This window comes from Molothrus aeneus, chromosome 1 (genome assembly GCF_037042795.1).
Source record: "Molothrus aeneus isolate 106 chromosome 1, BPBGC_Maene_1.0, whole genome shotgun sequence".
NCBI classification, from domain to species: Eukaryota; Metazoa; Chordata; class Aves; order Passeriformes; family Icteridae; genus Molothrus; species Molothrus aeneus.
The window spans coordinates 4,690,039-4,951,990 of record NC_089646.1 but is presented as its reverse complement, the minus strand read 5'-3'; the positions used below and the strand labels follow the sequence as shown (position 1 = coordinate 4,951,990).

General features: G+C 46.2%; 6 protein-coding genes across 8 annotated transcripts; 3 read left to right on the top strand and 3 right to left on the bottom strand.

Moving 5' to 3' along the window:
• Positions 1-9,088: 9,088 nt before the first annotated feature.
• Positions 9,089-21,896, bottom strand: MYD88 (MYD88 innate immune signal transduction adaptor). Its single transcript, XM_066556434.1, has 5 exons — positions 21,536-21,896; positions 17,100-17,231; positions 15,301-15,481; positions 14,666-14,757; positions 9,089-12,474 (listed from the first exon to the last, which is right to left on the bottom strand). Exons 1-5 carry the CDS (start codon positions 21,894-21,896, stop codon positions 12,320-12,322), a joined length of 921 nt encoding a protein of 306 aa, XP_066412531.1. The 3' UTR covers positions 9,089-12,319.
• A 1,706-nt stretch (positions 21,897-23,602) lies between these two features.
• On the bottom strand, positions 23,603-44,656 carry LOC136556315 (cryptochrome DASH-like). The gene is made up of 13 exons (XM_066549446.1): positions 44,591-44,656; positions 44,343-44,477; positions 42,686-42,816; positions 41,540-41,688; positions 40,542-40,630; positions 38,099-38,172; positions 36,400-36,489; positions 33,518-33,597; positions 31,764-31,823; positions 30,569-30,726; positions 27,611-27,730; positions 25,418-25,594; positions 23,603-23,923 (listed from the first exon to the last, which is right to left on the bottom strand). Exons 1-13 carry the CDS (start codon positions 44,654-44,656, stop codon positions 23,828-23,830), a joined length of 1,425 nt encoding a protein of 474 aa, XP_066405543.1. The 3' UTR covers positions 23,603-23,827.
• A 14,776-nt stretch (positions 44,657-59,432) lies between these two features.
• LOC136560353 (mitogen-activated protein kinase kinase kinase 3-like) lies at positions 59,433-142,005 on the top strand. 3 transcript variants are annotated; one of them, XM_066556235.1, is made up of 17 exons: positions 59,433-59,532; positions 83,512-83,591; positions 97,326-97,435; positions 107,003-107,043; positions 108,021-108,120; positions 113,127-113,240; positions 115,066-115,177; positions 122,858-122,991; positions 126,169-126,242; positions 128,420-128,487; positions 130,307-130,399; positions 131,341-131,535; positions 132,363-132,511; positions 133,109-133,240; positions 136,142-136,271; positions 136,844-137,021; positions 139,037-142,005. In XM_066556235.1, exons 2-17 carry the CDS (start codon positions 83,588-83,590, stop codon positions 139,263-139,265), a joined length of 1,863 nt encoding a protein of 620 aa, XP_066412332.1. In that variant the 5' UTR covers positions 59,433-59,532; positions 83,512-83,587; the 3' UTR covers positions 139,266-142,005. The 3 variants fall into 3 exon arrangements, with proteins under 3 accessions (XP_066412332.1, XP_066412406.1, XP_066412261.1); XM_066556309.1 differs by having other exon boundaries at positions 107,000-107,043; positions 113,127-113,216; XM_066556164.1 differs by having other exon boundaries at positions 107,000-107,043.
• A 993-nt stretch (positions 142,006-142,998) lies between these two features.
• ACAA1 (acetyl-CoA acyltransferase 1) lies at positions 142,999-153,635 on the top strand. The gene is made up of 12 exons (XM_066550724.1): positions 142,999-143,169; positions 143,982-144,075; positions 144,330-144,387; positions 145,213-145,292; positions 145,721-145,763; positions 147,225-147,323; positions 147,815-147,895; positions 149,956-150,146; positions 150,235-150,414; positions 151,191-151,246; positions 151,738-151,883; positions 152,523-153,635. Exons 1-12 carry the CDS (start codon positions 142,999-143,001, stop codon positions 152,596-152,598), a joined length of 1,275 nt encoding a protein of 424 aa, XP_066406821.1. The 3' UTR covers positions 152,599-153,635.
• Positions 153,636-153,785: 150 nt separating this feature from the next.
• DLEC1 (DLEC1 cilia and flagella associated protein) lies at positions 153,786-186,735 on the bottom strand. Its single transcript, XM_066550715.1, has 38 exons — positions 186,586-186,735; positions 185,446-185,586; positions 184,740-184,896; positions 184,002-184,112; positions 182,940-183,091; positions 182,466-182,683; positions 182,148-182,229; positions 181,671-181,758; positions 180,708-180,881; positions 179,794-179,930; positions 178,777-178,869; positions 178,449-178,539; positions 177,420-177,582; positions 175,515-175,707; positions 174,134-174,192; positions 173,464-173,638; positions 172,122-172,215; positions 171,768-171,898; positions 171,301-171,459; positions 170,383-170,522; positions 169,986-170,139; positions 168,770-168,880; positions 167,592-167,722; positions 167,058-167,243; positions 166,905-166,963; positions 165,634-165,785; positions 165,022-165,125; positions 164,264-164,334; positions 163,401-163,618; positions 162,302-162,436; positions 160,958-161,080; positions 159,887-159,981; positions 159,716-159,800; positions 158,978-159,187; positions 157,920-158,081; positions 156,920-157,073; positions 156,221-156,341; positions 153,786-154,604 (listed from the first exon to the last, which is right to left on the bottom strand). The coding sequence occupies exons 1-38, from the start codon at positions 186,733-186,735 to the stop codon at positions 154,496-154,498; spliced, it is 5,088 nt and encodes a 1,695-aa protein (XP_066406812.1). The 3' UTR covers positions 153,786-154,495.
• A 25,366-nt stretch (positions 186,736-212,101) lies between these two features.
• Positions 212,102-259,986, top strand: PLCD1 (phospholipase C delta 1). The gene is made up of 15 exons (XM_066550708.1): positions 212,102-212,283; positions 216,416-216,580; positions 229,667-229,895; positions 234,664-234,793; positions 238,509-238,737; positions 239,879-240,080; positions 241,923-242,067; positions 243,075-243,224; positions 251,702-251,863; positions 253,181-253,337; positions 253,636-253,752; positions 255,448-255,626; positions 256,516-256,648; positions 258,359-258,508; positions 258,823-259,986. The coding sequence occupies exons 1-15, from the start codon at positions 212,184-212,186 to the stop codon at positions 258,912-258,914; spliced, it is 2,340 nt and encodes a 779-aa protein (XP_066406805.1). The 5' UTR covers positions 212,102-212,183; the 3' UTR covers positions 258,915-259,986.
• Positions 259,987-261,952: the final 1,966 nt, after the last annotated feature.

Genomic DNA, 261,952 nt, shown 5'->3' with positions numbered 1-261,952 from the left:
GGGATCAGGGGCCTTGGTATGCTCGCAGCCCCCGAGGATGGGCAATTCTCCGCTCCACGCTGCAGTTCCAGCGTTCGTGCATATGTCCAACATCCTCATGGAGGTGTCCTGCACGCTCATCCTGCGGTTTAAGGTCCACACCCGGAGCTTTTTTTATCTGGATGCACTCAGGAGTACATCTGGTGGTCATTGAGGAAAAGAAATTGAAATTTAAAAGAGTGAGGAATACAAGGCATCATGCACTCACAAAGGCTGATGTCGCTCTCTAATATATATACATTTAAATTGTTTATAGTTTGCGAATTATTTTTATTTTCTCGCATGAAAAGAGATGAAACAGCATCTCACTATTGCAATGCAGGACTGTAACCATCAGGAGAACCGACTTGGAATCCGAGTATCAGGTTTCATCCTTTGCTGGTCACTGTTCTTGTGGCTGGATGTCAGGCCCTTCTGTGGGTCAAAGAACATCAGTTACATGTATTTTTAGTTTATTAGGGCAAATTCCTGAGATGCCTCTGGTGAACCAGGCTTTGTGGAGGGCCACTGCCAAAGGCATGGTCTGACCACAGTGCTTTCACTCGTGCTCTAATGCAGGACACCAGCTCATTCCTTTACTCTTTTTTTGTGTTCTACAAAAGCCCCACAGCCCCATCTCGCTCACTGCTGCACAGCACTCCACAGCTCTGTCATAAGGCAGAACCTCCAACTGAAAAGCTGTTTGTTTTCCTGCTTGTCTGTGTTAAACATTCCCCTGCTGAGCCATTTTTAATATTTGCTAAATATGCCTTAATTACTGCTCGGAACCGTCTCTGTGATCTTTTAACCGTGTTATAAAAGGAGTTTATATAGCAATTAAAAACAGGTTTTACCCCAGAGCAGGCACCCGGGTAGCCAGTGTCGTATTTCTGATAGCTAACAGCATGTTAAAAATGGATCTGAGCCAGGCACCAACTACAAAAAGAGGCTTATACACTTAATTTTACCACATGCTTTTAAATTCAGAACCATCTTTTGGATTCTCTTATTCTGGGCTGAAAATCCTCTCCCTGAAGGCAATGCTAAAACTCTTACTGCTTTAGACCACTGGGGTAGGATTAGGTCCACAATGTGCCTTGTTCTTTAAGAATAACCACAGGCTTTGATCAAAATTAAAATTTAAAATGTTCACTGGCAAGACCACTAGTGGCCACGTGAGCATAGAGAGATGAGTGCTACATTTTAGTTTTCCAGCTCTGCCATGAAAAATGCATTTCCATATTTTTAAACCCAGATCTCTCATTCAGTCATAGACTCCAGGTCTCATAAATTTTGCAATTTTTTTTTTTTAATGAACTCAGCATTTTGAGTCTCTCAAAAGTCAGGGGTTGCTGTTGCGCTCATTCATTTAGTGGGTTGTTCCAAACTGAGTCTGCTGAGGGATGAAAACATGGAGCTGCATTCTACAAAGCTTTTATTCCTTAGCCAGCTTCAGACTTCCAAGCAGCACCTTCTCCTCTTTCATCCATTCTGCTCATCCTCTTTTTCCTGATTTTCTGAATTTTGCCTGTCTCGTGTAGGCTGTGAGCTCCTCAGGGCAGAGGCAATGCCTCTATTTATAAAAGAGCTGTGAAGTGGTGCTGCTGAATCAAGTGCTCTTTTGTAATAACAAGAAATTTTAGTGGAAATATGAAGTGGAAAAGCAGCTTCCTGGTGTATCCACCTCCGCTCTGGACTGGGCTTTAGGGGAGACTGAGAAGTGGAAAAACTTCAGATGTCTTTCAGGTGGGAAGGCTGCAGCCTGAGGAAAAAAAAAAAATCCCTGAGAAAAAAAAAAATTCCAGAGCTGGGTTTCCTGCATTTTTTGACTTCCAGTAAAACACCACAGATCAGGGCAGGCAGGGCGCTCCTCCTCCATCGATTCTGCAGCAGAATGGAGGCTTTCTCCTGGCTCCTGCATTTCACTGATATCCTGGGGCTGGTGTTGCACTGCCAAAGCCTTGGCACACCAGGCACACAATGCATGCTCACACAAAATGCTCCCCTTCTCGTCAGGCACATGGTTTCCTGCCTTTCTGGGCCAATTACTGATTGTTTCAGTGAAACTTACTGGCACTGTCCAGCTCCTAGCTTGGTTTTTCCATCCATGTAATATTGCAAAAATGATGTTTAATGCCCAGGTTGGTTTTTGATGCTCAGCACACAGACATTGCTACCTTCAGTACCTGGAAGGGTCCTTGATGGGTTTTCTCAGCAGGGCAAGGGAGGTGATTCTGCCCCTCTACTCCAGTCTGGTGAGACCCCACCTGCAGAGCTGCATCCAGCTCCAGGGTCCCAGCACAGGGAAGATGTGGAGCTGTTGGAGCAAATCCAGGGGAGACCACAAAGGTGCTGGAGCACTTCTGCTGTAAGAAAAAAGGGAACAAACTTTTTAGCAGGGCCTGTTGCAGTAGGACAAGGGGCAATGACTTTAAACTGAAGGACTGTCAGTTTAGATGAGATATCAGAAGAGTTTTTTATCATAAGGATGGTGAGGCACTAGCACAGGTTGCCCAGAGAGGTGGTGATGCCCCATTCTTGCAAATATTAAAGGTCAGGTTGGATGGGTCTCTGAGCAACCTGGTCTGGTTGAAGTTGTCCCTGGTCATTGCAGAGGGGTTGGGCTGGATGGCCTTTAAAGGTCCCTTCCAACCCAAACTATTTTATAATTCTGTGATCATCATCACAACTGTGAACATAAACTAACTTCATTTACAGTTGGGTCACAGAAAACTAATTTAAACTCCAGTTTGTGTATTGATGCCCTGCAGATTTCATCTGTCTGGTCATGTAGCCTCTCAGATATATAATTTTCTCCTTTGTTAGAGTTGAAGCCAGAGTTGATCTTTCACCACAGCCATGCAGAGACATTTGCTGCCACAGTTTAGCTGTGTTCAGGGCCGTGGCATTTGTTGCCATGTTTATGGTTTAAGGCTCTTTAAGGCACCATAAACCTCTGTGTGTAAGTGCAGTGGCTCCCAGGGCTGGTGCAAACAATGGCACTAAATGTGCCTGTGGAGCTGCCTGTACCATGGGCTGAGGGAAGCCCATCAATGCCTGTTTTATTGCCTTCAGAGCTGGGCAAGCCCATGTCCTCGAGCAGAATTCCTGACCTTGTTCCACTGCAGAATTTGCCTGCTGTTCTCTCTTCATGGAAACACTTCCAAGTTTATTGAAGGGACCTCACTCTATCAAACTGCAGCTGATTACTTAACTAAATACAAGGCAGTTTCCTCTCCAACAAACAAAGGTAGGCACTGCACTTGATCTCCAGGGCTTTCTCCTGGCAGCTTTGCTTTGGAGAAATGATGTGAAGACCCTGCAGTGGAGGAAGGAGCAATGATTTCAAACCCTCCAACTGGAGCAAGCTTTTAATAATAGTTGTTTTCAAACCACAAGCTAAATTCCAGTCTAAACCACACCAGCAGGTTTTCCTAAGTGATCCCGTGTGCTACCCTGTATCTCCACCCCGTCACTGAGCCATTTGAAATTCAGCTCTGAGGTCACTTTGAAGTCAAGTAGCTGAAGGCCCAGTTTTAACAGGTGAATTCTGGTTCTCACAGGGTGTTTACTGAAACCAGCTTTCACTCTGCAAACACACTTCTCATCCCAGCAGCCTGCCTCTCAACAGAAACTCTGTGCTGCTCTCTAACTTCCTTCACTGAAAATAACCCCCAGATTTTAAGCTTCAGGAAACAAGAAGAGTTTATCTCCAAAAATCTCCAAGATTTTTCTTCTTACACGTTTCTTCTAAGTTTATGATTTTTTTAGTATATAAATTGAAAGCCATTTAACCCTCTCTGTAACAAATAAAAGCTTTGCTGCCTCCTTCCAATCTAATATAAAAATCAATGCTGGGCTTGAGAAATAATTATAACAAGATCTTGATTAGCACATACCTGAACCACCATTTAATAATCAGCCCTTGCTCTGCTCTGGTTTACAATAATGCTGTCTTAATACCTCTTTGTCTTTACAGGAGCCAATGAAAGACACTTCACATGCCTGTACCTCTTTTCACCCTGGGAAAGTCACAGCTTCTGAGGACAGAAAGGTTTTCCCACCAGCCTCTTCTGTGGAGGGTAAATCTCCATCATAAAGCATTTTCTAAGCAGCTGACCAGGACAGGGATGAGAATGTGTTTCAGAGCTTTTCCCCTGGTTCTTGAAAGTGCAAAATGAGCCTGGTGGAAGCAGCCAGACCCTGATGGACAAGTGGATACATCTGGCCTGACTCTTCTGCAGCTAGCTGATGAAGGGTGGCCAAGGACTTCAATACACTGTGTGTATTTAAGACCATTTTGACATTTTATTGTTCAACAAAACTCTTCTAGAACAAACTCAGTCTGCTCATAACCCCTGACAGACCCTCAGAAGGAGATTGAAGTACCCAGGGACACATGGGACTTGTCTGCTGCAACAGCAAGTGGCAGGGAGGGCTGGCCATGGCAGGACTGAGCACAGAAAGCAATTTTTGGAGGTGCTTCCAGGTGGTACAGCATGAATATTCTCTCAGCTGGGAGTGTTTGGACTCAATTTACAGCTGGCAAACTTTGAAGAAATCAAATAAAACTTCTTTTGTAATGTTACAGTGAAGTAAGAGGAGTTCTCTTAAAAGGCAATGAGAAGAGAAACACTAGGAAGAGAAAGATAGGATTGAGTAAGATTTCATTCATTTCTTGCCATCTGGGAATAAAATTTGTGAGGGAATACTGTTCTTGTCCTTATAAATGGCCAATATCTTCTGGAACCCAGCAAAGCAGAGGGCAGGCAAGGTTTATGATTCACATTAGCAGATTCTAGTGACACAAGTTTACAATAATGGTCTAATAGTTCAGTGTAACAGTGACTCATGGCTTATTACTGTGGTGATAGGAATGTAAAGAGATCTCATTTGAAAAAAAATATATTTGGATAGTTCACATCCTTTCCTCCCTACTCATGAATTCCTGTGCCATTGACTGCTAGCTGCTAAAAATAGGATCCTTTTTGTGTATCTAAAGGAAAACCTAGAATCAGAGAGACAGTGGGAGGGCACCAAGGTCCTTCCACACAGGGCCTTCAGGAAATATTTGTAATGAAAATCCTCTGAGAGTGCAGGAATGTTTTTAAAAGATGGGAACAATCTAAGAAGGCATCTTAGAAAGAAGAAGGAGAGGAATTAATGAATCACAGCAGTTCCCAGCTTTGGTATTCTGCACCACAGCAGTGGGAGGTACAGGACCAAGCTGCAGCTTTGTCTTGGAGAAGCTGTTCCACTTCAGCAGCAGGAAACTCCAGGGAACAGCCCAGGAACAGCCCTGTATGCTGAGGAGGAGCCACAAGAGGAGACTCACTGGGAGTCATTTGAAGTTGTACAAGTCCCTTAAGGACAGCAGCAGGAAATAGGATCTAGGAAGACATGAAGAAGGTATCTGCAAACAAAATGGATTATCACCACCACCCCTTCAAAAAAGAAAAAAACCCACGTGGCACCTCAGAAACAAACTGCTGAAGTGTGAAATCATGCAGCAGGGAAAGCTGTCACAGAGAATCAGAAATTTATTTAATAGACACAAATTGACTGCTGCATGATTTGTGCAGATTGCTGCTTGCTGAGAGGGAGAGAGATCCACAGCTCTGGAGGAGCTCTCAGCAAAAGGTGTGGAAAGCAAAAATGTTGTCCTTGGTAATTGTACGTGTACTGAATGCTTCCTCTTCAGTAGGGAACAATTCAAATCGATGGCAGGATGCAAGGTAACAAAAGGAAATGACTGATCAATATGCATGTCTTGGAGCTGAAGACAAGCCCGTCTGCCAAGAGCAGCATGCTGATGAGGCGAGATTCTGAGAGGGAAGCTGAAAAGCTTCCACTCCTGATGCTCAAAAAACACAACACAGCTGAGCAGATGCCAGGTGCAGTGCTAGCAGAGGTGAAGGCACCAAGGAGTCTAGAGAATAACTGTTAGGAAAAGCAGGGAATAATAATTTTAAGACTAAATAGATTTAAAGTAAAAAATGAGATGCTTCTCTTATTTGCCTTTCTAAAGATCTCAAAAGGCCTTTAATGATATTGAAAAATTATGGTCTTTACATACCTGTGCAAGGTCTTAGAGATACTGAGACTGATATTTTAAGGCCAATGTCCAATTTATTCCTTGGCTCAAAGCACTTGAAATCTCTTTCCCTGTATATTTTACTGGGTGGGTCTCTGTTAAGTGCTACCAAAAATCAAACACTAAATCTTCCATGATTCAGTAGTTTTAAATCTGTCACCCAGATTTCTAAATACTTTTGAAAATGTTGCTGTAAAGCTGACTGCAGGGTCTGCCATGGCCCCAGTAGGACAGGGAAAAGCATGTGGAACTCTAGGTTTGCTTTCCCAGTTTTTCCCCTCTGAGTGGTATTTGTTTCTCAGGCAACAGCCTCAGAAATGGCACATGAACAGTTAAACACCTCAGGTCTTGCAGCTCATACATCTCATTCTGCTGACACAGCTGAAGATCAGAGCCAGAAAAATGCTGCAAAAACTTTGTCAAAGTTCACTTCATGGTAACCCCACATTTGCCTGAACACATTCCCCATGAATTCCTGACTAGCACCCTAAACAGTGGATAAAAACCTATTTTATCACCTCATGACTTTGATTTCATTAAGAAACCACAGAAGATTGGTAACATGGAGCCTCCATGTTCTTACTGGGCTTGAAGCAAGGGTTCTCCTCGTGGTCCTGCATCATGTCCCTTACTGCCTCCTCTGCAGAGTCCTGCTGCTTTCTGGGCACAGGTGGATAAGCAGCCACTCCCCTGAGGAGCCAGCAGGACCCAGAGCATCTTTCCCTGGAGGCTGGCAGCCAGCCAGACACTGCTGCACTCTTTCCTTGTGGGAATGCATAGAAGGACTGAGAGCTGTGCAAAATCTGGCTGCTCAGGGATGGTTTGGATGTTAAGGAAATGCTGGCATGTTCCTCCCAGTGCCTCTGTGCTCCCAGCCATCTGCCACCTGCCTCCTCACTGGGGGTTCTCCCTGTTTCCTGGGAAGGGGAGGCTTGGAATCACAGGATGGAACAGCTGTGCTGTCCTTGGGCTCAGCTGGACACACTGCACGTTGTCCTGCTCTCCAAGGCGCTGGGAAAGTGTGTGGAAACAGGAGGAGGAAAAAGTTCCAAGCAACCTTTTGTAGGGAGCCACAGTGAAGTGTTTCATGGACAGTACAGTTCATTCTGTCCGTCCAGTCCAGCCCCACCAAACCCACCCTCAGCAAGACAAGGAATTGGGGAAATGGGAATCAAAACCCCTCCACTGGCTGTGAGAAACTCCATGAGCAGCTGATACAGCCTTCATGCTCTGAACTGCAGGGATGCATCCCCTGCCTTTGTGGAAACCATCTACCCAGCTGAGATAGAAGGATCAGAATGGGCAAGGACAGCCCCAGCCTCTGCCATGGCATGAGCAGCTGTATCAGTGGGAACAGGGTGAGGAAAAGGCACTGCTCAGCTGGGTTCTGCTGCAGAACAGAAAATGCATTGTTAGTAAATCAGACTTTGGAACTGCTTAAGATTTAAACACAGCTTCAATTAATTAACCTTTCACAGCATAGCACAGCCCCAGAGTGAATACAACACTATTCAGTCCCCTGACTGCAGATTTTGTTGCAAAATAAACAAGTTTTTCCAGGGCTGGGCTTGATAGTGCTGATCAAGAGGTTGGGTTGGGTTCAAAGTCATCTCAAAGTCCTAGTGGGGATACGAAAATGGTTGTAACACCTAGAGAAAATTACCTTGAACGAAATATTTGTACACAGCACATGTTGTAAAGCCCCAAATGGTGTGAGAGAGGTGCTCTTTTTAATACATTCTATGAGAATGTTTCCCAGCAGTGTGAACCTTGTGGGGTTTGTTTTTTATTGCCTTATTAAAATCTGTTTCCAGGATGCTCAAGCAACATTTTCCCAGCTATTTTTTATGCATAATTACTCTTTCTTCCCTATGCTAATTTTATTCCTGTAAATGTGCCCTCTGGGCCAAGCAGTGCCTCCCCCACAGTAACAAAACTGCTGTCACATTGGTGAAAATGAAGGATGCAATTTGATCCATCGAGGTCAATATTTGACCTCTCAGCCTTTCTTCCTGAAGCTGAGAACATTCTGCAGCAGTTTCACCAGATAAATTCTGTCCTCCAGTAAATGAGGAAATGGCACCAACATTCTTCCACCAAAGTAAAACAGAGGACTGGGAATATTTCTTCAGCACAAGGGGAATGACAGCTGGGAAAGAGCCACTGCTGGACCCTTCAAGGCTCAAATACAGGCAGGAACCATTAACTGCTCCAAAGGCCAGAACAGGGCAGTGTGTGAAGCTGCACTGGGAGGGATGGGATACCAGCACTTCCAGGGAATGGGACCCTCCTGGCAGGCTGCTCTTGCCAGCAGCTTCCATCTAGAATAATCCATCCAGGGATGGTTTCCATACTGCTGTCCATGTGTTCATAGCAGCCATAGCAGAGACACAGCTTCATATGCTCTGTAGGGAACATGGCCCTGCAAGTGGCTTAGGGTGTGGCCCCTCCCACGGGGAAAAGCAGCTCGGCCTCGACCTCCAGGAATTCCTTCCAACCAACACTTCCATGATGCAGTGATCCTTCTTTTCCTGTGGCAGGGCCTTGGCCTGACAGCTGCTGGGGGTCTGAGTTACTTCCCTGCCTTGGACTGACTGCAAGCCAAAGGAAATAAAACTGGCAGAATCCCTTGGGTGTGGAGCAGGAGCAGCATCCCAACAGAGCCCTGGCTCCATCCCCTCCAGCCTGAGGGGCACCAGGGATGAAAAAAAATCCAGGATGGCAACACAGCTCACAAAACAAAAAATGAGACCTGGAGAGGAACCACATGTCTGAAGTACAATTCCTTGATACATTTTCCTCCTGGCATGACATAACTCTATTTGTCTCTCTCCCACGTACAGCCAATCACCCCCTCTGATGAAGTTACTTAGCCAAAACATGAAAAGAAAATCAAGAACTCATATATTCCTCACTTAAACTTCATTTTCAGACACAGTTTTGTTCTTTGATGCCCACAAAGCAGATTCAGCCTGCTGGGTTTTCATTCTTTATTTTAAAATGTTTTCACAAGTAGCAAAAGTTTGGATTTTTGAGGAGAAAAACAGAAATATTGTCTATTTTCAGAATGCCTATAGAGACAGATGCTTTCCCCCTTTGTATCAGGACACAAAATGATTATAAATATATATATACATATATGTCTGTATATAAAAATAAATGATTTGGCTCTAAAAGATTCAACTAAAAACAATTTCAGTGAGGGACAAAGACAAAATAAAATAAACCCTGTAACATCACAATCCCTTTTTTAAAGGTGTTCAAAAATTTTGACCTTCCACTGAACATGAAAGAGGGGAGGAACACCCCAAATGCCACTGAAATGGGCAAAAGGTTCACAACAACTACATTTTGTATCATTCACAATGTCACACTTGAAGTTATTGTGACAATGCAGATATGAAAGTGTCAGAAGTGCATAAACTCTGGGGTTTACATAGAAGAGGATACATATTTAAAGCATATTTTATGTTTTAGGGCTGTTACCTCACTTTCCCCAAAATAATTATTTTAGCCTGTAACATAAATAGTAACTTGTAATAAAGCAACAGCCCCATAACAGTAAGACCTTCCCAGCATCCAAGCCAAGCAGAGAGAAAAGCCAGGGCACCACAAGCAGGGTGCTGACAAGATCCCAACATCTTTCACCACTAACTGGAATATGGCATTTATCTATTTGAACTCAAAAAATTTAGAAATTCAGCTCCTCTGTTTGCTTTCCCTTCCAGAACCAGCACTTTCCTTGCTGGGTGATCACCAAACCATTTATTACAAACATCATCACTTTTCCTGCTGTTATTTTCCCCTCACATGCAACACACCAAGTCCCAAACCATCAGGACTCTGAAGACACTGCATGAGGTTCAAGCTGCCAAAATTCTCACTGTTTTTGGTATACCTTGCTCAGAAGGGGGAGCAAGGGGAAGAGGAGGAGAACTCACTTGTGGTTTTTCCATATCAGTGTCCTGCTGGCCCATCCCAGCCATGTCACCATCATATTTTCTGAAAAATCCTCTTTGCCCAGGATTTTTCTCTTGAGAAGCTGAGAAGCCTCAAAAAAGAATGAAAACAATAATTACCTGATTGCTTTGGAATATGGTCTGGAAATCGTTTACCAACAGGTGCATCTTTGATTGGTTCCATGTGAATTGTTTTAACTTAGTGACCAATCACCATCAGCTGTTTTGGACTCTCTGAGTCAGTCACAGGTTTTTATTATTGTTCTTGTGAAGCCTTCTGATGTATCCTTTCTCTGTTTCTTTAGTATAGTTTTAGTATAGCATTCTTTAATATAATATAATATCATAAAATAATCAATCAGCCTTCTGAGAACATGGGGGCAGATTCCTCATCTCTCCCCTGGCCCTGGGCACCTCACAAACACCACACCCCCGCATTCCCTCGCAGGGAGCAGCGTGGGCCATGGCCTCCCTCTAGCGTCCAGCACGGGCTCCTGTGCCTCGGCTCCCCCTGAACGAGCCACCCGAGCCCTTCCAGCTCTCCAGGCAGGAGGAATCTGGTTCGGTCCTGCGAGTAATGACCCATAATTGATGTTTATAGGCTCTCCAGAGTATGAGAATTCACTGAGCCCCCGGGGATCAAGCAGCCTCCTGAACCTCTTCTGTAATTAACATTTAACGATTATGCAGAAAGCCAGAGGCAAGCAGCTGTTTCCATTTCTGCAGGAGAGGCTCCAGGGCAACAGGATTCACTCAGAAACCCCTCATCAGCTTAACTTTCCTCCTTCCGTGCCCACAGACTTCTCACCTGTTCGAGCAAGACAGGAAGGTGCAAATGTCACCTTGGCACGATGGCAGCAGTTACTTTTGTAGAAGAAACACCCAGCTCCTGGGTCTATCCAAAAATGGTTCCTGCTGCCAACATGATGTGCATAAATGAGCTTCACCATGCTCAAGGGCTGCTGCTGTCAGCTGGGAGGAACCAGCAGCAGCACCTGGACAGGATTTGGCAGCATCCCTGCTAAGGGATCATTCACTGACAGGGAGTGTGAGGGAGGGGGCAGGAGCCCATTTCTGTCTCAGCCCTGGTAATGCTTTAAAACAGAGTTAAAATTGAAAAAATAAAATCACATCCAAATGCAACCTTAAAAATGTAAACTAGTAAAACATTAAGCTGTAAAATCAACATTAGTCAGTGGCTGAGGTAAAGAACAAAGGGGCAGAGTTCAAGCAACTGCAGACACATAAGGAAGATTCCCCTCTTCCCCAATTTAAAAAGTCAATATTTACTGTAAATCTGTTTAATACACCAATGGATTGCTTTAAACACTCCTTTGGGCAGAACTCCTGACCTCCACCCTGGAGCACTGATGAGATCCACTAGCCACAGGCAGGATTCAAGGCCAAGTCTAACAAGCAGAGCAGTCTTGACATTGCTCTGAGCCTTAGTCACAGAAATACAGTAATTATTGTGGCAGTTAATCAAATTAGGCTCTTTCCTAGTAATGTAACATTCACTTCCATATTTTAAACAGCCCAAATGTCAATTTAATACACTCCTTATTCAGTGTTCAGCCCCATGCCTTTGAGGCATCCCAAAGCTGCTGTGTTTTTGAAGGCCTTTAAAGGTGAAAGAATTTGAGATCTGGACCTACTGAGGTGCAGACCTTGGTCAAGTCAATGAGCAACAGCAGCCCCTGCTTTGTGTAGTAAGACTGTCACTGAAAAGATGTATTTTAAGACTGAATTTCTCCTGAAGGAGAAAATAAAAATTTAGTAATATCTGGAAATATGAAATGCTGGTATAAGGTCACAGAATCAAATGTGACCTGAATAGAGACAGCCCTGTCCAACATGGTAGAATTCCTATAAGCCTCGATGTTACTGTAGTTTTAAAACATTGACAAAACCTGCAGTTTGAGGCTCTGAGGTCTTGCTATTCTTACAACAGAGTCTTCCTGTATCAGACACTCTTTAGATGTGTATTTTCAGTATTTTTAGTGAAAGTGCTTACTCCACAAATGCTGGATGCTGCTGCTCACTGACTTAGCCTGGAACAGGCACACAGTTGTTTTATTTCCCTTCAGAGTTGTGAAGAAGCGCTGGAGAGAGTTCTTTGTTCCCAGTCACAGGCTCCAAGCAAGGATCCAGGTTCTGAAGTGGTGGAAGACCCCGTGTCAAGCACACCTCTGGTCCAAATGCATAACCAGGACAGGTTACAAGAGCACCCAGCTCTCAGGACTTTGCATCAGGGCAGCATGAGGGATTTTGCCAGTCTGGTCCAGAACCATTTTTTGGTGCAAGGATTGGTGTAGTCACAAATGGTAATGAACCGTAAGATACTCGGAAACTCGTTCTTCATGGATTTGTACTTGACTGGAATCAGCCGTTTGTGACGAGCACCTGAAAGGGAGGTGGCACAGAGAGGGTCACACAGAGAGAGCCACAGGCAGAGCCCACATCCATTCCCTCCCCACCACAGCACACACATCACAAAATCCAGCTTTGCTCCTGAATGCAGTGTCCCATGAACTCTCTCCCCTTGGTCAATCCCCCAGTCCCTGGCCCTGGAAACATCAGTAACTGTTTACCATAGAGTTAGCCCTCCTGGGGGGAAGAACAGACTCCCCCATGGACTTCTATGTCACAACTTCCCCTGGCTTCTCCCTCCCCTGTCCCCTCCCTGGCTTAGCAGCCCTGGTGGCCACCTCCCTTCCCCTGGAGGCCAGTCCCCTCTGCCCAGCCCTTAGCTCTGCCTCCCACCCCTTCCCCTTCTTAAGCTGCCTGCTCCACCTGGTTCTTCCTCTTTCTTGCTGGGTTCCCCTTCAGCTGCATGAGACTCTACTGAAATAAAACCTTGCAAAAGAGCCTTTCTTGCCTCTATTCCTGAGCCACTTGTGGTGAGTGTTGAGTGGGGGTTTGACTGATGTTAACTCAGCTTGCTTTTCACCAGAAGAGGTTTGTTGGGGACAAGAAATAGGCAGCAGCACCCACCATTCTAACACCCACATTTTTACCTGACTGGGCATCATGTGATTATACTGCAACCAGCTCTCACTCTGGAGAGCAAGACTCTGAGACCTGATTTACTCAGGCTGCAGATGTTTTCCAAGGAATCCCCCTGCTAACATGGACTGCTGGTTTTGATACACCACTAGGTGAGAGCACCCTCCCTGTGACTGCTGCTGCTTGAAGGAGCAGCTCTTCTACAGAGGAGTTTCTCCCCTTGTAGCTCTCCACAGGGACACGTGCCACCACCTGCACTGTGCCCACCACAAGTGATGACACTGAGACAGGGATGAGGCAAATAACCAAGATTTTATAACTGCAGCAGATGCTGGAGTAATTCAAGGAGCTCCCAGTGCCTGCCACCAAACCCTTCTGTGCATCACTAACACCCCACACAAGCAGGTAATGCTGTGACTTCTCTAAGGCTGTACTTCCACCCGTGTTCCCACTGGCAGAGCTCAGGTCATTCCATACAGATGGAACTTCTTTTCCTGCTCTAATGGAAGGTGTGAGGCCCACAAAAAACTGGTGAAGAACTAAAAGGACTTTTCTGCATATCTTGATGACTGGGGGCTGATGCAAAGTCCTGGGAGTGTTCAATGGATTAACTAATATCATGTGAAATCAGTGTGTCAAGGAAGATGAAGTGAATTCCTGCCTCTGCCACCAGCTTCCAGTCTAACCTCTGGCATGTCCTTTATACTATCATGTCAGATGCCTCATCTAGAAAAGAGACTTTATATCCAGATACTCTTCCACATATCCTCCATACTGTTAGGATATTTTCTACATATCCTCCATACTATTAGGATATTTTTTACATATCCTTCACACTATTAAGATATTTTCTACATATCCTCCATACTATTAGGCTGGGCTGCACTTACTGCCCAGCAACACAGACAACTGGAGAACGACTACTGGCTAGAAAAGAGCAATCACAACAGACTTGGCAGAAGTAAATTGGTGGCTTTTCAATTCAGAACAAAATATGTAAAAGATTTCCCAACCTAAGTTGAACATTCATTCCATATTTTGTTTACCTATCCACAATACTCAAGGACCCCTGCAAGAATCATAAAATGGAATGAGTTGGGTTAGAAGAGACCCTGAAGATCATCCAGTTCTAACCCCCCTGCTATGAGCAGGGACACCTTCTAGACCAGGTTACTCAGAGCCCCACCCAGGGCTTGAAATCTGCGTGTTCATTACCTATCACCTAATTCCCAGCTTTACTCACTTCCTGGATTTATTATACTACTTGTCTCCTGAGCAGCAAATTTTCCTGTGGATCTGGAAGCCCTTCACAAGCCTGACATGCAGCTCTGACATTTCTGGAGCAAGCAGCATTATCCCACTGACAGCTGGAGCAGTGCAGCACAGGCAGCTTTTCGCCTGCAGCCACGTGAGGAAGGTCAAGAGCAGGGCAAGGGACCCAGCCCAAGCCCCTCCCTGCACAACCAAATCATGAAGCCCCTGTTAGTTCCAGTGGAACAGTGCCCACCGACCTCAGCTGAAGGTTTAGATGTCACTGTAATAAAAAGGATAACATGCAATTGTAAATCAGATATTTCTGTGATCTTACCTGGGGAAAGACTAAGAGCAAATTTGGTCTGGAAATCACATTCGTCGCTTTCCAGGTAATCATCTGAAACGACAACCACCATCCTCCGACACCTGGAGATTAAGCAGGGGAGAAAACAAATAAAATGTCAAATGAGATGGTTTTCATTCCCACCAACAGAGCAGAAACCACTGCTCTGAATTGCTCCAGTAGAGAAGGACCTGGCTGTGTTCCGGCAGGAATTAACTGCAGAGCAGGAACCACTGACACACATAGGGTGTCACACACACAGTGATGTTACACAGAAAAACCTGATTACAGATACACACTCACGTACCAAAAAATGAGGAAACAGTGAAGTCCAGACTGTCTGTGCAACCTTTATGTGATCCTGTGTCTATATATGACACACAAGGCAAAGAAAAGCAATTGAACAAAAGTAGCATCACCACAGTGGCATCTCCCTCATGAATGAAGGGACACACTGGGGAAAGCCTGAGTCCTCCTTCCTGAGCCAAGAGCATAAAGCAAAGCCCATTAAGATGTTCTTGTGGATTTTTGCTGTTTCACTGGCACCACGCTGCAGACATCACTGTAAAATGAATGTGATGTTCCACTACACTCACAGCTGGCCCCAACAGCCATGGTTCACTTACCTCCTCTCTATAAGTTCTCCACTGATGGAATACACACAGGCTCCTGGCAAGACATCCCGATCAAATACACAGAGCTTCAGTTTGAACTCTGTTTGCTCCAGCTCCCTGATCATCTCCTGGACAAACTGGAGGTCTTTCTGACAGTAGCAGATGAAGGCATCAAATATCTCTGTTCCACTCCCTGAAACCATTAAAAAATGTAGCTGTCATCTTCTACTATAAATGAAGTTCACTCCTGTAGTGAACTTTGAAGAGCTCCCACAGACTTTAACTCAGAGAATCAAGAGTCTGACAGAAAAGCTCTGGCCAAACTTGCAAAGGTAATTTAGCCTTTTATTAGATGAGCTGCCCTTCAGCCCAGACTCCTTCCCTTACCAGGGCTGGCAGGAGGTAACACTCATCAGTGCCCTGGCTGCTTTCACTGGCCAGGCTGTTCACACACACCCAGATTGCCTGGCAAGGGTCAGGGAAAGGAGCTGAGGTGCAGACAGGCAAAATCTGAGGAGGCAGTAACATCCAGCTACAGGGAGTCTGGGTGGAGCTGGAGGGAGCAGAGTACCCCAGGGGATGCAACTCAGAGCCCTGACACTCTGGGATTTCACTCTGACACTCTGGGATTTCACTGAGAGGTTCACATCTGTAATATCCTTGTGGCTCTGGGTCCTTTTTTCTTAGTTCAGGTCACAAAGATTCAAACTTCCCAACCAAAACAGCATTCAGCAATGTCCTGCCATCTGCTGTCAATGGAGCTGCAGGGTGAGCCTTGAAATTTGGAACCTGTCATTTTTATGGCTAAGATGTCAAACCTGGGTACCTGCAGTCATATCCTAATGGGCCTGTTTTCCAATTACATTAATGGCTGGCAGCTCTTGTTTATTTAGCAGTAATCCAAATATTAAAGTGCTGCATTTTAAGGGCAATGTTTCTCATAATTAAGTGCCTTAATACTGCTGGATAGTTTCCAACTGTGTTATTTTTTTCCATATCAATGTCACTACAGATATATTCAATTTTTTTATGCCAGTTAAAGCCTACCACAGTGAAAAAATAGGTCAGGCTCTAAAAGCTGCTGGGGAAAGTATCAACCCAGCAGGCAGATTCAGCCCAAGAAGCAACCAGTGAAGCAGAAGGGGAATGTCTGCCAGGTCAGTCAAACTGAGGGACTGCTGCAGGGGCACAGAACTAACTTGGGGGTCACATCAGGCAAAGCTGCCATGTACAAACACCAGAATATTGGTCTGTGCCCATGTACCTCCACCAGAATATCAGTCTGGGGATGGTTAGTGATGTCCACACATGCAGCAAAGGTGGCCAGCATACACATGTGCACACACCTGGCTGCACATGCAGGGCTGCACACACAACAATGCACACACAAAGAACCCATTTCCTCTCTCCACCCACTGCACACCTACTTCAAACCCACTTCCTTTTCATTCAAGGTGGTTCCACCTGCCAAAGACAGGGCAGGGAAATCACCTCTGACACCCTTCCCCTGGGGCTCCAACCCATTGATCTTTCAGCAGCTGCTGCTCTGGGCCAGGCTGGGCTAAGGGACATATTTCTGTGAAATCCCCTCCCATGTGTGTCCAGTGGCTCTGTGCCAGCCTGCTCCTGTGTGAAGTGTTTCTGAAGCTTCCCCTCTCTGCTCTAAGAAACAGGAAAAGTGAAGAAAGCATTCTGGTCAGGGGTATGAAAACTTGTGGGAACTATGAAAGCAAGCAAGTTTTCTGCACTTCCCATGGGGAAGGTGATTGCAACAGGAGGTGTGAGGCAGCAGTGGAAGCAGGGGCTCTTACCATATGGATCATCCCTGGTGGTGATGCCCATCAGCTCTGATGTCTTTGGCACACTGCTGTCCACTGCTGGCACTTGGAGGGGCTGGTTGGCCTCTTCCTGCTTCCTCTGCAAGTACTTCTTACAGTCCTCCTCTGCAAAAACACACAGCCAGGGCAAGAGGCTCCTGTGACATGGGTTTACACTGCTGGAGTTCATTAAAACAGGAATAGCTATTTCATGGATCAGGGATGCTAGAGGGAAATCCCCTGTCTGGTTTTTTCAGTATGCAGGATTTCTCTCACCTCTTTCTCAATGTCTTGATGCTGCCTCCACCACCTCCTCTAGCAATTAATTCCTGAAAATCACTCCTGATATTTTAAGAAGTACTTTCTTTTAGTTGTTTTATTCTTCCTCCTCCCCTTAGCTCTACTATGTCCCAGTACACCTTTAATATCAGGACTAAGGTGCAGAGCAGGTCCCAACTCTGCTATCTGCTCTCACTGTTCTTTATTTTGGACTATTTGAAATCACAAAATAGCTGGGGATGTTTTCATGGTGTCAGTCTTTCTGCCCACGTAAAAAGCCATAAGCCAAGACAAAATGGCCTCAAGTTGCACCAGGGGAGGTTTAGATTGGATATTAGGGAACAATTCTTCACTGGAAGGTGGTCAGGCACTGGAACAGGCTGCCCAGGGCAATGGTGGAGCCAGCATCCCTGGAGGGCTCTAGAAGATGTGTAGATGTGGCCCTTGGGGACAGGGCTTAGAGGTGGCCTTGGCAGTGCTGGGTTAATGATCCTGTAGGTCTTTTCTGACCTTAGCAACTCTCTGCAGACACACAAGAGCAGATTCACACCCCAGCCTTTGCCAGCCAGGACAACTGCAGGTGACAATGACTATCCACACTCACCACATACAGCAGGACCAGGTAAAACTTTAAGGAGCCCCTGAAGCAGCTTTTATGTTGTGCAACAGCAACAGGGATGCTCTTATTCCAAGCAGAGTAGACATGAAACCCACCCTGAAGAGCAAAGACCTGTCACAGTCACTGCTGTGAACTTCCCAGTCAGGACAGTGGTGGGCACAGATCTATTATAAACAGACTTGGTTTAAAAATAAATCATAAATCTAAATGTGAAGCCTTTGGAGAACCAACAAGAAACTCTGCAGCTCCTGCTACTCTGTAAAATTACAGAACTGAAAGTAAAAGGAGATTTGAAAACAGGTATTATGAAAAAGATGAAACTCCCTAGAGACTTTGCCTTTACTTAAGATTTTTAAAAAACCCCAACAAGTGATAATCAGTACTGATCAGCTGGCACAGGTGACTGGTGCAGGAGCAGAGTAAAGGATCCCTTGGAAGTGCAGGATGCTGGTGGGAGCCCAGGGAGTCCTCCTGGCACAAGCAGGTCTGCAGGAGCCCCAGCCTGAGCCCCCACCCCCTGCTTCTATCTCAGCTTTGCATCTTGCTACTGGATTATCTCCAATCTAATAAGGCTCACATCTGATCAAAGCTTTTCCTGAGGCTGAGGCATTCCCAATCTGCCTTTCTCCTCCCCTCAGCCTCCCCAGTCCTGCAGAGGGGAGAATCAGCCACACCCTTTACCAGCCACAAGGTTCAGATTTCACATCTTTCCTCACTAAAGCTATAACTCAGATCCCACCTCTCTGCCAGCTGCCTGTTGGTGAGGTGTGTCAGCTAAATCAGTATCTTTGAAATCATGATTAAAGTCACTTGGAAGTTGCCAACAGGTTCAGCAGTCTCAGAAGAAGGACTGGCACACAGCCACCACCTTAAGTGTGCCTTGATTCCCTTGGGAGCCAGTTTCACAATCCAAAATACTGCTGAATAGGCAAGAAGAGACAATTATTTAACAGCATTGCATAGTGCTCAATACAGAAATGTTCATTTTCAGTGGATTTGCTCCAAGTCTTCTCTCCTTGCCTCTGATTTGGCATGGATCAGTCCCCAGCTGGAAAAGGCAGCTGATTGTACAGGTTAATGAGAGTGAACAAGGATCAGGGATGACTTTGGGACCATAGTGAAACTCCACCAAGCACCTAATTGGGCTTTACATTCCTCTGGCAGTCAAACAAATTCCTGAGGAATTGGGGAAAAAAAAACAAACAAACAAACAAAACAGAATAGAAACATGAAATCTAAAGCACAAAATCAGTAGCATGATGAGAACACAGAGAAAATAGACCCAGTAACTGCCAGGCAGGAAAGTAGCACTTTTGTAACAGGTTAGGGAAGAAACAAAAATCATTGAGTTTCGGCAGGAAAGAACAAAAATGTATCAAAGTAAAAAGCTTCACCTCCCCGAAGATGATTCTACAGAGAAATAAATTGCTGAGGAAGATCAGAGTTAGGGCAGAGCTGCTGGGACATCAACAGTGGTATTTTCTGATTCTGAGCTGGATCCCACTGAAGAAGTTCCAGTGGTACACAAAGATCTCCCTGTCATCAGGAAATACTGTGCACAAGAGTACATGAAACCTTTTCCTTTTTCTCTTTCCCTTTTCCTTTCCTTTCCTTTCCTTTCCTTTCCTTTCCTTTCCTTTCCTTTCCTTTCCTTTCCTTTCCTTTCCTTTCCTTTCCTTTCCTTCTCCACCTTCTGCAAGAGCTCTCATCACCAGCAACAGGTCACAGGCTCTCAGTGCAGTTCTCAGCCAAAAATCATAAAAGAGGAACAGTCACACTGCTCAGGCTGATGGTTCACCAGCCCCAAGCCTCATCCTGTCTCAAGCACTGCACTAAACCAGGTGTCCAGGGGGGAACATAAGAATAAAATAAGCTTACAGAGATATTTCCCTAATATATATATGTATGTATTTCCCTAAAATCTATCTTTTAGGTATAATCTACAAATCTATTTTTATAGTCTCTCTTTTGGACTATTCACAGTTAAGGAATTTCCTGAGCCACAGAGAGTATTTTTGTTGAACAGCCCTTAGTGGGCCCCTCTTCCAAGAATTTATCTGTCTCTTATCAGCCAGAACCAGCCTGGGTGATCCCAAGGTTTTTGTGAAGCCCCAGATCTTCTGCACAGCTGGAAGCTCCCCCAGATTTCTCAGGAATTCTCTGATAAGCAGATCACAAACTACACTGATGCTTTTGTCTTTCCCAAAACCTGACCTTCAGACTGTGATCTAAAGTAGGAAGAACAACTGGACCAAAGGAAAGCCCTCCATCACTTCTTGGTCAGGCTCTCTACAGAGATGGATTTCTACATCTTCCTTTACCTCCATGAGTAACAGGAAGTGAGATTTATTACTTCCTCCTTGCTAACTCAGTAAGCTCTATTATACAACACAGGCCCTTCAGGGAATTCTCTGGCTTTGGAAATCCTGTGGCAAAAAATTTCCCCTTCTGGTGACAGCTGGGTTCCCTCTGAATTTCTCTGACCACAAAGAATACAAAGAGCCCAAAAAGAAGAAGTTATCAAAACAGCACAAGGGCCTTCATTCTTCTCATTGACCTGCCTCAATTTTTTCAGTTTGCAATGAATTTTTTTCCCTGACATTGTCCAGTTCCACACATCCCTCACCTCCCTCAAGAAACACCTTCCTATCACACTATATCCACACATCCTAATTTTCACACTGTCTCCTGGCTAACCTGGCTAAGAGCAGCTTTTGACACACAGAAACTTTTGAATTGAAGGTTTGGGATAAGCCAGGGCTCCAGGTTACTTTGTAGGGCTCATGGTTAGCAGAAACACAACACACATCTCTCCTGGAAGACAGGGGAGACTTCTGTGAATCACAGAATGGTTTGGGTTGCACAGGACCTCACAGGTCATCTCATCCCAACCTCTGCCATGGGCAGGGACACCTCCCACTGTCCCAGGCTGCTCCAAGCCCTGTCCAACCTGGCCTTGAGCACTTCCAGGGACCCAGGGGCAGCCACAGCTGCTCTGGGCACCCTGTGCCAGGGCCTCCCCACCGTCACAGGAAAGAAATTCTTTCAATAGCTAATCTAATACCTAATCTAAATCTCTCTTCTTTTAGTTTAAAACCATTCTCCCTTATCCTATCGCCATCCATGCAACAAGTCCCTCCCCTTTTATAAGCCCCCTTTAGGTGCTGGAAGGGGCGCTCAGGTCTCCCCGGGGCCTCCTCTGGCTCAGGCTGAACACCCCCGGCTCTCTCAGCCTGTCTCCATGGCACAGGTGCTCCGGCCTCCGGAGCATGCGACAACAAACAGGATGTCACTCCATAATCTGGTAAGGGCTTTTCTTCTCTTTTGCTTTTCTTAACCTCACCTCCGCGGCCAGAGCAGCAAAGAGCGACACAAACAGGAAAGACCAACGCAAAGGGCAAGGACCAATACGAACAGAAAGACCAACACGAACAGCATCCCCTCCCTCCCGAGGCGTCAAGGAGGGCGGGCTCCGGGATTCCCCGGGCTCTCCGGGATTCCCCGGGCTATCCCCCCGTTCCCAGCTCCTCACCCACGCTGCCGGCCAGGTCCGTCAGGACATCGTCGCGACCCAAGCGGCGCAGCACATCGAGGAGCTGCCCCACGGTGGCCCCGCCGGGGCAGCGTCCCGGCCATTCCTCCAGCAGCGTGGCCGTGGGGTCGGGCAGCCCCTCGAGCCGCCGGATCTCCAGGAAGCTGCAGCCCAGCGCCTCCGCCAGCGCCGTCCAGTCCGCGGCCGCAGCCGCCCGCGGGTTGAGGTAGAGGCTGAGGCGGCGGCGCACGCCGTAGTTCAGCGCTACCATGGGCACGGCGTGCGAGTCCAGCGGCGGGACGGGACTGGCAACGGGGCTGGGGCTGGCAGCGGGGTCCGACGGGGACGGGGACGTGGCCATGGCCGTGCCGCGCTCCCAACTTCCCCTTCCCGGCACTTTCGCTTCCCGGCTCGCCCCGCCTCTCCACCGCCCCCGCGGGCTCTCTCTCTCTCTGCCCGCCCTCCCTCCCTCACGGTGCGGGGCCCTCTCTCCCTCTGCCCGCCCTCCCGGTCTCCCTCCCGGTGCGGGGCTCTCTCTGCCCGCCCTCCATCCCTCCCTCCCTCCCGGTGCGGGGCTCTCTCTGCCCGCCCCTCCCTCACGGTGCGGGGCTCTCTCTGCCCGGCCGCCCTCACGGTGCCGGGCCGGACGGGTCGGCCTCGGGACGGTGTGGGAGCAGGAGCAGGGCAGTGATGGTTCCCCTGTGCTCCGCACCTCGAGTGCTGTGCCTGGCTCTGAGCTCAAGTCAGGAAGGGCATTCAGGGAGTGGAGCGGGTCCAGAGAAGGGAATGGACCTGGGGAATGGTCTGAAGCACACACATATCCTATACAGACTGGCCGAAGGAGCTGGGGGTGTTTAATCTGGAGAAAAGGAAGCCAGGGGATACAGGGGATACATTATCACCCTCTAAAACTTCCTCCTGACAGGAGGTTGTAGGCAGGTGTGGACCAGCCTCTTCTGCCAGGCAATAAATGATAGGCCAGGATGACAGAGTCTTAAACTGTGCTGGGTAAGTTTAGGTTGGACATGAGGAAGAATTTTTTCACAGAAAGGATGATTACATTGGAATGGGCTTCCCCAGAGATGTGGTGGAATCACCAGCCCCGGAGCTGTTAAAGGAAAGACTGGATGTGGCAGTCAGTTGAGATGGTGGTGTTGGGTCACAAGTTGAGCTTGATGATCTCAGAGGACTTTTCCAGAAAACTGATCGTGGTTCTCCTGCTGGGCTTTGTCCAAACATAGTGCCCTGCCCTCTGGAGTGGCCTGGACAGGGATCTGTGCTGTGTGTCAGGAGACACTTATGCCAGAGAGAACAATGCTGTCACTAAAGCTGTTTCACACTATTCCACCCCAAACCACCCTGGCTACATTCCTGCCCAGGCCCCCAGTACAACAAATGGTAGAATTGTTAATGTGGGCCTGACAGGGCTTATGTTCAAAATCACTTGGTTTTTCTGCTTTTGGCACAACTTGCTCATGTATAAAATGCCTGTTTATTTCTCACTCAGACCTGAATCCATCAACCCAGAACATTCAGAGATTTTACAGTATTGCAGTTATTCTTTACAGAACAGGCCCAGTGGATCTCTAGTAGCAATAAATCCAGAACCACGTCCCATCTTTGGTCATCAAAGTGTTCAGATCTGGGCTCCCCTCAGATGACAATGCTCCATGACAGCACAAATATGGCCATCTCCAAATTCCCAAACTCCTCCAGCAAGTACAACATTCTGCATAAAAACAGAATCCTAAAACTGGTTAGGGGTCCATTTCAAACTGGTTTTGATGCCGAGTACAAAACACAACTCTTGGCTATGAACTGAACATTTTTCAGCTTCCAGGATGGTACCAAACCAACAGGTAAGGAAATTTTCAGGAGGAACACAGTGCTTCTCCAAAATACTGCAGGAGACACAGTAAAAGAACATCCTCTGCAGTCTCTATCTGTGGAGCTCTGTGGAAATGAGGAAGATAAAATATTCCAGTAGCAAAACTTTTAATTGCACAATGATTGCTGAGTTTAAAACTTTAAGAAATGAAGAATAAGCATAAGAAGTTTCAGTTCTGACTGAAAACACCTGCCACATAAACCACTGGCTCCAGATAGTAAGGAGAGGTGCTAATACACAACCTCCAAACACCCACATCCAGTGAGTGTCCCTGGGAACACCAGACAGGCAGATCCCATGTTATTTTACCATGCCAAACCTGTATCTTTGGCTTGTTCAAGATGATTAACCATTATCCAGGCACCCTCAGCAGCAAAACCTCCTGCTGAGCACTCCTTCAGCCTTCAGCAAGCATCCTTCTTGCAAGAGAAGTAAAAATCTATCCCTCTGTCCTTGTGCTGTGCTGGTCCCCTCTTGCCCCTGGGATGGGGACTTCCTCCCTGTGGCAAATGACAAGGAACAGCGAGAGATTTACTGATGCTGCAGAGTGGATTTGGTCACAAAGCAGTGCTGACATCCAGGAGAACGTGCACATGGAACTTCTGCCTCCCAAGTTCACTCAAAAAGGCAGGAAGGCCTGACAGGTATTGCTCTAGGCTGGGATTTATGAAACCACGGTTTCTGGTAAGGTGAGCTGGGAAAGTTCATCAAAATTGAACTTTTGCCTGATGGAGAAGCTCTTTGGCTTCAAGTTTCATCACTGCCTCAAACTGGTGTCTCACCAAGTGCTCCTGCAGAGTCCTTTCTCTCATCCCAGGAGGTTACTAATCCAGACCCTTCAACAGCATGGGTGAAGCAGAAGGCCTTGCTTCCACAAAACTTTCCACTCATGGCAAAGGAATCTGGCCTAAAAATTTGGTACTGCACCTTGGGATTAAAACCTGAAATGGGGGCATGCTTCATTCTTCACTGCCTTGGTGCAGTACCTAACTCTGAGCCTCCACAAAGTATCCTCACTCAGGAGGAGGCAGGGTAGATGCATGGGGGAAAGGCAAAATGCTGAACACTCTTATGATACACAACCATTGGTTACATCCATTTCCTTCCATGCCCACCTCCTCCAAGAACAGCATCCCAGCCAGCAGATAAAAGCCTTGACATGCTGCAGGATCAAAACTCATTCTGCCCCCATTTTAAAGGGAAGATACACTCAAAAATCAAAGTGCAAGGAGCAGTCCCTATATTTACAGGTCTTGCTGACTCCAGTTTGGATGCACTCAAGCAGGAAGTTGGTTCGTTGTACTTCCACCTCCTGAGCAGAAAGGACAGAGAACAGAAAGAACAGAACAACCCAGAGAAACTGCGTTGTTTCTCTTCTGTCCACCTGTATTGGGGGGTGGTCACACCAGTGGAGGTCCTGGAGAAACCCCATCCCTCTGGAGGGGCTGCCAGGGCATGGAAGGATGCTCAGAAGGACATGCTGTGGCTAAGCCCTGCTGACTATACAAGGGACAGAAAAGCAGCAAAAATTTACATCACAGAATCACAGAATAATGAGGTTGGAAGAGACATCTAAGATCATCGAGTCCAACCTATGCCCTAACACCTCAGCTAGACTATAGCACCAAGTGCCATGTGCAGTCTTTTTTTAAACACATCCAGAGATGGTGACTCTACCACCTCCCTGGGAAGAGCATTCCAGTACTTTATTATTCTTTTGGTGAAAAATTTCTTCCAATATCCAACCTATACCTTCCCTGACGTAGCTTGAGACTGGGAAGGTACATGTTGGATATTAGGAAAAACTTCACCACAGTGGGTAGGACAGAGAGCTAAATAATCCTGGCTGCATGGTCCCTGCTGTGATGTAATGTGACCTGGCATTAAAAGAACTTTTTTCCCTTTACACCTGAGAAAGAAGAGCAGAACCCACAGAGACTGATGCAGAGCAGCCCCTGGGCCTCCCACCCCATCCCAGCCCTCCCAGTACTCACAGGCCTCTGGTGGATGTGTCGGCTCCACTCTGGGGCTGTCACCACTGGCTGTGGGTAGGTCTCACCCAGAGTTACTCCTGCCTGGGAGAGAGCAGCACTGCTCAGTGCCCAGGGGGTGTGGATGTCTGCTCCCTTTATGCCCTGCAGTTCTGGCACCCACAGCCTGACATAATCCCCCTGCAAACAGAACCAACAGGACAGGATCCATTCAGTGACAATCTCTAAGTGCTTCCCAGCAAGGCTCTTTCTCAATGGGAAAGAGAGGAGCCAGATTTCCAGGGTTAGCCCCATTTACTAAATCCTCCACCCAGAATTAGTGCCTAAAGAGAGACCTGGATGCTGGAGCTCTTCTCCCATGCTCACACTGCAGGCACAGGAGGGAGGCAGAGGTGCATTTTCAGCACTGTTCATCTGTCCTGTTTAGGACATCCTGAAATGAAGTCACCCCCAAGAAGTTTCCTGTTACTGAAGGAAAATAGGATGGCTAGCTCAGCTGCACACTCTTGTGCTCTTGAATCCCTCCTATTAACTCTACTAGGACCAATTTCTGATTTCTTATTAAATCCTGCCAGCTACAGTGCCAAAAGACAACAGCATAGCCTGAGGTGAAGCTAAGGAACAGTGTGGAAACAGGGAATGCAGTTTGTGAATACTGGCTAAGCACATGGAAAGTATCAGTGCTACAATGCCCGATGGGCAGGAAGAATGAGATGTAGAACTTCATGACATTAGAAGGTGTTCCAGGTTGCAAGGCAAGATGTATTCTATCACCATCTGTATGGCAGCTGTCTTTTGTCAAGTGGGCAGTTTTCCTTATCTCTCTCTGAGTGATCACAATCACTCCTCCCTCAGGAGGGGACATCTGCTGATAACAGCTAGGGAATGTCACTGCATGGCTGATAAGAACTACAGCATCCCGCTGGGAGATGTGAGCCCAGAGGGAGGAGCCAAGCATTCCTACCTGGATATAATCTGGAGATTCTGGAACACCAGCACAGCTTCTCCACTGGATTTCCCAGAGGAACAGCAGCTGCCTCTTCTTCCACTGGATCTTCAGAGGAAGAGACTGCACCTTTCTCCAGGATCCCTGCTCCAGCAGAGCCACCCCTGACACTGCAGGAGGGCTGAGCCACAATTCCAATGGGACTGCTGCCAGCACCCTGACCCACAGGGTGTCAGGTTGGGTTCTGACTCTGTCAGTGTTGTTTTAGTTTACTGCATTGTTTATTTTATCCTCTTATTTTTCTTCCCTATTAAAGGACTGTTATTTCCTGCTCCCATATTTTTGCCTGAGAGCTCCTTAATTTAAAATTCATAGCAATTCAGAGGGGTGGGGAGGGTTTACATTCCCCATTTCAGAGGAGGCTCCTGCCTTCCTTAGCAGACTCCTGTCTTTCCAAACCAAGACAAAAGGCTAATTAATTACTTTATTATACTAAAACTATATTACACTGTATCCCACTAACAAGAACTATCACTAACTAAATGGAAAACCTGTAACTCTCTGCCTAAGAGTCCCGACACACACAGGTGGATTCAATTGGTCAATGAATCCAAACAACCATCACCAGAATCCAATCAAGCAATCACCTCAGGTAAACAATCTCCATTCTTGTTAAATCCTGCCAGTTTGTGCCCACTCCATGGGCACAAACACAGGAGTAGCAAATGAGATAAGAATTATTTTTAACATTCTTTTCTCTGCTTCTCTCAAGAAAATCTTGAGAAAGCTAAATCTCTCTCTGTTCAGAGGACATGTGAATACCATAGAAAAGGGCAATTTATCTGCAATTTCAGAGAGGATAGTCAGAGGAGTCACAGGTTTAATCTACTCTTCAGCACCTCTCAAGGAACGGTTCTGTCTCTCAGGTAACTCCTAAGTTCTCCAAGAAGCTGCTCCCTGCTCAGGGAAGCATCTATGTGATGTTCTGATAGGATAAGGCTATGACTCAGAAGAAATAGTGATGAAACACTTAACACACCGACCAGGGAGGGTGTGGGGGCATCCCTGGGGACAGCAGCAGGTTGTTAAATTACATCGCCCTGAACACACCGAGGAATCTGCCCGACTGCTGGCCAGGAGACACAAGAACTGGTTTTGTATCCACACAGCACATTGATCTCCTCTGCTCCCTAAAACACCACAAGTCCTTGCCTGCACTCACCCCTGTAAAGCAGCCACACAAGACTTACATTCCCATCGTAATCCAGGCCTTGTTTGATCATGTTAAACTTCCTGTTCTCCCGTGGGTCGTTGCCAATGCCAGCGCTGTATAACCAGTTGCCATAATTGCTGCAAACATCATAATCCACCTTGAGAACAGAGGGAGAGAACTGTCAGAAGAGCTGGGCTAGCCCTTGGTCAATCTTCCCATCCATTCTTTAGCTCAGGGGGAAATTTCTTTGAATGGGATTCACTCCAGCCACACTGGGTTGGTCAGAGCTCTCCCATGCTGGTACAGGCATCTGGCTCAGGAAAGGACCTACACAGCTGCTTTTTAGCCTGGGATCAGCTTCCCAGACTACTTCAGATCATGATCCTTAGGTCAGAAAACAGATAAAAGTCCAATCAAAATCTTTCCCAGTGTACTTCCTTTTAAAGGAAAATCCTTCTCTTTCTGCCACAATTTGGCAGACTTCAAAGCAGCCATAGCATTTGACTGCTCATATTCCAAAATAAAGTATTCAAATATGAGAAAAAATTCTTTCTGACCAGTTACCCAGACACCACACATTGCCAAATCATCTCTGCTGATCCTACTAGGCAGTTTGGAGAGAAGTCTAACTCAGACTGTGCAGACAAACTACACAGTTTATATGAAGATGCAAACAATACAAACGCTGCAGTTTTCTCCCACTGTCAAGTTATACCTTCTCTAAACAAATAAAAACTCTCAAGGATGCTTATATAAATGGAGCAGGGCTTTTGAAGCAAGCACAATTGAGAGCAGAAGATGATCCCATCTGAGTGCTCTTCAGCTGGGCAGGGTGGCTTAAATCCAACACCAGAAGTTTTCCAGTTGTAGGACAATTCAAACCCTGCTCAGGAGGGGAGTGGAAGTGATAGCAAGGAGAGTTTGGGATCTCTGAGCATTCCCAGGGGTGTCTGTGCTGCAAAAGCAGCAGCTGTGACACAAAGAGCTGGGTTCAGTGCTGTTCTCTTGTCCCTTTACTGCAGCCACAGCAGTAACCAGGCCACAGAGAGATGTTTCCAAGATCTCAACCACTCCTTGGAGAGAGGAGCTCAATGCTCCGGGATGACAAAAGACTCAGGGAATGGGCTCTGTCAAGCTGCCCTTTCTCTGCAGAACCAGTGAGTGCTGGGGTCAGGGTGAGCAGCAGCCAGCTCTGCTCCCTATATACCAGGCTTCCCCTTCCCATCTCACTTCCTCCAGCTGGTGAGATAAGGAGGGAAGAAAGATGCCATTGGAGGCCTGATTGTGTGATTAACATGCAGGAAAGCATGTGTGGGAGGTGAGGGCAAATCCAAGGGGGCCTGGAGGAGGTAGGCTCATTTCCCCCTCAGCCTTGCCCCTTCCTGGCATTCTCTTCTGTTTGTTTCTCTGCCTTTCCTTGGGGCCTGACCCTGGGAATGAAATCACTGAAGTCAGAGCTGAGATATTCTCAGTTCAGGACACCAGTGGTCTCTGGCCTTTCCCCTGGCTCCAGCAGGTTGCAGAGACCTTGTGCCTAAGTTTCCCTGCCTGTCTGGTGTGGATGGCACACACAAACACTTGGTGGGCCTTCACTGGCAGTATTGGAGATAAAACAGGCATTGCTTTCCTTTTTTTAGAGGCCAAGTGAGACCAGTTTTAGTTCTGTACTGGCCTCTACCCTTCTACAGCCATGTGTTCCCCAGCAAGCTGATGTCTCCTGTGTGCTGCTCTGGGGATGCCACCAGAGTTGTGTGACACAAGATGGGACCAAAGGGCACAAGGATCAGCATGTGCCACACCAACCTACAGTGGCCACCAGCACCTGGGGTTTCCCTTGGTGAAAGGGTCAGTGCAGTGGGATAAATTCTGCTTCAGCAAGGCTGGAATTCATGTCCTTAGGAATAAATGTAATAATAAGGCAGCATCTTTCTAGTGTGAGACCTTCCAGGTCTTCCTCACCTCTGCAATAGGACATACTTGTGGGAGGCTCTTGCTTTTATCTGGAAAAGCATCCCAGCTTTGGAAAAGCATGGAGCTCCCAAACCCCTTTCTGGAGGATCCTGAAGTCCTGCACCGTGTTGTCGTTCAAGCCCACTGCTGCTCACAGCATTGGCATGGGAGAGCACCCAGATTTTCCTCCTGCAGCCAAAGCCATGACAGAGCCCAGCTCCAAGGAAGTTTAAAAAAAATTACATTCACAAAAAAAATCTCTTAACTGCAGATGTTGGCAAGGTAACTGGGCTTTCTCTGCCCATCCAGCACTCTGAGTGAGTGGAAAGTTTTCTGATTGCCAGTTGCCTCCTGTATCCCACAGATAAGACCTTTAATGTGAGGCTGATGTGAATATTTGGCCTTTTTCAGTCAGCACCATGAGAATCCAGGGGGACTGAGGTCAGAGAAGTGACCCAGCTATTTAATTGAGCTCACACAGCTGCTGATTGATATATGAGAGGAGCTGGTGCTCCAGTTGGCAGGGAGACCTGTAACAGCCCAGAATGAAGAAGGATGCCTCCAGCCAGGGTGGAGCTCTGTGGAAGCTGATCCAGCCATTGTCCCTACTTGCCTGTGCTTGTCTAACTGGCTTCCAGTCCACAGCCACCAATGCATAGACACTGTGCCAGCACACACTTTTTATGTTCTATTTCTGGGCTGCCCTCCTCTTCATCAGCCTCTGGGGTGAGCAAATCAGAGCATTGTTAGCATAATTCATGTTTGAAAGTTTTCTCAAGTGCAACAGATCTCTGGCTAAAACCCTGCACAGAGGATCAAAGCTTACTGCAAACTTCCTAGCTGCATCTTTTTTGGTGGCAGCTCCACTGTGGCAAAATTCCTTTTACTTATGTGAGCTTTGGGAAGCTCACACCCTGCAAAAAGTATCTACACAGTCTTGTATCAGCCTGAAAATTACTGATCATCACCTGTACCCTTTCTTGTGAGTCAGGGTTGTCCTCCTGCCTGTCATTGAACTCCAGGCACACCAAGGGCTCAGTCTTACCAGCAGGTATTCAAACCATTCTGCCCCCATCCTCCAGTCCAGCCCCAGGTCCTTGGTGAGGAAGCTGGCGACGTTCTGCCGCCCTCTGTTCGACATGAAGCCCGTGGCACTCAGTTCCCTCATGTTGGCATCCACAAAAGGAACCCCAGTTTTGCCCTCTGCAGAGACAAAACACAGCACTGGGGTATCATGATGCTTTTGGGCACTCATAAACCAGCCTGTGCTCATGTATTCACAGCCATTTCCAAGACAGTGCCAGCGCACAGCAGCAGGGAGAGATTTCAGTGTGGTTTAACTGGAGTGCAGCCACTAAGATCCATTGGAAATTAAATTGGATCTCATACTGAAAATGAAGCTGGGGAGAAGTTTTGGCAAGAAGAAAAAAAGAAAGTACAGAAAAATCTCAGGCTGGAAAAACAATCAGGTGAGTTGCAGGAAATTTTGCAGAGTAAAATAAATATGCAGACAATAGTGAGATGAGCCAAGAACAGAAAGATTCTTGACAGGTGACTAACAGAGGGATGTACTGGACAAATCCCCCAGGCTTAGTACCTGAAAAGCAGAGTTTGTCTGTTGTTAAGGAAAAGATTTCCTGTGCCTGGATGATTTATTTGATCCTGTGTGCAAATGGGTACACATGGCATTAACACAAGAAAAGACACAGAGGTGTGTCCTGCACTGATTCTAATACTTTCATCTGTTTGCCCCTCCAAGTTTTGAGATATTATGCTTGCTATTCATGTTACAACAACAAAGTTGTAACAGCTCAAGAAAAGGCTGTGGGATTTAAAAAAGATGATTTAGATTTAAGTCTAAATCTGTTTTAACCTTGTAACCAAAAGCAAACAGAACCAAACATAGAAGGCATGGCAATCTAATATTGATAAGAAGGGTTGGTCAGCCTCTGTGTGACTAAACACAAGGGACCAGAGCAGGTCACAAACACTCCCTCCTGGGCAGGAAAATCTACCTGCAGTGCACCTCACAAAGCAGGGTAACCCTGTGGGCTGCTCAGTGCTCAGTCTGGGAAGGGAGGCCACACACATTCATACCCTGGTGATGCCAGGTTAAATGCCAGCCCTGACCATGCTGGCAGCTCCCCTGCAGAGACCTGAGTCACGGTTAGGGCACTGTGAGCCCCAACAGACAGCTGGAGAACAAAACACAGCCAGCCAAACCTGTGGCTCCTACTGACCCTTCCAACAGCTGAAGAGCTGAAGGTCCTTTTTCCAGGGGATCTCTTTACTTTGAAGCCCTGTGGAGGAAAATAATGACCTGCTGATGAAGAAATACTGACACAGGCAGTTACTCAGACCACAACACAGCCAGGGGAGCTTGGCTGACACAAGGAGTGAGGGTGAAGCACAGCCTGTCTGTGCCATCACAAACAAACCTGCACAGGTTTAGAGATGATCCATTCCTCCCCTTAAGTGTTGCAAATGGGTGTCTTTTGCACACAGAGGGTGCTCAAGCCCTAATGGACATTGTTTATTTGTTTTGCTGATGTTTGCTTTTTTTTTTCCCTTTTTAATTAAAAATGACTCAGACCTCACAAGTGGAGATGTGCTCTGGCCCATGCTGGTATTTTCTTTTTCAGCTTTACTCCAGGACAAAGTTTATGTGAAATCTGTTTCTGCAGTAGGTATTAAACCTAGAATTACCTGGCAGAAGCCTCAGGTAACACTTTGCCCCTGCAAATGGGATAGGAACAGATGAGGGGGGGGGATTTCATGTTTGCAGGATGCAGTGGCAATTACAGCCTTCTGTGCAATGGAGCAGAGGCAGCAGGGACAACACAGCTCTAGCCACAGACATTCCAGATCAGGCCCACCACTGGCACCCAATGCCATCAGAACAGCGACACAGGCCTGGCAGATGTGACACAGACCCTGAGGGAGACTTGTCCCTCTGCAGCCACAGCTGGATGCCAGGCAGACTGCCCTGGAGCACCTAAGCCAGTGCTGCCTCCCCTGCAGAGCAGCTCACCCAGCACAGGCATCACCTGCAGGGTCTCCTGACACATGGACTGGGTATTGTTGTTGCACTGAGTGCTCAGATCCCATTTCACATTGCACACTCCTGTCACTGGGGCTGGAGCCAGATCTTATTCTGATTCCTATGTGGTGCAGTATCTGGTTTCTTGGGATTCACTCTCCTGGGTCAGTTCCTGCTCTGTCCCAGGTCCTCTGGAGAACTCAGGCAAGCCTGAAGCCTGGATTCTGCTGAAAGGTGGAATGTCTCTGGAAACAGCATCTTCACTCTCCTTGTGCTGCTGTTTCCCACAGAAAATAATACTGTCAATAATACTCCCTGTACCTCATCAGATTTGGGGATCGGTGTCCAGCACCGTGGTGCTGAGGCATTTCTGTGCTAACAGAGAGCTCCCAGCAGCATCCCAGGGTGGCGACACAAGCACCATGAGAAGAACATTTGTACAACTTAATGCCAACAGTTACTGTATTTGTTGGGAATGCCCCAACGAAGGCAGGAATGATGAATCTGACTCCATGTTCTCAGAAGGCTAATTTATTATTCTATAATACTATATTATATTAAAGAATACTATACTAAACTATACTAAAGGATACAGAAAGGATACTTACAGAAGGCTAAAAAGATAATAATGAAAACTCCTGACTCTTTCCAGAGTCTCGACACAGTTTGGCCCCAGTTGGCCAGAAAGTCAAAACAACTCCCAGCAGAATCCAATGAAACAATCACCTGTGGGTAAACAATCTCCAAACACATTCCACACGAGCAAAACCCAGGAGAAGCAAATGAGATCAGAATTGTTTTCCTTTTCTCTGAGGCTTCTCAGCTTCCCAGGAGAAAAATCCTGGGCAAAGGGATTTTTTCAGAGAATGTGAATGCTACAAACAGCCTCTTCTCTTACTTTCCCTGTGGTTAAGAGAGTACCTTTCCCCCCTAAATGTGGTGATGCATACACACCTCTTAATGAGAAAATCCTTCTGCCATACTTCAGGGCCACAAACCGAAAGTAATCCCTCCACAGCAGTTCAAACAGGACCCTGAAACACAAAGCCATCTCAGTATTTCACTGTGGCTCAGATATGATAACTGAACAAGGATTTTGCTTCCATACAACCCACCATTAACACTGTGAGGTTTATTCACAACGAGGGTATTGTAACAGGACGACCCCTGTGGTAGGGAGAAATGATGAGGAGGATGCCATCTTATCAGAAGGCTAATTAATACTTTATTATACTATATTATTCTATATTCTATTACACTATATTACATCTAAACTGAACCTGCCAAGCACTCAACTCTGCACACACTGCACAGAATCTCGTGACTGTCACTGACAGTCCTGACTCACACACACACACCTGGCCCTGACAGGCCAAGGAACAAAACACCATCACTGTGGGTAAACAATCTCCATATTGCATTCTGCTTTGGCACAACACAGGCACAGCAAATGAGATAAGAATTGTGATTTTCCTTTCTCTGAGGTTCAGAGAATGTGAAACCCAGAAATATTCTTGGGAAGAACTGTGCCTTGCTTTTCTCTGTGAAGAGAAATGTGGCAACACGAGGGATTTCAGGGATCTTCCTGGCGACACCAGTTCTTTCCCCAAGCCTGCTTGCCTGGCTTACAGGGAAAGCAAACTCTGCATGAATCACTTGGGAAGCTTTCCTTAGCTCAGGTGCAGGAGCAGAGTTTCAGGAAACATGTTCCTCCTCCATCCCTGCTGGGGTGTAGTTCTCCCTAGAGCAGGGCGAGAGCCTGATTGAGCTTCACACTTCCACAGGAACGAGCACACCAGCACATTCCTGAGAGCTTTGTGTTGATCTATTTGTGTTGATTTAAGCAATTACCTTGGCAAGGAACTCTAAGACACCTTTCAAAACTGGTTTACAGTGCTCGAGCCCATTAGATCAGGTGCTAGGCCCATCGAAAAAAAGGACAGTTTTATATAACATCTTTTATATAAAAAGAGCTTCTTATAAAATGATGGCACATCAGCCTCAGAAGCCTGCTTCAGCTCTATGCCATATGGGAAGCTCTCTGCTCAGCTGATTTTTAGGCTGACAAGATCCTTCTGGATAATCTGGTTACAGAACAGAATCACAGAATTAGGGAATCAGGGTGGAAAAGACCTCTGAGACCATCCAGGCCCATCCCTGACCAAACACAACAGTGTCAACCAGACCATGGCACCAAGTCCAGTCTTTCCTTAAATACCTTCAAGGACAGTGACTCCACCACCTCCCTGGGAAATCCACTCCCAAATCTAATCATCCTTTCAGACATGAAATTCCTCCTAATGTCCAATCTGAACAGGACACTGTCCAAATCCTAAAAAACAGTGTCATAACACTGAGGTTCAATGTGCAGCCACCATGACCTGTACTTCATTATACAAATGACTTCCTGGGAGCTTGACAGCTTCATTTTTGTAATTACTGAACACTTTAAAATGCTAAAATCACCATGGCATGCCAGCTGCAAGCAGGCTGGCTGACTGTAAGATGGAAAACAGGAGTATGTTCATTTATTGAAATCTTTCCTCTCTGAACTGTCTTTGAAGTAAAAAAAAAAAAAACAAAAAACAAATATACACTTCATGGGTGTTGATATTTTATCTGTCAATTTGAATTTTAATGAAACTGAGGATTGTGGCCAGAAAGGTTGACAGTGTTCTGCCTGTTCTTCGCCAACCACTGTGCTGTTTGACACGTTGCAAATGTAACAAACCAAAATGAATATTTAGTTCTAGAGTTCGCACAGATATTATGGTTTGGGATTTTTCCCATCCAGGTCTAGTTTTAGGCCAGGCTTTACCATGACCCTGTTTCTCTATCAGAGCTCCAGGTTCTGATTCACAGTGTCTGGGCAGAGCTGAACAAGTTCAAGGCCAGCACAGGGATGGATAATCTGAGAGGTGAGAAAGAGCATGGGTGACAGGATGGTGTTGTTGTTCTATTTCTCTAGAGTCCTATAATAATATTCTCAGACTTCTAAAGTCCATACCTCTTTGGTGTATTCTCATGGCTGCAGATCTTCACTGACTCCTTCTTCTGCATGTTGTCCTCTCTCAGGTCAGAACTCCTCCAAGGCTCTCCCTGACTGGCCAACCCACCCCCCTTTTATCCCAGTTATCTTCATTGGTCACAGCTGCAGCCCAATTAAGGACATGGCAGCTGCAGCCCAATTAAGGACATGGCAGCTGCAGCCCATCAAGGGCAACCAGGACCTCTGGGGCAAAGCCTCTATACAGATATTTAAATACATTTCCTCTACTATAGGATGGGATGCATTAAACCCAGTTCCCAGTGCCCTCTTCTCCTCTGCTCTGATTTGGTGGTCATGGCCAGGTAGCTGAGCAAACACAGGGCCACTTGCTGGACCTGTGGCCATGGGACCTTCAAACACCATGAGATTTGAACAAGTCACACAGTAACTGAGACCTTTGGGCTCATATCCTCAGTCTGAGAAATCCTTTGGCTTTTATTTGTAAACTATTCCTCCTTCTCATTTAGCCCATAAGAACACAGAGATGGATGGTGCTGATTTTCTGAGATTGTTTTCAAAAATAATGAGCCAAGATTTCCCAGCAATAATAATGACAACTGGCATTCATAATCTTTACTTACAAAGTGCCTAAAGCCCCTGGGTGTTGAAGATAGACTAATAAATCTGTACTGAAAGAGAACTGCAGTGCAACCCAGAGGAACCAGCCAGCAGGCAGAGGAAAAACAAACATTCGTTACAAAGAGAGTTAACAAATCACTCTCCTGTGCATGAAATACCAGATTCCTTTTCAGAGAAAATGAGCCATGCTGATGGTGCAAAGACATACCAGTATGTGCTCTGATTTGCTGTTCTCTCTCTCTCATACTTCTGGATCTGCTCATAGATGTATCGAGGTGAGATGCAGCCCAGTGCCAGCCTGAAAGCAGAGGAATGATGTCTGAATGCCACACAGGACTGACAGCTTGATGTCAGCTCAGAGGGAGGAGAGGGGCAGTTTTGTGTCTAAAGTTGTTGAACTTTAGAAAAAGCTGTTTTCTTCAGCTTGCAGTGCTGCCCCTGACTTCCTAAATGGCTTTAGTCAAGTTGTAACTTCCTGCAACTCTTCAAGAGAGAGAATTCCCTTCCAAGAATCAAGATCCTCTCCTTCCTGGAGTATGACTGTTACAGGAGTCTCCAAGCTATGGAGATAAATCATTTCAAGCTATGGAGATAAATCATTTTACTCAAGTTTGACAAGTTTTGTCTGAATGATTTAACAAACCCAATGACACACCCAGAAAAGAATCTCAAATGTCAACCTCTGCATCACATGTTCTACCTGCCCTTTTACCACAAACCTCCTTATCCTATGCCCAGGGCTCCTTTTCCTGCAGAACCTCAGTGGCTCATTTGAGCAACCACAGAAGGTTAAGTGACTTCTGCAAACCTGAGCCCTGGCAGGAAAACATCAAACCCTCCTCTGGCATTTCAACCCACTGGGCTTCTTCCATTTGTTCCAAATCAGAGCTGTTGCAAGGCAGGAAAGAACTTGCAAACTCCAACCCCATCATACAGGGTGATCAAGAACAGCTTTTACCTTGCTTTTCCTAGAAATGCATTTTACTGCCATCTCCACTACAGCTTGTGGAAACACTGGATGTTCTAATCAATTGTGGAAAACAGAAAGAAAGACTTTGAAGAGTTTTCCCTTAATTGCTGACCAGCTCTAAAGGCCAGCATGAGATGGGAATGACTGGCTGCAACCTGAACTGTTCTGATTTTGATTATGTGACAGAGGAACATTTTGGGGCAGGCAGATCAGAAACTGTTTGCTCTGAGCAAATGGCCAGCTTGGAAAAACTCAAGTGGAGGCCACCAATAACAAAATTCCACAGAGCCAGCAGTCCTGGGATCCCAAAGTGCCACCAGATGGAGCCATCCACTGCAACCATCACAGCACAAAGCTCGCTGGAAACAAAATCCCAACCTGTAACAGCCTCTGAAATTTGGTTCTCATTGCAATTCTGTTGGGAGAATCCAGATGCTCTCAGTTTAGGCTGAACTGGGCTCTGCTGCTGCTTCAATTCCAGTCTGGAATTAACTCTGCCTCTTCCAGCACCAGGGACCAAAGCCCCTAATTAAAAATCAAAATATTTACCCACACAAAAGATCCTTTCCTACAGGAATAATCAGAAGTGTCTCTTCACCCTGCAGAATGGCAGAGAGGTGGGGTGACCTGCCCCAAACTATTCAGGAAACCAGAATTAGGCTGAAGCTGGGCTGCCTCCCTGCCTTTCCTTTCCCACACAAAGCAGCACAAAGCCAAAGGCAAATGGTGAGTGCCTCCTGCTCCCTGTCCACGCTGTGCTCCCAGCACAGTTCTGCCTCCAGGGAACTGCAGCCTCAGAGCTGCTCTACCACCATAAAAAGGGCCAAAGGAACCACACCTAGACCCCTACCCGTGCCCAGCAGCACTCAGCAGACAGGTAACATCTGTTTGGGATGGAAACAGAAAAGGCTTTCCCAGTCCCAACAAAAATCTTTACCATGGTGCGAATTTCGTGGAGTAATCCATTCCCACCAGGCCATTCCGAGTCTCCTTGTAAGAAGCAACCAGATTCTGTGAGAGCAAAAGAACAAAAGATTTCAATACTTTACAAGCAACCTGCTTGTAAATGTTCTTTCCTTCTGCAGCCAGAGCAATCTGGCAGGGCTGGGCTCCCTCTCATGGCTGCCTGCAAGGATTGCACAGCTGCCAATTCCTGCCCCCAGCACACAGGCAGGAATCAGGCCAGCAATCTTCATTACAGCTCTGGGGGTGTGCCACAAGGCATGCTCCCTGCTTCAGCCTACAGCACCTTTCTATCCACCAGCACTGTGCACCTGGCTGTGCTGCTCCCTGCCCATCCCCATCTGATTCTGGATCAGAAACCCACTGAAAAGCACCAGTAGAACTGGGAGCCTTGTGGCTGCTTGTTTGGGGGTTATGGAACCAGTGTGGCTGTTAGTGTTAAAATAAAGTTTTTATTTTTTGTGTTTTCTACCTTATATACTCTTAATAAAGTGTAATTTTAGGTCATTAACTACATTACAATAATTTATTATATTTACTGGTGCAAAACAATTAGTGTTAATATAATTAGTAAAAGTTTTACAAAAATTTAATAAAGCACAGATACGCATCTACTTATACACGTACTCTAGCTTACAAAAATTTTTATGTATCTTTTCTAATCTAGTCTCATGCTAACAACCTTGTCTTCTTAATTGCTATAGATACACTCAAAAATCATCAATTGTTATTTCTTCTATTAACTCAACTTTACTTACAAACCAACTATGAAACCCCTCCACATGTGACAGCCCCCAGCACTCAGCTGCAGGAACCCTGACCACTGTTGTTTCTGTGCCCCACACATTTACAGCAGGAGGCAGATCATCCACGTTCTAAGCATTCCATGGACAATGCAGAGGACACAGGGAAGACCAACTTCTCCTTGATCACCTTCACTGCACAGGTTATAATTGCTAAAGGGCTGTTGTAGCTCAATATTTGCATTACAAAAAAAGAAGGAACAGGTTTTCCAGCTCTGATTACATTAATGCTTGACCAAGAGTAAAAGCTACCCACACTTGTACTCATTTTGGTTGGGATGGAGTTAATTTTCTCCATTGCAGCTAATCTGGGGTTGTTTTGGATTTGTGCTGAAAACAGTGCAGAGAGCACACCAATGTTTTCCTTTCTGCTGAGCAGAGCTCCCACAGCCTCAAGGCCTTTTCTGCTTCTCTCACCACCCCACCCTGAGTAGGCTGGGGGTGCACAAGGATTTGGAAGAGGACACAGCTGGGACAGCCAACCCCATCTGACCCAAGGGGTATTCTAGACCATATGATGTCATGCTCAGCATATAAAGCTGGAAGTTAGGATGTTTGGAGTGATGCCATTTGTCTTCCCAAGTAACTGTGATGGAGCCCTGCTTTCCTGGGGATGGCTGAACACCTGCCCAGTGGTGGGAAGAATGAAATGAACCCTTACCTTGTTTTGCCTGTGCACACAGCTTTTGCTTTCCCTACTAAATGGTCTTTAACTCAACACATGACTTTTCTCACTTTAATCCTTCTGAATCTCTCCTCCATCTCACTGGCAGGAACTGAGGGAGCAGCTGCTGTGGGGCTGAGATGCTTTATGGGGTCAAACCAGGACAATGCTCCCCAAAAGCAAAGGAATGCAGGAATTTGGGAAACACAGCTGAAAGGATGCCCTGGGGGCTGTCCCACACCACACTTTTAACCCATCTCAGCTAGAGAGGTTCTCCCTCCTTTATCCAGAAAACTGCTTGGGTCCGATGCTGTTGGAAATCATCACGTCTACCTTTGAATTCAGACATGGCAAATTCAAGACAGTTCCTCAAACTAGACCAGAAAGAAGTTCAAAAACTGTCTGACAAAATGCAGTCAGCAGGAGCTTCACTCCACCAAAGCAAGGAAACAAATAGTAGCTGTCATGATTGGCTGCAAGATTTCAAACCAGACTACAGAAACCTCCTACTATTTATAACTGCACGCAGAACTTGGGTCAGCTGTTCCTCACCCCAGCTGCAATTCCAGCCCTTCAGGCCACTTTTCACTCCTCCAAAACAGAGGAACTACATTGCTGATGATGTGGGACATGAGCATAGAAGGAGCAAATCAAGGTAAAGCAGCTAAAAAATTTTGTCCCAAGTCCCAGAAGTTAATGGAAAAAAATCCTTCAGAGAGATGGCCAGTTAACTAGGTTCCTAAGTTTTTGGTTACATTCCCCAGTCTCAGATGACTTCTTTTTGGTCTAGTTTGTCTGTCTGAAAAACTGAAATAATGCTAATTCCCTCCTTTGTCAAGTTTTATATGGGAGCTAAGGAAATATTATTAGGAAGTGAAATTGCAGCCTCACCCACTTGCACAGCCATGTGTACAAGGGGGAGGATGTAGGCAAGGAAATGTAAGAGTTACCGTGTCCCAAAAATAATATTGCAGCCTCATTAAAGCCTGGGTCTCTCCTCCACTGCAGGGGAAGGCTGTTCTGGGATCAGTCACAGGATCTGCCACAGAAAACACCAACACCTTGTTACCCTCTGGGAAAGCATCCCAAAGGCAGGGAGCTTAAAATCTAGGGATGCTCAGCAGTGGGGATGTCTGCTTTGAGGGCATAAAAGATTGTGTGGTTTTCCTTTAAAATAAGGGTCATATCAAACATATTAAAAATCACTAAGGATTTTTTTTTTCTACCCATGTGCAGGGTAGGAAATTCCCACACAGGGATTTCACCTGTGTTTGCAGAGTGGGTGAACTGAGACAGTTTGAAGGGCAACCATTGCCTCTGTGTTTTGGTTCTCAGCAAGAGACATATCACAGAATCACAGAATGGTTTGGGTTGGAAGGGTCATTAAAGATCAGATCCAACCTCCTGCCATGGACAGGGACACCTTCCACTATCCCAGGTTGCTCCAAGCTCTGTTCAGCCTGGCCTTGAACCCTTCCAGGGATGGCACTTCCACAGATTCTCTGGGAACCTGTGCCAGGGCCTCACCACCCTCAGAAGGAAGAATTTGTTCCTCACATCTAATCTAAACCTACTCTCTTTTAATTTGAAGACAAATATCTGCCTATTCCTGCAACTAAAGACAGATGCTTCTACAGCACCTCCCAGGCTGAAAGGGCCATGATAATCCAATCATCCTTAGGGACTACATTTCATGTATCTCTCAGGCACTAGTTGCCTCTGCATTTTTACAAAAAGATATTTTTTCTGTGACAGAGTATAATATGCACTGCAAGATGTTTGGTTTAGGTACCTGATTCAGCCTGGCTGAACATCTGGGAATCTGCAGCAGCAGGAGATTATTCACTTTATAAACCACATTTTTCAAAACAGACCGAAGCAGGATATTTTAAAGAACAGAATCTAATCAGGATTTCATTAGAACAACTTCCAAATTAAGTTTCCTCACCCTTCTGCCCGAAATCCTCCATTGTAGGGATGCTCCCTTCTTGCAGCCCTGGAGCCAGGGGCTTTAGCTGATCCGGCATCCGCAGGGTTGGCCGGACCCTGGCCCCGGATTCCAGCGCTTTTCTGAAGTGGGTGTAGACATCAGGCAACCTGCAGAGATGGGAGCAGCCAGGTCACTGCCCCGGCCCCTCCCCACACCACACACCCCCTCCTCGGGAGCAGGATCAGCATTCCAGGCTCTCCTCTCACCTTTGTGATGCCCCCCTTGAACACTGCCAGGCACAACAGGGGCAGAGGCCCCCGGGGATAGCAGTCACCAATTTCATTCTGCTTCTGATGCAAATTGTGCCTTTTCAATTTAAGGTGTGCCCTGGGGGGGAAATCCTGAGAGCCAGATATATCTCACCTAACTTCTGATTAACACAGCTGATGTCAGTGTAAAAATCTACATCCTCCTGGTGCCTCAAAGGAGAAAAACAGGCATTTTCATGGCCTGACTTGCCTGCCCTTATTACATGTATTTTCTACAGAATACCATGAATCACTCAACTCCATCAACCACACTTCAGGTGACTACTGAGGGAGCAGTGAAGAGTACACACACATCAAGGAGGGGTTGGAAGTCAATCATCTCTTAGGTTCCTTCCAACCCAAACCATTTATTGGTTCTATAAAGTTGCTTCAGGTGAAGTTTAGATTAGATATTAGGAAAAGTTTCTTCACAGAAACTTTTCCTAAAGTTTTCCTGACCACAGAAAGGGTGGTGAGGCTGGAACAAGCTGTCCAGGGAAGTGGTGAAGTCACTGTCCCTGGAGGATTTAAAAGATGTGCAAATGTGGCATTGAAGGATATGGTTTACTGGTGGGGTTGGCTTAGTTAATGGTTTGATCTGATGATCTTAGAGGTCTTTTCCAGCCCCTTAATGAATGGTCACACACCTTTCATGCATACAGAAGCATAAATCCTACAGGTGCAGAGGGCTGAATGTGCTGCTTCCCCTTTGTGTGCCTGAGCACAACAGCACTGCTCCATAAAAACAGAAATAGATGGACTAATAGGTCCTTTCCCTGGGGGACCAGAGGACTGGGAGCCCTCCAGAGTGAGAAACACAAGGGACAGTGAGGGGTGATAGCACAGAGCAGCCCACCTGTCAATAGGCCTGAAGGGAAGGTCATCCCGATGATACAGCGTGGAGCCCCAAAACGTCTGAACCTTCACCCCGTGCTGCCCACACACCTGGCACAGCCCCTTCTCCACATCCAGCTCCTCCTGAGTGGCCTAGGGAGAACAAAAGAGTGAGGCCAGGGCTGCACAAATGCAGCTCCCACGTGCACAAAGACCCTGGTCCCTGGTCTCGCCCTCCTCATGCTTCTCCACGTTACCTTCCTCCCTCTGCCCCATCGAGGACTCCCACTCAGGGAATCCCCATCCCAGGAACTACCCAAGGTTAACAACACCACAGCCAAGAAACACACAGGATCTGCATCACCACTTGGTCGTGGAAGAGACCTTCAGAGCATGATTTTATCTTTTAACTGTGTCACTGGAGTATTTCCCTTACCTCTTCATGGAAAACCACAGCAGTGACAGAGCCCAGCTGAGTAATCAGATCACAGACCACATCTTCCGGCTTCCCCTTCCTCACAACCAGGGTACTAAAATACAAAATACTGGCCTGAAGTAGGTTTGATGTTATTGTTATTTATGTGCACAAGAGGCCATCATCCCAGCCCAGGCAGGCACTCGTGTCCCAGTTTTCTATGGAGCACAAACAGTGTGTGGGGGCAGACAGACAGGATTTGACCAGCCTGCATTTTTTAGGAGCCCCTGAACAGAGTTTGTAAGCCTCTGGGGCTTTGTTTATGTCAAACACATTTCTGCCACTCTGGATGCCTCAGAAAGGATGACTGGACACAAAGCCAGGCTGTTACCTAAAAGTGAATCTTTTTATCCTCACACACTAAAGAGATTCAAGGGCTGGCTGATCCACCTTGTCCAAGTTTCTCAGAGAAGTTGTCCCATCCTTGGAAATATTCAAGGTAAGACTGAACAGGGCTCTGAACCTGATCTGGTTGAAGATGTCCCCTGCTCAGTGCAGGAGGATTGGACTGGATAGCCCTTAAAGTTCCCTTCCAACACAAACTATTCTATGACTCCATGATATTTTGCTCTGCAAAGCCAGATATTATCTGGTAGTGGATTCTTCAGGCCCTGGTCTACCCCAACTATGGTTCTAAAGGCATAGACATCTCATAAACAAGGATATCTGAGTCTAGAGCCCGGGTTTAGCAGGACAAGGCATAAGAAAATGTAACTCCCCAGTCTCAGAAGCCAGGCTCCATGCTGGTCTGTCTCAAGCCAACTCCCAGGGAAAGCCCTCCAGGGACAAGGAAAGGCTCCTGGCCACAGTGGCTACTGTAACTGCCCACATCTCAAAATTCTGCTGTTTGCTTTTCCCACTCTCAGCACTCTGGGCAAAGCACTCAGGGCTGACACTCATCACCTCAGGGGTACCTGAGAAAGCAAAGCCCACGTGGCACAGAGCCCGGATGGCTCTTTGTCCCCCTGCAGGTGACCACAGCAAGGGCTACTACACACGGGACCCTGCTGTACCTAACAGAAGGGCTGTGGCTCTCTGAAATAGCTCTGAAATCAGCCACCACCCGAGCCCAGAGCTCATGATCCGAGTCACAGCTCAGGTATGTGTTGAAATAGAATAGGAGAAGAGAAATGTACGTGGTATTTGCACGGTGCTTTCTCAACTACCTTCCTTTTTTCTTGAGAGTTTCCCTCAGATCCTTCACACTTTCCAGCAAAAACCTGAGCCTGTGGGGCCCCGTCTTGGGCCAGCTGTAGCAGTGGGTGCCCAGGTAGTGCCGCGGGTCGAAGCAGTAGAGCGGAACCACAAAATCTGCGTTCTGCTGAGCCCAGTGCAGCACCTGCAAACACAGAGCGGGCCGTGAGAGCTGCCGGGGCGGGATGCGGGACAATCCCTGCCCATCCTGCCCGAAACACCGGGACTGGCCCTACAGAAACCCCCGGCGCTCCCTACCTGGTTGTCGTGGGCGCGCAGGTCGCAGCGCAGCAGGCAGATGGCCGTGCCCGCTGTGCCCGACATGGTCCCTCCGTGTGGCCTCTCCCTCCTCACCCGGGCCGGCTCCGTGCCCCTCCGCCCGGCCCCTCATCCCGCCCCGCCGGGGAGGAGCCGTCCTGCTCCGCATCCCCGTGTCCGCCCCCAGCGCATCCCGAGGGACGGGCACGTCCCGTCCCGCATCCCTGCAGGGCAGCGAGCTCGCTTCCCTCGGTCCCTGTGCTCTCAGCACATGTATTTTCACATATATATGAAAATATATATGAATATATATATGAATATATATGTATATATAATAATATATATGATATATATCATATTATATATATATGATGTATATAATATATATTATATTATATATATCATATAGCTATGAGATATATATATAAATCATAGCTATATGATATATATAATATATATAATATGTATAATATATTTATATTTTTATATATATAGCTATGATTTTTATATTTATATATATTTTTATATATATATGCCTGCCCCAGCTGGTCGCTCTTATTGCTGGCTGGGGGTTTTTTTTAACCTCTTTTTTCTTTTTAAATCTCTTTATCTGTGAAAAAGCCATCTTATGATTGGCTTTTCACAAATATTAAAACAAATATTATATGTGTTGAGCTAGAAAGTAATAATGTATTAATTGTCTTAAGTAGTGTGTTAATATTTAACACACTACTTAAGAGAATTGATACATTATTACTTATTACAAAAAATATAACTTATTTTTTAGGTTATAAAAAAAATGTTAAAATAGAAACAATGCTATGTAGGATACTTTTTTTAAAGAAAGACTCGCAGTGAGATAGCAGCCACAGGACACCTGAATCTTTCAGAGAAAAAGCATTTATTGCCCTCTTATCAGAAGAAATTAACTTCCTGCCTCGAAGGTGCTGTTAGGATTCAGAGGAAGAAGTTGAAAATGACCAGACAGAATCCTGTGTTTCAATGGAATTTATGCATCATGTATGAGGTGTATGAATATGCAACCCATAAAAACCCTCTCTTAACCTGGGACCTTTTTCAGACCCTTATGCTGCCCAGAAAAAGGCACCCAGACTGTCTGTAACTCTTTGTTTCTGTTGTCTCATATTGTCCAAATTCAAATTGTCCAAATTATTATTACTCTAATTGTATTACTATTTTTATAACCATTTTATTACTATTAAACTTTTATAATTTTAAAAACAAGTGATTGACTTTTCTCACATTATCTTTCACACAACAGCATCAGGGAACCGCTCGACCCCGCCGTGCTGAGGCTCAGCCACGGTGACAGTGACCCTGTGCCAAGGTCGGTGACACCGAGCCTCGGCCTGCTCTGACAGTGTTGATCCTTTAAATGCCACCTCTGTGATGTGATGGCCACAGGAATGAGCTTGCCACCGGACAAAAGGCGAGCTGTAGGTTAGCAATATTTATTGTACTTGGTTCTCAGCACTGACAAAAGTGGCTGAAGTGAAAAGGTTTTGCCTCATCCTATGGCTTCCCTCAGCTGACATTGGGCACCAGTGGTCACACATCCCTTACTCACTGAATTGTCCCTCAGGATCCTTTTTTATTTTTTCATTCAGCTACTCTCATAAGAGGAAACCAAGCACAGGAACTGCCTGCCCAAGGAAGCAGTGGAGTCACCGTCCTTAGGGACACAGCTTTGTGGCAGTGCTGGTTAATGGTTGGACTCGAGGTCTTTTCCAACTTCAATGATTCTATGATTCTATGAAATGCTTGGTTTATGAGGTTTCCAATCACCTGTTTCCCTTGTGTAGCTCCCCTGATAGTCCTGGGATGGGAGAGAAATGGAGAAGGGGTTAACAGCAAGGAGCTGGTGATGATTCAGGATCCAGGTTTACAGCAATGAGTTGCTGCAGCTCATTTAAGTACCTGAATTGCTGAAGTGGAGTTTTTGGTGAAGCCACACAGACTCTGACCAGCTGACCAGAGATTAAATGTGGTACCCAAACCCCAGTGGGTCCTGGGGAGTCCTGGCTTCATGTCCATCTCCTCCAGGCCTGGTGGTGCTCTGCATGCAGCCTGGCTGTGGGAAGTGATGTGGTTCCCTCTGTAACCCACATGACACATCATCTCCTGATCCCTGCTCTTGCACCGAGGGCTCCTTTTCCTGGCTCAGCAGCTGCAGCCCATTGAGAACCAGTGACTCATCCCAGAGGGCTCATGGCTGGTAAAAGAAAAGAGGAGCCAAAACTTTGGCTCATGCCCAAGGAAAACACTGCTGTCGGGCTGCAATGCTTAGAAGACAACATGTCTCTTTATCATATTAGAAATAATGAAAAAAACACAGTTTATAAATCTTCCCTGTTTGCCTTTGCCTTCATTTGGACAAGGACAAACAGTGCAGTTGGCTTTGCTTTTGTTTGCAGTCAGGCTTCCCCCACAGTGTCTTGGTTGACATTAAGCTGGGCCAAGTCTGGCAGTGCTGACATCCTCTTGCAGCTTACTCAGAGCTGTGAGACAGCCACCCACGTGCTCTGCAAGGCCAGGAGCCTCTTCAAAAGGGTGTGCAAAAAAAGGGATGCCCTGCTGCCTGCAAAGGGGGTATTTCCCATTGGCAAGGAAGGCAGGTTTCCACTAAACACACACCTCTGCAACATAACACTGAGAGAAGATTTGAAACTCTTGATGTGACAGTGAACAAAGAAAAGTGGGTTTAACTCTCTGCCAGCTTTCTATTTGTGTTGATAGAAAAGGTGTGAGGTGTCCAACACTGGCAGCAAGAGCAGCACAACAGAGTCTGCACCCACACAGCTGTTGGATGGGGTGATCCAGGCTGCAAGAGTGGGCAGGAAAAGCAGATGTCCATAAGGGATGGGCAGTTTGCTCAGGCCCAGAACCCAGATTTATGCTCAACACCATACCCTTTCTGTCACAAGGGTGGAGATTTGTTTTCTTTCTTTTCTTTCTTTTCTTTCTTTTCTTTCTTTTCTTTCTTTTCTTTCTTTTCTTTCTTTTCTTTCTTTTCTTTCTTTTCTTTCTTTTTCTTTTCTTTCTTTTCTTTTGTTTTATTTCTTTTGCAGTCTTGTAGAAGAGTACAAATCTTGCTGCACACTCAAGCCAGTGCTTCCTTAAACAGTGCTGATCACATCCACTCTGGATTCTACCCTGAGAAAAAGGATAGGTTTTTTTTTTTACTTACACACTTTCTTCTCTTCAGATTCTGCAAGTACATCTGCCTAGTCCCTGCTTCTGTGAGACCTTATGAAATCATCCTCTGAAAATAAGTGTAACAGGGGTGTTTGGGAAAGGCAGTGTGGGCAGGAGTACTTTGTTCTAAAATTAGAAACCAGGAGACCTGGCATTGTGAACTGCAGGCCTGCCAGTCTCCTTGCCTGGATTTTCCATTCAGATGAACACAGTCAATGAGAACAAAGGCTTTTTTTTTTCCCCCACTGACACCTGTCTCTTTACTCCAGGATGGTGTTCCAGCTTTCCATTCTCCCTCTGGGAAGCAGGGAAGCATTGCTTGCTTGCAATACCAGCAATCTCTATGCCAATATGGAGGGAACAAGCTGTCCACTGCCATTTTTGTTCTTCTGAGCATCCTCCAAGAACCAGCTCCTTTCCTGGAGTCCTGAGGTTAGGCAATTCATAGGACTTGGGAGAAAGTCCCTGAGCTTTAACAAAGTTACACAGGGGACCTGTAATAGAAGAATTGGATATCAATGTGAACAGCAGCATGTGAGCTCTTTGTTTCTCAGAGAAAACCCCCTGGGATAACAGGTCATGGACAGACCCCAACTTCCAAGTTAATAATCATCCAGCAATCCTTTTCCTCTGGCTTCTTTGGGTGTCCTTTATCACTCATTAAAGCCATTTATGGTCTCTTGTTTATTCCTGGTGTTGAGTGTGACAGTCAGAACCTCCTGTCATACCCATCCTGGATAACACAGTCAGAGCATTGTACCTCATCACCCCTGCAGTAAGGTCACCTTTTATGGCTTTTGCTGAACAAATACAGAAATATCTCAGAAATATAACCAGGTTTGTGACATTCCTCTTTTCCTTTCCTCTCCTTCCCTCCCCTCCCATGTTCACAAGCACCTGTGCCAATTTCATTCACAATGTGCATCCACCATCTTAATTCAGATGGTGTTTCACCTGTCAAAAGCACAAATTGGCCTGAAAATTTTTCTTTTTCATTTTGGAAGCAAATCCCAACTGTTGATCCTTTCAAGTCTCTGTGAGAACGACGCTTTTGCATTTAGCTGGTCACGCATGAAAAGTCTGACATCGTTATTTGATGTTTTACTGATTCTCCCTCTGAGCCCTTCACAGAATCTTGAATCATGTCATCATTAGCTGTTTCCATAAAAGCATAAAAACTCTAGGATCAACACAGAGTGCAGCTCTGCTCAGGGACAGACCAGAGATTCTGTTACCAGCCCTGTTGCATCCAAGCGTGTGCTCTAATGGCTCTTTGACTTTGACAAGCACACTTTGAGTAGCATGATAAATCCTATCCACCAAACACTTCTCTCTTTTCATGCATGTCTGATACTGCACCTAGATCTATCTTTCAGCTTTTTGAACCATTAGTAACAGTGACAACCTGCTTTCAATGCCAATTTCCTTCCAGAGACAATGCTTTGATGTTTTGATTGCAAAAGGCTTGGCACTCTCTTCCCTGGTGGAAGCAGAAGGACATTGCCCTGCTCCAAGGGTTCAGTTCTCTGCCTGCAGAAATGCAGCCACTCTTTCTACAGGTCAGAGGCTTTTCCCTGATGCCATTTGTCATTCTGGTTTGGAGGGGTCTTGCCATCAGAGACATTGCAGGGACTGTCTGGCCTTGGTTCTGCTGTGAACGTCCTTGTAGGAAAACATAGACGCTGACTTCTCTTTGTAGTTCAGCTTGTGACCACTACTCATTAAATCTGTCATTTCCTCTTCTGCCTTTCAGCAGTGTTTCCTCCATCAGGAACCCAATGACCCTCTGCAAGCTCTCATCCACCTACAATTACTGGACCTGTGGAAGCTTTGCCAAGTGGCTTCAACACTGTTTAGTCTCTGGTGTCAGCTGCTGCTTATGGCTGGCACACGGGTTTGCAACACACTCTCACCTGGCTTTTACTATATCCTCAAAATACTAGAAAAAAAAATCCACCCAGGCAAAGGATCAGACATGCACCACTGCAGCTGAAGTAGCTTAGTATCAGTGGATTGTACTCACATCCTTGGCTGATGGAATTCAACAGAGCTAACCAAGGATTTACTTCAACCCTCAGCTGACAAAAAAAAAAAAAAATCTCTGTTCAAGAGGCTTTTAAAGTGGAAAAAAAAAAAAAAAAGCAGCTGTGGTTTTGTGGTCACAACTAGACCTAGGAACATGATGTCTGTGTTGTGTTCTGCTCCGTGCTTCTCCCTGTGTTCTTGGAAGGGATCATTTCAACCCTCTGCCTACAACAGAATTTCTTCTGCTGTAAAATGGACATAACATCACTTCCCCATTGCATGGGGCAGTTTGAGTGGTGACTGCCTTCAGATCAGACACCCAGCCCTAATGGTGCTATTAAAAGCACAGAAAATTCTAAGAAATAATATATACAGAGAGAGGGTTACAGTCAAATCATCTTAGATATTTAAAAACATCCAAAACTTCCTGTCCACTGGGCTAAAAATCAAGAGTCACCAGGCAATTTCAGGCACACAGGCTGTGACACAAGGACAAGGACTGCAGCTGTGTCTGCCCAGCTCAGTGGGATGTCTACAGCAGACATGGGCACTGCCAGGGACCGAGGGAGAGGTTACAGTCCTGCCATGGGTGCTGAGGATCAGCTGTCCTACACACCCTTTCCTTCTTCACACCCCCCTGGACAGAGGGTCCATGTTGAGTTTTGTTTAAAGGAGGCAGTAGCTCAGCAGACAATAATTCTGGGAATCACATAAACACTTTTGCAGCGTAATCTTTATTAGAAGGAAATGCCATTTTAAGGTGCCACATCTATTGCAATTTTCTCTTGGAGACAAACCCCAAGGGGATCAGGGGATGCAGCCATATTCTCCTTGCCCTGCAGAACATGAAGCTCTTTGCTGGAGATGGGAAGAACCAACATCACCAGGGATGTGAAGCACTGGCCTGCAGGTTCAGCATGGAGAGCTTAGCTCCTGCAGGTGACACTGGCATTATGGTTTGGCCAAGGAGAATGGCAAAGGAATGGAAACAAATAAAAATGACTTGAAAAAAAAGCCTTCACTTTCTCCACTCCTCTCCAGTTCATATTTACTGTAGTCCCCACCAAACTACACCTAAAATAGCTTTTGTCTGTTGCTATTTAGCCATTTAGGTTGGATCTACCAGCTGCATGAACTTGCCTATTGTACTACTGCAGCTGGACTGTTGCCATCCTCCCCCCATGGGTTTTCTACAGATCTATATTTCAAAGTTATGGCTCTTGCAAAGCTCTGCTCTGTGAGTTCAGACGAGCTAAAAAAAAAATTAGTCATGTTTCCTCTAGTCCTGCTGCTTTACTAGGCTTCCTATTTGCAATCAAATTATTTTTAATTTTGACCACGTTCCTATTGTTTGCCAGGAAGATAATCATCTTATCTCGCCACCGGGATATTTCTCTCCTTTCTCATGTAGTTTCAGATGGATTAAATAAATACCCCTTACACAAAGCACACCAAGCTGGGCAAAAGGGCATTGCTGGCTGATCTGAAATTTATGAAATGTTTCTTTTTTTGAGGGGAAAAAAAAAAGTTTGGAAGGACCCAGACATGCCATAACAGCAGCTGTGCTAATTCTACACTCTCAGTTAATTTTTATCCATCTCAGAGTGGCTTTATGGAAATTTGTGGGTGAAGTTAAAAGTAAGTGAGGGACACTGGCTTGTTTTACCAGTGCTAACAAGGGCCACGGGTACATCACAGTCATCTTGAGTTTTTGGTCAGGGAGAAGCCAAAAAAATCTGAGTGGTCCTCTGGGAACTTTCTGCTCCTTCTTCCCAGATGAAACGGTATTTGGTCCATGCAAGGAACAGGGCATCCCCCATCTAAGAAAGATTTTTCCAGGGCCATCAGTGAGTGCTTTTCTTCCCCTCTACCTGTCTGGAGGTCCCACCAAAGGGACTGAAATGGAACCAGGTCATTTCATTGCCTTTTGAGCTCTGACCTGGAGTCCTTTACAAGGGAAGGATTTCTGGCCAGCAAAGGCCAGCAAGCAGTCTGCCAGCTCAGAGCAAACCGAGTGGGGAGGACCAGTGACCCTCAGAGCCCCCCAGAATTGCTGGCTGGGGGCTGTGTACAAATTATCAACAAGACAGGATTGCAAGGAACGTGCTTTGAGCTTTTGAGTTTTATTTTTTAGCATCAGTTTCATTACATGGTTATGATGATGGGAAGATGCTATTTGTTCACATTCTAGGTAGTAGATGAAGAACTTAATGTAACAACTTATTTTAAAACTTTTTTGACTAATCACACAAAGAAAAAGCATATTGACAGTAGTTCTATTTAATCACTATAAGCACATGTACTTTTGGTTAAAACAATGTTTGCTTATTTTGAATACAATACTTGTTTGTAAGCCTTAAAACACAATGCACAAAGCTCTATTATTAAGCTTAAAACTTCTTGATATTGCATTAGATATACTTTTTTGCAGCTTAGAGAGTTATTTTAGACAAGCATTAATACACAGACCATCGTTCTATTTGTCTTTACTTTTTTATTTTTTACATCATTTTTTTGCTGACTTATTTTATGGCAACTGCATAGCTCTAATTACAGTTCTGCTGGTTTTGAGGTTTGCCTTTTGCAGCTTTCTCAAAGCTCTTTGATTTAATGGATTCCCACATCCCAGTGCTCCCGGTGTCCCCTCCGTGTAGGAACTGGTTTGTAAACACGCGAGCGACGGGCGCGCAATGGAAAGTTGTGCAGATGAGTGGCACAACTTGAACCCAAACTGCTCTGCTTTGTGTTTTGCAACCTTCACCCACATCCACTTTATTCCTGCTGGATGCTGAGTGCTTTACCTCCCGCTTCCTAATTATCAGAGCGCCACCGCTTGTGTTTCACCGCCGATGAGGAAATGAGGACATATGGCTTTTGTGATAAGAGATTTATGGGAGCTGTCTGTGCAGAAGCCCTGCAACTTTCTATACAAGTCCATTTGTAAAACAAAACATGTGTAAACAGCCAGGTTTTGATTGTTTCAGTGATTTCTTCCCCCTCGTGACAGATGTAAAGGAAAAACTGGAGGTTTCCACTTGGTGCGTGCAGATAACTGCGTGGCAAATGGGAGAGATCCCACTTGCAGTAAATCACTCAATCCTTCCTTTGATTTCTGGCACCTAAAATCCAGCTCCATGTGGGTAAATGGGAAGAAATACAGAGAGACTGGGGCCTGATGGCTGCTCATACATGATCCCCCTTTCAGCTGCAGGAGCACAAATATTCCTGAAAAGCTCCTGGCAAGAGTACAGTAAATAGTGCAAAATACCAATCAAAAAGGCAGACAAAACCCAGTGATTATAGTGGGCTACACCCCTGTAGATTGGTTATCTTTCAAATCAAGAGACAGATTAGAGAAATAGAGTCATATTCTCAAGGAACAAAATCCTATTATCAGTGGGGACAAAGAGCAGGACACTCTGGAGACACATACCTATATCCATGTCTGGGCCATGCTCCCTCATTCCTGCTTTTGTCCCTTACTCTCTACTCAAGAAAAACCACTTGCAGGGTGGACAATCTTGGTTCTTTCCAGGGAAAGTCTCAAGGTTTTTTCTGAAGTTTCTGGGGAGGTGAGATGGAAACACAGGATGTCCATTGCGATTTTTTGCTTTCCTGCAGTCTCAGCTGCAAATGCCACAAGGATATTATTTCTTGTGCCATTTTCCACAATATTCAGGTGCCAGATGAACCCACAAATATTCTGGAATAGTTCTGACCTCACCTGAGAAAGTTTAAACTGAGCCTGCCTGCAGATAAGCAGGGCGATTCTCCAGGGCTTCCAGCTTCACACTTTTCAGCAGTGTGACAGAGTCACCTTGCAAACACAGCTCAGTTTGGTTGGGTTGACATAAGTTCCAAGCACGACCCAAATGTGAAAAAGCTTCACAGAAAAATGCCCTCCAATGACATTTCCTGAACAACCTACCCAGAAATCAGACCCTCTTCACTTTCACTCTGTCAGTTTTGGAGATGTTTTTCCCTCTGTTTGGGCAGAGAAGGTGAGTCATGGAACAGAGGCAGTGTGGAAATTTACATTCAGCTATGAAAGTGCATGTTATGACTACCATGAAAAAAAAATCATCCACACAACTCAATCTCAGTGTAAGTCACACCCAGCTTTGAAGAAATATGAGTTTAAACCTGTTCTTTTTGCTTGATTGACACTGCTGGCTGCTTCAAGCTGCTTCCTCTGTGTGTCACACGCAGCCTTCAGCCTTTGCTTTGGAAGATCTGAAATCCCTCTCCAGGCAGCTGTGTCCAAGCAGGTGGATGGACACAAATGCTGCTCAGAGAGGACTGGGGGGCATCTATTTGCTCTGACCCCTCCATGGAGCAACTTCCCAACCCCTCAAGAAGGGGTGTTGCAGAATTTCCAAGTGTTTGAGGGGTGGCAGTGCATGGAGAGTGGCTCCCTGCTCTTGGGTTTTCATGCCCTGAACCCTCTCCTCCAGGATGGGCATTGAGTATTTTGTCTTCAAGTGCAGGACTCACCCTTTCCTTTTAAAATACAGTGCCTGCTGCTGCCACCTACCTTTGTGCTGGAGTGGATCCTAGAAATATTCCATATATTGAGTCTGGGATTTGAGGATTTCCTCCTCATCCCAAAAGTTAAACCCAAGCTCCCAACCACGAGGTTAATTTTTTGTGCGGACAGGAGGCTTTATGTGAAAAACATTTCATGCCATGGAAGAGGAAAGGTTTCAAAACCCATCAAGAGATCACTTCTTGTTCTTACCTGGCTGTGAGGGTGTTCATAGAGCAGATTTTGGCATCTGCCCTGCAGAGCAGGTGATCATATCATCCAGGGAGCATTTCATGCAACAGGAGATGCAGAGGAAGGTGTCTGGGAAGTGTGTGGCCCCACAGCAACTGAGATCTGAACCCAACTCTCACCCTTCTCAACCCCTCCACAACATTGTGACAGTAAAACAGAAGCAGAGGTAGAGATGAAAAGCCATCCCCAAATGTTTGTACCCAGAAAACCTCTGCATACCTGTGGGCATTTCTGAGGAGGAGCACAAACCCCTTAGGAATGCTGACATGTGTGGTTTGTGCCAGGTTTGTCTATCAGGCAGTCCCCAGTTACCTCAGAACATGTGGGAAATATTTAAGCAAAATAAATGTGGCTTTTCCATGGGTCCTAACAGCAAGAGGGACATAGGAGAGCTCTAAGCCTCCTTTCCCACCTGCTTCTCTGCAGCAAAGAGCAGACTTGCAATTCATTTTTGGTGAGGAGGAACTGCAGCTGATGCAGATCTGCCAAGCCCAGGTGCTGCCATGCACAGGTTTTGGCATCACAGGCTTGGATTTATTGCTGACATCTCTTCAGGCCCATCCCCAGCTCCAGCCTTCAGCTGAGGAGCAGCTCACAATCTCTGAGTAAGTAATTGGTTCCTTTTCTTTACCCTGAGATGGCATCACTCCTGGACAGTTTGGGAACTAAGTATAGGAATGATTTCACCCACCATTCTCAGCCAGGTTGGCCTGGCAGACAAGAGCTTTATGCTGCTGTTCAGGGCAGGAAGCAAGAAAGGATATTATATCAAACAGAAGGCATTGGAGAATTTCAGGTTAGATGGAGCATACTTAGTCACAGAAGAATTGGGTCAGTGCTCTGGGACCTGTGTTCACTTCCTGCAGGAACCCTAACACAGCCCAAAATAGCAGCAGTTAGGTAAAAGCCAAATATCTTCCCATTTTTCTCCTCACAGCAAATACTAATGCTTACGTCATTAAAGGAGAAGCATAAATAGAACAAGCCTGGGGCTGTGATTTGCAAAGTTCTTGATCTGTGGATGAAGCATCAGCTTTTCTTATAGCTCACTATTACCCACTTGTGCCATCAAACTTTTCACTGAAGATGCTATCAGGATGAAATAGGCCTTCATATCCACCTAACATTTACTCTTTTCATTGGAGTGAACACTCTTACACTCTTTTCATTGAAAAGAGTGAAACCTATTCAACCAGTCAGCTAAGAATCAGAGCACCCATCTATAGGTTTTATGTGTGGTGTGGTTTTCATCTCATTCACTGGGACAGCATGGACCAAGGTGTCACCATGATATTTTCTGAAAAATCACTTTGCCAGGATTTTTCAGAAAATATCATGGTGACACCAAGGAAAGTGTCCTGGTGGCAGTTTGGACAGTGTTTTGGAAAGGAAGGGAGAGTTTGGCTCTGTGGGCACAAGGTGTGCCACACCTCACAGACACAGAACAGCCCATGCCTGTTTAATGTCACCAGGGAGAGCCATGACAGCTCTCCATGGTGACATTATGTGACACTGGGGCTGGCCACTGCTCTCCACTGTGCCCTCCCCACCAGGCCTTCACTCCTCTCCAGAAACTGGCAGCCAGCATCTGCAGAACATCTGGAACTCTGCACAGAGCTACACACCTCTGCCCATCCTGCAACACCTGGAACACCTGGAACTCTGCACAGAGCCACACACCTCTGCCCATCCTGGAACACCTGGAACTCTGCACAGAGCTACACACCTCTGCCCATCCTGGAATCCTGCAACTCTGCACAGAGCTACACACCTCTGCCCATCCTGGAACACCTGGAACTCTGCACACAGCCACACACCTCTGCCCATCCTGGAACTCTGCACACAGCCACACACCTCTGCCCATCCTGGAATCCTGCAACTCTGCACACAGCCACACACCTCTGCCCATCCTGGAACACCTGGAACTCTGCACACAGCCACACACCTCTGCCCATCCTGGAACACCTGGAACTCTGCACACAGCCACACACCTCTGCCCATCCTGGAACACCTGGAACTCTGCACACAGTCACACACCTCTGCCCATCCTGCAACTCTGCACAGAGCCACACACCTCTGCCCATCCTGCAACACCTAGAACTCTGCACACAGCCACACACCTCTTGCCCATCCTTCCTCCAGGCTTTGGAAATGTTTCCAAGACTCAAGCTGGCAGAATTCAGGGGCAGGTTCTCAGCACACCCATCAGCAGAGAGCTGTTGACATCATTGGAAACAGCCTTGACATGCAGCAGGATCCTTATATTGTTCAGGGACACCCTAGAATGGAAACCCCCCTAGCAGGATTCCTGGCCCACCAAACACATTCAGGGGAGAGGAGATGCTTGGAAGAATTACAGCTTTCAGCAGTAATTGGTGTGTGCAGAATAAATTCCCATTAAAACCAGGTGCTTTTAAAGGAGCTGCTTGTCACTTTAGTGCCTTGTAATACTTGAACCTCAAGTCCTGGGGTCCTGTGCCTGGTTCCCAAGGTAAACACATGTGATTTATTCCAGAAAGGCATCTGCAGCACAAGAATTCATGACATACATCCCTGATGGGCAGCAGCCAACTTTTCAAATGTGCCAAGTTGCCAGAATTTTATTAAAAGCTGTTAAGAGTCAGAGAGAAGGTGCAGAGAACAGCACCCTCCTTCCCAAAGCCAGGTGGCTTAGGCTCCACTCACGCTGCTTCCCGAATGGATGAGGCAAGCTGGAGTCAGAAGTTCCTTCCAGCAACAGCTCAGTCCCCCTGGACATGGCTCTGTAAGCTGCACAAATATTCTGGGGAGGGGGAGGGAGAGAGAAGAGAGTGAAACCTATTCAATTACATCAAGATCACAACTGGCCCTAGTAAAATCATTTATGGAGTGAGGGAAGCTGGAGTGGTTTGGGCTGGAGCCATGTGCAGTTATTTGGGATATACAGAACCGGTTTCTATGGATTTTATTCATAGGTCACGCGATTGTATACGAGGATGTGAGATCTGAATCTCTCAGGAGGGGTCCCTGGTTGGGGTTTCTATTGCCTTTATAGGCAATGGCTCAAACTTTCTTGCAGCAGTAACTCCTTAAAAACTTGAGGGGAATGGGGCTGGGTTTAGCATCCAGCCCATTTTTTTTTTCTCCTCCACCAAAATCTTGCATTTACTTTGTTCCTCTTCCTCTCCATAACACATTTACTAAATGGGGAAACAAGGAAATAATCAGAGAAATATTCTTACTTACTTTTTCCATTGTCTGCATGAATTTTCTCTCTTTCCCACCAGTCTGAGGGATATCTGGTACATAACTCAGCTCCCACTTCCATCTGTTTTTCAGCCTCTCCGTGGCCCTTTTTAGGGGTAATTTTGTTTCTATGCCATTGTTGGCTCCTTCCACACAGACAGTCGAGCCCAAAGGAACTTGGACACACAAAAGAGATTTGGGACAGTGGGTGTAGATCAGAACAACCCAGAGCCTTCTCTACCTTCCCAGGAAACTGCCCAGGGAGCCCTGAGCTTTTCTGGAAAGCAAGCTGTGACTCAGGAACAGTCTAAAGCTCTTTGGACTTAACTATGGCTCAGTTTGACTTTATTGCCCCAAAGAGGCAAACCCAAATCAAGTTATCAGAGCAATTCCTGCACATCCCAGCTCTGTGGAGAAAGCTGGGCCCTGCAGAAGGCTACCCTGCTGCAGCAAGATACCACCATCTTCACCAGCAGTCCAGCTGATGAAACCTCATCCCAGAATCAAAGCATTTCACCTCTGTTTCTCATCATCTCCTGGTTTTTTGGGGTTTTTTTTGTGTCAGCCCTAGGTAGGACAGCTCGCACCCAGCCCCGTTTTTCCAGAAGGCAGGAGAACCTCAGCTGGAGCGCAGAGGTCACATTCCATCCTTCTGGAAAGCACAGCCGGGGATCCCACCAGGTGTCTCACCAGGGCTGGTATGACCTGCGGGAGCACGGGAAACTGCACCTGGACCGAGCGGGGCTGAGGGATGGGGCATCATCCGGGCTGAGAGTCAGCCCGAGGGTCGGAACTGCCTCGGGATCGGAACTGGACCTGGTGTCCAGAGGCTGGAGCGGCCCCGAGGTTCGGAACTGCTCCGGGATCAGAACTGCCCCCGCATTCGGAACGGCCCCGGGTGTCCGAGCCGACCGGGGATCGGAACGGCCCCAGGGGCTGGCGCAGCCCCGAGGGTCGGAACTGCCCCGTGTCTCAGAGCTCACCTCGACTCTCACCGGGGCCAATCCCACCTGCAGGGCCAGGGAAGCACCACCGGCACCGAGCGGGGCTGCGGGACGGGGCATCGGGGCTGCGAACCCGCCCGGGGAACGCAACTGCACCGCGGATCGGAACCAACGAGAGGCCCGGAGCTCCGCAGGGCTCGGAACCGGCCCTGGGCTCGGAACCACGCCGGGTTTCGGAGCCGCCGCGGGGGTCGGAGCTGCCCCAGCGTTTCGGAGCTGCCCCAGGGGTCGGAGTTGCCGCAGGGCTCGGAGTTGCCCCCGGGTTTCGGAGCTGCCCCAGGAGTCGGAGTTGCCGCAGGGTTTCGGAGTTCCGCAGGGTTTCGGAGTTGCCGCAGGGTTTGAGAGCTGCCCCGGGTTTCGGAGCCGCCGCGGGGTCGGAGTTGCCCCCGGGTTTCGGAGCTGCCCCGGGGCGCGGAGCCCCGAGTGTCGCCCCCCAGCGGCGGGGCAGGGCCCGGCCCCGCTCGCTCGGTCGGTGGCTGGCGGGGCCGGTCCGCCCCCGTCCCCGTGCCCGTCCCATTGGCCGCGGCGGCTCCGCGCGTCACCGCTTCCTCCCGCTTTTGTGCGCCGCCCCAGCCGAGCTCCAGCCGAGCGGTGCCGAGCCGAGCTGAGCTGTTCGGAGCCGCGCCAGCCGCTGGGACCCGACGTGGTGACACCAGCCCCGGGTGGCCGCGCATGTCCCTCCGCGGGTGACCCCGGTAAGTCCGTCCGTCCTCAGCCCCCCTTTCCGCGGGCGCTGGCTCCGAGCCTCCGTGAATAGTTTCGTTCTTTTAATTATTTTACTGTCTGCAGTGGCGACCGAGAGTTTTGCAGCCGGGTCTGGCTTCCGTGGGTTTTTCTTCCTTCCTTTCTAGTCTAGCCAAGTGGGAGCTCGTCCCTGCGGCTGAGTTTGGGGAGCCGTGGGGGGGTCCCCAAGGGTGCTCCCCAGCACGGGTTGCCGTGTCCGTGGGTGCGGAGCGGATTGAAGGACTGCACTTCCCCGGGGCTCCCCGCACACCCCCGCCTTGTGCTGCTGCTCTCGGGTCGCTGTTTTCCCCAGGTTGTCGCCTGGGTGCCTGTCCCAGCTGCAGCTGCTGACAGCGAGCGGCCGGGATTAGACTCCAGTACCCGTTTTGGGATGCACTGGCGTCTGGAGCCAGCGGTTTCGGGATGTGGTCACTTGGGTGCTCCCTGGAAAGCATCCAGGGAGGTGCGGGGGTTCTTGGCCACCCCTCACTCCCCTGCAGAGCTCTCCCTGCACCGTCCGTCCGGAGCGGTGAGGATGGGATGAGCGCGGGGAGGAAGGCTCCCCGAAGCCCGTCCCCGCGTGGTGCGAGTGGCCGGCGGAGCTGGGAGAGCTGGATTTCTGGGAAAGCTGGATTTCCACCTGGACGGAGCGAGCCGCTGCCGTGGGGCTGTGCCACGAGCCGGGATGATGCTCAGGAAGGATTTGTGCTGCCGGCACCAAACCCCTGCCCTGCGCGGCTGTGCGGGAGGAGCGGAGCAAAGGTGGGAGCCGGGGACCAGCTGGGCAGGTCCTGCACGGTGGCCAAGTACGGCTCTTGCTGGCCCTGACACAGCCCGGAGAGAGGCTTCTCCCTCGGCTGCTGCCTTTATCCTCCTCTTCAATTCCTGTCTTGTAATCCAGTAGTTTTTGGGAATGGACCTGCTCCTGGTTTGGGGAAGGGTCTTGCATGTGTTGCTGGTGCATGAGCCAAAACCACCTGGCTCACTTGGGATTTGGAGGCTTGGGAATTCTGCAGGGCTTAAGTGATCCCAGGGTCAAGCTATTTCACTTCTTTGGTGAGAGTGAATGGTTGGGGGGAATTTCTTTCTGTGACACCTTCTGGATTTATTTGCAGTCTGGTATGTGCAGTTTGACGTAGCTCCGTGCAGGATTTGTGCATGGAGTGCAGCTCTTGGAAGCAGCTCCTCAGGTGTGCATGAGATCAGTTGCATTTGGGGCTTTGTTCTGCCTATGTCAGATGGTCCAATTTCCAGAACCCCTAATTTGACATTAATTATAAACAGGGATTCAAGGTTTCCCAGGGCTCCTGCTGATCAGAGCAGACCTCCACAGCTGGGCACAGCCTTTGCCCTGGGAAGGTTTTGCAGCTTGTAAAAGCTCCTCTGTTGAGGCAGGACGTGAGGCTGGATGGGCTGCCAGCCTGGTGGGATGTGGATGTAAAGGACCTTTTATACCTTCCTTGTGTGAACGCGTTTTGGTGCCGCAGTTTTTTCCACGGCTCCTTAATCTCCACCAGAAACCCGCAGCTCTGCCATGTCAACGTGTGCTGATGGGCAATGCATTTATGTTTTTGGAGGCTGTCAGAGCCTGTGAGGGAAGTGTTCTCGCACAGAGAGATGTGGTCTGGATTTTCACCCAGACGAAGCGACTCCGTCGCGAAAAGCCAGCGCCTGCGGCAGCCAGAGGAGCGGCTCCGTCCCGTCCGGAACGTTCCTGCTGCTCCCCGATGCTTCGTGATTTTCTCCTGCAGCTTGGACTCGATGCTCTGTGAATTTTCCCCGTTGGGAAGACGCCTGGTGAGGCTGCCATGGTGTGTCTGGCTCCCTGGCAGAGCCGTGGGATGGAGTGTGCTGCTGCAGCGTGGAAAGTGATGTGCTTCCAGGCCTGCTCTCCCAGATGGACGTGGGAACGAGAGCGAGGGCTGGCAGGATCCTCTCTGCTGTTGGAGACCTGCTGGTCGAGGCTGGAGGGAAGTGAGTCAGGCTTTGCTGTAAGAAGGGATATCTTTTATTAGACTGCTCGGGGAAGGCAGGCTGGCTTTGGAGTGCACGTAGAAGAAAAGAGGCAGTGATTGCTTGGAGTCTGCCTTGGCTCTCCAGACTGAAGGAACCATCTGAAAGAAAATGAAGAAAAAAAAAAATCTTAACTCCAGTTTAACCTGTGCAGTTCATCTGGCCTAAGGAAGCACATTTCATCCCTCTGCAAATCTCTGGGCTCCTTAGATCCTGAGATGCAGCACAGCACAGGGACGTGCTTGCCACCTGCCAGCCCTTCACAGGAGGTGGCCGAACATTTTCCAGGCTGGCTCCTACAGCAAGGAGCTGTGGGAGACAGGGATGGTGCTCACTGATGCCTGACGATGGCAGGAGCCTGCTGGGCTCAGTCCCTTCCACTCCTCTCTTTGCACAGAGCACAGGCCAAGCACAGAAATGTGCAGAATGTCAGCTGTGCACTGGGGAGATGGAAAATGCAGTGTGGAGCCATAAGAAGTGGAATATGGATTTAAATATTTTTATTATTTCCCCAGACAGGGGGGAAAAGCTATAGATGGCCCACTGATACTGAACCTGGCAGGTTCACCTTCAGTCCCCAGGCTTTATTTATTTAGATATTTAACCTCCACAAGGGGAAATGGGTGACCAGATGTTTTTGGTGAGTCCCTCCAAGGAGCAGGTCCCCTTTCCCACAGGCCAGGGCAGTTCAGCATTTCTTTCTGGCACCTTTTCTGCCTTTCCTGAGTGCAGTGTAAGATGCAGAGGTGGTGAATGTCATCTCAGTTGTGCCTGAACCATGCTGTCTCTGCAGGCTAGCCCCTATCCCATGTGGCATGAGCCTTCATCTGATGTGGTCAGTGCTGTGGTGAGCATCAGACAGGCAAGATAAGGGCTTTTCTGTCTGTGAAGGTGCAGGTGAGCATGCAGGAGTGTGGATATGGGGGCATTTCTGTTTGTTTTCTGTCTGTCCCTGCAGTTCTGATCTGCTCTAGCCAAGTAATTTTCCTGTTAGTCACTAAAATGCTGCTGGTGCCCAAAGCAAAAGGGTGGTCAGGCATTGGCACAGGCTGCCCAGGGAAGTGGTGGAATCACCATCCCTGGAAGTGTTCAAAAACAGTGTGGATGCACTTGGGGACATGGCTTAGAGGTGGACTTGGCAGTGCTGACTTAATGATTGGACTCAATGATATCAGAGGTCTTTTCCTGCCTTAACGATTCTATGATCCAACCAGTCTGTCTCAGTTCATCTTTAATGACACAAATTAAAAGCTAAGATCTCCTTTAAAAACCAATGCCTTGCTCTTCAAAGGCCCTGGGGAACTGTTCCCTGCAGCTGTTCCCCGTTGCATGGGCATGAGGAGCACGGGAAGAACACTCTAGAGGGGCTGCAGGCAGGGGGTACCTGGCTCCCTGCTTTGTTTTGGCAGTGAGGATTTGTTCCAGGATCTTCCCCTGGAGCCACAGGGCTTGGCTGAGAGCAGGATGGGGGAAGAAGCAGCATCAGCCTGGCCCACAATGGGGACTCCTGCAGCTCTACACCCCTGTCTCTGTGACCAGGGATGGGGACACAGCATTGCATGTCATCGCTGTGTCTGGTCTCAGGTGCCAGCTTCTGTTCCCAGGGCACTTGGAATGTCTGTGAAAGGAGCCCAGAGGGTTTGACCTGGGCTTTCTGAGTCATTTAGAGGTCAAAAGTGAAAGATATACCTGTACCCTCTAGAAGAGGGGGTTCAGCTCCCAAATGCCTTCCCCAAACACCTTTTTTCTATGCTGAAAGACCCTACTATAAATGTTAGTGGAGATGAAGTGGCTCAGACTTTAATGAGCATCTCTGGCTGGTTCTGCTCTCCTGAGTTAAACCCCAGGCTGGGCACCATTTTATGCAGAGCTGATTGTCACTTCTGCAAGAGCCTGTCTGCTTTTATCCTCTGCACTCTGGGACATGCAGCCCAGGGAGAGAAGGAGCTGTAAGAGCAAGCAGTGAGCCGGGGTGGAGCTGAGCCAGGCTTGGCTCAGAAGCTGCCTGGGCCAAAGTCCGGCTGGCAGAGCGCGCCGTGCCCGGCGGCTCCAGCAGATCCTGGAAGGAGCTGGCCCAGCTCCTGCGTGGGCTGCTGTGCAAACAGCCTGTGCCCAGGCCAGCTCCTGCGGGGTGGGAGGATGGCTCAAGCCTTCAGGTGGTGATTAAACAGCAAATTGCTTGAAAAAAAACCAGCCCTGGGTGGGTGGATTAGAGGCGCTCTGCAATACTCGCCAGTGGCCAAGTGACAAAAAGTCATCTGATTGATAGCTGGGTGATTCAGATGGAGAGAAAGACTTTGTACCGTTGCTTTGGGAATGTAACTTGTGAGATAAGAAGTCTTTGTGATGGAGGTAGGAACGCCTTGAATCCATCCATCAGTGCTCTGTGGCCTGTGCTTTGAGTGCTCCTCTTTTGGCATTGTTATGTTTGTCTTGTCCACCTGCAAGTGTGTCCTGCATGGTGGCTTTCAGGTGCTCCCAAATCCCCAAGGAAACATTGAAAACTTTGCAGATGACTGTCCTTAGCACAGATATTGTGTGTAAGAGTGAGCCCTGTGTTGAACTGGTGCAGAGGGTCAGAGGCAGGTGCTGCTGCTTTGGCACATCTGATGAGGTCTGTCCTTGTTGAGGTTGTCCTTGTCCTGCAGTCCTGAAGTGGTCAGGACTGGGTGATCACTGTAGATCCCTTTCAATTGAACTGTTCCATTCCATGGATGTGCATGGAAGTCCCTTGTGATGAGCATGGTGGATTACCCAGGTTGCTCAGTACTTTTGTGCTGCAAACTCTTGTTCTGGGGGCTTTTGTACTGAGCAGAAGTCAAATCATCTCAGTCTAGTTGTGAACAGGAAATAATGCAATGCCATCCATGGTAAATAAGAGCCCAGAAGAATTTAGCAGATCCTAAATTCTTCACAGTCAGCTGTCAGCACCTTTAACTGTGTGAGGTGGCCACAGGGGGCTCTATCCCAAGCCATGAGGATTCTGCAGAAGGGTGGTGGGCACAAGGGTGATGGGCACATCTGGCTCTCACCAGCTCTTAATAACAGTGATATCTTGCCCAGACATAAATTCAAGGGTTGGGGCATCCCCTGCATAGGGCAGTGATTTGATAAGGAAGGGTTGATTGAGGAGAAGGTGTGAGGGTGAGATTTGTTATCACAGGGCAGACAGGTGAAAGTGTATGCAGAGAAACTCTCTCTCAAATACTCTCTTCCTTTCAGCCTCTCTCCTCTTCCTCTCACTCAATGCCTGGGGAGTGCCCTGGGGAGAACTGTCCCTCTTTGGCAGGGTCAGTGCAGTGCCATTGCAGAGGGCAGCTGATATCTACACTGTTATCTACACTGTTATCTACACTGTTATCTACAGCTGGCTGATGCAGATGGGGGCTGATGATAGTGTTAGCCACAGAGGGATGATAACCCTGGAATCACCATGCTGTGGGAGTATGTGGCTGGAGGGAGGTGTGGCAGCTGGATCTGTGGGACAGAGAGGTTTGGGAGTGTGCAAGTGATGAATAACCATTACCTCAAATCAGAGATTTGGGCTTCCTTTTGTTGAGACTGACCTGTGCACTGGTGCAGTGTAGCATCCTTCAATTAACAGAGCAGGCTGGGCCAAGCTCCTGGAGAGTTTTCCTTGCTGCTGGAAAGTGTTCATACTGCAGGCTCAAAGCCTTCTGCTTCCCTTTCAGCACACAACTGCAGCTTTGGTTTATTCTACTGGAATCCTTCTGCTGATTTCCTCTTGGAGAGTGGCTTTTGGGAAACCTCAGCACCTCATGGTCAATAAACCACTGCTTTGCTGCTCCTTGGTCTTAGTCCCTCAGTGCTGGTGCTAACAGAATAGCAAGAGTCATTAGAGAAATATGCAAGATATTCCAGTTATTTCTCTTTGGATGGTGCTGGTAGCAAGTAAAAGAGATAAACAGAGCTGTGCTTAGCTTATTACATCATTGGTTTTACTGAAAGGGTCAAGGTCCAGCTCTGGATGTTGTTGCAGGATGCATTTGAGCTGCTCCTGAGCTGAGCTGTGCCAGAGGGAAAAGGTTTGGGAAAAGCATCATTTTAGTGCTGTCCCTGTGTTCCTTCTGAATGGTGCCTTGGTAGAGATCACGGTGGGACAAATCCTGCCAGGGTAATTTCTTGACTTTGCACTGGAAAGCTCTGCCCTTGGCTCCTGTTAAGGCCCAGGAGCTGTTCCTCCTCTGGCAGAGGCAGCCAAGGGAAGCCCTGCTGACATCTGCTGGGTGTTGGGGCTGGCAGGCGCCATCAGGGCCCCTGGGTGGGGAATCACATGCACAGAGTGGGCTCTGTCCTGCTCCTGTCCTCATCTTGCTGCTGGGATGGCTCCTGGTGGCTTTGCTGGCTGGATCTGCTGCTCTGGTGGCTTAGGCTGAGGTCTGCTTGCTCCTCTTGTGACATGGCTGAAATGAAGGATTTGAGGAGCCATGCCAGTTCTTGCCTATTTCTGTTTGGTTTGGGGGTGCTTACTGAGACTCTCCACAGTGCCCTTCCTGAGCAGCTGAAATGTCAAAGACATGCACATCACGCCTGGCTGATGACACACAAAAAAAGGGAGAAAATGTTTGTTTAATCGTTCCAATATTTCAGCAACTTCACCTCCAGCATTACAGGTGTGAATAAAATCTGGTGTGAGCCTGTAAGGGCTGAGGATGTGTTTTCACAATTGGCTTTTGGACTCAGCACAAAAGGTGCTGAAGACTGTGACTGTCTTCATCTCTGGATGAGAATGAGCTAGTTGTGGTCTTAGTCTGTGGCCAGGAAATCCTGTGCTGGAGAGCTTCCCTTTCAGGAGCCAGTGGGGCTGTCCCAGGGAGGTGGTGTGGTGCCCTGAGGTTTGGTGAGATGGAGCAAGGCTTCCTGTACCTGCTTCATCATCACCTGGGAAGTTGATTTGTCTTTCACACCAGGTGTTGCCACAGAGGTGCAGTTTGGTGGCTCACCCCTGTGGGAGCTTCCCAGGCTGTGGTTGCTGTGGGAGTCACCAGGAGCTGATGAAAGGGGGGAATGCTTGTGGGAGAACATGGGGTGTGTTGAACAGGATCTCCCCTTGGTGCATGGGGATCTGACCACCTCCCTGGCCCGTCTTGGGCTGGATTTCCAAAACCTTGGACAGGTGTGGCTGAAGGTCTCTGGGCTGCCCCACAGGACATCACCACCTTCATGGCCACGTTCAGGAGTGTGTCCCTGCAGGAGTGTCTCCAGCCCAAAGAGGATTCTTGCTAATCCCTGCTTCCCTCTCTTTCCTGCTTCCTCTCTGCCCGCTCCAAGTGTGAAGCACTGACAACACCCCAGGGCAGGACCATGGGGGATCCTGGCTGCTGAAGGCTGTGCTAAATGCTTTCATGGGACACAATTTATGTCCCATAAAAGCTCCTGCAAGGTGCCTTGCTGCAGATCTCTGTTTTGGGGCTGTCTCTGATGTAATCTGTCAAGACAGGGGCTGCTCTTTGACTTACTGCTGCAGGTCTGCTTGGGGATGGATGACCAGTTGCTTACCTAGCATTACCAAAGCAACGAGTTGTTGCTTTCCATGACTCATGAAAATGCACTGTAGGCTCTCTTAAGAATGGCTGAGATCATTTTTTGGCTGGCTCTGGGCATCTGGTTTCCTTAGCAAATAGCAGTGGGGGTGGAGGGAGGGGGATTTCCAAACTCGTTTCTTTGTATGTGTGATCTGGTTTTTAGAGCTTGGCTCAGAAAGTGCTTCATTTTAAAAAGGGAATAAAATATAAAAAAAAAGGACCTGTAACTTCCATGTCTGTTTGGTTTTTGTAGCATGTTCCCTTTAGTCGTGGTTTGGTGTAAAAAGGGGAAAGGTGCTAATAATATTTCAGAGCTGTAGGCTGTGGTTCTCTTCTTAAATAAGCAAGGATAGAAACATGATAAGTGGTATTTTCCTTTTGGAGCAAATCTTTCTGGGGAAGGAGAAGGAGGTACAGAGGAAATTCTACAAACAAAACTGTAATTTCATTAATTTAATTTTTTTTTTTTTTTTTTTTGGCCGTGTTTGCTCAAATTGGGGACTTTGATGATGCAGCAGAGCAGAGTCTTAGCAAGAGGTGTTTTAGTGTTTGGATAATCTGATTATTATTTAAAAAAATATTTATTTATTTATGTGTAGACCCTGGATTCACTTTCTGTGTTTTTCCTGTGTGGTTCAAAGGCAGCAGCACAGACATCCTTGAGAACCAAGTGCAGCAAGATAAACATTAACCAGAAGAGAATCAGAGCCCTGTGACAGCTTCAGAGGGCAGGAGGTCCCCAGGTGCTCTGGCACCTCTGCAGCAAGGTTGCAGCAGCCTCTGTGTAATCCTTCCCCAGCCCAGCCACTGTTTGCAGGCACCTGAGAGCAGACAGAGAGAGAAGGGAGGGGAAATCCTGGGCAGGCAGAATTGTTTGGGGAGGGAGATTTGTGGTGCTGTGGGTTTGGTGTGCCCATCCTTTGCAGGGCTGGCAGGAATAAAACAACAGCCTGTTGCATATTCACACATCTCATACATGATGCATAAATTCCATTCAAACACAGGATTCTGTCTGGTCAGTGTCAGCTTCTTCCTCTTAATCCTAACGGTGTCATGCTGTCTGAGTGAGGCAGGAAGAAGTTAATTTCTCCTGATAATGGGGCAATAAATTCTCTTTCTCTGAAAGATTCAGGTGTCCTGTGGCTGCTATCTCAGTGTGAGTCCTTTCTTTAGAAAAAAAGCATCCTATATAGCATAGTTTCTATTTTAACATTTTGTTATAACCTATATTTAATTTAACTATATTTTATAACTACATTTAACACACTTACATAAGAGAATCAATACAGCATTATATTCTAACACAACACATATAATATTCATTTTAACATTTGCCAAAAGCCAATCATAAAATATGCATTTTTCACACTTCCCAAGCCCAGCCACTGTCTGCAGACACCTGAGATCAGACAGAGAGAAGGGAGGGGAAATCCTGGGCAGGCAGAATTGTTTGGGTAGGGAGATTTGTGGTGCTGTGGGTTTGGTGTGCCCATCCTTTGCAGGGCTGGCAGGAGCCAGGGTTTGGTGTGTTCCACGGTGGCCAGTTCAGGAATTGGATAGCTGTGAACCAGCCTCCAGTGCTGGGCACGGTCAGTGCTGGATCTTGGCTGGGGTTGGTTCTGCAGCCAGGGCAGGCAGAAGGGTGTCCTGGTCTGCTGAGGGCTGGAGCTGCAGATCTGTGCTGGGAACAGCAGCAGCTCCATGGCCCGGCCCTGGGCCAGGGCTGAGCAGGAACAATGTGACTGAACAGGTTTGGGCTCCTTCCCCGGGAGCTGGGCTGAGACAAGGCAGGAACCCAGAGCTGTGCCAGGAGCTCCCCGTGCTCGGAGCTCCCCTTGCTGTGAAAAACGCCAATCACTTGCTTTTAAAATTTTAGAATTTTAATAGTAATAAAATGGCTATAAAAATAGTAATATAATTAGAGTAATAATAATTTGGGCAATTTGGATTAGGACAATATGAGACAACAGAAACAAAGAGTTACTGATGTCTGGGTACCTTTTCTGGGCTGCATAAGCCTGAAAAAGGACCCAGGTTAACAGAGGATTAACCCTTAAAAGCAACAGCCTGTGGTATATTCATACATCTCATATATGATGCATAAATTCCATTCAAACACAGGATTCTGTCTGGTCAGTGTCAGCTTCTTCCTCATAATCCTGATGGTGTCATCCTGCCCGAGTGAGGTGGGAAGAAGTTGGTTTCTCCTGATAATGGGGCAATAAATTCTTTCTCTGAAAGATTCAGGTGTCCTGTGGCTGCTGCCTCAGTGTGAGTCGTTTCTTTAAAAAAACTTATCCTACATAGCATAGTTTCTATTTTAACTTTATGTTATAGCCTAAAACTCTATTTAACACACTATTTAATAGAATTAATACAGCATTACTTTCTAACACAACAGATAGAATATTCATTTTAATATTTGCAAAAAGCCAATCATAAAATGCACATTTTTCACACTTGCTCTGAGCTTCCCTTGCTCTGAGCTTCCCTTGCTCTGTGCCCAGCGAGCAGGAGGAGCTGCCCTGCTGCTGTCTCTGTGAAAAGCTGACAGAAAGCAAAGCCCTGAAGCTCGAGGGATGGGAAGCTGAGCTCCAGGGAGGTGATGGAGCCACCCCAGGGCTTGGCTCAGGGCTGCTGCCTGCCCAAGCCCCCTGTGCCAGGAGCTGCTGGGAGCTCCACAACTGCTCAGGCCCCTCGTGTTCTCCTCCACCTATGGATTTCTCTGCATCTTTGCTAGTTAGTTTGGAGAGAATGGATAAAACCCACTGATTTAACCAGAAGTGTAGTCTTGACCCTCTTTTTTCCATGGATATTTAATGTATTTATTTATTTATATGCATGTATTTAATGCATGGCCTAGCACGCCACCGATCTTCTAGGTCTTAATTGTTTTTTTCCATGCAAAAATAGGAAATAAACGTGACCTGAGGTCTTCTGCTCTCTGTGGTGCTCCTGAGTATTTATTTGAACACGTGGCCAAAGTTTATGTACCTGAGCTGGTGGGCAGCTGCAGCCCAGGTGCCTGTAGTGCCATGGTGATGCTGGCCCAGGCTCAGCAAGACCATGGGATGAGCTCTGTGAGACCCAGCACAGGCTTTTTCAGAAGGTCAGGTCCTTATTGATAGACTTTATTTATAGGTAAATTTCTGCTGTGCAAGATCCACCAGCAGCTGTGACCCTGGTGGTTTTGGTGAGCAGGGAATGCCAGCAGGTGAGCTGGCATAGCTGAATTTCCCCTGCTTGATGCTGGATAAAACAAGTGGGAACAAAATTTGGAAAGACAATTCTGCTGTATTATTATTTTATTGTTTTTTTTAAACTGCTGTGTCTTGGCATTGTCCCCTGGTGCATAATGTTCTTTTGACTAGGAAAGCCAGTATCAGGGTACCCCAAAGGGGCTGCCTAATTTCTAGGCAGGTGTTGCTATGAAAGCTGTATTTTTTTGATCTCTAACTTACAGATGGGAATGTTGAAGGAACCCACCTCTCCCCAAAATTAAGTCATTCCCTGTCCAGTCTAACATTTCCAGTGTATAGTGTTGGTGAAAAGGAATTTTGGATCACATTCTTTCCTCCAAAAAAATACAGATTTATTTCTTTTAAAGCAGATTTTTCTATTCCTTCATGTTTGAGCATTTCAGACATGACTTACACTTCTTCAGCTTTTGACATCTGCAAATACTTCTTTTTAACAAAAAAAAAAAAGGGGAAGTGTGGATTCTGATGTAATCATGTGACTCCAGGAACAAGGTTCTTATGAAAAACACAGAATCCTGTGAGAATTTGCAATGCTCAGGGTTATCCCATTGTTCAGCAGAAAATGAAGCAAAACCTTCTACTCCCAGCTGCCCCATCCCTTGGTGTCCATCTTGTTGCAAGAGATATTTAGGCTGTGTGGGTTTTGGTGGGTTTTTTGGCTTTTGTTTTGTTTTGGTTTTGGGTTTTTTGGGTTTTTTGTTGTTGTTTTTTGTGGTTTTTGTTGTGGTTTTTTTTTAATGGTGTGGGGTTTTTTAAATTTTTTTTTTAATGGTCTTTTTAATGGTTTATGTAGTGAAATGTTTTTCTCCTTGCGTGGTGAAATTCACAGATCTGTGGCCTTGAGGCTCTCAGGTGCTCTCTGGGTTGTGTCTCTTGTGGAAGCCTTGCACTCTTCAGGCATTTTAAAACCAAGACAGAGCCTTGCTGCTGTTGTGGCATGAATCAATGCCAATGCAAATTGCCATGCAAACCTAAAGACCTAAGCTGCATTGGAGACTCTTCTCCCCAAACCCTTTGGTTCCTTGCATTTCCCTTTCTGGGGTGGTTGGGGCTTTTTGAGCTTTTTTCTGTCAAAGAGGCTTGACCTGGATGTTTGCTGTCTGTGCTCTTGCCAACCTGCCTTTTGCAAAAGTAAAGGAGGTGCCTTTCCATCTTGGACAGGAGCAGGCTTGGGAGCTCAGAGCAGTGTTCTGATAGCACAGAAATGAGGTTCCTGTGCTGCTCCTGGCTGTGGGACAGGAATTGGGTGCCTCAGAGCTTGCTGAAGGTGAAAACCAGGCTCATGCAAGTCCTCTCTTGTGTAAGTTCCCTTGGGTAAGCCCTGTTAGCTGTCTCTGGAAGTATTCAAAACCTGCCTGGACGTGCAACCTGCTCCAGGTGAGCCTCCCTCAGCACTGGGAGATCTCCAGAGCTCCCTTCCCACCAGAGCCATTCTGGGATTCTGTGAACATCTGGAAAACAAAACATCTTCAGAGGGCAACTCTCCCACCACAGGCAGGCAGAGCCAGCCTGTTCCTCTACAGCTTGGGAGATATTTGTCCTGTGACTAAGCAGAAAAGAGATGGGAAAGGTCCTGTTAGATCATCCCATCCACCTCCCTGCTGGCGAGCAGCTTTTCTCCCTGGTGTGGATTTATTAACAGGGGAGACAGGAGGGGTTTGCTCAGGCACTGAGGAGGAGCAGCAGGTGAGAGAGAAACTCTGCACACAGGTGACTCAACCTGCACAGTTGCAATTGTTGCTTGCAGCCATAGGATTTTGTAGTAAAAGGGCCAAAACCTCTCAACTTGACATTCTTGGCATGGTTGGAGCCTTCTCCTTAACTTGCTGTCAGTTTGTGCAGGCATGAGCTTGTCTTTTTATAGCATTCTAGGAATAAGCTAATTTTACTTGATATTTATGATGGAGTAGGTGGCTTGAAAACTAATAATAATAAAGGGGGGAAAAAATAGAAGCCTTTTGGAAAGGAGAGGTCAGCCAGCTGGACCTCTGCACAGCTGGCCTGGGCTCTGCTGGCCATGATCTACAGGAAAGGCTCCCAGAGGAGATGTCAGGGAGGTGCAGGTGGAAATGCTATTGCCATGACAAACAGAGCAGTGCTGGAGTGTCAGGCCAGAGCTTGGGGACCATCAGCATTGCTTGGTTTGTTACTGCTTAGTAACCACAGCACGGTGAACATGGGCTGGATTTCATTTCTCAGTCCCCAAATGCAGCTCAGAGCACTGGGGTTGGAATTGCTGAGTGTGGAGAGCAAAGGGACAAATTCTGATCAGGGAAGAACTGGAGCATGTGCTCCTGTAGGGAATGGGAGCAGGAATTTCCTATCCAGGCATGTGCTGAGCTGCCTTCTCCTACTGAGGCTGTGTTGGTTTTTGCACTAAGGATCACTTTGCTGGCTCCAGAGGTCAACACCAGTGTGGGATCAATATTTAGGGTTAAGGATGAGCACTGTTCTGTGCTGCAGGTGAGCAGCCAACCTCCCTCTGCACCTGTGACATCTTTTTGCTGGTGATGGCACTTGGTTGGGCACCGGGGGCTGTTCTGCAGATCCATTTCCTGACATCACGGTACATTTTGTGTGGGTTTTGGGAGTGTTATGGGACATCTCTTGGCTGAGCAGTTGCTCTGTTGCAGGGGGAGAAGCTCTCCCAGATCCATGGAGGGTGTTTCATGGTACAGGCAGTGTCCCTGGCACCACTGGTCTTTCTCTTGGCTTGTCCTATGGAAGTGACAGTATCACAGATGACGTTTTCCAGGAAAACTTCCAGCACTTGTAAAGAGCTCTGACATGGGCTTTGCCTCCCTTCCCTCCTCCACCAGACATCTCCCAGGGAGGAGGGAGCTGGAGCAGGGCACAGTGCACACAGGGAACAAATCTGCCTTATCATTATTTAATTTAGAGAGAACTTGGCCTAAAGATGTAAAAAGGAATTGCAAGCACTGTCTGGACACCACCTCTCCTCATCAATTAGCAGCATTAAACTCTCAGCAGGGAGGATTAATTAGAAAACTGAAATCTTTCTATCATGACAGCCTTCTGGTTTGCATTGAAATGCAGCCAGAGGACTGGAAAGGCTTCTGTATTTTGTTTTGATACACAGGCATATGTTTCTTTCCATCCTGGAAATTAATTCTGTCTGTCTGTAACGGAGCCGTGGGAATCAATATTGAGCTGAGCTGTGTTTCTCCAGAGCTTTCTTCTAAAAGGAGTTGACTGCTTCCCCACTGTGCCTAATAAGTGACCTGATTTTGGAGCAGCTGCTCTGCCAGTTCAGAGGTGTTGTACAGCTGCCTTGATGGCTCATGGTCTCTCAAGGGTGATGGGCTTCTCTTCTCTGAAAGTCTCCAGGTCAGACTTTCTCTGAGCTGGACAAAATGCCCACATTTGTGACTTTCCATTGCTCCACACCAGGCTGGACGTGGTAGGAGAGGAAATTACTCATCCCACTGCCTCCCCTGCAGACTGCTCTTGGCCTTGGTGAGCTGTCATGCTCTGTCTCGAGTTCTGCAATGCCCTGAGCTGGGTTTAGAGGCAAACCCGCCTTTTCCTCAGTGTCATCATCTTTCCTTCCCTCCACCAGGCTTGGGGAATGAAGTAGGGGGAAGCAGGAAGCTGCTGCCTTGCACTGGGGGAGCAGCTCACTCCTGGGTGATGGCACAGCTTGGGCAACCCTTCTGGAGAAGAGGCTGCCTTGTGTGCACTGCAGCAAGCAAGGGCTGTGCTCAGGCTCTGCACAACCACAGCTTTGGGAAAACTGGGTGGGGAAGGGCTGGCAGGAGAGGCAGGGCAGACCTGGGAGGCCCTGAGGGCTCTGGGCTTTGGGCAGTGTGTGTGCTCTGCAGGCTGTAAGGTTCTGTGAGCCCATGGCTGGCTGCTCACACTCTGGTTCCTCCTCTGTTGGTGGCTCATTTTTTACTGTGAAGGCAAGGGCACTTGAGTTCATGTGATACTGCAAGTCCAGAGGACAAGGAGAACAAAGCCTCTGTGGAAGCTGCCCCACGTGCTTGTTTCATAACCCCATCACCACCCCACTGATGGCAGGCACGAGCCAGCAGCTCGTGGGGGCAGCTGAGACCTGGGGCTGGGCAGAAACCTGCTCCTTCTGCCCAAAACCACAGCTGGTAGCTCATGGAGGCAGCTCAGTCTTGGGGCTGGGCAGAATCCTGCTCCTTCTGCCCAAAACCACAGCTGGCTCTTAATCTTTGCTTCCACTGAGCCCTCACTGAGCTCTGCCTTCTCCCACTGGAGAGATCTCAATCCAGAGCTGCATGGCAGAACCACCTCCCCTCCCCTCCAGCAACTGGTGGAGATGAACCAATTCGCAGACACCCTGATTACACCCCAAAGCCCACCTCAGCCCCTCTGTGCCCAAATCCAAGTTTTCAAATTGGGCACTGAAGTGACCAAGTCCAAAGGATCTTCACCTCTCCAGATGAGGCTGGGCCAGGATTATTCACACACACAGCCCTGCCTGTGAGGATGAAGATCTGCACCTAGGGGAGGGAGAGCACTGTCCTGCATCATTTTCCCTTCCACAGGGCAAAACCCTGTGCTCAGACAATTCTCTGTGTATTTATGAATCAGAGGGAAACCCTGATGCCAGCTGCACCTACAGAAACCCTCTGATGCCAATGAACATTCCCCTCTAAGGGAACACTTAGAACATGTGAAGAGTTGCACGAGCAAGGAGAGAACCTGCCAAAATGTGTGGTGGCTGTTGGGGTCCTGATCTCCCCATGTGGTGTCGTGGTTGTGCTTCTTGCCCACAGAGAAGGAGCAAATCAACCAGGTGGCTGCTGAGAGAGCAGAGAGTGGTCAATTATTCCTGAGCCCTGGGCTTTGCAGTCGATCAGAAAGTCTGGTTGGGATCAATAAAAGCCAGGCAGGCTGCAGGGGAGAGGCTGTGCTCGTTAAAGAGAAGCTGTGCAGGGGGATGGCTGCCAGGGACTATTGATCCCTGCAGGCTGGGGGGAAATGCTGCATTTCTAAAAGGCTCCTGGCATGGCCAGGTGTGTTCTCCATCCTCTGTGCAAGGCAGGGAAAGTGGGTCAGACATGAGCTGGGGTGAGGGTGGGAGTTGGCAAAGAAGCCTCAAAGCCCTGGTCCTGCCATGATGCCATGCCAAGGCCATGGGATGGATCTCCTGTCACATTCACATTCTCTGATAAAATCCTTTCACCCAGGATTTTTCTCCTGGGAAGCTGAGAAGCCTCAGAGAAAAGGAAAACAATTCTTATCTCATTTGCTTCTCCTCTGTGTTGCTCATGTGGAATGTGTTTGGAGATTGTTTACCCACAGGTGATTGTTTCATTGGATTCTGCTGTGAGTTGTTTTGACTCTTTGGCCAATCAGGGCCAAGCTGTGTCAGGACTCTGGAAAGAGTCAGGAGTTTTCATTGTTATCTTTTTAGCCTTCTGTAAGTATCCTTTCTGTAAGTATCCTTTATCCTATCCTTCCTATCTATCTTCTTTTTAGCTTTCTGTAAGTATCCTGAAAGGATACTTACAGAAGGCTAAAAAGATAATAATGAAATATATATATATATAGTATATATTATAGTATGACTATATGTAGGGGGATATAGTATGTGTAAATGAAGGTGGTATAGAATGTAATCTTATACCCTAAAGAGCTGCAGCTGAGCCAATTACTAAAGATTAGGAGCAGCCCTGATGTTAACAGGCCACAGCTGTAGCCAATAATTAGAGTGTTACAAAAGAGTGGATGGGTGGGAGCTGGAGTCAATTGGCTGCTGTGGAGACAAGGAGGAGTCAGTGCCTGGAGGAGCTGCCTACGAGAAACATTGAGGAGGTACAAAACTCTGGCAATGTGGGACCTTTACAATGTAATGATAATAGAACTCTTGCAAGATATATGACAACAACTATATATTTGTAATACATATATATATATATAGTATAGTACAGTTTAGTATAGCATTCTTTAATATAATATAGTATCATAAAATAATAAATTAGCCTTCTGAGAACATGGAGTCAGATTCATCCTTCCTTCCTGCCATGGGGCACCCCACAAATACAATAATCACCCTCCTTCCTAGTCCAGAGCTTGGTCACTTAGTGTTAAAATCCCTGTTGGAGCAAATGGATCAGCCATGAGATTGGTTATGCTTTTGATACCTGTTGGAACTTAGGGCATAGGGAATATTTCTCAGTTTGTTTTGATAAGTCTTGATTTTTAAGAAAACATTGCTTTTAGCTTTGTTTATGGAGAGGGCTTGTAAGGCTTTGAGATGAATTGGAATTTATAATAGTATAGTTTATTACAGGGTGAACAATTTAGAGTTTTGGGTTTTTAGTATGGAAGTAGATAGAAGACAAAATGGAAGATTTTGGGCGTTTTAGTTTTTTTTTTTTTTTTTCTTTTTTATCTGCTCTATTCTCTGTTGTGTTGGTGGTATAGAATGATTAGTTGAGGAGAGCTGCAATGTAGATGTTGCATGATAAAGAAATAACTAGCTGTTGGTAGAAAAGTACAAGTGAAGTATGTTTTAAAAGTTAATTGGACAAAACAACTGTAAAAGACCTTGGAATCCCAGTCCCTGGTGCAGATTCCAGCTCTCAGGCCAGGCTCCCCCTGGCACAACCTTGGCTTTGCAGCTCTCTGGGGTAAAGCTCCATTCACGGGCTCTTTGTTTCTGATACCACATGATTTTCTCCCAATTGCTTTTCCCAAGGAAAGATTTTTTTTTTTTTCTGAGACAAACACTTTTCTGATGGCTTATTTCACTTGAAGGTTTTACTATCTATTCTTCCTTTTTGGTTTCTGCTCCTTCTCCTTCCTCTATTTCCCAGTAACATGGAAGAAAGAGGCCTGAAGCTTCACTTTTCCAGAGACACACAGTTTTGCTTTAATTTCCCTCTGACAAAATCTTTGGTCATTTGAGGAGAAATACAAAAATAAGGCAATGAAAACCTGCAGGAGGAAGAAATGACAACATTCTTCTGCATTGGTTTTTATATTATATGTAGAAATACCTTCCCTTTGCTGTGCTCACTTAGGGGGGAATGTTCATTGGCATCAGAGGGTTTCTGTAGCTGTAATCAGGGTTTCCCTCTGATTCATAAATACACAGAGAGCTGTCTGAGCACAGGGTTTTGCCCTGTGGAAGGGAAAATGATGCAGGACAGTGCTCTCCCTCCCCTAGGTGCAGATCTTCATCCTCACAGGCAGGGCTGTGTGTGTGAATAATCCTGGCCCAGCCTCATCTGCGGATCCTTTGGACTTGGTCACTTCAGTGCCCAATTTGAAAACTTGGATTTGGGCACAGAGGGGCTGAGGTGGGCTTTGGGGTGTAATCAGGGTGTCTGCAAATTGGTTCATCTCCACCAGTTTCTCTGTAAAAAATGGGAGTTCAGTAGACACAATTCTGTGCAAACCCTGATAAAAATAAAAACCCAAACAGGTGGGGAACCTGTGTGTTCTCTGGACACTTGCTTTGCTTGAGCTGTTACATGTAAAATAGATTAACTCTGACCTGATGGGGCTGTGGTGTCTGACCTTTGCTGGTAGAAGAGTCCTTTCTAATCCTTTTGATTTGCTGCTTTGTTTTATTGTTCCAGAGGTTTGAGATCTGTATGGAAAAATCAAAGCTCTTAATTTTGCCAGCATATATTACTGATAACTGCACTGGCTTTAGTAAAAGGAATATTACTGCAAAGCAGGAAAAGGGACTGGGAAAAATACCAGTACCTAAAGGGGCTACAAGAGAGCTGAAGAGGGACTTCTTACATGGACATGGAGTAATAGGACAAGGGGGAATGGTCTTAAACTGAAGGAGGAGAGATTTAGATTTGGTATTAGGAAGAAATTCTCTCCTGTGAGGGTGGGGAGGCCCTGGCCCAGGTTGCCCAGAGAAGCTGTGGCTGCCCCATCCCTGAAAGTGTCCAGGGCCAGGTTGGACAGGGCTTGGAGCAACTTGGAATAGTGGAAAGTGTCCCTGCCCATGGCAGGGGGTGGAACCAGAAGATCTTTAGGATCCTTTCCTACCCAAACCTCTCTATGATAACGTACCGGAGTGTGCTGCCTGGAACATCTTGTTTATAAAAAGTATTTTCTGAGAAGAGTATTTGTTTTAAGATCTCAGTGGCTTCTTCCAAGGGCTGTCATGGATGTTAACAGCAGGACTCAGGCAGGCTCTAAACCACTCGTTCTCAGTACAGGTCGTGCTGGAAAGAACAGGATGGCTCAGGAGATTTTTCTGTCAAGTGCAGCTGCCCTGGCTGGGTCACTGGCTGAAGGAATCCTCCACTGAGCATGATGGCTTCTGAACACAGATCTCTTCTCCCAGCAGCAGGTGCTGTGAGAAAGATTCTTGAGCAGTTTTGGGGTGTCATGGCCCAAACTGGGGAGAAGAAGCTTTGGTTTTATGAAAAATCCTTTCCTTAGGATTTTTCCTCCTGAGAAGCTGAGAGGCCTCAGGAACAAAATGTAACCAATGGTTATCTGCTGCTGTGGAATGCAACAGGTGCATCTGGGATTGGCCCATGTTGGTTGTTCCTAATTAATGGCCAATCACAGCCCAGCTGGCTTGGACTCTCTGTCTGAGACACAAGACTTTGTTATTCATTCTTTATTTTCTACTCTTAGCCAGCCTTCTGATGAAATCCTTTCTTCTATTCTTTTAGTATAGTTTTAATATAATATATATCATAAAATAATAAATCAGCCTTCTGAAACATGGAGCCAGATCCTCATCTCTTCCCTCATCCTGGGACCCCTGTGAACACGCTCACAAAGCCTCAGCTGATGGTGCTGATACAGAATTGCTCCTTGGGTTTCACGGGCTGTGGTTCCCAGAGCATGGGCTGGCTCCTTCCATGAGCTCTGCTGCTCTGTGCAGGTCACCTCCAGCTCAGCAGCCTGAATAAAACCTCAGGGGAGGTTTATTCTCCTCATCTTGGCACATGAACTTTGTCCCTTGAGCTCTCTGGGCAGATACACCTGCAAACCTGGCCAGGCTGCACACGTGTCTGCAGAAAGCCCATCCCAGCTGCATGCTCATAAACATGGAATCAGAGAATCATTTAGGCTGGAAAAGAACTTTTAACATCACAGAGTCCAGCCATTAACCCAGAACTGCCAAATCCATGACTAAACCTTGTCCCTAAGTTCTACATCTACAGAGATGCACAGTCTTAAATTGCTATTTTTTTTTACTTCCCTTGTGTGGTGTATCCTTTGGATAACCTGGATGGAAAATGCCTTCAGGGCAGGGTCTTCTGTGTCTGAAGTGGCACCAAAATTTAGGTCTTGTTTTGTGCATCCCAGAATATGGATCCAAGTTCCAGGTTGAATGTTCTGTAGTTTAGAGAAAACTGTAAGGATGAGGTTGGGATGATCAGAGAAAACCTGGAATATTCCAACTAACCTGTAATATTCCAACTCTCCTTTGCCTTTGAATCCCTCTTTGCCAAGCCTGCAGGCTGCCTGAGCTATCAGCACACATCCATTTGTGTTCTCACCATTAAAACAATCTCATTTGCTTCGCTGTTGTTTTTTACACTACCCCAGCTCTGGCCTCTGAAGCTTTTTGAAAATAACATTTACAATAATATTTTTAACAGTTCCGTAGTATACAAAACTCCAGTGCTCTGGCAGGACTCCCGGAAACTTGCTGAAAGTTAATGTGGTCAACTCTTAAAAAGGAGAGAGATTTTTTCCGCTTGACTCTTGCTTGTTAAACTCTCTGAGCCCAACATGTTCCCTGCTGCTTGAAAAAACAAGGAAAGTCCCAATTTTAGCAATGCTACTTTGAGTAGCTTTCCAGCCGAGCCCTATTTCAGGGGCAACTGTGGATTTTTATTTTTTATTTTTTGCAGTGGTGTGTCCCTACACCTCCAAACCCAAGTGCTAAGTGGTGCTCAGGCAGGAATAAAGAGGTGCTGCTTTCCCTGGAAGCCTGGGGGTGATAAACTGCACAGGGAGATGCTGTTTGCCTGTGCTGCAGTAGTGGTGAGATTTGCTGCCATGAAATCTGTGTTTTATGGGGGATGCTGAGCCTCTGCAGGGTAAGAACAACCCTTTTTGGGGCAGGTGATACTGGAAATCCCAAATATCAATTGCAGACTGCAGGTCACTCCAGCTCTCAGTGCTGAACTGCATCTTCCTGCTTTCCTAACCTTCATCCTATGTAATTCCCTGGTCCCTTTGTTTTATCTTCCTTTACATCCCGGAGAAAATCACGCTTCTCCATCCCCTTCTCCCCTGCTTTGGTTTCTGTGATTTAGATCCACAAATCTAACTCAGGCAGGATGCAGATATGTTGTAGCTGAGCTGTTGTCTCCCTTGAGCTCAGTCTTCCTTAATCCCTTCCCAGCCAGGAGTATGGGAAGAAGAAAAAAAGAAAAGCAGGGATTAATTTTCCAAGTGGATTAATAACCTTGCATACATCTCTCGTGTAGATACTCATACCCTGCACTTATGGAGCTATAAAGAAGTTGAGCCACTCTGTCTGCTAAGTTTAGCTCAGGCAAATCAAAACTGATAAACAATCGATTATTATAGTAATATTATGATGATAATAACTAAATTATAATTATATTATTACTGTGTTTATTATTATAACAGTAATATTATTATTAATAATATTATTATTGTTATATTTTCCCCTGGATCAGAGCATCTGTGCTGGGCTTTCCTGCAGGTGAAGTAACTTCCAGCATTTCCCTGAGCAGACTGGGGCAGGCAGAGTCTCTTGCATGCACATCACAAACCTGGAATACATTGCCCCAGCACCCCTGGGAGCCAACACCTTGCTGAGCTCTCTCACTGCTTGCCAGGGAGATTTCCAGTAGATTTACAGAGTTCTGTGGGTGCAGTGGCCAGTGGGAGCCCAGTTTCAGATGCTCCCAGGTTCTGTGTCCCAAAATGCCAGTGCTGCTCAGGGAGCGGAGTGGGAGGAGAAGCTGCTTGGAACAGCATCTGTAGGAAAAAGATTTTCCCTTTTTTTTTTTTTCCCCTCTTATTTTTTCCCCCCCTCCCTCCCTGTTTTTTAAGGGACATAATAATAGGACAGAATTTGTACTAGAAACAGGAATTTGTCCTTCTGGAACAGGAAGCTGCTGGTATGTATTTTTGGGAAGCCACGGAAATCACCAGTGTTTGCAGTCCAGTTTGAAGGCTGCCTGTCCTCAGCATTGAGAATATTTAGCATTTTCTGCTAAACCAGAAAACCTTCCTTTCTCCTGTGTATCTGTGGAGATTTCCTGCCCTGTGTGCAGGGGCTGGTTTGCTCACCAGGGCTGGGCAGGGGGGTCTCAGGGCTTTGCTGGGGCAGAGGTGATGGAGAGCAGCACAGGGGAGGGCTCTGCTGATGGAAAGGTCACCTGTTTTTTTCCAGGGCTCGTTTGCACAGTTCCTGTAGATGCTTGTTTTTCTGACTAGATATGGTTTGGAAAGGTCTGGAAGGTCTCCAGGAAGACTTTAGAAAAATCTATTACTCTGATAGGAGAGTTAGCCTGGGCTGTCCCAGGAATTTACAGTTGATCCAGGCTATCTGCCTGTGGCCCTCAGTGCAAATTATGCACACAGCTTAATTCCTGGAAGTGTCACAGCAGCTTTGAAAGCAAAAGTGAAGGTTTGGGCTGTTTCCTGCTCTTGTTATAATCAGATGGAATTTTCACTCTGCTTTCTTGCTGGTTTTCTGCTCCCTCTTGGTTCAGAGTTGCACAGACTGAGCAGTTCTTTCTCTAAGTAGGATTTTTAACCATTCAAGCTGTTTAATTACTTCCTTTTCTCCTCCTTGGAGCTGGAATGGACAGAGCAGAGTTCCTGGTGGCCCTGGGCTCTCGGGCTGATGGTGCTGTCCTGGGAGGAAGCTGCAGGAGAAGGAACAACACGCTCAGGGCACTTGGATGTCTCTGCCTCTGCTGCTCTCTTTTCACCTTCCCTTCCTGCTTGTCTCTCTCACAATAGGTTGGATAAATAACCCTGTGCTTGGCAGCACCGAGGCACCAGAGCTGCAGAAAATCATTTTAATCCATGCTTGGGACCATTCCTGGTCCTCTTCAGATTTGTTGCTGTGTTTGAATTGATTTGACCAAGCCAGGAGGTTTTCAAAGTGTCTTTTCCTGCCATTTGTGGCCAGTGCCTCATATTTAACACTCCAATATCCAAGTCAGTGTCCTGGAGCCCTCACTGACTTCAGGGCAGCCTGCAGTGACTGCAGGGCAGGAATGTCTCACTCCCTGTGCAAGTCTGATCAAGCTCTTGAGGTGTTTCTCCCTTTCCTTGTGCTATCATGCAGGTTTATGACTAAGAAATCTGAGGGCTTAACAGGCAGCTAAAGTGGAATTTGATGTTGTCTTCTATTACAGTGTCCTTTAAAAGGTGCCCATCTTTAGGTGGATTTTGCCTTTGTTCAGTCTAAAATGAGGTTTTTCATTAGTGAGCAGGACAGGCTCCAGCAGGCTCAAGTGTGCTTTAGTTTCTTGGTGGCCAAAACAACCCAAAAAACCTTTCTGGGTGCAGGAGTTTGGCTGAATGCAGGGTGGCAGGTCCCTGAGCCCATTTCTGTGCTGGTGTTGGGGGCAGATTGAAGGCAGAAACTCTGGGAGGGCTCCTGGGGACACAGCTCCCATGAGGGGTGTGTGGGGCAGTCACTGCTGCTGGGAGCTGCCTGTGCTCAGCTGTTTGCCCAAGCAATCAGGGGAAAGCTGGACCAGCCTTGGGGAACCTTGGTTGCCATTTGGAAGGCCTAAATTTAGGTTTCTGCTTTGATTCAGGACTGCTTTTGCACGTCCTGCTGTCAGTCTGTTGCCCAAGTGAGTGTTATCCCACAGGGATGCTGTGGAATCCAAAGTGTTAAAGATGGTGTTGCTTTAGGGTTACATTAATCATGTAAAAACACATTAACATATCATGTAATTAAAGTGTTCTGCTCTTAAGGAAGCCCAGGTTGTTCACCCCAAGATTTAAAAACCATTGAGGTCCCAGGTTTGTGGTGTGTTACCTTTGGTGCGTGCAGAGGAGGGCAGACTCCTGCTCTCCATTCCTAAATCAGGTTTTCCTCTTTGCCAGGTGATGGTGGGGACAGGCTTTGTGAAAAGTGCTCCATGACCCTGTTGTCATGTCAAAATTCATCTGTAATCTCTGTGTATGTTCATTACAGGGTGGATGCTTGAGAGAGGAGGATAAGGCACAAGAGTCTGGGACCGGTGGAATGGAGGCCTGATGTAGATGGAAAGATGGGTAAGAACTGGATTCCCCTGGAGAATTCATTTTCTGCAGCCTGATAATTTTGGTTGGGACTACCAAGTGTGGCAACAGACTGGAAGAAGTTGCTGAGATGCTCTGACTATTACATTGCGTTCTGATTTATGTTTATCATTTTAGTGGTGCCAAAATTGGACAAATTTTCTTCTTATTCTGAGCGTGATCTTCTGGTCATGTTCTAGGTGGAGTCTCTCCTTGTATTTCTCTGCAGAGCATCTCCATGCCCTGTAGATCTTCTCCCAAGGAATCTTCTGTTTCAAACAAAGCTTGAATATATTGCTTTTCTAAGTGGTGACCTGGATTACTTCCACCTTCTCCCTCTTCTGCTGGCATAGTTGTGTGTCAGATGCTCTGAGGTGCTGAGGGAAACTTCATTAGGTGGGAATTATTTATAGTTCTGGAGGTACATCAGGATTTCCAGCTTATCTCCATAGATAAGAACTTTCTCCTAAAGAAAATTCATTATGTCAGGAATTGGGACCACTTGGAAGTGCCTGAGTGGCTTCCTGACCTGGTGACCCAAGAAAGGAGAAGAGATCTTGGAGGGGTCCTGCTTGAAGCTGAGCACTTCACTTGCACATTTGCAGCAGTTACACAAGTTCACCCAGAACTTCTCAGAGCTGGCTGAAATGATGCTTTAAAGAAGAATTAAAAAGGAGATATGTCTTAAATTTAGGGTTTGTTCTTGCAGATGTGTAGAATCACAGAATGGTTTGGGCTGGAAGGGACCTTACAGGACATCTCATTGCAACCCCTGCCATGGGCAGGGACACCTCCTGCTGTCCCAGGCTGATCCAAGCCCTGTCCAGCCTGGCCTTGGGCACTGCCAGGGATCCAGGGGCATCCACAGCTGCTCTGGGCACCCTGTGCCAGGGCCTCCCCACCCTCACAGGGAAGAATTTCTTCCTAATACCCAGTGTAAATCTTCTCTCTGTCAGTTTGAAGCCATCCCCCACTGTCCTGTCACTAACTACCCTCATAAAAAGCCTTGTGCAAATGTGATTCAGAGTTTGGTAGTGGTCTGAATTTGGAAAATGAAAAGTGTGGAGCCACTCCCACACCTTAAGTGTTTATTCTCTCTTATGAAGAAAGGAGAAGAGTGGTATTTACCCATCCTGGCTTCATGTGTTGTTTTTGCTCTTTCTCTGTTACCTAGAAGAGGGATTTTGTGGGAAGAGAACTAATTTAAAGCTAGGTTAGAAAAAAAGGGAAGGGGAGAGAAGAGAAAGTCCAGATCTGCTTCTTCGATATAAAGAATGACAAATTTCAGTTTAAAATCCCTGGTGACTAACCCCAAAATTTTTTAGAAACATTTTCACTTGGAAGGTAAAAGCCACTGCTTTGTCAAGGCAATGTGGGTTATTTTAACAAGGAAAGCTCAGAGTTGCCCTGAGCACCAGCAGGGAAGGAGTTGCTGGCTCCAGCCCAGTTCTCAGGAGATTTGTCAATTTGGTGATTCCTTGTACAGAGAGTACAATGATAGAACCTGCTCAAGGTGCCTTCAGCCTGCCAGCTGCAAATGTAACATGGGTGCAGCAGGGCAGCATTAATTGTGGGAATCCTGTCGTGAAGAGAGGCACTGTGGCTGGTTTTGGGAATTTCTGCAGTCTTGTGCAGGTTTGGGGTCCTGCTTGCACTTGTGTGTGGGTGGAAGGGGCTGTGCATGTCCCTCACCAAGGTGTCATTGCTGTGGCTCATCACCAGCAGCATCCCCACCAGGATGTGTCCAGATGGGATCAATTTGAGATGCTGGGTGTGCTCTGTGGGGATCAGATGGGCGAGGTGCTGTGTGTCCCCATCAGTGTCACTGGGAGGTGTTTGTCTGTTCAAGAATCACTGCAGGAGCTCTGCTGGTACACAGGAATTGGGGCTAAATTTTGAGAGTTTCACTTCTCTCCCTCTTCCCTGTGTATGTGTTTGTTTGCTCCATGCTTTGGGATGAGGGAGTATTTCCAAGGGAAGTGCAGGGAATTTGTAGTCACATCATTGATTTTCTTGTGGAAATTTCCTTCCTCCTTCCCTTCAGAGGAGATGTGTTGGGATGAGGTGATCTCAGATCAGACAACCTGTTCCAGGTCCACCTTTTTTTTTTTTTTTTCCCTTTTTCCAGGATCCTGTTTATAGCCTGCTCAGTGTCTCAGGGTTCAGCACAGGACTGTTCACTCCCAGACATGTTCTAGGCAAGCTGCATGACCTTGCATGGAGCCCACAAGAGGGGAAGTGGGGACTTCTGGTGTCTCTGTGTCGTGCAGTGCTTGGGCCAGCCCTGTGCAGCCCTGGTACCCCTGGGCTGCTGCAGCATCTCTGCATGGACCAGCCCAAGTCCTTGGCATTGAGTCTTTTTATTCATCTTCTAGTTCATTTCCATCTGCACCCTCTCCTCAAGACTCTTTGTCATTTGGTCACATGAGTGTTTATGACACTTCTAAAGGTGTCTGCATCTTCAGTGCAACACAGTGGAAAAACCCTGCCCAATAAGTATTAAAAATTGCTGTGTTTAAACATGACATCCCAGCAAAAGTAATACTAAAAAACCTGCAGAACTTGGTACAAAAAGCACCAGCTTGTTTGTTGCTCAGGTTTTATTCTTTTTGCTTTAAAAATGATTTAAGTGTTCTCAACTGTGGTTGTGAAGTGTTGTGTGTGTGATTGGGATGATAAAAACTGCAGGAAGGCTGATCTGTTCTGCTCAGTGGCCATCCATACAACTCAAAGGTTTAGCTCTTTAGTGCTTTGCTGGGCAGAGTGTGACTTCTGCTTCAGCAGAGAGGTCACCTGAGGTGTGGGAGCTGGGAGAGTGATGCTGTTTATAGCATTGACCTGACAGAGTGTGTGTGATTGCAGGCTGGGCTGGCAGGAGGCACAGCAGCTTGCTGAGAGCTTGTTTGAGCAGCCATGGCCCTCCAGCCCAGTTCCTTGGGGTTTTGGGGGCTGCTGAAGCAGAGAGAGCTTCCAGAGCTGCTGGGGGCAGAGCAGAGCCTGTCCCATGGGTGTCTCAGCCCTCCCTTGCTGTGTTTTCCTCATTCCCCAGCAGGCAGTGCTTTCACTCTTCCCTTCCTTACTGCTCTCAGCTTTCTCTCTGTATGCTGAGAGCCATCCAGGAAGAATGAATTCATGTTGGATTGCAGCACTTTATGATATAATAAGATACATCAGGCTTTCTGGCTCGGGTTTTGTTCTTTTTGAGAGGTTCAAAGGTGCCCATGGTCTCCTTCTCCCTTTCCTGGCACTGCACCCATTGTGCCCAGGGCTCAGATTTAGGGTGCTCTGGGCAGTGTGGGATTGGACCTGCATCACATCTGGGATGTTGCAGCAGAATAGGAATTCATGGGCTCTGGGCTGAGCCTTTGAGCCCTGGAAGTTGCTGGGCTGGGAGGGAGAATGAGTTCTTTATGATCCCTCAAATAACCTTCAGAAGTATCAGAGTCAGTCAGGGGAAATAACTTGCCAGTTACATTTCTTTGCTGGATAAACATTTTTCTCCTTTCAAGTGTGCTCAAGAGAGAGGCACAGGTTGTGGGGAGAGGTAATATCTTTTATTAGACCAAATGATAGAGGTGGAAAAATCCAGGCTGCCTTTTAGGCATGTAAGTCCTTCTTCAGAAGGAGCAAATTTTAAGCTTAGCAGGGAAGCTGCTGGAATAATTGGCCCAAGTTTAATTCAATTAAATGTTAATCCATTAGAGGAAAATTAGTGTTTGTGGAGCAAAGGGCAGAGTTAGCAAATAAAGTGGTGAAAGTTTCTTGTGGGATGAGAAACCTGGCACCTTTGAAGTGGTGAGGAGTAGCAGAGCTACAGGCATGAAAAAATCTTCTTAAATGTGGTTAGTTTTGCTTTTTAAGATTCTAGCCCCTGCTTGCAGCTCTCCTAGACTAACTTGAATTCACAAAAGCAAACGAGAAACAAGGGGGTTTGTCATGAGCAGTGTTGGGTTTGTGGCTGGGCTCAAAGATCCTGGCTCCTGTTCAGCATCCCCCTATCCCTGCCTGGGTGACAGGGGCAGCAGCTGCTTCCCAAACTCTTCAGCAAATCTTCCCCCACCAAAAGCCACCCAGTTCCAACCCAGACATTTTCCCCATTAGCCAGGAAGGGGTGAAGGCTCTCAGGTGGCTGCACCTCCATGGGTTCTGCTGTGGTGAGGAGCAGAGAGAAGGAAGGAGAACGAGTGCCAGGATGTTTTCCTGGGGGAAAATTGGTGTCTTAGCTGGACTTGGCCACCTTCCAGGCATGTGGGGATGCAGAGGCTGTGAAAAATGCTAATCAATTGTTTTTAAATTTTAGAAGTTTAATAGTAATAAAATGGTTACAAAAATAGTGATACAATTAGGGTAGTAATAATTTGGACAGTTTGGATTAGGACAATATGAGACAATAGAAACAAAGAGTTACAGATGTCCAGGTACCTTTTCTGGGCAGCATAAGCCTGAAAATGGACACACATTAACAGAGGATTAACCCTTAAAAACAATAACCTGTTGCATATTCATACATCTCATCCATGATGCATAAATTCCATTCAAACACAGGATTCTGTCTGGTCAGTGTCAGCTTCTTCCTCTGAATCCTAAACAGTGTCTTCAGGACTGAGCAAGGCAGGAAGAAGTTGGTTTCTTCTGATAATGGGGCAATAAATTCTCTAATTCTCTTTCTCTGAAAGATTCAGGTGTCCTGTAGCTGCTTTCTCAATGTGAGTCCTTTCTTTAAAAAAAGTCTCTTACATAGCATAGTTTCTATTTTAACCTTATGTTATAGCCTAAAACTATATTTAACACACTACTTAATAGAATCAATACAGCATCACTTTCTAACACAACACATATCGTATTCATTGTAACATTTGCCAAAAGCCAATCATAAAATGCACATTTTTCACAGGGGCACTCGTGGTGATGAGTGTGCCCAGGGATGGGCTGTGGAGGGGAGCAGAAGCTCTGCCAGTGGCTCCTCTCCCCTGGAATTTTACTGTGCAGGGGTGGCTATTTTGGGAGTGGAGGCTTGTGGTGAACCACAGAGGTAACCTTGCTTTCCCTCCCTGCTGAGCTAAACCAAACACCTTCTGCATCCCAAGTCCTTTTCCATTGCACAAGTCCCTGGTGAGCCTCTGGGGTGAGGGAACGTGGGCATTGTGCCACAGCACAGCTTGTAGGAGAAATTTCTTGTATGATTTGTGGCCTGACCACTGAAACTTCCACTTGTGATCAAACTTGCCATCCCAAATGCTTCGGGTTTGGGGTTTGTGAGGTACTGATCACTTGGGGTTTCAAGGGCACTGAGGTGCAGTCCCAGCAGCTATGCCTTTGCTTTTGGTTTTTCCTGGGGAAATTCAGAGGGCATTGAAGTTCTTCATGATCTCACTCTGGCTCTGAAATGGGTTCTGCCATAATACAGGAATTTTTGTGCCAGTTTGGGCTCTTTTGCTGTTTTCTCAATGTTCTCATTAATTGACTGGAGCCTTAGCATGTCTGTATTACATTGGGGGTGTTTGCTTGTTTGTGTGCAAGAGTATTTTAGAGACTGGTTGGGTTCTGTTATTGGGGATTTGATTTAGTTATAGATGTGATACATATATAACTACATCAAATAGCACTGTTTTTTAGTACTATTTGTACTAAATAATTTTAGTACTATATTAGGGTTTATTATTATTATCAAATATTATTTTGGTATTGCATTATTTTATATTAGTATTATTATTTAATATTATATTAGTATTATTATTTAATATTATATTAGTATTATTTGATATTATATTAGTATTATTATTTGATATTATTTTAGTACATTTAGTAATATTTTTAGTATATTTTTATCAAAGATAACTATTTTTTCATTTTAAAAATAACTGGTTTAGCTTTTTTAAAACAGATTTTTGCCTTCCTCTCCAAGCCCATTTCTGAGCTCTGATTTCTTTACTGTTTTGTAGGGGGGTGTAAAAGGAAGGGTTGTTTTTGTTCTAAACTCAGTCTGCAGTTCAGCTATGCTGTTTTTCCATAGGAGGCAGGAACTCAGTTTTACCCCCAAGAAAAGGGTGTGTGGGATAATTTAACTGTGCCCTAAACCCTCAAATGTTCTGTTGGGCACTTGGTGTGATGGACGTCTGTAGCTGTCCAAAGCCTCTGATGGGTTTGGTTTTGTTTCTTTTCACCAAGCAGTTACTGATGATGCTATAGAAGTGAAATTAAAAATCCAAACCAATGTAATTTCTGGAGAGCAAGAGTTGAGCATCAGTTTGTCAGGTTGAGAATCAGTAATCTCCTCTACCTCTGCTCCCTTTAGCAACATAATTCCTGAGAAGAAGAAATGTGCTTGCAAGAACCCCCAGCACATCACAGCACTGCTTTCCTATGTGAGTTTGTTTGTCCTGAGCTCCAAGCATCAGTGAGCAAACTCCTGCCAAGAAATCCAGCGTATTAGGATGGTCTTTCCTCACTTCCTCCTGCATAATTGCTCTGCTCAACCTGCTGGGCTGTGCCCTGCCCTTGAGCCCTGCCCAGGGCTGACCTTGGCATCCCTTGGGTGGGGTTGCAGGAGGGAGAGCAGCAGGCTCCAGCTGCTGCTGGGGAGCCTTTGCTGACCTGCAAAGGGAACGTGCTCCACTGCTGTGTCTGCTCTCTGCTCTGGAGGAGGGTAATTGGATAATTTTTCTCTTTATCAGGCTCTGGACAGGGCTCCAGACAAGTGGCAAAGTGCTTTGTGTGTGTGGGTTGGATTTATGGGGAGGTTTGTCTGGATCTCACTAGGTGGGTGCAGGCAGCACTCTGCTTGCCACAGATCATTCACAGGCAGCCCTTCCAAGGGGGGTGAATTGCACAACAGCACTTGGAGCTGCCTCTCAGAGTGTCTGGGTCCTTTCTTTGCTTGCTTGGAGGCTTTTGTTACAGTCCAAGTCAGGCTGCTGAGCCTCTGGCTCACTGAGCTCCTTCCTATTGACTGGGACAGTCAGTGGTGGTATTTACTTACTGATTGAGCCCTTCTGTTAAGAACCAGAATAATTTCATTTAGAAAAGACCCTTATAATAATCAAGTCTTTGTGGGCTTGGTACCTTGGCCCCTGGTGTCCTGTGCATGGCCTGGATGCTGCCTGTTGATGGTGTTTGCAGGTACTGCAGGAACCCCAGGGCTGGGATTTTCTTTGTCTCCAGACTTTTTCTTTGTCTCCAAGCTTTTTCTTTGTCTCCAGACTTTTCCCCCCTCTGGCTTTTGGAGAAAAGGCAGCGTTTATGTTCACCAGCAAGCTCTTTGTGTTCTCTCCCATGGGTGAGGAAAGGCCTGGCTGGTCTGACACTGACATTGTGGGAGGGCAGGGGGCAACCCAGGAGGCTGCTGGTCTGACAGATGTGGGATACCCTGGAACACCTGGGCCAGGTTTGCTGTTAGCCCCTGCTCTCATGGCAAACAGACATGAAAAGGTGCTTTGGCCACTGAACATTATGTGCTTCTTTGCTATTTCCTCCTGATAAACAAACAACAACAATAACAAAAAAACAAAAAAGGCCAAAACAAACAACTAAAAAAACCCTGGAAAGAGCTGCAGAAATGAATGAAGTATCACTCTAGTGGCAGGAGCTGTGTATTTCCATTTACTTAAATGAAGAAGGGTTAAAAGGAGGTGAAATCACAGTCTGTGGGTACCTGGAGAAGATGTGGAGTGTCTGTTAATAGAGGGCTCTCTAAGATACAGGGTTATCAAGATCTAATGAGCAGAATACAAAGCAAGCTGTGTTCTCAGACTGGGATGGAGATGTTTTTACAAAGAGGGGTTACTGGAGTAAGTGCATGAGCTCTCCAGCTGAGGCTTTTGAAGAGGCTGTTCTGTGTGATTCCAGGTCAGGGCTGGGATGTGGAGGCTGCTAAATGAGTTGCTGTGCCCTTTGTATGCAGCCAGGAAGGCCAGATCAAGTGAAGCCCTCTCTGAATTTAGGCTTCTTTAATATGTTTAGCTCTGGCTGCAGACTCGTGTGGTCTTGAGCAAGGCTTTTGTCAGTCTCTGATTTCTGTCCATCAAATGAGACACAAAACCCAGCCCATCTCCCTTTGTGACAGTGCAGCTGGAATTCCAGCAGGACAGGGGCTGAGTGATGCCAGAGAAGTGAGTCTTGTCTTTCAGTTCAGGGTCCCTTTGCTAAGTGATAAATGTTCTAGAGAGTTGATCCAAAAATTGTGTGTTTTCAAAAAAAAAAACAGCAAAAATGAAAGGCCAGTGTCTGTTCTTCAGCATTGTCAGAGTCATCATCATGTGGCTTCATATTTATTTTCACTGTGTTTTATTACTTTTCAGTATTTTTGTCACTATACATTCAAAGTCTAGCCCATGAATGGGCTTTTACTGAAGGTGACAGTGTTTATTTGTGGCTCCCCATCCTCTCTTCACCCCCCTCTCAGTTTTCACAGAGCTCTCCCTTCTGCCTGGGGACATCCCCAGTGGCTGCATCACCTTCTGGAGAGGTGGATGCTGCTGCTGGAGTTTACCCAGGCAAATGCACCATCAGCACCAGGGCTGTGAAAAGCACACTGGGATCTTCACAGTGCTCCCAGCTGGGGTTTTCTCTGGGTCCAAGTGCCTGCAGGGCCCTGGGGCAGGATGCTCCAGCCTTGCTCAGGGATGACTCACGATATTCTTCCCTCCTGAAACGCCCAGGGCTTTCCCCCACTCTTCCCAGCCCTGGTTCTTCCTGGTGTGTGTGTGTGAGAGAGGCCCAAATCAGAGCTCACCATGTTGTACAGGATCTGCTCTGCTTCTGTGGGCTTCATCCAGCTGCTGCCTTTTTTTTTTATTATTTTTTTTTATTTCAGTGTTGAAGGAAGCAGCTTCATGGAACTACCATAAAGTGCCTCTTAGCAATGACCTATTAGTGCAGCCAACAATAACAGCAGTGTCTAGACCATCTGAACACAGCTAAATTATTCCTTTGTCCCTTCTTCATTTGCTTTCTCTCCTGACTTTTGAATTGTTTTGGGTGGTCCGTGTTGACCTTCAGGCTTTCTATTTCTCCCTTTTCAAAAGTTTTTTTTTTTCATCTCCTTGAGCAGTGAACTTGCTGTACTAAGACTGAAAGTCCAGGTTCCTCTCTGCCCCACACAGGCTGGAGCCAAGGCCACGTAGCAGCCCTGGCAATGTGTCTCTGAAGGGCAGAGAGATGTGTCATCTGCTGCCTTTTTGGTGTCACTCCCTGGGTGATTTTGCCAAGTAGCCAAATGCCCCAGATTCACAGAATTCATAGAATGTCTGGGTTGGAAGAGACCTTCAAGGTCATTGAGTCCAACCCAGCCCCAACAGCTCAACTAAACCCTGGCCCCCAGTGCCACATCCAGGCTTTGTTAAACACACCCAGGCATGGGGACTCCACCACCTCCCTGGGCAGCCATTCCAGAACTTTCTCACTCTTTCTGTGAAAAACTTTTTCCTGCTATCCAACCTGTATTTCCCCTGGTGCAGCTTGAGGCTGTGTGCTCTGGTTGTGTCAGTACCAGGTTCACACTGGTGGTGCCTGGGACTTGCAAGTCCTAACATCTTGCAGAGCTGAAAACCTGATGAGAGAAGGAGGCATTCTGGTTTTGATAAAGGATCCTGCCAAAATGGATGAGTGTATTTTAATAAAAATATAAACCCTGTCTACTGGAGCTTCCCTGGTCATTGCTTCTTGGGAGTGCTCTTGGCTTTCTGCTCCTGTGTGTTCCTCTCTTCTGTGTGGCTGTGGATATTTCCCCCCACCCCCAAACCCCTGGGAAATTAGTATCTTTTGAAACATCTATTATTTTTGGTTGGAAGTGATCCTTGGTTGGATGGGCTGGCAGTGTGATCAAACAAGCTTTGTCACAGGAAGCTGATTTAAAAAGCACAAAATTAAGTGTGTTGGTGGAAAGTAGAGAAGAAAGAAATGAGTTTCCTACTAAGAGAAACAGCTGAAACCTGAGGATGGAAAAAGAGACATTGGGGACAGAGGGACAATGCTAAACACAATTTATTTTTATGTTTCATTTTTGCTGTCTCTATAATCAGCTTTTCTCTGTCCTGATCTTCCATGGTAGAAATAATCCTGTTTTCATGTTGTGTTGGAGATCAAGTGGGATTTGTTGTACAATTCATCCTGTCAGCCCACGGCACCTTAAGTGAATTTGTGCAGAACGATACCAGAGTGGAGCTGGGCCAGGAGCTTGTTCAGGAGCAGGAACCTGAAAGATTTCCAGGAGGCTCCCAGGCCCCCAGAGCTCCAAGGATACTTCATCAGTGTTGTGCAACTCACAGCTGTTCTGTTCTGGAGCCATGGCAGAGCCTGGGGAGGTGTTGGCTGTGCAGCCTCAGTGCTGCCTTCTCACAAGGCTGAAGAACATTTGGGTCCTGCCAGGGCTGGAGCAGGAGAACAGGATTTCTCCCTGTCCCTTGGGCAGGGGATTCCTGACAATTGGCATTGTGTCCCTGGGAGAGCCATCCATCCTTGACCCTCTCCTGCCTCAAAGCCAGCCAAGGAGAGAAGGAGCAGCCTGTGACACCCCTCTTGCTGGAAAGGCTTGGGAGTGGCATTTGGATTTAATTATCCAGTTCACTTCAGTCCTTGTTTGAATTTTGACTGCACTGGCTGAGCTGGCTGCATCTTTCCATGGAACAAAGTCCTCCACCCTTCTTGGGAGTCAGCTGGGGGACCCCAGGAGCAGTCATTAGGATGGGCAAGAGGTTCAGTCTGGAAAGGATCAGTCCCTGAGCAGAGCTGCCCTGGAGAGGACTGGGAAGTGTTGGTTTTGCAAGAGATGATGCAAATTGTGCTGCTGCTCAGAAGTTGCTTCAGAGCCTGGTGTAGTGGGGGGTTTTGTTTTGAACAGTTGAGGCTTTTGGTCATTGCCTCCCAGAAATCACAGCTCTCTTGGAGTAAAAACACACTGTTAAAAGCAGCTGGGAAATACTTAAGCACGTAGAAATACATTAGTTGAAGGAAATATTGTATTTCTGCTTGTGCTTAAGTCGTTTTTCACCCTCCAGCAGCAGAAAACAGCCTGTCCTGCTTGGATAGGAAGAAGTTTTCTTATCTTATTTTGCAGCAGTGATGTCATGGAAGTGGATTTTAGTTTTTTGACAATCAACACTCGTATTTTGTAATTAAAAACCCTCAAATGCTTTTCAGAATGCTCTTTTGCATCAGTTTCTTAGTAGATAAAGGAAGGAAAATGCTGATTTGACAGTCAAATACAAGAAATAGCTTCTCTTTCATTTTTTTTCTTTAGTACCTGATTCAGGACAGCTGGAGCTCAGTTTTACACCACTTATTCTAAGGCCTGTTCATTGGTGCTTGGGTATTTCTGGACAGCAGCTGAATTTAAGCTGTTACTGAAAGTGAGTGGATTCTCCTTGCTTTGCTGTGTTTGGAGAGATGCAACAAGTCACTTCTGGCAAAGAATTTTAGCCTTTCTAAGAAATATGACTTATCATGGACTGGGTTTGCAGCACCAGGAATTTTTAAACCTGTGTTTGGTGGACTCAGGAGTTTGTTACAAAAAAAGCTTTGGCAAGGTTGATGTGCAGATAGAGGAGGAAGACAACGTGATAGAAACCAGGGCCCTGGTGGGTTAAGCAGAGATTCCTCTCCTGGAAGATGCTGCCAGGGGGGTTTGGAGGTGGGGAATAAATTGGGTGGTTTGACTCTGTCTCTGCCTGTTGGCCCAGGACATTACAGATTGTGTTTTGTGTCAGCCAACGCAGGAAACTTTTGTTGTCACTTGCTGGGAAAAAAAAAAAAAAAAAAAGAGGGTGAGGGGCACTGTAGAGATTAAAGCTTTGGTGGAAAATTCCTGGAGGGTGGTGTAAGGGTGTTTTGTTTTTGTGGGTTTGTTTTAGCTCATCCCTCCCCCTGTTCCCTCCCCCCCCAACAAAGAGGAAGAAAAAAAAAAAAAGCTTTTTTTTTTCCTTTTTTTTTTTTTTTTTTTTTTTTTTTTTTTTTTTTTTTTTTTTTGGTGTTGGGTATTTTCCTACTACAAAATTTGTGTGGAAAACTATGCTTGTCCCAGAGGTCCTTTTAAAAAAAACCAAAACAAACCAACAACAACAAAAGAAAAACACCCCAAACCCAGACTTCGGGGACATTCTTGATGTGTTTATTTGTTGTTGTTGGTTTGGTTTTTTTTTTTTCCCTGAACTTGAACTGAAAATTATCTTTTTTTGAGTTTTTTCCTGTAGCACTTCAGGTTGTGCTCCCTGCCAGCCCTCTGGAAAAACATAGCTGTGTTTTTACTAAATAGAGAAATATAGAAGGCAAAAGGGATTACATTTTCATGTACTTATGTATGAATTTTATTATTTTATCAGTTCTATTTTTAATATTGATGTACAGCTATATGTTTATATTAATTAAATATGTATACACTTATTGCCTACAGGAAAATATTGGCTTTTCTCTAAGAGTTTGATGTAGGCATTGGAGCTCATTTCTGAGCTCTGAAATGTGAGACTGGATTTTAAACATTTTCCCCCAGTTTTTCCCCTTATTTCTTTAATATACTCTGGGAGCAGAGCATGCACAAGAAGTCTTTTTCTCACATATCTGGGTTTTTTGTAGCTTCATTGCTCACAGAACCCAGCAGGAGGAGCCGAACAGGAGGAGATGGTGTTATATCTAACAGGAGGATCCAGGACATACACCGCCCTGGGGAAAGATCCTCAATATTTGGGTCCGGTCCTGTCTGATTTCATATGGTTTTTGTCATTTTTCACATATTTGTGGACTTTGAGTTAAATCTGCAGGCTGGCCTGGCTTAGGGGTGGTTCTGTCCCTGGAGACACTCATTTCTAGACAAGATTTGTAGCTGCATTTGTATTTTTTGCAGTAATTTCTGCATGTGCCTGACATTTGCCTAGAGTGTGGCACAAGCATGGGGTTTGCAGTGGGGTCTCACACCCTCCTGCCAGGGTGCCCTGCCCTAGGTCCTGACAGGTTCTTGCTTCTTGTGGTTGGTATTCTGCCTTTAACACTTCACAGCTGCTTCCAGAGGCCATAACCACAGATGCTGAAGTGCTGAAAAAGAGGAAATTGGTTTCAGAGGCAGTGCTCCCTCAGAGTTCTCCTGTTACTGCAGAAATCAGAAATCCCACGAGGGCTCTCAGTGTCTTCTCCCCAGCACTGCTGAGTTTCTCTCTTGTCTCATGGATTCCTCTCTCTCTCCCCTGGTTTCTCACTGCTTCTGGTTTGGAAGGTCAGTTGTGGCTTTTGAGCACCTCTAATGAAGAGGGGGGAAGGACAAGGACACCTTTCCCTAGCCCAGGTTCCTCCAAGCCCCATCCAACCTGGCCTTGCACGTATCCAGGGATGGGGCAGCCACAGCTTCTCTGGGCAACTGTGCCAAGGCCTCACCACCCTCACAGAGGGAAATTTCTTTCTAATATCTAATCCAAACCCACCCTTTTTCATTTTAATGGCATTTTCTTGTGTCCATGTCCTTATTGAGAGTCCTTCTGCAGCTTTCTTGCAGGCCCTTTCAGGTTGGGACAATGAGATCTCGTTCTCTGTCTCACCTGTGATGAAGGAACCTGTGTTTTCAAGACAGACTGGACTGGGAGAGACTGTGGTGTGGTCTTGGAATGCCTTTCTCAACAGGAAAGCTTGGCATTGTATCTTTTGATCCATTTGTGTTGGAAGTTTGCATTTGCAGTGCTGTATTTTCACTCTGCACATTTGAGGGCAGGGTTGCTTTCCACACTTCAGTTGTCTCTTCTTTTCTTGCAGATGAAGAAGAAGCTCTGAACTCTATTATGAAGGATTTGGCAGCGTTGGGCAAGTGTGGGGGGCTGCTGGACAACAACAGGAATAAAAACAGTGTCCACTCCAACAAACAGGTATGGCTTTGCTTCTTCAAACTCCAGCAGACCTCAGAGGAGGGCATGGTGCTTGCCATGCTGGCTCAGCAGAGTTTAAATGTTAGAACTGAACTTAACAAGTGCTCAGCACATCAGAAATACCATCATTTTACCAATCTACAAAGTTTATGACCTCTTTTTGAAGAGCTGAAAGGGTGATGCAGGCATCCTGCAGGCATCCCTATATCACAGAGGAGCAGAGAAGGATAATGCCCCAAATTATTCACAAATATACCAACAAGGTCTGAAACTGGGTTTAAATCTCAAGTCTCACCTCAAGCCACTTCCAGCTGTTGTTTAGCTCTGAAAGTAGCAGAACTTGTTTCAGGCTGTGCAGCTTTAGGACTTGGATAAGTCATTTGTTTTCTATTGACAGTGTTAATGAAATACAATATTTATTATGTGCACATTTTGCTTCAGATATTTGAAAGACAGACTGCCAATTCTGAGCTGTAGACACCCAGGCTCTTTGGGGAGGAATAATGTCATTCTTATATAAAGTGTTTAATTATGAATTACTGCTGTTTATCTTTATGCTCCTAAACATTTTGGCGATGTTGCACATTCAGAGTTGTTTTGGTGAGCAAAAAACATTGTCCCTTGAGCGATGTCAGAAATTATTTGCTGACATCGATGCAATAGCTGAAGTGGATTTAATAGCATGTTTGTCTATGGAGCAGATAATATGGGAACAGGAAAGTTGTGAAGAAAGAATTGAGTTGTCAAAATAGCAAAGAAAAAAGGGAGAAAAAGATTGGGACAACTGGGAAGCTGCTGGAGAAGCATGGCAGCAAATCCACGTGGAATTGCACCTCTGGCGCCATGGTTCAGAATGAGCTTGCAGTCGACACTGCAACTACCGGGTGCCTAGCAAGGGAGAAAACAAATTGTCATTTGCTGTCGTCAAGCACTTTTTCATGTCGCTTGTGCTACAAACAAAGCAGTCTGGGTGCAGGGAGGAAAAATCCCTTCCAGAATCCCTGTGGACTCCCCAGCCACATGCAGACGAAAACACGTGCGCACGTCTGGTTTCAAAGCATGGCCTGGCAGGAGCAGCTGGCCAAGTTGAATCACTGCGTTTGTGTTCAGCTCATGCTGAAAAAAGTCCAAGATGTTTACAGAACTGACCAGAGAAACTCAGGGCTGGCTCCCTGCAGCTGCAGGAGAAGCAGAAAGCCCAGAGCAGCTTTGGATGGCTGCAAGGGCAGCATCTTGTGTGCAGTGATGGGTGGGGACAGTGTGGAGCCAGCTCCAGTTGCTTTCAGGGTAGCAAAGCTTTTCAGGCTCCTCTTAAAACATTTGTTTTGCACGATGGGGGAAAATCCCTGCTGTTGTTTTTGAGACCTGGGCTGTTAATGTAGCACATACACGGATAATTAGTCAAAAATAAGGAAAATTATTGTAGTTTTCATTGATTGAATTCTTATCTGCATGAAGTTGGCATCTTGCAATCAAATCCACACCCACAGCCCATCCACTCTGCATCTTCATTTATAAATCACTCATGGAGGTATGCCATGCTCTAATATCAGCTGCCAGCTGTGTTTAATTTTATTACAGGAATTCTATTATATTTTACTATATAAGAATCAAACTTTCCTACTCATTAGAGCACTGATGCTTGGAAAAACACTTCCTCCTTCAGGATTTTTCTTTTTATTCACAAGTGAAGCTGCGTGCTCAGGGTCGCTCAGAGCTCCCTGATGTAGATGTGGATGGTGAGGATCCTGCTCTCCTCACACATCCAGAGCTGAGGGGTCAGACCAGCAGGTCCCAGGAGATGGAGGGCGTTGGAGGATGTTGAATTGTTGCCTCACTAAATTGGACTGGCTGGAACACGTCTGGCTCACAGCATGGCAGGAGGTGGGGAGCGGCCAAAGGAGGTGCAATTAGTGGGATCTTGGTTCATGTTTCTAGCTCAGTTTCATCAGCTTGTTTGGGTCACTTTTAGGGTTTTTTTTCCTTGTTTTTTAGGACAGAAATTGATGTGGGGGAGAGATTGCTTTGGAGGTGCTGTTGTCATGCTTGCTGTTCCTTTGGTACTTGGTTTTCCCTTATTACTGCTTGCCTAATCCTGTGATTTTTATGGTTTACCTAATCCTGTGATTAGGCTGGGCAGCTGGGCTGAAGGATGCCCTGCATAGTTCCCTTCTTGAGAGGAGAATGAGGCACCAGGGCCATTTTGGTGATAAAATGTCTTCTTGGTCATGTAATTGTCGGTGCCTCTCATGAGGCCTTGCAGCAATGTGCTCACATTGAACTACTTGGGTTTGGGAGTTCAGTTAGTAGATTAATAAAATAATATTTCTTTTTCTGTGGAAAAATGTTTTTTCTGAGGCATGGGAATCCTTTGGTCAGTGTTCCAAATTTCCACTGGAAGACAGAGTTCACAACAAGAATGTCTTGGCTAACTAGCCAGTTCTCTGTGGCTTGCAGCAGATTTTGGTACACAGAGAAGCACAACTGAAGTGCTATCTCATTCCTGTCTCCTGGAGGGCTTCCTCAGTGCTCTCTTGACACTAGTTGATAATTGAATCCTGCCAGATTGTATTCCTCATAGGCCTGGGCCACACAAGAAAACAGCCTGTGGTTGTGTGTGCTCCAAAATGCTTCTTTCCCAAAATATCAATAGTTTTGCTTCAGTTCATCTTAAGAAATGAACATCCTTTGGCAAATTTCGTAAAAATCTTTCTTTTCTTATTTTCTTCCCTCAGAAATGAGTTTAGAGCGAAGGCTGTTTCTGGATGTGCAGTGCCTCGTGGCAGAGCAGGCTGGCAATCAGAACAGGACACTGTGGCTGATCTTCCTCCCTTGAATTCCCAGGCAGCTGACAGCAGATGTGATGGCTGAGCTGGAATCTCCTGAGTCCTGGTCAGGTGTGGCAGCCACTGCCTTGTCCTGCCTCTCTGCCTTATGGGAATTATAGGGACAGCCATGGACACCCTTTTCCTTCCTCGTGTGAGGAAAAGCAGAGCTGTTCTTTGGGAGCAGAGGGTTCCTTCTGACATTATTCCTGGTACAGCTTCTGCACTGGTATTCCTCTGTGACTCCTTTAATCACTCTGCTATTCCTTGTGCATCCTCTGGCATGGCTGGAAGGAGCCCTTCCAGGCTATCTCTCAGACTCAACAAGGGAGTTTGTTCATAGAAATGGCTCTGAAGAGGGGAAAAAGGAAAGAGGAGAATGAAGATCTGCACTGTGTTCATTAAGGAAAAAGACGAGTGGAATAAGAAGGGAAACCCCGAATAATTAGGAAATCCTGAACAACAGGATGGAGGGAGAAAAGAGCAATTAAATTAGCATTTATTTTGGATCTATTTATGTGCACATCCATTCATTTCTATAAATAGCCCTTGGCAACTGGCACTATGAAGCTGCTTGTCAGTGGGCCTCTGTCACAGCCAGGGACATCCAGCAGCTCCTCTGCCACCTTAATCACTATGGCAAGTTCTCCCACGGCAATTAAATGTTTGTAGGAAATGTTTCTCCATGTACATCAAATGTCAGACTGTCCTAAAAGTGGTTCTTTTAGTAAATTACCTCTGGACTGTTCTCTTTGGCAAGCTGGATGCCAAAGACAAGGCTTGCTTGTAACTCCAGTAAAATACAGCTCATTTTGTAGGGCTCTCTGTGGGTCTTTGAGCAGCCTAAAAAGGAGTTTGGCTTTATCACCTGGAGGATATGGTGTGGATGGGGGAAGATGGGAGTTTCTATGAGGGGATCTGCAGGGATTTCCTCACCTGGGGAGCAGAAACAAGGGTGCAAATCACTGATTGGGAAAGCCTTGGCTGGAGATGGCAAAGGCAGTGGAGTCCCAAGGATTTAAGAGGCTTTCCCATGTCTGCGTTTGGAGCTGACTTGGGTGTGAAGGTGATACCAGTGAGAAATCCAGCTGGAAAAAAACTCTTTCCTGCCAGGTGGGTGGTTTTAGATAAACATTTTGAAGCCTGTGATTTCTGCTGCTATCTGAAACAGAAATGTCTGCAACAGGCAGCAGTGAACCTTCTAGACATCATCACTGTCCTCTGAGCTGCTCAGGTGCTTTCAGAGGAAAAACTGCAAGGATCCGGGGGGACTGGGATATATTGTGCCTTCTGCCCCTGCAGTGATGAAGGGGCAGTGCCAGACAAACTGCTTTCTGTCTGCTTGCTGAATAAGCCAGTGTGTGTGGGGGTTCTGTGCAGATAATTCCCAGCGCTGTGCGTTACTCATCTCCTCTGCGGTCGGGGCCGCGCTCCAGCCGTCTGGCGTGTGAGGAACTGAGGGCAGGGGCGAGCACAGGGCTGATGCAAACGAGCTGCACCTTGGGGAAGTGTAGGAGTCCCCTCAGCCTGGCCCTGTGGTGCTGATTCCTGCCAGCCAGAGCCAGGAGTTGAGGAGGAATCCCACTGCTTTGTGGCTTTGTACGAAGGGAGTGACTCGAGCGCGGCTCCGCGGGGTTTTCTCGTTGTTTCCTAATCCAGAGAGTAGAAAATGAGAGACGTGAGAACAAACCCTCTGATTACCCTGTGGCATGCAAAAGTTGGTGTATTTCATTGCCCCCATGTTACCCAGGGGGGAAACTGAGGCAAAATAAGTGCCCAAAATCTTGTGGGTGGATATGAGCAAGGCTGGAATGAGCAGCACCAAAGGGAATAGGAGGCCCCTTGTGATGATTTTTCCTGCCTTTCTTGACCACAGAAGGGTTAATGCTGAAGTCAGAGGCTTTGTCCCAGTTGGTTTGGGAGGCAGCTGTGGATTTGGGTGGAAGAAGTGCTCTAAAGGCCCCATCCTTGTGATGTCTCAGCATGGGCAAAGCTGTCCTCTGGTTAGGTTTGACAGGAGCAGGTCTAAAACAAGCCACAAAAGTGGGATTTGGACAGAGCACTGTTTCTGATGACAGCAGAGTTTAGGAGGAGGAGAGGACATGACAAGAGGAATCTTTGAATTTGTGCTAGTTTGGGATTTTCCAGAATGGCAATTTTAGTTGTTTCAGTGACACAGACAGGCATGGAGGTGCAGGGCTGCCTCCCTGCCTGCCTCTGCCATTAGACAGCCTTCTCCACAGGCTCAGCTTGGATCTGTACCCCAATTTGAGGAACCCCCTGGCTGTTCAGCAGAGAGGGTGCTCAGCATCATCTGCTCCTCCAGAGCCGCTTCCATTTTAGGACTGGCTGCTTGTTTTCCTGCTCTCCGTGTGTGCTTCTATTACAAACAGCAGTCAGCTCTTCAGGGATCTCTGTATAAGATCATGATTCACCTCCTTTGGAAACACTTTTTCCGTTTTTTTCCAACATTTTCCTTAATCTAAACCAGCACACAGGGCTGTTGCTCCAGCTCTGAGGGTCAAGCTTGGCCCAGCCTGCTGGGGTACATGGACCCTAGCCAAAAGGCAAAAGCAGTTGCTCCTTTTCTCCCCAAATTCCCATCTGAATTCCCTCTCTGAAGCTTGGCAGTTGTGGTCTTTTCTCTGTGAAATCTGAAGTTTTGAGGAAAGAGCCAAAAATACCTCAAGGAAAGCCTGGAAGGATGGTGATGGCTTTGTGGCCACGGCAGCGACTTTGCTTTTTCCTTTCGGAGGAATATGGCAAGAAGGAGTAAAATACCATTTGTTTGCAGGGCTGGAGGAAATGCCAGTACAAGTATTTTGGAGAAGAAATTATTGTAGAAACGAAGGGAATGGCTGTGGTATTTCCTGTCAGGGCTGTCGCTGGTTTTGTTTGTGTCGCAGCGGGGTCTGCAGGCGCCAGCGGGGCCGTGGGCTCCTCTGTGAAACACACACAGAGAGAGGGAAAACTGCTCAGTGCACACAGCCCAGGGGGCCAAACACCTTCATTCTGTGCTTCCCTCTACCCCTGTGCTGTTCCAAGAGTGAACCACAGGATGGTTTGAGCTGGGAAGGGTTTTAAAGGCCAGGCTGTCTGCTGTGGGCAGGGACGTGTCACTGGATCACATTGCTCAGTCCAGCCTGGCCTTGAACACGTCCAGGGATGGAGCATCCACAGCTTTTCTGGCAACCTGGGCCAGTGTCTCAGCAACCCAGTGGTAGAAAATGTCTTCCTTATATCCAGCCTCAGTCTAGCCTCTTGCTGTTGAAAACTGTTGCCCTCATCCAGTTCACTCCAGGACCTGGTAAAAAGTCTCTCTCCATCTTGTAAAGCCTCTTTTAGATATTGAAATGGTGCAAGAAGGTCTCCTTGGAGCCTTCTCCTCCCAGGCTGGGCTTTCTCTTCACACCCTTAACCAAAACCTTTCCTGTCTTTGTGCCTCAGTTTCCCTTGTTTGCTCCATTAGCTGCCTGAGCTCTCACAGTGCTGTTGAAAATATGGTTTAAATGCTCTGCCAGAGCTCAGGGTTTAAGGCTGGTGCCTATGGCTGTCCTTACCCCTCTCCTGCACTGTATTTAACACAAGCCTTTGGATGGCTCAGCTTGTTCTCCTACACCCACTAAGGACCTCTTGATTGAAGGAGAGCAGGGCTGCCCTTGACCTCATGTGACACCTGACGGCAGGGACAATGAATAATTCAACCTGGGTTGTGCAACAGGAGTCACATTCCTCACAAAATTGCAAAAGTGAGTTGGACCCAGCAGCTTCCACCACCCACACCTCTTCCACCTCAACATTTGCACGCTGTGTTGAGTCCCTGATGTGGAAGGTGCTGGTCCTGCATTCCCCCTGATTGTTCATTTGAGGTGTTGGGTGCAGACTCACACGAGGTTCTGCTCCAGCACTTGGCAGTGCCCCAGACTCCCTGTATAATCTTAAACCAGTTGCTGCAAACCAGACTTCCATGGGTGTAAAAAATCACAGCCTGCTCCAGCATTTAGGAAGTGCTTTGCATCCCCTGAGATTTCCTAGTACTTTGGGCACTGCCCACTCTTTTTTTTTTTTTTCTTTAAAAAAGGAAAAAAGTATTTGTTGCTGATAGCAGTGATGAATTCAGCTTGAGCTGTAGGTCAAAAACATGAGCAAGCCAAGGGAAGCCTGAAAAATTAAACTGTAATCAACTTCTCAGACTGATAAATATGAATTTATCCCTCTTCCAAATGCTTGCGAGCTAAAGGTCTTGGTTTCTTGGAGGGAGGCAAGAGGTTAGTGTGTTTCATATTAAAGAAAAATGTTATCTAATTAAGAAATGAAGTGGGTTTTCATTTCCCTGTTGCAGCCAGTGTGTTTGTAGCTCTGCTCAGAAGCAGAGCAGTGTGGGGCAGCTGGCGTCCTTCTGCTGGCGTCGGGCCACGGCACATCAGCCTTGTTGTTGATGTAGAAGAAAAGGATGCAGCAGGGTCGTGGCTCATTTTTTTTTCATTTTCTTCTCTCTCTGGAGCTTTGGACAAGTGTTCTGACATTTTCCAGCCACAAGCTGTTTTTCAAAATTTGTTTGTCTGTGAAATCTGTGCTACTCAGCACAACCAGGCAGCGTGTGCTGCATCCCAGCTCCGTGCAGTGTTTGGGGCTGTGCTGAAAGTGAAACCTGTGTTTTGAAAGGTTTCCTGCAGTGAGGCCAGAGCTGTGTGAGCTCTTCCCCTTCCACGTCCTGCTCTTTGTAAGGAGAAACCTCGAAAGTTCCTTGCCCTGATTTTTTTTTTTTAATCTCTCTCTTTCTTTAGAGAAAGGTTTTGTGGTGTTATAGTCAGTGAACCCATACTGGCCAATTTATTGCCAGCATTCAGGAGGAATAAACCAGCCAGGCCTGCTCAGAGAGGCATGTGCAAACAAAATTTGGCATGAAAGAGCCTGTATCTTTTCTTTTCCAGCCCAAATAATCCAAGGTCCCCATCCCACCTGTATTTGCCTGTCTCTCCAGAATTATTTGAACCTTCAGCACTAGGTTGGTTATGATCATCTCTGCTCCTTTGGAATTTGGGACTGGTTTAGAATTAATCTGGTATTTTTACAAGTTGGGCCTGGTTCTGGAAATGAACCTGGAGACTCTCCAAACTTTGTAGGTCTGGAGAACTGGCTCTAGCCAGCGAGGTGATGTAAGTGCCTGTTTAGCAGAGACCTGTATCACTGCTGGAGTGCCCCACTTGGTGACTGTCCCAGCACTGGCTCTTCCCAGCCCTTCCGGAAGCACAGAAAATGCCACGAGCAGAGATAACAAGGATGCATTTTGGGTGATCCAGCGTGTTTACCCTGAATCTGTTTAAGCTTTTACACAGAATTGCCTCCAGCCTCGACTTCCTGAATTTCAGTGGGTGTTTGCAGAACTCGAGGAGCTGTTGGTTGAAAAACAAACCCGAGGGCACCGCTCCAGCTCCTTTTCCTCGTTAGGAACAAAGCTGTTCCACTGCAGCTCTGCTTTCCCTCTGAGAGGGTGGAAAGTGTGCCTTCACACACTGGCAGCCCAGGCCCAGAGATAAGTGCTGTGCTCAGGAAGGGCTGTCACCCACCCAGCTGGGAGTTATCCCTGCGAGACGGGACCGAGCCCTCCCCGGGGTTACACCTCGGAGGGAGGTGGCCAGCACTTCTCTCTGCATGGGAGGAGAGCTGTTTGAGGAGGCTGGTGGGCACTGTGGGAAGGAAAATGTTGGTTAAGTGGGGTGACTAGACCTGGTCTGGGGAGTAAAGAGGGGTTTGATCTGCGTTGGGGACCGTCGGAAAGTCCTGGAATGATCTAAGGGATGCTAGAGGGATGCTTGGCTCAGACTTGGCCTGAGAAGCTGAAGGAATGAAAAAGCTCCTTGTGGTCTTGATTGCTGCTAAATATGCACAAATAGAGGATGGGAGAAGTGGTTTTTACTGGTTCCTGCACAGCTGTGTGCCCAGTGTGCCTGTGATTCCACTGGCTCTTCCTTGGGCAAATTTTGTGGTTTCTCTTGAGGTGAGCAGTGGGTCAGTTCAGGGGGGGCATTGGCTGTGCATTGTGTATTTGGCCTGATACACTTTGCATTTTGTAGGTCCCAACAAAATAGCAACCAGCCCTTCAACCAAAGCAATGGGTCAGTTCAAGGGGGGCGTTTGCTGTGCATTGTGTATTGGGCCTGATACACTTTGCATTTTGTAGGTCCCAACAAAATAGCAACCAGCCCTTCAACCATCTTGGCACTGTTGGCTTTAAAATTTCAGATTGTCTCCACTTCCATTAGAGAATGCTTGCTTTTACTAATTCTTTACCTCAAATATTCCTGTGTACTAGTAAACATCCTCTGAGCTTTGGTTTTTGGGTTTCCAGCAGAAAAGTATTGGAGTGCAACCATGGGAAGCACTGAAGGTGGACAGGCATCAGACACTTGCCATATTGGCCTCTTTGATAATAGTGCCTCGCTCCCAAGAGTTCAGAACAATTTTCAGCTTTATTAATTAGTGTCATTAAAACTAACAGTTATAGAGGTGAGTGTCTTCTTGCTTACAGAACAACTTATTTTTTGACAAGAACATTCCTCAGCAATGTGGAGTGTCCCCAAAGGCTGTGAGTCCACCAGGCAGCTTGGCCTAAATAAACCAGATGCCTTACAGAGTTAGGAGAGTCTCCCTGAGAACTCCTGTCAGCTTTGGGTCTATGGGTCAATCCAGGATGCACTTTGGGACCATTCTCACCATTCTCTGCTTTTTCTTTCAGCAGCGAAGTGTCAGGATCAAGTTTGAATATGAAGGAGAGAAAAGGTAGGTACCTATTCCAGTCCCCTGTGAACACAGGGGAAATTTACCTTTTCCACCCACCACTGTCCTGCTGACTTCAGCCACCTGCAGCCGAGCTCACAGCAGGATTCATTCCCCTAAAATCAGCTGCACTTTTATATGCAAGAGCCCTGTCTCATCATCCTGTTTGCCACAAGAAGCTCCTGGGATTTGCAGCAGGCAAAATGGTTCCAAGCTGGAAGTCATTAAATGCCTCTTTTACCAGGGACATTGGGTGCACACTTGGATCCTTTTCTCTTGTTAATTCTTGAGCTCTGCTGAAGCACAGTGGAGCTGGAACTCTACAGAAATGTGTCCTTTGATTAGCAGTCCATGACACTTACTTAAGATAACCAGATTTTGGGCATGGGTCCCATAAAAATAGGGCTGGGAGTTAAAGCTTGTCCGCCCTTCCCTGCTTGACATTTTCATGGAATCACCTCGGCTTGGTGACTGGGACAGGGCAGGACACAGGCTGATGGTCCAAGGTGCATGTTAAAGCCAAAGAAAATTGAAGTAGTGTTATTTTAGGGTTAGACTGTACCTGCTGTAAGTACCTACAGAGGTGCTGTGTGTGATGGTACGGGATGAGTCCCCACTTCAACCCTCCTCCCTATTCAGAGCCTCTTGCTGAAAACAGAGATGATAAATCACTGACCATTGCCTGAGCTGGGTTTTCTCCAGTGGAGGGCTGCTGGACTTCCTTTTTTTCCACCTGTACTCACATTGGAGGGAGGAGCAGAGGGAGGTGCACAAAGATTTTTGGTAGATATTTTTGCAGGGTAGTCAAGTCCCCTCTTGGGCAGAGCAGAGGAGCAGCATTTCTGTGAGTGTAAAGGCAAGGAGCAGTCTCTATGCTTCATGATGGAACACAAGTCCTTTCTTCTGTACTGTCAGTCAAACCCCAGATCCCAGTGTGCTTCTGCTAAACTGAGTGTTGTTGTATTTGTTTGTGTATACAGGATTATCCAGTTTCCAAGACCAGTCAGATTCAAGGAGGTGGTGCAGAAGGTCACGGACGCTTTTGGGCAGACAATGGACTTGGTCTGTGTGAACAATGAGGTACTCTCCTCCTTACTGCTGAGGGGCAGCTTTGGGGTGCCTGCTGCCAGCTTCAGAATTGAGCAGTGGTTTGTTCTGAAGGCCCTGATTTTGTGTTTTACTTGGATCTGAAGAAAAATAACCTTATTTCATGGTTCCCAGCTAGTGAGTGCACAGGAGCTGTTGTCTGAACACAGCTCAGGTAGATTCTCAGCCTTCAAGCCAGGACTTTCCTTTGTCAAAATGATTCCAAGTAAGGCCTGTTACACAGGATCATTGTCTTTCTGCCCTCACTCCATCAGAGATGTGAAGCCTTCCCACCTGGGGGCAGTTGCAGGAGCATGGAGTGCAGAGCAGGAGGACAGTGATGCTCACAGTGTTCTTTTCTCCAGCCCTGACTTTGTCTCACCCAAACCCCCAGCACGACGTGCACGTTCTTGTGGCTGGGTCTGCACTGAAATGTGCATCACTGAAAGTTCTTCCAGCAGCCCCTGTGGCCACATGAAAGCAGCCAAGAAACCCTCCCTGTGCAAGCCTTGCATTTTAAGGCTAGGAGGACTTTCTCCTCCATCATTCATCACATGGACCTCTGTGTTTTTCCCACTTTTGAGCCCAGCACTGTGTGTGGAAGGAGGGTCCTGCTGAGGGCTGTTAGCAGAAGGGGGAAATCCTTGGCATCTCTTTTGGTGTGCTCAGTGTTTTCTGCAGCCACTGGATTCTCAGGGTGGGTTTGGCTTTGGGAAGGAGGAGAGGGCCAAATGGCAAAGAGGTGGGTTTTAAACCCAGATCCTTTTGGATCTGCCCTGGCAGCTGGCTTGTTCAAGTATTAATTGCAGATGAGCCTTTGATTAAAGTGTGAATGGAGAGAGAGGTCCTGAAGAGACCTTTCTTCTTTCCCCCCCATTTATTATTTTCTCCCTTCTGTTTCAATAGAGATTTGCTCCACAAAGAAAGTTCCTATTCTTTTACAGTAAGTACCTCATGATACCAAAGTGTCCACTGGGTTTTGCCTTTGAATGCAGTCAGGTTTCTAATCTTGGGCATTCTTTGACATCCTCCTGGGAAAAGCCTGCCATTGAATTCTCCAGGAATGACTCATTTCATTCCAGGTTTCTTCCCACTGGAAGAGGATTTCTTTCCAACAACAGCAAACAGAAGCTAAAATAATGCATTTTATCCCATGTTAGAGACCTTCTTTCTGGGCATTGCACAGCACGTAGCAGGGCCATGAGCAGGCCTTTGGGTACTCCTGATTTCTTAGGGCAGTGCTTAGTTTTCCTACACTTAAAAGTTCCACCTCATGAGAACCCACAGCTTTGGGAAGATGTCTGAGAAGCAGTAACTCAGGGTTGTTGTTCTGGAAACACAATAAACCAGGGAACATGCACAAACAAAAGTCTTTTTTCCTTTGAGGGCAGAGCCTACATGCACACATGGTGACATCCCAGCATCTGCTTCTGGGTCAGGGTTTTGGGTGTCATGACTGCGACTTTCAGAGGGAACATCACCACAGGCTCATTGCACTTAAATATTTCACCCTGTCTTTATGCTCCAGAGGAGCTGGGCAGTAACTCTTTGCTGCCATCAGACACCTCTCTTGCAGTGGCACCTTGCAGAGCATATTTAGACTGAGGTCCCTGCAGAATCTCACTGAGTGGCAATCCCTGTCCTGGTGGAGGAGGTGTCCCGAGGCCAGGCTCAGTGGGATGAGCATGGCAGCTGGGTGGAGCAGGGGCACACATGAATCACATCCTGGTGGGACCATGGAATCAGCAGGCTGGGGCTGCTGCAGATAACAGCAGGGCCTGGCCATGGGTGTCCCCCATGGGGCATGGCTGTGTGAGCTCTAGGCTGGGCTCATCTTGCTGAGGAGTGGGACAGCAAAGCCTGGCCTGGTCTGGCCAGGGGCAGCAAAGACACAATTTGTGATGTGGATTGTGCAGAAATTCACTGAACCTCCCTGTGCCACCACTTCTCTTCTGACCTCCTGCTGTCTCCTCCCCCTCAGCATCATTCTGTGAGCTTAAGGGGAGTTAAAGCCTGGGGAAATGGCAGAGGCACCATTATGGGGGGGAGGGAGCAGATAAAAGCACATTTAACAAACATTTGTCAAGCATTGTTGATGCCAGTTGGTCCTGCATTGGGCAGGAAGATGAACTAATTGACCTCTCAGATTTTTCCCCAACCCTGTTTCCTACAATTCTTTGGTTTTCTGTGGTGTCTCATGGAGTGAGGTCTGACAGTGCTGCTGTAGCTGGTGAAACCTCAGCCTTTGCCCTCACTTTTTCAACCTGCAGTGGAGACACCATCAAGTCCCCCACTAAAACATCAGGCTCCAGGGGAGGATATTATTTAAAAGCAAGAAAAAAAATCCAATAAGCTCTGTTTGTGCAACTTTTATGTAGGTAAACTTTGCTGTTAATCACAGCTACTCAGTCTTTAGATCAAATAAACCCAGTTTCTGGAAATCCACCCTGGCAGTTACTTCCATGATTCTGCATGAGTCTGTTTTGAGTTTCATGCCTAGCAGATACCTGTTCCTGATATGCATATGTGCCACAGTCTGGAAGCCAAATGGAGCAGAATTTTCTTGCCAGATGTGGGTAATAGGTAAAGCCAAGCTAAATACTGGCTCCAGTCCCTTTTACAAGAGGGCAATTTCTCCCTGATGTTTTTGGCTCCTCTGAAGGAGGCATGCAAACATGTTCATGTTGTGATGTTGGAGAGAGATGCAGTGACCTACAGAACATTCTGTTCAGAGCAGCAGCTGGGGGATTGCTCTGAACACTTGTGAGGAGCTCAGGGAAGGGATGGGTGAGCAGTGGGGCTGAGCTGAGAGCTCAGAGTCAAATTCTGCTTGGTGGTGAAACAAGGGAGAGCAGCTCTCCACCATTCTCAGTTCTGTCTGCGGGTGTGTAGAGGAGGAGCCTGGTCTGCTTGAGGCAAAGCCCTTATGAACCTCAGGAGGGTTGAGCAGTGCCCCAAGGGAATCTCTCCACCTCTGCTGCCCAAGGGAGCAGGCTGAGCACTGCATTTAGGAGGCATACTCCTAAACCATCTTTGTCTGATATCTGTGGGGAATACAGGTTGTTCTTTCAAATATGAATGAAGGATAAGAGGAGATCACAGGATCACAGAATGGGTCAGGTTGGAAGGCACCACAGAGGGTTGTCTGGTCCAACCTCCCTTCTTAAGCAGGGTCAGGAAGAGAGAGAAACACAGGATTGTGTCCAGATGGTTCAGAAATATCCCCAGGGAGGGAGACTCCACAGCCTCTCTGGACAATCTGTTCAGGCTTTGGTCACTGCACAAGAAGAAGTTCTGCCTCATATCCAGGGGGAATTCCTGGGCATCATTTCCAGCCTGTTCCCCCTTCCTGTTGCTGGCCCACAGGGAGCAGGGCCTGGTCCCTGCTCTGAGCCCTCCCTGCAGACAGGCACAGACAGGGATGAGGTCCCCTCTGAGCATCTCCTCTTGAGCCTGAACAGCTCCAGCTCCTTCAGCCTTTCCTCATAAGACACATACTCCAATCCCTTCATCGTTCTTGCAGCCTCAGCTGGCCCAGCTGCAGGAGATCCCTGTCTCTCTGGAGTCCAGAGCTGGGCACTGCACTCCACATGTGCCTCACAGGGCTGGGCAGAGGGGCAGGATCCCTTCCCTGACCTGCTGCAAGGGCTCTTCCCAGTGCACCCCAGGATATCTCTGGGGTTCTTGGCCACAAGGCCAGGAGCACACAGTCTGAGCTGTATTTGCCTCCAGGCCACCAGCCAAACCCTTGGCAACACCCTGGCATCAAGCAGGTTGTCCCAGTTGGCTTGTGAGTGTCACCTTGTGTGGCAGCTGCTCTGAGGTGGGTTTGCTGTGGCTGGTGGCAGGAGCTCTGACTGCCCAGAGGGCTGAGCCACCTTTCAGGAGTTCTGGGAAGCTGTGGCTCCCAGTGAGAGCAGTGAGAGGCTGCTGGGAGCTGTGGCTGCTCGGTGCCTTTGGTCAGTGCAGTTACAGTGTACTTTGGCACAGGCATGAGAATAACATGTGCTGTGCTGGATCCAGTGCCCCAGGCAGGCTGCAGAGGCTGAGGCCTGTTTGCTGTGAGATTAGGCAGAAAATCCTGGAATGAGGGGCAAGAAGTTGTGCTTTTAATCTTAGCCCAGGGCAGCAGAAGGCCACAGAGCTCCTCTGAAGTGCAGCTGTGTTGGGTGTTGGAGGCTTTGCAGGCTGTCTGCAGGACATGGTACACCACACAGCAAGGTTGGGAGGGTCACATTCCCCATGGAGGTATGAGGGCCATACTCTGCCATTTCCCAGGAAAACATCAGCACTTTTTGCTGCCTGACAGACACGGCACTGTGTAGTTCTCTGTTCTTACAAAGAGCAGAAGCTGAATTTGTTCTGCTGGGAGTGAAAGAAGTGGTTCTTGGAAGGAGAGCAATGCACACCTTTCACATCAAAAGGGAAAATACTTTTATTTGTGGAATGTTCCCTGGTTTCACCTGATGGCCAGACACCAGGGAGCTGTGTCAGTGTGCAGGAACACAGGCTGCAGCACTGGGGAAGGGCACAAAGCATCTGCCAGAGTAAATCCTTGGGTGCAACTCACTGGTGTCTTGGAGCACCACTGCATGGCCATCAGCCCAGCAGGAATGTGTGGGGTTGTTTTGGGGCTGGGTAGCAGCAGGTCCTGCCTGCAGAATCAGAGCAGCCCCAGAGCAGCAGGCAGCAAGCCCAAGGTTTCATCCCAGCCCTCTCCTTTTCCCACACTGGATTGCTGGTGTGACCTTTAAGCTTTCTCCTTGCAGATGTTGTTTGTTGTGACTTTTTTTTGCATCTGTTCCTTGGTAAATGAGGTCTTGGAAGAAAATATTAGAGCTCAGCAAGCTGGAGGGCACGGGGCCCCCGTTTTCCATCACCTCCTTGGGTTCCTCCCTCATCCCCTGATTCCCAAGCTGCTCCCTGTAGGTATCTGCCTCCTTCTGTTTACCCAAAAGTGTGACATTGCCATCCTCTGGTGTTTGTTTAATCCCTTCCAGCTCCTGATGCCACTGAAATCCCAGGAAGATTTGGACAAAGCCATGGAACAGCTGGAGCTGAGCCCTTCCCTGAAGAGCCTGCGGATCCTTGTGAGCGCTCCAAAGAAAGCGAACGTGAGCCCTTCACCTTCTCTGCTCCTTTGTGTGCAGCCTGAGGTGCCTTGTTATTGTGCTGGGGAGTGGAAAGGAGTCTCCTGATGGTGCAGAGCAGAGGGCAGGCTGGTCATGAGGGGGTTCAGCCCTGCTCTGGCTCAGCTGCTCAGAAATCTTCCTGTGATAGCAGCCCAGAGGCTGAGCTCAGCTCCCTCTGGCTCCTGCATCCTGTGAAGGAAGGGTTAAACACCAGGCTGACCCTCAAAGCTGAGAGGACTCCTGCTTTCTTTCTTTCTTTCTAGAGATGCTACCATCATTCCTTTTCACCTCTCCTCTGTGTTCAGGGTGATGCCCTGGCCCTTGCCATGCTGGGTGGCAGCATGGGGACTGTTCCCTCCGTGCTGAAAGCTGGGAAGAGCAAACTGGAGGATCCTTCAGTCTCAGGCAGAACTGTCTGGGTTTTTTCCATCTTTATTTACTTATTAGTTTTTTCCTGAGCTCAGTGGTTTTGCAGTTAAGCCTGTTAGCCTGACCTCTCTTGCACAGAGTGTCTTGCCAAAGCACATGTCGTGCTGCCCCAAGCACAAGCTGTAGAGCAAGGGATTTGTAGATGTTGCAACTCTGTTTCTTCTTTTTATTTCCTAGAAGTACTGGAGAGATTGGGAGTCTTGAAACTCACTTATCCCCATTCTTCTGCGGGTGCTCACAGCCCTTGGAGCTTCTCCTCTTCTTTTGAGAGGCTTGGGAAGTGCAGGGAGCAGAGTCCCAGGGGAAACTGAGGCATCACTTGGGGTTTCCTAAACCCTGGGTGGAAATGGGGCAGTTTGTGGGAGCACAGCAGTACTGCAAGTCAGAAACCCTGGGTGGAAATGGGGCAGTTTGTGGGGGCACAGCAGTACTGCAAGTCAGAAACCCTGGGTGGAAATGGGGCAGTTTGTGGGGGCACAGCAGTACTGCAAGTCAGAAACCCTGGGTGGAAATGGGGCAATTTGTGGGAGCACAGCAGTACTGCAAGTCAGAAACCCTGGGTGGAAATGGGGCAGTTTGTGGGGGCACAGCAGTACTGCAAGTCAGAAACCCTGGGTGGAAATGGGGCAGTTTGTGGGGGCACAGCAGTACTGCAAGTCAGAAACCCTGGGTGGAAATGGGGCAGTTTGTGGGGGCACAGCAGTACTGCAAGTCAGAGAGCAGAGGAGCCAGGTGGATCGTGCCTGCCCTTGGGAGCAGGTCCATCTCTTCCTGCAGCACGTGGCCATGCTCCTGTGTGTGAGAGCACATGGTTCTGAGGTCATAGATCAAATTACCATAAAATCACAGCTCACTGTAGCATGTAGTCTTAGAATCTTAGTAAAACCTGACCACTACCAGGTTACCAGCTGGATATGCTTTTCTTTGCTCTTGCTTACCTGTTTTTCCTGACCTTCCCCTCTCTGTTCCTCTGCCCTGTTGCAGAGGAACCTCTGCAGTGCCTCAGCTGCCACTGGAGTCTAGGGAGCAGGGAGAAGAGGTGCTGATTTTGGGATTGCAAATGTTTTCAGTCCAGTGATCAGTCTCTGTACCTATCTGGAGATAATGGAGTGCAGCAACAGTTTTTTATGTCAAATATCTGTATTTGCCATTATCTGTGAGAGCTTAATCTTGTTAGACTGTTTTATTAGCAGATGTGAAATGTTTGTGAATGGTTTTTGGATCGCTCTAGATTACGTGCATGTCTTCTTTCTTTCTTTTTTTTTTTTTTTTAATAGTTCTTGGGTAATAGGGTCCCAGGGAGCCAAATACAGGGTTTCACATGGTGTGTCCACAGGGCTCTGGCCAATTCTGATCATTCCCTTTGTCTGATCACCAGCTCCTGCAGCCCAACAACAGCAAGCAGCATGAGATGAGGATCTCCAGATCCATGGGAGACATCATGGGATCCCTGTACAAAGACTCGGAGAGGACACGCAAATATTCCACAGGTCAGTGAGACACAGCACTCCCTGGGCAGCTCTGTGCTGCTTCAGCCTGGCCACCACCCTCTCCCTCTTTTTTTGTCACAACCCCAGTCTGGATGGCCACCCTGATGTCCCCCAGAGTGACCCAGTGCTTGTCCTCAGCCTGAGGGAGAGAGGCTCTGCAGGCTGGGGGAGGCTGTGCTGAGCAGAGCCACTCTGAGCACACAAGTGAAGAGAGTGGGGGACCTGGGCTGTCATTTGGGGGTGGGAAATGCAGTGATAAAAATGTCCAGTCAATTTGATTCCACTGAGCTTTATCAGAGTGATAATCTGTAGGAAGCCAAGGCTGTTTGGGACCTTTGGTTATTCCTTTAACCCAGTGCTGTTGTTCTCTGAGTTTCTGTCCCCCTTTCTCAGGTGGCAGGATAAAGTAGCAGAGTGGGCTCAGGCTCCTTAGCTCCTGGACTGGCACCAGCTTCACCACATAAAGACCAAATAAGTGTCTGTGTGCCACCATTCTGTTCTTGTGGGTGAAATGCCATCTGTGGAAGCTGTTTCTGGGGTTTCTCAGGGGCATGTGTGCAGTGGTGGCATTCCAGAGGAAGGGGAGCATCCCTTTCCTTCAGAGGTGCTGGAATGGAAGCAGGTACCTGCAACCCCTGAAGCCAGGCTGGCAAGCACCTGATCTGCTCTTGCATCCCTGCAGGGACTGGAGCTTGTTTTTAGCCTTTTGTGGTTTTCTCTTTGGTTTTCTGGGCTTGAGTTTATGCTTTCCTTGCTTTCTAAAACACTCTGAGCTTTTTGAAATCCTGATGGTCAGCTCTCTGTAGGAGCTTTTGTGTGAAGAACTTTGTAGGATTTTGTAGAGAGCAGGGCACCCTGTGCAGAGCTGGTAAAGCAGTATGTAGGACTGTGTAGCAGGAGCAGAATTATTCATATTCCAGCCTGCAGGCAGGATGAATGACTTTTTCACACAGTGAATGTTCTCTGCTCTGTCTCTGGGTGCAGGTTGTAGGGGAATTTCTACAGATCTTTAGCATTTTCCTGCAGCTGTAGAAGTGACAGCCTTGAATAAAGTGGGGCCCTCCTTCAGAAATACACATGGAGAAATTACTTCATCTTCTAAAGATCCTCTGTACTTATATGGCTGTAAACACTTCCACACTCTTCTCTGTGCAACAAATGAGAGTTTTTCTCCAAGGACTCCCCCTTCCTCTGTTTCATAGCCTGTGCTGATAACAAATCCTGTGGTTTGCAGCACTTCAGACAAGATGTATAGAAAATGTTCCTCTAGGGTAGGTCCAGCACAGCTGTTGTGCAGCCATGCCCAGCTCTCACTGATGCCAGGGCTGGGTGGCCCATGTGCAAGGGCTCTCCTTGAGCCTGGTGTTTGGATGTACCAGGCTTGTCTTTCTCTATTGTTTTTTTCCTAGCTCCCATGGTTTTTTGAGAGTTTGGCAGAGTCACTAGATGACCCTGGATGAAATGCACACATAAAGCACAGAGTGTCAGTAGAAAATGTACTTGAGCAAAACTTCTCTGCTGCCTTTTTTTTTATTTTTTTGGTACATGTTAGGCTGTTAATGAGCAAAGAGCTGTGGCACTGGGAGCTGTCACTGACCTGTGAGCCTGAGCATGATGGGCAGGGTTGATTCCATGTGTAGCTGTGCTAGTGGGAAGATGGATTCTTGCAAAGTTAAGCCTTTCCTACCAGCTTTTATTGCCATGCTTTGGCCTGTCCTTCCTGTTTTGGAGCTGCTGGTTCCTGACCAGCTCTGCATCACTGACTGTGAGGTGTCACTGCCTCAAGAATGCCCTGAGCCAAGGCAAGGCAGACAAAGGGTGAGATATCAGCTCTGCAAGGGTGAGAGCCTGAGGTACAAATGGATTTTGAAGGAATGCTTGAAGAGCAGAGTGGAGGGATGGACACAATGTGTTGCTTTGGTCAAGGTAGCACAGGAGGAGCACTGGGCAGCACCAGCTGTGGAATGCAGAGTGTGCTAATGTTGGGATTTTCAGGAGCTGATGTGCCAAACTCTGAGTCCTTGGCACTTTTACAGGTGGCAAAAGTAACCAGCCCAAGCATCAGTCATTCCTGTTTCTTTTTCCATGTAAGCCATCAGTCTTGCCAGGAGGTTTCAGCCAGCCCTCAGCATGACAACAGAAGGTTGTTGTCTCTCTTTATCTCTCTAACTCCTCTCTTTGGGTTATCTGGGGTCTGTAGGAAGCTGCTGCAGCTCTGCTTGGAGGGTGCTCACAGTCCAGCAGATGCATTTTTGACCTCCTGAGTCAGAACTGGGCGATCCAGCTGCTGGGCAGAGACTCCAGCAAGCTGAAAGGGAGAGCAGCATCTCAAATGGAGCATAAAACCTAGCATCAGGGAACAGACAGACAGACATGATGCTGTGTTTTGTTTTCCTGCAGTGGGGATTTCTCTGAACTTGGTGCATAGTCAAAAGGCATCTTAAGAGGCTGCAGGAGAAACTCTTCTTCCCTTGCAGTCACAAGGCATTTCACAGTGTTTTCCTCCTGCTGTCATCAAAGTGGTTGCTATCAAAAGAGGATCTTAATTCAGTTCAGCTTTTCTCTTGAAACCACATTTAAAAGGAGATTTAAAGTGTCTTTATACTAAAAGGTAGTTAAGGGTCATGTTCTCTGTGTTTCTGAGATGTCTCATGTTTTTCTGCTGACTCTGCCATGTAAACAGCAGTGGAAAATAATAAAACTGTATGTAATTGGCACAAGCACATTGGAAGGGAGGTAAATGTTCTTGGGAAGATTTAGCTATTTTTGCTTCTGCTGGGCAGAAAATGTCTTCATGCCATGTCCCTGAAAAACCTTATGCAAAGTCAATATTTTCTTTTTCTTTCTTTTTTTTTTTCCCCATAAACTTTTTCAGTGGAAATCCCCTTCCAGTTTTTTGGTGGCCAGCAAAAGCCCAAGGGAACTTGGACTGAAAAAAGAAAACTTTTGTGGTTCTGGATTTTCAGATAACTGAGAATTGTTTTTATTTTCTTTGAAGAAATACATGTTTCAGAACATTATCAAAAAATTATTTAACAGCCCCATTCCAGCATCACCATTTCAATAGAAACATTTATTAGAAGCTTCATTTTACTGGGTTTTTTTCAGGCTGCTGAGCCATGGTTTCATGTGCCTGCCAGCTCTCTCCAGACCAGGAGTATTGCAGGAGTTAGGATGGATGAAACCTGCTCTGTTTTGGGAAGAGGAAGAATATTTATCTATGTGCATCATGCCAGCTGCTTTAGAACTAGAAAATAGTTTCTGTCTTGCTTATTTGTTAAAAAGTACCCTAAATTTGCCTCAAATCAAATGTAGAAATCCATGCTCAGAAGGATCAGCAAGGAGAGGAGGGAGGCTTGAAGGGAGCCCACTGGAAATGAAGAAATCAAGCAAGATTTGATCCATCTGCTCACAGCTCCTCTTTACAGGACCAGAGAGAGAAATTTCCAGCAGGTTTCTCTGTTTCTCCTGTGCAGCCCTGTCCTGAGCCTGGTGTTTCTGCCAGGGCTTAGAGGAGCAGCACATCCTGACGTGGTGTCCCTTGTTTGGGAACATCATCCCAGGGCTGGGCTCCCTGTGGCCGCAGCTGTGAGTGGTGGCAGCTGCCAGCAAACCCTCCCCAGCTCTGCCTCTTCAAGGGCTTCTCTTCCCTGCTTGATGCTGGTCAGTAGTGGGTGAAGTTTTGGGAAGAGCAGGGGAAGATGAAGCCAGGGAATGCGGGGGCGGAGGGAAGCCAAGCCTGGCACTGGGGAGCTGGCTGTACGTGCAGCACCACGAGCTCTGCACAGACTGCAGGAAAGGCACTTCTTAAAGGAAAATAGCAGAGGGGAACATGAAAGGCCCCAGTGGGTGCCAGCAGTGACTGTGAGTCTCCGTGCTGTCCTGGTTCTGTGTCCTCAGGACACTCTGTGCTCTCAAATCTGTGGCTTTACATTCGTGTGTGTAAGCGGAGCAGGAATCCCTCCCCAGAGCACCTTGCTGCTGAGAGTATCTGAGGTCAGATGCTCAACCAGGGCCAACTCTGAGTTCAGGAATCCCAAACAGAGCTGCTGAGATCTGACCAGCACTCTGCCTGTATAGAAGTGCCTCACAGCCTGCCCCATCCCTATTGTATTTGTGTGCCCTCCAGATGAAGGAAGGAATGATGAATCTGACTCCATGTTCTCAGAATGCTACTTTATTACTTTATATTACTATATTATATTAAAGAATGCTATACTAAACTATACTAAAGAATACAGAAAGGATACTTACAGAATGCTAAAAAGATAATAATGAAAACTTGTGACTCTTTCCAGAGTCTCAACACAGCTTGGCCCTGATTGGCCAAAGAGTGAAAACAACTCCCAGCAGAATCCAATGAAACAATTACCTGTGGGTAAACAATCTCCAAACACATTCCACATGAGCACAACACAGGAGAAGCAAATGAGATAAGAATTGTTTTCCTTTTCTCTGAGGCTTCTCAGCTTCCCAGGAGAAAAATCCTGGGTGAAGGGATTTTTTCAGAGAATGTGAATGCCACACATCCCCACAGGAGGTGACTTGATGTCCCATAGACCCCAGGACAGTCCCTTGGGGGCCTCCTCTCCCTGCCTGGTGCTGCTGCTGTTTCTTGAGTATTAGGTCAAGTGTGAAGAGCATCTGTGATGTGTCAAACAGGCACATCTGGACTTCTCTGTCTGTTTCTTCCTCTGCTCAGGGTGGATTAATCAGCATTATCCAATATATCCAGTGTGTTTTCCCCACTATGAATTAAGCCTGCCATGAAGTACCACTGTTGCTCTGACTCCTGTTTTCCATCCCTGCCCTCCTCCAGCAGCGCAGGGACTGCCTGAGGTTTTGTTACCAGAGCAGGATAGGGCTGGAGTGGGGAATCAACCCTGAGCTCCAGAGCTCTGCTCCCAGCACCTCTCCATGTTTCTCCCAGGTGGAAGAACATGCATGGATGCAAAGCAGCAGCAACCAATGCTCCTGGAGGTGTGAAGCTGCAAAAATGACTTTGGGCAGCACTTCTACCCAGACAGCCTGGCTGAAAAGGGATCTGCTTCACTCCAGCAGTTTCCAAGCAGGCAAAAGCCTAAGCACTTTGTTTAATTTCCTTACCTGCTGGGAAATAGCTGGTGTCTTATTCCCTTTTAAAGTTTTTGGCAGGAAATGTGACTCTGGAAGGTCAAACACAGCTGATCTATGGCTGGGAGTAGTTGTTACAGGCAAAGGCTTAATGGGAGATCATGGGAAGTCTTTGTGCTTGTGATAAGTCTGGTTTAACTCCTGTGTTCAAAGTCAAACAGGGCATGTACAGATCTTTGTAAAATCATAATCAAAGGGTTTCTGGATAACAAGTGGGTCCTTGGAGCGAGAAATCCCAATAGTGCATGAGCAGATCCACAGCTCATTGCAGCAGTAACAGAAATGCTCAGCAGGGCTAAGATACAGCAGTTACACCTCACTAAATCCTCAGCAGCTTTCTGGGGCAAGAGCCACCCAGATGCCCTTGTGCTGCATTCCAGGCTGGCATCTGCTAAGCAAACGAGGGGCTGCTGATGCAGTGATTTATTCAGGGTGCCTGAACTGCTCAACAGTTAAAAGTTTATTTATTTATCTTCAAAGAGAGGATGCTGTACTTCCCAACTGGTTTTGTTTTAGGGCTGGTGGAAAGCCAGTTCGTTATGAGTGCTGCAGCTCTCGAGAGTTTCTCTTCTCTTGATCTTGGCATTACTTCAGTTGGAGTTTTTTCACTGTGTTCTTATCCTGCAGGAAATCTGTGAAGGAGAAAATAGGAAGAAGGAAAAAAAAAAGTAACTCAAAGCCATATGACTTTTATTTTTACAATCTAAGCAAGGAGTCTGAAGGAAGATGTAGCGACAAATCTGTGTGTTTGGTGTAGATCCAGCAAAAAGGCCTGATTTAATGATCTTTAATGCTGCTGTGACACTGTTAACATTCACAGCTCCTGATGTGTATCTGCTTAAGTGAAAGGTGGGAACTCGGGTAGGTCATGTTGATCACGCAGATGGATTTATTCCAGAGATCCATCTGGCACAGTAACTGTGATGCAGAAGAGGCAGAAGTGTTGTTTGGTAGATCAGTGTTGACTCTCCACGATGGGGTAGGTCCCTTCCCAGTACCTTTCTCTTGTGCTCAGCCCTGGTCATGTTGTTAGTAAATGGTGGTAATGAACCCAAGACCTGGCAGGAGTGCCACAAAATGGATACAAAACGTGAGGAAACACATCTCCATGTGCTTTCCAGAAGTCTGCATGAAAACAGGTTGTTGTGTTGTGTGAAAGCTCATGTTGCACACTGCCAGCTGAAGCTCCAGCACGGACCCACATGGATCTCCATCAGCAATTCCCTGCCTTGGAGTGATGACAGCAGAGGGATGGAGGGGAGGGACTGCAGGGAGCCAAGCAGAGCCAAGACTCTGCAGCAGGGCCAAGCAAGGGCAGTAATCCCTAAAGCTGGAAAAGGCGCAAGGATAGAGTGGATTTGGGGGAATAAACAGGAGGAATGGAACATCTTCATAAAGAAGCTGTGGGGTTCTCTCCCAGGTGCAAAATGGAAATCACCTTCTGCTAAGAGCCCTGCGAGGGAGCCAGTGGAAGCTTTGCTGTCTGTGCATAGGCTCTGGGGTTACAGAGAGGGGAGACAATTCCCTTGGCCAAAAATGGGAGAAACTAATCCCATAGATCACTCCTGCCCTGGGGTTTTTGGGTTTCAGGGCTGGTTTTCCTTTGTCTTTACTTTTGTAGGGAAAGAGGGGAGAAGAAGGTATTTGAGTGCAAATTGTTTTCCATATAACAAGTGTTTCAGTGATGTACTGAGCACAGCCAGGCTCTTTCCTACATGCCTGGATAAGGCAGTCACCTGCTCCAGGGAGGGAATGCCCAGAGGTCAAAGGGGAGGTGGGTTTGTGGTTTGTGGTTTGCTTTGAGGCTGACTGATTGTATCACAGCAGAACTCCCAGAGTCTGCTTTCCTTTCTAGCATCACACCTGGATACAGTGACAGCTCTTAGGATCCAGGGTGTGTAGAAGGTCAAGTCTGGTACACATTGTGTGGTCTCACAGTAACAAACCCTCCCTGTTGCTAAAGCTTTGGAAGATGCCCATAAACAGCATCACACCTCTAGCTCCATTCCCATCCTCATGAGTTCAAACCCAGCTGTGGCAGCAGCTCTCTGGTCACAGGGAGCAACAGACAACTTTCCCAGGCATCATTCTGTGAGAGGCTCTGAGAAGCTCAGAGAGAATTATTATAAACAATACTTTTCTTCACTTGCTGCACCTGGTGTTGTGAACGTGTGGAATGTGTTGTGGAGATATGTTTACCAAAGGGTGGTTTCCTAATTAGCCAGTGGTGATGGTGTTTTAATTAAAGGACCAATCAAGTCCACCTGTAGGGATGGACTTGGTTGGTCCTTTAATTAAAACACTGTCAGGTGTTTTAATTAAAAGACCAATTTTAGGGATAGGGATTTTATACTAGGGTATAAAAAGCAATGGGTTTGTTAATAAAGTGAATTAGCCTTCTGTAAATGCCTCAAGAGCCTGTGTCACTTATTACACCGCCCTGGACTCCTGTGCTGGCACCCAGGAGCTGTGTGCTCACTGGGACAGCGTTTCAGGAAGGGTTTGGCTTGGTGGGTGCCCTCCTTGACTGTGTGTGTCCCTGCCCAGGCTCCCTGCACACCGGGCGCAGCTCCCCGCCGCCGGGCAGCGTTCCCGAGGAGCAGCAGCAGATCGCCCGCCAGGGCTCCTACACCAGCATCAACAGCGAGGGAGAGTTCATCCCTGAGACCATGGACCAGAACGTGAGTGGGGCTGGGGTGTGGCTGCAGTGGGACAGCTCTGCTGGCTTCTCAGCATCTCTGACTGCTCACAGTGACCCTGAGATGTGTTGGAAAGTCTCTTTTCCCAGCCTGGCGGTTGAAGGAGTCAGAGCTCTTCAGTTCTTGGTCTCAAGGTTGTTTATTGTTTCTTATCTATAAAATTTTTTCACCTGTCCAGCCAAGGTCCACTCAGCAGGACAGACAGAGGCACTCTGCCTGCCCCCGGGGCTGTGTTATCTTTTTATACTAAAAACTACGTGTACAATGTTTACAATCACTTCCCAATACCTATCACCTGTGTTAGACAGTGAGCTTCTACTCTAAACCAGTCTAAAAGTGCCAACACCACAGCAGAAGATGGAGGCCAAGAAGAAGAAGGAGAAAGGCTGGGCATGCCCAGATTCCTCCATCTTGCTCCCTGAATCCCCATTCTAAAAAACCCAAAAATCTATTTTTCACCCCGTGATAAATTCACTGTCATTCTACTTTTGTGGCTTGCAGATCTTCACCCAAGGTTACTAATTTGCTCCATGGGTCATAATCAAAACCACAGGCACCTTGGGCTCTGTGCCAGGTCTCTGAGCCCCCTGGCAGGGGTCCTGGCAGTCCAGGACAGCCAGAGGGATGTCCTGAATTCTGACACTGGCTGTGCTGGGAGAGCTGCTCCCACCTTTACATTCTGGCAGTGCCTGTGCTTGGGGCTCAGGCCAGCTTTTTTCAGGAATGGCTGCCCCTGGGCTTGAATTGCCCATGGGAATGTCTGATTTCCAGGAACCCTGAGAGCCAGTGGGGATGGCAAGTGTGCCCAGGCATCTTAGGTAGCTCTGGAGCAGCTAAGATCTGGGGCACATGTTTGTACCAGCTGCCAGGCCCTCATGGCCACAGCATTCCCAGATCCCAGGACCATGAGGGAATGTGCCAAGCAACCGATTGCCTGTGATTGCAACAGCCTGGGGATATCAGCAGCTCTGGCTCCTTCCCATGTGGTGTTTCTGCACGAGCTCCAGTTACAGTTCTTGGCTCTGCCCACAGCCTTTGTGGCTTTGTGTCTCTGTTCCTCCCCCATTTATATTTTTTTAAACTCTCTTAATAAGGAAATTGTATATTCCAGCCCCTCAGTAATAAGAGAGCAGCAAGTTCCTCGGTGCTGAGCAGTACTTCATCTTCCAGTCAATTTGGTACCCACGGTGAGGGAAACTCTGCAGTGTCAAGGGACCACAGTGGGAGCACCTTACACCTCCCTCTCAATTTGCATTTCTGCTCAATCTGTAGCTCTAAAGAGCTTAGTATAGATCCTGTGAAGTCAGCTGGGCTGTCTGAGCACATGTTATTCTTACAAAGCTCTTGGAAACACAAGAGCAAGAATCCCTAGTTTGCAGAAGGGACATCTGGAAGGTACTAAACTAAATCCATCAGGCTGCTATGCTGGCCCCCAAGGATGTTCCTGGGGAGATGTGTATTTCCTACACTCAAAAGCACCCACTAGCTCCACATTTGCATGCAGTCTGTGCCAGTGTTTCCATGGCAAAGTTGTGTTTTCAACAGTTTATTATACAGCCATTAATAAAATAAGAAGTCACTCCGGGTGAGTCTTGGCAGCGTCAGAGTGCAGATGTATCGTGTGCTCCTTGCAGCCAAAAGTTGGCTCCCCATTGTTTTCACATGCCTCCAAAACATGTTGGGAAGGATTAAAACAAAGTGTGTGTGTGTGTGCAGGGGGAGGGTCCCCTGACCCCCTTGGGTGTAAATCAGCCCAGCTCCACTGGCTGTTTGTGGAGCTCCATTAATTCAGAGCCCTGAGCCTGCTCTGGATGAAGGTTCCCAGATGCTCTCCTTGCTTTTCCCCAGCATCACTCTGTGGGTGGCCCACAGCCCTTTGCTGGTGAATTAAAAGCAGGGAAAAGGGGTTTGGGGAATGGTTTGGGGTTTATTGTCTTTCCTCATTGAGCAGTTCTGCTTTTCCCTATGTGGGCTTTGCCTCCAGAATGTTCTTGTACTGCTGCTTCCATATGTGCCTCATGGAAAACCACTCAGAAGCTGGAGCTTGCTGCCTTTTGGGGAATGCCCCTGTGCAAGCCTGTGATGTAACTGTGGTCTTGGGACCAGCCTGGCAGATGAACAGAGGCTGAGTATGGAGCATGCTCCAGTTCCCAATTTTATGCTTTTGAGAAATGAGTCTGTTTCAGCTTTAACTGCCGGAAGAGACCTGGCATGGCTGGCAGAGGTGGGGAGTGGCTTCTGCTTGCTCCTCTTTGGCCTAGTGCATTTTGAAGGAGGTTTTAGGGTAAAAACTAGGAAGCAGAGAAGAATTGCACTTTGCAGTTGGAACTGCCTGGCCAAAACAGCACGAGTTGTTCTGACAGCTGGCTGAGGAGGGCTGATGGGAACAGCCTGGGGAAAGGGAGGCTGTTGGGGAAGGAGGAGCAATGTGGGAAGCAGCAAAGTGTGCCTCCGCATGGTGTTTAACCCTTGTTGCTCAGCTTTCCCAGGAATGAGCTGTGGAGCAGGGGTTAGTGAATGTCCCCAGCCAGGAGGGAGCATGGCAGCACAGTGTGGCCCAGAGCAGGCTCTGCTCCATGTGGAACTGCACACAGCTCCAGGGTTTACCACTCCTTACAAGCTCTCTATTGTTAATAACCAGCTATAAATAACCCTGGCCAGTACAATGTCTCATCCAGGAAGCAACACAAATGCAGCTTTTGACTTCACTGAGCTGGTGAGTGCCAAGCCGGTTCTTCCAGCCAAAGCCCTGATGATGCTGCTCTTATCAGCAGAGAGGAAGGCTGGGCTCGTGTGCCAGGGCAGCTCGGGAAGTCAGGAGCCCAGGGCTGCAGTCCTGCCTCTGGTACACAATATCCACTTGGCCTTGGGCACATCATTTGTGTCCTGATACATATTTTCCTTTAGTAGTAAGGAAAAAGTAGTAAATATTATTATTTCTCACAAATGCTTTGAAATCTCATTGACTCCTCCGCACACTTTGAACATCAGGGTGCTGATGATCTTTGCTTCAGTTTTCCTACCAGCAAATAGCAGCTGGGAAGAACAATAATGCAGAGAAGGCATCATAAATGGATGACCCTGCAGAGGTCTGCTCCTTCTGGAGTTTGGAGAATTGGAGTGCACGGTTTTATTGTTTCCCTTTTCTTTCTCTGTCAGATGCTTGAAGCTTTCATCAGCCCTGATGATTCTCTCTCTGGGAGCTGCCAGTCACTGGACAGGTCTGTGGACAGGTGAGTTGTGTGTGTCACCATGTTCACAAGCTGAACTGCTCCACAGCAGGAGAGCAACAGGATCAGTGGCAACCCCTGAGGTTTCTGTTGGGATGAGGATGTTCCTGAGTAAAACAAATTTATCTTCATTGCTGAAAACCAGATCCTGCACAGATGTCTGTGCAATGGTATGATTTGAATTGCAGTAATCTGAGCTGGACAAAGACAGCCTAGCTTTGTGTGACCAGGTTTTCTTTTTTTGCCTTTTGAGATGAAAATTGTCACAGAATCACACAATGGTTTGGGTTGGAAGGGACCTTAAAGATCATCCACTTCCAGTCCTCTGCCATGGGAAGGGACAGCTTCCACTAGACCAGATTACTCAGTGCTCCATTTAGCCTGGCCTTGAACTCTTCCAGGGATGGGCATCCACAATTTCTCTGGGCAGCCTTTTCCAGTGCTTCACCACCCTCCCAGCACCTCCTTCCCCTCTGGCTCTCTGCAGTCACCAGGTTCAATATTCCATCAGCCTCTCCGTGCCTCCTCCTCCCTGGGCACGCTGTCTGCTCTCCACTGACCACTGGCAAACTCAGCAGCCCCTGTGCAGTGCCAGCAGCCACAGACATGTCACTCAAGGTGCTGGGGACACCAGATGAGCAGTAACTAAGTTTAGCTACTCAGCAGGAAGCAACTGGGACACGTTGTACTAAGCCAGGCTGCGATTCAGTGCCTGCTGCCATTGAGCTGGATCCCAGCTCCCACGTGCACAGAATCCCTGTGTTTGCTGCTGTGCAGGGTGAGCTGTGGATAAGACACAGTGTCCTTTTGGGAAGCAGTGTATTTTTTTTTCCATCTGCATCAAAGGTTGTCTATTTTTTTCCGCTGTTGCTGTTCCATCCAGCCCCAAGGCTGTGTTCCAGCAGGCCTGCCTTGGGTTGATTGTGTAGTGTGCTTTGGGTTTGCAGCCCCGTGTGCTTTGGACCTGTCTCAGCATCAAGGTCCATTTCCTTTTTGTGGCTTTTAATAATTTCCTGTGATGTATTTGCTCATTGTTAGGGCTGTATTGAGGCTGGATTCCTTGTGTTCCCAACCTCTCTGCCCCAGCTTTGCTTTTGCAGAGATTTTGCCAAGAAGAACAGCAGAAGGAGCACAGGCTGTTTGTAACACTGCTGTGAACTTAGAGGAGAGCTTTAGGCTTTTAGCTCTGTCTGTGAGAGGGTGGCATGGCCTGATTTCATGTCCAGAGCAGGCAGAGTGTCCAGTCATGGATCTAGGAGCTGGAAAAGGCACAAGGAGGGCTGTATTACTCCAAGGAAGAGGAGTTAGTGGGACTCTTCCTGCAAAGAGATGGTGGAGGCCTTGCAGCCAGTTGTTTGGGATGGCATCAGCCCAAGAGGACAGAGCAAGTCACCAGGCTCAGTGACCAGGCTGAGGGTTAGGAACAGCACCACAAACTCCTCTTTGCCACAGCAGGGATCAGCTTTGACATGAGTAGGTTTCAGAGCACTTTACAAAGCTGATTTCTACTCTGTGCCTGTATTGTTAAAAGAGAAGTGTAAAACCCACATGCCCAGATCACTCTTTAAGAGCCTGAGGTGAAATTGGGATTGCAGAAATCCCCTTGCAGTGCTTTTCCATCCTCTCACTGCAGTTTAAAGGCCTTGAGGCACCAATGTCACACTCTCCCTCCTGGTCCCATGGGAGGCTGTGTGTTCCCAGTGGTGGGGCAGAGTCTGTGTGAGGAAGGTGGGAGGTGATGTTGGACAGGAGGGAAAGCTGCATGAACTGAGCATGGCTGAGGGACTCTGGTGTGAGCACCTGCAGCAGCTCAGCAGTGTCCATGGAAAGCAGAGGTGTGTGGTTGAACACTTGACAGTGAGGGAGCAGAAGCCTGTGGCCCTTCTTCTGAGCTGCCTGCTGCACAGGGGTGAGACCTTTGGCTGCTTCATTTCAGCCTGGTGATTGTGGGTTTTGCAGCATCCCTTTTGTTTGCCACAGGAACAAGCTGTGATCCAGCCAAAAAACCAATCCTCATTCTTGTGCAGGATGAGGATGGGAGCTCAGTGGTCAGTGCAGCTTGTGGTTTATCCTGTCCTTTCCCTAGTTTATTAATTTCATAGTTTTATTTTTATTAATTTCATATTAATTTCCTTTCTGATACAATAAATAAATCCTTCTTTTTTCCCATCCCTTTGCAGCCCTCCCTTTCCCCAAACCCCTGTTCCTGGAAGGAAGAGCCATCCCAAAGACGGTCTTGATTGCATGGGTAAGCACTCTTGGTGGTTTATATTTGCTGAAAAGTATAAAAAGCTCATAGTGAAGAGGCTGGATGAAGACTATCAGAGAGATGGCACTGCATGAAAAGTAATTAAAAGCAATCAAGCAAACCAGCTCCATGGCTTTGGTAACCCTTCAGAACTGACCCTGTAATGATCAAACATGAATATTCTCTAAAATCAAAAGGCCCAGAGCAGCAAACACAGGCAGGGCTGCTCTTGTCTTCATTAACCCTTTGTGATTCTGCAGCAATACCTTTGGGGCTGGTTTGGGAATCAGTTGACAACAACAATAGTCCAAACTGGGTAGCTGGGCCCTGAGGTGGATGGAGGCAAGCAAGCAAAGCTGTAGAGAGATCTGTGTTGGAAGATGTTGCTCTTGTGTTTGCAGACAACTGCAAGGTTCTGGGATCAGCCTTGTAGGATCAGCTTTTGTCTCTCTTTTCTCATCTGGGAGTTGCCCCTTCAGGATCTCCACTTCCTACACAGCAAAGCCCAGCTCTCTAGGGAGTTACACCTCTTCCACTTGCATGAATAATAATCTGCAATAGTGCAAATGCTGTGAGAGAAGCTGTATTGGTGCTTGCACAGATCATAGGTTACTGCTTAATCACTTATAAACATCCAGCTGGTTAAATAATGGAAACTCTGTAATATTGTAATGACTTGCACTAATAAAAATGAGCAAATGGCAGCCAGCCTGTGGCAGGATAACTCATTGCTGGCCTGAGGCAGGATTTCTAGATTGAGCTGCAGAGATGAAGCTGCAGTCAGCCCTTGTTGCTGAAGGTTTTAATGCTTCCCCCATGGCACTTTGCTTTGAGACACCTCTGGGCACCGTTGCTCACACGTGGCTCACCGAGAACCTCTTGCCCTGTCCTTGTTGCTCCTCTTGCTGACCATATTTCAGCCATTATGTGCTCTTTTTGGCAATCACACCGAAGCACAGCAGAGGCCAGGAATGGCCTCTGAGGAGCTGCTGCTGGCCCCAGGCTAAGACAAACAAACAGTCAGAAGGGGCTGTGTCATTAGAATTGGATGGAGGAAAAACAGCAGGTGAAAGAAGGGGGTGGAATGACAGATATTTTAATCTCAAGTTATTTGGTGCTACCAGCAATGGCTTCCTGTGCTGGGGTTTTTATTAAAAAAATATGTCCTTATCTTGCATGTCCATCCATCTCTCTCATCATCCAGCATCTAAACTCTGATGGTCTTTAATCCCTTCTGTATATTCTATCTTTCCAGCATTTAATCAAATAAATATAAAAGTTTGGAGCTCTGGAGGTTTGAATTGGCTTTCAGAGGGGAGGAGTTACATCTGAGAAGAAAGAGGGGAGATATTATCTGGTGTTAGTCAAGTGCTGGATTTTTTTGCATTTTCCTGGAAATAGCTGATATCATAGCAAATGTTTTGGAGTGGATGTGTCTAGGCCTGACCCTGCCTGGCAGTTCTGTTTCAATTTTTTGCATTTTCGAAGTGCAAATAAGATGTTTTAGTGCTCTGCCTTGGAAAGCAAGCATGGTCTGTGTTAATCCCCTGCCTTGAATGTGGGCCAGGGTCCATAAAGTCAGCAGTTAAACCTCTGCTTTAGGGGCACTAAGGGCAGTGTGTCTAACCCTGATTTTCCACTGAAGAGTTTGTGAGTGTAGGCAGATTTCACAGGGAGCCTTGGGATGTGTAGGGTTGTGTAAATGAACACCTTGTCACCTCCTTCGTGCCTCTAACTCAGTGTTTCCCATAAGAAACACTCTGGGCATTTGATACTGAGCTGATCTCAGAAATATCTGTGTCTTCTTCTCTCCTGGCAGATTTTGACATCCCATTCTGTGAGAGGTTTGGGAAAGGTGGGACCTTCCCAAGGCAGTACCATCTCTCCCAAAGTCGCAAGGACTACAGCGATGGTAAGGATGTGATGGGGGCTCAGGGTGGGAGGTGATCCGTCCTTGATGGCTTCTGCCAGTGCCTGGGACTGGAAACACTTGGGAAGGAGAGGTTTCTGATAAAGGCAGAGCCACCAAGTGCTTTGGGATTCACTTGTGTGTTCAGAAGGGTTGTTCTCTGTGAGACCTTGTGGCTCTGCTCTTGGGAAGTGCTGAGCCTGTCCTCTGCTTACACCTCCTGCTTTAATTTCGCCATGGGGATGATTGGCATTTCTCATCCCTGGCAGTATCAACCTTCCTACTCCCCTAGACTGGTTGCTTTTGAGGATGATTTTTGTGACCTTTACAGCAGGTTTCTCACTGAGCCATAGGAAATCCCCAAGCAATTTCAGGGTAGCAGTATCTGTTTGCTTCTCTGTTTTAAGCTGGTGAGCTCTGAGCTTTGGGGCCAACTCCATCATCTTTTTCCTGCTCATTCTTTCACTGTGTAAGACTGCAAGTAGTGGGAGGCAAAAATTCCCTTGGGGAAAATGTATTGAGGACGTGCAGAGAGCATATTGAGCTTTCCAGAATGAGCTTCATCTCTCACTGCCACCCCTGTGAAAGCAGGTCTGGCCCTGCTGTGTGGTCATTTGCATGTGGACTTAGGGGATGGCAGGGATAATTTTCAATGTAAATCTCTGCCTGTTCAGTGTTTAATTGTGATTAACAACCAACACACCCGTTGATGTAATTAAACTGTTGCAAACCCCTCTGGAAACATCTACATTAGATGTAATGCCTGCTGTTATCAACTCTTAAATTGAATTTAAAATCTTCAAGGCTTTGCTTCAGTTTCATTACACTTGCTTTGCTTAATTTGAGGAGGTGAGGATCTGGGCAGTGATGTGAGAAGGTGGTGACAGATGGATCCAAGCTCCTCTGTGTGTTCTGGCTGTCATTTTACCCCTTTTTCCCTGCAGGCCGGAGGACTTTCCCCAGGAGTTACTTCCCACAGGAGAACCTGTTTCAGCTTGTCCCTTCCAGCAGAACCAAGAGCTTTACTGGGGACAGCAAGCTCAGCACCTTGCAGTATGATGAATACAGGCCCAAGTGTTGGAACAATTTTGAAAAGGGTCTGCAGGCCTTCAGCACCTCCCCTACAAAAGCCAGGAACTGTGAGTGAACCAAAGCCCCAAGTGCCCGAGGTTACAGGAGAGCTGAGATTTGGCACAAAATTGAGTTATTGTGACCTGCTGAGTTACTAATTCCTGATGTTGCTGGACATCAGCTAAGCAGCCATGGGTAAACTTTGATTGCACCCCCACCATGAGGCACACTGCACCAGCTTGTGTGTCATGAGCAGGGTTTAGTACAACACCCTGTGCCTTACTCAGCCTTTGGCTGAGAGCTGTGTGGGGTCAGCTGGTGTTCATCTTGCTGGGTTACAGGTGATTGCTTGTGTGTTGGACTGTCAGCCTCCCAGAAGACTTGGGATGTGGGAGCAAATGCATCCAGCGTTTCTGTTCCTTGGCTTGCATTGCTGTCACCCCAGCACTCAAAGATGCTCCTCTGCTATTGCAAGACTGCCCATGGTATAGAAGCTGGTGCATTTTGGGGCTGTTTAGTGATGGATAACATCCAAGTCATGACCAGTGAGATTAAACTCCTCACTGGTCCCTGCCTGGATTGCTGCTCAGCCATCCTGTAATCTGCTAAACACTCCCACAGCAGAAGGGAAATTCCAATGTTGGCTAAGGAAACAGTTTTTAGAGGAAAGACTCTTAATGAAATTGGAATTTCCTGGGATTTGTTTCTGCTTTATGCTAATGCAGACTGGGAGACATTCCCCCCACACCAATAGCACCAGTATAGTTAAAACTGGTTTGTCCTGGTGCCCCTGGGAGAGATAGAGACTCACTGACTGTCCTGTAGGGTCAGGTGGACCCTGATGCTGAAGTCTCCCTGCTGTGCTCTTCTCTCAACCCTCTCCTCTCTCCTGTAGCCCTGCAGGCACCTGTGAACTGGAGGCTGGGGAAGCTGCTGGGAAGAGGAGCTTTTGGGGAAGTTTATCTCTGCTATGATGCTGACACTGGGAGGGAGCTGTCAGTGAAGCAGGTGCCTTTCGACCCTGACAGCCAGGAGACAAGTAAAGTGAGTACAGGGGCAGGGCTGTTCTGCAGCACCCTGGGGAGCTGTGGGCTGCGGGTACAGGTGTCCATGTCCCTGGGAGGCTGTGTGTGCAGGCAGGGTGTTGTTTCCCCTCTCTGGAGAGTCCTGAATGGCTCTGGTGCTCTGGTGACTTCTGTGCCTCCCAGTTCCTTGGTTACATTGGCCTGCTCTGTGTCAGGTATCACCTCTTGCAGGTCTGTCTGATCTTCCTTAGTTTTGTCCTTCTTGCTCCCTTCACCTTCTCCCCATTCTGCTCAGTGACTTTGTTGAAATCAAACAGATTTCAGAATCTGAAAATTTTCCAGAAAAACTCCTTAAACACTAATAATAATAATAATAATAATAATAATAATAATAATAATAATAATAATAAACAACCTGTCCAAAAGCCAAGCCCTGTCTTTTTCTTTGCCTTTCCCTTAGGGCAGTGCTCCTTATTTCTGAGCCTCATGTGGCCTGTGGCTTTGTGGACAGCTTCACAGCTTCTACAAAAACTGTGCTCAGCATGGAGCAGTATTTATATCATGTTCCCAAAGACACCATTCCCCTTCATCAGGAAGCCTGTGTGGTTTGTTACAGGAGGTGAATGCTTTAGAATGTGAGATTCAGCTGTTGAAGACTCTTCGTCACGACAGGATCGTGCAGTACTACGGGTGCCTGCGGGATCCTGAGGAGAAGAAACTGTCCATCTTTGTGGAATACATGCCAGGGGTAAGTGTGCTTCCTGCTAATCATTGTCCTGAGTGGCTGAAAACAGATTTAGAGTTTCCTGGACTTTGGTGAAATTTGTATCTGTCCAGCTGAGCTGTTTATGGCTGATGAACCAAACCAAACCAGTGGATGCATCCCTAAGGCTTGGGAGAGCTTAGGGTGTGAGTCAGATGTCATGGTGAAGCCCCTCGACAAGCACTGGGTGAAAAGAAAAGCTTTGCAGGCAGGTTTTAGGTTTGAATCCTGAAGCAGGGTGTGTGCACAGTCTGGAATCCGAGCTTGCTGAATGTGGGACATGATCCAGATCCTGCTCCAAACACTGTGGCCTGAGCCCATCCTTGAGTATTTACTGCAACTCCCTGCAGGACAAGCTAATAGTACAACTGTCCACCCACAGCTGTCACCAATTATTTGTGGCTTTCAGCACGTGTGCATTAAAACAGTGGTATTCATTAGAGTCTTCTGTTGAGGACAGAGCTTTTTGTGGGCAGCATTATCCTCTTGTGTAGGAGTGGCTTCATTTGTGGCTTTGCTGATATAGGATGAAATAGTCATGGGGAAAAAAGATCAGAATGCTTTGAGGGAATTTAAGCAGCGGCTTGAGAATGTGCATGGGTGAGTTGAGCATCTCTTTGTGTTTGGGAGCTTGTGAATTACATCAGCCATTAGACTGATGGTGTAAAACAGCATAATGCTATTTACATTGCTGGAGGATTTGTTCTCCCAAGTCTCTTCTGTCCAGCTGGATTTGTTCCCCAGAGTGTGGGAGAATAAACCCTTGTTTATACAGAGATTTGTAAGGTCAGAAGGGACAATTAAGTAATTTGGTTGCAAATAATTTTAGTAGTTAAGTAAATGTGCTAGAGGCTCTCTGAATGCATCTTGCATGTGAGTGATCAGGTGGACTTCCATGCCTCTGAGTCCCTTCCATACCCTGTCCTCCCTCTGCCTGTGGGCATGTTGCCTTCAGGCCCTGCCACAAGGCATGGACCCAGAGGAGTAAATCCCAGGAATTCCAGCAGTCCCCTTGCTGATGTTTGTTAGCAGCCAGGAAACCAGCATTCGATGCTGGGGCAGTGTCCAGCAGGGCTGGAAATTCAGTGTTTGTTTTTTTAAATGATAAAGCTGAGCTCTGACCAAATACAGATTGACTTTGCTGCTGCAACAACAGCTCATTTGACAAAAGCAGCTTGGGGCTCTGGTTTCCAAGGCCAGTGGAAGTGAGGGAGTTCCCAAAGCTTGCAGGACAGCAGCTCTGCAAAGCTGGGTCTGGCCAAGCTTCCAGTTTGAGACAGTCAGCTTGGCAAAATGTTCAGAGGGCCAAGTTTGGATGCACCCTGATGCTGCCATTCTTTTGCTGGCCTCAGTTAATAGCTGACTCTGTAGTTTCTGTCCTGTCCATAAACTCTTTTTTAAATTATGCTTGGAAAACAGAATGGTCCATTTGGCCTCAAAGAACCAGTTTCCCCTTCTTGTTTGATATCCCCTCATCAGGGTGAGGGAGGGCAGGATAAGAAATCTGTTTTGTTGTGGTGAGGGAATGTACCCTGCATACAGGTTATATTGAGGGGGTCATTTAGAGCATCTCAGGTTGCCTCAGCAGTGCTGAGAAAGGAAAAGGAGAGGCCCATCCACAGGATCACCACCAGCCTCAAAAGATGCCAAAACAGTAGCTGGGCAGAGCAACAGCAGAGATGGGTGGATGTGGAAAAGCTGATACAGTTGGATGGGCTGGCTTGGAGCAGAGCAGCCACTGTTCCCAGAACAGGACTGGCAATCTTGGATCAACCCCAGAGCTGCAGGACAGACAGAAACAGGATGGATTTCCCCTCCCACTTCCCAGCTAACCTGAATACTGGAGGCAGAGCTGAGTGTGAACCCCAAATCTGCCTCTGGTTCATCCCTGCTAAAACCCAGCTCTGGCACAGTGAGACACATCCATTTCCAAGTGGCCCAAAAATACAGCTATAACCAAGGGGATCAACCTGCTGCAGATGATAAATGTCTGCACCCCTGCTCCCTTTCCTCTTTGATCAATACCATCAAACCAGTTTGAGCCTGCATGCCTGGGTCAGAAATTCAAGGACTTGTAAATTATCTACTCTGGGTGGTCTTGGTGCAGTCCCTTTTGGGGCTGGTTGTCCCTCATGGCTGTGGGTGTTCCTTCCTGTGCAGAGTTTTGGGAGGAGGCTTTCAAAGACTGACTCATTATCTTGACTCTAAAGAACTGGCTCTCTGCAACTCTCTGCAAGGAGATTGTAGACAGGTAGGAGTTGGTCTTTTCTCTCAGGTAACAAGTGATAGGAAAAGAGGACATGGCCTCAAGTTGCACCAGCAGAGATTTTGATTGGGTGCTAGGAACAATTTCTTCACTGAAAGCGTTGTCAAGCATCAGAACAGGCTGCCCAGGGAAGTAGTGGAATCACCCTCATTGGAAATGATCAAAAAACCACATGGTTTAGTGATGGACCATGCAGTGCTGGGTTAATGATTGGAATGGATGGTCTCAGAGGCTTTTTTCCAGCCTTAAAGAGTCTATGAATCTAATTAATCCAGTTGATCTTCTCATTTGAGTTGTAATTCCTCATCAGTTCGGTCCTTCTCAGTGAGCTGTCAGTGACCCCCCTGCAGCCACTAGAGGGGGAAAAAGGTCTGTGCTGTTGGCAGGAGGAAGCTGTGCCAGGCACCAGCTTGTGTCACCTTCATCTCCCCAGGGATGTGGGACACGGGCACAAGTCTTTGCTCCGTTCACCACTTAGTGGATTTCTGCTGTTTCTACAAATAAGGTTTGGGGGCTTTTTTGATCTGGAAGATAGAGTGGTCAGGAAGGTTTAAGAAGTTGCTGTGATGTGATGGTTTCTCTGGTCCTTACAGGTGGTGTGTGTTGTTTCTTTGCAACAGGGCTCAATAAAGGACCAGCTGAAAGCTTACGGTGCTCTGACCGAGAATGTCACACGGAAATACACCAGGCAGATCCTGCAGGGAGTCTTCTACCTACACAGCAATATGATTGTCCACAGGGATATTAAAGGTGAGGGCATAATACAGAGGCTTCTTGCTTGCTTGGCTTTGTTCAGCCCAGCCTCCCCCTGCCCCAGTGCAAATCCAGCATAGTGCTGGGATCTGCTATTTGAAGTATTTTTGCCCCTGCCTTTCACCAGATTGAGCCATGAAAATCTTGAGCAGGCAGCTGAAACCAAAATCTTGGGCTGTTTTCTCTCTCAAGGGATTGCTGTTAACTGCCCTTACATGTCTGAAAATCTGGTGTAACATGGCCAGTAACTGAGAGGCTCTGCCGTTTGGAGAGGTCTGAAGCTGCTTTCTGCTGTCTGTGGGTGGGCAGGAGAATCTGTTGGCCCCCATGCACTGCTCACTTTTGGGAAACCTGCTGAATGAGGGGATGCTGGTGGGAGTCAAACCCTCTTGGAGAGCAGCTGCCTTAGGAGAGAAGGATTTGAAATTATGCTGAGTCCAGCCCCACCACAGCCCTTTGGGCTCCCCCCTGCCTGGCTCTTTGCCTGTGCTCTTCCTGCTCTCCTCACTGTAGCCACTTCAGGTTCCTGTTTCATTTCTTGGGGGTCTTGTCTTTGCTTCTCATGCCAGGTGCCAATATTCTGAGAGATTCTGCTGGAAATGTGAAACTTGGAGATTTTGGGGCCAGCAAACGCATCCAGACCATCTGCATGTCTGGGACTGGGATTAAATCTGTCACAGGAACACCATACTGGATGAGCCCAGAGGTTATCAGTGGAGAAGGCTATGGAAGGAAAGCTGATGTGTGGTAAGGAACACAGTAAAAACCCCGCCACTGCTACTTAAATCCAACAATCCTTTTGGGAAGCTGTAATAGGAACAATAGGTATAGCTAGTAGCTGGAAGCAGTGCAAAGGATGGAAAATAAGAGATACATGTTAGGATCAACTGTGCAGATATCCAGAGTAAAACTATTGTAGCTAAGTTCCCAAAACAGGAGCACTCAGAATCACAAGTTGCTTTTGGAAACTCTTGTCTTGTGTGAGTCTCACATCCAGCTCATCCCCATAACTGCTTTTTGATTCTGGAAAGCAGGTTGATAACAAAGCTCACTGAAAGACCTGTTGAGTTTTGTTGGCCCTGATTTTGGGTTCACTAAGCTCAGAGGCTCAGGGGGTCTTCATGGTCTTCCCAAATGTGCTGCTGGATGTTTGCATGTGGCTCAGGCACAAAGACAACTGAAATCATTGGCTGCTTGTGAATGTTTTGTTCTGTGGAGGATGACAGATGGAACCTGGAGGAATTGGGATGACACTACTAATCTTCCCAGTATGAGGAAGAAGCAATGTCTTCCCAGTGTGCTTTCTGTTGGGTGCCCATGCAAAGAGGGTCAACAAAAAGTAATCCTTCCAAGAGGACCCTAATTGGGTGGGAAAACCTAGAAAGTCCTTAGCAGGTGTCCATGTGCCCTGCACCATCTGCACTGGCTGATGGGAGGCAAATGATTATTTTTAAATTTTTTAGGATCAATAGGATAGGTTTAATTTTTTTAGGAACATTCATGAATAGAGGTGGCAGAGTATCTCTGCTGAGACCAGGATTCTTGAGCAAACTGAGGGAAACCTCTCAGGCTCTTTGCTGCTCATCCCACCTGCTCCTCTCAGGCACTTCTCAGAGATGAAGTTGGATGTAGGCAAACATTTCATTCTGGCACAGCTTCCCTGGGAACTACATATTATTGTTGAAATTGTGCTGTCTGAAGCTGGTCATGGGTTTCCCTTCAGGGGATGCTCCAGTGAGCTTCCAGTTAACTTAGTATCTCCCTGAGCTTTTATGAAACTTAGTAGCCTGAGAAGAGGAGGCTTAGAGGTGACCTTATTGCTCTCTACACCTTCCTGAAGGGAGGCTGCAGACAGGTGGGGTTGGTCTCTTCCACCGGGCAGCACTGTCAGAACCAGAGGACACAGTCTCCAGCTATGTCAGGGAAGGTATAGGTTGGATATTAGGAAGAAATTTTTCACCAAAAGAATAATAAAGTACTGGAATGCTCTTCCCAGGGAGGTGGTAGAATCACCATCCGTGGGTGTGTTTAAAAAAAGACTGGACATGGCACTTGGTGCTATAGCCTAGTTGGGGTGTTAGGGCATAGGTTGGACTCAGTGATCTTGGAGGTCTCTTCCAACCTCATGATTCTGTGATTCTGTGATCTGTAAAGTGGGCAGAAAAGCCACCAGCTTTAAGGGCAAGGCTTGTGCATCCACTCAGAGTTGAGTGCCAAGGACCTGTGTGACCAGGGAGCTTCAGGGGACCAGACATTCCAGGGCTATGTGCCCATCTCCCACAGGTTTGCTCCCTTTAGGCAGGTGCAATCCTAGAGCTGGTTAGACTTGAGCTGCAGCGTGGTGGAGTTTATGGGTCCCCAGGACAAGGGAAGAGATGAGAATCTTGACTCCATGTTTCAGAAGGCCGATTTATTATTTTATGATATATATTATATTAAAAGAAAATTATATACTAGAAGAATAGAAGAAAGGATTTCATCAGAAGGCTAGCAAAGAATGAATAATAAAATCTTGTCACTGACCAGAGAGTCCAACACAGCTGGACCTGTGATTGGTCATCAAGTAAAAACAACCACATGAGACCAATCAAAGATGCACCAGCCACATTCCACAGCAGCAGATAATTATTGTTTGCATTTCATTTCTGAGGCCTTAGTTTCTCAGGAGAAAAACCTTAGCAAAGGTATTTTTCAGAAAATATGTCTGTGACACTGCAGTGCCACCTCCCCAGTCCCTCACGCTGTGCTCGGCCTTGTTGCAGGAGCGTGGCCTGCACCGTGGTGGAGATGTTAACGGAGAAGCCGCCCTGGGCAGAGTTCGAGGCCATGGCGGCAATTTTTAAAATCGCCACGCAGCCCACCAACCCCCAGCTCCCCGACAGCGTCTCCAGCTCCTGCCGCAACTTCCTCAAGCAGATCTTCGTGGAGGAGAAGCGGAGGCCGACGGCCGAGGACCTGCTGAGGCACCCCTTTGTCAACTGCGGGCTCTGAGCGCTGCCAGCGGGGACGGGGAGCGCCGTGTGGGGAGGTCGGGCCTCACCCGGGTCTGTCCTGACAGTCCCTCCTTGCTCGCTGCTGCCTCGGCCCCGCCGCCTTGTTGGATTTTCAAGCTGCGCTCGGGACTGTGGGGAATTCAGAGCGAGGGATTTCCCGGCCTTGTGCGGGTGCTGGACCACGGAACCTCCCTGCTGCCAGCGGTACCGGGCTCGTCCCCCCTCGCCAAGTAACTGCTCTTTTGGGGGAAGTGTGGCAAATGGGAAATGTCCCCTCAGCGAGCGGGGAAAGTCCCCTCAGCGATGGGGAGTGTCCTCCCGGCAAGGGGGAAGTGTCCCCTCAGCGAGTGGGGAATGTCCCCCCCAGCGAGCGGGGAATGTCCCCCCCCAGCGAGCGGGGAATGTCTCCCTCAGCGAGCGGAGAATGTCCCCACCGGCAACGGGGAAATGTCCTCCCCAGCAAGCGGGGGATGTCCCCTCAGCACGGCGGCGGTGCCGGCAGCATCCCCAGGAGCGGTGGGGGAATGGGATGCTCAGCGGCCATCAGCACCTTTCGCAGAGGAACAGACAGGGCCTTCAGCCAAGCCGGAGGAGATGATCCTCAGACCGCAGAGTCGGGGGGACCTGGGCGTCCCCGTTCACGAGGGGACCGACCCCGCTGGAGCGGCCGGCGGGGCGGCGTTTCACACTGTCCTGTGCCTTACGCGGTTACAATCAAGGAGTGATGCTCGGCTCGGATCTGGTGTGAGGATGCAGCAGCCGTGTTGACTTTGCCTTGGCGTGTGTGTGTGTGTGTGTGTGAGTCTGGGAACCAGGGGGTCTTCTCTGGGTGCAGGAGGTCTCTGCCGGGTACGCCTGCGGACGGATGCCCGGGACCCCTGCCATGGGCTGAGGGATGGGTAAACGATGGTGGTGATGGTGGTTAAATGCTGTGTGGGCAGGGCTGAGCAGCAGCCAGGTTGTGCTGGGAGTCATCAGGATTTACATGGGAGCTGAAGGGGATCTTAGCAAGGACAGCTTTGCTCATAGCCACAGTTCTGCTGAGCCATTCCCCTGCTGCTGCACTGGGGTTGGAGAGATGCCATCGTGTTCTGGAAATGGAGCTGCAGGAAGAGCCCAGTGCATCTCTATAAAACCCAAGAGAGTGCCTAAAATTAGGCAGAGAGGACTGATGGCTGTGAATCTGGGTGAGTCCTCCTCCAGGCACCTCCTCCTCTGTGCCTTGTGGACCATCCCCAGGTACAGGGAAGGGGAGCATCACTTCCATGGTGATGCCCGAGGCAGCAGCTGCAGGACAATGGAGCCCCAGACTGGGAAAGCGGAGCTGCAGCAGTGGAGGGCAGCTGGAAGCAGATTCCTTCCCTCAGTAGGTTTGAAGTTGTATGAGAAAATGGGCCAGTCAAAAGCAGAGCTGAGCTACAGCCTCTGACCAGCACTGCCCTGCTGGAAAACCTGGGCAGGAAGCACAAACAGAGTCCCTGGAAGCTAGTTAATTAATTAATCAATCAGATCTAGGGGGGGTTGGGATAAATTAATTGCACTATCCTACCTCCCCTTCTCTGCTGCATTAGCCCTTTCCACTGACTCAGCAAAGGGTCCAAAAAGCAGTTACCAGGAGGCTCCATCCTCAGGCCGCTGTGTCAGACACAGATTTATTTTAATGCTGGTTTTCAGTGAAAATGAAAAGTGTTGCTTAGACTTAAAAGGAAAGTGACAAATGGGTTGTTTGTGTGAACACGTCCTTGAATTGCATCACTGATGTGGTGGTGAGAGCATGTCCATGTCCTCAGCTCTGAACAGAGAAGCAAGGTTTAGGAGGCTGCCCAGTGTAGCTGTGGGTGTCATTTCTGGAAACATTCAGGGTCAGGGCTTGGAGCAACCTGGTCTAGTGAAAAAGTGTCCCTGCCCAGTGGCAAGGGGTTGGAATGAGATAAGCTCTAAGGTCCCTTCCAACCCAAACCATTCAAAGATTTCATGATTTCAAGAATTAGTTCCGTTTTTAAAAAAACAACACTGAGTATTAGGGCAAATTAAAAGAAATACCTAAATGAATTCCCTATAAATCTGTCTGAAAGCTACTGAGGCCGTTTATTCCAGGCCATGTTCTGGGGAAGCTGGGGGGCAGTGCTGGAGCAGCACTGGGGCTTGTGTCAGTCAGCCATGGGGGTGATGGGCAGCTCCCCATGGGGAGGGGAAAAGTCTCCTTTTGCTGAGGGGGATGAAGAATTTTATTCTGTGAATAGGACCAAATCCATCAGTCTGGTCAGTAATATGGGATGGATGGAAACAAACACAAGGGGAAAAAAAATCGGCATTGTCTGGGAACGGGTTTGGCAGAAGAGGGTAACAAAGTGTGTGTTCACCAAAGCTAAAAAAAAAAAAAAACAAAACCAAAAAACCATTTTTAAGCTGTTTTCTCTTCTTTCATTAAATCTGTTTGGTTTGGGTTTTCTCAGCCCTTCAATGGTGGGAGGGTGTTTCCCTTCTTTCCAAAGATTTGAGAGCCAAAGGGGGCTCCTGGCTGCCCCAAAATGCTCCCAGGGCCCTCAAACCACCTCAATCCTCCCATGGATGGATGTGGCTTGTGTGAGTGTGTGTGTGTGTGAGTGTGAGACACTCCTCAGGTGCCTTTGCCTTTCTGGTTTGTAAAACCCTTGCAGTGTTCTGATGTACAGAATGGAACTAGGAAAAGCAAATGGAATTATTCTACCATGTAAAGTCATTTTCTGTTTGTTTGGTTTGGTTTTATTTTGTTTTGCCCGTAGCGGGCCCTGCGGCTTTCCCTGTGCGCTGCTGCGTGTCCATGGAGAAATAAATTCCTTTTGGGGGGTGGGGTGGGGCAGGACATAGCAACAGGCTGTCAGGAGAGTGCTGCCATCACCATCCCTGGAACTGTGGATGTGGGATGTGGTTTGGTGATGAGCATGGTTGGATTTGATGATTTTGGAGGTCTCTTCTGTCCTTAATGACTCCATGAACCTGCGTTCCTACTGCCTGTCCCCTGCTCACAGGCACAGCCCCTTCCCAACAGTGCAGCTCCCAGCAAGGGTGGGGGGCACAGGGGGCATTGGTGTCACCATCCTGGGGGCAGTGACAAAGCTTGGATGGTTCCTGGCTTTTTCTGGAACAGATGGGTCTCTGCAACTCTCTGAGCCAATGGATCTGCGTGTCCCTTTGTCCTGACAGTCCACCTTGGACTCCAAATGCACAGGATTTTGTGCTTCTAAACTTAATTTTCCTTTATTTGAATTAATTTCTTTTTATTGTAAAATTTGGAGTATTTTTCCTTAGTTCATCTTAATTTTCCAGCTCCTCCCCTCATTCCCCCATTTTCTCTGCCTTATTCCTTTCCCCCCCTTTCTCCCTTTATTTCCCCGTTCTTCCTTTTTTCTTCCTTCTTCTTCTTCTCCTTCTTCTTCTTTCTTCTTTTTTCCTTTCCTTTTTTTTGGCCCTATTTTTTGTCTTTTTTCCCACCTTTTCCCCTCTCCTTTTTCCCTCCTGTTTTTATTGTTTCCCTTTTCCCCTCCTTTTTTCCTTTATTTCCCCCTTTTTATTTTTTCTTTCTCTTGGCCCGTTGGCTTCGCGGGCGGAGCGCGGTTTAGCCCCCGGGGGGAGCGGCATGCAAATGAGGAGGGCGGGGAATGCAAACGAGCAGAATTGTTGCCCCGCTCTTTCGGTATGCAAATGAGGGGGCGGGCTCATGCAGATGAGCGAGGCGCTCCCGTGACAAGATGGCGGCGGCGGCGCGGCGGGCACAGCTGGTGCTGGGGCACTTGGCCGGGGCCGCGCCCAGGGCCGTGCCGTGCTCCGGGGGCCCCCCGCGGGCCGGCAGCCCCGACGATGTGGTGGTGGTGCACGGCCGCAGGACCGCCATCGGCCGCGCCCGCCGCGGCGGCTTCAAGGTACGGCCCGGGGGATCCTGCCCGCCGGGTCCCCACAGGGGCTTGGCATCCCCGATGGCAATGGGCTGCCCCCTTCTTCGCCTTCCCTCCTGGGTGCTGGGCCCCTGCTTGACCCCCAGACACCGCTGCTGTGCTCTGGAAGAGTAAATCCCAGCGCTGTGTGATGGTTTTAATGCTCGGGGTGGCAGTGGATGCCGGTGGCATCCCCCGAAGGAGCCGGGCGTTGTGTTCCAACTCCCCGGCAGCCCGGGCAGCGGTCACAGTCCGCTGTCACCTGCCCTGCCACACGGAGCACCCCCGGTGTCCCTCACCTGCACGGCTTGGCACGGACCTGCCACGCTTCTGGGACCTCATTCACAGGGTGCTGGGGAAGAACACGGTGCCAGGCTGACCCCAGAGGATGCTCCTTGTTCCTTGTCGCTCTTCCAAACAGGTCTCCTCATGCTGGCGGTGCTCCCCACCAGCTGAGCGGTCACCCCTGCTTCTTTCACAAAACAAATGGGGCTCCATTTGCTGGGTCTTGTCACATAAATCTCTGTAGCTGTGTGATTTTGAAGGCCCTGCAGAGCGTGTTTCTATAAATCCAAGGAAGGTGAGAAAGCAGCCTGTGTGTTGCAGGGCCTGAAGGAAACCAGGGGTAAAAACATGCAAATAATTCCACTGTGGTAGGGAAATAACAACCACAGTGAGCTGAGGAGTGGAGTAAAGCTGCCTTAGCATCCCTGGCCAGCCCTCTGAAGTGCTCTGAGGGTGAACTGGTGACAGGGCACTTACTGGTGTTCACTGGTGGTGCTGATCCCCTGTGCTTTTAGGACACAACACCTGATGAGCTGCTGGCTGCTGTGATGACAGCTGTCCTTCAGGATGTCAACCTCCGTCCTGAGGTGCTGGGAGACATCTGTGTGGGTGAGTGACAGCCTCTGCCTGGTGAAACTCCTGCTCTGGACAGCTCTGTGGGACAGGCTCCCCATGTGGGATACTCACAAATCTCCTGGGGCTGGAAGGGATTAGTGTGTAACATTAGGTTTTCATGCCTGTCCTCTTGGTGGTGGGGCTCTGACCTGGTGCTGGGCAGTACCGAGCTGTGGTGATGGGAACATCCCTTGAATGCCTGTGAGGGGAGTGCAGCCAATTGACTGGAATTGTGTCTCTGCATTCAGGGAATGTGCTGCAGCCTGGAGCTGGTGCCTTGATTGCAAGAGTTGCACAGTTTCTAAGGTAAGCTCTCAGCCAGACTGAGGTTCTTCCTCTCCTCATTGAGCCATGGAGCAGCACAGGGTCAGAGATTGCAGTTGGGCTCATGCACTCCCAGGAATTACAGCAAATCACCTTTTGCCTAGAAAGTGGACTTTGATTGACCTCTGAGTGCTGGTGGCAAAGAGACAGGGAAGCAGGTGAAGCTGTTTGATCTGTTTGTGCTGCCTGTGTTGGGCTTCTGAGAGGCACACGATGTTCTGTGGGCTCCCAGCTGCACTCTCTGAGGCTGCACCTCTCTCTGCTGGTCCCAAAACCATGGATGGGCTCAGATCTTTCTGTCATTGCTCAGTGCTGGTCAGTGGCTTGTATTGAGCTGGATCCCAAATTCCAGAGATTTCTGCTGGATCCCAGATTCCAAATATTTCAGTCAGTTCCTGTTGCCATTCTTTGCTTCTGTCAATCACTGCACAACTACCACTTCAAAAAGGTGCAGGCACAGCCTGCCATAATTTTGAATATTATGAATATTACAGAACTTTTTAGGGTTTCTGGCCTGGGTCAGAGCTCAGGATCTCCAGGGCAGGGTGTTGCTTACAGAGCACCTTCTGAAGACAGACCTATGGGGAAACAGCACTTGGAGCCACTTGCAGGTGAAGTGAGGAAATTATCTTTGAACTTTGCTTTCCCTTGGTGCAGGACCAAATAGATCACGAACTGGATAAAGGGATCTGCCTGGAACTTGAGGGTTAAAGTTTAATCAGGTGGATTCATGCACTCTTTAGAGCTTTGGGTTGTTGTTGTTTGTTTTTATCACTGAGTCTTTGCCAACATTCCCTTGTTTTCCAGTGGCATTCCAGAGACAGTGCCGTGCTCCAGTGTGAACAGGCAGTGCTCCTCCGGGCTGCAGGCCATTATCAACATAGCTGGTAGGTGTTGTGGGCACTGGCATCAGAGTTGATGCCTGTCCCACCCCAAGGGCTCAATCCTCCAGTGTCTCTGAACAGTGAAACAGTGGTAATATCTTGTGCTGTAGGGAATTTGCAGTGTGGTGTTAGCTAAATACCTTTATATCCTTGAGTGGCTGAGTTTATCCCTAGAGAAGTGACTTGGTTTTCTGGGGTAAGTTCCACCATCCCCTCCATATCAGGCAGCTTCCAGAAGAATCCTTCCAGCTCTCTCTGGCCCCATGTTAGCCTTCAGCCCCATCAGCTCCTTGTCCTGGCTCTGGCAGGCAGGAGGGTGAGGAAAAGCCCATTTGGCTGTTGTGGGTGCTCAGGTGTTGGGAAGCTGCAGCTGGGCTGGAAATGCTTTTGCTCCTGCTGACAGTAAGAACATTTATGCACTGCTGTTACAGGTGGCATCCGAAATGGATCCTATGACATTGGCTTGGCCTGTGGGTAAGGAAGTGTTTTCATAGTGCTTGCTTAGGCTTCCTGAAGGTAACACTCTGTCCCTGTGCAATAGCCTGCCAAAAAATTAGCTTTATAGCTAATCTCCAATTAACTAGCCTCTTGAAAGACTCTCTCTTGGATGAAGAAATTAATATCCAATGTGTGCTAATCAGTGTTCTGCAGACTTACAGGATCTGTTCTGTGCTGCAGTCCTAACATCACAAGCTGTGTTTATTTTTTGGAGGATTATGTAAACATTAGGTTGATTTTGGGGAAATACTAGTGACCACATACACATTGACTTCAGAAGAAGGAGTGAAAAAAAACCTATTCAGTAATCTTGAGGCCAAAATACTGGGTTCCTCTTTTCTTATAACTTGATGATTCTAATCTGTCATTAATTATTACTGCACACAGTAATGTCCACCAAGATGTTGTGCTTAAAGGGACTGATGGCCTTTGCACCCCTCACTGTGCCAGACACTGGGTTTTGCTGTGGGAAGCTCTCTGGCCTCTGCCCTGTAGAAGACATACAACCCATAAGTTACAAATAGCTTTTGGGAGCTGGCTTTATCCCAAGTCTTATTCTTCCACAGAGTGGAGAAACCCTGGATTCAAGCACAAGAAACAGTAGCTGGGGTTTCACTTACTTAAAACCCAGTCCTGTGCCTTCCTTCAGGAGCAGATGCAGCTGAAGTCAATGATGGAGTGTCCCATCTTAGGGCTAATTAGAGTTTAAATTGCTGATAGCACTTAGTATAAGCTGCCTTACTTTCTGCTTGCCTTTCATTTCCCAGGAGTAGTTTCTTTGTTATTTATTCTTCATGAAGGTATTTGTGTGGTGCAGAGTAGAATTCAAACTCTCTTCCCATTGTAGGCCTCATGATCTAGACTGACCTTACAAAAGCTCATGAGTCTTAACTGATGGCTTTGTATTTCTGCAGTAAATTTGAGTATCTTCAATGTGTTAATTCATTTGTGGGTCAAAGATTGCACCCTGTGGGATCCATGTCTGAAATTCTTTCTATTGCAAAACACAAATGGTGCAACTCACTGAAATCTCTTTGCCATGGTTTGCTCAATACTTCTTTTTCTACTGCCAACCTGTTCTTAAGATCTGAGTGGTATTTTTATGTCTGTTGGCAATCTCACTAAAAACTCCAGCCCTTGAACCTCATTATGTTTGAGGACAAATGTGCCAGAATCATAGCAATTCTTTCCTAGCTGTGGAAACACAAGAAATTAACTGCTGACATTGGTATCCTGTTCTAGTGAAGCAAGAACCAATTGAATCTCACAATCTGTTTTCATTTCATAATAATTCTTAAATTGATGATTAAAGAGCTTCTGCCTCAGCCAGTTCCTAATTAGCAGCTGTGTTTCTGTGGGATAATGGGAAAGCATGTTGTCAGGATACTGAGTTTTGATCAGTCTTAATGGAGCAATTCTAATTTTTCTTGTGTTTAGAGTGGAAACAATGTCCCTCAGAAGTGCAAATAACCCTGGTGATATCAGTTCCAGCATGATGGATAACCCCAAAGCTCGAGATTGCCTTATTCCTATGGGGTGAGTGTTTCTCCTTCCCACAGTTTAAGGGTTTAACAGATGCTGTCTCCTCAGTGACACCACAGTTACAAATCAACCTGAATGTGGTGAGCTTGGAGCTGTGTGTGTTGGCATCCTTGGCTGTGGTGGAAGATTAATGATGTGAAATGGGGGGAAATCAACAACTCTGATCAAAGATTTTCTTGTCTTAAGATGAATGGCTTGTTGAGCAAGGAGAACAGATTTGAACCTTGTTCTGGTCCTAGATTGGATTCAGGATTAGCTTCTGCCAGCAGTTCTGAGTTGAGAAGGCAGCAGTTGGTTTCAATGTGGCCATTCCTGCTTTTACAAGTCTGAGTGTCATTTTGTGTGACTCCAAGGACAATCTTGTGCTTCATCATATTTTGGCTTTCAAGCTAAAGCCATTGCTTATACCTCGTGTGATCTTAGTGGAAGCCAGTGCAGCTCCATGAGATGTGTCCTTGGATTAACTCTGTGATGTTTTTCCCCAGAATAACCTCAGAAAATGTGGCAGAGAAGTTTGGAGTTTCCCGGAAGAAGCAAGATGCCTTTGCCTTGGCTTCCCAACAAAAGTAAACGCTGGTTTTGTTAGTCTTTTGGGGTTTTTTAACCTTTTAGTTAAGAAATAAGAATAGCTAGAAAACACACTGCTACTTCCTGGTGAAGTGCAGCCTTTGTGTTGCCTTCCAGTCCTTAACAGTGAGCAAAGAAGCCTGAGGGGGTCCAGCTGAAATGCAGTGCAGGGTTGTGGGTGATGGGGGAACTGGAGTCCAGAGCTGGACTGGGACTGTGGGATCAGTGATCTCACACAAGTATCACTGGGCACACAGACCCTGAACAGTGAGTGCCCTGCTTGTTCCAGCATCCAAAGGTTCCTGCCCATGGCAGTGGGGGTGAAACTGGATGATCTTTAAGGTCCCTTCCAACCCAAACCATTCTGTGTTTCTGTGACAGAACCTCAGGGAGGTTTCTGGAACGAGTGCCTGGTGAGGTATTTTCATAGTGGCTTTGGCTCAGGATCACTGGAACCTGAACGTGGGAGCAGCAGCAGGAGGAGCCTTTCCCATGAGGGAATATTTGACTGTGGCTGTTGGTAGGGAACTGCTGAGCTTGTGAGAAGAGTGGCTTGTCCTCAGTGCAGGTGTTTGGCTCTGAGTGAGTCCAGTCCTACCTCTGATAACCTTCCTCTGGGTTAAATCACTGCCAAAATCAACTGACCCTGGAATCTGTGGGGCTGTGCTGCCAAAGCAGTGGCAGGTGATAGGGTAGAGTTTCTGCCATCAAAGAGTTAAACTTGCTTTCAGAGCTCTGTCCAAGCATCAGTCTGGTCCAATTATTTATCTAACACAGGAAGCCACTGCACAGGGTAGTTAAACCTTTAAATTCCGGCCCTGCTGCTCAGGGAACTTGGCATGCCAGCCTTTCTCACTGCCATGGGACTGATAACCAGAAGGGTTTGTGAATGTGATCCTTGCTCACATGAGGCAAGGGTGACTTTCTGGCCTTGGTCTCAGGATATCAGGATATCTGACCTGTCCTTCAGCACTTTGCTCCAATTCTGACTTACCTGGGAGCATTGAATATTTTCATTTTTTATGGGTAAAAGTGCAAAGTGATGAAGGGATAAAACAAGCTTTTAGTCTCCAATTTGTATTCTCTGAAGTATTCACCTCTGGAAGGTAAATCTAAATAAGCTCTGCTTTGAAGAGCTTATTTAGATTTTTAAAACATCTTGCTGATAGGAAAGATTAAATCTACATGGCTTGAGCTGATTCTGGTTTAGTTAATTGTATTCTGCCTGGTCATGACAGTTGTTGACTGCTGCTAGTTCAGGGTTCATTTATTTTCTTACAGTTGTGATGTGGCTGTACCCCTGAAAAAAATAAAACTTCATGTTGGATGCTGGTGGTGGTCAGTCAGGCACAGAGGTGTTGATGGGAACAGAATGGGGATATTGGTCTGAAATGAGTGATCCTGTGATCCAGATTTAGGAACAATGCCCATAATGTTGATGCAGAGGTAAAAAGTTTGTCTTTCCATGAATGAAAGTAACAATTTGCCTGTTTGTCTTGTCACTCAGTGATGATGTACCAAATCCTCTTGTATTTGCAGGGTTCCCAGACGAAGGAAGGAATGATGAATCTAACTTCATGTTTTTAGAAGGCTAATTTATTATTTTATGGTACTAGAATATATTAAAGAATACTATACTAAACTATACTAAAGAATACAGAAAGGATACAGACAGAAGGCTAAACGATAATAATGAAAACTTGTGACTCCTTCCATAGTCCCGACACAGCTTGACTGTGATTGGCCATTAAGTCAAAACAATTCACATGAAATCAATGAAACAATCACCTGTTAGTAAACAATGTCTAAACACATTCCAAAGCAGCAAAACACAGGAGAAGCAAATGAGATTATATTGTTTTCCTTTTTCTCTGAGGCTTCTCAGCTTCCCAGGAGAAGAATCCTGCGCAAGGAGATTTTTCTAAAAAATATGACAGTAACAAAATCCCACCTTAGTTCATTCTCTAACTGCTTTCCTTCACTTTAGTTCTCCTGCACTTCACCTCCAGAATATTTTAACCTTTCATACTTTCATACACCTTTTTTTTTTTTTTACCAGAGCAGCAAAAGCTCAGCAGATGGGACTGTTTAAAACAGAGATTGTTCCAGTGAAGACCACTGTTGCAGATAATGAGGGCAACAAAAAAACAATCACTGTGCACCAGGATGAAGGGATCAGACCCTCCACAACACTGGAAGGCTTGGCAAAGCTGAAACCTGCCTTCAAAGAGGATGGAAGCACTACAGCAGGTGAGCTCAGCTGTTCCATTTGTGCTGTTCCTCTGGTTTACCTGCCTTTCCTGGAACAAAAAGCATGTTAACAGGTCTCTTCCAACAGGGAATGCCAGCCAGGTCAGCGATGGAGCAGCTGCTGTTCTCCTGGCAAAACGCTCCAAGGCAGCACAGCTGGGACTGCCAGTGCTGGGGGTGCTGAGGTCCTTTGCTGTGGTGGGAGTGCCACCTGATGTGATGGGCATAGGGCCAGCCTATGCCATCCCTGTTGCTGTGGAAAAGGCAGGTGAGAACCTTCTGGCATTCAGGCAAAGCAGATCAGACTCCTTGCACTGAGATTTAAGGTTATATTATTCAAGCTTGTGCAGCTGTTGGCCCCAGGAACAGTGAAGTTAAATCTGAAACTGTAAAAAAGGTCCTGCCTCAGATTGTGGCAATGCCTTTGCCTTGTACTGGTGTGTAAATTGTCATTCACTCACCTTTGAGAAGCTCAGGAGTAAATCCCTGCACAGACTCAACAAGAGTTGACATGTGGCAAGAGTTGACATGTGGCAACATGATTCAGTGCTCACTTAGTGCTGTTTTCTCTCCTTTATTATGGCCAATGTTTAGGGGGTGGTTTTGTGTTTGGTTTTTGGTGGTTTTTTCTCTGTACAGTTTTGTCATCTTACTTAGGTTTTTTACCACACTCATTGGATTAACCAGCTTTTGTACTTGATGAGCTGATTTAGCCTGGCCTGGCTACAGTCCCATGCCCACCTGTAGCTTTATCTTCCACTCTCCAAACACCCTTCAATCCTTAATCCCTCTGCAGAGAAATCACACTTAATCTGAGGAAATTTGGTAGGCTCAGTGCCACGAACTGGGATGTTTTGCAGTCTTTAGACACTGCTGTACATAAACTTGTTCAAGTGTAGATACCCTACATGGAGCTAAGGTTCCTCTTTCTTAGATGGAGTAGAACTGGAATTCATGGAGGGAGGCTGTCAGGCAATTGCTCTCTTTGATACAGTCATGAGGCAAAAGGATCTCCTTTTAACTCCTGACTTATCTGGCCCATAGGTCTGACTCTGAATGACATTGATATATATGAAATTAATGAAGCCTTTGCAAGCCAGGTGAGTGAGCATCATGTTTGTGTTGCTGCATTGCTTGGCAACTGAGTGTATTTCAGCTTGATCTCAGCTTGATCTCCAGGTTGAGATTTTTAACTTGTTCCACATATTACATCTTCAGCCAAATGTTAATAACATGTGCAGACTATTTTCCTTTTCCTTCAAATAAAAATGACCAGGGCATTGCTTATACAGCTTAATATTAGAAAAAAACCCAAAAAGTCCACTAAGTAAGAATTGGCTATTGTGCTCTCATACCAACCTGCAACATCTGTTTCATCAGGTCTGTGATTTATTGTCAGGTTGTCTGAATGTGTGTGGGCTCAGTTTGAGATGAGTGAACAGTTTTAGCTCACTTCTCTGCCTTGGATCAGTTCCACTCCTTTCCCCTGAGAACGATGGTCTAGCTGGGCTCAGGCCTCTGAGCTGCAGGAGAGCTGAGAACTAAGGAAGACAAGAGCACCTGCATGAAATCCCTCCCTGTGTCTTTGCAGGCTGTGTACTGTGTTGAGAAGCTGGGCATTCCCATGGAGAAGGTGAACCCCCTGGGAGGAGCCATAGCCCTGGGACACCCCCTGGGCTGCACCGGGGCTCGGCAGGTCGTCACTCTGCTCCATGAACTGAAGCGCAGAGGGAAGAGGTGAGAGCTCAGCATCAGCACTGCCTCACACCTGCTGCCTGTGCAGCTCCCACAGGCTCAGGGGCACCAGTTTGGGTTCAGCTTCCTCCATCCCTTGGATGAGGTATCTGTCCCTTTGGGTTCAGCCTCCTCCATCCCTTGGATGAGGTATCTGTCCCTTTGGGTTCAGCCTCCTCCATCCCTTGGGTGAGGTATCTGTCCCTTTGGGTTCAGCTTCCTCCATCCCTTGGATGAGGTATCTGTCCCTTTGGGTTCAGCCTCCTCCATCCCTTGGATGAGGTATCTGTCCCTTTGGGTTCAGCCTCCTCCATCCCTTGGGTGAGGTATCTGTCCCTTTGGGTTCAGCTTCCTCCATCCCTTGGATGAGGTATCTGTCCCTTTGGGTTCAGCTTCCTCCATCCCTTGGATGAGGTATCTGTCCCTTTGGGTTCAGCCTCCTCCATCCCTTGTCCCTTTGGGTTAAGCTTTCTCCATCCCATGGTTGGCTTTGAACCTGAATTCCCCGGGGCTCTCCTAGTGAAACAGGAGAGCAGTAGACAGCTCAAATTTATTGTATTCTTTATTTTTATTTTTTCCTTGGATGATGTGAACCTGAGCTGTGTTTTTCTTTTCCTTAATTCCACGTGCTCTTTGTTTCAGAGCCTATGGAGTCGTGTCCATGTGCATTGGAACCGGCATGGGAGCCGCAGCCGTGTTCGAGTACCCGGGGAAGTGAAGTGAGCTCCAGTGCTGACACAACACCACCACAGCTGCTCCCTCTCTGCCTTCCCAAGGCCTGGCAAGTGATTGCCACTGAAATCAAGTGGGTTCTGGGATTTGTTACTAGATCTACAAATTTTAGACAGAAATTGTGAAGTAGAATTAATGGTGCAGTTCTGCAAAGAAGGTGAGGAAATGCAGAACTGGCACATGGCTTCCTGACATAACTAATTAGCTCAGCTGAAATTCAACTACAGCCCCTGGTGTGATGATTATGAATGATGTGGTGATTATTTTAAATTTAATTGATCTTTTTACTCTGTGAATATTACCAAAGGGTAATAGTTCATGAGACAGTATTTTTGTGTGACAAATTGGCAAAAAGAGTCACTCAAAACGAAGACATCAGTTCACGTGAAAAGACTTTTCCAGCATTTCCTTAAAAGGTTTCACCATTTTGTAAGAAGTTTAAAAGAGCTTGTTTTGAAGCAAAGACTTGACATCCTTGCCGTTACAACTGTGTCAGAAGTTGTCTGTGTGTTAAATTGTCCCTACACTGGAGGATGGGCTGTAGCTCGCTGCTGGTGGAGCTGCTCTGAAGCTTCTCTCCAGTGGGACAAAGTGGAAGGACTGAACATAATTTCCACAGGAAATGCCTGAATGGAAAGGTTCTGGTGAATTGCTAGAAGCCAGGATTTGGATGTGGCCATTCCTTCTTTTACATGTCTGAGTGTCAGTTGTGTGAGTCCAAAGACAATCTTGTGCTTAATCATATTTACCTACCTAAAATAAAGCAAATTGCAGCATTACATTTACTGCAAGCACTACATGAACATCAGTGACAGCTCAGCCCTTCAGTGCTAATACAAACATGTTCTGTCTTGTGTCTTTTGTCATCCTTTATTTCTTCTCTTGTCTGAACAGAAAGATCACTGAAACTCAGCTCGAAAAAGAAATTTACTCATTGCTGCTTTGAATTTGTAACAAACTGAAGTTCTTTGTCCTGACTTTTGTTTTTGCACTTAATAATACAATTGGGTTCTTGCAATACAATTGTTTCCTTTTTATGATGATTTTGAGTTGAAGGTCATGATGAGTTAGAGCTCTCTGATATTTTCACAATCCCATGCTGAAACCTGTCTCACCCAGCAATCACACAGACGCTTAGAGCCAAAAAACTGAATTATTTAGAGGGAATAATGAGCCATTTATAAAAGCCTTTTATTTAGTGGAAGTGGAAAATTTAACAAACTCAGAAGTGGGAATTCCAGTGACCTTTAGCTAAAATAATACTAAAATAGTTTAAAGAGAAGTGAGAGTAAATGGGAACCATGTGGGGGGAAAGAATGAAATTGAAGAAGGGTTCCTCCCTCTGTTGCTGAAGGGGATGTTCTCAAGGCACAAGCATGATGAAACACACAGGTTGGTAATTTTCCAAGGAGACCAGGGAAAGTTCTCTCTTCCCTTTTTCATGTAAGGCACTGAGAAAAGAGCCTGGGAAATGCTGGCCTATTCATCAATTCTTGTTTTATTATGTGCCAATGTCCATTTTAATGTCAAACAAATAAATGAGGCAAAACAAAAGCTACTTTAAGGTATGAATAGTCTTTAGCTGTGATTCAAGGTATGCTGGGCTCTGCAGAGGGCTTTGGCCTGACTTACACAGCTGCTTTGCAATTTAAAACCTTGTTCTGTGCCTAAAGCTGAGCTTATCACAGAAATAAAAGTAAAAGTCCACAGTGTGAGTATGACTGGTTAAGGTACCACGAGAATTTCTTTCCTCATAACCTAAATTTTCATTCTGCTAAAAGTCCAGTCCCTACTAAAAACAGAAGTAGATGAAAATACAGGCTCAGCTGCTGGCACATCTGCATCCAGCCTGTTACCTTGACATTTGTCCCACATTGTCCTGCTTAATGCACCTTCCCACAGTGCACTCCTCTCCCTCTGAGGTGCAGCTTGCAAGGCTTCTCTTCCAGCATTCCAGAAATGGTCACAATTGCTTCATAGTCAGTGTTGCTCCTAAAATGCACAGCAAAAGTTTACAGCTACATGCAGTCCTGTGTTTAGGGATGAGATGAAAAGGGGACAACGGTGTCCTAAGAATGCTCCAAGTCACAAGCACAGGTCACTAATGTCAGTGCCAAGTCCACAGGGCTGTGTTCCATGGGTACAGTACATGGTGTTTGAAAGGGATGTTCAGATCTGTGCCTGAAGACATTGGATTCATGTTTTGCAGGAATGAGAATACCATCCTACTTGGTAAATTCTAGTTTAGGTGAATAAATGAAATGAAGCTCTGCTGGGAGCCAACACCTGCACGGCCTTGATGGGAAAACTCCTCCCTGTGACAAAGTTTGAAGGGAAAAGTTTCTGTCACTCCTTTTGAGACAAGGGGCAGGCAGTGGAGTCCAAATTGTAAATTAACATCAAAAAGGTTACAACAACTCTAGTTTTGCACTAAGTTGAAGAGCATTATTTGCCCAAGGCTAATGCCACTCAGTGCTCCTGAGACTTCCTGTGAAGGATTTCTCTCTGTCCAAGTGCCAGCTGTTGTAAGGGCCTGAGGCAAATGCCTGTTCTGTCAGTCTTTGTTTTTTCCTTCTCATAAAACAATTCTCCTGCAGAAAGACCACGGAACTGGGGAGGTGAATTATTAAAATCACCTCACACCTTGCATATAATTATCTCCTACTGCCACACTGATCCCACACGCTGCTGTGTTGGGAATTCATTCTATGGAGCCCCACAGATGAGCTGGTTGCTAAACAGAAACATCTTTGCTTTCTGGTATTTCCAGGCATTTTCAGCCATGCTGATTAGTGCATTTGTCAGATAAAAAGAAGTGCTTCAGGCATATTCAGCAGAATTCCAGAAAAATATAGGTAGTCAGGACCCTGGGGAGGCTTCTGGACCACCATGCTCCTCTAAGTAGGGACAGTTTAGTGCTGCTGCTCAAGGCTCCATCCCACTGCAGTATCAGTGGCTCCACTGATGGAAAGCACTGGATTGTGTTCCAAGGAGATGGGAATTATGGCAATAACTCACCTACAGTTTGCTTGAAATTTCCCTGTCAGCAGCTTTCAGAGCTCACTGAAATCACTAGGATAGACTTATTTTAACTTGCTGCCACCATGTGATAACCTCAAAAAATACTTTGTAATGAAAAACGATTTTTTTTTACATGATTTGCATCTCCCGAATCAGAACAAAGAAATTAAAGTCTTTTGGTCATCAAATAATCATGAAATGTTTTGGGTTGGAAAAGACAGCAAACCTCATCTTGTTCCAAGCCCCTGCAGGAAAACCTTCCACTAGAACAGGTTGCTCAAAGCCTCATCCAGCCTGGCCTTAAACAGTTCCAGAGATGGGGCAGCCACAGCTTCTCTGGGCAGCCTGTGCCAGGGCCTCACCACCCTCACAGTGCAGAAGTTCTTTCTCATCTAACCCTGCCCTCTGGCAGTGTGAAGTCATTCCCCCTTTCCCATCACTCCAGGCCTTTGTCCCAAGTCCCTCTCCAGCTCTCCTGGAGCCCCTTTAGGCACTGCAAGGGGCTCTGAGACTCCCCAGAGCCTTCTCCAGGCTGAACAAGCCCAGCTCTCTGTGAAGAGCACAATTTCAGTCACAGTTAACTGTACCTTGCAGCAAAGCTGATCTGCAGAATCTCTCTGGTAGGTGCCTCCCCTTCACATGCCTCCAAAATGCCTTTGGTTGGGAAGATGGAAAATACTTGCATGGTTTTAGGGCTTTTCTGTTCATCTGCAGTGGAAGGGGCAAATGTCAAACAAAGCCATAGAACACCCTCTAACTGTGTACAGCAAGGAGCACTCATGGCAATGCTGAGCAACTAACACATCATGTCTCACACTGTCAGAGGGTTTCTGTGCATGTGCCCAGACTGTTTTCATCTTCTAATCAAGGGCAGTGATCAGTGGTCTCCACATTGAAATAATAAGGCCCTGATCTTCTTTCCTCTGGAATCTGTTATTAACATCTATTATTAACAGCATTAGGCTCATGCTCAAACAACCCATGAGGAACTGCTGGTTCTTGTTGCCCCTCAGGACTGATTTATAAATGAGCAGAGCATGTCCAAGAATTGTGAGGGCTGAGACTCAATCTTTTGGTTAGATGTGGAGTAACTGCTGAAATCAGTAGTGGTACAATAATGTCAAAAAAGGGAGGGGAAAGAGAGGAAGGAAAAAGCCCACATCAGTGAGAACAAAAGCAGACCATGTTTGCACCCAGGATCATCACATATTGCCCCTATATTGAGTGAGGGCATGCAGTCTTAGTGAAACTCTGTCACAAGGAAATCAATTGCAAAACCAGAATACCCAGCAAAGCAGTCCAGTAGCTTCTGCAGCCACTCCTGTTATACAGGAAGACATGTTCTGTCTTGGTCTGTGCAACAAAGCAGGTCTGGAAATCAACCCTGTCACAGGAGAGCTCCAGGACTGGAACAGTGAGGTAGGCAGTCACTGGGACCAGCTGCAAAACAGGGGAAAGGGAAAAGAGAATAAAACTCACCTCAGTTTTATAGAGTTTTAGTAATTCCTGCTCTAGCTGGATCATTCTTAACCCCAACCACTGAATCAAGAATCATTGTTCTGTGTTCTTTCACACTAGAGTCAATCCCATTCTACAGCCTTGAGTGAATGAAGCTGTTGCTTGTGTGTTACTTTTTTGGGGCAGGTTTTCAAACCAGACACTGTGGTCTTAATGAAGTAACACAGAGTGAACATTCTCATTTGTTTTTAGGGTTTTCTGTGGAGCTGCAGACATTACAGCATCTCCTGGTCCCTCAGGACTGTGTATGGCCCACTGTGAGTCATTCAGTTTGTGCAGATTGCCCAAGGTTATGATTCACTTGACTGTATCTTAGGTATGGTGCTCAGTCTTACACAGGTCATGCCTCAGAAATACCTGGGTGAAAAGAAAACAGAAGGGCCTGCAGGGTGCTGGGTGCTGCAGGCTGGGAAGGGGGTTATAGATTTCTGACTGGAAGGGATCAGTCTTTACATGCACCTGGGCTTTGACCACACTGCAGGAGCTCAATGGACTCAGGAGCCTTTCCAGAAGCCCTCGGTTGCTGCAGGAGGCATTGCCTGGCGACTCAGGCATGGCTTGTTCCCTGAGACAGCCCTGGCCCCTGTCTCAGAGTCATCCTGAGGTTGGGTGTGTGGCCCTTTGAGTGTCACCCAGGCTGCCATGCAGAGCTGGGGCACCAGGGTGTGACCCCAACCTGTAACTCAAGGCTGAGTAAATCCTAATCCAAGTCAGAGATGCTGCTGAAACAGCCCTTTCCCAGGGCCCAGAGACCCTGTCTGACCTTACCTGCGTAGTGCAGTTACTGTGCTCAATGACCAGATTTTGATTAAACTTCAGCTTTCTCTCTCCACTCTCCAGCTGGAGCACTTGGCATCCAGGAAGCAGCTGGGTCTCTGGCAAATGCTGATACCTGAGTAACTCCAGATTTGTGTGGAATGACACTTGCACCTGTGGGAAGAGAAATTCTGATGACCATCACATAAGATGACAACTGTGTACAGGAAATCCAAAATACACAAAGGCCCAGGCACACATTTTCCCACTGGAACCCAAAGGTGTCATGCCAGCAGCCAAATTCCCACTGGAACACAGCAATACAATTAAAGAAAAAACCACAGCTATTTCCTATGAATCCAGTACACAGAGATGGAGTGTAAAGGTGAACAGCTGATCTCTGAACCACAGGGGAAAAACAGTCTCTAGCAAGCCAAAGGTTTTGAGTTCCTGAGGGCACAAATACCACGTTCCCAAAGCTGTCTTAGACATCTAAATCCTCCTTCTTCCCCCACATGCAGAATTGAGATGTGTCTTCATGCCAAAATGAACACAGCAAAATGAGCAGCACACTTCAAAAATGCAACAGTTACTCATTCTTTGCAGGTTACCTAATTCTCTACTCTGGGACTTCATTTCCTTTAATGTAATTTGTACACCCAAAACTAATCAAATTTTCCTCTCCTTACACTGCCTGCATCTAATTTAAGGAAATGAGGGAAGACTGCAGTCCTTGGAAATCTTTTAATTTGTCTAACATATATATAGCTATTGATTTAAGTGAACTGCAAACCCACAGGGTTTTCTGCAGGAGTTTGCAACAGGTCAGAGTCGATGGGAAAAGCACATCAGGAACAGAAAAAGATTATTTGCAGAAAAAAACAAAAGTCTGCACCTGCAATGTAGAAGGCAAAATGGCAGTAATTAGCATTTGCTAATACAACACTATTTCCCCTGAAACTGGGAGATTTCTATGCCAGTTGTGTTTTTCTGTGGTTCCTCTGGGCCACACTAACACACCAATTACTAAACTCTCTAATCTGGCACAGGATTATTATTTTTGAGCCTACCAGCATGTTTTGCTGTGGATAAAGTAAATGTTGCAGTTGCTGTTTCCTTTCCTCCTTCTTGCTGTGGGATGTTTCAGTGCTCTTTTTGGGATCTGAGCTGGAGAGGCTGAAGGGCATAGAGGGTGTAGACAGAAAGAGCCTGAAGTACAGCCGAACCTTGGTACAATTCATGAGTTTCAAACTCTGAGTAATTACTGCATCTGTCAAAACCTGCGGGAGAAATGATTCAGAACTGGTCAGTTTTAACTCCCTGGAGAGGTCTGTGTTGCTCTGTTTGGTCATGGAGTACCAGCAGGGATCTGAAGGATTTTACCCCAAAGCAAGCCAACTATTTTCTACCTGTGTTACTCAACATTTTTTGAGTGAAAAACCAAAATAAAAGTAACATAATAAAGTTGAAGTTTTCAAATGCCAAGGGTCACACAACTGAAGTGACTCATTTTGCTTTTAGACCTTTATGTCCTGAAAATCAGAACTTATTTTTCTACTTACAAACTCCCCTACAATGAAAGAAAAAATTGAATAAAATAGGCATTATCTGAGCTCAGATTTTCTTATTCCTGGCTGATAAGTGCTTGTATGCTTTTTTTTTTTTCCCTATCTTGTTATGTGCAATACAGAAAATGAGGCTACTGGTGATTAGGAAGCATTTTCACAGCCATATGCACAGAGCTCTGAATTCTCCCAGCAGCACAGCAACACAAAGCAGCCAAATACATCAGTGTGGGAAATACTCACTCCAAAGAAAGGCTTGGCAGGTAGGAGATCACTCGCCACTGAATAAAACACCATTCCTCTGTCGTGATCCATCTCCACTTCCAACCTGAGTGTAAAGAAGCAGGGCTGGTCACATCCCTGCCCCAGGCTGACCCCTGCCATGAGGGTGGCAGCTGTGACTGTGGCACTTACAGGGGATGTCTCAGGACAGCCTCCACGTGCACTCGGAGCGCTGGAGCTTCGTAGCCGTGGCTGCGCCGCACCTTGCCGGGCACCCCCCTTGCCAGCTGCCAACAAGATGGAAACACAAATCCTCTGGGAAATGGTAGCACTGAACCTGAAATGCTGCTTGGAGCCCCAGAGGCTGCCAGCCAAAACAGGATTCTGCTTGGCAATGTAGTGCCTGTTTGTAGGGCATGATGGAACAGCAGAGGCCGAGCAGTAGCTGGACTCTGAATGGCTGTGGGTGGTACAGGTGCAGGGCAGGTTTAGATCAGGTGTTGGGAAGAAATTCTTCACTCTGAGGGTGGTGAGGCCCTGGAACAGGTTCCCCAGAGAATCTGTGGATGCCCATCTGTGGAACCATTCAAGGCCAGGCTGGATGGAGTGTGGAGCAACTTTTTCTGGTTAAAGACGTTGCTGCCCATGGCAGGGGGGTGGAGCTAGATGGTCCTTTCCAACTGATAGCATTCCAGGACTCTATTATTCTACAGTTCTTTCTTCAGGAATAAGGATTATTAGGGTTGTTTTTATTGAACATTCTATTAGCATTCATTCAGGTTACCTTGCACCTTTGCAACAATTAATGTCAGAGAATCACTGAGCCATTCATAAAACCCTGATCAAGCCTCACATCAGCAGTTGTTGAAGAGGAAGTTTCCCAGAGGAGAGATATGCTGTCCAAATTCACACAGGAAGGTGGATGCAGAGCCAGGAACAGAACTCAGCAGTCCTGAGTCTCACTTCCATTGTTAACTATTGTTAGCAATAAAACCTGATGTTGTGATAGCATTTCAAACCCCTGGGCTTTTGTCTGGTGTCTGCTGCCCCAGACAATGCAAGAAGATGGTGACATTCCCATCCCAGAATGCTTCCAAGCTCCAAGAGAAATGCAACAGATGAACAACCCTGGTTAAGGAAGGATGTACAGGCTAGCAGGAACAGGACTGTTTACACAGACTGGCCAGGTAACAGCAGCCTGTACATAAATTACAGGAAGGGAAATTATATTCCCCTTTGGCCTTGCCGTGGCAGTCAGTTTACCTTGCTGTCCAGGCTCATGAAGCCCAGCAGCAGCGCGTCACAGCACAGCTCAGCCTCGGTGTCCGGGATGACGAGCGGGGTGAAGGAGATGAAAACATCGCTGCTGCCACCTCCTGGAAGCACCTGCGGCCGGGAGAGAGCGTTCAGTGCACGGAGCCGCCGGGGATTGCACAAGAACCTCGGGACTCGGCTGCCAAAACGGAGTTGCACAAGCAGCATGCAATCCCCCGGGCACGGGCTCAGGCTTGCACGAAAATGCCAACATGGGACAGCCAAACTGACAATTACTTCAACTGCAAATATCACTGTGGCCATTTTTTAGCATCAACAGAGTTTAAACACGATCACAGACCAACTGTCTAAGTGCACAAGCATGTACACATCTGTTTGTTTTTAAAAATACCCAGTTCTGCCCACTCTTACTCCCTGGCTACCTCAGGTGATTATTCCACAACTTACATATATGAAACATTTTTTGAAGAGTTACAAGTGTGAACTAAGAGTATTTTACAGTTCAGTTTAGTCTTGGCTATTTTTTAATTTTACATGACAGCAGGGAATGTAATCACATGCACTAGCCAGCTGCAGTGGATTTTCTGGGATTTACAGGTTGACTAGATTATATTATTTCTTTAGGTGAATTGTGCAGGTTAAATCCTGGTACTGCTGCTGGCTACACCCCACAAAAGCTGCCTCCACAGTGAGGCACTTGTTTGTCTGACCTTTTTCAGCCTTGGCCATCTCAGAGCTGACTGCAGCTTCATTTCTGTCATCATTCCTTTTATGTAATCTTTAGCTCATTTTAACTTGTAACTGAAACCCTTTAGCAAAAAAATATTTAAGAATAAAATTGGCACACTGATGTTTTGGGCAGCCCTGTCACTCACAGCTAGATTTTTCTAGTGCTGTCTTTACTTTATGATATTCCTAAGGGATTGTGACACTGTGGCCTGTATTTGCACAACTCACTTGTGAAGCACTGTGGGTTACAGTGGTTTATCTCATGAGTTATCTACAGAGCACCCCTTTCCAGCAGCCTGGTTTCCAGCTCTGCATGTTTCCACGTGGCTCCCACATTTCACCATGCCAGCCCAAGTGAGAAGAGCAGAGATGTCACTCTGGTGTACAACTAACACTTCAGTCATCAGGTCACTGCTCAGATGTAGACAGGACACGTTCTGTCAACCTTGCAAACTCCTCTCATGATCATCTCCAAAGCCTTCCTTTCACTGGTTAATAGTCTACCTCAAACCAAACTCAAAGCCACCTCCTTCTCCTTCTCTGTCTCCTCTGCCCTGCAGAAAATGTGCTAAATCTAAGGCCAAAGAAAATGTAAAAGCTTACAATCTGCCTTGGAGCAATGGAGTAGGGGCTGTCTGCAGGCACTCCCTCATGAGGTCGGATGAGTACAGAGATATTTTTCTCTCCTGCAGACTCCTGACTGCTGATTTCCAGATCTTTGCTGTCAGAACCTGGAGGCTGCAGAGACACAGGGGTGGGGAATGGTTAAAACTGTTACACTGCAAGGGAGGAATGTGAGTGATGTGCACAGGGAACTGCTCAGGAAGCATGGCCAGCTCCAGTTTCTTTCTGGCACAAGGGCTGGACACGTGGATGTGTCCTGTACATTGATTTTCTCATCCACAGAGTAGCTCTCCTGAAACTGCTCCTGAATGCCTTGGAAAATGTGTATGCCTGGGTCCAGTTCTACCCAATCATGACACCTCTGGCCACAAAGCAGCACTCTGGGGCAATACTGTTCCATTTGGGCACAAGAAAGGTTAGAGCTGTGTTCAGAACAACTGTGCATGCTGAGCTGAAGCAGAGAAAACGTGATCTTAATATCTTTTGTGTGAAGCTTTTGCCAGAAAAATATACAATATCCTGGGGAATACCTTCTCCCTGTCACTCCCAGCCCCTCAAGACACTAAATTGCCACATTATAATCAAACCTCATGTGTAATAATGTTACCTTATTCTAACAGAACCAATCTAATTTTAGCACTGGGATAAATGCCTCCATATCATTAGCAGCAATTTGAAATTTGCAGGGTAGGTTCTGCTCCTTGACTACAGCACATGTTGACACCAGAAAGCACCCACGAGAAAAGCAGAGCCAAATTAAGGAGTTTTAGTTATTGTAATTCTTTCATGTAATAATGGCAATAGTTTGTCAGTGACAGTACTTTAAATAGTATTTTTTTAGCTTTTTAAACACTTTTAAGGAGAGCTAATTGCTTATAGCTCTCTCTGGAAACAGACTGTTATCCCCAAAGCCACCTACCCACATATTGTGTGTTTGACTGGGAGAGGAGCTGACATTTCTTTTAACAATCCATCTCTTAGTTACAAGTTCTATCTCCTGTTATTGTTTTCAACCCTTCATGCCAAAAATCCCCTCATGTATCTCAGCAGCAGTATAAGAAACTTCCTAAGAGCTGACCTCATCTGTGCTTTCCAGAGCTGGATAAACGCTCCCACAGGGAATGGCAGCTGGATCCAGCTTTAACACCACCTCTGACTCTGAGGTGCTACCACTTGATGCAGCTTCATTTCCAGCCATGTCCACAGGAGGAAAAGGGTCTCCAAAGAGCACCAACAGGTCCACCAGCTTTTCATCATCTGGCTCTTGGTTGTAAACTTCCAAGTCCAGGCGGATGTCTGAATGGGAAAGGATAAAAGGACAATTACTTCCAGGCAGTGAGAGGGCTCATGGCTTAGCTGGTACCAGAATATCAAGTAACAAATTTGTGTCTGGCAACAGGATTTGTATTAAAATGTATCTCTTAGGTTTCCCATGTTTGCTGTAAATGAAAATTATTTCAGAGCTTGCTATAGTTTGGCCACTTTCCTAAACTATAATCAAAATAAATTATGAGTATTTTGTTTAAGCAAACGGATCTAGTAGAATTATAAAAAAAAGGTGATTGACTTTGCTCTGAAAAGCTTACAATTTCACTCAAGAGCAAAAAAGACTAAACAGAAGAGCCAGAAGATGCCAGTAAAAAGCAGGTAGCACATCTGATTGACCAGGCTTAGTGTTGTAAGAAATTCATAAAAACAGGATGGAAAATCCGGAATTCCCACCATTTCAATGAGGCAAAACCCAGCTACATCAAGATGGGATGTGCAATTGCATAGTGGCAACACATTGAGTCACTCTCTATTTTTTTTTTTCTGCTAAAAACATCTTCATTAGGGAACAAGTATGCCTGTCAATTAACAGGTTAATGGGTCCTTCTACTTTTATTTCTATAAGGAACACAATGAAAGCATTAATGTTTGCTGTACAAAAGCCATCCTTACCAAAGGGAGTGGGATTGTTGAGCTGGACCCTCCGAAGCACAGGGGACCCTCCTGAGACTTGAGTGCCAAACCTGGGCAGGGAACCTTGCTGTCAGTGCATGCAGAGCACAGAAGTGTCTGAAATCACTGCAGAGCTGTTTAAAAGTGGAAATGATCTGGCTGCACTGGAGTGGCTCTCAGGTAAGGCATGGCCTACACTGTGAAGTACAACATTGGTTTATTTTATCTGTCTTTTTTCTTGTTTCCCCAGTTTTTTTCAGTTGTCTCAGACATTTCAGAGTAACCATGTGCAGTGCTGGGGTTCCCCAAAAACCAACCTTTACCCCTCATCCCAAGGTGCAGATACCATTTGTTGTATGAGAGGGTTTAAACCTTCCCCTGACACTACTGATCTTAGGGCTGTGTCTCTCCTGGTGCAGGTAAAGGGCCAGGGAGAAATGAGCTGTGGGTGATGAGAATTGCCACCATGTGCCAGCTGCCATCTCCACAGAGCCAGATGAGGCTGCACTGGGTGAAATTCTGCAGCTGCAAGCCCAGGACAGAGACTGCTGGCAGACTTCAGCAGTCTTGTAGTGCAGATTATTTTCTAATTGTCTTGGCAGAGAAAAACGTATTGATGTTCTAGAAGCAGATACTGTGCTTTGACTGACACTTTGCTGACCTTCTCATTATATCACAAGATGGAACAGGTGTGTGTGTTGGCTGCAGCCCATTGGTATTTAATTCACTGATTTGTCTGACAGTATTTCGCACTATACCTGACAATGGGTGGCTCTGGTTTTGGTCCTGTCACCTGCAGGAAGATTGGACAGCCTTTCACAGTCATTTGCATAGGAATTAATTTACATTGTAAGTGTCCAACCTATTAAAATGAATTTTTGCTATTAGAATCAAGATAACACTTTAGTTCTCTGTGTTATGAGATTATGTTTTGCAAACTGATTGGATTTTCAAATATTTTTGACTAGTTTCCTTTGACAACCTCTAATTTATATGCTAACAACAACTCTTCTCAGCAGGAAAATGCAATACCTCATGCATTTATCAGCTTTCCTGCTGCTTTTCTACACAACACAATCTATGGTATTGGTAGAGCAGAGCAGTGCACTGGCCAGCTCCCAAACAGATGTTATAAATCAAAACTACTCCAGTCATTTTCAAGGCACATGAAAACCTCCCAAAGAATAAACATGTCCCCCTAAAACCAAACAATTGTTCTTTACATGTCATTGGAAGTAGTGGTATAGCAAGATCCATCCTGAATTTTTACAGAAGTCTTAAAAAACTTGAAAAAGTATTTCTAACAGAAAGGCATCTGGGAAATACAATTGGTGTAAAATCTGCCATGGTAAAACCAAACCCCCACCTACCTTACAGACAAGGTTATCCTGGTACTCTCCCCACATGTTGTTGTAAGCTGCTATTTCTATGGTGAGCTGCTGGAAAGCTTCCAGAGTTCCTCTGGAAGGTTGGATATGGAAAGCTGCTCCCTTCCCCTGGGACAGCAATGCTGCTGCAAACTCTGAAGGAGCAGAGCAAAGAAGCATTTCATGAATTCTGAGGAAATGGAACAAAGTCTTTCAAAGAATACACAGGACCATGGTTTTAGTTGCCTTTAATCAGCTTAACCTCACTGACTTAGAAACCCTGGGATTATTTGCTCAGCTCACATTTATACCACTTTACCCAAGTTCCCTTCTGCAGTGGGTCTTACTCTGTTGTTTAGACTTAGTGCTTGCCCAGAATATTTTACAACCCTTCCAACAACCTGATCCAGAACTCTTTGGGATATGCAAGGCACTAACTGGTTACTTGAAAAGAACTGAGTAAAATAGGCTGGGATTTGTGTTGACTGTTTCTTGTTCCACTAGCAGCTGCCTGTTTACCTCTGTGTGCTCTCCCATGCAAAGAATGAATTAAAAAGAGCAAAGCCTTTCCACATTCTGAGTCACCTAGGCCTGCATGGAATCTGTCAGAACAGCATTTTTCTAATCTTAAGCACTAATTCAACAGCTGAAAAGCTCTGTCTGTGGAACAGATACCAAACTCTATGGCAAGGTACCAATATGTGCAAGTTTTATTTTGGATACAGAAAACACATCCACACTTCACAGCTTTTTGCTCCCATTTCCTCCCTCCCTCAGTCTCATGTGGCTGTAAATATTATCATTTTTCAGTACAACACATCAGAAATGACAGATGGGCTGTGCTGTAGCTTTCCACAGTGGGGAAGGTATGGTAAAGGGTTTGAGGGAGAAAAACTTGCTGCACTGGTACTGGAAAACTGTGTGGGAGAGAAAGAGCCAAACGTTCTGCATGTCATCCATCCCATGTGCTGGGAGGGAACTGTCACCAGAATCACCAACTTTGTTTCATACTGCTGTTTGCAAGAAAAAGATGAAGAAGAGAGAGAAAGAAAGGGAGGAGAAAGGAGAAAAAAGCAGAAGGGGAAGAGAAAGATTGACTTAATGCTTATCCAAGGTGGGCTTTCAAACTCAGGAATGAACAGAGGAATTAAGTAATTTAACAGTTTACACTTCACCAGCTACTCCAGCAATGAGAAGGTGTGCCTGACTGGCACATTTAGGGCTGGCATTCAGCTGGCTTTCACCTTCTGTCCACTGAAGAGATATTTTCATACCTGACTTTACTTTTCTGGCTGCATGCTCTGTGACAGGTCCCCTTTTTTTCACCAGGTAGCTTGGAGAGTATGAAAAAAAAAATTAATCTGATTTCAGGTTTAAATCAGACCCAAATTAATATTTGAGTCATTAGGCAGAACAGCAAGACTCACGGGCAGGCTCCTTGTTCTGGAGGCACCAAACAGGCACTAAAATACTCAGCTTCCAGTGTGAATGGAGCACTGATTGCAGTGAGATTTGTAAGAATCAGCTGATGCTTTACAACATCTTTGACTGCAACTTCAGACCCAAAGTCCAAAAGAAGCTCACATGGGCTTTGTGGCATTTGTCCTTCATCACTGCCAGAAAAAACAACAGTAGTATTTAGACGTGGGTCTTATTTTCTTATGCCACAGATGATTTCAGGTGTTTTAAAAATGTGCAATATGCCATGTGGTTGTGATGCACAGTGTAAAAGGATCATGCAGTCTATGATTGTTGCCATCGGCATTTTCTGCTTTTCATTTTTTCACTTCTACCCCTATAAGGATTTATTTGGGGTCAGATTTTTACCCTGTATAACATGCCAGTCTCCCAAATTAAAGACATATTTACTTATATGAAAAGATATAAAGATGAGCATGTTCCAAAATACAATCATCATTCTATGTATCAGAAAAATGAAATAAAAATCAGTCAGATATTACCTGTCAATTCCACTGCCAGAAGGTACTGAGTATGTGACATGTAGTCCCTTCACTTCTCCAGAAATGCTCAGGAAGAGGGGTTCAGCCATGTCTTCTATGCTACAGCAAAGTGTGAGGTCTTTCAGCTCACCCTGAAAAGCAAAGAATCAAGTTTCCTTGTGCATGAAGCATGTATCACAGAGGAAAGGCAGAGGAAAATACTCTTTGGGGTATTTATTTTCAAAAAGTGTGTAAACTTCCCTGGACTGAACCCAGAACAATAGAATTGTGAGAAGTTTTACTGAACTGTTCTCAGTGCATTTTCTGCAGCATCAGAGCTGCTTAGAAAGCAGTACTGAGGTAAAAATTTGTGGTTTTTTCTCAGCTTTGTACCTGCAGCTGTCTGTGAGCCTAAAATTGCTCCATTACTGATTTCTGACTCAATTGCTACGCTCCAAGTATTGAATCATAGAATCATTTAGGTTGAAAAGACTTCTAAGCTGAGTGAGTCCAAACATTAATCCAGCACTGCCAAGGCCACCACTAAATCATGTTCCCAAGTGCCACAGATACATAATTTTAAATAATAACTCAGATAGTACTGAACACCTACTTTTAAGCAAATAAATGAAACCCAAGTCTCCAATGACTGTAATGGGAACTAAGACACCATATCTATAGGAACATCCTGTGTTTAGCTGCTTTAGCTCAGCTATTTGAATGCCCTTGTAAAGTCTTTCTCTGAATTTCTGCTCCTGTATTTTGCAGACTCTCAGTCCCATCAGCCCCTTTTAAGTTTTCAAATATCAAAATGTTATGAGCCTAACTGCATTCAGAAAACCAAATATACACTGTATATGCCACGCTGCTCCATATCATTCCAGATATTCCAAAGTGAGGATCTGTATGCTCCAAGAAGAGTGATAAGCATTAAGAGCAATTGTACAGGACTTCAAGAAAGGAAGAAAACAGGAACAGCTGAGATATAAAGAAACAGGGAAGAAATTGCACACCATGTACACTTCTTTAATTCTTGCCTTCAACTGTGGGACCTCTAAAGCAAAGCCACTTCAGAGATATTTTATGGGAAAAAGAGCACGTGGTTTTGTACACAGAATTCCTTCCTTTTGCCAGATGGGGGCGAGATGAAAAAGCCAGTGTTGCTGTTTTTATAGAAGTGCATCAGTTTGTAAACTTACCACAGTGTTAGCTGACAGCTCTATGCAGAATTCCCTCTCTTCATTTGGCCCTAAGGTGCCACTGGCAGGGGACACCACGATGGAGCAGGAGGCTGCCTGGCTTCCAATGGGCTGCCAAACAGAAAGGACACTCAGCTCATGCTGATTCCCTCACACTGTCTCTTCTAAAAACACCAAGCTATTCTCAGGATTAGGACGCTTTCAGGCAGCAACACCTACAGTATGTCAAGACTGGCTTTACAATTCCCCATGGGAGATGAGATCCTCATGCCTACATTCATTCCAAGTAACTTCAGGTGCCCAGCTGAGGCTGCTGGGCTGGGAGCAGAGCCACTCCCATCCCTCTCACAGTCTCAGGCCTTTCCAGGGGGAAGCCAATCTATTTGATATCAGAGCAGGATCCCAGATGTGCCCACCTCTGTCCACTACAGAGGTGAGGGAGACACAATTCTGGTGTTGGCACCTTCCCTAAGTGACCAGCATGGAATGCACCCAGGGCTTCCACTCATTTGTTCACACATCAACATCACACATCAGGAAAAATGCCCTACATATTCCTCCCAGGCTGCAGATGCTCCAAAGTGTTTTCCTGTAGATCCTATACCATGTACATGCTCTGGTAGGATCCCTTGGGCACCTGAGGGCATCTGGAGTGGCACTGAGTGCTTTTATGTAGGCAATTGAGCAGAATCCTGGATGTCAGATGTGATGGATGCCAGATCTGAATGACCAAGGCACTGACAAATTTCCATTGACTGAAAAGAGAGTTCAGACACAGCTTAAATACTGACACTAAATTTGGGGCTTCTCTCTGTAAGGTGAATCCCAGCCAGAATGTGAATTCAGACACAATTCAGAATTCAGATTCAATTCAAGAGCACCAAAATTTCTTTGTTTTACCAAATTAAGTGCAAACCCTAAACTGCTATGGTACTTTGTTTAATACCCTGGTAGCTTTACATCCTATGACCCCTCACATCTGCTCATCCATTTTCCCAAGGATCCACAGACAGTAAGAACATGACATAAACTAATAATTAATCTTTTAATAGAAATTGGTCTAAAGCTGAAGTTCTGCTCCCAAGCCAATAAAACAGCAATGACTACTCAAAAGATACATCAGAAAAGCTTTTAAGAACAGTCATTATTTGTATTTCCTACAGAAATTGCAACTTCCATCCCTGCTGTATTCTTCACTCATTAGAAGAGCATTTACCTTTCCCCATAAGTACTTTGCTGGCAGCAGTGTCTGGTTAAAAAGTTTATTGGTTGCTTTGACAGGAACTCCAGTATAAATTTCATTGAATACTAGATGACTAGATATCAGGCACACTTGGGGGGTCTGAACTTCAACAAAAACAGGAAGATGACTGGAAATAAACACACAGATGGTCTATTGTTATTGTTAATGAAACGTGCTAGACATAAAACAGCATGCTGGGAAGAATGATGTTTATGTTTATTTAGCAATATTAGAAATTTGATAGTTCATTGATAGGTTACACAACCCCACTGTGAGTTCATATTTTTGTTGTAGGAGAGAAAACTACCTGAAGTGAAAACCAGATGTGAACCTCAGGACAAACCAAAACAATGCTGCTTTTGCTCCTTACCTTCCTTCTCCATTTTCCACCTCCAGTTCCAGCACTGTCTGGAGACGCTGGCACTGCAGTGATGTGAAGTGAACTGAAACTGTGCACAGACCCAAAGGAGGAATTTCTCCAGCTGATGGCTGGATGGTGAACATGGATACCTGGGAGAGGAGAGAGGGAACAGAAATTTTTTTGACATGTGCAAAGCAAGGATAAAATGTTGAAGCCACACAATCTAATTAGGGTTTCCAAGTGTCCAATTTTTCCTCAGATGTCTCCTTCTCTCTGCCCCTCGAGTCCCACCTGGGTTGATGTCAGGAAGCACAGTGGCAGCTTTGTGAAAGCCTGGCTACACAAGGAGGCAGGGCTTTGCTGCAGTCAGAGCCAAGGGCACAGCAGTGTCAGCTGTGCATGGACTGACAGGGAACATGAAGCAGAAGCAATCAGCCTCAGCAGCAGCACCTGCTCCCAGGCAGCAGCAAGGTGCCACGAGGGGGAAAGGTTCTTGGACAGAAGGGTGAGGAAGGAGGGTTGGGAGAGTGGACTCAGGAAGAGCATCAGCGAGGAGTGAGGGCTCAGATTCTTGTCCAAGATGCTGATGTGGGTGTGTGGGAGGAGTGTTCAGCAGTCTCAGCTCTAACTAAAGCCTTGAACTCTTACTTGTAGCAGCAGCAGCTGAAATAATTGTCATTCAGGAAATACTCTGTGTCTCTTTGGATCAGGCTGGCAGGGGATTTGTAATAAAGGGAAATGGAGAAAAATTGTAAAGAGGCATTCAATCTCAAAAGCACTCATGCACTTATGAAACTGTGCTGGACTAGTTTTGTAAGAAGTTACAACAATTAGAACTTCTGATAGCTGGAATGAATAATACAACTCCTAAGCAGAAGAAATAAAATAGCTAAGGAGGGACTACAGTCAGCTGTAGCACTGACTTACCTCTTCATTCCTTTGAGCTAGAAAAACTTGGCTTTCTTGCATCCTCCACTGTGCTGGCACCTGAGAGAGATTATTTATCTCAAAGGTTCTTGACACAGTCTCACCCTGCTTAGTCAAACCAAACCGGAGTGATGGAACATCAATACAAAGAAATGGACCCTAGGACAGCAGGAAACAGACATCAGAATGGACACCTCTGCCAAAACTGCCTCATTAAGAAACATGCCATTATCTAGGATTAACATTTGATTTCACAGAGAATATCAGAAAGCAAATGCACTGTGTAATGCAGAAAAATTCCATGTGTCATGGGAATATCAACGTTGACTCAACAGTCACTACAGCAAAAATAACTCCTGTTTGTAACCACTTAAGATTCCTCAAGCCATTGAGAGGCAAAAAAGCTTTATTTGGACAATGGCCAGGCCACACAGCTCATCCTTCTGCAAGACTGAACTGCTCCTTACCTTAAAAGCAGCCTCAATATGCAGCATAACTGGCTCTGGACACAGCTCAACATGACATGGCAGGTTACGGCTGATGACCCCAGGTTTGCTCCCAGAAATTGCCAGTACAAATTCACAGCATTTATTCACATCTAGAAGAGAAAACACCAGGCTCCTGTCTCACTTTGTTGTAAGAAACCACCTGCTTCAAGCATGAAGCTACTGGAATCAAGTTAAGTCTCCTGCTGGCTCCAGTGGGCTGGAGATCAGCTAATTTTTCAGTTGGCACTATAGTGCTCTGTGACTGTCATAAATTGATAAAATCAATTACTGTCTCTTTCCTTAATTACTGCTTGCAAGTCACAGAAACTTTACCTATGACACCAGTACGAGGCTCAACTTCGACGATCTCACAGTCTGTGATTTTCTCCCATGTGTACTTGATCAATGTTTTGCTGTTGTTCCACAGCTGAAACAATTAAAATCAATGAGACAATTAATGCACTTCTCAGAGCAGCAAGTCAATTTGCTGAGAGCACTGATACACTGCAAACTGGGTTTTCAGTCACCATTTATTTGTCTCCTTCACATAGGTGAAGGTATTCCCTCAAACCTGAAGAGAATCCATGAACAATTTGTTCCAAGAATATGATCATATTTGAGACTCTTAAACTTCCCCCCATTTTTCAAAAATGCAACAGAATTTCTAAACATAAACTGAAAATCTTTTGAGTGCGCCTTTTTTTTTGCCAAAGACTCTGTTTGTGAGGGAGATGCAAGCTCTTGAAATATTTGGCCTGCTCTTCAGATCTAGTCAAAACATTATTTCTTAACTACAGCAAATAACTTTGTTCTCTGAAGTACAATTATCCCTAAGCACAGTTCAAATTCTTATCTTTTTAAGACCAAAAAACACCAATTGGAAACTGCAAAGGATGTTGTTATATCACCAGTAAGTGGCTTAATTACATCTATCACATGTGTAGTTATACTGGGTTACTGGGAAGTATGAAATGGCTGCCTTAAATTGAAAAAAAATAAGTTCTGTGGAGAGAAATCTTAAAGCCAAAGGCTGATTAGCAGGACCTCTAAGAAAAAATGGGAAAACCATTAACTGGGAAATGTCTTCCTGCCTGGCTCTTGCTAACAGGCCTGTTTTTCCCAAGTGAGTCTAAGATCAAAAGGATCCTGATCTGTAGTGAAGGGGATGCTGTGTGAGGGGACAATTGCAGCAGCATTCTGTCCCAGAATGGCCAAAGAGAAATTACCAGAACCTGCAGGAAAGAATAATATCTAGTGAGCTGCAGCATGTGTGATTTTTGTAGCTCTTCTCTTCCTGTAGTTCTTTGCATGAACAGTGCCTCAGTTATGAACTAATTTAATCATCCATTGACTATTCCTCCCAGCTGGAAAACTTTTACACTACTGGAGTGACAAAGTGATAAGCAAGAGGTTAGTAGAAAAAAACATTGAGAAGGGTCAAACTCTGTGGTAACAAACTGAAGAGATGAAAAAGGAACAAAGGCTGCTGCCTGGAGTGAAGGGCTGAGCAGGCTGGGTAGGGCATTTCAGTGCAGACCCTTCTGGATTCATGGCCTCCTTTAAAAACATTTCAGGAAAACTAAAATAACAATGACTGTCTGATATCTTCTAATAACACCTATGACATCTGGTGACACAAACCCCATGACAACAGTGAAGTGAAAAGCACACAAACCTTAAATTTTTTCTTGACATTTACACCAATGAAATTTTCTCCAGGGATAATAATGGCATACGGTTCCAGAAGAAGGTTGTATGGTTCTGTTGAGCCTTTAACTTCTATTTTCAGTGCTATTACATCCTCTACTCTGCATTCTGGGATGTTTTGAAGCATCCTCTCTTCTACTAAACTTTGGGATGAAATATGGTAGAATCATTAAATATGTTAAACCTCTGTTAAATTGGATCCTGTCTTTTAATTGCCAGATCAAAACTGATAAGCATCACAAGTTTCTCAAATACAGACTGCCTGTGGGCAATTAGCTCAGCCAATTAAAAACTTCATTACTCTTTAAGATATTCTAGTTGTCCCAGTCTGTCCATGAACAAGTATATAAGTGACATACTGCTGTGACAAAGAGTAACAGCAGGAAACCCTGGAAAATAAGCAGACAAAATGACAGTATTATCTTTTTCCAAGAGAGGAAAAGCTAGGGCCAGGCATGTGTCCAGGCATGGGAGAGGATATCAGAGATGCTCTTTGTACCACAACTACTTGCACAGATAATATTCTTTATACTTGTCAATCCATCATCACCAGAAAGAAGAAAAATCCCAGTAACTTAATGTAATAGCACAGATAAATTGTGGCCATATATCTTACTGAGAAATGTTTCTCAGCTTACCAAGGTGATTCTGTGGTGTCCCTCACTACCATCTGCAGCACACTGTGATAACTCTTCAGCTGCACAGATGAAGGAGAAAAGGATTTTAGTGTCAAGTAATCATTTATGTTGAAGATCAAAAAAAGATGGAAAAGTGGTTTACATGTAAAGGATAAATGATCATCATCAGAGTACTAAGCTCTGATAAACAATATTCAAACTCTGGAGTTACTAAAAGAAAACATATTTGACTGCAAAGCATTAAGCCAGATCCTGATCTCACAGTGTATGGTTCCAAGAAAAATACTCATTTTTTACATGCCTGTTATTATTTCCCCTGTATATTGCATACTACACACAAGCATCTGCAAAGGCTCCCCAAATTAAGCTCAATACTGCTGTACTAATTGAGAAGTTTCTTCTAACTGCTGCAGAGTATTCAGCTTAATTGACCATCAATCTGATCTTGAGTAAGAAACACGACTTTTCCTTTTCCATCATGGGAAGAGAATGCCTTCTGTATTCTAATGGAGGAGGGGGGAAAGAAACACAGAAGCAGGACTTAAATCTGAAGGGCAAAAAGCTTCATTTGTTAGGAGACAGATACTAATTCTGATGTATATTTTAATTGAATATATATTCTATGAACTATTTATTTTTTAAAAGCCAGGTAGTTTCTCTTCCATACAAATTTGAGGTGTTTCTTATGTCTGTCAATCAACACTGCATGGGACATTCCCACTCTTGGGCTTTCTTTGGATCAGGTTTCTCTAAATACAGTGAGCTCATGCTCCTTATTTCCAGGGACAGGGGAGCAGAAACTGAGAGAACAGCATTCTCTGGGATAACTGCATTCCAACATCCTTGCCCCCCTCTTACCCACAGCTGCACACAGCATTTCTCTGCCAAAGGCTCCCACTATCCCCTTAATTCACCACTCAGCTGTTCATAGAACCCATTTCAGGCCAAAAAAAACTACAGCTGGAAACAGTTTAAATAATCAGTGTTTGTTAACCTACTTATTTAGGCTGGAGTAGGTACAAGGCACATCCCCCAAGAAGAGGGGGAAGGGTCAGGAGCTGGTGGAGGAGCTGATAGAGGGGTGAGGGTGGTAACTTCACCAGCCAGCACAGCTGCAGTATGAGGATGTGTCCACAATTTCAGTGTAAAATTAACTGTGTCCAGTCAGATCTCCAAAATTACATGAGATCAGAAACTGTCTCACATTTTGCAGTCAAAACATGTTTTCTTTCAGTAACTTTCTACATTTTGAACACTGTTTATCAGAGCATAGTACCAGCTAATTAGATTTAATTTAGAAAAGTTGCACAGCAAGGATTTTATGACTTGAATAAAAATACACAGCTGGAGTTTGTGGATAGGAAGGAATCACAAGCCATACCTCCTGTGGAGCATAAGTGAGAACAAACTCATGATCTGCACAGGGAAGCAAAACTCCCTGCTTGGGATTTAGGGAGAAGGCTGACTCTGGGTCTTGATTGTTTTTGACCTCTGTAAAGTCTGCAGTTTCTTCTGGTATTAATGGTTTCAGATCAGGCTTTGTTATCTGCCAGAAGAAGGGAAGTTCTAGATTGCTGCAAAGAAGTCAATAAACAACAGAAAAGCTATGATTTAAAAAATTAGATATTTTTGAGCAAAATATATTAAGAAAATGTTCAGATTATTTTTCCAGGTAGGAAATTCCTCTCTTTACAGATTACAGGGGTTTGACTTCCCATTTTTTGTGAGTCACAAAGCTGCTGAGGCACCATAGAGTCAGAGTATATAAATCATAAAAAGAACATGCTAGTACGTGAAAGTAAATTCCATAAATTCCATAAATCTTATTCCATAAGATATCTTAACACTTTCTTGCCTTATTTGAATTTGTCATGTAATCCAGGTTTTAGAAACTCTGCAATTCTTTTTTCAAAGATCTGGGATGATCAGGACCATTCCTGCTGACACAAGTACATTTGCCTTGGATCACTGCTGATGACCTACATCACATTCTGAATTTAATCTAAATGAAAGATGTGGTCTTAACATGTCAGCAAACACAATGGCTCCATCTAAAATTATAGCCATGGCTCTTCCCCACTCTCTGCAATCCAGAAAAGGTTGCTTAAGTAGGTTGTTTCAGCAGAAGTGTATTCCATGGAATGTCTTCATGGGTTTGAGAATCTTGCTCATGCTGACCTCAAAAATTCTGCCTTACTAAGGGGAATAAGGACACTGGAATTTGAAAGTATCACTGATAAAACTGGACATTTACAATTTCTTGTATCACTTTCTGTAGCAGAAAGAACATTTCTTCTTCCTGCTTCTATGGAGTTTACTCTCAGCCTGGCCAGCTTTGTTTTATACAAATGCTGACACCAGATGTGCAGGGAGTGCTGTGGTGATTATAGCACAGAGAAAATGTGGAAATTGGCACAGTCACATCCTTTGTCAGTTTACAATATCCAGTTCACCAATCACACTTTCTTTACTCAAACATCAGCCTGTTCTGGCATTATGCATGTGTGATTTCCAGAACAAAAAATAAACTTCCAGATATTCACTGCTTGGAAACAGCAATTTAGATTAATGGTCCTAAACCCAGCACTGACCTGCTCACTGCTTTGATGGTCTACAGCCTCTATCTGCTGCAATCATGCAGGAGTGTATTTCTGTTAAAGTCTGATTGATTCTGAGCAAAATCAGGTTGCCACTATGTTCACTATGGTGTAATTGTCCATAAGGACACATTAGTTGACTTCAAATTGAATTGATATTTAAATCTGTAAGGACTCAATAGCAGGAACCATGTGAGAGTTTTAATGAGAGTTAATTACATTGGGCTCCCATTTTGATCCAGTGGAGTCCAGGATGTATTATGACTTTTCTATGGGAGATGTTCCAGTCAGAATTGTATGCTTGGAAGCATCTATTCCCTGCACTATGAAAGTAAAAGAGTGCTTATCTCAGTTGCACAAGTATATATAGCAGACATTTAAAATTAGATAAATCTAACCTGGATCACCCTGTATTCCCTGCAACCATGTATATTTATTAATTTTTTTGTAGATTTACCTCTATTAAAGCAAATATATTGACCTTGGCTAATGGTTGCCACAACACTTCAACAATGTACAACGTTCCTTGAACTTTAATTACCAAATAGGAAGCAAAAAGAAGAAAAGATTCTGTAAAAATTTAACAAAGGCATGAAGGTTTCTCCAGCTTGAGAGAGCAGAGTATGACAAATGAGATCCCTGGCAGCACTCCCACACTGCAGAGCATTACTCTGACAGCAGCTACCTACGTGGGGTTCCTTATGACCAGGATCTTCTCCTTAGTGCTCTGGGGGTTTTGGGGCTCGAAGCGTATGAGGTGCTGTGCTGTGCCATCAGTGACTTCACCCAGCTCAGCTTTGCTTTCTCCACCTGTGACAAACAAAAGCTCCAGAGCAATCACCTCTCCAAGCCCTGGAAGAAATAATTAGGTATTGCTGTTTACCATCTGACCATTAACATAGCTCACATCATCAATAGCAAATGTCATTAATGTTCATTACTGATTGTATCTGGTGTTTCCCCAAGTTTCAGAACTCCAATGTGTTAATTGTACAATATTTTCCTGATGTTGTGTTTATCAACCTATTAACAGAGACCTTCTGTTCATGAATTTCATTGACAGGGATTTCAGAGCCACAGCCTCAGCTCACTTACATCAGCATGGTTTCACTGAACTAAGCAGGGTGTTTACAGGGCTTGACAATGTGGCTCCCAGATGTTTTGAGCAGTAGATTAAAATTAAAACAAGCAGCAAATGAAGTATTAAAAAAATCCAAAGTAAATACATGTGACAAAGTGATTCAATAGATGACAGACCAAGCCTCATGTTATAGCACTCACAGTTATAATTCAGCACAAGCACCAACATTTACAAGAATTTGAACTGGTTTCATTAGTTAATCCAAAGACTGCCTACCTCAAAAGCTCAAAATGTGGTTCATTTCTGCCCTGTTACACCTCATGTTTCATAGCCTGTCAAGTTATCTTATTAACAGACAAGTAAAAGAGATGAGTTGCACCTGGCAACTGGTTTTCTTTTCTGTGACTTGGTGATATTTTACATTTGGATTTTTGCCTACCAAAGGTTAAGAGCTCAATGTTTTCTGAATCCTGTGTATTCCATGCACTGGGAAGGAGCAGTAATAACAATACAAGAAAAAAAAGGACACAGTATTTGCTTAATCCAATGGCATAAAAGGTTACCATCCCTTCATGCCAACAATCACCACTCACATTATCTGAACATCTACAGAATTAGAAAGGTGCTAGGAACAAACCTGTGACTGTAACATATTTGACTGGATAATTGTCACACAAAATGGTGAATGTTTGCTGGGAGACTTCTGGCAAAGAAGGGAAAAAAACTACCTGAAAGAGAGAAGGCAAATAGCAAGGTCTGTAGCTGTTTTCTCTCCCCTAAGTAATACACTTCAATTTGAAAATATTCTCTGAAGGACAGTTTTAGTAATTAGTAATTAAAAGCAACACTTGCAAGAAACAGAATCATTTTTTGCTCACATAAACCCAAACTTGCAAGGTCCAGCCAGATCTTCTGTTAAATTATTTGGTGAAGTAAAAAACCTTTCTATAGCAGTTGGCACTAACCTGTACTGTTGCATTCTGCCCTGGAGCTAGCACCAAACCAGCAGGCTGGATCCCAAAAGGATCCTGTACCACAAAATCAGCAGTGGCAGCCACCTAAGGTATTAAAACAAACAAACAAACAAACAAACAAACAAACAAACAAACAAACAAATTACTAAACTAAATGGATCAGATTGCTGTGTTTAAAACACAGATTTACCTGAAACAGGCATTCCTCTACAACATCACTGTTTTACCTGTTACCATACATTTTTTTCACACATCTCAAAAGAGTGTGGCTCATAAATATGGCTTAATTAAAAAAAAAGTTCCCTGCTTTATAATGACCTTGGTGAAAGCAGAAAGGAAAGTGCCGTCTCTGAAGACAAATGACAGTGTCAGAAGCCCTAATATTCATGTTCACAGCAGAACAGCTCTGCCTGAGAGAGGGGCTCTGTCTGTTTCTCCATGCTTAAAACTCACTTTGAGTTGGAACTATAAAGTCTCTGGAGGGACAACTTGGCCCATCTGCTCTTTCTCCAGCACCAAAATGCCAGTCTGCCTGTCCCATTGTATCTCCTTTGTCCACGCCTGGTTTGTGATGGGGAGCTACAGACAGAGCAGGGCTGGATTGGATTGCTGTGTCTGCAGGTGCAGCAAGGTCAGTAAGGGATGTTTTTGTTGAGGAGGGAGAGGAAATTACCTCAAGCAATGCTAGAGCTGATAGCATTTATATTTGCTTCAAGGGCAAGGTTAAAGTTCGAGCCAGTTTTCCTTTCCCTCATCTATGCCTCAGTTTACCTCTCCCCTGAGCAGGGCAAACTCTTCCACAGGAAAAGCAGAGCACAAGAAGGAGGTACAGCCATCCAGGGAGATTGGTTTTCAGGATAAAGTGAATGCCTGAAGGAATGGCACAATGCAGATATCTCCAGCAAGGCCTTGTGACTTCTGTGCTAATACAACATGACTGTTTAAAAGGCCTTCACACCAGGGCACCCACACCATGCTGGGTCCAGTATTGCCCTTCTAATCACTCACCCCAGATTCAGGAGGTGGCCAGGCTTTCCCTGGCATTATAGAGAACTTCCCAGTCCTAACTCCCTCATTTCTGCACAAAATTGTTGTTGTTTTTATTCCTCCAACAAGGCAGGAACCACAGTCTATAAAGTCAGGCACTGCAAAGAGTAACACAGAAAATCAGACTCCAGAGAGAGCAAAGGCTGCTGATTAAATAACTCTTTACAGACATTACTGCATGAGACCAGCCAGGTTTTGCAATCCTAAACCCCCTCAAATTCTTTCCATTTCAAAGTTGGACAGTGTGAGATGTATATTTCTACATTCATCTTACATTTTAATGATGTAAGATGATCGTTCCTCCTTAAAGATTATTGAATGATAAAAAGTAAGATGATTTTTTTAAGAAAAGCTCAATATAACAGGAAAGGTGAATTTACAAAAAAATCAAAGCAAATTTTTGCAAAAGTAATCCTGTTTATTATAGTTGAACTTAGATATCTGAGAGGTGCAGGTATACCATATTCATATATAATTAATTTCACATTCCATGAACTTTAATTAATAGCTGAATTAATAGCATTAATTAATAACTCAATCATAATTCCATAGTATTCATAATTAGTAATTACTATTGGGAGTTCAGGAATCAACAAAACACAAACCTAGAAATGTGCCCCCTACACACTTCTCTAATATAGCGAGCAAGAAGAGCCCAAGATGGCAAGAACAAATAATTGAGAAAAATCCAACAGGATTACATTTCAATAACTAATAAATCTGGATAAATGAAAATGAGATAGATATCAAAATGTAGAAACTGCACGGCCAATTTTTTCCACATTTGTTTTGTGACACAAAATTAAAGATAGTCACATAAAAAAACCCCAAGTCTGCTTAACTTTAGAGAAATTTAGTATTTGGACACTACTGACATGTTAATACTGGAAGTGATACTTTAGCTTGGATTGGGATGACAAAAGATTCTGATACTTGACTCTCCACTAATATATGATCTTCATACTCTCCCAGATATTCAGGAATAAACTGGACTGTATACTGGCATGCCATCCCAGGAGCAATCATTCCTCCCTTTCCTGGATATTTTCCTTGGGGAGAAAAATAAAAACAAAACAAAACAAAAAGGCAGAAAATTAAAACAAAAATTGAAACCTCCCCAAATTGGCAGCAGTATTTATGATCACATCCTCCTCTGGAAGGATGCCTGTAAATTCCCCCCCGTTATTGCCTAATTCAAGCTGATAAAAAGGGATGAGCACAAGAGGCCTGGCAGTGCAATCTGAGAATGTGCACATGTTCCAGGGAGCTCAGAGATTGCTTTGTCTGAAATATACTCCCCAGAAACACAGAAAATAGTGAGGAGAAACTTAGAGACATTACCCAGTTTTGCTTTACCACAAGACAAAAGGGCTTCCATGGAGACATCTAACTTCTGAATATTCCTCCAATTCTTGGGGTATCACAATCTCCCTAGGCAATCTATCCCAGTGCCTATCCCACTGTAGGAAAGATAATTTTCTTAACTTTCCTCTAACCTATCCTTCTTTATTGCAGTATGTTAATTCTTGAACTCTCCTCATAATTTTTTTAAGTGGAAAGTCCATCTGTTCTTAGATGAATTTTGGATAAGATTCAATCTAGGTATTCCATGGACATATTTCAATCTAACATCAAACACTTTAATTTAGTCTTCTTGAATTCCTCATTAGACCATCTCAATCTGCTTCTGAGCTGCATGTGAATGGCCTTAAGTCAGCTTTCAGTTTCTAAAGAACTGAGCCTCATGGAAAACAGACCATCTCTGGACAATCTTTGTTAGAGCAGGTAAATTAGATTTTGTATGTGTTAACATTTTAAAGGCAGAAAAGAACACTTACCTGGCCAAATGAAAAATACTGAAGTAGAGGGAGGGATAAGTCTTACATGTTGACCTGTTGAAGTGATGTTCCGTACCTCTATAGTCATCTTCATTTAAAAAAAAAATAAAATGCTCCATTGTAATTACCATCACTCATTAAAATATTTGCAATTCCCTGGTACTACTGCTAGGAGTAACTATTTCATCATCACAACCAACCCCAAAATCAGCTTATTCAAGAGAGGCTGAATCAGAGAGTACCAAAACAAAGCAGAGACTGAGAAGAGCCCATTTAGTCTTCACTGGTTTGTGTGTCAGTGGCAGGTGTGATGGAGTATCTTCAAGGAAGTTAGAGGGTCATAAATTCAATATACAGAAGAAATTCAGACTTTTATTAAAATTCAGACAGGCCAAACATTGGGTGAAATATGTAGATCATGACAGGATATAATTTTTCAGGGAAGCAGAATTATCTCTCTACAAAGAACTTTCTCACCTCATAAACCTGCCCAGCTTTATCATACAAAAACAGGACAGAAGGTGGATTGGCAAGAAACACAGGAACAAATGAGGTATCACTGAAAGATTAAAAAAAAAGAGACATTATCTTACTGCCTGGTTCTCTAAATACTGATAAAACAAGAAATTGCAAAATGTCTTTGGCAAAACTAAAACATCATACAGATATACTTTGTTATTAAGAAACCATATTAAAAATTTAGCTCAAAATATCTCTGGGTAAATCCACAGCAATTTCTATAGTGGAGCTCTGTGCATTCCAGCCCAGAATCCAGAAACTGTACACACTGCATACCCTTTAGCATCTTCTGCTTTTCTTCTGGCTATGATTTCTTCCACTTTTTCTTGAGAAATTACAAGAGATTTGCCTCCATCCAGAGTATTTGGTGGGAAAAAGCGTGGATTCTTCAAGTAATTCTGCCTTTTCTCAAGTCTGGAGAGGTACTCACTTAATTCCTCTGCTTTCCAGGACTTACTCTCTTTCCTGGCTTGTTTCTGTGAAGCTTTAGGTTTCTTTGAAAAACAAGAGTGCACAGTGCAACATGAAACACAGTGATCTTGGGGATGAGGAAAAAGGGAGCTGCACATGTGTAATCAAAGCTACACAGCAATGAAAATTGATAGAGAAAATACAGTATTTCTCCTTTTTTAACAGAGTAAATATAAGTACTGGAGTCAAATCAACGATGGGTCAACATTCACCCTTTCCTGTAGGAAGAGCAATAGGCCTTACAGATCAGGCAGACTAAAAGTACCTTGTAAAATGTACCTTACTGATGGTTTTAGCCTCAAGGCTGGAATCCTGGACAGAGGACAGAGCTGAAGACACACTTGTCACACTGTCAGTTAAGTAGACACTCTCATCCAGGGAAAAAGCACGTTGTTTACGTGCCCCTTTCAGGTATCCAGGTTCTGATTCTCCTGCAATTCAAAGAAAAATATTAATAATTCTGTAAGAGGAAAACATGAACAACAAATATTTAGTCTAAGCATAGGTCTATGAGTTTATTTTAAGGCTTGTTGCTAGCAAAAATCCTCTAGAATTCAATGTATTTTTAGAACTTATTTTGCATAAACAAAGCTTAGTACTTTAATAACAAAGCTTTTAGAAGCACCAATTAAACAGGCTGTATACACTTATATTACTCCCAGAAAGATATGTTAACCTTGTAAGGGAAGTGAGATTTTAATTTTGTTTGGAATTACAATGGAAAAAACCAAAACTCAAATCTTGAAATCTGTGACTAAGTTGATTACTCTGAAATCTTTGTTTTGGCTTGACTGAAAAACTTCATTTCAATGATCTTAAAACCTTTCATCTTGGCTCACACATAAATAAAAGAAGTAGTCTTGACATTGCCCAAAATATTTTCCTTACTGATCTTCATGTGCAAATAAAACCAATATATTTCCAGAACTGGAAAACTTTAAACCCTAAATAAGGAATACAATTTTATTTCACTGAAAACAGTTTTTACTTTAATGCAACTACTTCCTTTCTCTAGATACAAGATGTAGATGCAGCTTTTGTGTAATGAAATTGGATGGAGATAGAACACTAATGCAGTTTTTGTGTGAGATGGGAAGAACTGTAAACAAATGTGCAATAATGATCAAATATCATATTTAAGAAGATCTAAATTCAGTAGCCTTTAATTTATCAACTATACTTTGAAAATGTATTCTTAGTGGAATCTTACACTTAAAATACTTGAGTCCCTTCTGCTTTGGCAGAAAACTATAGAAATATACTCAGATCTGCTACATCCTCCAATGCATCAATTATAGAGTGTTCTAAAAAGTCTAAATTACTTTCTGCTGCAAAAGTTACCTTTTGGTGCTTTGGCAAGAGGTAATTTCTCAGTGATGTAATCCTCAGGACAGATTAAATTATTTTTTCTGAGAAGTTCATTATCCACAATCCAGCGAAAGGAGGATGCCACTGCAACAGGAAAGCCAACAAACAAAAAACAGTAATAAATAAAAAAAGCAAAATAATAGCCCCTTAAAACACACTATCTTGATCAATCCAAAGTAATGTTGTACTTACAACTCATCCCTGTCATAATATTATATAATATTATATATAATATATATTACACATATCAAATATATCTAATATATATTATATATACATTATCATATATATTTTAATCTACTATATATATAAGTTATATTATATTGAATATAATACATATTATATTTTATAGAAAATAATATTCTAGAAAATAATCTGGTATTTCAATCCCAAGACTTGGACATGCATCTCCACAATTCTAAATTCAGTTCAAACCCAGCTAAGCACCCATTGGAGAAATATTTAATCTGTTTGTTGCTGCTACATATCAAGGTATGTATGCTTGTAATATGTAGGTGGTAACCCCTCAATCCAAATTAAATACCTTGAACATGACCTGGCTGTTTAGTTTCTCAATGTCAAACAGATATTACTCTACTTGGACCTCTGCAAAAAATCTTTCAAAGTTGCTCTGTTGATGTAAAGCCAACCCCAAACTGGTGGCCAGGTACTACAAGCTTGTACTAGGGAGCAGCATTCCAGAATCCTCACCTGGAGGCAGCCCCAGTTTATGGAAATTTTTCCCTGCATGAATCTTCATCTGCTTTAGAACCCTTGCCTCTTCACGTTGTGCTCGGGCCTGGGCCCGACTGATCTCCTTTTCTGCTTTGTCAGCTTCTGTCAGTCGGCTCTTGTACTCAGCCAGAAGCTGCCACGGGCATGGGTGAATAAAGAGAAATTTGAGTTGTTACAAGCACATGTTTTCTGTTTGCCTTTGAGAGGTAAACACAGACATATTAGTAAAACATCACTGCTTTACAAGCATCAAGTGGCCTGCTAAAACACTGTCATTCCATGATGACACAAAGCAGAAAAAACCACCTGTGGCTCAAATCATCCAGCATCAGCCTCTACTTTTATACAATGACAACAGCTTTTGGAGTGATGACAAGATAAGAAACCTGGGCCACTGATCAGCAGGTACAGGGAAAAGTTTTCAGCCAGTACAACAGGCATTTAAAGGGCTACTGCTTTCACTGGTTGTACTCTGTGTCTGAAAAGCCAGCTAGAGATGATAATATAATGAAGGATCATGTGACTATTAACTTGCTTGAATTGTTCTGTGGGAAACTCTGTTCAAGTAAATTTCCATTAAAATGACAATTGTAGGATCAACGCTCCCCTTTAAATTGTATTTTACTGAAGATCTAAGTAGGGACTAAAGAGCTCCAAACTCTGACTTAGTTTGGACTTGTACCTTGTCTAGCTCATCTGTGTAACTGTCTTGATAAACACTGTCTCCTCCTTGGGAATTAATCCAGTTTGTTGCCATGTCCCCCTCCAAAACATCTCCAGTGTACAGGTCCTTAAAGGCACTAGCCAGCACATGGGAGATATCCTGGGGGAAAAAATGAGGATGTTTAGAGCTTAAAGCAAGAGACAGGATGGGAATAGACCACTGGGTGCATACAAACAGCTGTAATTAGCAAATGGGAAATGGTACCTGGAAAGGGGATGTGTGTGCACATGAACACTGAGGTGTGGATGTCTGTGTGTGTGTTGTGGGGCTGTGTGTCTGTGCTGGCTGGAAGTGTAGGTGATGATGATGGATACAGTTCTCTGTGTGCAATTGTGTGTGATGGTTTGTGCAGGGATGGGGCTGTGGGAGTGGGGAGAGTGTGTGGGAGGGAGAGTTGAGGATTGTACAGGTGATATGTTTGTGTGTCAGTCCTTGTGCAGGGCGTGTGTTTGTGCCCCAGGGCATGTGAGGCTGTTTGTAGGGGGGTTTGTGTATGCAGAGGGTTGTGTGTGTGAGGCTGTTTGTATAGGGGTTTGTGTGTGCAGGGCTCTGTGTGTGTGTGTGAGGCTGTTTGTATGGGGGTTTGTGTGTGCAGGGCTCTGTGTATGAGGCTGTTTGTATGGGGGTTTGTGTGTGCAGGGCTCTGTGTGTGTGTGTGAGGCTGTTTGTATGGGGGTTTGTGTGTGCAGGGCTCTGTGTGTGAGGCTGTTTGTATGGGGGATCTCTATGTGCAGGGATGTGAGAGGATGTTTGCAGTGGGGTCTGTGTGAGGCTGTGGGTGTGTGTTTGTCAGGCTGTTCATGGCGGTGTGTGAAGCTGATTTCAGGGTGGTCTGTGTGTGATGCTGTTTACACGTGGCTCTGTGTGTGTGCAGGGACATGTGTGTGTGTGTGAGGCTGTTTGCAGTGGGGATCTCCGTGTGTGAAGCTGATTGCAGGGGGGGGTCTCTATGTGCAGGAGGTCTGTGAATGTGTGTCTGTGTGTCCCAAGGGGACAGGTCTCTGTGTGTGTGGCTGTTTTCAGGCTCTGTGGACAGGGCTGTGGTGCTGCTGGGGGCTACGCTATTCGTGCCCGTGCTGCCCAGCCCCATTGCGTTACCTGGGGGTCGCCGCTGCGGCTCCCCTCAGCCATGCCCAGCCCGGCGCCGGAATCCTGCGCTGGAGCTGCTCCGGAGTTGGGGCTGCCCTCAGCCATGCCCAGCTCGGCGCTGTGATCCGCTGTGCCGATATTCGGGCTCTCCTCAGCCATGCCCAGCTCGGCGCTGTGATCCGCTGTGCCGACATTCGGGCTCTCCTCAGCCATGGCCGGCCCGGCCCCTCCTCAGCCTCCCGGCCCCGCCGTTGCCGAGTGACCGTGCGGGCGGGCAGGGCGCGGCCTGGGGTAATGGCGGTGCTCGCCCTTCCCGGTGCCATCGCCCCTCACAGCTCCGCCGGCGCTCGGGGCGGGGGGGCTGAGTGCGGCACCCCGAGGCTCTGAGAGGCTCGTAGCCCGTCTCTTCCCTGCTATATACTTGTGATCTTCTAAGGGCCAGTAGCGTCGTGACTTAATAAGAAATAAAATATTGACTCGAAACCTGCGAAGGGGATTTGCGCATGGCGGGGATTGCTCGGCCCTCCGCCGCTGTGCAGGTTGCGGGTGGGAGCTGAGGGAAGAGGCTGAATCCTCTCCTGCTGGCCCATACGTGGGACGGGGAGGTTGGGGCTCATCCCTGCGGCTGGAACCGGGCTGGGAGATGGAACATTCATCATCAACCCCAACCCATCCACCGGCCGCTCTGCCTGCGGTGTCCTGGCTCGTCCTGGCTGTGTACACTGCTTGCTAGCAACAGGCTCCGCTGAATCCGCTGATATTTTCCATAGGAACCATCCCGGTGTAGATTTTCTTCTTGTCCTGCTGCCTTTTTATTCTTTCTTTCTTTTTCCTCCCCCTCCTCCACTCTTTTTCCTCAGAGTGAAGGAACCTGACCATGGCCCCCGGGCTGCTCCATCACTAACTGGGTAATTTGGCTCTATAGGGTTTTGCACGAGTTGGGCAATGTTACACCCTGAAAACAGCTATGGCAAAAATAATTGGAATTTACCAACAGGTGTTGTTCCACCAGCAGATAAGCCAAAGGCTGTGGGTGTAAACCCCAGGCAACCATGGGGGTGGTTGAAATGCCTCTTGTTTTTTTTTTTTAGGTATATGGCACATGGGCTTGAGACTACAGGGTGTAACAAGTTTCAGGTCTTCAGCTCACCAAAGTCTTCATTTGGAATAAAACACCAAATTAAAGCCAGAGGCACTGCTGTGGTTTTAATTTCCCTGTGAAAAAGGAAAGGTTGCCCAAGAGAAAGCTTGGCAAATCTGCAATATCCTGTTCCAAAGATTAAGGCAGAGAAATCACAGATGTCTGACAAGGATAGGACCTGGTACCTGTATTTTCTAATAGAAAAGGTTCACAGCTTTCATAGAATCACAGAATCACTAGGGGTCGAAAAAGATCTCTAAGATCAAGTCCTACCATTACTCCACCACTGCTGAGATCACCACTAAAGCTTGTCACCAAGTGCCACATCCACACACTTTGTGAAGTGGGTTTTGAAGTATTCCAAGAGGTGGTGACTCTCCCACTGGCTTGAACAGCCCATTCCAATGCTTGATAAACCCTTCAGCAGAGATATTTTCCCTAATGTTCAACCTAAACCTTCCCTGGAAGGTGCAACTCAAGACCATTTCCTCTGGTCCTGCCCTTATTCCCTAGGAGCACAGCCTGATCCCCCTGGGTGTCCCCTCTTGTCAGGGAGTTGTGCAGAACCAGAAGGTCCCCCCTAAACCTCCTTTTCTCCAGGCTGATCCCCTTTCCCAGCTCCCTCAGCTGCTTCTTGTTCCAGCTTGTGTTCTCAAACAGTTTTGTTTCTGTGCAGGCTTGTAGATTCTCGCTTTTAAAATTCACTGCATGCACATTTTAACATGTTTCCATATTAGAAGTCCAACTTTTCTCATCATGTTCTATTACAGTTGATTTTAACATCTGTTTGCTAACTGGAACATTAGTAAAATCCAGCATTTTAAAAAAGAATTCTTTCCCAGCCTTTAAACTGGTGACAGTAAAGCAGATGTTTTTGTTTAAAACAGTATATAGAAGCACATGAAAACTGACTGTGGAAAAAACTTTCTGTACTTTCATCTTTACTGTCTTTAAGCAACTTGCCAAGCACATCATCTCAGCTTAGAGGCTGGATTTTGTTTTTCAAACTACAGTCCATAAAATCTGGATGTGAAGGTGAGATCCATCTGCCCAGAAGCCAACTTTAGGATCAGAAGGAGGGGTGTAAACCACTGTTACAGAGCAATGCACAATTGTTTCCCATATGACAATGGGATATTTTCCCTTGGATTTCCATTTTTATGCCATCATCATTTACTCAGATAAACTTAAAAAAATAAGTGCCACAGTTCCCATTGTAAAACTGTTTAATTCACATATCTATATGTCACAGACACACATTTTCATAAAAGTATGATGAACATTAAGAACAATTTGCATCAATATCTATCACATCATTATAAAATACTGAAGTTTCAAAGGCTGAAGAGAGACTCATGCATGTAGGGAATGGAAAAAAAAACCCAACCCAAACAACAATTTTATCCTACATGTATAGGTATAAATATACAGGTATAAATATTTATATGTGTAAAGGTACACACCTTCTCTAACTGCTATGTATGACTTCTACCAGGTGTTTTACCTTGGATTTCCCCTCTCTACCACGTAAGGCTGAATTTTATGGAGGGTTTTAGGTTTGGATTGGGTGTGTGGATCTGAACAGACTGCCAAGGGCCCCACCTTGATGTTTGTTGCAGTGTGGAGCACATGGGGATTTTTCTTGGAGGAAACTAATCTGAAACTGAACTGTCCAGGATCACTTGATCTGCTCCATCGGCTCACAGGCTCTCAGTCTACAGGACTAGGAACAAGCTAATTTGAAATAAAATTTGCCCAAATGCCTGTCACAGACCTAGAGGAATCATAAATTCTGCTAAAATACAGATTATTTAAAGCAGTCTCCATGTCTTGTCAGGATCATGTTGCTTTTCTGTATTTATTTTCACACTCCCCAGGTGGTCCCTACACATTCTTTGTTATCCCATGGGGACCGTTCAAAGTTCTGCTGTTGTCCAAACCCCTTCTTTCTTCTGGTAGCCACATGATCAGAAAAAGTCCTTTGTGTTGTAATCTAACAAAATCAGAGTCTTGGAGGTGATTTGTTCATTCAGGCATCCAGATAGCAAATGACACCAGGATAGGACAAGCCCAGCTCCTTCTTTCTCCTTGTTCTAAGACTGAAAATAACAGAACATTTTTGCATGTAAAATAGCTGGATGTGATTTAAATACAAACAGGGAGCTCAGTTACTGAGCAAGAGGTTATGTGTACATAACAGAATTGCAGAGTGGAACTGTATCTTACATCTATGCAAAAATATCAAGTTCCATACCAGTTTTATTTACTTCACTCCTTTTTTATCAAAAATATAGATAGATGTTATGTCCTGGGTCTGTAAGTCAGCCAGTACATTTCTTATTATTTCTATATTTATAACCAATGGACTACTATGTCTGACTAACTTGAATTTTAAATTATTATGAACATATATTCCTTAAATGTGCAAACACTGGACTAATAATAGCATTCTTTCAATGCCTGGGGAAAAGTTCATACATTTATCTTCCTAGTGATCCCAAAATCTTCACTAATATCAGTGGACTTCTTTAGAGAGGGAGCACTCATTATACTGATTCCACTCACTTGGTTTTGAAAGGTTTCTTAGAAATTATCAAATTTACGACACTCTTAAAAATAAAAATCAAAAGGTTTGACCCCTTTGTGTTAATACAACAGTATGGATTAATTTAGAAATATGTACCTATCTCAAATGTAAATGTAATTCAAATATATATATATGGATAGATAGATATACAAATTAGCCTTCACTTGTATATTGATTTTTTAAAAAAAAACACAAATTCTTGGGGTTCAGAATGCATCAAGACTCCACGTATTTTTTTTTTATTTTTAGCATTTTCTGGCAACAAGACAAGTCCTGCAGGCTTCAGGTGGCTTTCTTTAGAAGTGGAAAATCAAAGGAACTGACACTGCAGTGCTGCCTTTTGCTCTGGAGGCATTGTCCTGATTTGCATGCTTGCATCCGGGCAGCAGAAAATTATTTCTAATTATTTATCATTTTTTGCTAAGTTTTTTTTTTGGGGGGGGGAGGGGGTTTCACGAAGTAATTCCTAAAAGTGCAATGATGAATGATTCACTTTGACATTGCTGCCCTCCAGTGGTCCTGTTAAGGTTTCCATGTTTTCAGGAAAGCCTTTAAAAACAAACATTGCATTAAATCTTTGTTTGGATCAGGCAACTGAACAGGCATTAATATTTCCATCTATGCAATCTGGCATATTCTCTTACCAGTGGATTGGGTAAAAGGCTTTTCACTGGCAAAACTATGTATTAACTTGTAATTACTGCAGATGCAGCCAAACAGGTATCACTGGAATGCAGTTCTCCTTTGCATGTTACCCTGGAAGTTGCTCCTTCTTCCTTCCTCTTGAAGAAGAGCTAAAGCCAACATCCACAGAATGACTTCAAAACCCGAGTAAAATTTGCAGATAAGGAAAATGGAGAAATAGCCTTTCAGTTTTAGGTGAAAAGTGCCAAAGAGCTCAGTTTCTAAAAACTGGCTTCTCCCAATGCACTGCTTTCCTGTCCTGCCAAAGTTGTTTTTTGGTTTTTTTTTTTCAAATGTCCTGGTTTGGAGACAGTCTTATCTTACAGATATGACCTTGCTGGATGTGCTGTGGTCATTTCCAGTTCTCCTGGAGGCAGTCTGAAATAACTTGAAACTGGAAGTTCCCCCTGAATATTTTTCATTATTTTGTCAGTCTTTCCTGACATGAGCCAACCATGTCACTTGCTTCTAGTTTACATTTCCTGATTTTAAGCATTTCTGTGTTTCCTGCACTTCTTTCCTGTACCTAGAAGTCTGTCCCTCTCTAAAACATGTCAGTGGATATTGCTGTGCTTCTGCTGAAATACTTATGCTGTAATTTCACTCAGGCCACATGGGATTTACAAACCAGACACACCCAACAAGTAGGAGAAGCATGTGGAAAATGCATACACAAAGGGGCCAGTCATCCCTTTTTGGCAGTGTCTGGGCAGATATATCACTCTAATTAAACTGGAAATGGGCTACGCCTCCACGGAGAGATTATGGGATCCTTCATGAAACTGCTGCACACAGAGATCCTGGGATCCTCCATGAAACTTCTCCATGCAGAGATCCTGGGATCCATGAGACCATTTCATGCAGAGATCCTGGGATCCTCCATGAAACCACTGCATGCAGAGATCCTGGGATCCTCCATGAAACCACTGCATGCAGAGATCCTGGATCCTCCATGAAACCACTGCACACAGAGATCCTGGGATCCTCCATGAAACCTCTCCATGCAGAGATCCTGGGATCCTCCATGGAACCACTCCATGCAGAGAACCTGGGATCCTCCATGAAACCTCTCCATGCAGAGATCCTGGATCCTCCATGAAACCTCTCCATGCAGAGATCCTGGGATCCTCCATGAAACCTCTCCATGCAGAGATCCTCGGATCCTCCATGAAACCACTGCATGCAGAGAACCTGGGATCCTCCATGAAACCACTGCATGCAGAGAACCTGGGATCCATGAAACCTCTCCATGCAGAGATCCTGGGATCCATGAGACCTCTCCATGCAGAGATCCTGGGATCCTCCATGAAACCTCTCCATGCAGAGATCCTGGATCCTCCATGAAACCTCTCCATGCAGAGATCCTGGGATCCATGAGACCTCTCCATGCAGAGATCCTGGGATCCTCCATGAAACCTCTCCATGCAGAGATCCTGGATCCTCCATGAAACCTGTCCACACAGAGATCCTCGGATCCTCTATGAAACCACTCCATGCAGAGATCTTGGGATCCTCCATGAAACCTCTCCATGCAGAGATTCTGGGATCCTTCACGCTTCCCTCTACACAGGGGTCCAGCTGGAGAATGCAGTGCAGGTGTGACACTGCTGCTCTCAGGCAGAGCAGAACAAGGGGCTCCCATTCCACTGACACGTTCCCAGATCTCTGAGTCAGAGAGGGTTATTTGATTACAGAGTCTAACCTGATTTCTCAAAAGTTATTACCTCTAACCCAAAGCAATTTAACCCAGTGACATCTTTTGTTAAAATTGGAGATTTTCATTTTGTGCTCCCATGACTATATTGAGTTCCATCAATTATTTATAAGAAGTCTATGAAAACTCACAAGGAAATTGATTTACAAGCCAGTATTTAGCTTCTTCTTATAGATACACCTTTTGTCCTCAAATTAAAGAATAAAGTTAGCATTTTTACACTCCAGAATATTTTCCCCTGTGATCATAAATGCTTTAGTCAGTGCTAGCTTTGGTAGAAATCCATTTCTTGGCACCTGGTGGTGGATCACAGCCTTCATCTCTCCAGATCTTAAGGATTTTGCTGTAGAAAAATGTTTAACTGATACTTAATAGTGTTCATCCACCCTTCAGGGGCATCCCTGGGGAGCTGTATGTTCCCAGATTTCAGGTTTGCACATATGTATATATCTACACACACATACATATACATGGATTAGATTTGTATGAACCTCTTCTGTCCTCAAGCAATCTGACATGCCATGGCAGAACTCCACAACAGTAATTTATGCTGCTGGGAATAACCCAATGATTGACACTTTTTAGTAGGAAATATGGTCCTTTCTTCCCTTCTGGGTTTCAGTTCTTTTGGAAGTTCTTTCTACACAGCAGCCAGGATTTCTATAAATGCAAAAATAAACCTTGGAAGAGGAGAAACTTGCAGTCTGTTCCTTCTGCTTTTCTCATCATCCTTGGGAGCTCCTGTCTGAAATCACCCTGCTCCTTACTTTTTATCCTCTTGTGATTTTTCTGTCTGGGCTCATTCATCCAGGCTATGGCTGTCAGAAAACCATGGCTTGGGCCTGTCTTGTGCTGTGCCAGTGCCTCAGTATTTGCCAGGTTACCCCTCTTGTCTTGTAATCTTGTGCACAAGGAATTAAACTTCTTTTTTCTTACTCTTATCTGGCAAGTGTTCTCTCAGCAAACTGCCAGACACAATTGGTTTGCAGATATTCCCCTGCTCTCCTGGTTTGGGTGAGTGAATCAGGTGAATTAGTTAGAGGGAAAAATGCAAATCATTCTTGCATGCCTGTCTGTGCTCCAGTTGTCTGTAGTGTGAGGATGTGCTGAACAAGGCCCTCAGTTGGTAAAGGATGGGGTTAGGTCTGAATATTTGGAGTAGAAGATGGAGAAGACTCAAAATCTGCCTCCTGTAAAGTGCAGAGCAATGAGGAACTGCCACCTAACTCAGAAGGAAAAGGAATCCCAACCCCTCTAAGAACATCTGGAAAAAAGCTTTTTACATTTTACCTTGAGTTATTTTCAGCTCCCAGAAAACTGCTAATTTAGGCCAAGCTCCAAACAATATCTTTCCTGGTGATGTTGTTTCAGGGTGATGAATAGGGTAGGTTTAAATGGATTTTTATCTCTTTATCTCCAGGAACTTGGGCACAGATGAATGACCCAGAGGGCCAGCTGAGTTAGGGCTGCACAACTGATCAAGAACATCTTGTGCTATTTCAAAACATCATCTCAAGGAGGCTTTTTATTCTCTTTGGGACAACATGAGTGTGTCTTGCTAGAGCTACTTCTAAAAGCCCCTGCAAAGGTAGGTTGAGACATAAGTAAACTCATCCCAGGAAACACAATGTCATCTGCTGCAAAGGGTTGGAGTGCAAGGAGAGGACAAGGAGAGGGCATGAAGCTGTAGCAACCTGGAATTGGTGACAGGAATGAAAAGGAAGGGATTTGGATTTACTAAAGAGGCCTGGTCTCATTTTTAATTTCTCCAAACTGTGCCTTAGCTCCCGTGGACTGGGAGGAATCTCACTGGAAGGTGTTTGTAGCAGTGAAGATAACTCTGCATGAGAGAAAGAAAATCCATCCCACTGGGATGTGAGAGAGTGAGAGGTGGTGATGTCCTGAGGGCAGGCAGAGTCTGTCATCAGCAAAATGCTCAGCTGTGTTATCACCTCGCTTTCCCAGTGTATTATTTCATTTTTGCTGGTAGGGGAAGATAAGGCTGGCTCAGCCAAACCATCAGGCTTGGATGTGCTTTTCCATGTGAGCCCTGCAGCAGATCAAAGGCAGCGAGTTCACCAGCCAGAGGAACTGGGACCTGCCTAGAAAATCAGCATCTTCTTTCCTGCCCAGGATAGCAGGACACAATCAGTGGAATCCTTTTACCATGCCCAGGAAATCATGAAACAAGGTATATGTATATGTCATTTTCCTTCATTTATTGCTATCTAACTGGCCTTACTTGCAGGCACTGGGACAAGGAACAGCCCCAGTGTGGAGATCCCAAAATAACTGGTTTTCTCCCCATTATGCCCTGCCCAAACCTAACCACCCATCTATTAAGCTGATTGTGTTTGTATCATAACATATCTCTGGGCAGGCTACTCTAGGAGCTACTTACATCATATTTTAACATTTTAGGGCTTATTTCTAACACAGGAGTTCCCTTAGGGGTCTGAGTAAGGAAAGGTCTCCCAAGGGAAGGTTTCCCTCTTAGGACAGTGCTGTCTACAGTTGCCCCCATGTCATGTAAGATGCCCAAGGATACATGATACATATAACCAGGGTCTGGCAGGATCCATACATTGATCCAGCCTCTGTAGGGACTGCAGCCTTGAGGATTAAAAACAAATGGCCAGCTGGGACAACCTGCAGCACTTGAAATGACATGGAGACTTCAGTGTTTACACAGCCAAATATTGTTTTTACAGTTGTTAAGTTCAAGGAGCAGCACTTTTCCCCCCTCCAGGAGCACTCAGAAACTGTCAGCAACTGATTAAAATCAAAGTATGACCTAAAATTCTACACTTTCACATGAAATTCACTACAGTGTTGATTTTCACCTGGAAAGAGCCAGTTGCCTAATACAAGAAGAAATTTTTGCATTTGGGGGCTCCTTCATTTATTTTTTTTGTTATTTAGTAGAATGGGCAAAATCTTTTTTGATAGCACTTGGCCTTAAAAATACACACTCCTGCATCCCCCCAGCAGCACAGAATTATCCCTGATGCATTAGAAAGTGTGAAAAACCCTCCAAAAGCTCATTTTTACCTGAACTGCAGCTGGCACCTTGGAATGAAATGCATCAGGTCTTCATCCTGATTGGGGTTGAAGAATACAAGGCACAGAGCAGTGAGAGCATGTCCCATCACGTCCTCCTGGCATGGTGGTGTGCTGAAACTCCACAGGCTTTCAACACTTTAAAGTGAAACTGTTCATTAAGCAGCCAAAGCTGGTTTGTTGGGTTGTCTTATGTTTTGGCAGCCCTTTTTACCTTTTATCCAAAGGAGATCCATCACTGATCAAAAGCAGGAGTCTGTCAGCTGTCACCGTCATATTTTCTGAAAAATCCCCTTGCCCAGGATTCTTCTTCTGGGAAGCTGAGAAGCCTCCAAGAAAAAGGAAAACAATATTATCTCATTTGCTCCTCCTGTGTTTTGCTGCTTTGGAATGTGGTTTGAAGAGTGTTTATCCAACAGGTGGTTGTTTGATTGGTTTCATGTGAATTGTTTTGACTTAATGACCAATCACAGTCAGGCTGTGTCAGGGCTCTGGAAGGAGTCAGGAGTTTTTCATTATTATCTTTTAGCCTTCTGTCTGTATCCTTTCTCTATTCTTTAGTATAGTTTAGTGTAGTATTCATTAATATAATACAATATAATAAAATAATAAATTAGCCTTCTAGGAACATGGAGTCAGATTCATCATTCCTCCCAACGATGGGGGACTCAGAAAATACCACAGTCTGCTATTTCTGTAGAAAAATAGATGTCTGATGGGGATTCCCCCCTTCTGCTCCACCAAGCAAGTGGCCAGAGACAGCAAGGGGTGTGAAGTTTTCCCAATTCAAGCATCACATGGTGGGCACAAGGGTAGGTAAGAGCACAATTCATACTAGGTGGGTGAGGGAAGCCCTGAGGAGCTTAGGGAGGTGCCTGAGGTGCCACAAACTCAAAGGCAAAGCCCAGACAGCAGTTCCAGAGTTGTATCCTCTGGTTCTTGTGCAGCCCAGGGGCTCAGAGCTGGGATCCCACCAGCAATGCTTCCAGCAGTGGGGCAGCTCTGAGTGTGACTTTCCGGGAATTGTTCCCAAGGCACGTCCGCGTGCAGTTGCACAAACCAGGGCTCCTCCAGCCAGAGGGGGGACGTGTCTGTGGGAAGGCTTCGATGGTTGAGGTGCCTGACAACAGGAGCAGGAAGGAAATGAGTCATCCAACCTTTCTGCTTTGGCTGCACCGGGCTTGCAAAACTGATGAGGAGGCACCAAAAGCCAATAAAATACTTCCTCAGTGGGCAACTTGTGTGGTTCTTTCTATATCCTGATATCCCCTCGGTGTTTTCTTTTCCAAAACCCAAATAACACCACTGGCCAGAGGAATGAGGCTGCATTTCACTCTAGCAGGTGTATAAATGGGTGATTTTGGAAGTGGCAGTTGTACTTTTATATATAAAACTTGAGTTCTACTTTGCTCTTAAAGCAAAGGTTCATTATTCCCTTTGTAAGAAAGATATAGAGTGTGATCTCAGACTTAAATCACCGCCTCTCTGAAGGGTATTCACTCTATTTTGAGATACTTCAGCATCTTAATTTGGTCTGCTTCATCCTTTTCAAAGGCTCCTCTCTCTTCAGTGACAGTTTATTGAACTGTGCTCCTAACCTTCATCTTATGAAATGAAACTAGATCCAATAAGAAGCTAAATCAGAGGTGACGAATACTCTTTTTGAATATACTTGATGAGATTTTACAAGTCCATCCTTTTATTAATTTAGGAAATACATTAATCTAAAAATTAATCCAGTAATAAATTGCCATCTAGTCTGGTTGGGGTTTTTTTGCTGAAGTTTGTGTCTTTTTCTTCATCTCATGTTTGGCTGTTCAAAGAGCATGGCTGATTATAAATTAACCCCAAAAATGCCGGCTGACAATTAGGACCAGGGAGACACAGGAATTCCTTGCATACCTTCTGCATAAGCATCTGCTCTGGAGATGTTAGGAGTTCAAGAACATTTTCTGATTCTGTATGACTTATTCAGATGGAGGTGGAGGGAAGTCTGATGTCACTGTGTTTTTATGTCATGCATAGTTTTAACTCTTTAGAATCAGAAATAAAAGTGCATTACTTGTAACATCCCTGATTGCCCATATTGCACACTCTGCAATCACAAGATCCTCGTGTGCAGTTTAAACTTGAGGGGCATTCTTATATCTCACAGAATTTTCTATAATATAGGTGTAATTCAGACTTTCCATCTTTTCTGCACATTTAAAAGTCACATGAACCGGTTACAGGGGAAAAAGCTGCAATTAGGTAATGATCTGAACAATTGCATCTAATTATTGTGATTATCCCAGTTGCAGGGAATTAAGCTGACAGATGAAGGATATTAAAAGGAGACATTATGACATTAATCATCAACCCTCCCCTATACTTAACCTGTATACCCCAGTGCTGTGGGCTGGAAAGAGGCCATGGTACAAGAAAGAAGAGACACATGTCAAGCATTCCTGACAGCAGATGTTTGGCCTGAGGACTGTGATCTTTTAAGGTTAGAAATCAGTTTGCTGACCTGGATATCAGTGTCTGTGAAGCTTGGGGTCTGTGCTCAGCTGTGATCTGGGATCAGAGAATCAAAGAATCACTAAGGGTGGAAAAGCCTCCAAGATCCTTGAGCCCAACACTGTGTCCACCGCTAAACCCTGTCCCTGCCCCCTGCTGCCACATCCACGTGGCTTTTGAACGCTTCCAGGAATGCTGATTCCACAGCTTCCCTGGGGAGTCTGCTCCAGGGCCTGACCACCCTTTAAGTGAAGGATTTTTTCTTATATCTAATCTGAACCTCCCCTGGTGGAACTTGAGGCCATTTCCTCCCATCCTGTCAAATATCAGACTCAGGTATTAATGGATAAAAGTGGCAGGACCCTGGGACCAATCTCCTGCTGTTCTTTCCAAACAAGAGATAATCACTCCATGTCATGTTTTCATTGCAGCAAGTCTAGTACATCATTAGTTTCCCCAATTAGGTTATTGTTTCTCATTCATGCAACAATAACTTCATGTTAATGGTCAGATTCACAAGCTCATTCTCACAGTTATAAATGATAGCATTGTGGGGCTGATCCCTGGTGTTTACTGATGCACTGAACTGAGAGGCTGATGAAGTGAATGCACCATGTTTGCTTTGAGCTTCTCATTCACTTTTCATAGATGAGCTTTTCAGAGCTTTAAAAGAAGTCTCTAGGGTCCCCTTCCCCCAAAAAGTCTTCCTATAAGTGTTTTAGACTAAATGTACTTTTCTGTACAACTCTCTGGTAAAGACATTTTCATTCTCACAGAATCAAAATATTTAAAGGCAGGGAATTTAACATAAGAGAGTCTACTTAAACCTACATTTGTTAAAGCATGGAAATGCATAACAATTACTCTCAGAGACTCATAAAATCTGTTCTGTAGTGGGAGAAATGAGGTAAACAAATGTGAAATAAAACTTTCAGCACAAAATTAGTCTGAAGACAAAATTAGTGAGATATCCAAATACCAAGCACTGGCAAACTGATGTAAAATTATTTAACTATCTCCTTTCAACTGAAATTCCAAGAGTTATAATGAATTCCTTGGAACAAGCAGAGGAACCTAGGGCTTTAATTTGTAAATCTTATGCATAATCTTGCTTTTAATTCTGTTTTCCTATAATTTTTTAACCTGAAATCAATGTGAGACTTGTTGAACTGCAAACTGTCTAAGTCTTTAATTGTGACCATACAGTAATAAATGACTCCTTTGATTGTTTTATTGCTTTATTTGGTGGTTAGAACTGTTCTTGATTACTTAGTCTAAGTGGAGGGAAAACCTTTCTAGATACTTGAGATACAGTAAGTCAGGTAGGTGTATTTCTGGCTTAGCAAGTCAAATTTATCTTCTGCTCAAGCAGAAATACCTCATTAATTTTAATGGGGCTCGTACAGGATTCTGCCAGCAGCAGGTTTAGCTTTGCACATGCCAGCATCTGTTGCTTCCTTTTCCTGTGGCCATGTACAGCTCTCCTAAATGGGAGTAACTGCTGCAATAAATGGTTTAAATGCAGATGTATACATCAATATCATTTACTCTGAAGGTACTTTGGCACAGCAGTCCATGGTGATAAACAAGGCATCTGCCTGCCCTTCCCATTCCCTGAGCTGCATGATACTGCTGTTAATTCCATTCCAGCTTAGTTTATAAACTACAGTGAATTAATCTGTCCAGTGACTTGTCCATAAACCCAATAATCTCACTGTTCTTACAGTCATAACTCCCATTCATGAGCCTTTTTTCAATTTATTTCCTAAGGGAACCTGATTTCCAGAGGTGTGATCTCCACCAGCTCCTGCAGATCCACGAGGCTGCTCTTCCCCACAGTTCTATGTGTTCCCTGCAAGTGAGAGACCTGCAGCTGCTGCAAACTGGGAGTGCTGGGAAAATTTACAGATAGGTTAATATTGGGTGGAGCAGACTCAGGGGCAGGATCAGTCCTAGGAATCCCAGGTCTTGCATGGGCAGGGAAGTGTTAGCAACAAGAGCTGTGTCCACCTAATGAAAGGCAGCACTGATAACCAAAGAGTAATGATTGCCTTTGTGGCAGGTGAGTCACCAGGGTGCTGGAGCTGCCTCCCACAGGAGTGTTCAGACTCCTTGGTGAGAGTTCTGGCAGTTCCCAAAATGTAAAAGGCAATTGACAATTTGATATTTTGCTGTCTATCATCTATAGACTTATTTATTCAGCCTAGTGGAAGGTGTCCCTGCCCATGACCAGAGGCTGGCACAAAATGAGCTTTAAGGTCTCTTCCAACCCAAACTACTGTGTTTGAGTTGATTCTGTTAATCTATTTATATGAGAGTAGGATTTAGAGAGACCTCACAATCTGAGGATAGTAGCACACTCCATCTAAACCAGTAAACTGACTGGGAAAAGACATAAAAAACCCCATTTCAGTGAACAGCCAGACCATAAGTAAAGTGTTTGAGAATTCCTGTCCCACTTCTGCATTGACATGAACTCTATTTAATATGACATTTTCTTTTGTGTTGGTTTTTGTAATTCTCCTGCTGACAAAAACAGCCCCACGTGGCTGCCAAAGCTCCCTGCTGGCCATATAACCCCCCAAATTGCTTCTTACACTGTGTAACCATGGCAGGAATCCTGAATCCTTTCTGCAAAGCAAAGATCTCTGCTGTTATCCTTTGGAGAGGTGGTTGGGAACATTTCAGTGGGGTGAGGAGGGTGTGTGTGAGATTCTGAAGGGCAGAGGGAGCCAGGAGGAATCCTCTCCATTGGAAACACTCGGTGTTGGGGCGGTGTAGCATTCCTCTGACATGAAAAGCTGCTCCTTCCACTGTGTGCAATTAAGTCAACACTTGAGTCATGCTTTCAGAGTGGAGACAGGTAAACTGCTTTGCTGTAGTTTTGCTGTGATTTGTGGTTCACTGAGGAATAGAACCCTGCAAACATTCTTGCCTCTGAGCTCTGTGACTGCTCTTTGCTGCCTGGGCTGGGCTGTGTGTGCAAAACAGAGAATGCAAAGGGGTGTAGGAGTGAGAGAAATGGGAGAGCTCCTTGACTTGCAGGGCTCCAGTTCAGCTGATGATCTTGGCACCTTTGCATATGGACATCTGTGTTGGAGGGTGTGTTACAGAGGCTCCTCACCCAGCCTGCCTGACATTTAACTCCTTCCAGCCTCACCTCTGTGGCTGGAGAGCAAAGGGGATAGTCAAGATGTGTCCTGGCTTTAGGCCTTGTCCCTCAGTGAAACATCACAGCTCTGACCTTTAAAGCAAAGCTGTAAAGGTGGCAGCTTTGCTTTGGGAAGGCAGTGCCAACCCCCAGCCCATCTCCAGGCCTAGAAATGCCTTGACTTTGCTTCTCTATGAGCACAGTAGTGATGGTATGGACAAGAAAAAATGCATATTCACATGACATTCTTAAATTGCTATATTATTCTTAGAATACTTTTTATTAGTAGGATTTCTGCAGCTCACAGAAGCTCACATCCCTTTGGTTTCGTTGTTATTGTGGATGTATATTGTTTTCAGTAATGCACGTGCAGAAATACAACTCAAAGGACTGCAGCCTTCTGAAACAAAGCTGGGATGAGCCCTGTGCTGTGGGATCTGCAGTTCTGGGTGCTTGCTGCAGCATATCAGCACTCTCATGGTGACTGCTGGACTTTCTGATGAATGCAAGAAGTGCAGGACTGTCTGTTACTGCCTGGCTTGCTCTGAGCACACACTCATGTCAAGCCCATCAAGGATTTGGAAATGGTGATGACTTAGCTTAGGGTGGCAGAAAGGTCCCCAGGTGCTCCCAGCAGCCTAAGTGGTGATGCTTCTACATATGCACAGAAGCAGGGAGAGTAAATGGAATTGCAAAAAGTGAAAGTACAGCAAGTTTCTGTGAGACCTCCTGATAGGCACCATTTGGATGTGGCACTTGGGGATGTGGTTTAGTAGTGAACATGGAGGTACTGGGTTAATGGTTAACTTGATGATCTTGGGAGGTCTTTTCCACCCTTAGTGGTTCTATGGTTCCAGCTTCTACTTCAGCTGTGGTCATGGAAAAGGCAGCATGGCAAGAAGGTAAGATACATGTGGGCTCTCATGAAGGGTAAACGCAGGGGATGATCTTCAAGTCTCAAGGGATGATGGCAGGGAAGCTCAGTTGTGTTTTCTTGGTGAATCCCTGTCCAGCCTGAGGTAAGGATGGCTGTGTTCACAGCAGAGTGATGGTGCCATTGTACCCCATGCTGCTGTGAAGAGGTTCTAACCACAAGATGGTCCATGTCATTTCTGGGAGTGATGGAGCTCTCTTACCCTGCCCCCTTGGCCACAGGGGGCACAGGGACACTGACCAGTCCATCTCTAAGTGAGGACTTGTGCCAGGCAGTGTGAGGGCACAATGGGCTGTGACACAGAGAACAGGGAAGGAGTTACTACAATGCCATTTTGTGTCACCCCTTTCGAACTGCCCTTCTCTCCTTTTCCTCTCTTGTGAAAACCATCATGTCCTCACCACCTCAGCCTTACTGGAGTTTCCAGTCTGGCTGGCTCCTCCAGCAGCCTTCCTGTACACTCCCTCCAGAACTCTTGCCCATCAGCTGAAAGGGTGACAGGCTGTGAAGTGTCCTCCCAAAATCCTTCTACCTTGAAGCTTTTAGGGCTGTACCAGGAATTTTCTGGTCCTGCCTGCCAGCAGCTGCCAGTTTGCCCCATCTGAATCAATGTCTGTGGGTTTGAAACAGGAATGTTCCTTCCTGGGTCCTTTGGAAAGTGTCTAGCAGGAGATGAGCCCTCCCCATGCCAAGCTGGTGACTGCGAGGTAGAAGAGCAGACTTGGGAGGAGTCATGGGGTGAAATCTCTGCTCTTTTATTGCTCCACTTGTTTGGCTTTGTTAGTTTTGTCCTGGCATGAAGAGTTTTGCTATATTAGGGCTGTTTTCCTTGGGTGGTGGCAGCAGCCTTGTATTTGTGGACTGTAAAACTCTCTGAGAGCAAGGTCTGGTCTCTCAGAGGAGCAGCCCAGTTCCTGGCAGGGAGGGACAAACTGTCCCAAAGTATTTTTCAACACATGTTTTCAAGATCTGACACCATCAGGAAGAGACTGCTCTGTCAGTGGAGCTGCTGAGGAGAGAGGGCTTTGAATCTGCCAATAACTCCATCAAAGTGTTACATCAAGAGAACCTAAATAACCAGAAACATACATAAACAATAACAAACCAATTACTAAAAACATTCAAGTAGAGGGAAACTATTTCCCCACACTTCCTTCCTTTCCTTTTCCTCTCCCTGTTTGCCATCACCATCTTTCTATCCTTCAAAGATACCTAATTCAGGAGGAGGGAACAGAGTGGAAGAAATCAATTCCACTCACTAAAAGCCTCAGGACAGTGCACTTCTTTTCTGTCTCTCTGTCTCAAATGCAAAGCTCAACTTTTTTTTCTGCCCTAAACTCATGCCTTTGTGAGCGTTTGTGGTTACAGTTTCTATTTCTACACTGGCAAGTTCTGACTGAGTTTTTTTTAGTTTGTTTTATTTTTTTTAACTTGTGAAAAGAATTATGAAAAGAATTATTACCCAAAAGCTCATTAACCCTAAACTCCGACCTGTGGCATCTCCTTAAGACCCTTTCCTTGATTTGCGGACCACCGAGCATGGACTCAGAGCAGAAAAATGCGGCAGCCACAGGAGAAGCAGCATCGCCGGGAAGCTCCAGGGGCAGGAGGAGGCCGGGCCAGCGGCGAAGACGCCAAATCCGAGCAGGGAGGAGCCAGAGCCGGAGCGGCGCTGGCCGCGCTCGGGGCGCGGGGCTGGCAGCGGCTGCGGCTGCGATAAATGAGGAGGCACAGGCGGGACGCGGTTCCAGCCGAGGGCACGGAGCTGCCTCCCCTGGCTGCAGCGAGGAGCGGGGGGAGCCTGGCGGCCCCGGCCCCGCAGCAGCGCTGAGTTCAGGGCACGGCTGCTGCCCCGGCCCCGCTGCTGCTGCTGCTGCTGCTGCTGCTGCTGCTGCTGCTGCTGCAGCCATGGCATCCAATGGCACATTCCTCGCCTGCAACAGTAAGTCTGGGCAAGTCTTCTTGTGTTTCAGCGCTCTTATCTTGTCCTAGAGCTTTATTTTTCCTCCTCTCTTCTCGTCCCTTCTCCACTTCCCCGTTCTCTCCTTTGGATGTAATGGGGCATTTCGGCGCTGCTGCAGAGAGAGGTGACGGATTTTTCTCTGGTAATCTGTGGTGTCTTGGCTGGGGAAGCATCTGCAAGTTCAGAAAAGTGGATCCAGATCTCCTCCCCTTTGTGGGAAACTGAGAGTGGGATGGGTGCTCTGCTGGATAAACTCTGTGGGTTCTGGTGGAGCCAGCAGAGCCTGGATAAACACCTGGGCTCAGGGGCTGTCCCCGAGTACAAAAGTACAAAATAAGTATGTTTTCTAAAAAACATTATTACAAAATTATTATTAAGTACAAAAATAAGTAATGTTTCTAAAAACATAAGTTCTCTCTGCCCTTGCAGCAAGTGAGATTTAGGAAGGTTCTGTTGTGCCAGGCCTAGGAGGCTTGTCTGATATTCCCTTATTCCCTCACCTGACTTTATGTATTACTTTGCTACCACTTCATTGTAATTAACTTACTCTGAGGAGCAGAAACAACTCAGGGCTGTGACAGCTACAGGTTGAAATGGAATATTTTGATCCCCAAGAAATGGGAAAAGCCTCCAGTATTTCTTTCATTTCATGAGATGGGGTGCTTTCTTACTACAGATAAGCTGTAAACAAAAATAAACTGATAGAGCAATAAGTGATTACCCATGAACATAATCATTTTAGTGTTACCAGCAGAAATGTGCAAAGATTTCCCCAGGCTGATGAAATCTTCACTCTGATTTTCCCAGATGGTAGAAATCTGACAGGAGGGTGAACTAGAGGTTAATGTTATACTTTTTGTAGGTATCTCATTCATTATACAGCCACTGGGAAAAGAAAGCTAAGAAACACATCTGGAACTGTTAAAACATTTCCCATTTTGGCCTGTGGGTTATTTTTCAGTGAATATTATTTAGTCCTCTGGGTTTAGGAACCAAGAGAAGAATTCAGTGGCTGGTAATCTATTATTTTGTCTGGAGCAGAAAAAGACACAAATGTTGAATGAGCCAAGAATTATAAAAAGTATTTACTGAAATTCCTTGACATATAACACACACACAAATGCCAGGGTCACTGCAAATGCCAGACTACTTAGATAAGAGGGATTGTTCACATGTGGACTTCTTAGCAGGATCAGACTTTGCTATGTAGTTTGTCAGAAATTTCTGATACTGTGAGTTGTGGATCTGCTTTGCCCTGGCTCTGTGTTGAAACTCAGCTTTCTTGAGGTTGAAACCTTTCTTTCAGGTTCTCTCTTCCCCCTCCCGCCTTCCAAAAAAACCACAAAAACCCACATAAAACAACAGCTGTATTTTCCATGTCAGAATTAATGTGGGCTATTAATACTCTTTCTCTTGCCTCATGAAGTTGGTTTGTTTCTGAACTGGGAGCCCTTGTGCTCATAGATTGTGGGGTAGCTGATTTGTACTATGCCTTATTCTTATACACTGACTTTTCACCCAAGACACTGTGTGCATTGTGAGAGGAATGCTCTCTGCCACGGTCCAAGGGGAGAATCAGCTTGTAAAACCCTGCAGGACAGACCATTTCCTTGTTTGCTCTGCCAGAAAGTCCTCAGGATTAACATCTATATTGAAATTTCCAAATGAATCATCTCCACCTGCCCTTGTGAGCACTGAGGAGGCTCCTTCTGCGCTTCAAGCTAGGAGGTAATGCAGCTTGGGATCAGCTGGGATCTGCTCTGGAGCAGTTGGTGACTTTCATCTCCTTTCCTGGCACCAAAATGCTCCCAGCACACACCTTTGATGCAGGTTGTGCTTGATCCACCATGTGGGAGTTTTGTGAGCCACAGTTCCCCATATTCCAGGGGAGTTTGGGATACTGACACATCCCATTACATTGAACAGGCAACATGTCCCTTTCTCAGACAGGACAAGTAAAATTCACTCTGGATCATTTTTATTTTGACATAAGAACTGCTAAATTTTCCATCTGAGCAATGTCTTTTAGTAAAACTAAAGCCCACAGTTGGTTCTGAGATTGTTGCCGGTGTGTAAAGCCCCATTAGGCCCAAAAGTAGCTAAGACAGGGCCAGAGGATGCTTGAGGAAAAATAGATTTTAATGAGGAAATGAGAAAGAAAGAAGAGGGAAATGCAGTCACTTGGAGAAGTGCTGCAGGTAGCAGAGATGAAAGGATTCAGCCAACTACAGGGAAAAGCAAGAGGGAGAGGTGTGTGGGGAAGAGATTGTTTGTGTAGGAATGGAAACTCAGCTGCCTGGATAGGCACTGGGAGCCAAAGTTATCAATAATTTGGGAGCAAAGTAGAGATTCCTGTACAGGGACATCAATTAAAAAAAGGTATTTTGGAAGGAAAGCTGCAGATCAACACACTTGGTGGTTTGATCGTGCAGGGTGGGATTCAGCTGGGTCAGCACCAGTATCCCTAAGAAATTTTAGTTTTATAGGGATCTAGGCAGGAGGATTGTATCCTGTCTTCCCCTGTAGATAATGAAATCCTGCAGGCTGACCCTCAGCCATGTCTCTCTGAGGTCCTTCCCATGGGTGGAAGGGCTCAGTCCTCACCAGCCAAGCCACCAGATCAGAAGGCTGCAGACCTTGGTCAGACACAGAGGTTTCTTTTTTCCTTTGTGCAGGCAGAGAAGATTTTGACACAGTTTCTTCTAAACTGAAATACTTCCACACCTTAAATGAGCCAGCCTAAACACTGTGTGTGGGGAAATTCTCACACCTCAGGCTTTCCCTCACATGGAACCTTTTAAAGCCCTGTACCATGGTACCTTTTAAAGCCCACACAACAAGTCTCAATGGCTGGTTTTGGCTAGAGTTACAGAAATTCCAGATAAATCTCTTAGGGAAAAAAAAAAATCCCTAGTTTTGCATAATTCAGTTGTGCAATTTAATTACTGCACAAATTTTGCCCTGCTGCAGAATGTTGAGAATGACCTGTGTTTTGTCTATGGAAGAAATTTCAGCTCCTGAAGAAAATGTGGAGGAAAAGCTGTTAAGTGGCCTTTAAAAAATGAGGCTGGGACCCACCTACAACTGACTTTGGGTTTATGAAGAGAACATCTTCCTCTGCATGTTCCCAGAAACATGACCTGAGAGTTGGGCAGCTGAGCTGCTCAAGTGCTGCTGGCTGCTGATCCTGGTCCTATCCATCAAGTTGATATCCTTCTTTTCAATTACTTTATTTCCACACCAGCTACTGGAAAAGCTGTAATTTATTGCAAGCCAGTATTTTTTTTTTACACTTTCTTTGCAGCCAAATCTCTCTGTGCACTGATGAAGGGACCAGTGGAAGCAGCAAACCAAACCCTCAGTCTGGTTTTGGGTTTCCAGTTTTAGCTGGGTGTTTTGTTTTACCTGGATTTCATCAAGAGCTCAGGGCAGCAGCTTTTGATGGGTCACAGGCTGTTCCCTGCACTGATCCAAGCTCCCTGGGAGGGATCTGGACTGGCAGGAAGATGTATGAAGGTTTTCACAAATAAAGGTCCTGATTTGTCTGTCTGTGAAATGTCTGAGCAGGCAGCCTGGCTTTGTTTACACCAAGCAGGGCCAGGGCTCTGCACTGTTTAATTTCCAGCACATTCCCCAGCCTGGTTTTGATCCACAGCAAGCTGGCAGATGGCATGGCCTGGGTGATGGGATTGCAGCCCTTGCCAGTGGGCACTGTGGATATAACCACATGAAAATACCCTTTCTCTTGCCTTGTGAAGTTGGTTTGTTTCTGGACTGGGAACCCTGTTTTGGGGAAGGATGGGCTGCATGGACTTGCCAGAGCTGGAGGAGGGACCATTCTCCTCCCAGAGACCGTTCAGACAAGGTGAAACAGCCAAAGGGTACAAAGTGGGCTGAGAAATGCTGGGCAGTGCTGATCCCATCCCACAGCTCCTGGCCAGAGTGCAGGCAGGGGGAGGCTTTAGGCAGTGATCTGGAGGACGAGGAGACTTGGGAGAGCTCCTCCTGTATGAAATGTAAGGTTTAATGTATATGGTTTCTGCCCCAGCCCAGCAGGACCTCTCAGCACTCAAAGGGAGAGGGCCAGAAAAGCCAGTGTAAGGTTTGCTGCTGGAGAATCCCGTTCTCAGTGTGACCACAAGGTGGAACTTGGTACATACCACATGCTCTGCAGAGGCACCCAGTGGGAACGAGAGCAGCATCCTTGGCCTGGATGCATCTGGACTCAGCACCCACTCCCTGATCCCCACTTCCACAGGGGGAAAGAGGGAAAGTGCTGGTGTAGAGGATCCGCAGGCATTTTTTTGCTGGAGGTGGGAAGCTGTGCCAACAGCAAGGCTTGGTTCTCAGAGGATGTGAGGGGTCACTGGGGAGAATAAGCTGAGAGCAGTGAGTGGTGTCCTGGAGGTAGCAGAGAAGGAGGAAAGAGGGTTTCTGCAGGTGGAATATGGTGGGCATGGATGAAGTGAGGAATGGACTCCAGAGGGAAGGACAGGGCAGGTGGGACCCTGCAGATGTGGAAGGCACTTCTTCTGTCACATTCTTTAGTAAGAAGGATGGCATCATGTAAAATAGAGCTGGGTTTTTTTTCTTCTTGGTAACAAATACAGGGCAAGACACAACCTTTGGCCTCTTTTGGGGGAAAATCTCCCCTGAACATGACATTATTTGATATGTAGTTCCCAGAGGCATTACTAGTTTTAATTTGCATCATGTGCATGATGTGATGGGGAAGTGGTGAAGTCATCACCAGCACAGGTATTTTTATTCTGCTCCTAAATTACCACAAGTCTGGGCAAATCAGCAGCTGAGTTTTATCATGCCATTTTGGTAAATGTGCTCTAAAGAGACTGTGGTCAGAATTAGGGTTGCATCACTTTTGGTGTTGCCTAAATATGATGGTGGTGAGAGAACAAGTGCAGCCCTAATAAAGAAGACAAAAGCCAACCTGTTTCTCCCAGTGTGAAGTGGTAATAGTGCTTCCTTAGCTCCCATGTGAAAGGATGTGATGGAGATTAATTAATTTTGGAAAATCATCTGAAGAGCAGCCTGTGGATTGTTGTGTTCTCACATAACCCATTTCCTACCAGACACTGCAGCCACTCCATCCACTCCATCTGCAAGTGCCTGTTTCCTGGATATTCACTTTCCTGGATATTCACATCACTCAAGCACTTTGCTAACTTTGGGACCATGTTCTGCCATTCTTGTTCCCACTGGTTTCCATTTGCTCTGTGAGTAATCCAGCTGGAATCTATAGGGTGATGAGCACAGCAAATCCTGGGCACAGGGATGTGGATAACTCCACTCATGTGACCAGGGCCATTTATTTAATTGGGATTGGTCACATGGGTAAAATTGCACGACCCACTGAGGTGCAGTTACCTGCAGTGAATAAGGCTTGAAGAATTTTTCCACAAGCCATTTGCAGGAATCACTTCCTCCCATGCCAGAGTGTGACAGCAGCATTGTGTCACACCAATACCCATGTCATCCTTACCCATCAGGCTTCTTCTCTGAGTTGTGACATTGTCTTTAAATGACCTCAAGACCACAATAAATCCAGCTTAGTCATTTCCCAAAGCAGGGAATTTCTGTCCGGATAATCTCATCTTCATTTTAAAAACAAACTGATTTGAACTGCTTTACATCTCTGAAGCCCTCACAACAGCAAAACTTGCACATTGCTGTTCTGGAGAGGTACCTGAACTCATTGCATGCTAATCCTGTGCTTAGTGTGTCAGCAAACTTCAGGGCTAAGTACAGTAAAATGCTCTCCAAGGGGATGAACAGCTCTGAGCAGAGCTGTCACTGGCACTGCAATTAGGAATTAATGAGAAAGTGAAGCACAGGGGCTCTGTGTGTTCCCAGATCAATCCCTATGGGATGCTGGTTGCTGCTAGACAGGAGAGCTGGTGTATAGAAGCAAATTGTTTTGCTAAGGCAATTACAGGAGACTTCCCCGCTCCTTTAATTAGATCAGTCCTCTCCAAAGTGCCCAATGTGAAATATGGGAAGTGCTCAGAGACTGATAGCTAATAAATATCATCTAGCCATTACATCATGGTGCTCACCTCCTTGCCAGGGCAAAAACAAAGCTTCCAGCTCCCAGGGGAGTGCTATGAAGATAACAGCTCTGACATCCAGCCCCTGTCTGTGCAGGGGCCCAGAAAGGCTGGAAGTGTTTCCCAAACACCCACTGACAATCTGGCTAACATGTTCAGCAATGTCCCATCCAGAAATTGCCTTTATTCTCCTTTGCTGTCTGTGATCTGCAATGGCTGGGTGTAAATAAAGAGTTATTAGATGTCCTGCTGCTCAAGCCCCTGCAGTGGCTGTGTCTTGTCCCCAGAGAGTCTCTCACCTGTGGTGTATGGCAGTGATTAATGGCTCTGACCCTGTCCTTGTGCTGGTCAAACAACCCAGGGCTCTGTGCTTCCCTGTGAGGGCTGGTAGGGCTTCCTTCAAACTGCTGAGAAAGAAGGGGAAGATTGTCTGGATTGACAGACACCAGAAACAGAGATAATGTGTATAAAACTTGTATTGACTATGATGAGGGGCTGGTGATGGAGAGCCTTCATTTAGGTTGAAAACAGTGGCTAAAACAGTGATCTGTGGTTTGATATCAAGTTTATTGGGTATGTGCTGATTCTGCAGTAAGAGACATTCAGCCCTGTTTGACCCATGTCCCTGCAGTACCTTCACCCTTACAGCAGCAGCTTGCAAAGGCAATGACAAAAAAGGGAAAAAAAGACCAAAAAGAAAAAAAACAAAACAAAACAAAAAAAAAACACCAAAAAGAAAAAAAAATAGTCTGTGACAAGGTGTGTGTGTGTATAGCTGCTGTTTTTCCCTTCAGAAAAGGTCATGGCTAGGGAAAAGATGGATTTTAGTCCCAGACATTGCCAGGACAATGGGGAATGGCTGCAAGTTTCAGCAAAGGAAATTGATACTGATCATAGCATACAAATTCTTCTGAGAACGTCTGAGCTCTTGTATAGATATCTGAATTGGTTTTGGAGTCTCTGTCCCTAGAGATATCCAAACTCACCTGGACAAGGCTGCAAGCAACCAGATCTACCTTTGAAGGTGACTCTTCACTTTGAATGGGTGGTTGAACAAGAGAGCCCCAGAGGTTCATTCCAACCTGAATTATTCCGTGATTCTGTGTAATCAGTGACTTGTTAAATCCCTGAGGAGTCTTATTCGTGTACCAGAGTGCAGGGTAAATCTGAATTGCAAGAATAAACCCAAAGCTATGCAGAAATGTGGGGTCAGTGACTCACCCAAGTCACACACAGGAAATCGGTGGCAGAGAAGGCGCTCTCCGCACTCTTAGGAAAACACTCTTCAGTTAGTGGAAAAGGAAGAGGATTCAAACGCAGTTTCCGAGCATCGTTTGGGTCCCATCTGCCTTGGCTAGGAGGTGTTTTGGGCGCCGTGTTCAGTGCCGGTCAGCGGGAGCAGCTCTGCTCAGAAGAGAAAGGTGGAGCCAGGCTCGCTGCGGGCAGCACACGCTGACAAGCCCAAGGCACTGATTAGGAGCCACAGACAATATCCGCGACTCCTCCAGCCTCTGGAAAAGATGCGTAAAATCCCACTGGTGGAAAACTCGTTCCTTCTACCTGGGCAGCTGCCGGCAGGCTCCTCGGCTTGAGTTTGCATCCAGCGTGTGAAGCAGGAGGAGAGACTCAGCGCGGTCCCACCCCCAGCCGGACTCTGCCCTCCCCTGCCCGCCTGCGCTGCCGCTGTCCCGCTGGCCGCTCCTTGGAGCCCCGTGTGACACCGCCGGAGCTCCTGGATGAGCAGGGACCCCCGCAGGGGTGGCACGGCCCCCCAGCCCTCCCGACGGCCGCCGAGCCCCAGGCTGGATCATGCAGTGCATCCGGAGGCAGCCCAAGCGCACCGCGTCCCAGGAGAACATCCTGCTGGAGCAGAGCCGCAGAGTGGCCGCGCTGAACGGCATCAGGCTGGGTAAGGGACAGGGACAGGGACAGCGTGGGCACACCCGGCAGCCGCTTCCCTTCTCTTTTCCCTGCGCAGTTTAGTGCTCCGCCCTAAACTCCAGCGTTCTTTTTCAATTCCCAAGGTTTCCTTTCGTTCGCTTGTAATCACACGCCAGATGTGCGAACAGCTTCGTTGGAGGCATCAAAGAACGCGGGCAGAGGCTCCGTTCCCAAATCTCTTGCCGGGTTTCTGCACTGCCTCTGGTTGAGGGTGTTTGGGGAGGGCAGTGCCATTCTCCTGCCCGGCTTTAGCCCTGCCCGGTGGTGCTGCCTGTTGCTGTAAGAGCCCAGGGAAGCACGCAGAGGCTGCCGATGAAAGAGGAAACCCGGGGAGTTTCATAACTTGTGTGCCTGGCTGTGAACTCAGTGCTGGTTCCTGCTCTCTGGAGGCACAGCCCGGGTGGATGCAAGTGGGATACACAGGGTGGTTGGAAGTGGGAAATAGCCATTTACTCACCCGAGTTCCTTAGACTTTACAAGAAGGGCTTTCTGGCCTTTTAAACCAGCAAACCTGAGTTAAACCTGGTCTGTTAGCAGGTGGCAGGGGGAGAGCAGACAGGAGGAGACTTGTTTTATAGCGACTGTAATTAATTTCTATCAGATCAGCAGATTTGTGAGAACAGTGCAACAATACAGATTGTCACTGCCATCCTAAGGAGCTCCTCAGTGAGCTCAAAGCCTGGCTCCTACCATGACAGCTATTGTTTTATTGGGCTTTCTGCTTGCTGTAAACCTGAGCTAGATAAGCCAAAGGTTAACATTTCTGATATCTCAGTGGCTGGAGCTTCCTAGTGCAATGTATCAACACGATGGTTATTGTGGTGCTGTGTGTGCTCAAGGCACTCCTACCTTGGCCAAACATGATTTTCGCTCTGAACATCACTGTGTGCTGAAAATATTCTGTTCAGAAAGTGTGTGACTGATGTTTTGCAAGTAGGGGGGTCCTGACCCTTGAAAGGCACTCTGTAATTTTGCATGCTAAGTGTGTATTTGGTATTTTACAGAGGATGCTAAGCAAGACACAGTCTTGCCACATGCTTCAGGCAGGATTTGCATGTCTATTTCAGTACAGTGATTGTGCTTCTCATGCTAATTAGTGTTGTTATATAGTTGGGAGTCAATATCCTTGTCCTGCTGCACAGTGGTTTTTAACTTTTACATGATGTATGTGTACAATGTGTATGACTCTGATTTTCATTGCTGTGAGATGGAGCTTTGGACCACAAATCTCCTCAGCTTCAGGCTTTGAGCAGTCTGGTCTAAGGGAAGTGTCCCTGCCCATGGCAGGGGGGTGGAATGGGATGACCTGTAAGCTTCATTCCAACCCAAACCATTCCACGATTCACCATGGGGTTGCTAGGAAGAAATCTTCAGGTTTCTGGTGGGAAAAGGTGGGGTTTGTTGTTTTTTTTTTTTTTGCTGGAAAGCAGTTCAAATAACCAGCTGAGAGTAATGTCCCCACACACATCAGGGTGTGTTTGTGGTATCAGCAGATCAGAGTGTCTTATGCTGCACTATGGACTAACAAAAAGCAGGTAGGAACACAGAAGTTAAGTGACTCACCCAAGGAAAGAGTCAGTGCCAGTGCTTGCTTGGGCATAGGAGGCAGAGCCTGAAGCACTGGGGAAGAAGAAGAAGGGGAGTTTTGACATTGTTACACTGCCTGGGCTGTTCTGCTGAACAGGATGAAGGCTCTGAGCTCCAGCTTGTGTCTGAACTCTGTGGTTCAAGCCTGGAGGAGAGGAATCTGCCCTTGGCCACCACCTGTGCCCATCCAGATTTGTCTTTATTACATTGGTGCAGCTGTTTGGGGTGTCCTGGTAGCAGGACACGTTACAGATGCTGCACACAGGGCCTGTGGAACAAAACATGCCCTGGTTAAATGGATTCCTCATTCCACACTTACAAACATCAGCATCCAAAGGATTTGATGGGTTTCCTGCCCTCCTTGTCATGCCACCCCAGGATGACTTGTCCTCCTCCTTGTCCTGTAAATGACTGAGAGTGGTTGGGATCTGAAGAAAAAGAAAAAAAATTGAGCTGGGAGCCAGAATAGAAAGGTGGGTGAATAGGGAGAAGGGAGAAGTTGTTTTCCTCTCCAGGAACCTTGAGGGGAGCCCCAGGGATGTAAGTGAGGCTGCAGTCTGTGCACCTTTGCCTTAGAGCAGAAGCCAGCTCTGGAGACCAAGAACCTGTGAAGCTGTTGTGTGTGTGTCCTTCCTCCAGATGATCTGGCCTCTCATCAACCCCTGGGAATGCTGTCCCAGGTCCCATAGCTGGCCTCACCTTGTCACCCTTCTGTGCTTTGCAGGAGACATTACTTTTTTTCCATTAATTTTTTTCTGAGGTTTTTGGAGGGGGAAGCATTCAAGTTCCCCTCTTAGGAACCTCCAGACCACTCATGAGCTGGGGAGCCAAGCAGTGCTGTAGCAGGAAAGACAATTAATGAGATGTCTGTTTTAACTTTGAGGAAAGAGAGAGGCCAAAGCCACCTTTGCAGGTTCTCAAGCTTCTACTCTGATGCTTTCAAGTCTGGATGTTTCAGCCTGGCTTAGCTCTGGGCATATTCCTTGAGCTCTGCAAAACCAATAAATGCTGTGAGCTGCTCAAACAGTGGACACTGGATACCCCATGTATTTATCTCTGATGTAAATCTCAGGCTTTGGCAGCCTAAAATGCTCTCTTTAGGCCAGTGTATCCCAGTTACAAACTCACAGTGCTGTGTTTTGCTGCTGCCACCATGACCCACACTGGTGCTTTGCAGCACCTGGCACTTCAGTTTCCTGTATGGAATGTCAAGAGACTGGGAATTTGGCCACTTGGATCTCAGGGTTTTGTTTTCCAAGCAGGCCTGAAGTGATGCCTGGTAGTTCCTTGTCTTGCCTTGTTTAAAAGCCAGTGATCAAAGAAGCTGTGTCTCCCAAAGAACCAGCCCAATGTCACAGGGAACTCTGCACTGAAAAAAATGTTATTTGTGAGACTCCACATTATGTTTGTATAGCACTGAGGAATGTCCCTGGAATTGAGTGGCAGGTGGCTGCAGGTGGCCAAGTGGCTCCCTGCACTGTCAGGGTAAGGTAAGAGAAGTTTCCTCGGAGTTGGGATGTGCATGGTCAGCTCTGCAGAGTGAAATGCTGCTTCACCAGCTCTGAGCCAGCCTTTCATGCAGTGCCACAGAGCTGCAAGGTGCCTATTACTGAAAGCCCAGGATGTGTTTCTTGTGTTTCATGCTCTCTCCCTTCTCAGTCTGCGTGCTTCAGATTTGTAATTAATGGTTGGTTTGAGGGACAGATTCTCCAAGGTATTTAGCTATGTGGAAGTCATGCACTGCTGGGACACTCAAAACCATGTAGAATGCCAAATCTGTTTTCAGAGGCTCAGTAGGTGCCTGTTTCCTCTCTAGATGTCTTAAGTGCCTTCCTAAATCTAGGCTAAGTTGTGAAATCTGAAGTTCCCACAACCAGAAGGTTTGGTTGTTATTACTTGACATTACATTGGCCTTGTAGTGTAAGAAAGACAAAGACCCTTTGGATGGTTGAGCAATGAGGAGATCCTGGCTGCTCCTTCCTGCTGTCTTAGTGATCTGTTGCTGCTTGTCACCAAACTTCCTTCTCCTAAGCTTCATCTGATCTGCAGAATTCCCACATGGCTAGGAAGGCACTGCTTGCCAGAGGAGGATGAGAGATATCTTTGTGTATTCCTGTTTCCGCAAAGGAAATTTTGTTGCAGAAGAGATTTGAAATCACTTGAAAGTTCCTGACAGCATTCCAGTTACAAGTTATGCAATTTTCCTTTTTCTGCTTTTACTTCTCTGTTGTTGGTTTTGTTGTAGTTTTTTGCATCCTAACAGTATTTGCTGGAAGTGTTTTACCTTTGTAAAACACCTGAGAATTACAAAGTATTCAGACTCAATCTGAGAAGCACACAAGGCTTCAGCCTCTTTTGTGATCATGAAGTGACCATGAACCCATGGAGGATTTCTGAGTCTCTCTGCTCCGCTCTCCTCCCCAGACCTGGCTGCCCCTGTGGAAGGGAAAACTCTTTTGAGCATCATTTCTTGAGCTGTCTCTTAAAACATTCCCACTTCTGTTTCTCCACAGGCCTCAAAGATGACAAGGACCTGAAGTTCCTCCTGAAAGGCAGCCAGCTGCTAAAAGTGAAGTCAAGCTCCTGGAGAAAGGAGCGGTTCTATAAGCTCCAGGAGGACTGCAAAACCATATGGCAGGAGTCAAAGAAGATGCTGAGATCCCCAGAGTCACAGATCTGTGAGTAAAGTTTGCTTTCTCAGAGGTGCCTGGGGTGAACCCAGGACCATTATGTGGTGTGGAGGGAGGGTTTGGAGCATGTGGAAACCCAGGGCACAGGGAATATTTCTCTGTCTGCTCTGGGGTGCCCTGACCCCCAGGGCAGCACTGACTCTGACCCTCATTCATGGAGAAAGTTCCCAAGACTTCAAGATAAACTGGAACCCACAAAAGTGTGAAATAGATTATAGAGAGCAGTGCAGGTGTGTCACTGGGTGAGAAATTGAGGTTTTGGGGTTTTTAGTGTGTTGTGGATGGAAGCAAGATGGAGGGCACAGGGTGTCATCCTGGGTTTCTGCTCCATGCTTCTTCTCCATGGGTTTGGGTGGCATTTTGTAATTGGGCAGAAAAGTCCCCATTGCAGCTCTGTGGGATCAGTGATTGGGTTAAAAGGGAAAATAATCCAGGTGTCAGTTCTTAATTGGATAGTTTAGTCTGAAAAGGCCTTGGAACAAGAGATTGTTGGCCATTTTGTGCCTTCTAATGAAAAGCTGCTGAACTCATGGTTGTGAGACTGTTTTACTGATAAGAAATAATAAACATCTCCAAACATGAACTACTGTCTCAAGTGCCTTCAATCCAGACCCAGAGAAACCCACAACTGGAACTGCCACAGGAGCAATGAGAGCAGGTCCTTCATTCCTCCTGTGACACACACACTGAGTGATGCTGTCACCTCTGGGACAGCCAGGAGGAATCTGCCATGTCAGGAATGGTCACATTGCCCAAGCTCAGGAGCTGCTGCCTCAGATGGTTGTGGGGTGGGCTCTGCTGGTCTCAGCAGCCTTGCCTGCCTTGTTTCCTCCCCACATTGTTCAGGTCACTCAGGTGTCTGAGCCCTAATGCTCAATGTGAGCACTTGTGGTGTGGTGTGTGGCTGCTGCTCCTTTCCTGCCTGCAGCCCCAGGGAAAAATTGCTATTTCAGCCTCACAAGGGAACTGCAGAGATGTGGAAATCCAAGGGCTGACAGGAGATGTCTCTGGGAAGGACAGCCTATTCTCATCCTTATCTTGGAAACCCAGGATCTGCCCTATTATAAAAAGTCCAGATACTACAATCACCATTATATGGCACAGGAAGAACCATTCTGTTCCAGCAGCACCCAGCTTGGCACCGTAATTGGGACCCTAGTTGAACCCAATTGTGCAGTCAAAATGGAATCAGACAGGGTGTGTCTGTTTATATCCTTTTTTTTCTTCTCATTCCATATTTTTCTGACACATTTCTCCATATTTTCTGACTTTTTTTTCCTCTCTTATTTCACTAATCATTGTGGTGTTGTAAATCCAGGAGATAAATTAGTAACATGGAAGATGTTTTATGGCATGTTGAAATGTGTTAATTACACAGTTTTTTTGGGTAATGATCACAATTAACTAAATGAAGGGTGGGTCTTTCAAAGTACCTCCCTTCCTCCCACAAGCAGTGATAAGATTTGCAGTAGGAGGAGTAAAGTAGCAGGGTAAAATATATTTGGTTTGTAACCAAAGTTTTCTCACATGACCTTGGGCACCTGGTTTAATCTCTTTGTCCATCCTTCTCCACACATTTTCTTTCTCTTCCCTCTTGACTGTAAAAGGCTTTGAATCATAGAATCATAAAGACACATTAAAGATTGTAGATCAGGGAGTTCCAACTCCCTGCCATGGGCAGGAAAACCTGGACCACGTTGCTCCAAGCCCCATCCAGCCTGGCCATGGACACTTCCAGGAATGGGGCATCCACAGCTTCCTTGAGCAACCTGTTCCAGTGTCTTGTCACACTCTGAGTAAAGCATTTCATTCTAACATCTCATCTAAATCTCTCCTTTTTAGTTTAAGACAGTTCCCCCTTGTCCATCGCTGTCTGCCCTTGTAGAAAGTCCCTGTGGCTCCTTTTTTATAAAAGGGGAAGGCTGCAGTGAGACCTCTCCTGAGGCTTTGGGCTGGAGGCTGTCCCCTCCTGGGTGTTTGGGTCTCAGCCTGGTGGGGTCCTGAGCTCAGCTGGGCTCTTCAGGTCTGCCAGGGCAATCACCCATCATAACAACAACAAACACAAAGTCCTCAGTGAATGTTTGCTCCCTGCTCTGCTGAGCTCTGTCCTATATAGAACCAAAGTCCTTTCCCACATAATATCTATATTTCTCTATATAATTTATCTTGCTAATATATCTCTCTCTAAATCAACTAAAGGTGTGAGTTGAGAAGAATGACTTCCAGAGCTCCCTTTCCTGTGCTCTGAGCCAGCAGTTTCCAAATTATGGGGTCTGAGAGCCCCTACAGCAACAGTCCTGACCCCACCCAGTCCTTGGAAGTGAATGGGAAGGATCCTTGGGCTGTGGCTCCAGGTACCCTGATGTTTGCCTGCAGGAGCCCTGGTGGATCCATGGCTGTGGAGCTGGCATGGAGAAGGGCTGCAGCTGGGACTGTTTTATAAAGAAGTGTGAGATAAATCCTTTGAGCTGGGCTCTTCTCAGGATCTCTCTCTGGTCACAGTGATTTAAGATGTGTTAGAGTCTCTTTTTCCAGCCCAGCACTCGAAGAAGGAGTCAGAGCTCTTCAGTTCTCGGTCTCAAGGTTGTTTATTGTATCTTATCTATAAAATTCTTTCTCCTGACCTGCTGAGGTCTGCTCAGCAGGACAGACAGAGCCACTCTGCCTGCCCCAGGCAGTGTTATCTTTTTATACTAAAAACTACCTGTACAATATTTACAATCATTTCCCAATACCTATCACCTGTGTTAGACAGTGAGCTTCTACTCTAAACCCATCTAAAAGTGCCAACATCACCCAGAAGATGGAGCCCAAGAAGAAGAAGGAGAAAGGCTGGACATGCCCAGTTCCCTCCATCTTGCCTCCTGAACCCCCATTGTAAAAACCCCAAAAATCTATTTTTTCACCCCATGATAAATTCACTGTCATTCTACTTAAACTGTCATGGCTTGTAATCCTTCATACAAGGTTGGTAATTGTTTTTTCCAAGGGCTAAATCAATGGCACAGGGGTCTTGGGCTCTGTGCCAAGGTCCCTGAGCCCCCTGCCAGGGTCCCTGAGCCCCCTGCCAGGAATTTCCTGGGTTCCCACAGGCTCTGGGCACAGGCTGGGGCTGTGTCTGTGTGGGTGTAGATTTACAGCATTCCTGGTACACTTTGGTAGCTGGGCACAGCCAGCACTGCCACACTGCTGGAGACAGGCAGTGCCACGGTGGGCAGGAGAACCTGCTGTGCCCTGGGGGTGTCCTCAGTGACACCTGGAGATGGAGTAATGTCACCTGATGGCTCACAGCACGTGCCTGCTCCTTGACACCCTGTGCAGCAGGCACACCTTTCCCAGGGAAAGGTTTCTTCTTTTTTTTTTTTTTTTGTCATGAGGATAACAGCAATGGAGTCAAGTCAGTAGAGGCAGAGCTTGTCCTTGCAGCTCTGGGAAGGCAAGCTAGGCCAGGCTCTGGCCAGACTGGCTTTGGGTTTGCACCCATGTGGCTGTGGGAGCTGGCCAGGCAGTGTCCCACGTGCTCCTGGGAGGGTGTGAGCCCCTGCACACTGCTGGGAGGATGTGAGCCTGTGCCTGCACTTGTGGTGCCAGGCTCTTGGCTGGGCTGGAGGGACACCTGCAAGTGCTCTGCACACACCTGAGCCTGGAAGTGAATGAGAGAGATGAGTGCTGACTCCTGCCAAGTCCTAACCCATAACATCAGAGGTTCATTTCCATAAAATCATGGAATGGTTTGGGTTGGAAGGGACCTGACCATTTCCAGGGATGGGGCAGCCATGGTTTCTGTGGGCAGCCTGTGCCAGGGCCTCAGCACCCTGACTGTGAGGAATCACTGCTTTGTAGCTAATCCAAACCTGCCTTCTGGCAGTGTGGAGCCATTCCCCTGTGTCCCATCACTCCAGGCCCTTTGACAGAAGTCCTTCCCCAGATCTCTTGAAGCCCCTGTAGGTCCTGGGAGGAGCTCTGATGTCTCCCTGGAGCTTCTCTTCAGGTTGAGCACCCCCAGCTCTCCCAGCCTGTCCCCAGAGCAGAGGGCTCCAGCCCTTGGAGCAGCTTGGTGGCTTCCTCTGGGCTTGCTCCAGCAGATTCACATCCTTGGAGGCCCTGGAGCTGCAGTACTGCAGGTGTTGTATCATGAGAGCAGAGGAGAGGGACAGAATAACTTCCCTCAAACTTCTGCTCATGTTTCTCCTTGCCTTTCTCTTTTATTGATCCTCTGAGACCTTCCATTCATGAGTTTTCAGAGTGATTGCTGTGTTTGAGTTTGATTCTAGAGCTTTTAACTTCAGCAGGCTGCTCTGGGTCCAGGTGCAGAGTGGCTTACCCCTGGCTCGTGTTGTGGCCTCTGACAGGCTCTGTCACCCCCTTCTGCCTTCTCCCTTGGTCCAGTGAAGGCTGTCACAGCAGAGGAGGAGTGCAGGGTCATGATTTGAGACCCAAAATCAGGGTGAGTCTCTGCAGAGGGTCACACGTCCTTGCTCACAAACACTGACTTTGCTCTCCAGGACAAAGCCTTTCCAAAGCTGCAGATAAATTCCCTTTTCAGGATGGAAAAAAAGGATGAGCAGAGTGGAAACTGGGAGGTTTAGCAGCAGGTTTAATCTTATCTGCAGCATTGCTGACAGCAACAGATGCTCCTCAGAGAAGGGAAGTCTGGGTAATCTAAGGGTTATGGGTTTTTTTGTTTGGATAATTTCTTGTTGTTCCTGTTGTTATTCTTATGACCATGTGGAAAAGCTGTTTGTAAACCATTGTGTGATGGAGTCCAGTAGATAAAACTGGGGACTGCCAGGGTTAGACAGGAGAATCTCAGATGTTTGAAGTTCAAAAAACCCCACTTATCAGGGTTGTGACAGGAACAGATGTTGCCTGGATCAGATACATGGGGTATAAGCAGTACCTTCCTCTGTTGTCCTTATTTTAAACCACTGGGAATTTAAATTAGATGCTGTCTTCATAGCTGCATCCCCCAAACAGGGCTTTGGGGATAAGCTGTCCTTCCAAAATGGTTTCTGATCTGGTAGAATAATCAATTTTTTCCTTATTGTCAATAATTCCTTATTTTTCAGTATGTTCCATTTAGGCCCCAGGGCAATTATTTTTTCCCCCCTGAAAGCCCTTGAAGAATCTTAAGCCAGTTTTCCAGCAAGCATGTTCTGCCCTGTGTGTACTCTCTGGTTGCCTCCAGCAGAAACACAGGAGTGCTGGGCACCAAGGGCTGCTCAAAAGCACCTTTAAAAATCCATTTTTCACCAGGAAGGTTGCTCCTTCCTGTGGTTGAGCTACAACCAGACCCACAAACACCCTGCTGCTCTCCTTATCCCAGCTGATGTGTAGGGCCATGGGAGGGTGGATGCTTCTTTGGCCCATGAGGCTTTCACAGGGCTTTCTCCCTGGCCTCCAGAAACAGAGTTAAAGTGGCTGGATTAACAGTTTGGGGGCAAAGAAAAGATTTATGTGAGGGAGCTGGAAAACAGTTCATTCTGAGCAGTTCAGTGCTGAGTACCACTGTGGTGTGAGGGAGGAGAGCCAAAGGAGGCAGAGCAGCAACCTGTCACTAGCACTGCCTAATTTAGCTGTGGCCAAATACCAGATCTCATGTAGGTGAAAAAAAAAAAAAAGGAGCAAAAAGGCATTTGCTGCTTTCAGTGAAATTGATTTTTGAAAGTATTTTCTTAAACCAGCTGTAATCCCTAGTGTGAGCTCACTTAAGCCAGACTCAATCCCTTTAAAAACTCTCTCAACTTGGGGATTTGTGGGAATGGTTGAAAACTTTCCAGTGAATCATCCTTTTGAGCAGCTGGTGGAGAAACAGAGTGTTCAAAGGCAGAAGGAAAAGGCTGAATGAGTCTGTTGAGTTTGGGGGTGCTGCAGTGGGGCCCCAGAGGTGGTGCTTTGGTACCTCCTGCACTGTGTCTCTCCTGGAGGCTCAGGGAGGTGATGTTTTCCATGACAGCCCTGAAAAGCTTCACACACTGGAGCAGGGATGATTCACTGGGGCTGTGTTGTTGAGTCACGAGCAGTGAAGTCAGGAGAGAACGTCAGGAGTCGGAGATGAAATGTTTCCCTTTCTGGCCAAAAGCTTTACGTAAGAACTTCTATTGTTGGATTATTTCTTCTTCTGTTTTTTTGATTAAAATAATCGGTTTTGGGAGGTGAGCTAAACTCGGTTGGACTGCTGAGTGTTGCAAGTGATGACTGTATTATTACTTAATCTCATTAAATAGATCTTTTGGTCTGATGATTAGTTAGTCTCCCTATTAAAAATGCACAGCATTTGCTTCTGTTCCTCTGGTTTCTGGCACAGTTATAGGATATTTTTGCTTGGTTTAAAAATAGTACAAAAGTTTTATGTTTATAGCCTAGTACCAGTGTTCAGCAGAAAACTTCTTCCTTTGCTTTTGGCTTGCTGGGAAATTTATGAATATCCTTAAAATACCATGCAGTGAACATATCATACCACTTTTGTAGAAGAATAAATTCTTGTCTCCATTGAATTAATGTCCTGAACTCGCTTTCAGAAGAGCAGGAAGGATATAATATTGCTTTGTGTTTGCTGGAGTCACGAAGCAAAAGCTTGAAATTGTTCCTGGTAAGTGTCTAAAGTCAACAGAAACTCTCAGCAACCTGTGTGCACACAGCAGGTAGCTGGCTGCACCAGCAGCTTCCTTCTGCAGTATCTTGAGGAATCATTGCTTTCGTGGTCAGACAGGTATTTATCCCTGGAAAAATATTTGCTGATGCCAATGCGTTATGCAAGGCGGCTGTCAGCTGTGAAAACAAAACTGTCTGTGGGTCTCATCAGTTTTTATCAGAATCACTCAAGCCAGATGCTGAGCTGCTGTTTCTTCGATTGAGTTTTCAATCAGGCCACCGCGGGCATCGCTGGGACAGTTTTCATCACAGGCTGGCAAATATTGACCTTATTCTCCCTAGCATATGTTAAATGCAAAGGCAGAAGTGTTGAGAGCCTCAAATCCAAATTTAGTGGTGCTGTGATGGCAGGGCAGGTAGGAACCAGTCACCAAAACAGTTTGCAGGGCCCTGGTTGTGTGGAAGGAATGTAAATAGAGATCACTCTCTTTGCTCCAGTGCTCCAAGTCATGATGGGCAGACTGAAAGGCTGGGTGAAGACCTTATATGAAAGGGTACTTCCAAACAACCTGTAAAATTGCATGTGCATTGCATCACTGGTTGCCAGCTGGTAAACACACACCAGCAGTGAGGGCAGACTGCTGTGCAGCAGATCTCGAGTCAGAGCAACCTGCTGAGCATGCCTGTGGAGGGGAGAAGGGAATGGATGAGGAATCAGCAGCTGGGACCTGCCATAATTCACACACAGGGAGATGAAAGAGCAATGCAGGCATGGCTGGGAGGGCACTGTCACAGACATATTTTATGAAAAATCCTTTCATTAGGATCTTTTCTTCTGAGAAGCTGAGAAGCTTCAGCTTCTCCATGTTTTGCTGCTTTGGAATGTGATCTGGAGAATTGTTTACCCAGCATGTGAAATTGTTTTTACTTGATGACCAATGACAGCCACCTGTGTCGAGGCTGTGAGCAGTCACAGGATTTTATTATCATTCCATTCTTTCTATTCCTTACTAGCCTTCTGATGAATTCCTTTCTTCTATTCTTTCAGTATAATTTTAATATATAATTTTATTTTAATATAATATATATCATAAAATAATAAATCAGCCTTCTGAAACATGGAGCCAAGATTCTCATTGGCATTCCCTCATCCTGGGACCCCTGTGAACACCCCCACGTTTGGTGAGCCCTGAGTGAGGAACATTGCCACAGGGCATGGCACAGCAGGTCTCATGCTGAACCCACCCTGAGCCATGGAGTTAAAGTGTCCCTCAGGGATGGAGGTGATGGGTGGCCTTTGGTATTCCCAGCCCAGGGGGCTGACAGTGCTCCAGCTCCTGCTGGTTACAAAGGTCCTGATCCCAGCTGCAGGTCCTGATCCCAGCTGTGTGTGGCCATTAGCATCAGCCACCTCTGGGGACACCAAAATCAGCTGAACAGCTCTTGTCAGAACCCAGGAAATTCCTCTGGCTGCCCTGGAGGGCTCCAGCCCCTGCCCAGGGGGCTCAGAGACCTCGGCACAGAGCCCAAGACCCCTGTGCCTTTGATTTAGCCCTTGGAAAAAACAATTCCCAACCTTTATATGAAGAATTACAAGTCAAGAAAGTTTAAGTAGAATGATAGTGAATTTATCACGGGGTGAAAAATAGATTTTTGGGGTTTTTAGAATGGGGGCTCGGGGTCCCAAGATGGAGGAATTTGGGCGTGTCCAGTCCTTCTCCTTCTTCCTAACCTCCATCTTCTGGGTGATGTTGGCACTTTTAGATTGGTTTAGAGTAGAGACAGACTGTCTAACATAGGTGATAGGTATTGGGAAGTTATGGTAAATAATGTACACATAGTTTTTAGAATGAAAGGATAACACTGCCCCAAGGACGGGCAGTGTGCCTCAACCCGACCTGCTGGACAGACCTGTGGTGGGTTGGAGAAAGAATGTTATAGATAACAGCAAATAAACAATCTTGAGAATGAGAACAGAAAAGTCCTGACTCCTTCTTCGACTGGCTGGCGGGGAAAAAGAAGCTTGTACGTGTCTCAGAGTCACTCTGAGCAGCAGAGATTCTGAGAGGCTCCTCCTGGGGTGAAACCAGAGCAAGGAGCAGCACATGGGACACACTCAGGTGGTGTGAAATCCATGGGGTGTCTCTGCAGGATGGTCCTGGGGTCAGCTTTCATCTGCTCCTCACAAGATGCTGAGCTGAGGTGCAGCTGGTGAGGGTCTGGCCTCTCTGCAGACGGTGTGCAGGATGGTGTGCAGGCTCTGTAGGGCTGAGCACGTTTCTCATCTGCATTTCTTGACAGTAAACAGAAGTGACTTACTGAGCCAGTTAGAGTGGGATGGAGTAATTCAGCGTGACAGAGTGCCACATGGCACAAATAGCCTGCTACTGACAGGGGTGGGGTAAGGAAGGGATCTGAGGAGCTCTTCTTGGACTAACTCAAGGGAGGCTGTTTTGGCAGTGCCCATACAGTGACCCTCCTCTCCCACTTCATCAGCAAAGGCACAAGAAAGGAGAAGCACCTGCCAGTCCTTGTCCCTCACATGCTCAGTAGTTTGCAGGAGGTGCAGGTTCAGTTTCTTACTTTCTCTCTTGACAAATACTGTTGACAAAATGTCTCATCTCAAAGGCCTATCAAGCAGGAGGAAAACAAAGGGATTGTTGTCTGCCTTTGTACCTCCTTTCCCTCTATTCCTCAGGATTAGCAAAGAGTTTACTGTTCATGCTCCCAGCACGGTCTGGACATTTCAGTTGTGGAGCAGTGATGAGAGAAGAGATGGAGAGGCCAGGGCTCCTCTCTGACAAGTGCTTTCATCATTAGGAATGTTGTCAGGCTCATCCTTCTGGCTCTTCTACACCAGAATCACAGAGTTTCTTGGGTTGGAAGGGACCTTAAAGATAATCCAGCTGATTTCCTTTAAGAGGTGTTCCTTCTGCAGGAAGAGATGAGTTTGCAAATGTAACACCCAGCTCCTTGAAAGCCATGAGGAGAGAAATCCAAATCAGGAGAGATACCCAAAATTTACATATTGGTTGCTTGAAAATACCATGGGCTGTCAAAAGAATCCTGAGAGCCTGAGTCATCCCTGCCTGCTGATGCCAGGGGTGAAAGAGGAGAAGGGTGCTGGGCTGAAAATCAGCAAGGGAGAAGCACAAGAGCAGGAGCCAGTGATGAAAACTGAAAAGAGGGCTAGAAAGAAATTTCTCAACATCTCCCTGAGAGTAGATCAGACAGGAGGAATTCTGCTGGCTCCAGGGAAGGCTGCTGTACGTCCGTGTCAGTGGGGAGCCTCTGGCTGTCTGAGCAGCACCCAGAGCAGCCAGGAGGGCTGACCAGGATGTAACCTGTGTGAGTTGGTGTCTGGAGGTCGGGAGGAACACAGGCTTCCTTGTGCTGTGCATCGTGCTTTGGGCTCTCTACAAACCACCTCTTCAGCAGACGCAAACACTCCGAAGTAGATGCAAACTTTCCAAATTCTCTTCTGCTTGTGGTTATCTCCCCACTGTGGCGTGATGGGGAAGGAGCAGGGAGGCTGCAGGGAGCTGTGATTGATGGCTGTTTGCTGGGAGTGTTCCTCTGCTGTGAAACATCTCTGTGCCCCAGTTATTTTTGATTTCTCCTTGCAGATAGCTCAGCTGAACACACAGTTTGGGACTCCTAATAGAGTACAGTCACTGCCTGGGAGCAGCTGATAAAGTACTCATGCTGGGTTAAGATTTTCCAGAAAAGAGATAACTTTAGCAGATGGCTTGGGCTGAGTCCTTTGGCTTCAGCTTTTTTATTGATAGATGAAAACAGTACACACAACCAAGCTATGGAAAGCTATAAAAAGTGTCCTTCCTTACCCTGCTTTTTAACAGTTCCTGTGGTGATAGTTTCTCTCCTTCTCTCTTGTGTGACTACAATAGACCCCAGTCGTGCTCTTCAGCCTTCCTTGTACCCTTTCTGTACTGAGGAGGTCTTTTATCTCCATCATCCTCTGAAAAGATCAAGGCAGCCCTTCCAGACACAGGTTTTCAATCTTTTTTTTCCTCCCACACAGCTCTCTTTTCCAGTGGATTCATGCAGCCATGTAATGGTTTCCAAAGAATCCATTCTAAATTTCCAATATTTAACATCAGATTTTCTGGTCTTGGAAACAGGAGGCTGTTGCCAACCCGAAGTTTAGGGACTGATTGCACAAGCAGACTGAGGAGCCATTCTGCAGGACAGTAACTCTTGTGAGCCAAGCAGTGGTGAGCAGCTGGCAGGTGGGGAGGAATAACAGGATGATCCTTCCACTTCACTGCCGTAAGCAGAGGAGATCTGGAGAGGAGGAGAATCCCACATTTAAGGACAGTTTGCATATGAGATGCCCAGCTTGCACTTCCTTTCTGGTCAAGGGTCCACTGTAGTCATGGGTTAAGGGTATAACTTATCTTACCCTGAAATTTTTGCTTGAATAGGACAGAACAGCTGTGTTCCAAAAGCTGCTTTATTTCCCACTGGCTACAAAAGAAACCTTACTAAACTTTAGACTTTTTGATGGAACTGAATCTGGCCAAACATAATAAGATGCTTTACATTAAAGATGAAGTTCCACCTTAGGCACAACCTCTATAATTTGATTAATGTCCTGGTTAAAGGGCAAGATCACCAGGAAGGCTCAGCTGTGGGGGAATTGCAGCCTTTTTTTCTCTTTAAGCTGGTTTTAGTACTCAAACCCATAAACTTTCACTCAGAGGTAAATTGGCCAGATAACATAATTCCACAGCAGCCCATCCCAGCCCAACCTTTTCCTCCCCTCAGCTGATCAACTGTTGGCCTTTACAAAGTGATAATCAGAGACCACACAGAGATAACAGCTCATAATTGTCAGGGAAGAGCTTTGCCAGCTCCAGGGAGCTCCTGGTGTGTTCTTGTATAGGAACCAAACCAGCACAGTGCTGTGGAGGGTGTTTGACCACCCCAACATCTGGTGAGAACTTGAAGCAAATGTTAAGTGTTGCTTTTGGAAAGTCACTGATTTTTGAGGACTGGAATTTTGGATGTTTTTTTGCAGGTTTTTTTCCCCCAGCAGCTGAGCATTATCATGACTGCTCTGGGAAAACAAGGAAAGTTTTCAAACCTCTAATGAGCATCTGATGAATTTTGAATAATCCCAAGGCAGCCATGCCAAAAATGTGCAGGTGGATACTGAGTTGGGTCTTTCTACAGTGTTGACTTTGAATAAACTGGGCATTTTAATGGTGAAATGGATGCTTAAAGACAAGTTTCTCCTATTCAGCCAAACTTTGGGGGTATTTCATACTCATGCACTGCTTTTTAGCAAAGCTCCAGACCAGGTTGCTCCAAGCCCCATCTAACAAGGCCTTGAACACTTCCAGGGATGGGGCATCCACAACTCGGGGAAACCTGTGCCAGTGTTGTGTGGATGTATGAAGTGACCCATGAAAGACAAAAAGAGGCTGTGGGTGCTGCTGGGAGCTCACCTGATTTCAGCCCAGTTTGAGGGCTCTGATTGCTCTCAACAGCATTTTAGGGCTGTCTCTGTTACTTGTATTTGTTTAATAAAAGTCTCTTCATGCACTGCTCCTTCTGGATTGCCTTGTGTGTGCATTTTGCAAACTTGGAGCAACTTCAGGGCTCATTTCCGCCAGCTGAAGAGCAGAGATGGAAGTGGGGAAGGATGATCTTGAAAACAGTGTTTTGATTTCTTACAGCAAGGAGGGTAAATTCTACCCTTGACAGGGGTTAGGATGGAGTATGGGTGACACCAGACTGCTCTGAAGCTTTGGTCTTTGCCTCCTTAATTTGCACTACTGTGACTGAGAGGAACAGATGGGATCTTCACTTTTACCTTCTCATTATTTTTGCCACCTAAAGAAGGACAGTTTTGTTCTTTACCCTCCTCTTATTGAAGTCATTTCTTATTTTGCCCAGAGAGAATGTGGACTTCTCATCCCTGGAATTGTTCAGGGCCAGCTGGATGGGGCTTGGAGCAACCTGATCTCATGGAAGGCATTTCTGTCCATTTCAGGGGTTTGGAACGGGATGGTCTTTAAGGTCCCTTCCAACCCCAACCATTCAGTGCTTTTAGGATTTTCCTGTGGGGTGATGTTCACAGGGAGGCACAGCTCCACTCTCCCCATTCTCAGGGGCAATGAGTCAAGGGATGCTCCAAGGACTTGGAACCAAACTCTTGGCCCTGATTTGTGTCTCGTAAAGAGGACATCACAGCATGGCACCTATGGCATATTCTGTTTCTTTATTAAATAAAGAACATGAAGAAAGAGGTTTTCTTTTTGATATTTCTTGCTCTTTCTAGCCCTTTTGAGTTGAGTTTTCTTTAGTACCAAAGCTTGGGGAGGTGGGGGAGAGGAAAGGAACCTCCAGAGGCTTCAGGAAAAGGAGAAAGAGTAATTTTTTAATATCCCTCACCAAGTAGAGATAAGGCTGTCTGAACCCCTGCTGACAGCAGGCTCTGCTTTCTTTCCACAGTCTCCATTGAAGATATCCGGGATGTGAGGTCAGGCCATAAAACAGAAGGGATGGAAAAATACGCCAAGGATGTCCCAGAGTATCGCTGCTTTTCCATCATCTTCAAAGACCAGAGGAAAAACCTGGACCTCATTGCGAGCTCAGAGGATGATGCCAACCACTGGATTGCTGGCCTTGGGAAAATCATAGCCCACAGCAACTCCATGAACCAGAAACAGAAACTCCAACAGTATCCTTTGCCTTATAAAGTGATTAATCATGGACAAAGATGCACTTGTCTTTCCATGTGGGTGGGGATAGTAGACTAACCTCCTTTTTTCCCTATTCTGGGTTTACTCTTGCATTGATTTTGCACCCAGGCAAGCTCCCTGGTTTCCAGTGCTTTTCCCCCCTGTTTTACAATGATACCAGCAAGAGTGGAGTCAGGCTTAATGTGGCTCCTTAAGCAAAGAATTCCCTCTTTCATGGAGCTCCAGATAAAACAATCATTATTTTTTTGTGTTCTTCAGGGGTCTGTTTCACTTGCAATGCAGTAAACTCCAGGACAGGCACTTCTTGGCAAGGCATGAAAAGCCCTCACTGTTTACCGTGTTTCTCAGTAATACAAGGAGAGGGAACTGATTCTCTTCTTCTCACTGCCAAATTTACTCCAGGGTAGCTCCACTGACTTGAGTGAAATTACTCCTTATTAGCCTCAGCATGGGAGGAAGTTTTGCCCTGAAAAATCTGCAGTTGCTCTGGTGACAATGCAGAGAGCAGAAAGGAAAAGGCATAGAGCAGGAAAGGAGAGTGAATTCATTATGAAATGGAGAGAGGGTGGTTATTGGGTGAAATCCTGGCTCTGCTGAATTCACAGGGAATTCTCCCTGAGGCTGCATTTCACTCAATAAGTTGCTTTGCAAACAGAGGTCTCATGTATAAGGAGAGGATGTCTGTGGGTGCAGTTTTTTGGATGGATTTTCTTCAGTCCCTGTGTGTCTGAGACTCTGACCCTGACATCTGAAAAGCTGTTGGCTGATTTCACCCTGATTTGACAGAGCCACAGTAATGGTAAAATATTAGGTTCCTTTAAGCTTCCCAAGGTAGATACTCAGCTATCAGAGAGGAAAAGAGATACCACTCTTGGGGGCAGAAGGCTGGGTGGGCTTCATGGCCTGTTTGACAGCAAACATCAGAGAGGAGGGGAGATGCAAAATCCTCAGCTGGGAAAAATCACAAAGCTGGAGCTCAAATCTCAGAAGGCACCAGGAATGCTGCCCTCAGTTAAGTCTTCACTCCACGTGAGTTCTCTGCTGGGTAATAATGCACTGATGGAGAAGGAGATGGTGCATAAATGCTGAGCTTTCATCAGGCATTACTCTTCTGTGGATTCTCTGAAGTCTGAGAAGCATTTTCACAGCCACAGTGCTGTTCACTTAAAGGAATCAGACTCCATTAATTCTGATGTGCCTGGGATGTCCTGTTTATCTCCTGCATTGTGAGTGTCTTTTTTTGGATGGTTTTGCAAGCTCTGGGCTGTAAGGTCACTCCTCAGCCACCCCACAGTGTGTAGGGGAAAATCTGGGCTACAGAAAGTTGTCCCTGGAGCATATCAAGTTAAATATATTGCTAAAAAATTTGCCTGTAAGAAGAGAAAAGATTTTTTTAAGGGGGGAAAAATAACAATGACATTTGCAAAGGAAGAAAGCTGTAAATTTCCAGCATGGAAAAGTGCCTTTCTGTCTTTGGAAAGCAGAATTGAAGCTAAATAGGGTGGGTAGGCAAACCATATTTCTGGAAGAGTAATTACTGTGCAGTGCTGGCTTCCAATCTGGGCTTGTCTCAGGCCATTTAACGTAACCTGGAATTACAGAACAGCATGATTTCTCATTTGAAATTTGATGATGTTTAATTAAAGCCTGGGATTTTAAATTTAGTCTGCCTTCACTGGGTTTGCTTGGCAGCGTGGGCTTGCTCAGATCTTCCTTAAACCTCAGGAGTGTTCTCAGCATCTGTGAGCACAGAAGGGGAAGAGTCAGGGCTTGAGAAGTGTTGTGTCCCCTGCCTGTCCCCCATGACTGGAGAATTGCCTTGCAGGGTATCGTTGTCAGCCTCTCAAACCCCTTGCAAAACAAGTAAGGAATGTGCAAGTTTTTGAAAACAAGGATTGAAAGCAAAAACTCTGCTAGTTTCAGATGGGGCTCGTTCAGTTTGGAATTCAGTGGAGTTGCCTGTGCTAGAAGGGACTGGAATCAGTGTCTTATGTATTTTTCCAGTCCTGTATTCCTACACAGATAAAACTCCCACATGCTTGATGGGCATGTCTGATGTTCTTATATACAGAGTTCTGTTTTAATAAGCCTCAGATTCAACCTTGCAGCAGGCTGGCATGGGTAGTTTAGCAAATATTGCAGGTATGTGTGCAGGGAAGACTTTAGACCAGCAAATACAGAGGACTTTTCATTTGAGCAGGGTGGCACTGTCTGGTTTGGTTCTGGGGTTTATGTGTGAGCTTTTCTTCTGGTTTGAAAGCAATTACCAGAAGTTCTGCAGCATTTCTGTTCTGAGCACACTCATGGGATATCTGCCAGATAGAAACCAGAGAGAGATGACTGAAACTGAGAGAAAGCTGGTAGCCCTGGAGCTGGCACAGCCTTTAAAAATCAGAGGCTCTCCCTGGATGCACACAAAAATGGGAGAAGCTTTCCCACAGAAATGGGAGCAGCTCCTGCCCAGTGCACTCAGACCCACAGAGGGGCACCAGGTGAAAGGAAGAGCCACAGCCAGGGCTGAAAAATGGTGTTTGTACCAGATGAGAGGACTTCCAGTTGGAGTGTTTTGTTCATCCAGCTCCTCCAAGCTCTCCCAAAGCTGAGGGGATGCAGATGGATGGGGAGTTTGGGTATTTTGGGCTCAGAATGCTGCTATTCACTGAGATCTCAGTTGTCTGTACTCTCCTTTTTCTCTCTTTGCTGCTTGCCCTTGCAGCAAGAGGACCCATTGTGTGTGCCTGGGCTTTTCCTGGGCTCTCTGATTTCCCTCCTGCATTTCTCAGCTTCCTGGGAAGGCATCTAAGAGAAAAACATCCTCCATTAACAGGTAGGACCTGGGCATACTCTTTTGCAGATGCATTTACTGCCCACATTTTGCCTTCCAGAGAGGACTTTGGGTACGTGCATGACCTCTGGGTGCCCATTATCAGAGGAAATGATGCAGACTCTTAAAGAAATGTGGGTTTTTTGCAGTGGTCAGCACAAAACCAGTAGTTTCTATGCACAAAAGAGTAGTTTCTATCCACCCCTACTGCTCACCTCTGGCTGTGGCAGGCTGGATTTCCTCTTGGCTCACCACAGCTGGGTTTTCCTCCTGCCTGTTGTTTTTAGGGAAGGCTGGGAAGAGGACCTGAGGTGCAGGGTCAGGTGTGAGTGGGTGGCAGCAGGGTGACAGTGTGACAGTCTGGTGGCAGTCTGACAGACCCTGTCTGGAGCAGAGCTGGTGGAGGGGATGTTCTGCACCCCGGGGTGGGTGTGAGGTGCTCCCAGCACAGCATCCTCTGCTCATGGGAGCTTCATGACTCAAACTGGGCTTTCTGGGAAGAATCAGACCCTGGTTCAGGGCTCTGGAGTGTCCTTGGGAAATGCAGCCTCTCTTTATTTTGGTTTCCATGTCTAAAGAAGAGGAATATTAATATTACCAGGCTGAGACGGATGTGGGGTGAGGTCATTGCTTAGCACCTGCCAAGATTTTTAAAGTCAGAAAGTTCAGCTTTCCACGAGACAAACAATACTCACTAACAGTTTACACATATCTCCATCACTAGGAAATACTTCAGTGCAGGGGTAGCTCTGGCAAACACTGTTTCAGGGTTATGTTTACAGCCCCTAAGGCTGTTAATGCCCTTTTCTGGGGTCATTTTGAAAGGCCCAGTTTAAATGTTACAGCACTATATGCCTCAGCTGGTTTTGCTGATCCTGAACTTTACTCTGATTAACATTCAGATTGGGCATTTTTGGAAGTTTTTCTGGAATTTGGAAGAATTGTTTCCTATGTGAGACATGGAAGGTTATTATTGGAGATCAAATTCTTACTTTGATCATTTTTTTTCCTGTTGAAAAGTAGATCTTTTTCTGGATGACCTTTCTTATTTGACAGTAAAACAAATTAGACAGACAGTTCCATGATGCAAAAAGCAGGGGGTTTTTTGGTGTTTAAAACTGCAGTGTGTCTCAACTGTCTAACATGATTTTAGAGACTGAAAGAAAATGGAAGTCTCAGTTCAAAATATCTGACATCACATTAAGAAGATCATTCTTATAGCAGTTACTCCTGATCCACAGATACACTAAAGTGATTAAAACCCAAGCTGTTATGAACATATCATAGTACAGCACAGTAACAGACCCCGTGCATTTCATCAGGGGAAGAAGGCAAGACCCACGAAGTTTGCTTTGATTCCACTCACAACAAATTCTTAGGAGATATTGGTAGAAATCCCTAAAAATATGCTGAAGGTGAGTTCAAAAATTATTATTGATTATTCTTGTGGAGTTCAGTGTTCACCATGACACACTGAATATTGAGCAGATCCATGGCAATGAGTTTACCAAGCTTCTCTTGGGAGCTCTTTTCATTCTTTCCTTTATCCCCTTTTAACCGTCTGGAGCAGAATGTACTTTCTGTCATAAAAGAGAAATCAAACTGTTTCTGGCTGTGGCCAAGAACTCCTACAGGGTAAAGAGAGCTGCTCCAGCCTTGGCCAGATGGTGAAAAGCTTCTCCCAGGTCCCCATCAGTTGTATCACAGCACGTTTTCCTCCTGCCAAGGCGCCATTGTGCTCTGTGGGAGCAGGAGGTGAGGTGGTGGCAGCTGCTCAGGGGGCCCACACTGATTTTACAGCAGCTGGAGAGGTGGCTCAGAGCCTTTAGAAGAGGACTTCCCCCCTACCATGTGCAGCAGAAGGTATTTAGGTGCTCAGGCTAGGCACTGACCTGGAAAGGTTTCCTTACATCCCCCTGCAGCTGGATTCACACCTGCCTGCGCAAAGCTGACAAAAACAAAGACAACAAGATGAGCCTGAAAGAGCTCAAAGACTTCCTGAAAGAAGTGAACATTGAAGTGGATGACTACCATGCCAAGAAGATTTTCCAGGTAATGGGAGCAAGCAGAAAAAGGGTTTGCTCTTGGCTGAGGTCAGGGTGTCCCACAGCTTTCAGCTTAACGGGTTGGAGACCTCACCTAAAGTGAACTCCTGGTTTCTTTTCTTGTACCAAGGAAGGACTCTCAGGTTTTGATGCTCAGTAATTTGTTGCCCAGAATAATTGATTCCCACTGAGTTAGGCCAGCACAATGCTTTTGATGAGGGTGTGTTAAGATCTTTATTCATAATCAATGCCTAATGTTGCCACGAAGCAGAAAATGAGATGCAAACATGGATAATGCAAGAAAAAGGGAAACAAAGTTGAAGTCCCAGGGGTCTCAGGAGTTTTGTGTGCCACAGCTGCATGTCAGTGCCTAAGTCTGGCTGAATTTTGTTTGGTTACAATTGTGAACCCAGATCCTCACCTTCTCAGAGGAGAGGGGTGCAAAGTGACAGGTATAAACAAACAAACAAACAAAAAGAATGAAGTGCAAATTAAGAAAAAAACCTTTCCAGATTCATGATAGATACACAACATTGCACCCAAGCCTGGACTAGTCTGATTGATTTAATACTCCCAAGGCATATTTAATCTGGTCAGGGATGTACACTTGTAAATTCTCAAGATTCAGCTTGCTGGCTGAGCCCATCAGAAGATAAGAAAGGATGAAAATTTCTCAGTTGTTAAGCTTTGGGTTTCTCTCTAGAGAATCCATTCTGCTGAGGTGAGATAAAACATCTGGATAATTTCCAAACTTCCATCCTGTCTGAAGCAGGATTTGAATTAATGTGTGTGCAGTTTCAGAAATGGTTTTTTCTGATCAGTGGTAAACATGTGGGTGGTTTTGGGCACCAGGCAGGAGTTCTCCTGCTCCTCCATGTGAGCAGGCAGCCTTCCCCCAAAGGAGGTCAAAGTTTCCTTGTCTTTGCTTTTTACACATCTCTCTGGTAACTCCTCAGGAATCAGGGGGAAGGTCATCAGCAAATTAAAGAATTTCAGCTCACAAAATATTCCAGTTATTGCCTGCTCTGGCTGGTGGATCCCATTCCCATTCCCAGGAAGGTCCTGGAAGAGTGGAAATAAGGCTGGGAATCCACTGGTTGAGCTGCATGTCTCCACTGGAAGGAGCTGCCAACACTTCCTTTGCAGTCTGTGCAGGTGAAGCCAGTAGGGAGCAGGGTGTGAATCCCCTCATCCCAAAGGATACATCTCACATATGGGAGAAGAATCATTTTCACATCTTCACACATCAACAATCTGAAAAAATCACCTTTTATTTTTTTTTAATTTTCCTTTTTTTTTTATTTTAGAGGCACAGTCTCCTCTTATTTAATGAACCTCTTCTGCTGTCCCAATAGTTACAAGGGAGCTCTAGGAGAGGAATCTTGATGAAATTAATCCTTTTTGCTTAAGGACTCCAAGTAATTGCTAAACCTTGATTCAACCCATGGAAATGCAGGGAGTTAGTTGAAGTACCATCATTAAGCAAGTAATTTTAAAGTTTCCTGTATAGCCCCTGGAAAGAGGGGCACTTTGGAGGTTAATTCAGATCTCCTGAGGGCTGATTTGCCTCCAGGAAGGGTCTGTCTTGCTCTTAAAGCAATTACATTTTCAGTTTGCATCCTGCCTCATCCTAGATGGGCTGGGGCATTACAGCCTATTAAGGGGTGATCTTTTCTGTCTCAGAGAGTTTTTCTTCATTTAGTCACAGGAAGGAAGGGTGATCAGGGGCTCAGGTGAGGGCTGCATGTTCTCACATTAGTTTTGCCTTTCCTCACATGACTCTGTGTACACATCCAGGTTTGAGACACTGGAGTCGAACATATTGCAATGAACCAGAAATGATGCCAAGCTGCTGTCATTGCTCACTTCATTTCAACCTGAATATTCATTATGAGGCATCAGAAAGGTGTTTTTGCTGGCAGGCCAAGGGTCATTCAGGACTCATGGCTTGTGATGCATACATGGGAGGTAAAACACAGTATTTTGGGTTGAGATTCTCTAATTTGGACCTCTTGTAGCCAAAGCAGAAGGAACCCACTTTCATACTGAGCATCTGATCTGTCCTGGAGTTTGACTCTGGTGCCAGTGCTATTGTCCTGGTTTCATCATTTCATTAGTTGCCTTTAATGGCAACTAATGAATAAACTTCCCCAGGCACGCCACTTAAAATGCCAGTTTTCTAGGAGGAATATCTTGTCATTTTCCCTGTCATGTCTTAAATAAAAGAACATTTGTAATTCACAACATCCCTGCTGTCTCCACCAGCTGCTTTCCCTCTTTATATTCCTTTTGCAGTTGCTAAGCATCATGCTCAGCTTAGCTTGAGGGATCTGCCAGAGCCACAGAGCAGGATCATAGACATGGAAAGCAGTGAGAAAAAGGCAGTTCTTGGACTCTCAAACCTATTTTGGAGGTGTTTGTAGTACTGAACATGTCACAGGTTGTCCCATCCCTGCGATGAGCCCGTAGCTTCTACCCAGCAGGTTCTGAAGTCAGGACAAGTTGAACTCTTTTTTTCTGTCACTTCAGTTTGTGAAATGCTAGGCATCATGAGAATGTTCTTTGGTTTTATATGCGCTCCTTAAACAGATAGTGAAAGATTTGCAGGGGATGAAAGTCCCTCCTTACCATCTTGGGACACTGCCAAAGCCACTGTGGCCATTGCTGAGATCACTGGCAGGGCTAGGCTGAGATTAGTGTGATTACTGGTTAAACTAAGACAGGCATTTTCATCATAAAAACCAGGAAAATAGCTCTGTCACAGGGGATCAAAGATGGAAAGCAATTTAATTCCTCTGGTTTGACAAGCTGAAGAATTCTGCTAGGAACAAACAACAAAATTAATATCAGGATTTGCCACAGGAGAAAAAAAAAAGTTGTTTCTGATGAAAAACTGAACTTGGGAGTATTTAAAATAAACTAGAACAACTTGTTATTGGGAAAGCTGTGTCCTTGATGGAGACATTGACATGTATATCTCAAGCTCCCCACCTTTCATGGTCAATCAAGTCCTTGGCTGTGGTGCTCTGTCACAGATGGTATCTACTGGAAAAGTTCAAACCCCAGAGGAAGATGGAAAATCTGAATTACAGTTCCTTGTGAGGAGATTATATCTGATTTGAAATCCGTGGGGATTTTGTTACGTGGCAGGTTTTGGATGAGAATGGAAAATTTCCATGGAGAGGTGGATTTTTTTCATACCTAAACATGCACATGTTTAGCAATTGTGAAGGTTTTTAGTTGTTTTTGATGCCATCTTTGCAAACAGCCCTGCTGTGAGTCTTGACAGCCTCTTGAGGTCTGAGCCACTAAGGCCAAAGGAAAGGTTCTTTTCACTTCCTGGACTTTTGGCTATACTCTCTATCATTAATGAACAGAGTTAATTGTTTCCCTTTGTTCCCCCTTAGATTAAGATTCTTTTGACCCTTGATTTGTGCTTGGATTATTTTGAGCTGTCCTGACTGAAGCCCACCAAGTGCTGGAACTCGAGGCTGGTGCCTTTGAGCTCACTGACAATGTATAAATGCTAATAACTGTAATTTTCATGACTCTTGGCCTTGTCAATGAGAACCATTGTCATGGACCACGTGCTCCTCACTGGCTGGCCAGTAACTCTTTGCAATTATTTTGTGTTCTGCGTTGTGTAGCCCTGGTGCAGATTACGGCTGGCCTATGCCAGAAGGAAAGAAGGTTTTCACTCCTTCTCCCCTCTACGTTTACAGCACTGTGACAAGTCCAAAACAGAGGCTCTGGAGGATGATGAGATAGAGGAATTTTACAAGATACTGACAGAGAGGAAAGAAATAGACAGCATCTTCCAAATGTACTCGGACCCAGAGGGGTTCATGTCCTGCCAGAACCTGGTGAGGTTTCTCTATGAGGTGCAGCAGGAAGAAGATGCTGTTATTGCTGCCCCTGCCTTAATTCAGAGATATGAGCCCAACGAAAGAGGTAGGTTGAAAACCCTGTCTGGTTTGCTTCAAAATCTTGCTTTTTTGATGAATTATGAATTGCATTGCTGTTGCTTTTTTTCCTGCAGTCGTTGCATTATTTTCTCCCCACAGCTGCTTCTAAAAAACCACTCTCTCCTAGGGGAGCATTAACATATTTATTTATTAAAATAAAATTGAAGAGAGAGATTTCCCAGCCTCTCCTCTGCTCTCCTCTCCTAGCATCTCTAGGAGGGGAGGGCAGAGGAGAGGCTGGGAAATCTCTCTCTTCAATTTTATTTTGGGTGCACTGAACAGCAGGAGAGGGATTGATACAGGTTTGACTAGAGGATGATGAAAATCCTGAGGGAAAGACTCAGATGCCAAAAGACCTCATGTGCCTTTTCAAGGCTGAGAATGGAGCAATATTTGTGTTCTCCAGAAGCTGGAGTGGAGGCAGATGTCCTTGATGGTGGGCACCTGTAAAGCCATCTGCAGATGGGATCTCTGAGTAGAGGCCAAGGAGGTGACAGCTGTCTAGGAGGCAGACACTGAACTGTCTGTCTGCTCAGATTGTGGGTGAATCATCAGTCTGGAGCACCTTGGAGGATGGGTTCGAAGAGCCAACTCAGAATCATGGGCTGGTTTTCCACTATCCTGCTCTTCCTTCAGGAGAGGGACAAGGCTTTGCAACTGTCAGGCTTTAGGATTAGGCTGAGATCTAGTTCAGTCCCTCAAAATGGGGAGTAATTTTGTATTTCCTCTTTGCAAATCATGTATTTCATTGGATAATCTAGACAGGATTTATCTGGCTGTGTTTAGACATCTGACAGCTTCTCTGGGTTGGTGCAAAGAAACCTTGAAATGCTCAAACAGAGATTTTCATGCTGTAAATCTCTGGAGACAGATGAGGTAAGGTCTGTCTTTGACACTTTTAAGATGTTATCAAGGACAAGTAAAGTGTCATAAAAAGCCACATAAGCTGTGCTTGGGAAGGGCTTTAAAAGCATTTTCAGGCAGCTGAAGGTGCCATCCTTGCCTGGAGAGCATCCATGTCTTTGCTTTCACTGAATGCCTGGGGAGCACATGTTGCCTCTGGGGTCTCCTGTTACCTGGTGGCGTCTCATTTTCACTGTGGGGTTTTCTGTCTGTTTGTCTGACAGCCAAGAGGGGCAATGCCATGACCAAGGATGGTTTCCTGATGTACCTGCTGTCAGATGAGGGGAACATATTCAACCCCTCCCACAGGAAAGTTTACCAGGACATGACCCAACCTCTCAGCCACTACTTGGTGTCATCCTCACACAACACCTATCTCATGGAAGACCAGATCACAGGGCCAAGCAGCACAGAGGCCTATATCAGGTAAAGAGAGTGTGTGTTTGTGTCTGTTGGGGAGGTTATCCTCTTTCTTTCGGAAGACATGATGCTGATGGATGCAAGGGATCAAGAAGCAGTCTCCCACCAGACCAGGTAATAGGGGCTGGCCCATGTTTCCAGGGTGAGCTGTTTCCAAACCAGCTCCTTGTCACAGCTCTTTGACCTGAGTCTCATCTGGTGTCCACCTGGGTGTAGATGTATAATTACTACATTTGGAAGCAGTATAAAATATCTGCAGTCACTGGAGGCTGGATTACAGCCCTCTGGCCTGGTGTTCTCTAAGCATGATGATGAGGGGGTGTTGCATTCCCCAAAATATGGCACAAGAGAGTGCAAGGAGCTTACAAGATGAAAAGATTCCTCCTGGGATAGGGCTGCAGGTCTGGGAGAAGCCAAAATGATGCATAGTGTCATGGTACTTATATTCTGTGCTGCCTTTTGGGACAGGTCCATGGCAGGAACTGTCCCCACAACCATGCTGGGGTGTATTTTGGAGAGTCCTTGTTGGAGCAATCAAAAAAAAAAAAAAAAAGAGGTGGGATATGAGCAGGGGAAGTGATCAGCAGAACTTACACCTGGTGCCTTTTTATCATCTCAGATATTCCCACAGCACCCCTGCACTGAGCTTTAGGTGTTGTTTAGAGCTTTAGGTGTTGCCTGTGTCTGCCTTTAACAGCATCTGATGTCTCATGGCCAGATGGGTGCAGTGACCTTTAGTAATTTGCACACCCACAAGACATCACTGCTTGTTTTTATCAGGTGAGACAGTGTTTCCTTATGAGCCAGTCAATGGCTGCAGTTCTGCCTTTGTTTATGACTTATCTCATTCTCAGGAGCAACCTGACCAAAGTCACAAGGTCAAAAGTGTTGAGAGTGAAATCTGGCACAGGTTGCTTCTCAGTAGCTCTTTGAATTCATCTTACACAGTCTTAAAATTATAGATGTATGTTTGGGTTGTACCAAAAAAAAAAATCCCATTATTCTGGAACAGGTTTCCCAGAGATGCTGTGGATGCTCCATCCCTGGAAGTGTTCAAGGCCAGGTTGGACAGGGCTCTGTCCCTTCCCATGGCAGGGGATTGGAGCTGGATGATCTTTAAGGTCCCTTCTAACCCAAACCATTCTGTGATTCTATTGCAATGAGTTAGAGGAATTGTGTGATCTGAAATGTTTAGGGAATTACTGTAAAAGAGACGAGATCAACTCCTAGATAGATGGGGGAGGAATCTACATTTGAAAATAAATTGAAATGAAAGTATGGATATGTAGAGGTAGGAATTTCACATGGAAATTCAGTCTGTAGACTTGGTTTAGGACACTGTCCCTCAGCAGTCTCCTCTGCTGTGGTGGAGGTCCTATAGCTCCCTCCCTTTCTCCCAGCTCTGAGGATTCATCCTTCATGTGATATCCAATCTAGATGAAGAAATCACATCATCTAAACTTTGTGACCTGGCTTCTAAGGCTGACTGTCATTCTTCCACTGCAGCCTCTCTTGATTTTCTCTTCTCTTCACCATCTTTGGGGAAAGGCTTGGGGCACAGTAATCAGTGTCCTTTCTTAACTGACACTCACTATGTCTTATTCTTTGGATAATTCTACCTTGGACTTTCAGTACCTTATTTCTCAGATCCTTCTGTCCTCTCCTTGCTGACACCGACTCCACCTGATCCCATCCTTTATCTGCTTTCCTGCTTTTCCAAGCTCCTTTCTTCTCCCTTGCTCCCGAACTTCCTTCCAGTCTTCCCAGGCAGTGGCTGTGCCTGATGTAGCCTCACTTGGAGATGGAGCAGAAGGTGTAGAACCCAATCAGTCCCTTCTTTGTTTCCAGAGCCCTGACCAAAGGCTGTCGCTGTGTGGAGCTGGATTGCTGGGACGGCCCCAACTCAGAGCCCGTCATTTATCACGGCTACACCCTCACCTCCAAGATCCTCTTCAGTGATGTCATTAAGGCCATCAAGAACTATGCATTCCAAGTAAGGATGAGGGACTTTTTCTCATGTTGTACAACCCAGGACTGGCAGTACAGCTCTTCCCCCCCAGCAAAGAGCAGAAGCAATGACAGCTTCACCTCATGGGGACAAGAGAAATTCCTGCTCCTTCTGTCTGAGCATCCATGCTCTGCTTCCTGCAGAGATCCATGCCTGGGGGTTGCTGGACAGGGAGAGCACCATCTGAGTTTGAGTTTGAACCTGTGCCAGCACAGCTGCATCCTGGACCCCTCTACAATAAAAATGATGCTTATAATCTTGTGCATACCTGGTGGGAAACGCCAGCAAGCCCATGATTTGTGTGGCTTTGATGTCTCAGGGTCTGTTTCTTGTTTAGAGGAACCCATGTGCATGTTTTGGATGTGAAGGACTGGTTTTATTCTGCATTAAAATGGGTGAACAGGGCTGGATTCTTGTATGGCAGCAGGCTTCAGAAAATCTTAGGTCTGTCCAGACTCACTGGACTCTGTTGTTTTCCTTCAGTGCACTGGGGAGCTGGTGCCCAATTTTGTTTGGGGCCATAAAGGAGTGACAGTGACAATAATGACAATGCCTTCAGCACACAAAATGACCTGGGGGGCACAGGGAACCAGGTCAGGCCTATGCAGGAATGAAGCAAGGATTGATATCACTTAAGGGTTTGAGCAAGCCCTGTGATTTCAAACCCCCTTCCCAGTCCCTCTGAAGGTGGGTAGGAAGGTGCTCTGGCCCACAGTGCAAGTGGAGAATGGAGGCACAGGGAGTGCCCCAGAAGGTCTGTGAGAGGTAATCCTGAGCCATCCTGGTGCCTTCTCCATTGGACCATCATCTCTGGAAGGCATCAGCACAGATCTGAGTAACTACTTTAACAAATTCCATTTTAAACAAATCCTTGTCCTCCTCTTGACACACTCCCTCCCAGAGACAGCAGCACTGGGGTTCATACCAATTCCTGTAGACTGGTGAAAGCACAGAGTTCACTGATGGTGTGTGTTGCTGTGTTGCTGTTCCAGACCTCACCATACCCTGTCATCATCTCCCTGGAGAACCACTGCAGCGTGGAGCAGCAGAAGGTCATGGCCCAGCACATGACCACCATCCTGCAGGACATGCTCTTGGTCGCCCCAGTCGATGGAAACAAATCCCAGTTCCCCTCCCCTGAGGTAAGCAAGGCCACTCCAGCACTTTCTGCCTTCTCAGGGTTGGACAAGAGGGGAAGTTTTTCTTCTTGCTGAGTGCAAAGCTCAAAACTCAAGGGGAAAACCACTGCAAGGAGCCTGAAGTGCATTAAAAACAAAGTGTCCTGCCATTGAGAGTGTCCTGGGGGAGCCACTGGGAATGGCCTGGGTTGGTGGGGATGGAGATGTCCATGGAGGAAAAAGGGAAGCAGGAGTCTGCCTAGAGATTCCCCTTTTATTCCCAGGAATAAAATATTCCCTGCAGCTGACAGGCTGGGAGCTGAGCCCTGGCCTTGCAAGAGGAAAGAGATACACAGCACTCAACAGTGGTTCACCACTATAAATCATTGGCTGACAGAAAAAAAATGGAAATGGAATCTTGATATGGAAAATATGTCTCCAAAACAGGAGCCAAAAGGAAACATTAATCTATTTCCACCCATGTGGTTTGTGCTTTTTCTTTCTTTCTTTCTTTCTTTCTTTCTTTCTTTCTTTCTTTCTTTCTTTCTTTCTTTCTGTCTTTCTGTCTTTCTGTCTTTCTGTCTTTCTTTCTGTCTTTTCTTTCTTTCTGTCTTTTCTTTTCTGTTCTTTCTTTCTTTCTTTCTTTCTTTCTTTCTTTCTTTCTTTCTTTCTTTCTTTCTTTCTTTCTTTCTTTCTTTCTTTCTTTCTTTCTTTCTTTCTTTCTTTCTGTCTTTCTTGTCTGTCTGTCTTTCTTTCTGTCTTTCTTGTCTGTCTTTCTTTTCTGTCTTTCTTGTCTGTCTTTCTTGTCTGTCTTTCTCTTCCTTCCTGCCTTCCTGCCTTTCTTTCTGTTTTTCTTAGCACTTTGCAGAAACAGACTCCTGCAGAGTTAGCTGCAGCTCCCTTTAAATTGCATTTCTTTGCTCATTCTCCAAAACTTGGATGAACATGCCTAGTCAGAGCTGGAAGGAGTTTGTGGGTGAGATAAAGCTGGCAGTCAGCAGGGGAGAAAAGAGAGGAAAACAATCCACTCAGAATATCTTCTATATTAGTTCTCCCTCTTCCTTTATCTCCTTTCTCTTTCTGACTTTCCCCTTTTGTTTAGGAGTGTCATGCCTTGTTTGATACAATTCCTGGCACAGAGGGAAGCTGCTCTGGGCTGGTCCCTAAGCACCAGGGCAATAAATTAGGATGAATTGTAATTTTTACTGCTGCTGCTTCAGCAGGACCTTGGCTCTGGCACAGACAAGGTGCCTCCACTGGGAGAAGTGACTCTCCCAGGGTGAGGACACTCCCAGCACAGAGATCAATCTTTGCAGGCTCTCACTGAGTTGGAAAAATACATCTTCAGTGTCCCCTCCTGACTTGTTATTTATCCTGGTGCAGGATCAGGAAAAGTGCTGATGGCTTTTCAGCTGATGGCAATGGTAGGAGGAGAGAAAGGAGAAACACCAAGCAAAGCAATGTGTGATTTGTGAGTGGAAGGGGATGACCCCAACTTCCCAAAGATGCTTTTTCCATGCCTGTGCTCATCTAAACTGATTTTGATTGCCAAAAAGACACTTGGCCCCAGCTGAACACAATGCCCAGATCTGCCCTAGGGGATGGATTTGGGCTGATCTGCTCCATTGCAGGGATTGATGCATTTAGTTTAAACACAGAAAAATTGCCAATGTTGCAACACCTATCCTTTTCCTTCTGGTACTTTTCCTCTGCCTTCCTGCTGTGTGAAGTAGGACAGTGCAAAGGGCTGAAATGCTGATTTTTTTTGGTGTAAAATACATTGAAACTGAAACATGAGGGAAAAACAAACAAACCAACAAACCAGGAAGCTCTTGGCTTTTCCCTCCCTTGTTGACAGGAGGAAACCAGGCACAACAAGGTATTTTTTTTATCAGGAAAAGGGTGGGATCTTCCACTGGGCTGAGGGCTGGAGGCTGTAAACACAAACAGTCGAAGGATTGCTGCCGATTGTGTCAGCAGGGCAAGGTTAGTAATTAAAGGAAGATTGACACGGTTTGGATTGGTGCTAACGATTCACACCACAGCCCAGCCCGGGGCAGGAATCTGATTTATTCGGCTCCATCCAGGCGCAGTGTTGGGCTACACAGATTGTCTGAATACCTCCCCCAAGCTGCTGTCTTCAGGCCCCAGTAGTGAATTACGTGAAAAAACACACAAAGGCTCCAGGCAGCGCCAGGGTTGGAGGGAGGAGATGCTGGTGGGCTCTTGCCCTTCTGTCCCAACCCTGCCAGGAGTGTGCCAGGGCCCCTTGGCCCCGTCCCTACATCCCAGCTAGAAGTGCTGCAGTCACAGTCTTAAAATGAGGCTGAATACTTCTCCCACTGTTGGAACTATTCAGTGTATCCAGGGGTCTGAAACCCCTACAGTTCTTTGTTCCTGGAATTCCTTGTTCATGAGGACAGTGGCTTTGGGCATTACCCACACATTTTGTGCCAATGTGGCTTCAGGTCCATCTGCACATCTCTGTTTCTCCAGAGATATACAGATGGACACCAGCTTGTGTCAGTCTTGTCTGCAGTGCATCTTCTTGCCTGAATTTCTTCAGCTGAGTTTCCTTCAATATTCCAAACCCTCCTTCAGTAATATGTTTCTTCCCCTTTTCCTGGAGACTCTCTTCATCCTCTGGTGCCACTCACTTCAGTTTGCAGCTGAAGGACATGCACAGATGGAGATGTCACACCAGTTAGTGCATCTGATTCTCCTCAGGAATGGGAATATGTTATTCCTCACAGCTTCCAGAAGTCTGCAGAGGTGGATATCCTTGTTAGGAAAATTAATCCACAAACACCAGAGGTTTATGTCCAAAAAGGAGACAGAGGAGTCCTTTTACTTTATTTGAATAAAGGGAGAGGCCATGGAGCATTCCTCTGGGATCTCTCAAATTTTTGGAGGATGCAGCCTCCTTTTTATCCCAATTTCCCAGCCACATTTCCCTTCTCTTTCCCCATTGGCTGAGGTACTTGAGAGGTCCATCCAAAACACCTGATACCAGAGATTCCCCTCTAATGTATAACCCTCCCTTTTAATTTTTAATTCTTATGGAATTTAGGGTTTTTTCTTCTCCATTGTTCCTTTCATCTTTCAATGTCTAATTTCATTTATCAGCAAACCTAAAGTTTATTTGTAAAAGCAAATATCTTTTTCCATTCATCAATCAGTGGAATCCTTCCCATTGTTTTTTTAAACTCCTAGTGCTGGTTTTATCTACCAGCAGACCCACAGCTTTTTGTAAAGACAAATCCACCATTCCTCTCATCCTCATCCTCAGGGTGGGATGTCAGGAGGCAGTGCTGACCCTGTGTCTCCATGTACCTGAGCACTTCACTCTGGGCTCCTTTGGAGAAACAGTCCCAGGAGCTGGAGGTGTGGTCCACCTCCTCCTCCTCCTCAGTGTTTGTCCAAACAGAGGAGGAATCACACCCTGGGAGTGTTTGGTTTTCTCTGTTGACTCTAAAGGAGGTGTTGAAGCCACAGAAAGTTTGTTGAGATGGATCACTTTACAAATCCTCCATTCCCACTGAGATGAAAACTGGAGCTCAGACCTTGCTGTGGCTCTCAGGGTGCTCCTGGGGACAGGAAGATTTCAGGTGGGATAAACCTGTGCATGCAGATCTTTTAAAATCCTCTGCTCATTACACCTCTGCTGCTTCTGGTAAAATCAGTGCTTTCCTTTAAGATGGTTTCCATATCCCAGTGTTGTCAGAACCATTTCACCTGCAGAGCTGAGCTTGTTCAGTGTGCAGTGGAAGAAGTGGGAGAGCAGATGAGCTCCACTTCAGGAGGACTGAGGAATGCCATTTATAGGGCAAGAGCTGCATCTGTTCCAGCAGCCACTCCACTGTGTGTTCTCAGTGGAGTCCAATGTCCTTGTAGCCCTTCCTGAGGTTGTACTCCACCTTGGGCTTCCCACAGACAGCTGGAATGGCTTTATGGTCTACTTGGAGAACATTTATTGAGTATTTCAGCTATTGCTTCCTCCTAAGACAAGGGATCTGCTCAGCAGAGCTGAACTGATGAGCTGAGTGTGTTTTGCCTCGGGCTAGAAATACTTAATATCACATGAAGGGGAACCAGGAGAGATGGAGCCAAGGGCAGGTGTGTGTTTGTGACTGTCTATATCAGCTTATTTAAAACCTCAGGAAAGAAGATAAACTCTCACATTTAGGACTTGGCTTCCTCTGCAGGGGGGGAGTCACTGCAATGCTACTACAGGATAGCACCTTTTGCAGGAGATGGGGGTGAAAATGCCTCTCTTTGGGGTGAGTCTCACCCTTTCTTCTGACAAATAAGTAAATGGATCTCCTCTGAGTTAGGTGGCACATGGCCTGCTCTCCCTTGTAAGCTTAGGAGCAGTGTCCTGTGCCCGTGGGGAGCATCTGCACCCTATCCAAGGTTTCCCAGAGGAACCAGAGGCTAGATAGGATAAACAGCACACTGAGGACCTGCTGCTGGCAGCCCTGGAATGGCTTGTGGTGAGGAGACACAGTGGAGGCTGTGTTGCTGTCCCTTCCCTTGTGATGCTCTTCAGCCATGTAGGGTTGGTCTGTGCCAGCAATTGCACCTCCCACTTGCTGTGCAGGCTGAATGAGAAGGCTGACCTAGAACAGAGGCTACACAGAGCTAAAGAGTAAATGAGGTATTTATTAAAAGGCCTCAATGGATCCACCTTGGGCAGCACAAGAGCCCAGCCCAAAGTGAACCAAAATGGTCACAAAATGGATGACTGGTCACAAGGTCTCACACTTTTATAGGTTCTGGTCCATTTGCATATTGGAGTTAATTGTCCAATTACAGCTTCAGATTATAAGTCCCATCTTTCTTGTTTTCTCTCTTCAGTTCACATTGTTTCTGCTCTTGGGCCTGAAACTTGTATTGGTTGTCCTTGGTCTCCAGCTAGAGAAGGAATTGTTTTGTCTCCCTACTTTGTGCAGAGAGCTCACCATCCCCTGATATGAAGCTCAGAACTACACACTAAAGCAATACAGAATCTGAAAAATATGAAAGCTAAAACTTAAGGCATCATTTCCCCCCTTCAGAGGCTTGACAAGATTTAAAAAGCTTAATTACCTGCTGGTAATTAAGAATCAAGTGGGCTGACCCAAATACCTTATCCTTAGTTCTCCACTGCTGAGCTGTGAGGGGAGGCAGTAACATTTCTTGTGGGACATTAGAAAGCAGAGACAGATAAAACATTAAATGCCAGGATGGTATCTGCAGCCTGCAGGGGACAAGAGGGGCTGCTCTCAGCCTCTCCTGATGCCTTGTGCAGGCTGCCCTAGAACAGAGGCTGGACAGAGCTAAAGAATAAAGCAGGGATTTATTAAAAGGCCTCCATGGATGCACCTTGGGCAGCACAAGAGCCCAGCCAGGGCTGCACCCAAGATGAACCAAAATGGCCCCAAAATGCACCAGCGCTCCCGGGGTCTCTCCCTGGGATCAGTTCTGCTCCATTTGCACCTTGCAGTTCATTGTCCCATTCCAGCTTTAGCCCCTGCAGTCCCACCCTGCTTGTTTTTCTCTCTCCAGCCCACGGGGTTTGTGCTCTTGGGCTGAGATTTGGATCATTTGTCCTTGGTGCCCAGCTGGAGCAGGAATTGTTTTGTCTCCCTGCTCTGTGCACAGAGCTCAGCATCCCCTGATGTGAAGCCCAGACCCACACACTAAAGCAGCACAGAATCTGAAAAATAGAAAAGCTGAAACCTGAGACATCAATCCTTACTGTCCCCAGTGCAATCCTTCCAGGCTTGTCCATCCCAACTGCTGAGCAGAGCCTAAAAGCTCACCCAGAACTGGATTTTGTGGTGGAAGAACAGAGTAGAGCTGGGTGTTGAGGCAGGAGGGTGGGAAGGGACATGAGAGCAGCAGGCTGAAGTCAGGCTCTGAAGCTGAGCCAGCTCATCTCCCAGCCATGGATGTGGAGAAGCAGAGCACAGCCCTGCCTGGGAGGATGGGGCGGGGATGGGAGGAGGATATTGCTGTGCTCTGAGTGCTCCTTGCAGTGCAGCTTTTGAGTGACAGGGAAAGTGCCCCACTGTAAACAGCTCATTTATAGCTGAATAAAAATGCTCTCAGCTGCTGCCTCAGGGGCCAGTGTTGGATTTCTGCTTAAGCCCAGCTTCATCCACAGCTTTGCCAGGTGGTGAGGAGTGGGGCTGGTCTCTGTAAAGATGGGATGCAATTTGCTTGAACCCACAAAGGGTGCAAAGAGGGAATGGTGTCCTTTAAAAATGCCTGTGTTGTTTCATAAAAGATTCTTGGTTTTTCACAGTCCTGTCATTTGAATGTGGTGGGGTTTTGTTGCTTTTACTGTTGCAGAAAAGGTAAATATAGGGTGTTGCTGAGGAAAGGGGAACGTGCTACACAGACTGAGGGGCTGTACTGCCTAATTCCAAGATTTTTCTGGAATAACTTGTACCCTCCAAAGCCAGGAGTACCAAACACATCCAGATGGCAGCAAATCTCCTGTTCCTGGAAGCTGCCAGGCCTAGTGGTGCTCTTGATTTTAAGGCATAACCCACACACCTGGAGATCACCCCCAGTCACCTTTCCCAACAATTCTCCCTGCTCCAAACATTGTTTGCTGCCTTGTTTGGGCTCTAAGTCATCCCTGCCCAGGCTCCAGCAGCCAGGGTTTGTGCAAAGGATGCATCAGTGGTGAGGGGTTGTGGGTTCTTTGCTTCTTTTTTTCCAGGGTCAGGATTAAATTGATGAGACTGTATTTCTTGTTGGGACTCAGATGTTTATCAGTTCTTATCTATGTCAGTCTCACAAACCCTGAGTTCTGCAGCACTTCACTCTAACAAACTAAAAATGGAGCCCATCTCTCTCTCTCTGCAAGGCCTTTTAGGGATCAACTGTCCAATTAGGAAATGACACCTCAATTATTTTCACTTTTAACTCAATAACCAACCACCCGTGGCTGCAATGGGGACTTTTTTATCCAATTACACAAAACCACCCAAAGCCATGGAGAAGAAGGGGAAGAAGAAGGTGGAGAAGAAGAAGAAGGAGAAGAAGGACCAGCCTCTGCTCTAAAACCTCCATCTTGCTTTATATCCATTCCTGTATTCTAAACCCTTAAACTCTGAGTTTCCCACCCTGTGATATCACACACTTCTATCCAAACTCCACACCCACAATCCCAGTTCTGTCATTCCATTCTGGAAGCTTCTCCATGGCCTCAGGTCAGTGCAGTGTTCTCTTGGGGGCCAGTGCCTGGCAGAACAGAAATCTGAAATTCTCAGCAGCCAGGGCTCCAACAAGGGCTTTCATGTGAACCTTGAAAGAGGTTGGAGAGAATTAATTCAGCACAGGGAATGTGATCCCTGGACTCCCTCTGCACCCAGCTGTGGTGCACTGGCACATGCTGGTTCTGCTCAGTGTTGTACCATCAGAGCAGTAGCAGGAGAAGCTGTTCCCCGAGGAGGAGGTAGCTTTGGAAAGGGTCTGGAAATCCTCCTGAGGCTGTCAGCACCCTAAGGCTTCACCTGCAAAATGCCAAATGCAATAAAATTCCATGTCTGCTGTGTATGGGGCACCTGTCCAGAACTCACTGGAGCTCCCTCCCCATTAAAATGTCTGTGGAGCAGAGGCTGCACTGCCTCAGTCCTTGCTTGGATCTCAAACAGTTTCCAGAGTTGTGCACAGGTTTATAACCACACACTGCAGAGTGAGGAGTGGTTAATACATTTATTAATTAATAATAATTCATTAATATTATTATTAATAATAATAAATATATAATTATTAATAAATTTATCATTTATAAATTTTATAATAATAAACATTTATTATTATAAAAATATATAATATTATATATAATATTATATATAATATATATTTCATAATATATAAAATATATATTATATATATTATATAATATTTAAATATTATTAAATTTATTATTTCTAAATTTTATTATTAATAAATTTATAATTTATTATTTAATAAATTTATTATTCTATTCTATTATGATTTTATTATAAATTATTAATAAATTATTAATACTACTATTAATTAATTAATTAATAATTACGAATAAATTTATTAAATAGATTATAATTAATAAATTTATTAAATAACAGGCCAAACAGAGGGGCAGAAATGGTGCCACAAATTTCTTCCAGCAGCCCAGATCTCCAGGCTTGGCCTTGTTTGCTGAACATTTCAGTCTCGGGGGAAAAAAAATGTATATTTTAATTGTCTTTAACAGCACAACTGTTTAAGTTGTCTGGTTGAGGAGATGGTCAGCTCTATAGCAGAGGGGATCACTGGGCTCTCTGGGGTTTTCAGACTCATGGCTTGTGGTCTCAGAGGCTGGGCAGGGCCCCAGTGTAAAAACACACTTATTTTTACCTGTGTCTCTGGGTAATAACCAGTCACTGATGCAACTGTCAAGCACTGGTTACTGAGGGGCTTTTTCAGGGTGGGCCAGAGCCTCCTCTAACCACCAGGTATTTTGTCCACTTTTCCTTGTGCAGCAACTGAAAGGGAAGATCCTGGTGAAAGGCAAGAAGCTGAGCAGGCAGGAGGACCCCATCAATGGGAACAACAACCTGGAGGCTGAGGATGTCTCTGATGAAGATGAAGCAGCTGAAATTGAAGATGAATCTGTGAAGACCAAGGTAGAGCAGAAGGGAAAGGTGAGTGAAAGAAGAAATCACTGAGAAATCACTTTTTTAGGTGGGTTTTGTACCACACCTAAAGCAATAAAGAAAGGAAAGCAATTGAAATACAATTTTTCATGTGTTCCCAGCCAAGACAGGTCTCAGTGTGGTTTCAGCTACTCAGCTGGGTTGAAAGGGTGAATTGTTGAAATTGCTGGGGCTGAGGATCCTGGTGCTTGCCCAGCTTAATGATCTCTGTCCCAAGCACAAACAGAGATCTTGCAGAGCCAGCCAAGCACAAAGGTTGGCTTCTTTCTCTAAAATGAGACCGGAGGACCTTGCAGCAAGGACAGACTGTGGAAGCAGTGGAAGGGCACATGTTCAATCTCTGTCTTATTTCCAGAAATCTGTTTGTCATGGGACAGTCATGACTTCGGCTTTTCCAGTCACATTTTAGGATATGCCTGCACCCTCACTGGCTATTTGTTTCTGACCTGGAGGAGGGAGGGAAGATCTATGGGGAAGGGGTGGCCAGCTACTAAAGCAATTTGTATGATGATTGCTGGAAGGAAAAGGATGGCCTTTGCACAAGTGTTCTGCCCCATCTTGTGAGGAAATGGATGTTTCCAGCATGCAGGTCCTTGTGAAGACCATATCTGTCACGGGGTGGCTTCATAGGTGACACAGACACATTCAGCCCCACTGAAGGCAAAGATGTTTGGTGTTACCTCTGTATCAGGACTGATCTACATTTCCCTTTGATGAGCTGCTCACTCTTTGCAGGTCTTATTTACTTCTCTGATCTCTAGTCAGTAATGTGTACATTATTTTGACATTCTGACATCTTCTGACTTTCTTTTCTTGCCCCTGATGGGAGCTGGGGACTCCCACTTGCACCAGTGAATGTGGCTGTGGAGTTGGAGTCATCAAAGCATTGTGACAACTTCCTAATTCAAGGGGGAAAAAAAGCCCAAGCTCTGTGGAGGCCAAAACACCCTTTTATTCCCTTTATTTCCAGGTTTGCATGCCTGGGACCAGGACAGTATGGAAATGTCATTGCTAAGGCTCTGCTGTAAAGTTTAGCACCTGGAGACAGACGTGGGTGCTGAAATAGAAATGATTCTGCAGGGAGCAGCAAGGAAGGGTATCCCACCAACAAAGGGAGAGTCCTTTTCCAGCCTTTCCTGCACAGGTGACACAGAGGGCACACCAGCAGCCGCTGAGAGTGTGCGTCTTTTCCTGGTGGAAGTGGTGGAAAAGACAAGCCCCACGGATCCTATAGAGAAAACACAATTGCCATTTCGAGCACGAGAGTAAAACCTCCCCACAAACCTCTTGCTGTCCTGTTTTTAGAGTGACACCTTGAAGCTGGCCAAGGAGCTGTCAGACACAGTTGTCTACTGCAAGAGTGTCCACTTTGAGGGCTTTGATGACCCCAGCCATCCTCGGGCTTTCTACGAGATGTCGTCGTTCTCGGAGAGCAAAGCTCTGAAACTGGCCCAGGAGTCTGGTAAGTCTGTTCTGCCCTCCTCTGTCCCTGCCCCCCAGAAAGGGACAGCTGCTGGTGGAAAAGGCAGCCCAAAGACATGGGTTATGATCTCTTTGGTCAAGCATGTCACTGAGAAAAGTGGGAAGAAATAGCCTTGAGGATGTTACCAAGAAGGGGGTTTTTGCAGGTGGTTCCCATTCAGCCAGACTTGCCAGGCAGAGGAGAACACACAGGCACAGCAAGAAGAGATAAAAGTAGCCCCACCACTGAAAGGGATGGGGGGAAAAACAAATCTGTATTTTTTTTCCTGTCTCTGTAGGAACCAGTTTTATCCATCACAACATCAGGCACCTGAGCCGTATCTACCCCGCAGGCTGGAGGACGGATTCTTCCAACTACAGCCCCGTGGACCTGTGGAATGTTGGCTGCCAGATTGGTGGGTGTCTCTGGGAGGCTGGAGGGGGTCACCTGGCTGGGGAGGGGCTGCAGGTGAGGCAGAATCTCAAGCCCTTTGCAGCCAGAGGCTCAGCAGCCACTGGGAGAGACCAGTTTTCCAAATAATGCCCAGGGATGTGGTGTTGTGAGGTCCCCAGGATGAGGTGAGAGATGAGAATTTGACTCCATGTTTCTCAGAAGGCTGATTTATTATTTTATGATATTATATTAAAAGAAAATTATATAGTAAAACTATACTAAACTGTAGAGAAAGGATACAGACAGAAGGCTAGAAAAGAATGATAATGAAAACCCATGACAGACTCAGAGAGTCTGACACAGCTGGCTGTGGTTGGTCATTAAATTAAAACAATTCACATGCTGGGTAAACAATTCTCCTGATCACATTCCAAAGCAGCAAAATGGGGAGAAGCTGAAGCTTCCCAGCTTCCCAGGAGAAGAAATCCTGGTGAAGGGATGATTCATAAAATATCACGGTGACACAGTGACTTCCCATGGACCATCTTCTGTCTCACAAATCCATCAGGAGAGGCTTTTCTGCACATTAATGTGCAAATCCCTGCAGTTTCACTGCCAGCAGAGTTATTGCCATGTAACAAAGGAGCATGAGCTCATTGGGTCCTGCAGCCCCATGGGGGCACAGGTAGCACCCCTTGCCCTGTCTGGCCTCAGGACAGTCCTTGGGAGGCACCATCAGTTCCCTTGGGGCACAGGAAGGCCAGACCTGAATCCAGTATTTGGGCATGCAAAATAAGATTTTTTACAAGCCTTGAGTACTTTCAGCTCCCAGGAAAACCAGTGTGCTGCAGTTATCAGTCTTGCTGCAGGTGGAAAAATAAGGGAGGGCCTTAAAATGCTCTCAGCCTTCAAGTATGACCAAGTATGAAAGACATGCAACCAGGATAAATTTCTGTGTCTTAAGAGATGTCTTAGGTGTTGCTAAAGAGTTTAAAATCATCCTTGAGGAAATGAAGGGAGCACTGAGGAGCTGCTGGGGTCCATGTGCACTCCCTGTCTGGTATCAGTGAGGCTGTTCCAGGTTTTACATCAATGCCTTTAAAAAAGGTATCGACAAATTGGGAAGAATACAAGGAATGTGCCTGGTGTTAGGACAGCAGTGAGGCTTAATCTGTTTTGGGCAGTAGACAGTAAAGAGGTGATTTGATCACAGCTTCTGTGCTGCCACCTGAGGAGTTCAGACAATGAGGAGCTCTCCAGTCCAAGCAGCAGAGGCATCAATGCCCCTCAGGATGGCAAATGAAAACAGGCAGCTCTGGGCTGGAAAGGAGATTTTATAATGAGGCTAAGTAGCCACAGAAATGATCTGAGATGGATTTGCTGGCTTCACTGCAGGAGAGAACTCCTTCAGCATAGAAATGAAGAGGTTTATCTAAAAGATGCATTTGTTCTAGGTAGCATAAATTCCTTGCAGGACAGTTTTTGATCCTGGGGAAAGCAGGATGGCTGTAATGGCTCCTCCTGTCTCTGTCATCTCTGAATGCAAGAAATCCTCAGGGCTAGCAGGCTGTGAGGGTCAGAGTTTACCACTGTTCTTTGAAGCGTGGAAAAGCCAATGTTTATGTCCATGAAGTGCAGTTTCATGTGAACAGAATTAGCATGAAAAGATTCCTAATTGATTTCTCTGAGTGACTGAAGTTATTTATTTATGTTGCAGTTGCCCTGAATTTCCAGACAGCAGGCACAGAAATGGATGTGTACCAGGGCCGCTTCCAGGACAATGGGTTTTCTGGGTATGTCCTAAAGCCAGAATTCCTCCGGGACGAACAAACCAAATTCAATCCAAAATCCATCACAGAAGGAACATGGGGGACAAAGAAGAAGCTGCTGCTTAAAGTAAGAATAGAAGTTGGAAAACATCTCAGTAACATCTGCTTTTGGGGGGGTGTGTAGGTTGTACCTTCTCCTTCTTCTGGCCCTACCTTGAATGTTGTCTAACCCTACTGATTTCCCACATCTGGAGGCTCTCATGGACTTGGACCCTCCAGGGATCTACTCTCATGTTTAATGTTGGGTGCGACCGTGTTCACAGGGGTCCCAGGATGAGGGAGGAGACGAGGATCTGACTCCATGTTTCAGAAGGCTTGATTTATTATTTTATGATATATATTATATTAAAACTAAAAGAATAGAAGAAAGGATTTCATCAGAAGGCTAGCTAAGAATAGAAAATAAAGAATGAATTACAAAGGCTTGTCGCTCAGACTCTGTCTGAGCCAGCTGACTGTGGTTGGCCATTAGTTAGAAACAACTCTGTGAGACCAATCCCAGATGCACCTGTTGCATTCCACAACAGCAGATAATCATTGTTTACATTTTGTTCCTGAGGCCTCTCAGCTTCTCAAGAGGAAAAATCCTAAGGAAAGGATTTTTCATAAAACATGTCTGTGACAGTTGGGCAACAGGTTAATGACAATATTTGCTGTTGTTCCAGAACTGTGCAGGCAGACGTGCAGCCGCCTCTGGTGTTCCCAAGCACCAGCTGAGCACTGTGGGGACACTCAGAAAAGTTGTCTGTCCCAAAGCCAGCTGGCTGGGCTGGAGCAAGGTTCCTTAGGGGCTTTAGCTCATGACAGCTTCTTCTGAAAGATGTCACAGCAGCAGCTCTGAAAGGGCAGCACCAGCCTCTCACAGCAGATCCTGCACTCCTGGCGAAGGAAAGGGAATCCTCCAGGGAGCCCCCTCTCCTAATGATGTCCTGACATCTTCCCCGTTTCCTCCACAGATAATCTCTGGCCAGCAGCTGCCAAAGGTGAACAAAAGCAAAAACTCCATTGTGGATCCCAAGGTGACGATAGAGATCCACGGTGTCCAGCAGGACAACAACAAGAAGCAGACCAAAGTCATCGAGAACAACGGTGAGGGGGTTTCCTCCCAGCTCTGCTCCCAGGAGCAGAAACCTTTTCTGTTCCTTGGCAAGGCTGCTGCCCTGTGGGCAGACCCACCCAGGGCACCCAATCCTGCCCACTCTAAGCAGGTATTTGAGGTGTTGTTCTTCTTCTGTTTGGAGACAGAAATTCCCTGTAAAACAACATCAGCCATGTGGGTTGTTTGGGGCTGGCTGCCAGATTTGCAGAGCTAGAGCTTTGGAAGTGCTCTTTGCCTCCATGCAGTTGGGTTTGACCTGGTGTGCAGGGGTTCTCACCAGGATCTTCCCAGAGGAAGCTTCTTGTGGGGCTGAGTGTACCCCAGAAGTGTCACAAACTCACAAAAGATTGATGGAAGGAAGTTCAGAGGTGTCTGTTCCAGCCTCTGCCTAAGGTAGGGCCAGACAAAGTTTACTCAAGCTGCTCAGGGTATTGCCCAGATGAATTTTGAGTATCTCAGAAGTTGAAGGACCATTTCTTACCAGTCAGACATGGCTGTGACCTCCCTCTGTGCACTGAGGGTTTGATATTATGGCCTTCTGCACAAACACACATACTCTGCTTTTCTGTGTGGAGTAAGAGCCAAGCACTGGAAAGCTGGTGCATATTTTCCTGCCTGCTAACAATGTTTTCCTTTTCCTCTTTCCTGTTTGAATAAATCTGGCCTGGCTCCTAAAGCTCGTGGCCATTTCCGTCACCTACAATAATTTTTACAGCCTGTCAAGTGAAAGTTGTGTAGGGAACATTGCAGCCCTGCCAGGCCTGTTCCTCAGAGCTGCTGAGCACTCCCAGCCCCATGGCCAGCCCTTCTCCAGCTGGAACAATAGTGGAATGATGCTGGAATGCTAAGTGCTGCCTTGTGGAAAGCAGATAATCAATAAAGACACCCCAGGCCCATCTCAGCACCTTCAGGGCCAGATGAAAGATCCCCGTGTCCTGCTGAATCACTCACAGACCCTGCAGGACCAGCAGGCTCCAGGTGACATTTTGCTGTCCTTGGTCTCTGCTCTGCACAGGCAGTAGGGTTTTTAACAGGATGTCCTCTCCTGTTTGCTCCTGGGGAGTGGTTTATTGACACTGCACTGCCATGGCCTGGAGAGAGGGCACTGAGCTTGCTCTGCATTTCATGTGTGTTGGTCTCAGCTTTGTTTGCTTTGTGATTCTGGACCACATGATCCTTATCCAGACTTGATTATGCTTTTTGTAATCAGGCACTCCTCATTAACTTTTCTTGCAGACAGGGAAATTGGGGCACAGAGTGGTGCTTAGATGGATTATCTCAAGCAGTTGGAGAGGCTTAAGGCTCCAGAAGGCTGTCTCAACACAAAAGCACAGCTTTCCTCTCTTCCCTGCCCTGGTTTAGGGCTATAAAAGTTTGCATCTGGTCCAATGGCAACCAAAGACACCCACGTAGCACCCAGCAAGAGCCTGTGGAGCAGAGCTGAGGTTCTCCCCTGTCCTGCTCCTCACTCCTTAGTAGGACCAAGGTCTGCAGTGAACAGCCCAGGCTGAAGGATTTATTAATTCCAGGCAGAAAATCACAGTATCAAAGCTGGGAACAAGGCTTTTGGCACCTCCTCAGAGCCTTGGTCTAGGTCAGATTAGATTGACAGGCAGGAAGAGTCTCCATCCATGTGCAAACACCTCAGACCACCATTACTGCTGACATCTCTGACCTCCATCCTTGTCTGTGTTGCCCAGGCTTTAACCCAAACTGGAATGAAGAGTTTACATTTGACATAGAGATCCCTGCACTTGCCCTGGTCCGGTTTGTGGTGGAGGACTTTGACATGTCGACCAAGAATGATTTCATCGGGCAATACACCCTTCCCTTCACGAGTCTGAAGCAAGGTAAGGCCCTGCTGCCTGCTCCTCACAGCCTCTGAGCCCTCTGGGAAGCTCTAGTGTCCTGGATGAGTGGTCCAGATCCATCACAGCTGGGGTCAGAGTGGATTTTTTGGCACCTGTTGTCACCAGAGACCTTGGGCACGTTGTGTTACCCATGCTCAGAGCTGTGCTTCTGGGACCTGCCTGTTCATCACCCTGTGGGAAATGGGGACAAAATGCTCTGAGACAGGGAGATGTTTGTGCAGGGTCTTGGCAAACGTGAGCAAACACTTTTCCAGATGGACTAAAGGCCATTTTCCATCTGTCTCTGCTTCCAGGTTATCGCCACATCCATCTCCTGACCAAGAACGGAGACCCCTACTCCTCCTCCACCCTCTTTGTCTACGTCAACATCCAGGACTGTGAGTAGCAGCCTGGCTCCTCCAGGCCACAGAGAGCCTCCCTACAGACCTGGAAGGAATTCAGTGTGTGTGAGCCCTGCCAGTGCCAGGGTCAGTCCCCAGCACCTTCCCTGGAGCAGCACTCGGTGCTCTGTAGGACCCCGGTGTGAGACAGCCATCGACCTTCTCCCTGCTGCTGGAAACATCCTAATGCTGCTGATGAGATTAATCCTTTTGTACCTGTTCAACCAATCCAGCTGTGGTTTTAGTTCACTTTATTTCCATTTTTTTTAATGTTGCTTTTAGCGAGAGGACGGGGACTCCTTTTTTAGTGAAGTACAGCTCCTGGGTTGGGCTCAGTCAGGCATCTGGGCAAAGCACCCAACATCTGTGCAAGGAAGAGTCTCCCTCAGCACTGCAATCAGTGGCCAGGTGCCAGGTGGCTCCTTGCAACTGCAGGTGTCATCCATCTTTCACCACATGAAGCCCTAAACGGGGACACCATTCTCCTCCTTTCTGTTACAGATTAAAAAAGAAAGCTGCACTACAAAGCCCCGTGTTATGTAACCCGAGTTTCCTTTTGTGTTGTAATAAAAAATACACGAGCACTACTCTGCCTGTGTGCCTGGCTCTCAGCCAGGCCACTTTGCATTCAAAGCTCAGCTCTCATCCTGTGAAGGAGAGAGAAGCTGCCGAACAGCAGATTTCCCTCTGACCCAAAGTGAAACCCACTCAAAGGGACCTCAGAGAAGGTCTTGTGCCAAAGACAGAGGGAGCAAGCTCAACTGCCAGCAGGGCTTTTCTTTTGGCTTAGTTTTTTTTTTTTTTTAATACAGTAAAACTTGGTGTTTTTACAGAAAAATGTCATTTTTTAACAGACAGGAAGTAGATGTTATAAGTTCTAGCAGGTCCCAGCTGCACTGTAGAGGTAACCCAGCACGAGAATGTTTTGAGAACAACACAGTATTTATGGCAACGAGTGATTTGTCCTCAAGCAGAGCTACAGAGTTAAGGGAATATTGTTGAAATAAAATAATATATATTTTGAAGTGCCAACTGTGTTGCTAACAGTATGTTAGACTATTAAAAGTTTAAAACAAATTCTGGAAGTGTTCAATTACTTGTCACTATTTGCCTCTTTGTCCTACTTGAATGCAACATGCATGAATTTGGAGCTAGACCTGCTTGATTTCTTAAATTATCAGGATTCCTGGGGATTCTGATCCCTGGTGGTGAAGATGAGGGGCTGATACCAAAGATGTCCTTTAATGTCCTTTTAAACATACTCTGGTCATTTTATTTTTTAGTCCAAAAAAGCCTGGATTTAGTGCTTTTTAGGCCCTCTGCAAAGCTGTGATTCTTTTAGTCCTCCCTGGAGTTTGTTATGCTGCAGTAAACATTGGGCACATTGATTTTTCCTCTTGACTACAATACTGTGTGATGTTGTAAACCATTGCCAGATTAAATGTGAATTAAACCCACACCTCAAGGGCTGATATTGCATTAACCACCAGCCAGCTGGAAGAGCTCAGGAGTGGCCAGTGAGGCAGAACAGGGGGCCCTGCAGTGACACAGGCTCTCCCAGGTCACCTCTGGGATGGGGCACATTGCTGGGGACACATTGGAAGGCCAAGGATGGAACACCCTTGACTCCCACCCAGGGACAGCCTGAGTTTGGTCCCTGCTCTCAGCACTTTGTTTTAGGGAGCCATGGGATGAAAAGCAGAGGTGAAGGTGGTAAGAAATGCTCCTGCCCCCTCACTTGTACCAACACCAGCTCTTGTGGGGCAAGTTAGAAAGAAATTCTTCCCCTGTGAGAGCAGTGAGGCACTGGAAGAGGCTTCCCAGAGAAGCTGGGGATGTCCCATCACTGTTAATGTTCAAGGCCACTTTTGGGGCTCCGAGAAACCTGGGACAGTGGAGGGTGTCCCTGTCCATGGCAGGAAATTGGAACTGGATGATCTTTAAGGCCCCTCCCAATGCAAACCATTCTGTGATTCTGCTCCTCTGTGAGGCCAGATCAGCCTGCTGGGTTGGCTGTGGACTTAGTACTGGGATTTTTTGGATGGCTGGGTTATATTTCAGGTGGGATATTGAGCTAAAGCCCTCACCTGCCTGCTGTGGCCAGCACCAGAGAAGTGGGGGACCAGGTGGCCAGGGTCAGGGTGGGCTTGGATGGATTGCACAGAGAAGCTGGGGTTTCCTCTGCTTGTTTTGCACTTAAAGGTAGGCAAGATCTATGGGATGAAAAAACATCCTTTATCAAACAGAAACAGCTGGGGAAAGCTACTATAGCCAGGTAGGAAAGGAGCTGAGATGGAGATGGGGTGGGCAGAGCATGATGACAATGCTGCAAGGTCCCAAAGGAAGGGACATGTCCACATTGTTACCACCTGAGCTCATCTCTGAACAGATCAGAAGTGCTGCAGCCCCACTGGAGGGAAGAGCTCTGGGGAAAAGAGCAGCAGAAACAGGACATGGCCACTGACATCACAGCAAAAGGCACCAAAGGGAGGAAGTGGGAGAGGGTTTTTCTTTTAGAAATCAGAGGTGGGGAGTAAAAGCAACTCCCCCATGAGGAGAGGAGTGCAGCAGCAGTTTCCATCAGGCCCAGGTATCACAAGGCTCTGTGAGCTGTGAAATCCCAGGCTGGTCCCTGAGTGCTGCCAGGAGCACTGCACTCATGTTGGTGAGTGTGGTGGCCACAGGAATTAAAGCAATTGGCAGCAAACTGGCCTAATCTCTATAATCTGACTGTATTTTGGCTGATCTTCATCTGATTGTGTGGAGCTGGTTAGGCCCACAGGTAGGTGGCATTCCTGCATCTTACTGAGGAGCACATGCAATTCTTTAATTTGGGAGCTGGCAGCAGCACTCCTCAGCAAGGCAAGGCAAATATTGCTGATTCCAGCAGGGCCAGCAGAGGTTGAAACGTGGGTAATGTGCACTGATTGCATCTCTTGTGAACACAACAGGAGCAATCACACAGGTAATTCAGCTGATTTGTGTCTCTGCTTGATGCTTTACTCTGCACAGGGTATTCCAGTGGGTTTTGGGCTGGACCCTG

Excerpts from the sequence above, each read along its gene's own strand:
- LOC136560353 (XM_066556164.1), top strand. Across the intron at positions 97,436-106,999 it reads GTGTCCACTCCAACAAACAG|CAGCGAAGTGTCAGGATCAA; the intron begins GTATGGCTTTGC and ends TTTTTCTTTCAG. Across the intron at positions 133,241-136,141 it reads TTGTGGAATACATGCCAGGG|GGCTCAATAAAGGACCAGCT; the intron begins GTAAGTGTGCTT and ends TCTTTGCAACAG.
- ACAA1 (XM_066550724.1), top strand. The coding sequence starts at position 142,999 with ATGGCGGCGGCGGCGCGGCGGGCACAGCTGGTGCTGGGGCACTTGGCC. Across the intron at positions 144,388-145,212 it reads AGAGTTGCACAGTTTCTAAG|TGGCATTCCAGAGACAGTGC; the intron begins GTAAGCTCTCAG and ends CTTGTTTTCCAG. Across the intron at positions 145,293-145,720 it reads GGCCATTATCAACATAGCTG|GTGGCATCCGAAATGGATCC; the intron begins GTAGGTGTTGTG and ends CTGCTGTTACAG.
- PLCD1 (XM_066550708.1), top strand. The coding sequence starts at position 212,184 with ATGCAGTGCATCCGGAGGCAGCCCAAGCGCACCGCGTCCCAGGAGAAC. Across the intron at positions 238,738-239,878 it reads ATATGAGCCCAACGAAAGAG|CCAAGAGGGGCAATGCCATG; the intron begins GTAGGTTGAAAA and ends TTTGTCTGACAG. Across the intron at positions 253,753-255,447 it reads GAATGTTGGCTGCCAGATTG|TTGCCCTGAATTTCCAGACA; the intron begins GTGGGTGTCTCT and ends TTTATGTTGCAG.
- MYD88 (XM_066556434.1), bottom strand. The coding sequence starts at position 21,896 with ATGGCCACGTCCCCGTCCCCGTCGGACCCCGCTGCCAGCCCCAGCCCC. Across the intron at positions 15,482-17,099 it reads CACCAGGGATGATCCATATG|GGAGTGGAACAGAGATATTT; the intron begins GTAAGAGCCCCT and ends TAATGGTTTCAG. Across the intron at positions 14,758-15,300 it reads GGAGAACTTATAGAGAGGAG|GTGTCGGAGGATGGTGGTTG; the intron begins GTAAGTGAACCA and ends CTTAATCTCCAG.
- LOC136556315 (XM_066549446.1), bottom strand. The coding sequence starts at position 44,656 with ATGTCGGGCACAGCGGGCACGGCCATCTGCCTGCTGCGCTGCGACCTG. Across the intron at positions 36,490-38,098 it reads TCCACGAAATTCGCACCATG|GCTGGCACTGGGCTGCATCT; the intron begins GTAAAGATTTTT and ends CTCTGCTTTCAG. Across the intron at positions 30,727-31,763 it reads GCTCTTCAGCTGTTGGAAGG|AGGGCAAAACTGGGGTTCCT; the intron begins GTCAGTAGGAGC and ends TTGTCTCTGCAG.
- DLEC1 (XM_066550715.1), bottom strand. The coding sequence starts at position 186,735 with ATGGCTGAGGAGAGCCCGAATATCGGCACAGCGGATCACAGCGCCGAG. Across the intron at positions 167,244-167,591 it reads TCTGGCAGTGGAATTGACAG|TGATGAAGGACAAATGCCAC; the intron begins GTAATATCTGAC and ends TTTTTCTGGCAG. Across the intron at positions 159,188-159,715 it reads CTGCCAAGCCTTTCTTTGGA|GTTTTGACAGATGCAGTAAT; the intron begins GTGAGTATTTCC and ends TTTCTCCCGCAG.